General features: G+C 41.0%; 2 protein-coding genes and 1 long non-coding RNA gene across 12 annotated transcripts in view; 1 reads left to right on the forward strand and 2 right to left on the reverse strand.

The window, feature by feature from the left end:
- The first annotated feature begins 4,631 nt into the window (after nucleotides 1-4,631).
- On the forward strand, nucleotides 4,632-144,116 carry Fkbp14 (peptidyl-prolyl cis-trans isomerase Fkb14). Of its 2 annotated transcripts, none has more exons than XM_076431644.1 (4): nucleotides 4,632-4,918; nucleotides 131,736-131,899; nucleotides 141,177-141,301; nucleotides 142,617-144,116. In XM_076431644.1, the coding sequence occupies exons 1-4, from the start codon at nucleotides 4,689-4,691 to the stop codon at nucleotides 142,800-142,802; spliced, it is 705 nt and encodes a 234-aa protein (XP_076287759.1). In that variant the 5' UTR covers nucleotides 4,632-4,688; the 3' UTR covers nucleotides 142,803-144,116. The 2 variants fall into 2 exon arrangements, with proteins under 2 accessions (XP_076287759.1, XP_076287760.1); XM_076431645.1 differs by having other exon boundaries at nucleotides 4,635-4,918; nucleotides 141,177-141,289.
- A 2,150-nt stretch (nucleotides 144,117-146,266) lies between these two features.
- Fhos (Formin homology 2 domain containing) overlaps nucleotides 146,267-288,358 on the reverse strand; it is a 304,700-nt gene continuing 162,608 nt past the window's right edge. For 2 of the 8 annotated variants that reach the window (XR_013009741.1, XR_013009743.1), the window contains 18 exons: nucleotides 244,016-244,074; nucleotides 224,572-224,639; nucleotides 220,545-220,650; nucleotides 205,517-206,030; nucleotides 202,827-203,089; nucleotides 199,442-199,573; nucleotides 198,415-198,751; nucleotides 197,153-197,783; nucleotides 187,863-188,021; nucleotides 186,897-187,079; nucleotides 184,156-184,275; nucleotides 181,794-181,928; nucleotides 180,740-180,882; nucleotides 175,832-176,099; nucleotides 175,299-175,422; nucleotides 165,690-165,848; nucleotides 158,391-158,504; nucleotides 146,267-149,247 (listed from right to left, as the gene is read on the reverse strand). Coding sequence is in view for 6 of the 8 variants with exons in the window: in XM_076431633.1 (XP_076287748.1) it covers nucleotides 149,174-149,247; nucleotides 165,681-165,848; nucleotides 175,299-175,422; nucleotides 175,832-176,099; nucleotides 180,740-180,882; nucleotides 181,794-181,928; nucleotides 184,156-184,275; nucleotides 186,897-187,079; nucleotides 187,863-188,021; nucleotides 197,153-197,783; nucleotides 198,415-198,751; nucleotides 199,442-199,573; nucleotides 202,827-203,089; nucleotides 205,517-206,030; nucleotides 220,545-220,650; nucleotides 224,572-224,639; nucleotides 244,016-244,074 (3,484 nt within the window). In the remaining 2 variants the exon portion in view is untranslated. The other 6 variants (XM_076431633.1, XM_076431638.1, XM_076431635.1 and 3 more) reach the window with 5 other exon arrangements.
- Nucleotides 199,580-201,127, reverse strand: LOC143212663 (uncharacterized). Of its 2 annotated transcripts, XR_013009747.1 has the most exons (3): nucleotides 200,876-201,127; nucleotides 200,723-200,805; nucleotides 199,580-199,938 (listed from the first exon to the last, which is right to left on the reverse strand). It is a non-coding gene; the product is annotated as an uncharacterized LOC143212663 (long non-coding RNA). The 2 variants fall into 2 exon arrangements; XR_013009746.1 differs by lacking the exon at nucleotides 200,876-201,127 and having other exon boundaries at nucleotides 200,723-200,869.

The following is a 288,358-nucleotide window of genomic DNA, read 5'->3' on the forward strand; positions in this document are numbered from 1 at the left end:
AGCAACGGCTTGCCTATTTCTGGAGGGTGCCACTTATTTAGTTTTAGCACTTAATCCTGCAGGGTTTCCAGGATAAAAGTATATTTGTGCACCCTTTAGGGCTAACGGCTACCTGTGTACCGAGAATTTCTGTGTTTCGAGATTTTTTTACTGTCACAGAGGAACTTAAATAACATTAATTTAATTTTAGCGCTCGATCCTGGAGGATTTCCGGGTTCACAACATATTCGTGCACCCTTTTGAGCTAAATTTCAGCTTTCTATGTTTTCCGTGTTTCGCGATTCTTTTACCGTTACAGAGGACAGAGGAACTGTCGATTACATAAGATGACTTCCTGGGATTTTTTAATAGACGCGTCATCATATAAAAATGCTCGGCTAAACTTCCACCCTCTCAGGGAACTAAAAATTTTCAACACTTCTGAAAGTAATATCACACAATTTGACGAAAAAATGATAAAACTTTAAATTCTAGTGTGAGAAGTCCAAGAGACCTAACCCTTTACTCGTGTACGACTTTTAAACGAGTGAGCTCCGCATGCTGAAACGTGGATTTCTCCTGCTTTTTTAAATTGCGGCTAGATTTTCGAGATTTCGGACCGCTCTCGAGCTGCGACGGTTAGTCGCAAAAAGAAACGTATCGCGATGCTCGAATCCGCTTGGTTTGCGCTGTGACACGGCTCGCGAGCGAAGAAAGTAGGACGATGATCAACGTAAGAGAGGAGAGGAAGGGAAACGAGTGTGGAGACGCAGGAAAACCAGGCGAGAAACGAATGGAAAAAGCGTGGAAGAGAAACGGAGTGACTGGAGGGTCTGGAGGAGAAAGACAGCGACCGGGACGATGCCTGCTGTGTAGGTACACGCGAGAGGCGAATACGAGTGGAATGTCGCAAAAAGAAAAGCAACAACGCGGGACCGAGTAATACGGAGGAGCAGAGGTATCGCGTGCTGACAAAGCGAGGACCGAGAGAAACTTGGGAAACAAGGAATTACGCCCGAAAGACGGGAGATTCGAGGGGGTCGCGCAAAAAGGGAAGAGTCTTGCAAGACAATAACCAAATGAATAAGTTGGACGGGAAAGAGAAACGAGCGAAGGCTTAGAAAAACAGATGGACGAGGAAAGGGAAATTAATTACGTCGACGGAACCAGCGACGAAAGTATTGTCGACGGCCTGGACGAGAAACTCCGTTTGTTCCCGTTCGACGTCCTTACAGCCCTCTATGAATTACTCTGCGACGATTACTCAGTTTTGTTGGTTGTAACTTCGTCGATGTACCAGGCGCGTTTCTTACGTAATGTCCTCTTTGAAAGAACCAAGGAAGTGGAACGAAACTATATTAGAAACGAATGAAACCAGCGTATATTGCGTTCTACGAATTTACGAGCAAATTCAAATGATTAAACAGCGAATATTCATGCAAAATTAAAATTTTCTACCTGATTTGCAACCAACTGGGGTGGAATAGAAATTTCTTTTCTTTCTTAATATGTTTCATAGGTCGAAATAACACTCATTTTTGTTATAAATGCATAAAATCCGCTGTCTACTAATTATATTGCGTTTCGAATAGCTAGACAGAGAATCTTTATGCAAAATAAAAATTTCCTACCTGAATTGCAACAAACTGGAGTGAAACAGAAATTGATTTTCTTCGTGAATATGTTTAGTGGGTTGAAAGTAATATAACAGTATTTTTAAATTTTTCTAATTTCTATACTATTATAAATTGCATCCACTCTTTTTGTCAAAAATGTATGAAATCCACGGTCTACTAATAAGTCATTTTCTTCAAACAGGCTCAACGAAGCGTTACTTTTCTTTTAATAAGAAAATATGTTTACTGCGGAGATTACAACTTCGCCATCTTTATTTAAGCTTCGTATATTTAACGTTGTTTCACCAATTTATTATTTCGTCGATGATTCAAATCATCCGGTAACGCAAAGTAATCACCGGGTGCGAGGTCAGGGTGGATGGCAAAAATTTCGCAGTGGAATTGCTGCACTTTGAATTTAAATGGCTTAAATCACGATGGAAAGAATTTAAAAGGTAGAATTTAAAAAGCTAGCGAAACACAACGAAAAATATAATGCTACTTCTTGTATCGGTTTTTGCTTTCATTTTGAGAAGCTTATTTGAAGACTATGCCCGCGCGGTATTTTCCTTCTAAAAAATTGCACAGGTGCATTGATTTCACTTGCGTTTCTTTTTAGATTCGTGAAACGCGCGATTGTTAGACTGCGGGTCTGCATGCGAAATTTCTACTTTCATAGTTTCGTGGCAATCCGGAATGAAAGGAAAATGTGGTTCACTGAATGAAGACTCCACATTCTATACAAATGAACTGAAAACAGCATGAATATAATGTTAACGTAATTTTCTGGAATTTTATTCGCTTATTCCACAGAGCATGTAAAAACTTTAAAAACTCATGATACCTCATGAACCATTTGCATTTCATTTTAAAATAAAAAACATGTACGTAGTATGATCGCATATGCGAGATATAAATGTAATATCATTTAACGTCGCTCGGTTTCTGTTTTCTCGATTGTATCGTACACTTTTGGACTTACTAGATAAGATAGCAGTTACGAATGATGAAATAAATCCAGAAATTATAAGAAACATGCAACATTCATAAAATATGGAGTGTAGAACATTATTCATGTTCAATCATTCATGTTCATGGCCTATCAGACACATTGAGATAAAACGATGAAACAGAAAAAGTTGAATAGCGTGGTCGGGTAATATCACTTCTGAAACGCCAATTACATGAATCGTGAGTTAATTAAATTCTCGCCATACATATATTATGATAAAATATGTGCCAGTTGTCTAACTCTAATCTAGCCAATAGTTCCTATCAGAAACTGTCGCGATTATTCGGTAAAACAGAGTATGCTTAAATCTGTTGATCCCAGTTATTTTGTAAACTGTCCCAGAGGTGTAGAATTTCTGTGATTTCCTGTTAATCTGTTGATCGGCTGATTTTCCGGCGGATGAAGGCCATATAAGCGCAATCAACGGTGAATAAAAATGATTTGGAACGTTTAAATGAATGAGAGATTATACTACGACGACATTAAATAGGGAACGTTTCCAGTAAATAAATAATAAAATGAGTAGTACATACATATTGCAAGAGAGAGAGGAGATAAAGGAAAATTGAATTCTTCTTATAATTTAATGAACCCCTACAATATCGTATCAGACTCGTGACGAAGATTCTGAACAGAGTCTAATAAATATGTATGTTAATAATAGACTGCGGATTTTACGCATTTATGACAAAAATGGGTAGCAGTATCATTTTCAACATATTAAAATTACTAACGAGGGAAATAAATGTTCACTCAGCTCCTGTATCTTGTGATTTATTCAGTTTCTTACATGGGAATTGATTCAATAAATTTCTTTAACCAAGCACATATTGTACTAAAAATTGCACAAAATTTAAATTAAATAGAGTCTTGTCATTCTTATAAGCTAAAACATTTTTTTGTAATAAGCTAAAACAATTTTGTTTTCGTTGATGCACAAGTATAAATTTTCTCCTTTCTTAAAAAATTTCGAACTACAAAAAAGTTCTAATCACTGAAACCGTAAAATAAATCGCAGGACAAAGGGGTTAAGCTGACTTATCGTGACATTGCAACGGCCTTGAATGCAGAAACGCCGAGCACACAAGAAAAGAACTACCCAAAGAAAATGTTGTTATCAATCATGGTAGTTCCCGTTCCGAACGAAAATACCGACTTCCCTAAAGATCGACTTTCAATTGGTCGACGGAATCGTATCAGCCCGGTCGTCGAGACGTTTAACCGTGGAAACACGTTAAGCGTCGCATTATCCAGCGATGGTGTCTCAGGGGCCACGCGGGGAGCGCCGCAGGGGGTAAAAAAGCGAGGTCCCGAGGTCCAGAGGTCTAAATTACAAAGTGACCCGAATGGAGTCGGGGCGCGAGGACGCGACGGAGCATCGCGGCGGAGGGTTCATCGTTGGTAGACAGAGTGACCGGCAGCGGTGTAGGGTCGCGGGCAGCAAGGAAGCGAGAAAGAAGGTTGTCGTTGATGGAAAGAAGGACGCGGGCCAGCTTGGAAGAAAAAGAGAGGAGAGCTGGAGGTCTGCGTCGGTGACGGAGCCGAGAAGAAGCACGGCGCGTCGCGGTGCGGCGGAAAGAAGCGAGTCGAGAAAGAGGAAGAAGAGGAATGAGAAGGAAAAGGTGGTTGGCGTTGGAGAACCGAACCGTGGAACGCGGCGGAGATGAGAATGAAGGAAGAAACAAGGAAGAGGCTAGTGGCCGGCGTGGGCGATGAAGAGAGAGAGGGGTCTCGCGGGTAGGGAAGATAGAGAAAGAGAGAAAACGGGGAGCCCCGTCTGGAAAAAAGGAGAGGCGAGGAGCAGGCGAGCGGGCTCCCGGACAGAGATAGATGAAGAGGAACGAGGAAGGAGGAAAAGAGGCCGAGGCAGAGACCTACATATTCCATGGGGCCAATGAGACGGCGCAATGTGGCGGCACGGTGCGCTCTACCCTCCTTCTTCAACGTTCACCGGCAGCGTTCGCTCTTCGTCGTTCGCGGCGGCGTTCACGCTCCGGGGAAGGGGGCGAAGGTAGCTCGGTGGACTACAGCGCGACAACGACTCAGTTGCTCACGAGCATTGGTCAGAGTACTTGCGAACCATGGCTGTCCGTTCCGAGAATACCGCGAGTGTTGTGCTCGCGTCCTCCCGTATGGTGCTTCTGGTGTTCGCCGCCGTTCTCGTTCTAGCGAACGCGAACCAGAGCCAACCTGGTCTCAAGGTCGAGAAAGTCTACGAGCCGGAGGTCTGCGACGCCAAGTCGAAGACCGGCGACCAGCTGACGATGCACTACACCGGCATGCTCCTCGACGGCACCAAGTTCGACTCAAGGTCAGTGACATTCGCCGGACACGCATCGAACGTTCGTGATAAGCGGACAACACGACACGGCCTGCCGCCACGCGTTACGCACGCCGAACCCCACAGCTTCCGGCGAACCGGCCCTCCTTCCGCCGACCAGCCAAATGGGACACGTGTCGTCGCCCCTCGGACTCTGCCCCTTGCCACTAGTTCCATTCGGACCTGCTGCGAGCACAAAATCGCTCCACGCTCGTAAAGGAAACCTTCCCGTTCGGAATGCAGTTTCCCTCTGCTAGGTGCACACCGCATTTCGCACGGTGTTGTTGTTTTGTCTTCCGCGAGATTTTTTTCTAACAGCCCCGTGTGTGATCTTACGCATCACTGTTCGTCCTAATTTGAAAACTAATTTTGTCGTGTGACTCATTGTTCATTCGGATCTGCTGCGAGCACGAAATCGCTGCACGCTCGTTAGAGAACCCTTCCCGGTCAGAATGCAGTTTCGCACGGTGTTGTTGTTGTTTTGTTTGGTCGATTCGGCGATGCTGTCTTCCGCGAGATTTTTAGCACCCCCGGTGTGATATTATGAATGACTGTTCGTTCTAATTTGAAAATTAATTTCGTCGTGCGACTCATTGTTTATTCAAAATCGCTGCACGCTTGTAAAAGAACCCTTCCCGGCCAGAATGCAGTTTCCCTCTGCTATGTGCACAGCACATTTCGCACGGTGTTGTTGTTGTTTTGTTTGGTCGATTCGGCGATGCTGTCTTCCGCGAGATTTTTAGCACCCCCGGTGTGATATTACGGATGACTGTTCGTTCTAATTTGAAAATTAAATGTGCGTGTGGCTCATTGACATTTCGGCCTCTGTTTATGTACGATCCAAATATTGCTGAGCTTCCATATTCCACGCAGTCGTTTCCAACTCGGAAGCGTTTAAAGTTGACCACTCCGAATATTTCGCCATGTGCACGTCTCGCTCCGTTTACTTCCTGTCGTCTGTCGGTTGCATGCTCGTATTTTTTAACTCCACTCTGTTTTTGTGATCGGTGGATCAGTGACCGATGTGCCGATTCGCGATTGACGAGAATCTTAAACGCAAGTGACGATTGTTGGACGCCGTGGTTTTGACGTAGTCGCGTTTGAAAGGTGAATAAAAATCGCTCTGAAAGTATTTGGCAGAGAAATTTTATCCCGAGTGCTCGACTTGATTTTCAAGGGAAAATTTTGGATAGTTTCACGACGATTTTTTCGGAAGTATAGTCTGTCAACAGCTGTTGATGTTTATCTTGCTTTCGTGCGACTCGAGTGCACTGGTGCTTTTTTATTATGCATTTTTGAAGGACATACTTTGTTTATGATTGCAATAATTGTCTAAATGTCGTCGGTAAAAGGGGTTATACATAGTGATACGAACAAAGGTCAAATACACAGATCAGCTATTTAAAAAAGAGCAGGTTACACGGTGGTTTCCGAGCAAACATTCGTTTTCGAAAGTTCGATACGTACACGTTCGGTTTAACTGCATTTACGCGATTTTTATATTTGATCTACAATTTTACATACCTGAAAATATTTCAAACACAATTTCCTAGAAAACTACATATTACATCCCGTTATGCTATTTCGGAAGCACATTTGCGGTTTACCCACGCTGAACGCGATGATGTCACGTTGATAATGCGTACATTAGCAGCAATTGTTGCGATTCACCTAGTTTCGCGTTTGCCGAAGTCATCTTTGTGCTAGTTTACATCGAAATGATTTCCATAATAGGCTATCAAGCTGATTGATTAAATATTCTATTAATTTGGATCGGTGATCAGGTCTCGATTAGAGTTTCGAGGGAAAATAATTAACATGTCCTTTTCATGCAGCAAGATATACGCCAGATCGACCTTACAGCGATCTTTAACGTTTAGGCTGCGAGCCGCCTCGATTATAAATGATCGCTTATCGCTTGATACGCAGTAACCCGCGGCTTCGATCATTTTTACCGCTCGAACCACACTTCGTTTAAGTATAAACGACTAAAATTATTGCCGCAGTATGGCGCACTTTCTCGAACGAGCCGAGACGGCAATGCTTGCACGTTGCAGCTTTCCGGAAGACAGACTTCGCACGCCCGTTGACGTGGTAAAGTTCGAAAGTTTTCACTGGGATCTTAATTAACTGGAGTCGCAGTCAAGGGGCTTCTAACAGTTTGCCTAAATACTTTTATTTCGTAGACCGGTGTACTCCGGTGTAACGAATGTCGACCGCTAAACATAGTCAATTTACGAATTAAATGTCTTTCCGAATAGAACGATAAAATGTTTAATTAACGTTTTTAATTAAAATCATCATTGAGTAAGCTCGTATCTAGGGTGCGGATCTTTATGCATTTATGGCTTATGAAAATGTTCAGAAAGGGCTAGAATATAATATTCGTTAAGAACAGTGTACAATTTTTATTTACTCCAAAACTACAAAGACTACCACCTTCTTAAAATTTGCCTACAGAAATTTAAAATTGCATAGATATCTTTTCATTGTAATATTTTTGCGAACAAAATTTCGATAAAAACCGGACCTGGCAATGTAGATCCTCTGCGTGGCAACGTCGCGCGTCGACAAGATCGACGTAGGATCCATGCGATCACCAAGCGGGAAGGTTCAACTGACTCGTGTCGAAGTGAAACGTGCTTCCACGCGATTGGTCCGCGGCGATCGAGCGAGCTGCCAACGCGGACACTTTCCAGGATGAACACATAAACAGATGACCTAGCAAGTGTTCCGTTAAGGTTAATGCTTTCGTTGTCTTTGCGGGTACATATTTCCCTCATAGCGCGTCTGACAGAATTACAACGCGCGAATTTGTCAATATTGTATGCACAGGTGCTTCTTGTTATGACTTTTAAGAATACAGTTTCTCACGGAAAATTTGTGTGACACAGCAACAATTAATTATACGAGTCTGGTGGTGCACAAGGCCGTTTACTCAATTATGGAATGATTAACTGTTTTGAATTGCAGCATTTTTGTGTTAAACAGCTCATACTCGATCGATCAATTTATAGTTACTTCTCCGTTATTGATGGAAACGTAAATTTATCGAACGTCGTTTTGTGCTCGGCTACATTTGGAAATCGACGCATGTTTGATACAGGTGAAAGTAAACAGCTCTCTATCGGGTATCATTTCTAATTCTGCTTTGTGTACATTTGTTTTTTTATTTACTGTTGCAAGTTTTAACGTAGATTTTTAAATAGTATCAACTTGGTTGGTATCGATATCGGATTATAATCGCGTTGTTCCGACTGTATTACAAACATTTTCGGTTTACTTATTATTTGTACCTTTTGAATGATTTATTATTGTTTGGTATTCCATTTTAAATCGGTGTTGAGGATTTAAAATTTTATTATACTGCAATCTCATCGTTTTAATGCATCTACAGACAATTGGAATATAAATATATTTTTGATCTATAAATTTCTTTAGATACAACAAGATTGCATTTACGTAAATTTCGTGCTGCAACGAAGAAGTTCATTAGAAAAATGTTCATGAAGGTTCCACGATCGTAAAAGAAGGAATTAAAATCAGCTCGCTTTAACTTACTCGGTGGTTCCGAGCGTTAAAATACATGCTTAGCGGTCGAATATTTCACTCGGTGTCGGGGTTTCCCAAGTTTCCCTCTGAAAACTGTTGCGGCAATGGATGCCGGCTAAAGTAGAATGACGTGTCGGTATCGATAGCCGGAAATTTCGGCAACGAAACGTCCAGGGCGTTTTAGGCCCTTGTCGCGATCTGAAATCGGATTTGACAACCGGTTTACTTACCTCCTCTCCCCCGACGTCCGCTCCGCGAAGTCGTTCGCAGAATTAATTGCTCCTCGATCCGGAGGTGACAAACTCGCTTTCGGAGCCGTTGATCGATGGCGATTTTGCTTCTCGTGACGTCCCTGCGCGGAAACCGCTGCTTTCCCGAGCACACACACGTTCCTCACGAAACCAATTATGCGTCCACGTTCGCGTTCGCGTTCATGTTCACCTTTGCCGGAGTCGCGACGGAATTTTTCGCTCGTGAACGATCGTCTAAAAGTTTTTCCTCGCCGGCACGCCGCGTCGGTGAGCCCGATAACGGCTTTTGTTGCTTCTCGTAAAAGTATTAACAGGCAAACAAGATGCGTTATCGCGTGCAACGGCGACCTCCATTTTTACTAGACTAAAAATAATCTTATCGACTTCACCGGTGATAACCGCTATCTCGGGATTGTTCCGTCCACCGAATTATTCTCCTGTTCATAGATTGGCTCGTCGAAACTTCTCCACAGACTCTCGCTGTTTTGTAAAATAGTACTGAAGTTTTATTGTCTTCCCTGATAATCCCAAGGGGGTAAAATAAAATAAAATGTGCATTAAAGCGCAATCAACTTTACTCGCTAAGTTTTGGAAGATTTATACGGCACGGTTACTCTATAAAACGGAACTCGTCAAAAATTTTAAGACTGTGAAGAATAATGGAGTATATCTTGATTGACAGGGTCCTCTGAAACCGTCGAATAGCAAAGGATTTATTCGGAAAATGTTTCAGATAGAAATTTCATGGTTTTAACCGTTAGATTGTACGGTTATAGTCATTCAATATCAAGTAGAGCTATTTCTGAATTCTGGACTGAAAAATGCACAACAAAACCGTCGAATAGCAAAGAATTTGTTCGAAAAATGTTTCAGATAGAAATTTCATGGTTTTAACAGTCAGATTGAACGATTATAGTTAATCAATATCACACAAGTAGAGGTATTTCTGAATTCTGGACTGAAAAATGCACAACGAAACCGTCGAATAGCAAAGAATTTGTTCGAAAAATTTTTCAGATAGAAATTTCATGGTTTTAACAGTTAGATTGTACGGTTATAGTCATTCAATATCAAGTAGAGCTATTTCTGAATTCTGGACTGAAAAATGCACAACAAAACCGTCGAATAGCAAAGAATTTGTTCGAAAAATGTTTCAGATAGAAATTTCATGGTTTTAACCGTCAGATTGAACGATTATAGTTAATCAATATCACACAAGTAGAGGTATTTCTGAATTCTGGACTGAAAAATGCACAACGAAACCGTCGAATAGCAAAGAATTTGTTCGAAAAATTTTTCAGATAGAAATTTCATGGTTTTAACAGTCAGATTGAACGGTTATAATCACTCAATATCAAGTAGAGGTATTTTCGAAAACTCCGGACCTTTCGGAGGACACCGTGCGTCGAGTTGAAAGCAAGCGACACGCCATCAAACTTATTAAATTGCAAATAAAACACAACCTCTCTCTGCCCGATAAACTTGTCTGCATAACAGCGATAATGAAAGAGTCTCTGCAAAAGGCTGGAAACATAATACTTCTCATATACATGAATTCCAAACGGTTCGATACCATTGAAACTTTTCATAAAATTCATAGCCACCGGTGTTTTCGCAGAGATCGAACCCTTTGTCGACCAGGGAATTTATTCGCGTGTAAAGTTGTCCATAAAAACTCGCATCATCAAGCTCTTTGCCCCGCATCAGGTTTGATATTACTATAGCGACGAAGAGCGCGGTCAGCGTTGCCCTTTGAAGCCACAATATTCCGCGCGAAATTGTATCGCGATCGGATAAGCGTTCTCTCCCGTGTTTTCATAATCATTTCCCTAAATCATCGCTCGTTAAAACTTCCACGGTGCCCGTCTCTCTTTTTATGCGAAATCCCGGCTGTTTGAACGTTTCTCTTTTGACCTCGTGGCGTTTCGAACAGTGAACCACCGCTTTGACGCTAACATTAATTAAAATGCGAGCAAAAAATATTGTATACGGCAAACAGACACATTTCTCTTTGTGCAGAGTAACGGTGTCCTATTCCCGTCAACGGCGTATCATTTGAAAATTCGCCCACATATCGTTTCCTGCTACCTATCGGAAGATTTTCCGCCATTTTACGCGAGCCACCCCCGCAATCGACCTACGACTTTCCATTCGGGGAAACTGTATTTCCGAAACACTGCCTCACGACAAAATTCAAACATCTATGATTAAGCAACGGGTTTTATGCATTTATAACAATGAGGTGTAATTTAAGGTGTAATTTAAAACAGTGAAAACATTAGAAGAATTTAAAAATTCTGTTATATTATCTTCAACCTGTTAACCATGCCTTTAAAGAAACTAAATTTCTATTTCACTACAGTTTGTCATAATTGAGGTAGAACATTTTTATTTTGCATACCTAGCACGGAAAATTGTTCAGACAAAAGTATTACCACAGTTAGTTTTTAATTAAACAGCTGCATACACATGAGAGGGACCGTGACTATTGTATTTAAAATGAAAAGGACTCGCAGGATAACAATTATTTTTTCAACTAGAATAGTTTTAAGTACAAACAATAATTACTGTGATCAAAAATGTATTTCTGTTACTCATAACTAGACAGTGGACCTTTGTGCAAAATAAAAATTTTGTACCCGATTTGCAACAAACTGGCGTGAAATAGAAATTTTTCTTTCTCAATACATTTAATGGGTTGAAAATAATATAAAAATATCTTTAAACTTTTTTCCAATGTCTTCACTGTTTCAAATTACATATTATTCATTTAAATATTATTCATTTTTGTCGAAATGCATAAAATCCGTTGTCTACTTGTAATAGTTATCTCGCTCGTCGAAAAATGCGAAGCCATGGTTTCGAATCCGACTGGCGGTGTATTCGAGAACGGGAATGGCACTCGAGCCAGGTGACCGCGTTGTCTCGTCTAAATTGTTTCGTGGGCCGTTACCAATACCGTTAATCGTGAAACCGGCAGACGCACTGCGCCGGGAAAAGTTAATGCCACGTTTGGAGGTCACCGGGGACGGTGAACTGACGCGGCGCGTTCGATATTACGGATGCTACGCAGAGTTTCGATTGCGGAATATCAAGAAAATTCATTTTTTTTTCCACCCGGCAGATTCTCCTCTAATTAAAAAAAAAAAATAATAAATCTCTTATTACCGCGAGTGCGCTTCGGCGAACTAGCAGTTCCTCGTGTTAATTCGACACGTTTCTCACTGCTTTTGAAACAGTATGCCCCTGCGCCGACGACTTCATGACCTCCATGGCTAGATCCAATTCGTTTTCACATATTTTTGAACTCGTTCCTTTGAGATCAACGTTGATCCTCTTATTGGATCTAGGAAATTGGAATTTAGATGGAACGTTCGTAGCTCCGGGTTAAAAGTTAAAATGGACCCAGCCATCCGGGTTAATCTTGTTTATCATTTTCGAAGAAGAAATTTACAAATTTTTTGTTCGCTTATCCTTCCGTCATTTTGGTAATTTTTCTTGTAAATCAAAAACACATGTAGCGAGTCATTGGGAACCAGGAATTGACAGGTTATCTGAAACATGGCAACAAGTAGCTACAAATAATGGAAATTATGTCATTGAATAACATTAAACATTTTTATAAATTGATTCAAATGTTTTCTTTAAAATACGACAAGGCATTCCCTCCAATCTAATACCATTGTAACCGTTCAAACTAGAATTCAGTATTTTAAATTCCACCGTTCAATTTTTATCTCAACTTTGGTCATAAATAATGTTATTGGATAACGATAAAAATGGCGACCAAATGCAACCGACTTGAAATCCTTGTTTATACGAAACTACACGCGGTCGCAAACATTTCTGATCTTCCAAAACAGCACATTACGAGGGGGTTACTACCGCAGTAGAATCTGCAGAATTTGCTTCGGCAAATCGATACGTGTGGAGAGTGTTATGTTGCCTGAATATTTTATTTGTATCTCCGAGATTTGAATACACGCGCCCTAATAATCGAAAAATGCATCTGATCGCGCCGGCACAAAGATTCAGCGCGTGTAGAAGCACGAATAATAGAGAAATCGCTCGATCTAGATATATCATTAGCTCCACGCTACTAACAATATCATTTCGGTCACCGGAAGTTGAATAGGACGTCAGTCTCGGCAGTTAGAAATTTTATTGGTTAAATATTCTCATAATTGGACGTTTGAATGACCATTCGTTGATACTCCGGATACTTGTGATTATTCGTCCGCCGTTTCCTTCAATAAACTGTCATTGATGTTTGACATTTAATTAGCAAATATGCCAACAGTTATTATACGAATCAAATCAATTTTATGAGATCACTTTATACATTTCAGTCTGGTTATAAACGATCACGTTTTGCCACCTCAATTTTAGTTTTGACATTGTTTGGGAGGTCTTTGTTTTATGATTCGACTGATTATCTGTTTTATACATTTATAAATTTAGTGAACTTAATTTAGAGACTAGAATATTTATACGTATGCATATTAGGATACTTCAGGAATCAATATGACTCCAGGAAATCGCTCAGTTCCTGAAACTGAAACTGGCGAGTATTGATTAAAGATTTATTTCCAGATTTGATTAAAGAGTAACGTCACTCATATATCACTGACTGTGTGTTAAGTTGTACGATAATATTCTTCCTGAAATATTCTAATTTTCAGTGAAATGAACAGTCGAGAAGTAGAGAAACCGTTGAATCTCTCAAGTGTCTGTTTCCGCTTGTGGCGAAGGATGGTTCCAGCCTGCAGCTGCCATCTTAGCGATCTCTGACACGGTAGAAAGTGAGTCAACGACGGGTTCGCGCGATGATTAAAAACGTTCTCCGGTCCTTCTCCTCGGATGCTAGTCGATCGCCACTCGGCCTGCTTTTTCCACGAGGAATCCACTTCGATTCCTCCATTCATTCTTCCCAATAAGCTTCGAGGTCGGGTCTCGCTGTCCTGGAACACTTTGCCGGAGTGCCAACCAGCATTTGCTGTAGGCCGAAACACTATGTCCACGTCGAGAATGTCTGAAACAGGCTTTTTCTCCACACTCCTGTACCAATTATTCTACTAATTATCAATAATCAAGGTTCGTTAACTCAGCATTAAGTCGGATAAGATGCTGAAAAATGTCCCTTAATCAAATTCTTGATTTTTGGTCGGATCGTTCGATAGGGCTCCCAAATAAAAACCTCTGTGACAAATTTCAAGTCGGTACCCCCAAGGGTAGTTACAGGATTTAGGTGAATTATGCTCCATTTCTCCCGTTCTCGTCAACAAAAAATCACGAAAAAATTCGTGAACATTCTACCTAATAGCACACAGGACAGTGAATTATTTCAGAATTTTTGGTAGCAAAATCGACTTTGAAAATAATCCGGAAGCCTAAAATTGCCAATTTTATATTGAAGTTTTCAGAGCACCACGTCTCATCGTGATTATTAATGTGTATTTTCTTCGAAAAACCATATTTCGTATCGGGGTTTTGGAGATACCACTTTCATAAAAATTCAGCAATGAGATATTGTTGAAACTCCACATTATTTTAAACTGTTATACATTAATTCAATGTAATTTATAGAGCTTGTTATTTGAACTTTATATGGAATTTATTTAGTGATAATATTCTTTTCCTTTAGATATCTCGAAACAAGAAGTATACACTTTCGTAATTATAGTCGCATATGGTGCACAGTAATTAAAACAAATCGAAACAACACTCTTCACGGCATCCGTAACGTAGACCCGACTTTCGAGAGTGTGTGACCAAAATAAGTGAAGTTCGCCGGGGACCGAATTCGCGATTTTTGCCTAGGTTTTTGCGATTATGATCCATTGTGGCTCATTCACGGTTCGCGTTCAGAACACCTTCAGAAATGTGCAACGCGGCGTAGACTTGATACCGGGGCGACACGCCTCGCGAGAAATGCACGTGAACAGCGAGGAGAATGGGAAACGGGGTAAACGAACGCGGGGGGTGTGCTGACGGGGGTGTGCGAGGGCGCGGAGGGACGGACGACGAGAGTACATTAAAGCCGAGGCACACTGCGGAATATTCGCGAAACAAAAACTGATACGGACCAAAGATTTGCTCTGGGAATGCGAGGCGAGGCTTGAGGAACCTCGAGCTCTCGTGACCGAACAAACTGGCAGAATCGTCGCTGCCGATCCCACGAACACCGGTCCTCGTCGGTGACGACGATGGAATCATTGCTGCGAGTCTGTATGCTGCGAGGAGGCTGTCTGTTATTTACTCGAACATTAACACCTGGGAATTTTGGTTGCGAAAATAGGAACGCTGAGCGCGGAACATCTCGCGAGTAGAAATTGGAAAGGAGGCTCGCACGAAATGGCCAAAATCTGGGTTGCTAGTCCGTCGAAAATATTAACAATGCATCTTTTTGCAGGCTCTAGGAATTGTGCAGGGTTGATTGTTAGTAACTTCCCAAACGGAATGGGAGAGGCATAAAAAAAAACAGATGGAGTTTAAATAATTTTGACTTTTTAATTACAAATAAAATATTGGTAAAAATTAAGATCATATAACTCCGAATTTCTTGCAGAGAATAAATTCGTAATTAGGTCAGAACTAATTCGCAAAGTAAAATGAAATATAACGAGTTCTATCGCACGTAAAGGAAGATAGCGAATTTATTACGTATTCAAATTTTATTATGTCGAGTGTTCGATGACCAATCAGTGAATAGAGCCATTAATTCTAGATAGTGTAAAATATTCTTGTGTGAGCGTTTCTGTGGAACGTTTAATCCCCGGAAAAGTGGAGCTTGTTTTGGACAAATTCATATTTTATTTTTAAAAAAATGGCATCGCGGTTCTTGACCCCTTTGCAACCTCAGATGAGATAACTCGTGATTCGATGTCGTTTATCGTACACTTCAGATGAGATATCTCTCGATATTGTTGAACGTACATTTTTGACAAATTGCCTCGAGGCTCTGTTTATCAATATTTACGGCCCGATGTTGTTCGTCGAACACATCCCGCGAGAAATTTCACGTCTGTACCGAGTGTATTTTTAAATGTTTTACGAACAAATATAAGGGAAACTATTTCTGCAAGCTATACATTTTTACCTTTTTCGTTGGGGATTAAAAAGCCACGTTTCGTGTGAATTCGTGATGCATGAAACACACTCGTGCGCAATAAAAAAGTTTTTAGGACGATCAAGATAATTTCTCGTTTTTTTAACGAGAAAAATTTTGTTTCACTGATCACAAAGCTGCTACGTGTGCATCGAACGTTAGAATTGATAATATTTAGTAAAAATCACTCCGGGACAATTGGCTAATTAACTAGATGAACAGAATGATCAAGCTTCCATTTAGCACATGTTTTTAGTGTTCCATTAGCGTGTTCCAGAGATTTCGATTGAAATCAATCAGCCAAACTAAAATCAGATGGCCACCACCTTATAAGCAATTTAATTATTAATCGCAAACAATTTTACGCCTGAATTATTCTACACGATCGTAAATATCCAATGTTCCTAGAAAATTATACATAGAAACCGTACAGTAAAGCTCACTTAACCCGCCGCCGGAGTTAGGAGGAAAATATTGGCTCGTCGGAGAAAGTTTTAAACCCTTTTTGTATTTACTTGTAACCTCAAAAAGGGTCAATACTTTCCCGATAATCCGATAGTTTCGCCGAGCACAAGGTGAGTCTGTTCATTACATTACTTCCCTTTAAACTTTTACAAAATCGATAACCTTTTTATAACCGAGGTTCAACGAACTGAAAAAAATTGCTTTAAACCAATCATTTTCACTAAAATTTTTCATTTAATTCGTTACAACGCAGCGTCGACCGCCGCGCCGGCATTCACTTACAGATTATTAGCGACTTGCTCCCACTTATTATTAGAAACGTGTAATCCCTTTACATCAATTTACCTTTAACACTTTGGACATCACGACTCCCAGGAATGGTGGACGGCTTGAATCGTTTTGATTTAACAGTTTTTATTTGCGTGATTTTTAGTGAGCATTTTTAGTTTCGATTTCTGATGTAGGTGTCGAATCTATTTGCGATATTTCGCGAAGCTACGTTACGTTAGAAAGATTACCTGCAACTTTTTTCCGATTGTACCACCTGAAGTATTATTTTAGGCAATGAAGAACTGTGAAGAACGTAAATAATCATGCACATGCCCGAATATGTTAATACAGTGGACATATTAAAAAGATTTAAAGAACTTAAAGAAGAAAGAAATTTTTCATTTTACTCCTGTGTCTTGCAATCGATGCAAACATTTTTTATTTTGCATAAACATCCACAGTCTACTAATTATTAATTATCTTGAATTTTAAGAATTTTCTGGATTGATATTCGGCACTTTGAAGACACTAAAGAACAAGTTTGCAGAAAATAAACTATAGTCCTTGTCCAAGAAATGTAACTTACCTCGTTCGACGAAGCATAGAAACGTGGTCGAGTTTAGAAACTTAAGAAGCAACGAATTAATTGTATGAAATTTTCGAAGCTGTGATGGCAGTCGCAGGCCGAAGTAAGTGCCCGAAGCACCGCTGAATATACCGCACGAAAAAACATCGGATTCGCTTGGTAACAAGCCTGTTTTCATCGAGACGGTTTATCAGTAGTCATTATCGGTGTGCAGATATCGAATGGTTGGGGTCAACGATAAGAAATCAGGGTGCCTCGTCGGATCGGCGTATCGGTCGAACGGTTTCACAAACGATCCCCCGTATTCTTCGTGTCGTCGTTGTCTCGTTGCCTCTTCTTCTTCGTTCCCTCTCGTTTTTCCGTATCTGTCCCGGGACGACTGTCAAGTTTGGAGGTCTGGTTTATCGGGGCAGGTAGAGGGCGATGCGGGGGCGGAGGTTACGTCCGTGACAGTTTGCGGGATGCGATCGTTCGTTTCTCGGTCCCCGTAGAGTTCTTTCTATTTCGCGGTGCGACCGAGGGAACGGTATCTTGCTCTTCTTCGTGCTTTTGCTCGCGTTCACGTTCACGTCGAACGCATGCATGATGCGAGACCCGTCTACGGGAACGTGCGCGATTATGCAAAGCGTCGTCAGATTGACAAGCGTCAACCGCAGAGCACGGTAAACCACCGATGAACTTTCTATTCGCGGATCGAGTCTGTTGCGCTCGCCCGAATTCGCCCGCAATTTATTGCATCCTCTTATTGAATGCCGGCTTTCTCCGAGAATCGAACGCGTTACACACATCCACGACACGCGCGCCGCCGCGTCGCAACTGTTGCAATATTTGCTCGCGCGGTGCTCGATCGCGCCATTCCTCCTCGCGACTCTCGAATGCAAGATGCCGCGCCGTTCGTTAACGAAAATTCCGATTCCCCTCGTCGCCATTGTGCCCTTAATCGTCTTCAATTTTCCTCGCACCACGGCGACGCGCGCTGCGCTCAATCGGTGGGAATTTACGGCACAAGTCGTACTTTGAGTTTCATAGTATGCATATACATACACATTTTAATCAGTTATTGTATTTCATTAATTATATTGAACAGACAAATTTTTCTTTTCTTCCACTAAAATAGACAGGAAAAAGTGTTCGTCTATCTCTCTTTCTATTTGAATCTTATTTGAACAATTCTTGCAAAGAATGTATAATTCCCACACATTTTATACAAATTTCATACAAATTTTATAGAATTAATTTTATACAAAAATGACAATAGTGTGAACAATACGTAAATCGCTGGGAGTCGATGGGAATTCAGGGCAAAAATCGTACTTTCAGTTTCAATAATATATTTGTAATGTACATTTTAATGAATCATTCATCAGCATATCTATCATTAATAATAGAAGTGACGTTATTACAATCAGCTATCAAATTATTTTATTCAAGAAACAAATATTTCTTTTCTACCAATAAAATAGAAAGGAAAAGTGCTCGTCTATCCTTCTTTCCCTTCCCCGCAGTCTGTACATGTTTAATTTAAACAATTTTTACAAACAATGTATAATTCCTACAATTTTATACAAATTTAATATTGCCACCAGAATTCGCAAAATTCCATAAAACACAAAAATGACAAGGGCATGAACAATACGTAAGTCGCAAAATTGGAAATGTTTCTTCTCCAACATCCCGAATGCAATATCACTCGAAATGGATTGATTAATGAAATGATGAACGTCCGTGATCGATGATAATTTCACTGATGAGTAACCATTCGAAAATCTATCGCTCGAAAATAGGTGCGCGCGCGTTAATCGTCGATAATGCTGGCATCGAGTGAAGGCATTGTTGAATTCAATTAAAAACTGTTTACTGCGAGGTGTAACACGATTGCACGGTAAGCTGGATAATTGCGGGTAGCTTATTTGATCGCGTTCAACGAGAATTTCGCTGGGGCTCGCGCTCGCGCTATGCTGCTCGCGGCCCCGTGATATTAGAAGATTTTACTGCACCGTTGCGCTTTGGGTCTGGCTCTGTGTCGCGAACGAAAATGAGACACGTAGAACGTAACGAGATCAGATGCGGCTGGGACGGCCGGGTACCTCGGGATACTCATCAAGATTGCCGTGTACTCGCGGAACGCGGCTTATCTTGCCGTTTTATTCGTCGCGTTCCCGATTAAATCGCGGCCGAAGATTGCATTATGCAACGGCAGCGCGGACCACGCGAAGACGACCGGCTAAACGGGTTCACTTTCGCTTTTATGTTGCCTGCGCGTTCCGTGACTTCATGCTTCGCTGAAGAATATCTACGTGTATGGAATCCTCCGGGAACTTGTGCGTAAGCATCCTTGTAATAGCTTGCCTTCGTTCCAATTTGTGTACCGCCGTGTATTTTACAAATATCGAGTCTGTTTAAATTCTTTAAACTATTTACTGGCTGTGCAAATTAATTCGTAGCCCCTTCCCGAATTAATCGATTGTTCACAAGCACAATTAGGATACAGTCTAATCTCTAAAATAATCTGATTCTATGCACTTTCGAAAATATATTCCATGCACATAATTCACACATATTAAACCCATTTGGGCCTGAAGCTAATACAGTCGAAATCGTTGTGGAATTGTCGTTATAAATACAAGTACGGATATTTGAGAAGATCATCATAAAAATACAAAGAAATTACTGACAAATTGTTTCAGGTGAAAATTCTTATTGGTTCGCTCCGTACTGTTTGGAAAATCAATGTTGCACGTTTCCTCGTATTCCATTAATTCTCACATAATACGTTGCAATTGCATTCAACCGACACTACGATATCAAACGGCTTTAGCGAATACATAATATCATTGCCGTGTTGTTTCCGTATCCCTTTGATACGCACGATACTCCAGAATCCGTACACATTGGCATTAATGAACGCATCATGGTATTAGTCGCATCATTAAATTGAATTTCTGCCGGGAAAGCAACTAAAAGCATATACGTACTTGATTCGCCATCCTTAGGCAAAGTCGTAAAAAATACTGTAAATCATAATTGACGAAGTTCCCCGAAGATTTACTCAGATTCTCAAATTTTAACTCTGAAAGTTCGCTGGACGTCCATCGGCATGACAATAGGATCGCGCTGGTGTCCGCGGCGCGGCGCGCCGAAAAATCGAACAACCGATAGCGCGGGCGTTCGCAGCGGGCAAAATAATTGAATAGAAAAGGGCTCGGGTTACATTACATTTCTATCCGATTACGTGTCGCGTGTGTCGTCGCATTCCTACGCCAATAACGTGGTTACGGGGTTGGAATCGGTCGAAGCTCTCTGCGCGACACATCGTCGCTCGGCGCCGCGCCGGTTGCGTATACGCGTTTATGTAGTCGATTATTTCGTCGTGTTTCACGAATCCAACGAGTTTCAGCTTAAACGTGTTTACCAAGTGAAACTGTGTGGCCGGGTGTCGCGTAACGAGGAAATCACGACGGATATTAACGGCCGGATTCCAGGCTTATTCCGTTACGCAACGAGCATTATCTGATTTCAGTTTTTGCGCGGCGATCGGGCCCCCGTGCGATTCGACAGATTAGATCCGATTCTATCAGCGGGTTTCGCGAATAGAGAGATACCACGCGGAACTGAACTCTGATCGTCCCTGTTTGTTCGTCGTAGATAACTCATTCTTGCAATTGGCAGCTCGTAGATCATAGAAATTCGGCCATGATCGATGAAGGTTGACCGCCGTTCGGATATGAGACGTATCAATTTCGCGTAAAACCGCCCGGCGAATTTGTCGAACCCGTGGCCACCGGTCGATGGACTCGCCGCGCCGCTCGAAAATTAATGAACCATGCTGCGAATAATTACCGAAGGAAATCTGCCGAGGATAACCTCTTCGGTGCCCGCTGATTCGATTAATAGGACCACGTGCGGGCTCGTTTCGCCACCACGGAATCGAAAACTAATGAGTTGATGCGGAAGTTCTATCGGTTTCGTCAGGAAACGATGTTCAGGACACGAATGTTGTACGCTTTCTGTGCAAAATCTTCGAACGATTCGGAATGATCAGACGCGGTGAGATGTTACTGCACGATCCATATACTTGGCAGTAGCTCGCGTCAGAGATTAAGAGCTCCCGGAAACTTTATCCTCGTAATAATCATTGAGAAGCTTTATACAAGATCAGGATCCGCTATACGAAACTGCACTCACACAAACCTGGCGCCACGCCGTTCTCTCGGCCCTCGATCGCTGCCGACGGCGTAATTTGCTCAAGGCTTTGCTCTTGGCTCTACTCGGATGCAACCGAAAACGCTCCTTGCCACTAGGAACCATCACCGCCGACTAAAAGCTCCGCCTCACTTCAGACCCTCTGTCAGGGAAACGTGGTCAAGCATGTATCTCAGGTTCGAAGGAATCGTCTCTCTGAGAAACTGTAGATAACGTTCGAGCGAACTATCTAGAGTCTAGATCTCCTTCTGTACCATAAGACTCTAGCTCTAACGCTTTAGACGACGGCGCTCGTTCGGGAGCCTTTTAAAAGGTAATGGTTCACTGAGGATTTACCGAACGATCTCCAGAGATCATTCTTAACTCCTGCCTGGCTCGAGCAGTGTAATTAGTAGACCACGGATTTTTATGCCAAATCACAGTTTCGTAAATCAATTATAAGAAATAATGTATTTATGTACTTGTAGAGGGATTATATTCAGGATAAAAGGTTCACTGAGGATTTGCCAAACGATCTCCAAAAATCATTCTTAATAATTCTAATAAACAGAAGAACATGCTTGCAAAAATGTTGCACTTCCTTGAAAACGAGATTCCCCGGGTCGTTTGAAATAAGTCTCTTTCCTTTGCGAAAATGTTCCACGCAGTTTTATTAATGAAAAACATTATTTCACATTCTACATTACAATATAGAAGTAAACGAAAAGGTTTTCATGAAACACTTAGATCGTGATGATCCTTTCGATTTGACCAAAGACGATGATGATCGTTCTATAAATTCATGGGCTTCGCGCGCAGAGTTACTCCGGAACTCTGAAATCGCCAGCTCATCGTATCAGAGGATGCTACAAGAACAGTTATACGAGGGAAAGTTGCGAAAGTAATAACCGGGGGAAAAACGTGACGATAGTTAGGCGAGCGTTGGATTCGTGTCACACCTTGGCCCGTCGATTTTTCGCCGGTTTCGATTGACTCCGAAGTTCGCGTGCTATTTATAATGGATATTCGAAGTTCCTCCCTCGAACTACCGGGAAAGAACGATCATTTGTTGCGGAGAGTTGTCGCTCCATCCGCGAAACTTTGGTCATTACGGTCAGTCACCAGCGAATATACCGTACAATGTGCAAGGGGACACTTGTACCGAAGGACACTTGCAAGAAGATGATCAATTACATCGCGAAAAAGTAGTGATTTCAGAAACTCGCGGGAAACACTGTCTCCTTTGTGCAGATCCATTTCGATAGAAACCATCGAAAAAAAGTGATCTACTCTATACGCTATCTTGTAAATTAATTTCTCTATAGATACTCGGGAGTGCAACTCGCTCGAAACGTTGTGACATATTTTCCAACAATCGCAGCGTTATCTCGTGTTTGCTGATGACACTATCGTTACCGCAGATTGTATCCCGAGTAAATAGAATTTGATATCACGCGAAGCGTAATCGAACGATTCACGTGGAAATTAAACATTTAGTTTCGTGATAGTGATTAGAAATTGCAGCTGAAGCATTTCTCACTTTTTGTCGGTTTCTTTTAATTTGTCAGCGATTACGATGTGGCATGAGGATTTGCGAAATACTCTCCGCGGCTTTGTTAAGGAGTTATTGCCGAAAAAGACGGACCAATCAGCGCGTGACAATAGTAGACGCATTCCGGACCGGCCAATCACAGAATCCGTCCGCTGGATCCGCGCTCTGATTGGTCCGTATTTTTAGTTAATAATTTCAAGAACATTTTCTGTAGTCTATGTGAAATTAGGGGGGTGTAAGTAATCATTTTGTTGGTTCAGAATTTGTTTAGAAATTACAGTCCTTCGAAGTTCGCAATTTTTGCCGATTTTGGCGAAAACGGGCCTCAGTTATGAATTTTTACCTCGGGAACTGTTCGTCCGATTGAGCTACATTTTTTTTTGTTTTATTCAGAAAGGATTGGGCTATTATAAAATAATTTTTTGAACCTCGATAATTAACGTGATAATGTCGAAAAATGCGAACGAATTCTGTTTTTGTTTTGGCATGGAGTGATCCTTACTTCAAATGACTTCAAATATATACATAATTACTTTTAGCAGTCGCTCGTAATAGTTTCCTGAAACAGTATACGCTAACGGAGTCGAAAATATTTCGCACCTTGCGTACAATCGATCCAATTTATCTCGGGGACCGCATACCAAACAACTCTCGTTGAAGCGGTTGCACTACGAATTCCGTTTACACGGTACGTTTACATGGTCGGTCGTTTCCGTTCCGTGGCGTCGCTAATAATTACGACCGTTGCGGGACGGCCTTGCCGGAGAAAGTTGAAGTTTCCGGTGGTATGCGGCGGCTTGTTTAGTTAAATAGACAAGATATGTAACGGAGGCGCCGGTGGAATTAATGCGGAATACGTCTGCTCTGCATGCTCTGGCTGTCTCTCAAGCGCGCGTTCTCGCCGGTCGCACGCAGCGGCGTAAAATATACAGCGAATTCGCGTCATGTTAGATACACCCGGACAAAATTAGACTATTTCGATCATTGACGGACGGCCAGTTGTTGTACCGAGCGAGCAGCGTTCCAGACGAATTCGCAAATTCTACATTAACATTTTAATTCGCACCGAATGACGCGCAGACCAACCTATTCAGCGAATGAATACTTAAACTACAGTGTCTCCTGAATTTAGCGTTAGCACATGTTTACTTAATTTCCTCAGTGCTATTTCTGTAAGAAGACTGTGCCATCGTCGGGATGGTTATAGCTTGTATTCAAATTCAGGCATACGATTAAACGAGAACTGAGCTAAATGATCGATGAATGAACGGAGCTACCTTCGTGAATGATAATTACACGAACAAACTGATCATTGGACCATTGAACAACCTCAATATACAAATTACTGATTTCACGCATTGTTGCACTCTATGTTGCAACATGACACGATGTATTTGGTGAATTAATATTTGCAGTTGATGTTGTAAAATTTTCGTGCCGCTTTCATCTAGAGTTTCTATGAGAAAATTGCTAGTTTCGAAACACTTTTATCCGAAGAAACTAGATTTGTTCTGTCGGAGAAGATTTATAATTAACACAAACGGTTCGATTTTAAATGAAATTGATCTAGTTAGGGGCAGAAAGAGATAATAAATAGGAAATGAATTTATCACAGTTTAATGTAGTAAAAAGAATTAGATAAGAACGAAATTCCGAGGCAAATTAAATAAATTCGCAAGATCGATATCGGCAAGAGTTGAGTACACACAGCGATCCCCTAATCCCGGGTTACTCATAATCCGTTCCGCGAACTAAAGTAGCGAAGTGTTTACAAGTTGAGCCGCAATCGATACTTCGATGATGGGGAACTGACACGCAGACCGGAACAGTTATTGTTATGTGATTTATGCGCGGAAAGTAAATCCGTTCGGGTATGTTCAGGCATGCGAACTTAGTGGTTCGCTGCACTTTTCTGTTTCGAGCATGCTTTTAGCTAATAAAGCGATCCAGCAAACACCGCAAAGTATACAGCCTGGATTTACTGAAATATTAACCATCAATCAGACCGAGGAACATTGTTATTACGCACGCGAACAAACAGCATGATCGCTCGATAGTCGAATATACTCGATAAAGATCTTTCCCTAACAGGACAATTTGCTATTCACGAATTCATTCATTGGTGGTCAATTATGAGTGAAGATTAATTGTTTCATTGCGAGCAACTCTGGTTTACTCGTCAGAAGGATATTGTTCGGAAAGCTATTTATGAAAACGTCGACGCTTCCTTTGCTGATGGTTCCATTGTAGTCATGCCACTTCCGCGGACATTGTTATTGTCGATCGAATCTCGTACAAAAGCTCATTTTTGTAGACTCCCCGTTTCCTTTGAAAACGCTAATTCGAGAGAATAATAACAGCGATATAAGAGATAACTTCGTTTTCAGTCGATTTCGACGTTGAAGCACGTGCGCTGTAATTTATTCATGAGAGGACCAAGAGAAGTTAATGTTTTGTAAATTACGCGTGCAAAATCATTTTAACACCGGACACTCCGAAGGGTATAAAATATTGATTATGTACAATGAACGGTTCGGTGAATAATTCTTCAAAAAGAGACTCGAGAAGAAGTCATGAGTAGACTTTATACGGAATAAAAATTATCTAAATTAATCTTGAACAGTGCACAGTACATGAAAATGCATTTCTTCATTCAATAATTTGTTATAATATCGTGGGATATTTTCGGGTTCTCGCACGCCTCTAGTATTCAGTTATTTTCAACGCAACTCGTAAAAACATTGGTTCAAAATTAACCTTCCGATCTAGACTATTTCCATTCCCTATGATTTTCTAAATTTTATGGATATACCTCATAGAATACCTAAATGTTTAATATAATTGAGTAGATACCAATACATTTAATCGTGTAACCAAGCAGCAGTCTTCCGAAAACGTATTTTAGATAAACCAACTTAAAATGTACAAGGAGTGGTTCGGAGAAAAATTGGCGAAAAGCCTGGATAAAAAATGCAGATAACAAACGAACGGTTTCAAAGTTGCAGGGGGGTTGCAGAGGGTTCGATCTCCGTCGGCAATAAAAGTAACCGAATCGCGCGTGGGTTTCTCGGAGCGGTGCGCATCGGGAAACCGACGCACGTAAGCCCGCTCCCATTCACGAGATCAATTATTCGCGCGTGAGCAAGTTGGCCGACTCAAGCCCATAATTTTCTCATGTTTGTCCTAACCGCGTCGTAACCGAAGCAACAGCGTGTTCCGAGGGGTGTTGGGGGGCAAAGCGCGAGCGCGTAGGGTGTTTAGCGTGCAGACCACGAGCCCTGCGTCTCCCGCCCCCGCAGTCGATTACCTTGAAAGTTCATTCGGACGGAGGGGGCGCAGGCTCGAAGGGCCGATAACGAGGAGTCGAGGCACGATAACGTTATCGTTCTTGGCGTACCTACGTCGTCGACGGCGTGGACTCTCGGCGACGATGTGTGCCGGTGCTACTGCCACCGTTATCTCGTCCTGCACGCCTTCCTCTGGTCGAGGACCAGCATCGATCACCGACCACGTGCCGATACACCTCCGGAACTTGTAACTGGTCGTACACCACCGGTCCAAAGGATAGATTTTTTTAGAATCTTCTGTTCCTCCGTCGGATCCACTTCCATTTACATGAATACGCCCTAACACCTTGCGGTATTTTGACGAGCCAGACTTGTGATGAAGGTTTTAAACAAAGTATAACAAATATGCATGTTCCGCGTTTCATTTCAGATGAAATAAAATTTGATTCGTTTATAATCAATGTTTAATCCTTTGCACTCGAAAACCAAATTTTTCTTCCGCCCTGAAATATTTTCATTTTATATGATTTTCTTAATTTGATCGATATAAAACTGATATAATACCTCGTACAATACTTTCAGCAGTTCCTTAAAATATTCAATACGTTTAGTAATTTATTGAATACAAATTTAATAATGCAACGAATATTTTAAATAGCGGTATAAGAATTATTAGCGGCGTCTCTGAGTCGCCACTCGAGTGCAAAGGGTTAAGCATTCAAATAAATGTAGCCACACAAGAAACATATATTTTCTTTATCCTTCTACAACATTTTTGTGCATAAAGACGTTCTAATCACTGTAGCTGTAAAAGAAAAGGTACGGCAAGGAGTTAAGGAAGGATTCTTGTGTAGCTGGTCGAAAAATTGTTTTTTCATTGTATTCTTTAAAAATGCGGAGTCATAACCCTTTACACTCGGAGCTATAGTCTAAAATAATTCCATTTTATATCATTTTTTTCATTTTATGAACATGAAATTGATATAATACCTCGTTGAAGAGCCATTCAGACATAGCCATTGCAAGACGAGTCAGTAAAGGGAAAGAAATATCACTCGAGTGAGACAATGATGACCAGACTGCGGATCTTTATGTGTTTATAGCAAAATTGAGAGTAGATAAAATACAAAATTGTTGGTAAATCTTATAAATTGAAGATGTCAACATATGATTTCTCCTCTATTAAAATCATTGAAGGAAGAAATAACATTCAATTTATAATAGTTTCTATTTCTTAATTATTAGACTGCGAATCTTTATACAAAATAAAAATTGTCTGCATTGATTGCAAGAAATAGAAACTAAATTGAATGTTATTTCATACCTTAATGATTTTAATTAAGTCATATGTTGACATCTTCCATTTTTAAAATTTTTCAACAATTTTGAATTTAATTCAAAAGTCTATTAATTATAAATTGAATGAAATTGTTTATACACACTGCCTCATCAATGCTAAAAATTGTAAATATGCAGACCAATTGTACTATAATTCCGTTCATGCTCGTCTACCAGTTTTTGTTATACACATATGTACCTTGTGCTCGGGAACTTGGGGTATCGTTTGCTACACTTACACAATTGTGCACGCGTCATAAAAATTAAAGATAGCACACATGCTTTATCTTCTTGACTGGGCGTGTAGGTATCCCTCGTCGAACGATCCTCTCTTCGGGAGAATTTCGAAGAGGATCCTCGATTCCACTCTCTTCTTCTTCACTTTTATCGTTCGCTCCTTTTTTTTCCGTGGAGCTAGAGTTGCCTCTTCCGGCGATACCACCGTTGGAATTTATCGCGCCTTCAGGAATGAAGGGTTGCTTTTTAGCCGGCCTGGCCAGCTTGCTCCCTTCTTGACGCTGTTCAGGAAATAAGAGTGCGCCCCGCACGAAACGATTACTGTTATTAAACTTTCTTGGTCACTACTGCCGGTCGTTAGGACTTTATATTCGAATGCAGCATCGACGAGCTGTTTCAGTGATATTTAGTTATTGCCGCGAAGCTGTTGCTGCGGTTTTAGAGGGCCGCGCGCGGTGACCGTGTTTTTATCCAGAATGCAGATTTTTGTGATACGAAAATTGAGTAGTTTCTGATAGAAGTTCCTCTATTCGTCCGCGCTGTACGAGGGCGCTACGCACTTCCGTTTATACGTTCGAAGCTTATGGTAGCACGTTGGAGGATGTTGAAATACGCACATGGTTAATTACGAGATTTAATGTATATCTCCTTTCTATTTCACTTATTATAATATATATATATTTTATAAATTATATTAAAGTGACGTTATGTTGCAAAAGGCTTCAAGTTTATTTATATCCCACAGTTTCCTCACATGATACTTCTTTACTGTGTTCCAATTACTTGGTATTTATTGTAATTATTAAACAGCAGCTTTCATGCATTTATAATAAAAATGAGTAGGTATAACTTGTGGAAAAGTAAAAACATTAGACGAATTTGAAAGTACTGTTATATTATTTTCCACCTATTATGTTGCAATTCAGGTAGAAAATGTTTAGTTTGCATAAAGATCCGCTGTGTATTATAGTAATTATTGTATGATGAATGAATTCATCCTTCTGAAAGGATTAAATCTACTTCTGCCATATGATGTTCACTATCTATGAGTGTGTAGATTGCAGTTTTGCATGTGTGTAGTCCGTACACATTTTCAACGATAATTAACATGATTGACGTTCATTTTTCATCGACAGAACCATTACGAGGTGGGACGCAATTGCTCATTTGAGTGGTAGCTCGCGGCGATTAACCCCGGAGATACGTTAGGCCTGGTTTCGTCCGAAATTTTCAATTCCTCGAATTAGGTAAATACATTTGATGGTGCGGTAATTATCTTGTCATGCTCAGATCCCTGGACCGGGTGGAGAGTACACGTCGTAAAGTACATAGCTGCCGCCCGCCTCGTAGAATATTCTGATGATCGTACTTACTGATGGCCCCGTGGTTTACTGCCTACTCTATTATGTTGATAGAAGGACAATTAGCTCTTGCATGACGTTGGCATCGTAAGCAACCGGGAAATTAATTGCGAGGCTGTTGCCCGGTCTCGGAGAACCAACCGATCGACAAAAAGACCCGTTCGCGGACCACTGTCCCCTAATTACACTGCAAAATGTGTGCACGCCGACGACGCGACGCGACGTTTCCCTCGAACCTTCCTCTACCCACGTTCCACATATGTATACATATACCGACTGGCATTCGAACCGCAAATTTAACCCTTTGTGTCCTGCATTGTGTTCCGTTCTTGTTTTTCATTGCTGCCTTTTCTCCTCATTTTTTTATTCGCGGTAGAGATGTACAGGGTGATTCTGGGAACTGGGACAAGTTGCTGCTCTTTTTTAAGTGAAAATCATATGTCATAATGTGGATGCATCGATGCGACCGTCGGGTGTAATTGCACTTTATTCTTTAATGCAACCTAATCTTTTTGTTAAATCAACCGATCACTTTTATTATCCTACGTATCAAAGTACTAACCCAAGGTCATCGAAATGATGTCAATATTTCACGAGATATTTAACATTTTGTGTCAGAAACGTACTTTGTTACAAAAAGTGTTCGAATGTTCCACCATTGCATTCTAAACGTCTTCTGACGCGTTTTTTTACATTTTTTATCACATGTTTTAGTTGATTTGCATTGACAATCGAACAAAGCGTTTTGATACGCTCCTCTATGAGTTTTTCCTGCATCATTTTATTCTATCTCTACTTTAAAAAGAGCAGTAACTTGTCCGAGCTCCCAGAATCGCCGTGTACATGTTTTTTTTCATTTCAGATTGGCACGCGAAAATTGTTGTAATAAAACACGTTCAGGGTATAAATGTCTTCCGTAGATTTCAAACAGAGAGAAATCTGCACTTTTATTGTCAATTATCGGAAAATCGGAACGAAATCGAATTCCTCCCGAGAATTCTATGTAGAAAATAATTTGTCAATGGAATCTTCTCGAATTGGGGTTCTATGAATGCTTCGGTTTCATTCTCTTTCGAAGCTTTTTATCGGCTATGCACTATGCATACATAAAAATCACGCGTCGATTAACAAGAGGGATTAAATTGCCTATCGATGAGAAGACAGACAATATTTTTCATTCGCCCACACGTCACAAAAAAATGGATTCATCGTTGGAATTGAAATCTGACTGAAGTTCGTATCAATAATTATACGAATAAATAACGTACACTGGAATTATTGATTGCAGTTTTGACAATAGGTCGACGTAATTTACCTTAAATGCGTGCGACGAACGAAACGTTTAATTAAGTTGACGTTACGATTCGAGTGAACGATGCTCGCGACAAAGACGGTTGACATGTTATCGCGTAGTTCGTCCTTAACGTATGGATCAGTTAATTGAAATTCATGTCTGATTGACAGGTAGAAACTGAACTGCGCCGAACGACAGCTCGGTGTATGTATCCAGATGGGAACCGTTATCGCATGCTCGAATTACTTCCACGCTCGATGAAAATGATTGCCACCTACACGCGCGTACCTGCTGTTTCCAGAATTATAGATGCAAATTCATCGTGTTCATGGAATTCCCAAAATGCATTAATAAGATCCAACCGAACTTACTATTACGAAGTTCCCGCCCACCCATCGTGGCAAAATAATGCAATATTCTACGATCATTCGAGAGAACCATCTCATAATTAGACTGGAATTTATTCAACTTTCTTAGATATTCTTCTGATCTTGCTTCCTGTTTCATTCATTCATTTTTGAACAGTCTATCCATAACAAACAATCTTAAAAATGTTGAGTAGGTTCATTATTAATAGACAGCGGATTTGATGCATTCATAACAAAAATGAATAGGTGTAATTTGAACCAGTAAAAATCAGTAAAAAATATATCAAGAGAGAAAATAAACGTCTTACAGAACAAAATAAATTTCTATTTCGTTCAAGTTTGTTGCAATGCAGGTAGAAAATTTTTGTTTTGCAAGATTCGCTGACTAATTATTAAATACGCGAGAGAATGTTATTTCTACCGCGAGAAATTTTATACTCCACCGAATAAATTTTTCCTTTCTCCAGCTTTTACAAGTTGGATACAATTTATTCGGTAGAAGTATATTGATGACAAAGCTTGTAATCAGGACAGTGTCTATACTGTCAAGTTTCGAGCAGAAACGCCAGTCCATGTTGCCAAAATATTCCTGGATATTTGATTGAATCAAGTAGCGCACATGGTAGAATGCAGTTCGGCTCGGACGGTTTCGACAAGTTGGGGTTGTATTAATCTTTCCCGTTGGTAGATACAGTTTGGCACGTTGTCACCGGGTTCGCCGGTGCATTTTTCGCCGTTGCATAATTCGCCTCCTTTTACGCGGAGCGCCTTCAATACCGAGCGGGTCCAGGAACCGCATGACACCGATCGGAATTTGTGGTCGCGGAAGAGTTTTATAGCCGTCTTCTGCACAGTGTCTGCGGATGCAATGCTCGAACGAGCAGCCAACGAAAATATTCGGTAAACCGACATTTATTCAAGAAGTAATTCTGAAGTCTACTCTTTATTCTGAAGACGTTATATTTCATCCTAAAAAGATTGAACTAATCATTTTTGATTTTTTTCAAGATATTTAAATTGATATATGTATACCAGTGAATCAGTGTATTCAATTGATTCATGAAATCATTGATTTCTGTAGAACACCCAAGCGTTAATCTCGAGACTGTGCGCAGTGAGCGGCTTGGAAACAATTTATTTACCGCGATAATCCGAGTACGGCAGCGAACAAGCTGTTTTGTAATTCGCCGGGCCATAAAGTTGTCCGTGGCCCCAGAATTTGTAGAAGTTCCGCCGGCGATAAGACGCGTTATAGTTTCTAATTGTCGTGGAATAATCACGGGCGACGTTATTCAGACGGCAATTGCACAGTATTGGCTTAAAGAGCCAATTTGTAAGCGGAAGTGTGGACGTGATATTACGATACAGTCCCGTTAGTATGAATTGTACATATTCACCTGCGCTAAACGCAGCCTACAATGTTCGTTCATCCAGCGAAAAACTTCGTTTACAATGCTCACTCGCTGCTGCATGATTTCCTTCTGATATATTATACGACGTTTACGTTGTAATAAGAGTATCATAAATTCCGCTTGTTCTTCGCGCGGGAAGAAAAGATGCTTCGGAAATGATTTGTAAGTAAAGTCGGTGTACAGAGTATTAATTCCTTGAAATGTTTACTGCATCTTAGAGTCTGCGTTGCCAGAAAAACTATGAGGAGAACCGAGCCACATTTAGTGGAGGGTAAAACAGTTCTAGCGTTAGTAAATTAGAGTCAAACCGGAGCTGCGGCATGAAACCGCGCACGAAAGTATGAGGAGTGAACGGAAGCAGACAAGAAGTTCGCGTCGCCGAGAGCATAATCCGGTTCATGGTTGCTAGCTCGATCGCGGATGCCGTTTAATCAACGGCCTGGTCGGGAAAGCGGTGCGTACGATTTTGGGGAGCGCGGCGTGTTGCATTCCCGGGCATGCTCGAGCTCATCGCAATTTTCCTCCGGCGAGATTATAAACGTCCGTTGTAGCATTCAGTCCGCTGGGTAGACGCTCCCGGCCAAGTGCTTTTTCCGTTATTAACGGCGTTGGAAAATACTCGGGGCCGGCCTCGATACCGAGTGTAAACTGCACAGGCTCACCCATAAACAGGAGGCACCGGTCCAGGCCCTCTCGCACCGGCAGAGGAGGCTACGAGCCCCCGTAAAACTGTTCCAGTATTTCATTCCCCGTAACCGCGCGCTGCCCGGTGCCACTTTTTCCTCCCCGCATGCGGAAATATTCCGTAGCTGCTCCGGTTACCTCCGCGCCTCGTTTGCCACCGTCTCTTCTTCCACCTGTCTTCCCTCTTTCTCCTCCTCTCCTTTTTTTTCGTTTCTTTCGTTTCATTATTTCGACCCTCCACTCCCTCTCTCTTTTTCCCTTCATTTTACATTGAAATCTATTTCAACCGTGGAAAGAGGGAGGGCAGGAAACGCGCGAGCGCGCGCCGCTCGCAAAATAATTAGGAACTATACATCCTACGCCGCTCGACTTGCCAGCCCTTCATCTCTACCACCAACTCTCCACCATCCCCGCGTACTTTCACCGTCGCGGCTTGTTTCCTTTGCGTGTCCGTCCCTACTTCCAGCCATTCCGCCTTTATACAGCTCGTCCAATTACATTTCTGGCCGCTGTATTATTCATTCAGAGCAGCGAGATAAACTGAGCCGGCCTAGACCACGATTATAAGGGCACAGCCTACGCTTCCGCAGCTGCCTACGCGCCCCAAATCGCCGGAATCTTCCCGAAAAGGTTTTTTCCTCAAAAATGAACCTCGTTCAACGGGGGTTTGAACGAAGTGTCCCGAAACCTCGAGGTCCCGTTGGATTCGCCGAGAAGAGTATCTTAGTAACGTCTTGCCGGGTAATCTTCTTCGCGGTTACAATAGTTACAGCTAGGGCGACGGTCTAACATGTCGAGAACTAATTTTCGAACCCATGAACACTTAATTTTTTGGCACTTTCTCGTTAAAATCTATAGAACTATAGACTAGGAAAAAATGAAGTTCAGCACAAGTAAGAAATGTATATTTTCTAGCTCTGTTAGGTCGCGACAAGCATCGCTTGAATTTTCCATTTTCAACTAAATTTTAACTAAATTGAATGATCTTTCGAGGTCTTAAATCGCCATTTCCGCTAATTGCGACCCACGTTTCCCACCTCGTGTGAGCAAACTGCACCGAACGAGGTTCGCGTAAGGAATGGACATTTGATCGGGAGCGCAATAAGCGGGAATCCGTTGTATCGGAGGTGTAATCGAAGATTCTCCGTTCGGCGATATTTTCAATTACGAAACAAGCCTTACGGAGCGGCGTCGTTAGAAAACTGTCGGAATGTTGGCTCGTTTCGCCGCGGAACAGTGCTGGATTTAATTAGTACCGTGGCTCGGTCCTTCGTCCTCTATCTCGGTGAATGAAAAAGTCGGTGGAAGAAGGTGGTTCCGGAAAGAAAAGAAACCGGCGAAGCGGTATGGAAGGCGTGAATCCCGATGGAAAGAGATGGGGAGGTGGTAGGATAAGGGAAACAGGATGGGACGAAACGGTCGGACGGTATGAGCGATGGCAAATGTTTTTCCTCATGGGGGAGCTCGCCTAAAAGGGTTGTCGGGCCACCACCGGCCAACAGCGGGAGAATGAGAGGAGACAAGAAGCGAACGAGCGTTTCGAGTGTGCTGTGGCACCCACTCCCTTGTCGCGCCCGTGTGCAACCGGTCTTAATGAAAACCGTATAAAACGCAAATTAACTGGCGAATGAGAGCTCCGGGAGCTTCCCTCTGACCGCGTAATCCTGACGTGGACCCGGCGATTTGTTGTTTGCGGACGATCCATCGAATGGCCGGCGTGCTCCACCCCTTCGTAGCAATATCGAGACGGGTTGACGCGGTTAATTTCGTGCCGAGTTCAATGAACACGCGTGCCACTCGTTTCCTTGAAGTCCGAACAGAATTTTCTCCATTTCCAATTTCTCGGTTGATTCTTTATAGCGGTTCACTGTAAAACTAGTTAAAATGAGCTCTGGAAGAATAAATCCATCCTACTAGAAAATAGGAGATCCTCAATTTTAATAGAATGTGGTGTATTAATCTTTCATATTCTGTTCCGTGAAAATAATTGTTAGTGTTTAATAACGGTCTCGTAGTTGCGGTCGCAGCAGTGCATGCAATTTGTAAGTGAACCGGAAGAGAAAATAACTTGGGACGTAGCTCGAGTACTAGACGAAGGACGAAGAACCCCGTAGATGGCCGGGATAGGTCATTTCACTCGAATGGAGTCTCCTTTGAACTCCCTTCACTTTGTTTCCAAGCATCTCCAAGTTGTTTCTCTTGTCGTTGCGGAACGACTGCTAGATGGGTACACTAAGAGACAATAATCTACCCTTTCTCGGGGATACACATAAAACGGGCAGGACACGGGTTCTATTTATTCCTGGATGTTGATTATATTGCTGCGTTATTATTCTATCTACTGAAACGAGAATTCATCAATTAATTGTTTTGTTTCCCTTGTTTCAGGTGAGTACTTCAAAGAGCATTTCTCTGCACGCGGACTTCTCGGTGAGTTGAATTTCCATCGGAATCTCGGCGACGAAGAAGTTGCTCCTTCGTGAATATTTCAGTAAAATAACTAAACCCTTTTCGTCGCTGACGAATAGGAGTGTACTCCAATTTTTATGAAACTGAGACGAATGGAGCTAATATACGTATCTTGAACAGCCATAGAATTTTTCAACTTTATTATTAGTCATTATTAGACAGCGGATCTTTATGCAAAATAAAAATTTTCTAGCTGAACTGCAACAGACTGGGTTGAAAATAATATGACAATATTCTTAAATTCTTTTAACGGGTACACTATTTTAAATTACAACTACTCATTTCTGTTGTAAATGCATAAGATCCGCTGTCTAGTCATTTTTGAGGCTCCTCAAACAATTCTTTTCGTTCCAAACCAATGCACGTTTCTTTGAAACATTTTTCTGTTCCGGATTGCAATAGTTTCTAATCTATGGCTGTTGCCAAGACATTGAAGACAGAAGACAGTACCTCGTTGACTGCAAGCTGAACACGTACAATAAATTTCTACAATAAATTACGAAGCCCTACAAATAGATTGAATATCGTGACAGTGTATTTATGAAACGCACTGTTTGACGGATAAAGAGCACGTTTAATTGGCAGAAAAAGAGCCGCGCCAGGTCGATCGTTGTTGTTTCGGCGGAACGACTCTTTGGGCGACGCTTAAAAACTCGTTCCCGCGAGACGGCCGAATTCAATGTTATTTAAACGTGAACAAGGGTCACAGCTACGAATTAAACACGCAATAATTTACCGCTTTTACGTGACTATCTTTCGCGGTTAAGGCCGTGGCTACTGGTTTAGCCTGTTTTATGAGGACATGAACGCGGACCAGCTGATATATTGTTTTTTGTTCATGTAGACTCCCATATAACGCGATGGAAGAATTATTTAAAATTACTGTGCATCTATATCTTCTGTGGTAGTAAATGTACAGTCGTCTTATATTTACTGCAACATGCAATGCATATATTCAGTCTTTTTAAACAAGTTTCTGGTCGCGTTATACAAGAGTCTACTGTACATATTTTTAATGGAAAAATACTTTAAAACACCGTCCGCGTACTTTTCTTCTTTCATGAAAAGTTTTCGATGTAATGCATGCCATCTACCTACCGAAAATCAAAAGTGACTGATGTGTATAGTATTATAAAAATAACAGGATTGAATTTATTTATATTTTGTGCGATTTAATAGATATTTAATAAATAAATTCCCATGAACACACCTTTACAATTTCAATAATTGTCGAATAAAAAATCTAAAATGGGTCATTTTACCCCTCGTGGCAGGTTTAATGTTAAAACTATGTGCATGTAAAAGAATATTTGTGTTCGCTACATCTCCACATCTATTTGAACGCTGAAATACCAATATCAGAGGAGCAGAAATTCATTTCGATCTAAAAGACATGCATGACATTCATAATTAAAGATTCCGTTGGAAACGTCCATCACGATCGTGACTCGATGTTGTGCGAGAAGCGGTTAATTGCACGTGACATACGTATTAAAGACAATGGCCTTTCTGAAGCAATAGCGAGCAACCTTCGCTCGAGTAGATTATATCGCGTCATTCTATAAATTTCAGGAAGAGTTTAATCACGAGCCACGCGTGAAAGATGAGAACGTGTTAATCGCTCAACTTTGGAGCACCCTGTACCCGTTTCTCGCCACGTAGCTTCATAAATCGTTCCCAGCAAGATTAAAAACCGACCGAGGCACGGAGCGTCTTGAAGGCTTCGGACTCAAACAAATTGCATCGCAAACAGCACACCGGATCCTCTCCATCAAGGAACGCGTCATTCCCCCTCCTCCCCCCCTGCCGCCCCACCCTCTCCGTGCCTGTTTTAATTACTAGGATATCATTCTCCCCGCGCGTGAACTTGCGCCCGGTCCACCGCTAGCTTTCCCATTCTTTCGTCAGCTTTACATCGTTAGCTATTTACTCGGCTCATTACGCACGGACGTTAATTAACGCACACCTGGCCCCCAACTCTGCGTAAGTTAATTAATTAATTATACGCGTAATAAAGCTGTTCGGCACGAGGGGTCGTTACCGTTCGAGGCAGCTTGTTCGCCGATCGATCGATCGAATTTCGCCATTAGCATAACAACTTCATCGTTGTCGGCCTCTCAGACGCGGACGCCTACCCGATAGAACTGCGAATCGGACATGGCGTGTCCTTTTCCCGTCCGATAGAATCTCACGCGTCATAAACCCGAGGAAATTACTCGCCGCGAATGGACCGGCGGTTTCTTTCATCCACCACGCGGACGAATCGCGGAATTGCCGATTCACAGACCTGTCATTCAAGTTGCGTTACCCTTTCCATCGATTTTCTTCTAATCGTTCTTGACAGCGAATCATTGATTCGACAGTCCAAACATTAGTTTTTAAATGGTTTAATCGGTGCGAAGCAGATTCAAATGGTTTGGGACTGATTTTCCCAATGATCAAGTAAGCGAATCTGTGATTTGATAAGCCAAATTTTAATTTTTAATCGATCTACACGCGTGACGATTCATGGCCCGGTCGTATAAATTGTGTGAAGCAGATTGAAATGATTTGGGACTGATTCTCTCAATGATTATAATTCAATCATCATAATTAATTCATCAAATTATAATTTTTAATCAGTCCAAACGAGTGACGATTCATGGCGCGGTCGCGATTGTATAAATTGTGCGAAGCAGATTCAAATGGTTTGGGACTAGATTTTCTCACTGATCTCGTTAGCGCATCTTTAAGTAATTTTTACTTGCAATTAGACTACGGATCTTTCTACGTAATAAAAATTGTCTAAATCAATTTCGAGAGAAAGGAGTTACATAGAAATGTATTTCTACTGTTACCGGTCTGACAAGTAACACTACCCAACTGATTTGAATGAAATTTAACGTACTTATTAAACACCGAAAAATATGAAATACGTGTTTAATAAGTACGTTAAATTTCATTGAAATCAGTGAGCATCAGTTGCGTAGTGTTATTTGTGAGTATAGAAAATTATTCTTCCTGGAAAATGATTTTCCTGTTTCACACGAGAGTCATCCATAAGAGGGCATCGTGTAGGAAATTGCGCGAGCAAATTAGGCACAGCTAAGACCCACGCTGTGTAACAGCCGCGATATAGACGTGCCCTAAGAAAGGCGAAGTGTCGCTGAACGTCTGGGTTCGGCAGAACACTGTGCAACGAGGTTGCCGCTAATGAGTATAGATCATCCGTGGCGGAGTGGCGAAGGGGGTGAGCATTAATCGCGTCAGTCTGTCTAGCCGCGACGGGAGGTGTCGCGTTAAGGCGGGTAAATTAGCCTCAAGAGTGTCGAGACGCCGCCATCCCCTCTTCGGGAAGCTAACACGTTTGCGGGGGGTGGATTTGGTCTGGGTGGTGCCGTGGACGGACGAAACCGACGCGCGACGGCCGGAGGGTGTAAATTGGCGTCGGGAGACACGGACCGGTGGAAATATGTCTCGGCTCAAGAACCTCGAGGACTTGTTGAATGGTGGAAACGCGGGCCGCTCTGTCACAGACAATGCGGCTTAATTGAAAGATGTATCCGCGCGTGTCCCGCAAACGGCGAGTGCCTCACCGTCACTGCCTCGCTTTCTCCTGCGTTTGCTTCGCGAAATTTATGCGATCCCGACGCAGCGATACACCGGCGGACACGCGAGAGCCTGATTTGTGGGGCCCGTTCGAAAGTCTCCCCGCGGAAACTCTCGATATCTCGGTTACGATGACCCCCCGGTGCTCGGCGAAAGTGTCGCTGCCTGCCAGTTTCGCTTAGGCGAAACACCTGCGCTCGGCCGAACCGTTTCCGAGACTCCGGCGATGGACTCGAGCGGAGTTTCAACGGAGCTTGCTATACAGGGTGAACCGTACTCGGTCGGACGGAATATCTTGCTAAATAAGAACGTACATTTTATAATAATTTACTCTGTTTTCGACATTAACACCGAACCTACCACCACCGGTCAAAATGACCGGTTCCAGATTTTTTATTTTACAATTATTGAGATAATAAAAATGATTTTATAAGAAATCGTTGTATAGATAGTCTAAATAAAAGCAATCTTGTCATTTTTGTAAGGGAACATGTCCCAGTTACTTCCAGTCTCATTTTTATATTTTACTTTATATTTATCGTGCTCAAGCACCCTCCACCAACGATGACATGTCTTAAAACTCGATTACTTGTATCGATAATAAAGATACATTGGATATCTCGTCCACATTGTACGACGAAATCATCGTGAAGCGGTATCTTGTCCAAAGCATCTCGCGTAAGACATCATGATGACGAGATATCTCGTCCACCGTAGCGAAACATTTTATTTAAATAAACTGTTTGCCCAACTCTGCTAGTAATTCAGCTTTACATATCCTGCAAAAGGGAGTAACAGATTACTTCCGAGTAGCGAAATCCTCTTGACTGACGTTGCAGTTTTAATGCTCGTGTCGTCGCGTGATGTCAAGTCGCGAAACTTCGCTATAGACCGTGCAAACCAAAACTTGGTTAGGTTCATTTCCGTCGCGGTATTGGAAAATTCGTTCAGGAGGCGTCGGTTCGGGGCAAAGATCCAAGCGTATCCTGTCCGGATCATGATTCATAGCGATATCCCCGGATGCTCTGGCAGAAATAAAAACCAGTCCTGTCGTGTGCTGAATGGTATGAACCCGGCGCGGACGCGTGTCCGTCGCAGTTAGGTGTGTATCCACGATTCTTGATATGCAGGACGAAGGTCTAGGGATGCAACGTGACCTCATCATCCGGACTTGTTCTTTCCCCGGCCGGGAAACTTTACTGGTCGCGTGGGAGGCGTTATGAGAACCGTTCGTCGAACTACTCTCTGAAACGTTTTCGCAACCCTCAGACCGAGACACTCTTTTCCTCGTAAATCGCAAATTTCACTTTGATCGCGGACGTGGGCCGTTTTAGTTCCTCTAGCAGATATCTGTGAAGTAAATACACTTGTTTTCGTTTCGAATTTTTTCAAACTCAATCAACTCCAGTTTTGGCACAAAATTATATTAGATGATTGCATAAATTCATTCAATGGTTAAATTTTCAAGAATAAAACTTGATTAATCAATTATACATATGTATAATTGACTATGTAGTCACCATTCTTTCCTAATTGTAGAAAATTTAACCAGTTTTTAATTTTAATTTAACCAATCTTTAACCCCAAATCTTTAAAATTTAACCATTAGATTTTATTTTCAAATCAGTCACGAACTCGTACAATCATCTGATACAAGTTTAAATAATAGACGTAACTCCTGCTCGCTTTCAGTCTTCGTAAATTACACCCAGGAGATTTGGTTGCGAATAAAAAGCCGAAGTCTAGCTGCTATTATTGTATCTTGAATCTTGAAAAGTCACCGGGACCAATCATACAGACAACCGACCATTGTTCCACCTAGCAAAAATTCGCGATAGTAGGAGTCATACTTCAAGTCCAACATCCGTGGCCCATATCGACCCTCCAGTCGTTTCATTGAGTAAGATAACGTTTCCACGTATCAGTCGACGTTTCCCAGGGTCCTCTAAAAACGGGGATCGTCGGTCACCCTGCGAATAAATCAGTTCGGACATTTATCTCTGGTCGAGCCCATTCAAACCCAACCAACAGAACCAACCCTTATGCCACCTGAACGCGGAATTCGACGGTAAAGTTCTCGAAATCATAAAACTGCTTCGTATCTCCTTGTTGAAGCTCTGAAAATACGTCTTTCCAAAAAATGTCGAAAACGGTTCTATAGTGTGTTCCTCAAAATTGCAGTTAGCTTTGAGAACAGAAAAATGTCACTGAAAGCCAGATTGAAAGGTGGGGTGTTCTAGCATACATAGTTATATTGATGTTAGAAAATACGATCAGAACGAAGAATCTTCAACGTGATATTTGAGTTTTTGGTTAAATTTCACTTGAGGAAACCAGAGATTTTTAACTTTTCTCAATAATCCCTGTAAATTTTGACGATAAGATGCCGAAAATCCACGTTTCAATCTTAGGAATCCACTGGTTCAAGAGCTACGCGTGTTTAAAGAGTTCAGCGATTTTTACCGTTTGTCGTTTAACGAGTAAAACTGCTAGGTGGTATTTAGAGCAGACAAGAAACACTAGAATTTTATTTTATCGGTGCAGAAGTCTTAGAACTGCCAGGTGTTAACTTGGACATTCTGACCGACGTTGATTTCAAATTCGCGGAAGAGTTCCTCGTATCGATTGCGAATGGCAAAATTCTGATTCGTGGAATAGGGATAATCGAATCGCGGCGGCAACGATGAGATCGCTATTGAGTCGATTAGGGGTGGTCCGCCTGGGGAAGAAGCTTCGTGACCTTCTCCTGCTTCTTGCTGGTGGGATGGCGAACAGAGTGCGCGACAAAGTGGAGTGGTGCGCGAATAAAAGATTCAGTCTGGTCTTCGTTGGGTGGCAAAGGACGAGTCCTCTCTTTCTCTCTCTCTCTCTCTCTGCATTCCGTCCCTTATTCTCCTGGTGTTCTCGATGGTTTCCGTTTCCCGTTCCTCCGTCTCTCGGCTGCTCTCTCGTGCTCGTCTCGCGTAAAGCAGATGTCGCAGCGACTTTAGGCGCCGGTGTGCGACACGTATGCGGCCAGCACGATTAAACTTTAAGGCTCTCGCGGTCGATCCTCTCTCGAAGGATCCCGCCACATGGCGCGCCTCTTAGCTACCGAACGAGATGGCTCGCAGTAAAGCAATTCGGGACACATTGCGACGTGTTGCTCGAGCTAGCTACCACCCATCACCTGACAGGACGGCAGACGTCGTGTCACCCGGGGCCATGCTGCGCACAGCTTTCTTTGATTCTTCTTCATCTGCACTCCGACCTTGCCGGGACATTTACGAAAGAGGAAAACGCTGGCTAGAGGACGTTTGTTCCTGGACCATTTTCAGAAGGTTCCTCGCACCGTTTGTTAACTCTTTCCGCTCCTATGTCGAGCCAGATCGATATTGACTTTTTCCACGAACGGTTTATTGATTGAATTTATCACAAAAATTATTATTTTCAACCTATTAATCCCTTGCGTACCTTGTCTTTTACAGTTACAGTGATTAGAACGTCTTTATGCACAAAACTGTCGTAGAAGGGAAAAGAAAATATCTATTTTTCGTATGGCTACATTTATTTGAATGCTTAAATATTGATTACAAACGAATCAATTTTATTTCATCTAAAATGAAACGCGCAACATTCATATTTGTCAGACGTTGTTAAAAACCTCCATCACGAGTCTGGCTCGTACGGCAAGGGGTTAAACAAAATAAATTTCTATTTCGCTCAAGTTTGTTGTAATTCAGGTAGAAAATTTTCATTTTGCATAAAGATCCGCTGTCCACTCGTTACATTTATTAATAATGCCACAATTATATGGTACGCTAGTAGACTTTTGTAGTGTTTCTCGTCTCATCTAAATACACAGTCAGGACACAAATAACAATAACACATGTTTATAACAAGGGAAACATAAGGGCAAGACGTAAATCCTGACGGAACAGTGTAGCCGCCTCAGACCGAGTGACATTCAATCTGCATGTATCCGCGGAAGAGTCGATCTTTGCGGACGGTAGCGTCGCGTCTCCTGTTAAATTCACGTTGCGTCGACGCGGTGCTCTCACTTGTCAGCCGGTTCATCATTAATTCCGGGCGTTACAGTTCCGTCGGAGTCACGAGCAGCATTAAAATTGGATTGCCGGAGCAACTTCGGCGCCCGAGTTCGAAACAGGCCGCGCGCGCGTCTTGCCCTGCATCGATCGACTGCGATTATTTCGGCCAATTCCTCGCCGGTTGCTTCTGCTTCGCGTAACGAAGCGTCCGCGAGAGAGAAATAGATCGATAGATAGATAAAGAGAGAAGTAGATCAGTATTGAAGGGTAGCTAACCGGTGCTGGGAACGCGCCGAGCCCGAAGCTGTGCCCTGAAGTGATGGAGTATGTTCGCCGCAATTTTTCACGTTCCCCGTCGAACCTGTAACGATGCACCGCTTTCGAGGGGAATTAGAAGCGATGCAGGATGCAAGGGCAGCAGGAATCGGTCGTAGAGATCAGAGGGAGAGTTTAGCTAGCAGACGGAGGCCAAGGTGGCGGAGGGGTAATGCCAGGATAACGCCGGTTTGGGTTAAGGAAGGAAAAATAGCCGAGAGACCCGCTGAGTTTGCTCCCACGAGATATCAGGCTGCCGCCGCCGCGCCATCCCCGCTCGTGTCGGTCTATAATGCGATCTGCTCGTGCAACTCATCGATCCGCTCGAGCGTTTCTTACGTATGCGAACGATGTCCAATTCTAACGGTCAGCTGAAGATTCGATTCGGAAATTGTTACCTCCACCGCGCTTCTTTTCCGCGTGCCGAGCGTTCGAACGTGAATAATTCGGTAAAACGGAGGAAATGGCCGTCCTCGATTCCGTCGACGCGACGCGACTCGATGACTCTCTGCACCTACGCTGCGAACCGCCTCGGAGCTTGTGTTCTTGTCGTTCACGTTTTATGTAACGCGACCGAACGACGTGCGCCGAAATTGAATACCGGTAAATAGAACATCGATTGCGTTTACTTTCAGCTTTGTGCTCACCTCCCGTTTGTCTCCAACTTCCCGGCTATTGTTCCTCCTGCTAACCTTTCGATTGCTGTTAGACGTACCGCTTCGGTTTTCGGGGCTGTGGGTCCAACGGGCGATCTTGTCTTGTTGCCTTCACATTTGGCAAGCACGTGTTCAATATTGTTCGGTGCTCGAAAACACGTGGCTTCTTCCGTCTTGAGCTTAATGGCGTAGACTCGCTTTTGGGATTGCAAGGGTGCGGGATGCGCCTTCTCATTTTTTGCCAATGCAAAGATGGGGCTTTTCGGTAGTCAAAAGCGCTAGACAAAAGGGAAGTCCCATTTTTACATTTACGAGGTAGCTGTCGAAGGTTTATGCTTTAATAATAGGACTTTTGAGGGCGATTACGGCCTAGATTCATATTTTATCTAGCCCTTTTGACTACTGAGAAACCCCATCTTCGCAATCTTTGCACCCTTTAACAATGTTAGTTACATTTTCACTTGGATGTGCTTATTCAAGTGCATGTTCGCAGAATACGCATGGGTGAATGGTTCACGGAACCGGAAGTGCATAAAAATTCAGAAGATAATCCTTTCGGTAGCTGGAAACTCGTTCCGATGCACGTTGTACTCCAGGCACATGTTTCAAAGCATTAAACATTCGTCGGATCGATCCTGCATATTCAGTTTCGACGACATGCACGATTCTTCCGAACGCTAATGGAAACGGATGCGAAACGATACGTTGCAATATATACTTGAAATTCATTATTCCAGCAAGTTCCGCCGTCGACGATGGAGCACAGCATTGTTTTGAGACTGTTCTCTTATGAAATTCGTTTTTTACAGGAACGTGAGACCACAGGCTTTTTGTCGTTTTGAATAACCTCTTGTAGAAGAGTGCTGTTGCATTACGGGCAGAGAGGAACGTCTTAGTTAAACGAATATGAAGACTCTTTAACTCTCTCGTCTAAAAGAGGAAACTTGACTTGCGTCGCGTAGCATTTTATTTCCTTCAAACCCGTTTAAATGCCCATCCAGAGGCGCGTTTCTTGCGGTTTTGCGAAACAATGCGGAAGGGAATGTTTATGCAAATTATCGGAAAACTTCAAGTTTTATGGATACGCGGCGACGTTTCATGGCGAGGACGTCGCTATGGTGCAGAGGGCTTGGTGTGGGCTATTTTTTGAAAACCCAAGGTTTGGCCCTCATACAAGTTTGGCGAATCCTTGGGCCCGCTTCAAGCACTTACTTTTGGATCAGTTCTATTGTGCCATTGGTCAACATACTGCCCCCCCCCCCTCCTCAATTTAATACTAGATCCTCCAATTAGCAACCAGATGGTACGGACAGTGTCGCCATCTACACAATTTTGTCACAGGCATACAAAATCTACAAACTATTTATGAACAAGCCAATGTAAAGGGATTCGATGGAGATGTTGCTATCATTGGTCGACATACTTCCTCCACTCCTCGATTTAACATAATCCCCGCCCACCAGCGCCCCAGTGGAGGGGGCAGCGCGGCTGTAAGGAGGTCGACAAAGCGAGGTCGTTGAAAAGGAATAGCATACGGTAGCAGATTCTCCGGAAGAACGACCATCGTGCACACGGTTCGACAGCGTTCCAGACACGTCAGTCTCGACTCGGGTTGCAACCGATGCGTCGCAGAACGCATGGTTGCACACGCACGCGGTCGCAAACGACACATACCCGTTGCCGGCACGGTAAACAGGAAAAAAAAGAGGCAAGGGTCGCCCGTGGGGCCTGGTTGGTTTTCTTTGATCAGCGATGCATCGAAAACCGCTCCGCGGAATTCGGTGTATTTCGATGCGTCCAAGTACCCGAACCTCTTACCCTCGGCTCCATGTGTGTGCCGCAGTTTCGTGTTCGCAATTTTCTCCTCTCTCTCCTCTTCATCGTTCCGGCTGCGCTGCCTTTCTCGAGCGAAGTAGGCATCTTCGGTGACAGTGGAACTCGCGCGAAATAATTAACAGCCCTCGTACCGGTACTCCCTTTTTCCTCTAGAATCCCCGAGTCCCTCTCAAAATTCCAGCTACACGGCGCCGCCACTTGAAATATTTACCCGCAGCGATTCCGAACGATCTTGCGGCGGCAAGCTGCCATGCCGGGTAAAATCCTCCCTCCGCCACAATGATCCGGGTCGAACAGTTTATTCACGTTTTGTCGAGAAGTCTACTGTTTCAAATCGATATCCGCTACAGCGAATCCGTAGCCCTGAAACTGTTCTGCCGTGCGAATCTCAATAAAATACCTTTCATTTTGCTGCACCCAATAAAATTAACGGAACACTCGATTGCAGCCGAGCAATTAACCTTTCAACTCTTGCAGCTTCATGTAAGCGATACCGCCCCGGGACTAGTCTGTTTCAACGTTGTTATAAAACAGAGTGAGAAATCGAGGTTGCTCTTTTTCCTTTGCAATTTAACAATTTCGAGCGACTCCACAGAGTGGAAACAATCTGCAATTTTTTTGTCACGGATTGATTGCACTTTCAATGAGAAGTCGGAAGAAGGAAGAGGAAATTGAGGAAACACATGTTGCTTTGTTTCCTTTGCAATTTAACAATTTCGAACGACTCCACAGAGAGGAAACAATTTTTCTCCGTGCTCCCTTGTCGATGAAAGTTGATTTGCGATTTTTCGTCACTGATTGATTGCACTTTAAGTGAAAAGTCGGTAGGAAAAAGGAAAATGTTTAAAATTAGGAAAACAAGTCGGAGTACCGTGCATAGTCGGAGGCGGTTGTTTTTCGAACATTTTTCAGTGAAAATTCCTCGTCGATATTTCTCGTGGTTGGAAGGTCATAACAAAATGCCACTAAATTCTCCGACCCGGATCCCGGCGTTGCACCGTGCGCCAGGTCGGCACGCTAATCGATGCGCATGCGAATTTTTCTGCTGCTCGATATTGGTTGATTGGTGGCCGAGATTCCGAGGAAACTGGTGGAGCTCCGTGTTTGAGGATTGTTCGAAGTGTGCGGGAAAGTAAAGCGGAGATAAATGGAGATAAGCAAGGAGAGGTTGATACATTTCTCTTTACGATTATGCTTTCTGCACAAGCTGTGTCTTCTTCAGAGAAATAGCACAAAGGGGTCGCCTACTTGCAAGACAAAAGGAATGGAATAGACTCGAAAATTGTTTCTTTCACAATCGAGTTTAAAAAAGGTAGAATTGGTCATGGACAGACGCGTCGAACGATTTCTATTCGGTTATTTCTATATACAGAATGTTCTCATGCGCATGAGGATGTCCCGAGGCACCCGGTGTATTTGTAATCAAGCGCGAGTCTTCCTCACTTTCATACTTTAATGACAGTGTGAAAGCGAAAGGAGAGAGTAGCGATGAGTTGGTGGAAAAATGACGGGCTATATGCCAATTAAAGCGTCGCTAAATTGTTATAAATAGCATACGATCATTCGTGTAACAATAAACAAAGGGTACAACTGTGAGATTTCTCGCTATAAAACTGTATAAGTGAAAGCAGTTTCTGCAAGTACTTTTTCTGTTTGCATTCGTATGTGCAGCCATTATCCCAATCAATTTGGTTGTTCATAGTTAGACTGCGGATCTTTATGCAAAATAAAAAATGTTTGCATTGACTGCAGGATACAGGAGCCAAATAAAAATTGAATTCTTCTTTTAATTATTCTATCCAGGTGAAATTAATACACTGATGTCCTTAAATCTTCTTAATTCATTGTCCATTTTCGTCATAAATGGATAAAATCCGCAGTCTATTCAAAGTAAATGACAGTGTTGTAAAAGTGTATTTAACTTCGCGTTTGCTTTACTTTCGTTGTCTGTTAACGTACGAACACGATTAATTAATTACTCGTTGCAATTATAAGTGAAAATATGTATAGGCAGGTGTTGCCTAGGGTAGCATACTAACAGAGGAAACTTGTTGTTACGATTACGGTGGAATACTTGTTAGTATAGGAAGAACTTTGACTGGAGTTAAAGTTCTCGCTTCGAGAATAACAGTACATGAGCGCGGGAACAATTATAACTTCGCAGGCGCCGTGTACGTGGACGAATCTTCGCGCCGCTGCGTAAATATTGAAGTCTCTTCCGGTTTAGCTTATTAAGTCATAAATTGAAGCAAAATAATTTTCCTCGGAGCCGCGGTGTACGTTCTAACCAATTTTGATCTCATCGTACCTTTTCGATCTCGCCAAACTTCCTGCAATTTGTAGCAATCACTCTGCTGAATAACATAACTATCATCGAACATCATTATTGGACTGCGGATCTGAATGCAAAATAAGAACATTCTATTTGTAATTTCTTTCTTAAAATATATTTTAATAGATTCAAAATGATATCTTGAAATTTGTCTAATGTTTTTACTGATCATTATCACTCTAATAATTATTACTTGTCATTAAAATGCAATTTCAACATACAAGATCGTAAATGTAATTTAATTAGGGTCTCGAGAATTTGTTTTAGAAGTTGCCCAATGCTTTTGAGTTTTTTTCTAAACATGTACTTAGCGTTGTACTTTGAAAATTTTCGGGGGTGAATGGTTCGAAAGGGGTTTTATATTGTTATTAGCCTGCAAATAATAGAGGAGCAGATTCGGGGGATTAGCCGCGACGTAGGCTGACATTTTCCGGAGAAGTATTAGCTGTTTAACTACTTAGGTCGATGGTAATCCCCATTCTAGTTAACGCAAGTTCCCCCAAGGTTCCTCCTGACAGAGGAGGCGTCGAAGTTCCTGCATTCCATTAAAATTGGAATATCCTGATATCCTAAATCCCCCTGTCGCCCTGTAATTTGTGTCAGTATCGCGGCGGATCGGTCGGCAACTTCCCTCATCTCGTTTCCGAAACACACTTTAAGCAGCTGAAAGGATTACGGCGGGGAGCAGAAATTAAACACGAAGATTTTACTTCGTATTAGCAAAGCTGTCACCGCGAACTTCATGCAACCGAGTTTTAAACGGATTATCATGCCGCTTTCTCCTCTGCACTTCACGTGAGCGTGTCCAGACTTTGTTCCGGTCTCGCAATTAGTCTTGCATTATGCTGATCTTCAGCTGTTCCACATGCTTGGGAACAATTACAGTCGCCCTGTTCAGTTCCACTGTTATCTGTAATCGTGTGGTTGCTCGGACAAGGCACCATTTACTGTTCACCACACTCAATCACGAAGCTCATTAAGTTTGTTCAATAATTCAATGCGTTGTATATGTAATAATAGTTTAAAAATGAATATAGAGTACATAGAAATATGATATCTAAATAACACGTCTTACCATCTTAATGACTACGGAGCGACTGACGAAATCGAAGCTCAAACATATTACCATTACATGTGTACTTACACGTGTAATTGTCTGCACAGTGTAATTAATGTTATTAATCGTTCTGTTGGTCTCATTACCCCAAAAAATTCTGGGTACCCTATGGCAACTCATCTTCACGCCAAATTTGGGTGTGTGACGAAAACTTCATCCTTAGAAGTCGAGGGGTAGTTCAGAGTCTAAAAATTGCTGTACCATTATTCACAATATTGTTTACGTTATTGAATATGTTGGTATATCATCAATTACTACACATTCAAGTATTGTATCAGGTATTACATCAATTTTATAATATATTTAAAATGAACAAAATCATATATACAATGGAACTATTATCCTAGGTCGAAAGAAATGTTCAATTTTTCAGTTAAAATTGCATGCGTACTTATACGTGTAATTGTCTGCGCAGTGTAATTAACGTTATTAATCATTCTGTTGCTCCCATTACCCCAAAAAATTCTGGGTAATCAATAGTAACTCTTCTTCACACCAAATGTAATGTAATGAAAACCCTTAGCAGTCGAAAATGAAACTTAATTTCATCCCTTAGTGATTTTGTTGCATTAAAAACAGCGTTAGAACATTCTTAAATATTTCTAATCTGTTAGTGTTTTATATTTCACCCAGCCAATTTCTTCATAAATGCATAAAGATCCGCAATCTAGTGATTACACCCCGGTACAGGGTTAATACATGTACACAAAGTGAAGGATAAGTATTGTATAACGTATTCTATCATTTTTATATCTACAATAAGTTAAAACAGCCCCGACTTTGCAGGGTTAAATTTCATTGATTTCGAATGAGTTGAAAATTTAATTTGGCACCGCGTCGAACGTGATCGACGGGATTGGCGATGGGTTCAATCGTCATAGTTCATATTCCCGTGGCAAACAAATTGGTTCATTCGGGGTAATCGTTGCCCCAAGTTATTCGACCGCGCATCTATTTGCCGGGGTCGTGGCGTGGGTAGGCATCGAAATTGACCTAACATCAAAGACTCCGGTTTCGAGCACAACAGGGCAAATCAAGCGGTAAATGATCGACGTTGGCCCGCGCGCGCGCCACGGAAACGTGTTTCTGCTATTCCGGTGGGGGAGGGGGGGCTTCGAGGGCAGAAGTGTTTACACGGCCGCTTATCCGAAACTGCCGGAAGTCAGCACTCGCAGTTGGTACACACGGTTTGCCTTCCGGCGCGTATCTTACGGTGACTGGACACTTTCCCTTCGTTAAACAGTGGGCCAGTGTCGGGCCGCGAGGGAAGTTCCTCGAAAGTTCCACAGTTTGCAGTCGGTCGGTGGAAAACATCGGGAACACCGAGCGGCTTCTAACTTTCGCGGTTTTACGAGCAGGAACAGTTTATGTGCTACCAGCCCGGGAGAGCATGCTCTCGGAGCCGATGATACGCGCACGGTTCCACGTTGTTTATCGAGGACTCGTTGTTGTCTCGCGCTTTCTCGGGAAACATCTCGAACCATGTCGCTGTGCCAATATGGAATTATTATCTCCTGAATTATTACACCTGTTTTGTCAGATGTTGTTCTATGGATTACCTGATTGTTCATTTATGTTTTGCTCAATTGTATTCATGATAATTGTGTTTGTTCAACGAAATATTTTTGTTGCGTACAGTTTTATGTAGTTCGTATTGAAATGCTCATACAACAGAATGAGCAGTAAGGAGGATATAACGTTGACGTTAAATAAAATCATTCACTTTACCACGTTTTTGTTAGCTCGCTTTCTTGTCTGTCTGTTTGTTCGTTTGTTTTTTGTTTTACACTGTAATTTCACTAATTGTGTTTGTTCAACGAAATATTTCTGTTGCATGAGGTTTTATATACATTGAACACAATGAACAGTAAGGAGGATATATAACATAGACGTCAAATAAGATCATCATTTGGAGAAGTTGCAGCGCAATCAAACGTCGCGGGCAAAAATGGTGCGGCTCGTTTGAGCAGAGACTTGCTCGAAAGTGCCACCTTCTGCTGCATTTCCGCGAGCATTTAGAAGTTGAACGCGGCAAACTAGCGGACACGGTAACGAGTACGAAAATGAAACATTACCCGCTTGACGAGGGTATGCGAGTTAATTATGAAAAATACGATATTGTTGTAAGAGTGGATTTTTTCATCGCAAGGCAGCAGGACACAGTGCAATTACCGCGGCCGGGCTGCGTTCATTTGTAAGAACGAGCCGCGGGGGTATGTGCGCCGCTAGGTCCTCTGACGGTTTATCATTCATGAACGGCGTTGAATGCGTGCGCCGCTGAAAGAAATACCGTTTCGCATATTAAATAGTGTACACCGGCTGCAAATAGTCGTCGTCCCCGCAGCGAAACACGGGAACGAGCGAGCCGAGGAGTCGACTTAATTCTCGCATTTGAATTACACACGTTCCGCCGCGTTTCTGGGTCGTGGAACGCTTCCCGCTCGCCCTCGCTCTCGCCTCGGGCAGCTTTCTACGAAGTCGTTTAAAAGACTGTCTTCCGGGGGACTTTCATTTTCCCCGATGCGATGGCTCGCCTCCGGGATGATCGACACCCGGCACCGACCTTGCGGGGGCCTCGTGTCAACGCGAAATCCGCATTCCTTGCTCCGCTTTCACATTTCTATCGCGGTCCATCGCCGCGAGTTTCGAGGCGCACGGTGACGTCAACCCTCTCCCGTTTGACCGGTTAACGGTGGCCCCTTTCTCCTTTTTCGTTTAACGCTCTCCTCTCCGGCGGCATCGTTATTTTTCTGGGCCAATGACGGCGCTCGTAAACCTCGTGGATGTGGGCCAGAAAGTGTCCCGAATTCAGGGGCCACTGAACTCCCCCGTCGAAGAGATGCTGTTATTCAAGCCCTTGCTTGCAAGCTAGCTGGCGCATTATCCAAGACAGCAACATCGCATCGAAATAATCTATTCAATCAGATAGAAAGTTAATTTTTGTAAATATTCGTCTTCATTGTTCGTCTCTGGGACTTTGACTCCTAACTTGTACACCATTTACAGTAGTATAACTTCTCCAAGAGTAGAATTAACGAGTTGAGTTTACTAAAATATTATGCTGAAATTGTGTGGATATGTCTGGTGAGAATGAGAAAGAAACACGATGAGTGAGTTGAACGAGATAAAGTAATGAAAATTTGTCAGTCGTTAATTGACATGTTTCGATAAATATATCGTTCGATTGTAAACATTGATCATTCCATCCACTGCTCGAACAAAAATTGTGATGTTCAGGCGGACAAGATGAGGACCGTCAGGTAGTTGCAACGTTAATCCGCACCTGAATCCGGGGGAAAAGAATCGTGGGATGAAGACACGCGAGAATGAGTTGGCGTGGAAGGAGAATTAGTATTGAGCAGGCGATAAGGTGGCTCGTTAATGGGAATGGCCGCGATTGGGTCGGTTAGCGCGCGTCTATTGGCCATCTTCATCCGTATTCCGGCGCCGAATTCGCGCAGGGTCGGCAGATCTATTGCCGGGTTGCACTGACACATCGGTGCACCGCACCTTCGTGGTCGGCGAGCCGTGCAGTGGTGTAGGTGCGCGCCTCTGCATATTATATTATCGGGCGGCCGGCTGGTTCCTCGATCCCTGTACAGGTTCCACATCCACATGTTCGGAGACACGAACACCAGGAAAAGACGAATATTCCTTTGCGGGGTGGTGTCGGGGGTGAGTGTACCTGGGAGAGCACGGCTCCATAAATTTCGCGCCTAAGCTCCAACGAATGCACCAGCGACTCGTGCGAACACGATGCAGTTGCACACCCGTCCGGGGAGAAAGAGAGATGGAACGAGAGAATGAAAGAGAGAGAGAGAGGAACGGTGCTGCCGATAAAAAGAAAAAAGAGCAGCGAGACCGGAGAGCAGAAAAAGTTGCCGCAGATTAATCTGGATTAGCCGTAGATAAACTGGTCATAATTCCTCCGCGGCGCCGCCTTTTTGCCGGCTGAAAAGATATTAACGTCTACCGTTCCTATATCACCGTGAAAATATGCCTGGCCCGTCGGCTTGACGGATCGCGAGGAGCTCGACGGCAATATTGCACTCACGTTGATTCGCTGCCTCGAGAGCCTCCTTCTGCAACGTCTGTTCCCAGCTCGACAGTATCCTCTTCTCTATCTCTCTCTCTCTCTCTCTCTCTCTCTCTCTCTCTCTCTCTCTCTCTCTCTCTCTCTCTCTCTCTCTCTCTCTCTCTCTCTCTCTCTCTCTCTCTCTCTCTCTCTCTCTCTCTCTCTCTCTCTCTCTCTCTCTCTCTCTCTCTCTCTCTCTCTCTCTCTCTCTCTCCCACTTGCTCCTCTCGATCTCTCGGAAAAGGTTACAATTACTCCGTGTATTATACAGGGTGTACACGAAACGGTGATGCGAAGGCGAACGCTCGCGCAACAGCGCACATGGGCCGGGCGGACGATCTAGCAGCTGTTCGTTTGGTAATAAATTACTTATCTCATACCGGTACATTTCGCCTGAAACATTTCTTCGCGTCAGCTACAGTTTTCAAGTAATTTTGTGGAGAACACGAGCTGTTCGACGCACTTCACAGAGGTCCGGGCGGCCGATCTAACAGTTTATTTAAAAATGATCATTTTGTGAATAAAATTATTCATTTTTATTTGTGTGAACCCTGCCGAACATATTTAATATTTCTAAGAAATGAATGTTTTTAAGTGAAGAGCATTCTTTTACCTGGAAAATGCACACCTCCAATTTAGAATTACAGTTCGTCATTTATTTAATAAGTAATTTCTAACGGTCTAATGAAAGTTGTCGAGGTTATTTCGCATTTTTTCAAATTGGAATATTTTCAGTATACTTTTTCTTGGATCAAGAATATCAATAATCATTTCCAGCTTCGTCCTTCCTCAGGAATGATTATTGTTTAAAGTGTCACAATGAATGTATATTGCTTTCTAAATGTCCATCACCTTCAGAAGATTTTATTATTGTACATTGTTATATCCTGTAGCTTCAAAATAGTGCTAAAATCTTGATGAACTGCTAGATTGGCCGCCAGGACGCAGCGGCTAGAAAATGTACAACAACGCGTGCGATGGGCCTAATTCTCTGCCGAGAAAGTGGGATTTGGAACTTGCTCTGACACGGCGAGCGCTATTGCGCTCCCTGTAAGTGGAAACCGTGAATAATGAACAGACGTTTTAGCGGAGCCCCGTTCGATGGCTTGTGTACCCAATGAATATTCGGTCCCCGTGGAAATGGAGCTTCATTATGCGCGAAATTATATCCTACGCTCGCCATTTAATTTTCTGTTTGGCGCGCCTGGATATTCAACATTCAGTATCTTCTTGATCGGTGATTCTGTAATACATGTTTACTCGGCAATTAATGATTTTCGCTAAAAACACCCTGAACAACGTATTTTGCAATCCCCTTGTGTTGTTCCAGCTGATATTTTCGGTTTTTACATATTGCGAAACGCTTGATTTTTCCCTGTGTGTTGCGGAATGGATTTCTTTGAAGTTCAGAAATTATCTGATTGCTGCACCTGATGATTTAACGTTCAGATGCTCTTCAATATTTATTCGGCAATTAGTGATTTTCACTGAATGCATTCGGAGATATTTTTGAACATTCACACGTTCCTCAGGATGAATATTATATAAAATACCTGTTCTCTTAATTGATTTCCTTCTGTTCGTCTTGTAAAACGGAATTAAACTCACATTTTAGGGGAGCGTTGGAATTTATGGTGGATTCAGTTCTATGAAACAATATTTTATAGTTTGAAGAAAGTCGGCAATAGATTGTAAGAACATTTTAAATGTGTCCACACGAATAAGTTTCTTTGTTCGACTGAAATATCATAGCAAGAATAGTAGCTGGAATTGCAAAGAAGTGAACATGAATATGAACGAAAAAACAATTATTACGATGAAGTTTTCATAAAGTAAGTATTTTAAAAGTACATTCGTCTTTGAAAGACGAAGAGTCGTTTGCACAACGTCAAACTAAAACAAAACGAGGTCAGTTTGTTAAAGGAAGATTTTAAAGCTGATACACAGGAAAAATATTTTAAGATTCTCTTACACGAAATTACGGTAGTTCATTTAACGAAGATTGTTGAATGAAGAAAACATTATCTCTCGTTAATTGTCGACCGGCAGGGAAGAGAATAACGGTGTCAGTTCACCTGTATAATCGTCGCTGTCATAAATGGCTAATTACATGTTAAATTTGGCCACGTTACAACAGGTCCGAGGAACGATCGTCCACCGACCACCGACGGCGATAAATATTTATAAACTTCCCCGAGTACATCTAGTAACCATTAAGCGGTAATCGCATTATTTGCCGGAGACACGGTGGACCGGACAGCACACGCGTTTCTTGCTTTAATTAATTATTCCCGACCCTGATGGATTGTTGTTACATCGAGTAAATTTCGCCCCGGGATAACTGTGATAAATCTCTGTCACGGCTCGATAGATAGACGTATAATTTATGGTCGGATGCGAGCCGCGCACTCAAACGACCGTGAAATCAATATAAAAATATGTCAAAAAAAAAGAGGGAGAGAGGAAGTGTGTATCCGTATGTGTGTGCGAGGCAAACGTACGCGTCGGAGGTGGATATTTTAAAACATTTCCGCGAATTCAAAGCTTTCCCGTTCGTCGCGCTTTGGAAATAACATACGATAATTCGTATAGAGAAGGGGAATTTCGTTGGTTCGGAAAAATTTGACCGTGCTTGTATTGCACGCCAGTTTTAATGGAATTTTTCATCCCCGCCGCGGAAGTGAACTAATCACTTGCCGTTCCGCAGTTAACGTGTATTTTTCATCACTCCATTGTTTCGTAATACTTGTTAAAGGATTATCCTTTTGTGTCCGGTATTGAAAAAAATGTACTCTTTATCGGGTGAGTTAACCAATGAAGTTTGTTTGATCTTTATGAGCTGGAACGGAACGAGCCAACATTTTGTGGACCGCTCGAGGACTGTTGAGATACGTGCGGGTTGTTATTTTGAAGTTTCGCTGAAATTAATTTTGTAACTAGTCGGATCTTTATGCAATAATGGTTTTTGAAAATTTCCAAAAATGCTAGGATGTAAAGTATGACAGAATTTAGTACGATTTTCATTTACTTCAGATGTAAAAAGGCTACTACCACGGAAAATAAGATTCTATTTGATTCAAGTTTCTCTCTCTGAAAATTCGTCCACAAGAATTGCAAATTGCATAAAAAAAAACAGCAATCTAATCATTAGACTGCGGATCTTTATGCATTTATGGCTTCTAAAAATTGTCAAGAAATGCTAGAATATTAAATTCCACCGAATTTGATACAATCTTTTTTTTCTGGTATGAAAACGCTACAACCACGGAAAATAAGATTCTATTTTATTCCGCTTTCTCTTAAAATTCGTCTGCAAAAATTGAAAATTGCATAAACATCCGCAGTCTAGTCTTAACATTTTAAAGAATGGACAATTTTTGAAAATCATATTCATACACATTCATTTTCGCACTCGTCTTGTCCCGTCCCAAGACGGAACAGATGTTCTGGTAAATGCGAACATGTGGTATGCCAGTTTCCTAAACGCACTAGTAAATAAGGTAGCAACAAATCAATTAAGGTTTACAACACCTCACCGGGCCCACCTTCACCTCGAAATCCGTCCCATACCCAAGGGTGTCAGTTCGTTGGTGATGACAAAAAAGCGTAAGTCAACCAATTAGGAGACAGAGATTCTTGCCCCCCACCCTCAGCGAGGTTACTCGCAAACAGACACTGGCAAGAAGAGTTAGTTTACCAAAGTACGCTTCTAAGTCTGTGTCAAAAGTGCAAACCGATACGCAAAAGAGTATCCGCGAGTGTCCTGTGAGACGGGAGCTGAAATCCTTGCAGCTGCCGGAAGAAAGAAAGCTTCCCTTCAGGTTGAAGAGACAAGTGCACGTCTAAACACATCTAATACATTCGGGAGACGTTGTACGTCGAAGACACATAATTTTCGCGAGTGTCCTGTGAGACAGGAGGTGAAATCCTTCCAGCTGCCGGAAGAATGGAAAGCTTCGCTTCAGGTTGAGGAAATTAATAAACCCATCGGTGATCGTCGTGATCGACAACGGTTCGCGGCTAAGTCCATCCGAAATCCTCGGGATAAGGACATCGCCGGTGGTGATGGGTATAATATCCTTCCGTACATCCTTTTCCGGGGTCGGCCGGTATCTCGGAGCGAGGGCGGAAGGAAACGGAGAAGAAGGGTAAAGGATTTCGCCGGGCAGACACGTCGGATCACGTCGTGAGACGGGTTAAATTGACGGGATAACGGGCGATCGTGTCTGAAAGCTTAAAGTCTGCCGCGAAAGTGATTACCGGGTTGCTGCTCGGTATATATACCCTTCATTCGCGGCGAAGGCTCGTCATTAATAACCCGATCGAAGTTCGCTGCGAGAGGGATAAAAGGTCGCGTTAACGAAGGTAAGGTCTGCAGACCTTAACGAGTTGTCTACCGCGTCGAATTAGCAACAGATTTTGGCCACGGTTCCCACCGCTGCCGTCGAATCAAACTTCCAGCTGCCGACGCACGTTGTCTTCTTAATTGTCCTTCCGGCGTTCGTGCCGGGAAAAACTTTACCTCGCGATCGTCGCGTTCGGAATTTCGCCGGTGCACCGCAACGAACTTTGTAACGCGATCGAAACATTATTTGGAAAAACTCGATGCAGTCGCTTGTCCAGTAATGAACACTCGAGGGGCTGCACCATCCTGTAAGTTTAATTGCAAAAAATTATAAAAATATTTTCTTCGTACATTTTCGCATTTTCATTGTTATTAAAAATTTTTAAATGGTCTGGTTATACAATATTTGGCGGGTCTTTCTTAGATGGCAAATATTTTTCTATATAGATCAGTAGTTTGTTGAAGGCACCTTACGTCCTGCAATGTTACACGTGCATAATGTGGTTATCATTAATACACGAGCATAACGTGTTTATGATAACATGAGTGCATATGTAAATTACATTACTGACTTGTTAATGAACCTGCATTTCGCTGTAATTTTGCGTGAGTTCATTACTTGAAGTGACTCGCAAACAAATGACATGTATGTACTACGATTTTATGAAACAATAGAAAAACGAAAAGAATTTTTTTGATAGTACATTGTTTGCAACTTAATAAAACTTAATGAAACTACACTGTAATTAATGCAAACAATTTTTATTATGCATAAAGATTGGTAGTATATTTGCTAAATATAGACTTTCATTTTTTTCTTTTATAGTACCAACACATTGTTTGCGGCTTAATAAAACTGTAATTAATGCAAACAATTTTTATTTTGCATAAAGATTGCCAGCATATTTGCTAAATATAGACTTTCATATTATTTATATACGATTCGAAAACAGCTTTATCGCCTTTCAAACATATCGAGAAAGATTTGGAAGCATATAAAAATATTTCGAAATGAATGAGGATGAACCAGTGTAACAACGTCTAAAAATATTGGAACCGAAATGAATGGATGGGTTTGCCGGTTGTAGTAGTTTTAACGAAATGAAGCAATCCCAACGCGTACGGCGAAACAGGATATATGTATAGGTCAGGATATCATTTCGGAAGCCCTTGCCCATTCGTTTATCGTTCGAGATTTCCAATAATTGGGCTGAGGCGCATATCACGCAACGTAACCGTCCTATTTATTGGAATTAGTCTATGCATTTAGGAAAGCATCGATATTAATTTATTATAATTAATTTAAATAGATGGTGCACTAGCTTAATTAGTTTGCCGCGTGCTTCTGTTTGAAGTACACTCCTGCTTAATTAAATTGACCAATCGATATTTCGTGATTGCGCGGTAGTAATACGAACGGTAATTCGCTCGGTGATTCTTAATGATTCGAGCGTATCGGTGAGATGTCTTGGCTTCTCTAGGGTATTTGTTCGTTGAACGTTTTGTTTTAGGCACACAATTCGATACGATTCATCCATTAAATTAATTTCTGATCGAGCAATTATCATAATTAGCAGACTTGTGGTTTTATCTTATAAAAAATAGAATGAAGATAGAGGTGTAAGAAACGAATACTTTCTTTTTTTTGGCTTTGATTATATTAATAAGTTGAACTCGTTTTCTACTTCTTTAAAATGGAGATTTAAAACTACAAGCTAAAATAATGTATATTAAAATTTGCATTATAAGAAACCGAGAATTTTATGGACACTCACACTTACAGAGTAATCAAATAATAAACGCGTAATGTCTGTCAAATATCGCTCTCGAAACTGGACAGAACTCTCGAATAGATGAAACATTATTTCGCACGCTGTTCATTGTTAATTTTCTTAATTGTCGTATCTTTGTATATTAATTTCATATGAACTGCAACAAAGTGCGTAGAATATTGAAATATTTCCCTAATTATTGGACATTACATTGCAATTGGGGATTCAAGAATTATTTGTATTTGGAAATAACTCTCAAGGGTGCGCAGCATGCACATATAAATTCCGGTCTTTGACTGGTCAAATAAAATATCTCTGTTTTCGAAATTTTATCGATAATTAGTAAGCATTATCATTCCCTGCAACATAATTAAAGCGACGGTAGGCAATCGTTTAAGCAGTTATTAAAATCGAGATATATGAAGCACTAAAACATGAAAAATTATCTTGGGATTGTTTACGTCTTTCTAGTAATAAGATTGAAGCAGATATTTCGTATCTATCCGTGGTGGGTATGCATTACGCCAGAAACACTTGGATGCCTAGAGAAGCCATAAATTAGTAGACATTGCGCGTGGAACCGAAAGTACTTGGATCGATAGTAAACGGAATCTCGAAAATTCCTGTTTACACTCAAATGCAGGTGTCTTGGATGCTGGTGCCTCGCAACGTGTCTAATGTTCCCAACAATAGCTATAGAAATCGGCCGCGTTAATTACATTCCTCGCAGCATTCTGGTTCATTCAACGCAGACAGTTAATGTTCACGTTAAAATATATAATGGTTAAAATATTTAGTGCTCAAACTATCTCAAACCCGAGGGGGTAGAGACGAGCACTATCTACATCAAACTATTAGGGCTTTGAAGATCATTTTCAATTAATTTCACACTCCAGCAGTTAGCTAAAATTGATTAAGTCTTTACATCTTCTCAAAATACTCCAGGGCCTTTGGGACTTGCATTCTGCATGCGATTAAGAATGTGAGAATAGATAAAAGACAGAAAGTTTTATCCAATTACTGGGACTTTGAAAGCGATTTTATAATTAATTACACGCCCCAGCAACCAGCTAAGATTAATGAAGTTGAAACTTAATGTCCAAGAATAAGTAGACTGCGGATGTTTCTGCAAAATCAAAATTGCCTGCGTTGACTACAATAAATACAAACCAAGTTGAATGTTATTTCTCCCCTAATAATTTTAATAGATGGAAAGTAATATGACATCTTCAAAAATATTTTACATTTTCATACAATTGAAATTTCATCTACTCAATTTTTCTATAAATGCACAAAATCCGCAGTCTGGAGATAATACACAAAACATAGAAAGTTTAACTAAAATTTATTTCATCGTATACTTGTTTGGGGCTTCCTAAACTATTCTAAACTCTATTCTGGAATGCTGAGAATATAATTTAATATTAAACTGGACCGGATTCGAAATACTTTGAGATACCGAAAATAGGTGGAATTGGGATTGGGAATATTTTCATATTTATGTACACCCTCATAATATAAAGCATAAGCCATCTAGTACCCAGAAATATTCTAAATTCCAATCGATAAGTAGGAAACTGGATCGGGTTTGCTATATTCGGAGGACGGTATGTGGCTAGAAAATTATAGCTAACTGGTGGAGTATCAAACTAACGTAAGTATACCTTCCAGGCGATCAGAACTTCGCTCATAATGAACCAGTGGCCCGTATCTATAACACATTCTCTCGTTATCTGAATCGAGAAAGCAACACATGTTACTGTGAACATTCTACGTGTGCGTTATTAATAAATATGTACTACCTTGTACCATAATAGACAATGTTTAATATGCTAATTATGTGAACTGCAAATTTTATGCATTCATGACTTTTACCAATCATGAATAAACAAGACAAGATCTACTAAAATTTTTAACAAAACAACCATTCACACATTTTGATGAAATCTTATCTACAATTATTTTTAATAAATCAGTCTTGCAATTAATACAGATAATTTTTATTTAGAAAGATCCGCAGTCTATGTTTTGATAAAATCTTATCTACTATTTTAAATATTATAAATTACAAAGGGAAAAAAATGTCTACGTAACTCTCGGGTCTTGCAAATAACACAGATAATTCTTATTTACAAAGATCCCCGCAGTCTACTTCTGAACATCTATGTAAAATACGTACAGAAAAGAATTATGAATTCTCTCAAGATTTACTGAAATGTTTAACAAAACAACCATTCTCATTTTATATAAATTAATAAGGGAAACATGTCTGCGTACCTCCCGGGTCTCGCAAATAGCACGTATAATTTTTATTTACGAAGATTCAGCAGTCTACTTATGAACATCTATGTAAAATACGTACAGAAAAGAATTATGAATTCTCTCAAGATTTACTGAAATGTTTAACAAAACAACCATTTTCATTTTATATGTATAAATTAAAAAGAGAACCATGTCTGCGTAACTCTCGGGTCTCGCAAACAGCGCAGGCAATTTTTACTTACAAAGTTCCGCAGTCTACTTAAAAACATCTATGCAAAATACGTATACACAACGCAATTTCGCCTAGCTCGAAACGAATTCGCGTCTCGAATCCGCGAAACAATTGCCGTGGCAAGTTGGTCGGATACTGTACAGTCGAGTGTGGCATAAATGCATAAACTCTGCGCAGTTTCGTTGTGCCGGATCGCGTAGTCTATTGTAATTCAAGGATTCCGCGCATCATTTGTAATCCGCTGCAAACATATCTCCACCCCTTGAAGAGGAAGAAGAAGAAGTAGTAATACGGGGATCAGAGTAGAACACAAAGGAATTTAGAATTTCTCGCTGGTGTAGCAACCGCTTGACCGCAGTCCGGGTCTCGTTCCTCAACTAGATGGACGACTTTCAGCGCGTAACCGCGGCCTGCTGGGAGCTGGTAGCTAAATCCGTGCGGGGTCTCAAAGGAGCAGCAACCGATCTTCACCGTCCCAGTAGATGAACTTTACGGCAATTAATCTCTGGAAGAGAAAACGCTGGCCTCAAAGAAAACCTGGTTGGGAGAGGGCGCTGACCAACGAAATCCTCCGAGAGCGAATATACCGGCGAACGTCGAAGAAGAAGAAGAAATTTCCGATGAAGTGGGCCAATGCAGAGAGAAACTAGGGAGAAAGAGAGAGAGAGATAAAGCTGTGGAAAGAAAAGAGGGTGGGCCAGATGAAAGAGTCAACGAGCCGCAGAAGCTAGCAAATCACTTTATGAACGGGCCGACGGGCCTGGATTGTTAACCCTCGGGCTCCACGTCTCCCGGAACATCGACTATCGAATATCTGATGGGACCAAATTGGGAGGAAACCCTATTGGCCGTGACGAAAGTTCGTTTTCCTCGGCGATCAAGACGTTCTCGAGCTTGTCCCACGGCTCGTGACGCTGCAAAGAACGGTAGCTATTCTCTCGCGCCAGGCTTCTTGCTCTCCAACCTCTCTATTTACTTCTTTTCGTGACTCTCGAAATTTTCCATTGTTATATTCGCTCTTTTTCTTCTCGTTTCTTCACGTCCGGCAACCGTCCGACTCAATTTCGTGCTCTTGCATCGGCCATTCTTGTGTTTAGTCGCGATCCGGGGATCGGATTTGTTTGGAATTCATTGAGAAGTATTTATCTTTGAGGATAAATGAAATTTAATGAGGAAACATTAACGTGCTGCATGTTGATGTAGCTGCAGCTTATTGTTGTGCGGTTCTTGATTCACCATTTTATTTAATTTTTAATGATTTTAATTAATTCGTCGAAAGGTGAACAAATGAGTGATGTTTTTTGTACTCTGAGGAACAGAAAACCCGGACGCCGCTGTTCGAGAGACTTGAAAATTTGATTCTGCTTTACAGCATCGAAAGCATAGTGAGGGGTTTGTCTTAAATCTGTCGTGAAACGTTTAAGGATTAACTATTATTCATTTATATAGAATTTCAGATTGAATTTGAACTCGCTCGATAGAATCCGAATCAGATTCCGATTCGTTAGCACGGTAGTTGATTTGGATAAATGCGTTTGAATTTCGATAACCGTGGTAATTTGGGACACGCGAATTTGAATATTCTACAGGCGAAATTGGTATTTCGGTGTTCGAATTGAAAGGACGAAGAGGTAGAATGTGGTATTTTTTTGTACTGGAATGTTAATACAATTTCAATAGCGTTATTTATACTGGTACAATTTTTACACGAAATAGTTTGTTTACTAGAATGTATTGATTTTTAATCGGGAAATGCTTTTATGACGGTACATAGATTTTTTGATTCTTATTTATGTGGTACAAAATTCGTGGCCCTTTGCTTTCCTACTTGGTTTCGCGTGGTACTTTGAACCCATATGATTCTGAGAACCAAGACCCCCTTGCGTTTCTAAGGGAACACTTTGGTATTGTGTCCTTCAAAACTCTCATAATCCTTAGAACCTTGATTCTTTGAACTCCTATGACCCTCGAGGTTGTGACCCTTTGAACTCCCCTAACCCTTGGAATCGTGACCTTTTAAACTCCTATGACCCTTGAAATCAAAGTCGCTTGCTATGCCGATGTTCCTACAAATTATGGCTCCTTGCATTTTTCGAAGCCCTGCAGTAGTTTGCAGTTCCCATTATTACATAATTAAAAGAAACTTCTTCTTTAAATTCCTGCAATCTATTAATCCTTTGCACTCGAACGGTGACTCCGAGGCGTCAGTAAAAATTTCCATACCATTATCAAAACAGTTTTGATATTATTAATTTGTCTGTACTCTATAAATTATGAAAAGCTGAACTGTTGTATGAGAAACAGGTTCAATCTGATGTGTAAAAGAGACTACTACACAGATTGAAATTAATCTGGTTGAAAGAAATGTCTTGATTTTTTAATTGAAATTGCTTCGAGTCCAAAGGGTTAACTATGTTAAACATAACCTATTCATGCACGTCACGTTGCATAAAATCCGCAGTCCAGTTATTACATTTGAAGTACTGTTTTAAAATATATGAATGGAATAAAAAACTAGAAAAGGGAAGAAGGGTTAACTGGCCAGTGTAACTCGGTCATTTGAATGGCATTCCCGCAAAAAGCATACGCAAACTTTATTACCCACGTGGCGTCGCGGGTACGATCGGAAAATAGCGTGGGCCGGTAACGTCGGATTTCACGATGCGCTAAATTTCCGCATGATTGTCCGCATCGTAAACAGCGGAATGCGTTCCACTATGGAGACCCCGGGCAAAAATCGTTGATTCGATTCGGTTTACGTGCGACAGAAAATTCCGGATCGGTATAGAACCTGTCGCGTAACGAAAATCCCAAAAAACACCGCGGGACATGGTGTGCCAGAGGAGAAGGGAATCAGTTACATGCTGGTACCACGAATCGAGCAGTCATTTTTGGTAACGTTTGTGCGAATTTCAACCCGCTGACATCGAAGTGGCATTGCGAGGGCTCTAGCACGCCTTTTTTCGAAATATTCACACCGACGTAGTCAATCACATAAAAGCTTCAACAACCACGGAAAAACACGTTAAAAATATTTTGAGGTGGATTGAAAGTGTGTTTAAAATATCGCGATAGTTTGCTATTATTACGGTGTGAGAAGATATTGAGGTTATTGATGATTTACTGCAATTTTTGATGCTTTCATCGTATGATTTGTTTATAAAAATCTGAACTTGCATAGAGCTCGACAATCAATTATAATACTAGGTTTATTGTATTGTGACGAAGACCGGAATAGTATTTTTTCGGATGATACATAAAATACATGTCGTTAATGAGGGTGTGCTTAAAGTAGAAGTGGCTAGCAATGGTCAGACAGGTTAATAGAAATTATATACTTTCATCTATTACAATAAGAGGTTTACATTGTTATGAAAATTAGTGCGCCACGATTTAGAAACGTACAGAAAATTGATAGCAAACCCGAGACTCTGCATTTGAAGTAGAAGTGACTGGCAATGGCCAGACACTGCAACAGAAATATGTTTTGTCATCTATTGTAATAAGAGATTTGTATCGTGATGAAATTTCACATGAAACGATTTAGAAACGTATGTAAAATTCATAGCAATCGTGACACTACATTGTGAGTAGAAGTGGTTTTTAGTGGTCAGACAAAAACGATTGCATGTCTTGTTTATCTGTTACAATAACAAACTTATATATAATAGATTAAATATAATAAATTAAATACGTGTCATTAAAAAAGTGTACTTGAAGTAGAAGTACCTGGCAATTTAGAAGAATCTTATATAAAATTCATAGAAATCCCAGGACTCCATTAAAAGTAGAAGGTGTCGAAAGTGGTCAAACACAGTTACAGAAATTACTTAATATATATCTTGTTATCTGTTACAATAATAGACTGACATCGTGACGAATGTTGGACTGATATTGTTCGGCAAAATAAATGAAATACGTGTCATTAAAAAAAGTATACTTTAAGTAGAGGTACCTGGAAATGGTCGGACAATGTTCATCTGTTTTAATACCAGGTTTATATTGCGAGGAAGATTGATACACCATCGTTCAGAAAGGTATAAAAATTGCCATTTATAAAACTGCGCTTGAAGTAGAAGCCACCGGTAACAGTCAGACAGTGTGCAACAGAAATTCAATCAAAATCAGGTTGTAGATCGCTCAATTACGCGCAATAACAAACGGAATCAGAGAGGAAAAAACGTTTCGTGCTGCAGCTGGGTGGATGCAATGTTTTCAGTTCCCCGGCAACTCGTTCCAATCTACATCTTTTTTTCTCTTTCCATTTCGGACGGCGTAAAAAATTGTTGACTGGATTGCAGAAACGGTGCAACAAATTCGCGAAGAGCGAAGAATGTTTGACAAATATAGATGGTCTCTGCCCGCGTTCCATTTTCGACCTCTACAAAATTTCGTTTGAGCGAGGGGGAAAAAATCCAGTAATAACAACGTGTAGATAGAAAGTGCGGATTCGTTGTCGGCTTTAGTTTATTGAATTGTTTATATTAGAACACTTCGATGCATCTCGATCTGTCTCGATCTGTTCACAGTACAGGTTTTAAGAAACATTCGAGCGGAACGTTCGTTTCTTAACATAATTTCGGCTTTTCATTTCTTCGTTGTATCGCGTGCTCGTCGATGCAGTAAGAACGTACAATTATGCGGCGCGTAATTTTCTAGATATTCGTGCAAGTGGATTTCCAGCGCGATAACATTTCTCAGGACAACGTTGTACAAGCTTTGCTCTCCAGCAAATTGGAGTTTCTTTACTCAGCCTCCGTTTTCAAAGAAACTAAAACACTGTTGTAAGAGTACTAAAATCTAGGAGCATCGAACAAAAGGATTTTTAAGCGTTTCTCTATTGTCGGAGTTTCCTGGAAATTCCCTGTTTGCGCAGCTTGTCACTAGGCTGCGAAATAAAAAATGTTCGCACCGATTGCAGGACGCAGGAGCCTAATTAATACAAGTAAGAGATACTTTGCTTCCTGGCTTTATGATTTATTTTACGTCCAGACTCGCAAGATTGATATTTTTCGTAATTTCACAGCGGGAGACAGGCTATAATTCAGTATTCATGAGCGTAAAATAAAATCGTCAAATTGAAGAATATTCATTTCAGTAAATTTAATTAAATGTCGTAAAACACAGGATCAAAATAAAAATTGTATATTCCTCTTTTAATTATCCTATTTGTCTTCAAATATTTTTCACATGTCCACTTCTTTAAATTGTACGTGCTCATTTTTGTCAAATGTTTAGCTGACCAAAAGAGTGAGTATCGTTCGCGACGTTTACGCGAACTGTGTATATTTACGGGAATTGTATTGGCCGAAGCGGGCCAACCGGGGTCGGGCCGAGCAGGATCCTGTCGGCCCGTCCCGTCGGCGCCGCCGCTGCCTCGTTTTCATACGTCGCAGTCGTTTAATTAAACCCGAAGTATTTAATTAAGCAGCACTCAGTGCGCGGTGTGTAACGCGGCGCGGCTAGCGCAGTGCAACGGAAGCGGCGAACGATTAAGGGAAATTGCGCGTGCACCGTGACTAACTGCAAGGCGACGCCGGCGACGCGACGATAGCGTGTCCGCGGAACGGAGAAAGTCGAAGCTGTCGGCTGGGATTAATCGTAATCCTGGAGACTCGAAAGGCCGGCGATTGTCTGGTAATTGCGGTACAAGAAATTTCGACACGCGAGATGGGACCGCGCGAAGCGAAACGGCACGCCACCGCAGCGAAACATACGGGGATGTTTACTCTCGCTGACTTTCGGCGGACGAGGTCGACGAGGTTCGAAGCGTTGATTGAGAAATACATTAAAATATCCCTTGTGTAGCCAACCAGGCAGCCGAGTACCGATTTACCGCGTTTCTTTCAACAACTTGTCATCAATGTTCCTGTAAAAATGTTACTCCATCTGTCCAGTAGCACAGTTGATGAGATTAATTTGTCCCATAATAATAGTATCAGAAGAAAATAAATATATACATTTATTACCAAAAAACTAGATTACATTAAATAATTAATTAAAAATATTACTCCGAATTTTTATTTTGAGTTTTCAGATAGTTTCTCTGGATTTTTCAATAATTTCGTTACTGCATTTTAAACTTGTAGGTAGGATCCCCCTACAATTAATTAATTAAAATTATTGGAGCCGTCGTTCTTCATTGCTTCCAGCATAACTTGTTTTTTTTCATCTTACTTTTACAATGGGTCGATATTCAACTGAAATAAAACAGTTGATTCCGATCAGCGGATGGAATTAGATAAATTAGGTTAATCTAAAAATTGAAATATTTGTCAAAACAAATGACAGATGTCGTAAAACATTGATTTCGATTGAACGATTCGCAATTTTGCGCTACAACATAACTTGCAGCTACATTCGCCAATAATTCCCGTTTAAATATTCACTTGCTACTATTATTATGGGACAGAGGGAGTGCAAAATTTCTCTGAATGTCCATTCTTTGCTAATGCATTAATGCATTGATTAATTTACAGTAGTGCAAATGTGAAATACTCAGTTTTAGTAATCTCTTCGCTATCAAATAATGTTTTCACTGCCGTAACACTAACCGTACCGCGACCGGTCAAATGATCGCTTTCACATTGTTTATATCTTAATTATTGAAATTATAAAGATGTGTTCTTCCATTAGAAATCGTTCAACAAATTTCTTTATTCGAGCATGTACCTATTATTATACAAATTGTGAAGAATCTAAATAAATTACTATATATCAGTCACTTATGACTAGACTGCGGATCTTTATGCAAAATAAAAATTGTCTGCATTGATTGCAAGAAACAGAAACTAAATTGAATGTTGTTTCTTCCCTTAATGATTTTAAAAGAGGAGAAATCATGTACTGACATCTTCAATTTAAAAAATTTTCCAACAACTTTGAAATGCATAAAGATCCGAAGTCTACTTATGACGGCCGGTAGACTTAGTGTTAATTTATACTCTTAAAATGAGGATTTATGCAAGTATGTTAACTACAAACATTTACTACAACATTGCTGCAGCACCTTACCAAATTGATTCCACCGAGACTGTTAGAAAATGCTTCGAGCATTGCGAATGACTAATCGAATCGCAGTGGTAATTACATATTCGAGTATCGGATGGATCGAAGGTAATCCTCCCGATCTCTCCATTCCGTTCACTTCGTTAGGAGAACGATCGGCTGACCTTGTTACAAGCGTCGAACATAATAAATGCAACGCAATTGTTCCAGCGTGCAGTTTCACGGTGTTTCTCAACAAGATTCGCCTCTTACGCCTCGTTAGGGTCGAAAAAGATTAGGATCGCGGCGGATATGACGTTCGAACGGACTATAACCGATTCCAGTGTCCGGTATCGGTTCTGTAGCAGCTGCAACGCACCGGCCACGATTAATGTACGCCGCACGGTATTAATTTCTCGTAGCCGGGTTATTCCGAATACTGACACCGGTACACCGACGCCGGATTTATCTGTCATTTAACCCCGAGCCACGTATTTTCGACGCGCAGCGCTGAATGCGGTTCACCGTATCAACGGCAAGCGCGCGAATAAAAATGAATGGTCCGAGTAGCCGATTTACAGTTGATGAAGATTTTAGCACTATTTGGAAGTTTAAAGGTAAAACAAAACGGTAGTTCGTTGGATTTGTTTTGACATCAGCTACAATATTAGGAAATCAAACATATTATACTGATCTTGGAAAATTAAAAGTGATCTTTGATCTTTCGTAGGATAAACACATTTAAAAAAAATTTCGTACTGAAATTTCTAGACCTCTAAATGTTGATTAACTCCTGTTTAAAACATTTGTTGTGTTTCATTATCAGAACTGTCTGAAAAATCATGTTCAGTTTAAAAAATAGACAATAATTCATAATTCATAAAATATTGATTTTTAAATGCTTGTATAATTTTTAATAAATTTGATTAGTCTAATCATTTTTGAAGGTGATGGACATTGATAAGCATCAATATCCACTGAAGTATCTGTGACGCTTTAAAAAATAATAATTCCTGAAGAAGAACAATTTGGAAGTCGAGATATTCCATGCCAAACGCAAATAATTTGACAACTTTCATTAGTCCATTAAGAATTGCTTGTTTAATAAATGACACAGTGTAATTCTAAATTTTTAACGCATAATTGTAATGAATATTCGGAGCCAGCTACACAGTTTCGGAAATTCCGTGTTTCGCGACCAGCAATTCATTTCTGTCAAGTTTTTCCTATTGTGAACCCGTCGCCTCGGGATCGCAAAGTTATGTTTTCGGGAAACGCGTTCGATTCCACCGAACCAGAGCCATTTGATTCCGTAATATTTATCGTGGAGTGTTTTGCTCCTCGCTTCTCTCTTGCCGGAAGGTCGCAGTTGCATTTTCTTCGATGCCAATTGCATTCCGCGCGCCGAAACGCCCACCGTCGACAGTTATAGGACATATTTCAAAGCGGCGAATAAATGTAATCTTAAAGAAAGCAGAAATCTGAGATGTTTCGACGATCGATCGTGCTCTTTCTTGAACGTTCTCTAAGCGTCTCACTCTGCTTCCTGTCCGCAATTTGAGCGGTAATTTGGAATTTGACGTATCCGATTTTATTGGACATGTGTATACCTTCACAAATAGAACTTGCTAAATTTAATTCGTTAATTGTCGTTTTATTGACACATGTCTTCTTTATTAATAAACTGTAACCATCATCCGTCCTCATAACATGAACTGAATCTGTTTCTCGGTATCAAATTGACAGAGCGGTAAAAGATGTTTGGTTATTCAAGTCGTTGAGTTAACATTTACATGTATTTCGCATTCAAAAATAAATTCACGAAGTTTCGGGCCAATTTACCCAGAAATAACAGAACAGTATAACTAATTTCGGGGGAACTGTGTGTTAAATTTACACGAGGGATGGATGAGGGTTAAAACCCTTTGCATTCGGAGCTATTTTAACTCGAAAATTAAACTTCTTCCGACCTAGAATAACTCGATTCTATATGACTTTTTTCATTTTATCTAAACAAAAATTTTAATATCATACATTAAAATTATAGTTTTAAATATAATCTAAACAATAGCGTGAATATCGGTACAGCAATTTTTAGTGAGTTAATATAAGTAAGGGTTAATATATGATTAGTAGACTGCGGATGTTTATGCAATTTTTAATTTCTGCAGGTAAATTTCAAGAAAGTGGGAACAACTAAAATCTTATTTTCAGTGGTAGTAGCCTTTCTAGATGAAAAATAAATCAAAATCGTATTAAATTTGGTAGAATTCAATATTCTAGCATTTCTTGAAAACCTTCACAAGCCATAAATGCAATAAAGATCCGCAGTCTAATGATTAGATTGCGGATGTTTATGCAATTTGCAATTTCTGCAGACGAATTTTCAGAGAAACTCGAATCAAATAGAATCTTATTTTCCGTGGTAGTAGCCTTTTTAGATCTGAAATAAATTAGAATCGTCTATTGTATTTTATATCCCAGCATTTTTTTTTCGAAAATTTTCAAAAGCCATAATTACATAAAGATCTACATACGATTCTATTGTATAATTTATCATTCTTTATTAGAATGATTTATTAGAATGCCAGACTAAACCAGTCTGGCATCAAACGTAGTACAAGCTGGATCAGAATCGACTCGTGTTCCCGCGATACCCAGAATACGATCACTTGATTATGGCGGAAACCCAGCATGCATTGATTCGAACCTGGCGTGTGCGGAGACGGAATTAGCATGTCTTGATTCAAACATGACTAATTGGGATAATTCTAATCAACGAGTTTTGATTGAGACCTGACGGACGTCATATCTGGTTTGCGTTGACTTGGGTCGAGCTATTTTCGACAGCCATTGTTTGTTTATAGTAGATTTTGTTGACTCGCACTGCTGATTTAAACCTATCTATTATTGATCCAGCACCTTTGGACGAGGCCGAACCAAAATTGATTCGTGTCTAACTGAAGCTATCCCGATTCTGACTAGATCGGACGAGCATAAATCAATCAAGCTTAAAATAAATATATAGCTTAATCAATAAAAAAAAATAGTCTTGACTATAAAGGTCTTGACCTAAAGATTTCTAGATCATAATCTCATTTCCAAGCCAAATGGTGTTCAATTTTCGGCACAGCTGCGATCGAGCACCAATATGCTCCACATTTTTGCTGTTGCTGCTTACAAGTAGGCATTGTTGACTCGCACTAGTGAGTTGAACCTATTTATTATTAATTCAGCACCTTTGGACGAGGCCGAACCAAAATTGATTCGTGTCTAACTGAAGCTAACGCAATTCTGATTCAAACTTAGATCGGACGAGCTTAAATCACGTTTGTATTTAAGGTAGATTTAATACAGGGTCAAGAGCTAAAGATCTCTAGATCGTAATCTCATTTCCAAGCCAAATGGTGTTCAATTTTCGGCACAGCTGCGATCAAGCACCAATATGCTCCCCTTTTTCCTCAGTTTGTTTCGCTGTAGCTTCTTACAAGTAGTTTACGCGGTCTAGGAACGCCGTTATCAGGAGTAACGATAGCTCTAGGCCCCTCTTGTCCATAACGACCTCTTTCTGGGATCGCGGACGTTCCCCTAAACTTCTGCTCAAGTACGAAGCGGCTGGAACAGCGCATTCCAGGGTTATTCCCTATCTCAACCCCAAACCTAGAACCTTTATCCGCGGGGGAAGCACCGACTGGTAACACGCATCTGTTCAGATGTATCTCCTGGCCTCTACGGTTGCTCGAGCAGAAAGATTGATTCTCATGTTACAGGTTCCCTTAACATTCGCTCGTAATGGCTTAGCATATCAGACAAAACAGATTACACGTGAATTGTACAGGGTGTCCCATTTAAAACGATTCTGTCGAACATCTCCGAAACTGCTGATGATATTAAAAAATGTTTCGGACAAAAGTTTAACGGTATCAGGGCGCATTGTTTTTTTTAAATGGAATCGTACATTTTTCAATGGGCTACTCGATGCTGCTCGTTTATCTCTACATAAACGTGATAAGCCACTTACGGCACGACATCATCAATTTAGAAGCTATTATAATTTTAATATCGAGTTCTGGAGTTAGCACAGCGTTAGGGGTGTGCGAGAACCCGAAATATGAAAAGAATTCAGGATGGACAACATTCTTTCAATGAAAAGAATTTTGTAGAATAATGAAATATTTATATTATATTAAATATATAAGAGAATCCCGAAAACTCACACACCTCTGATCAAAACTGACATTAATTGATAATTAGACAGCGGATCTTTATGAAAAATAAAAATGTTCTACTTCAATTGCAACAAACTGGAATGAAATAGAAATTTATTTTCTTCCTTAATGTATTTAATAGGTCGAAAATAATGTAATAGTATTTGTAAATTCTTGTAATATTTTCACTGTCTGAAATTGCACCTGTTCATTTTCGTCATAAATGCATAAAATCCGCTGTCCATTGATAATTAATAGTACGTGGAACTTCCCCCGACTTTGCTTCGCCGATTCCCGTTCCGTTCCGCATGGTTCCACGACGAAACGTAAATAATAGTTGTTCGTAGAGGCCGGGCGCGTTTCTTTTCGGGCGTAGCGAATAGGATCTTCAATGCAGCACAGTTTCACGAAGAAGGCTCTCTCTGTGTGTATTCGAGTGCGGTTCTCAATGGATCTCGTTTGAGTAGCGGGTCGAAAACGAGCCCGCGATTGCACTTTCTATGGTCCTCTCCGCTCTCGTCCCTTCTCGACGAAACACCGCCGGTATTTGAGGAATTACGCGACTCCCGAAAAAAAATGCAATGCCCTCGAGAATCCCGAGCGAAACCTCTCCTCGCTCCTATTAAACGGTCTCTCTCGTCTTCCCTTGTCTCATCCGCTCGATTGATCTACACGCGCAGCCTGCTACCGACTACCGCGCGCGCAATCTCCCACTTTTGATCACCTGTCTTTTATGAAGCTGCACGGCAGTTCCGGATAATGGACGGTTTTCAATTCGCGGATTTACGCCGGCCGGCGCCACGGTGGGTCGGAATTGCAAAAAGCTGGACAGAATTCATGTCTCTGTTAATACGCGCCACCGAATCGTGTACGGGAAAGGAGAAATTTTATTTTAACGAAGACACAGGAGCAATGAGTAAACTGAACATTCTGATAAAACAAATTTTCGAATTTTAATTACATATTATTATTAGACTGCGGATCTTTATGCAATTATGAAGAAATTGGTAAGACATTTAAATAATTCAAGAATGCTGTAATGTTGCTTTTAATGTATAACATAGTCGTTAAGGAATGAAATCAATTTTCATGTTATTCCTGCTTCCCACAATCAATGCAAAACATTTTGCATGAAGATACTCGGTCTGAACATTAGACTGCGGATGTTTATTCAATTTTCAATTTTTGTAGACTTTAAAAGTGGAATCATGCAAAATCGTCAGTGTTATTTTCAGTAGCCTTTGTAGTTCTGAGATAAATGAAAATCGTACTAAATTCTGTGGAATTTTATAGTTATTTTATATACATAATTATTACTTACAAAAAACAGAGTGGTTTTGGGGTTTCTGGTTTCAATTGCATCGTTCAGGATTATTTTCTAAAAGATTTCGAAGTTTCTTTTTATCTAGAACAGTCATTGAGAAGCATATTAGAGTTTTTTAATTTGATTCAAGCAACACAATTTCTAATATTTTCCGTGACCTCGTCTGCTTGCGAACTATTGCGGGCTTAGAGTATCGCAGTTAGCGTTACGGTTCGAAAATGTTGATCTCGTTAGACCCTAGCACCGGGAGAAGTTTTCAAATCTCGGGCGAAAGCAATTTCCGGAAAGCCCGAAAAAGGAGTTCACATAACCTTCCTAGGGGTCCTTTGTCCCCCACCGTTTGCTTCTGTTGTCCACTCGAATTCCTGAGTCTCGGAGGCATACTTATATTCCCGGGAATATTGGTGTCTGTCCGCTCAGTCTTAAGCCAGCCTTTTAAAAGACGAACGTCCGCAAAGCGTCTGGCTGGCCATTGCCCCTTAACACCATCGGATACCGCAGCCGCAGAAGCAATCCACCGGCCACCATGATCGCTATTTGCAGTATTTTTCGGCGGATAGTTGCGTATTTTCTCCACCGTCTCGGGTCGATGCCACAAAAGGGGTGAATGAATCTCAAGACGCGTAGCGTTTCAAATACTTCAAATAATGGCCGTATACAACCTACAATGCTTCCATTGTAAATAAAGAGGTTTATTTTCAAATATTTCAAAAATTAAATTACAGCACCGCATTTTTCTATCTACGGTTCTGACAACTCTGCAGAATAGAAAATATAATACCAGCTACATCAGCTAAAGAACTACATGAGGTTGCAACACAGAAGGTGTCTGCCTGAGGGAACTTGATTTTACAACGCTGTCAGCCTCTAGGAGCCAGTCACAACATTCGTGTTATAAATGTTTATAATATAAGTTGTGTACGTGTATATTACAAACATTTTATGTATGAATTTAAAATGAATAAATAAATACCATGTATTGTAATAAGAATGCATATCTGCGTATATATTTATTGACCCACCAATTCTTCCACATCGTCGGACTTCTTGTAGTGTTATACTACTCGCTTGAGTTACTGTACTTATTTGGAATTACATACGTAGTACAAGTTTGAAGAATAAAAACATTCGGCAATCTGGCTTATCGTTGAGTTGTACTACTGAATTTCGTGCCACCTCCTTCGACATCATGTTCTCCTAATACAAAGTTCAATTTTCGAGATTTTCGAAAATTTTCGCCATTTTTCGATCGTCTGACTTGTCGTCGAGTTGTACTACTTAATTTTCGAAATTGTTCGGCCGTCTGACTTGTCATTGGCTTATACTACTGAATTTAGTGCCACCTCCTTCGATATCATGTTCTCCTAATACAACGTTGAATTTTCGAGATTTTCGAAAACTTTCGCCAATTTTCGGCCGTCTGACTTGTCGTTGACTTATACTACTGAATTTAGTGCCACCTCCTTCGATATCATGTTCTCCTGATACAAAGTTCAATTTTCGAGATTTTCGAAAATTTTCGCCAATTTTCGACCGTCTGACTTGTCGTCGAGTTGTACTACTGAAATTTCGAAATTTTCGGCCGTCTGACTTGTCGTTGACTTATACTACTGAATTTAGTGCCACCTCCTTCGACATCATGTTCTCCTAATACAAAGTTCAATTTTCGAGATTTTCGAAAATTTTCGCCAATTTTCGACCGTCTGACTTGTCGTCGAGTTGTACTACTTAATTTTCGAAATTTTCGGCCGTCTGACTTGTCGTTGACTTATACTACTGAATTTAGTGCCACCTCCTTCGATATCATGTTCTCCTGATACAAAGTTCAATTTTCGAGATTTTCGAAAATTTTCGCCAATTTTCGACCGTCTGACTTGTCGTCGAGTTGTACTACTGAAATTTCGAAATTTTCGGCCGTCTGACTTGTCGTTGACTTATACTACTGAATTTAGTGCCACCTCCTTCGATATCATGTTCTCCTGATACAAAGTTCAATTTTCGAGATTTTCGAAAATTTTCGCCATTTTTCGATCGTCTGACTTGTCGTCGAGTTGTACTACTTAATTTTCGAAATTGTTCGGCCGTCTGACTTGTCATTGGCTTATACTACTGAATTTAGTGCCACCTCCTTCGATATCATGTTCTCCTAATACAACGTTGAATTTTCGAGATTTTCGAAAACTTTCGCCAATTTTCGGCCGTCTGACTTGTCGTTGACTTATACTACTGAATTTAGTGCCACCTCCTTCGATATCATGTTCTCCTGATACAAAGTTCAATTTTCGAGATTTTCGAAAATTTTCGCCAATTTTCGACCGTCTGACTTGTCGTCGAGTTGTACTACTGAAATTTCGAAATTTTCGGCCGTCTGACTTGTCGTTGACTTATACTACTGAATTTAGTGCCACCTCCTTCGACATCATGTTCTCCTAATACAAAGTTCAATTTTCGAGATTTTCGAAAATTTTCGCCAATTTTCGACCGTCTGACTTGTCGTCGAGTTGTACTACTTAATTTTCGAAATTTTCGGCCGTCTGACTTGTCGTTGACTTATACTACTGAATTTAGTGCCACCTCCTTCGATATCATGTTCTCCTGATACAAAGTTCAATTTTCGAGATTTTCGAAAATTTTCGCCAATTTTCGACCGTCTGACTTGTCGTCGAGTTGTACTACTGAAATTTCGAAATTTTCGGCCGTCTGACTTGTCGTTGACTTATACTACTGAATTTAGTGCCACCTCCTTCGATATCATGTTCTCCTGATACAAAGTTCAATTTTCGAAAATTTTCGCCAATTTTCGACCGTCTGACTTGTCGTTGAGTTGTACTACTGAATTTTCGAAATTTTTCGGCCGTCTGACTTGTCGTTGACTTATACTACTGAATTTAGTGCCACCTCTTTCGATATCATGTTCTCCTAATACAAAGTTCAATTTTCGAGATTTTCGAAAACTTTCGCCAATTTTCGGCCGTCTGACTTGTCGTTGACTTATACTACTGAATTTAGTGCCACCTCCCTTCGACATCATGTTCTCCTAATACAAAGTTCAATTTTCGAGATTCTCGAAAATTTTCGCCAATTTTCGACCGTCTGACTTGTCGTCGAGTTGTACTACTGAATTTTCGAAATTTTCGGCCGTCTGACTTGTCGTTGACTTATACTACTGAATTTAGTGCCACCTCCTTCGACATCATGTTCTCCTAATACAAAGTGCAATTTTCGAGATTTTCGAAAACTTTAGCCAATTTTCGACCGTCTGACTTTTCGTTGAGTTGTACTACTGAATTTTCGAAATTTTCGGCCGTCTGACTTGTCGTTGACTTATACTACTGAATTTAGTGCCACCTCCTTCGATATCATGTTCTCCTAATACAAAGTTCAATTTTCGAGATTTTCGAAAACTTTAGCCAATTTTCGACCGTCTGACTTGTCGTTGAGTTGTACTACTGAATTTTCGAAATTTTTCGGCCGTCTGACTTGTCGTTGACTTATACTACTGAATTTAGTGCCACCTCCTTCGACATCATGTTCTCCTAATACAAAGTTCAATTTTCGAGATTCTCGAAAATTTTCGCCAATTTTCGACCGTCTGACTTGTCGTCGAGTTGTACTACTGAATTTTCGAAATTTTCGGCCGTCTGACTTGTCGTTGACTTATACTACTGAATTTAGTGCCACCTCCTTCGACATCATGTTCTCCTAATACAAAGTTCAATTTTCGAGATTTTCGAAAATTTTCGCCAATTTTCGACCGTCTGACTTGTCGTCGAGTTGTACTACTGAATTTTCGAAATTTTCGCCGCTCTGACTTGTCGTCGACTTATACTACTGAATTTAGTGCCACCTCCTTCGACATCATGTTCTCCTAATACAAAGTTCAATTTTCGAGATTTTCGAAAATTTTCGCCAATTTTCGACCGTCTGACTTGTCGTCGAGTTGTACTACTGAATTTTCGAAATTTTCGGCCGTCTGACTTGTCGTTGACTTATACTACTGAATTTAGTGCCACCTCCTTCGACATCATGTTCTCCTAATACAAAGTTCAATTTTCGAGATTTTCGAAAATTTTCGCCAATTTTCGACCGTCTGACTTGTCGTTGAGTTGTACTACTGATTTTAGTGTCACCTCCTTCGCTATCATGTTCTCCTATTAGAAATCGAAACATCCCCGAAAATTAAGATTTGTATTAGGAGAACATGATATCGAAAGTGGTGGCACTAAATTCAGTAGTATAAGTCAACGACAAGTCAGATGGTCGAAAATTGGCGAAAATTTTCGAAAATCTCGAAAATTGAATTTGCATTAAGAGAATATTATAGCAAAAGAGGTGGCACGAAGTTCAGTAGTGCGACGCAACGACAAGCTAGCCGAATGCAAATTTTTGTACAGGGTGGAGAAAGAAGAACACATTAACTGTTGTAAATAGTATTCTTTATTTTTCACTAAAAAGATTACAATATTAAACGTGTATTGTGGTGCGATGAAGAGGTCCCTGGCTGTGTGGAATGCGGTGAATGAAGTAGGTACGAATGAGCAGCTGATTGTGTCGCAGTGGAATTGGGACGCCTCGCTCGACCAGCATTGTTGTCTCTAACTGTTAGAGGTGCGGATAGTCGTTTCTGGTGATAAACTCCTCTTGCCTCTGCACCGTCGCGGGTCTAATCTTGCCATCTCGCCATGAAACATATACAATATGTTACAATATGTATATAATGTTATTCAATTTCCCGGATGGGTTGGGTTAGACAAGAATAATCACAGAACTGAGTTTCTCTGTAAAAAGAGGTTTTTTTGGTTTTATTATTCATGCTCCTATGTACAACTATTTACAATCTTACCTGTAAAAAGAGAAACGACATTAAATGTCAATTATTCACTGTCCTTTCCCTATTCACACAATCTTTATTTGTATCTATAATCTGTATTTTCACTTTCTTAGGTTAGTCTTTGCACGTGTTCCCGTTTTCATTACACACCTGTCTTTCTGTCTTTCTTTCTTTCTCTCTCTCTCTCTCTCTGGCGTTTGTCTTACTCCTCTGTTTACTACCGCGCCATGTGTGCGCGGGCTAATTTAAAAGAGAGTGCCGTGTACTTTCTTTACATGTATATAAAATATGTTATACAATATGTGACAGTAAACTCGCGATCTAGCTTCCTAAGGACCTTCATGATCACTGTCCCTTCACCTACCCTTCCACTGAGGGGTATCCCCGCGAGGAGCCGAAAAGCTCAAGCTGCCTCAGTCGCCGGGCTGCGTAAACATGCCGCGTAATCTGATAGCGATCGGTATGAATGGTGAAAGCGGTTTTTAAAGTTCGCGATTCTTCCTTCGTTCACAAGAAACTTCTAAATACCGTCGAGCAAAGCGTACTTGGCGGAGAGTAGTTCGCTTCTGATACCCTGAAAATTGCATCCAAGTGCATGAGGAGCAAAAGCGACCCAGAGTTCATGCATAATTTTCTACTTCGCGAAGCCGGCTTACGTAAAAAAATCACGATGTAACATTATTTTAGAGTCTTCCGGTCGACGTCGGCAAGATGTGTAATTACTATCCGCTGTCGGGATGGAAATGACAATTACTTATAATTACTGAAGTTTGTTCAAATACATTTGAATCAATTTATAAAAATGTGTTGGATATTATATATCCAATGATATAATTCACATTATTCGCAACACGTTGTTGCCATCTTTCAGATAACCTGTCAATTCCTGTTTCCCAATGAATCACCAGCAACACGTGCTTTTGATATACAAGCAAAATTACCTGCTTATTTAAAGTACGACAGAACTGTCCCTCCAACCTAATATAAAATACAAAGTAATAAATAGACTGCGGATCTCTATGCAAAATAAAAAATGTTTACATTATTTGCAAGGCTCAGGCGCCAAATAAAAAATAGTTTCACATCATGTAATCATCTTATTAAATTGAAACTAATGCACTGATGTTGCATTGCAGATGTTGCAGATTAATGCACTGATGAATACATTATATGCAAGGCTCAGGTGCCAAATAAAAAATAGTTCCACATCATGTAATCATCTTATTAAATTGAAGTTAATACACCGATGCCCTTAAAATCTTTTTAATATGACCACAGTTTAAAATTGTACATAGCCATTTTTATCATAAACGCATAAAACCCGCAGTCTAGTAATAAAGTAATAAACTCCGCGGGGTTCGTTGTATGAAGACTTTCAATTATCCGTTTAGCTGCACTGGCCGTGACCGCACGAGCAAATTGACTCGACCAAAAACCGCGGGGGCAGCTGGTCTCCCTCTCAGGAACTTGCTGGTCCCCGAAAACTCGTCGCGCAATTCTTCACCCTCCTTGCAATCTCGCAACAATGCATCCGTGTCCGGGGGACAGCGGTGATGCAATCAATCCAGCAGCCAGCAGGCGTCCACGGGTGCGTCGTGCCCGCCCGGTGCAATTACAAGTCGAACGTCCAGCGTGACAAGAACGCGTCGCGCGGACATCGGCATTAATACCTGTCGGATCTCAAGGAGCGAAACGCATCAGCAGGACGAAGAGTCGTCGGGGAAGGGATCGATCCAGGACGAGAGCGGTCGACCGTTCTCCCTCATTGTGTGTCCTCCCTTTCTTTCCCTCTTCGTCGCTCGCCATATGTCGGAGCGAACGACACCGGGGCCATTGTCTTCCCGTAGACAATCTACGATCTCGCACCTCCTTCACCGTTGGACCGACGCGGCCCGACTCGACTCGACGCGACCGCTTGGTTAATGGCCGAGAAATTATTTCCTTGCTAATTAACCGAGCTCCAGGAGCGGCTCGTCTCCTTGTCTGGTGGTCCCTCTCTTCGTCGTGCGTTCCGGTTTCCTTTGTATCTTATTCCTATCCCGTCTCCACCGGCCCCTTCTCCCCCACTCTCCCCCACCTCTCGTCCCTCCATTTTGTCTAAGAGACCCAGCAGCCATAATTAAGGTGTGGTAATACGATAATTTTCGGACCGCCACCTCTCTGAAACGATTCGCCCGTTCCGAGACAAAGCACGCCAAAGGCGAAGGATAAGAAATTAACGTATTTAATCGGATGGTTAGAGGAGAAGTGAGCGGAGGGTAGCGGGGTTTGTTTCGCCTCAGGCTCTTAATTCCGCTCGCCTGCAACAAACTCGAGGCGCGAGAACGGATTTCCGCACCCCCGTCAGCTTTTCCGTGCTTCTTTCTTGCTGCTCCACCGCCCACGCAGTCCCACCCACGCCAGGGACGACGACCAACACCGTCTACTCGCGCAACGTTCGTTACCCGACTGCGATGGAAAGTTGAATCGACCACGGCGAAAGTTAAATTGGGAACTTTCGGCGATGATCGCGACGCTCAAGAGCACGCCGTTCGTCGTTCAACGACTTGCGGGCGGCTAACGTCTCGCGAACTGGTCTGCTATGCGCGTCGCGAAGCGTCGTTGGTGACGGTTTCTGTCCTGACGTTTCATTTTTACGCGAATGTTTCGGGATTGCCGGTGGATATTTCTGTGGTTGCCAGGAAAAATGCCGCATGTCACAATTTTTGCAGCAATTGAACTTTATAGTATAGGATTTACGTATTTATCAGAAAAAGGTCGTGAAAATAAATTCGAAAGGCTCAAAAATAATGCAATTTAACCAGTAGTGATCAATAGACTGCGGATCTTTATGCATTATAAATGCACAAGCCATATAATGGCTTTAAAAATTTTCAAAAATTCCACAGAGTTTAGCAAGGTTTCTATTTATTTCATATTTACAAAGAGAGAAGCTACTACCACTGAAAATAACATTTTATACATGACTCCTCTTTCTTAAAATTTGTCTACAAAAATTGAAAGTTGCACGAAAATCCGACAAAAATGCAAGTTTTCAATTTAAAAAGGCCGGCCCGCTTAATGAAATTTATGCAGGATCTATCAGGTCATTAAGTATGAAGCTTGACAAATGTGTTTGAAATTTGTGTTTTATTTGTCAAGTGTCATGCTTAATGACCTGATAATTTGTTGGAAAATATTGACACATATTTTTCGATCGATAAGTCTACAAAGATTTCAGATAAAATTATTATTCTGAAAAACATTTTTAAAATTCATCCCGTTAATTGGCGACAAGCGAACTAACGAAACGAATTCTGTGAAGATTGTTTTTCTCTCCCCAACGTTCTTAATGCTCTCCGATAAAATGATCATTCGCCTTCATATTCATGCCTAAAAGCCCGAAACGCGAATATTCCAGCAACATTCACAAGTGTTCGAACTGAAGCATGTTATCGTCGAAAAGTAAGCGTGGAATTGAGGTTTTCTTATTTTTATTTCCGTCGAGTGTCACGCATTTCCTGTGTTTATCAATCACGCTCACGTGGGCGCGGGTAAATTTTCGCATTTAGACGCAGCGGGGAGTTTGGAGTTCTGCATCGCAGAAATTCCGGTCGGTGAATTTAAAACTGTATTCTCTGTTTCCGGCTTGCTCATGAATCGTAAATGGACGATTATAAAATTCCAGCGAGGCGCGCGCGAAAGCCGCGCTGTCTGAAACGGCTAAATGAACTCTGAAACAGCCGGAGAGAGAGAGAGCAAAGAGAAAAGAAAAGAGAGAGAGTGTGAGATAGCGGGACCGATGCGTCGTTTAAAGAGCGCGATGGCCGAGCGGACAGAAAGCGAAACGATACAAAGCGCCGTTTAATCCCGTAAAGTTTCATCGCGCGATTTACATTCTGCTCGACCATCGGCATTTATCGTCCGCAAAATTCGCGAGGTTCCGGCCGGGGGGAAACATCGCTGCGAAGGAAACACTGTGTTCGTTCGTCTGGCGGTAAAGTAGCTGGAAAATTATATTGCGGCATCGGGGTACAGGCGCCGGTTAGTTTTTCTGCTAATTGTTCCCTTTTCCTCTCAATTTATTGCGGTCCTCAAGAACCGAGGAGAAAGAGATAAACGCGTTCCGCGAATTACACATTCACTTATTTCTGTTTACGGCGCTGCGTATGCACGCTCGCGGACATTACGCTGCAAATTTTATGCATTCGGAGTGTGTTTTATCCTCGACACGGTAAAGTGTCGCGGCAAGCTAAATAATATTTTTGTCCTCCTCGGTGGACGAATTTTCATTCGACTCCAATTTCTACGTATTAATGATGCTCCACTTTTTTTCACGTTAATGTGTACTTTACTAGCGAATTTTTTGCGGGCATCACTGAATGCATCGCAATACCATAACAATTTTAACGGTGATCCAAAGGGGTTGGTTAATTTTTAATCTTGAAGCCCGATCGCGAAAAGAAGGCACGACTGAGGACAATACAGAGAGAAAGGGAACATTAAAAAGATATTAGGTTGTCCCAAAAATTTCTTCCGGAATGTGATCCTTTAATATTGCTAAATAAATATTAGGTTGTCCCAAAAGTTGGTTTTCGATGCATGCACGTAATGCAAATTCATATTAAGAAGTACTAAAATATTAACATAAACATTATCGTATTGTTTGTATTTATTTAGCGACATTAAAGGAACACATTCCGGAGGAAACTTTTGGGGCAACCTAATAGATTGACATATATGTAAGTACATTCATTTAAAGAGAGCGAGCTCAGGTGACGAGCAAACAAACATTTGAGAAGTATAGCGCGAAATACATACAGAATTTGCCTTGAAAAGTCAAACGAATAGATCGAGGCAGCGAGGGTTTTGTAAGATGAATGCGTTGTATCTCAGCAGGGCGGACCTTTCTGCAAAATAAAAATATTCTACTTCAATTGCAACAAACTGGAACGAAATAGAAATGTATTTTATTCTATAATATGTTTAATAGGTCCAAAATAATGCAACAGTACTTTTAAATTCTTTGAATGTTTTCACTGTTTGAAATGACACCTCTTCATTTTTGTCATAAATACATAAAATCCGCAGTCTAATGATCAATGACGGAGTGTTTTCGAGTTTGTCGTTGTTTCACGGTTCACGTCTTCGTTGAGGAATTACCAGGCGATGCCAACAGCCAGCCAATGAGAATTTTCCATGTGTTTACGTTCCCGATTCGTTCGGGAGCCATGATAATCTTGTTTGTTCGCAAGTTAGTAACTTCGTTTCGCGAAGACACAGCTGCACCGACCACGATGTCGGTGAAAGCAGCCCGAGTAACTTAATGGCCGTTTCTCAAGGCCCTCTGTGCCCCTGGGGGTGTATGAAATCTTAATATCCCTTATTACCGTACTCCTAATTAACGGGCCTCGGAGCCACTCGGATAACGTATTTCTCATTCCGCCCGGCTGGACTAACGTTACACTGTAACGAACCATTTTCCTAGGAATTCTTCAAATATTCTCTCTCAAATGGCTCGTCGCGATCTTTAGTACACCTGGAACGCGCCTCGAGCGATCATTCGAAAATGATTTCGTCCTGCTTAACGCTGGGTCGAGGTGTTCTATTTTCAGAGTCAACGAGACTATCGTTAAACGTTTCCTTTATAAATCTGATTTGTCGATTTCATATGGTGCCAGTCGAAATATGTTGCTTTCATTGTAAAAATTTGCAAATTCTTTAGGTACATACAAATCCAGAGTCTACCTGTTACTATAACAGAGGTTGGGCATCACTTGGCGAAACAAATATTTCAAATACTATTTAATATTTTAGATTTTATTTTGCTTAAAGAAAATCGTATTTTAAATAAGATATACAATATCGAAAATAAAATATACTATTTTAACAATCGGAACCTCAAAATAAAATATTTCTATTTTAACAACCAGAAACACGAAAGAAAATATTTTACTTTTTGCATTGTGATAATACTCTGAAAAAACCGCATAAACATACAGTCTATCTTATCCTGACAACGAAGGGATTGATATCGATCGCATGATTTTTAATTATAAATAACAGTATTTTTCTCGGCGCTACGGTTCGATCAGTTTCTACATTAATTATAGCTATTGTAACGAAAAGAAAGGTGGTGTGTTTCGTCCTGGACTTTCGTTACAACAGCTATAATTAATGTAGAATTTCGTTAAAATTTAACACTTTACCTAGCGGAAGCCTATTATTAATAGGATTTCTAATAATTGTGCTGTACCAAAAGGAAGCATAGAAATTTTCTTTTACATTGCAATCTTAAATGAAACCATTAGATGACGTTATTGAGGGTGACTGGTTAATTCTCAAAGAAAATTGCTGTTGCTATTAAAGGTTCCGTTAAAAAGTGTTTAGCCATGTACCGTAGATTTTTCAAAATTATGGAATAATCACCGGTCGGTAATGTGTTAATCATTGAATTTTATTCTCAAATCGGGCACGAACTTACGCAATTATCTAATATTTTCGTACGAAGAACGTACGAAGTAAGTGTCTTCATCAGATCCAAGGTAGCGGACACAGTAGACAGCGTTTAGAATTGGGTCGAACCATTAATAAATGTATACGCAATTAGCGTATAATATATTCGGTGACAATGCTAGCACCGCAAAGCTGGAAGAACAAATATGTCATGCGTGTGACCGCGCGAGTCTCTCTGCGGTAATTTTAAATTTGCGTAATTAGTGCACTTTATCATCAAAGGTTAGCCGATGTTTAATATTCATAATGGTTATACATAGCTTTTATCAAACGTGTTGATCAGCGCACGCGCGTGCCACGATAATGTTTGTCGACGATTGAATATCGCGCATTAATTGGTGATAATGCGTAGGCACTCGATTTTACCAAACATGATTATCGAAACACATCGGAATTTATTAACTATTGTGGCTTCATTGTGCTCGATTACATCTCCGATTGTATTGTAGCAAATCCCGTTGTTGTCGTGGCAGTTACACCATAAATCGCGAGCCGTAATACGGACGTGACATTTCTGCTGTTTCCGAGATTGAGAACTGCAATACACTCTTACACGTTGCTTCCAGTCCCGTGATTTATGAACAAGGAAAACGATCATTACCGGCCGACAGTCTGAAACACGCTTTCCATCGAAAGATCTGGGAGATCTAGAAAATTTCAAGCTGAAATACGGCATATTAACGCTAAACCTGCCAAGCCCAAAACATGTAAAAGTGGAACACCTTGTAGAAATGAGAAGATTGAATTTATCTAAACTTTGTACGGTTTTCATTGTAATGTGTGCTTCAACATTTTACCAATATTAGGTAATTTCAATCTTCTCATTTCTATAAGCTGTTCCACTTTTATGTTTTGGACTTGTAGGTTTAGCAAAACATATAAAAACGAAACACCGTATAGAAATGACAAGATTGAATTTATTTAAACTGAATAAGTTTTCAAACTACGTCTTCTCATTTCTATAAGGTGTTCCTGCTAAACCGACCTGCTACACCTGCCAAGCTCAAAACACATAAAAGTGGAACACCGTATAGAAATGAGAAGATTGAATTTATCTAAACTTTGTGCGGTTTTCATTGTAATATGTGCTTCAACATTTTACCAATATTAGGTAATTTCACAGGTTCAATTTTGCTCCTCGCTGAGAACAGCTACACTTGTAGAGAATTAAATAAAATTGATTCTTGGATCGTTGGAAACGAGAACACCCCCTTAAATAAACAAGTAACTTCAGTTAAAGCGTTTTAATAATTTCAATAACTATGGAATAGAAAAGCGATCAATTTGACCGTGGTAGGTTTAGTGTTAAATGAATATACATAGTAGAAAATTTCAGAATACTGAAGATCTAAATACAGGCATGAAGAATTTCCGAAATGTCATGTATATAGAAAGGAGGTGATGTTCTAATGTAAATATGATCCAAATGATACCGTGTTTGGTGTCATTTTAATCAGAAAAATGCCACAAACATTTCGGTAAAAATTTCATAAAAATATGACTCACCATCGAGCGTTGGCAATGAGAATAAATCACGATTATCGTGGACATCTCTTGCACATGTGTCGGGGGGCAGTACTGTGAATAATCTATCCGCAACACACGGCTTCTTGAATGTTTGTAATTTTGTTTGTAATTGTAAGTTTGTAATGTTTGTGCGATACTTCGAAAAATTTAATAAAAACCCCCAACGACGATCAATCTCCCTCAGAAGGATTGAAAATGACCTACCGTTAGGGGGTCGAGGGATCAAGCAAATTCGACTGGTCAATTCGACTAAAAATCTACAATCTCGTGTCTCTTTCTGTTCCAGGTAAGGATACTGTTACAACACACGGTGATTCCTCACGGTCCAAGTTGGCGTAAGTAATGATCCAGCAGTCACAGTGTCCTGCTCGCGTCAAAGTCCGTCCACCGGTCGTTCGTTACCGTTCCTCACCCTCCAGCGTCACGAAGCTAATCCTTCTACGGGTACAGACGGGTACATTCTACGAACGATAAGTTTCGGGAAGCGACCGGAACGGTATTATTTCGTTCGAGCATACGATTTACTCGAGTGTCAGTAGAAAATGTCTCGGGGCTCCTGCGATCCGGTGACGATACGATCGTTCCATCCCTAAGTGCTTCGCGTTTATGAATGCGTTTCTGATGCACGATAATACCAACAGATTTTATCGATGGACGACAGAGGACTAGCTGAACGAGGAAAGGAAATTAATGGCTCGCAGAGTTTCTACTTGCGCTTCTCTACGTTCTACAGGACGAATCAAATTCTGGGGTTCCCAGGAACGTCTCTCGAAATGTGACGGAAGTTATAGAAATACTTTCCTGAGAATTTTTTAGTATAGTTCAGGTACATGATTACCATAAATATCCTATGAAGTTTGAACAAATTCAATACTGGATTTTATGCACTAAGTTGATCCACACGTTCTAAGCAAATTCTAAATTCAAACAATTATGGATATCAAAGAGTAAAATCATTTTATTCACAGAGTTGATCCAGCACGATTTAAGAAAATTCTAAATTCAAACAAGCCTGGAAATTTATTCACAAAGTTGAGCTACACATTCTAAGCAAATTCTAAATTCAAACAATTCTGAAAATCAGAGAGTAAAATCATTTTATTCACAAAGTTGATCCCCACGGTTTAAACAAATTGTAAATTCAAACAATTCTGGAAATCACGCGGTTGAAAAAAATTCTAAATTCAAGCAATTCTTTAAATCACGATCGCGATCGTCCAATGTTGTTTCCCAAATTGCGAGCATTAATCTCCAATAACACAAAGTTCATCTACGAATTCACCACGAATGAATAATTCGATAGGCAAGCTAAATGAAACAGGAAATTGAATGGCGAGAATAAAAACAGGCCCGTGGAAAGTAAAAATATTTAACCAGTGGACAATTTCGGAGTTCCTCTCGCGTGAATCTACACGGTGCTCCGCGTACAATCAATAAACCACACGCGCCGGAAATTCTACCGAAAAATGTAGACTACCGCTGCGAGAGGAATTGCAGCTGCATATTTTAGCTGCATTGCTTGACGAACCCCCATGAAAATAACATACGAGCGCGGGGCGTCAGACACCGTTCAATTTCGCCGTATGAAATTCTTTTCCACGCGAAACGCCTCGAACGTACAGCTCGCTGCAAGTTCAGAGGCCGCGTTGCCCGGGGGAGTTGCAGCGTTGTTGCACCTCAAAGTGCATCGTTCTAGAAATGTAAATCGTGTCGGTGACCGTTGCAACATCGCTTGAAATCAAGTTACGTGTATCTGGCGTTGCTTTGTCTCGGGCTTTCTCGTCCGGTTTCGCGAGTATAACCCAGCCGAAACGAAGGTTGCAGTAGCAGGTGCATCTGCAGTGCACCGATGCAGCGGGTCGCATCCATGCCTGATACACGACCTCCAGGGAGATTTCATACGGCAGAGGTTGAGCCGGCTGCCTTTCCCAGTCGGATATTCCGCGAAAGTCCCTGAGAATTGCAAATGTTTCGCCATCTTCCCCGCACCCTCGAACGCGTTGACTCGCTCCGTGTCTTTAGCCGTTCTCGCTCTCTCTCCTATCCGCCATTTTTCCCATCCCTCTGTCTTCCGTCTGGCCCTGCGAGACGAAGCAATGGCACTTTTCGCCGCGGATATGGAAATTTCATATACGCCAAGCTGCGCCATACCCTTGGAAATGGCGCCGACACACCGGCAACCCCGACCTCGGAACATCCTCCTTCTTCTTCGGAGGATAATGCAATTTCTTGGCCGACTTATTGCACCCGTGTCACACACCCGGACCTTTGATATTTTACGTTCCCTCTCCGCATATGGGTTTCCTCCTTCTGACCGGCTTTCCTTGGCCGGCGAGTTTCTTTGAGAACGGTCTCTCCTCTAAGCTTCGCGAAAGATCGATCGCGCTTGGGCCACCGGGAGACTCCGTTCGAAAGCGAACTTCGACGCGGAACAGCTGAGTTAGGGGAGTTATTAACATTTCATGCAGTCCTGGGAAGACTCCCGCGGAGAATTAAAGCCCGGCACACCGAGCATTTGCATGATATTATGCTTTTAGGTTACCCGGGAGAGAGAGAGAGAGAGGGAGAGTTCGAACTTCGCGAAAGTCATTACGGGAGCTCGTTTAATGAGCGGTTTTCAATTTTATTTCGGAATATCGACTGCTTCGGAAGCACTCCCTTTCCTTCCGCTTTATTTCAGACTTCGCTGAATTGATCGACTTCTAATCGAGTTATTATTGCGATTATTGCATTATTAGTAACAGTTTTTAGTAAATGATGAAAGATCTTAATGATAATTAGACTGCGGATCTTTCTGCAAAATGAAAAATATTTGCATCGATTGCTGGACACGGGAACCAAATAAAAATAGTATTCTTCTTTTAATTGCCCTATTAAGCTGAAACTAATACATTGACGTACATAAATATTCTGAACAAATCGACTGCTTTAAATTGTACGTACCCATTTTTTTCGTAAATCCATCAAATCCGCAGTCTAATAATAATAATATGATTCTCCTTGCAATAGTACAACGCGAATGAAACGGAACGCATTATTGGAATGAAAAATCGATGAAAGTAATGATTAATTTTTAAGCTGATGCACCTTAACAGCTTTTTAATCAGCATTCAGTACTTGGAACCGGGATAAAAAGACGAACCAAGCGATACTAATCAATACGGATTGCAAAACGTTAACTGCATTACTCTTGTTTACTGTAGCTACGGAATAAAACATTTTTATTCCGGATGCAATTTCAGGGAAGCGATATAAAAGCAGCAAAGAGATTCTGCCCGATGTAATTCAACGTTCCAAGGGGTTGAAGTTCTCTATTTTATACCGGGGAAAGAGAGGAACGACCACTTTTTTTTCTGGCAACGTCGAACGGTCAGTCGGTGAACGATCGCTGTCAGATATTAGAGACGGTAGACAGGTTTATTCTCCTGGCAACCGGCTCCTTTCATCGAACTTAATAACGACCGTGTGTCTATCGACGTGAACGTATAGTTTGTCGTAAGATCGGGTATATTAAGTATCCGTATATCAGGCCGGTTTCTCAGGATCGTAGATCCTTCGGTGGGAAACGGGGGGCCGGCAGTTCCCCCATAAAGCGATTTACGAGCGTCGCAGATTTACCGGGCGAAATTACGGTTCGCGTTTCCCACGGATACCTTGACTTACGGCGTCGGAGGAATATCATTTTTCGCGCTTAAACCGTGCCACGGTATTGTCCCGACGCTGCCGTCGACGACGGCGCTGTGTTTCATTGCGTGCGCGCCCGCTGATCTATACGTCGAATGGGATATTAAACGAACATTATTGATATTCTCCCATCATTCGCTTTCTTCATCTTGGCAGACCGATCCTCCTTCAACGTCCTCGCTGCTTTCCAGGTAGAAACCTGGAGGAATATTTACAATTTGTCGGACAGTGGCCTCAAACAGTGGAAGTATGTCATTTGATCTTTGCGTGACTTGCATGTTCATAATTAGAGAGAGAGAGAGAGAGAGAGAGAGAGAGAGACTGCGGATTTTATGCATTTATCACAAGAATGGGTACATACAATTTAAAGCCGTGGACATGTTAAAAATATTTAAGAGTATCAATGTATTAGTTTCAGCTGAATAGGATAATTAAAAAAAGAACGCAATTTTTATTTGTGTCCTGCACAATCAATTCAAACATTTTTTATTGCGCATAGAAATCCGGCATCTATTCATAATTATTGAATGAACTCATTTATTTGACCTTGATTGACTTGGAAACAAGTGTTAAAAATTATGTAAAATTGTTCAAATTGCTTCAAACAATTCAAGTACGTATGTATTCGATCTTCGTGTGACAGGTACCTTCAATTTTCCAACATGTACGTTACCATCTTCTTGTACGTCCATAATTATTGAATGAAATCATTTATTTAAAGTTGATTGACTTGGAAACAAGTGTTGAAAATAATGTGAAATTGTTCTAATTTTATGATTCAACTACGTATTTGATCTTCGTGTGACAGGTACCTTCAATTTTCCAACATGTACCTTGCCATCCTCTTGTATGTTCATAATTATTGAATGAAATCATTCATTTAAAGTTGATCGACTTGGAAACAAGTGTTGAAAATTATGTAAAATTGTTCATATTGCTTCAAACAATTAAAGTACGTACGTATTTGATCTTCGTGTGACAGGTACCTTCAATTTTCCAACATGTACGTTGCCATCTTCTTGTACGTCCATAATTATTGAATGAAATCATTTATTTGAAGTTGATTGACTTGGAAACAAGTGTTAGAAACGATGTGAAATTGTTCAAATTGCTTCAAACAATTAAAGTACGCATTGTGATCTTCGTGTGATACCCATTTTCAATTTAACGATGTGCACAATAGTTTTTTGACACCACCGCGTTACAGATTCGACACCAGTCTGGTCCAGGCGAGCAGACAATAATCATAATAAGCAACTATCGCCGGGACATCAAACATTGGGCTGTGAACGATGTGATATCAATGCATCAATGTCTTTGAAGCTCTATTTCACTGAAACGCGGAATAGCGGCGACTCGCCTCGTTGTCCCTTTTGACGCGTAGCTCTCGCCGTTGATCTACAGTGCAGTCACGTCGTAAAATCATGCTGTACGTACATCCCGAAACGGGTGCCTCGACCTCATATTTCGCTTTCCTTACCCGGCCCGACACCGTTTCGACGGAGTACGTACCAGCGTATAGCGCGCCGTCCATCTTACGCTGCATCGCGAATGCAATTACACGGTGCGCAGAGACGACCGGCGAAAATTCCCCGGGCCTTGTCCCCCTGTTTCGACGTGCAACCGGATGCAACGGTCGCCGACAAAAAGTGCCATTGAACCTTCGCAGTACACCCAGTGGCCGTCACGTCGCGCAAAAATTGCGGCGGTCTTTACAACACCGTAAAAATGCCGCTCGTGTAGCCGGGTCTATTAACAGTGTTTACGAGCGAATGTCTGCATTTTCACCGTGCAACGAGACAAGACGCGATAAGGGATCGTTAGAGCCCAGCGGGAACAAATAAATAAAGCACTGCGTAATTTAAAAACGTCGCGTGTTCTCGCACTTCGAGCGAAACAGGATACAAAACATTTTTATTTCGAATATGTTTCGCTTCGACGCAACAGAAAATTGTCATCGTTACATTTTATATCAGCACTGTCTACGTGTATTCTCTGCAATAAAAATCGTACGTGCACACTCTGAGAAACTCTGTTCCATTTTCATCCTGCAAGGAAAATGTACACACACAGTCTCATAATTGATGGCACACACTTTAATGAACATTTTGGAAGAAGCGAGTCTGGTCTGAATAAGAAAACGATTGAAAAAGCTTCTTTTTTTTTAATCTTTTAAATGTAATTCGCAGATTCGTATAAATAATGCACACGCTGAAAATTTCATCGAAATTGATTCTATGCTACACGAGTCATAAACGATTCAAAATGGTGAGAATTACAGTTTTTCCCATATTTTCACAATTTTCAATCGGCTAGAACTCGTAAACCAATTGACCAATGTCGATGAAACATTCAACTTTCAAATTTTCAAACGCAAACATTTTTCCAAAATTGTTATTGTACATCGTCCAGTAAATTAAAGCGTTTTCCATTAATTACGAGACCGACTGTAGCATTACACGAGCGTGTTCGCTAAGCCATGGACGCGAATACTCGGCTCGTGAATATATAAATTATTTTTGACATTCATATAATTGGCGAGCTTCGACCACTACATTTTTAATCTGCCTGGAAACGCGCCAGTGGAATGCGAAGGATTTTTCATTGATGTATCCATCCGTGTTCGCTTTCCCGTTTAATCCGTCGAGCCACGTCTCATTCATAATGTCGTGCTTGAAACAGATCCGTCGAATTACGGAACAATGAAAACGAACTCAAACATTTTACGGCGCCTACGAAAGCAGGGAACGAGTAGATTTCGCGGGAGTATATAGCGAAGTTACAATCTTCGAAATAAAACCAGCGAGAACAGTCGCATTCGGTGCTTCCGCGATAAGTGTGCTAAACCGGTCAAAATTACGGTTCACACGGAATTAATCCAAGTTTGATCGCAGCAGTGAAACAAACCATTGCGAAGGGTAGTCCATATTCCCGGGACACTCGTTCCACAGGTCCCTATAAAACTGGAGCCGTTCAATTATTTGAAGCGTCGCAACGAAATTAAGCGTATAAATCACGCAATGAATTATTCGGGCGCGAAATTAATCAGGGCCCTGGAGACAAAAAAAACGGGTCTCGTGCGATTAACGGGACCGAAACGACTGGCTGCGAACATTTTATACCCGCGCCCCATTAAACGGAATGGAAATCGTATAAATTCCATCGGACCTGCTTACCGAACAAACGTTATTATACGCGACGGTCAGACTCGGCATTAATTAATTGCATATCAGGACCATGCGAAAGTCGACAATTGGACGCGAATCGTCGGGGACGGTTTAATCGCGACGCACCACGCGGAATATTCATCTCGTGATCGCGTTTATTGGCCGAATTACGATCGGGCCTCGAGACGGCCCGGACCGATGGAATAATAACGTCATCGCGGTTATTATACTTCGTCACAGGGCCACAGTGCTGGCAAAAGCTGGTAAAAATTGACAAAAATTGGCAGAAATTCAAAATTGCGGGGAATCTCCCTCTGAAAGCTGCTATGCATTGGATTTGCAAGAAAGCAATTTCGGTTTTTAAAGGTAAAATAAAATCGAATTTCTGTATTCAAGCGATGAACTTTATTCAATAAAATATTTTCTTATTTCTTCATTTTGGCAAAAGATCATCGAACAAAAGGGAAAATATCTTATCCATTAAAGTTCACTGAAATTACTTTTTTGCCAACTCAATAATTAAGGGTTTTTGACGTCGCTGATAAGGGACATGACATACAAAATTCAAAATGGGGTATTTCATACTGCAACAGAAATATCTGTACAGGATGAGTATCATACCGTGACGATTTCAAAGAACTTGTAAATTATTTGTTCTACAAAAAAATATATCGAATAAAAGTTGCATGATTTTGGGGGACATACACTGCTCTAATCTTTTTTTTATTACTTTGCTTTTTTATCGCGATACGAGGGTTACCTTCGGTTTTTTAAATGGAATGTCTAGTATTTTTTCTCAAGACTTAAAATTAATAATTACTGAGACAAATTCAAATTAATAATCTTCTATATTAGGAAATACGCTCAACGTGATTCGTAACACGACTTTGTTTGCGATGGCAGACCATGTTCGTTAACATGTTCCCGGTAAGGTAGTAAAAATCATCAACGTGAAACGCTATTTAGTATCTTGATGAACGTTAAAGTCGTATGTTCAGTTCTTTATGCAAAATAAAAAATGTTCGCATTGATTGCAGAACACAGGAGCCAAATAAAAATTGTATTCTCCTTTTAATTAACCTATTCGGCTGAAACTAACACATTGATGTCCTTAAATATTTTTAACATGTCCACTGTTTTAATAATAAATAAATGCATAAAATCCGCAGTCTACACTGAGAAAAAAAAGTAGTTACTTCAATAACACGCGTGTTATTGTAATTTTTTTACTTCGATGAATATCAATGTATTCTTTTCAATAGTATGAAATTTAGAAGCAAATCGTGATGTATTTGAATTGTCTATCATGAAATGATTGAAAATATTATTCGATTCAATACCGTACATTATTATTCGTAATATTTCTCTTTTTCCTTCAATCAGATATGTTGTTAAAAAAATTTGAGAAATGTATTGATTTATACTGGAATTGGTTTGAGGCCATATCTTATTTTTTTGAAAACATTGATGTCAAGCTATTCGCTTATATGATTGGCGGAAATGAGTTTTGCTATTGAAATTCAATAGTATTAAATATTCAAATAAGTTCATATGATATTGGCACTATTCAATAGTACATCTTATTGAATCAACATATATTTTTTTTGTTTCGACAGGATTTTTTTCTCAGTGTAGTAAATCAGCAACGATAAATCAGTTACGAGACTCATCCTGTATAGTGAACGTATAATGGGGGACGAATGAGGGTCAAATGTAATTAAATATTTTGCAATTAGGGAAAGATAAGGATCTTGCCCATGGCCAGCAAACAGGCGAATCAACGCGGCTCGGGTCCATGAAACGGTTCCGTTTCATTAGCCGAATGTTTCAAATTACATTTTTTGCCGCGACCCGCGTATCAAAAGCGGTTCGCAGGTGCGTGGTTCGTGCACGCGGCCCGTTTCTGAATCCGAAATTCCCGGCGCATCGCGCGCCAGAACGAACAAAAGTCCAGGATAAAATCGCGCGTCATTACGGCCAGCCCTTTCTCGCCCTTTCACCGGAATCACCGTCCCTAAAATGTCCATTAGCCAAATGATCATCCGCCGATTCGAAGCTCAGAACTCGTTTCAATGACGCGCACTGCCGCCCACCCCTATTTACGAAGCGCAACGTCGCACGAACTGCACGCGTTATCGCACGGATCATGGCTACTCGCCCACCCGAACATTCATGTTCCTCCGACTCGTTCGGATAAGCGAGGTCAGTCGAATATGTGTGAAATTGTGTCGTTTTTGGTGTTGTTTTAATCAAAAAAATTTCACGAACACGTTGGTAGTAATAGACTGCGGATCTTTATGCGAAATAAAAAATATCTACGTGAATTATAATAAATTATAGTGAAATATAGAAATTTATTTTCTATCTTATCTTTTCTCTCTTAAATTACTCTAATCTTTTTACTGTTTTAAATTACAACTACTAATTTTTAGTAAGTCTAGCAGGCTAGTAATAATTTGATAAAGAAGTAATCAAGAGCAATTAAAGATATGATCCGAAAACAAGTACTTTAATCGTTATTAAAATAACGAGTCCTAAAATTTTCAATCTACAATTATTGAGATTGTAAAGATGTATCGAGAAATATAACTCATTGGACATTCATCATAAACAAAATGGCTAAAAATTTGGATAGACACATTCTTGCTATTTTTATAAGTAGCCACTTTTCATTACTTTATAAAAATCAATTTACTTTTCAATACTTTATGAATCGACAGAGATGTTTCTTGACGAGATGAGATGAGAGATGAGTCTTTAATCTCCGATCATTTTCCGCATAGAATGTATAGTATACAAACGGCACGATGGAACAGTAAGATACACGTGATACATAAAACTATGGCGGCACAAGAGTAATATGTTCCACGGAATTTAGATGCAAATTAAAGATGTAATTGCTAGATAAAAGTAATGAAACTCTTAGTTAGAATGAATGTTTCATGAACAGCTAGATCGATTAAATAGATACGTCAAATCCTTCATTTATTCTGTGCGGCATTAATCAGTGAAATTGAAATTGTCCAATTTCCAGAAATCCCCAGATGTTCACGCTTTAATAGTTTACTATTTCACATTGAGAATTTGATGGAATTTTAGTGAGCTGATACTATCTCGTTTTTACGATACGATTGTATGATACGCGACGAATATACAAATTACGTAATCCGAATCGACGAAAAATTGATAAATTTCTAATTTCAAAACTCCGTAGTGAATTATTACAAGATTAAAAGAAACGGAGTATCCAAGCTTTGAACTTTGAAATTTCGCAGCGAAGTTATATTTAATACACTTCTATCGAGTGTAAAATGTGATTGGACACTTCTACATTTCGAGAAAAATACGCTACCACGGCTAAAAGATTGAAGTTGGGCATTTTAAACAAATACCTCAATATTTTATAACACAATGTTTATACTAGTACAACCTCATACGATTTGAAGACTTCGAAACTTCGGACACTTCGAAGTTTCCTTTGTTCCTTCAACTCTTCGAAGCTTTGTAAAAGTAACAGCCCTAGTCAGGTGACAAGGCAACATTCTCCGTTTCTTCGGATCATTTCACGTTACGAACCCGCGACGAAAAAAAATGTGAACCGGTAAACCAGCATCCGTGGAATAAGAGGAAAACACGATACGCGCAAATTCATTTGGCGAACGAGGCCGGCGTCTCGTTCGCTTTGGAAACGAGCGGGACGTTGTTTGGTCCCGGCGAGAGCAAACTGATTCGAGTCTGGATCGGCTGCGAGGCCGTTTCATCCGCGGAAAACGGCACCGGACAGTTGCATTCGTTCTCCTCTATGCGGAACCATCGCGGCAAATATAAATTTAATGACACGGCTCTGCGTGGCTGGATAAGAGAACCGTCTGGTTTGCCTGGCCGACGGCGAAGAACGAAACGATGGAGGGGTAGAGAAGGGTGCTGGAGGCTTTGTAAAATTGACTGGCAGCCGCCGCGCCGCCGCTGCGCCGCCCCTCCTGGCCCTCCCAACGCCGCCTCGATGAAAACAAATAGGCGAAAGAGCTGTCAAATTCTGCAACTCCGACGCGCATTGCGAGCAAAGTAACGTTCAACGTGTTTTCTCTCGTCGCGTTTACAGCGAAATAGAGGTGGCCTGCGAGAGACGATAGAGAAAGAGAGTGGGAGGCGACTGCAAATGAAAAGGACCCCCTGACGCGACTTTACTGGAGATTTTTACAGGAATAAAAATTTCCTCGCATATTCCCTCGCTCATCTGCCCTCCTCTCCGCACACACATACCTTCGCATTTCGTTCCTATTCAACCGGTACTCGCGCGCGTTTCACGATCAAATTCAACGTCGATTTAACGCGCGAACTTCTCTCGACCGATCGGCAACTCGGCTCGATGCGGGATTGTGCGCTTTGGCGATGCTGCAGCTTCAAATGCGTGCGGGCCTCCATCGAGATAGGTTTTATTAGCACGTTGACTGCCGCCGGTAGTCACTATTGACGGATGCTGAACTTTTCAGCGGACCACAGCGCGGTGAAACGCCAGTTTTCTCGATGAAATTCCGTTACTCGGAAATTATAGGTGATACGAAGAATGTTTCAGACTAGAGATTACCATTGAAATTTTGTTAAAACACTAGAATACTTTTGTCTTCGCATAAAACTGTTAAGACAAGTTCTTGTGCAGCGCACGTACTATGGCTTGTAACTTTTCTGTGTAAAGAGAACGAAAGTACAAAAATTCATTTATTTCGGAGGTAGATTTAGTCGTAATAGAAAATTGTTAAAAATGTACGGGCAGTCAGTTATGACTTCTTACAAAAATCGTGAAGGAATTTTGAGGAGTTCCTTAGTTTGTAAAATGATGGGTGACGATCTAATACAACTGTTTCGAGTACAGAAACTTTTACAATGATCGAGAAGCTACACTTAAGGAACGACAAGATCGTTTCGGAACCATCAGCGCAATATCAGCATTAAGAGAATAACGCCTCCGGCACAACATAACTGGAGCTGCTGGTAAATTGCATTCAGCCTTCGATACAATAAAGTCCGTAGTAAAACGTTCAGGAGCCCGGCAGAGATATTGTATGTACACGCGTCTATTCTGACGTAACAGAAAATCGCATCGAGAGAACTCTCGACTGTCCGAGAATGTGATTTTAAATTGCACTCGGTCGTCGAGCATAACTCTCGCCCTTCACCCTTCCCTCGTCCATTTCCTCGACTTTCCGTCCTCCAGTTGCGCCGGAACGGTCCTTGTTCCTTGAAACTCATTTCATAGCACGGCCGCGGGACTTGATTATACGCTCCGAACAAAAAGTGGTAACGGTTCGAAGTTCCGATACGCTCGTTAACGAACGACCCGATTAAAACCGTTGTCGAACTGCGAAACGATAATAGTTGTAATAACCGTGTCGGGCCGACAGCTCCGCTCGCAATCCGCCCGCCATTTGCAATCGTATGTTTTGCGGGAGAACCGAAACGCCATAGCCGATTATTCATTTCGCCACTTCGAGGTGAGCCGTGCGAAATACCGGCGATCTGCAACCAAATTTCTTTTTTCCTTTCCTTTTTCACTGAACCGCAGCATTTTACTAATAATTGATTGATAAAGCTGCATTCTTTACAATTTAACTATTGAATTTTATTTATTTACTCAATCGTCTGACATAATCAAGAAAAACGAAAATAAAATAATTCATCTTCCACGTGATATAGTTACATGAAAATTTACAGTACTGTGATAATCACCGAAGATTTTTTATTTTAGTCGCAACTAGAGAACTACGAATTAAATCGGCACTGTTTTAATATTCTTCAAATTATCGTCAACAAAAACATTGATACTTTTGATTGGACTGAAGGGTTAATTCACATTCAATATAGAAAATAATTTGGAACGAACAATGATTAAGCTTTGCAATATTTTTTCACCTTATTTGTATTGCATTATTTTGCAATGAACACGAGAACATCGCTTTTTTATCATCATCGCTGGTAAACAGACGTCGGAATCGATCGTAGTTGGTGAAATAATATTTGCAGTGATTCATAATAACGTCGGTCGGCCGTGTGTTCGGAATAATATTTCAGGCATCGTCGTACGAGAAATACGCGGGGAACGCGAACGGGATAACGGGGAGCATGTTAACGGAAATTAAATTTCAAAAATTCATTCGTCCGAGATTGAATTTTTCCGACGGTTTGAGCGTTTTCGTTCGGAATTCGCGGTGATAAATAAATGAGACCGGGATTGCGTTCTTGAGTGTTCGCGTTACTATCGACGAAGCTCCGGGGTCCTCGCGGCCGTGCGGTCCGCGCGCGGAAATTCATTTTTCCGGCCGACGGATTCGTAAGAGCAATTAACTGTCGTATTAACTTTCATCGTTGCGTCAACATGGCGCAGCCGCACGGTCAATTAATAGGATTGCGATTGCGTCGGCTTTATGCCGCGCGATATTGTTCGCTTTGTAACGAAGAAACGAGTCGGATGCCGCCGTGCAATCTAAATTTCAGAATATGGACGCTTTCGAGCGAGACACGCAGAGAACCATTTCGAAAATATTCCAATATTGTCGCGCAAAAGGGTGTACCTCGTACAAACAAATTAATAAGTTGCGGTCTGGTGTGCTTTCCCGTCAAACTTTTTTCATTTACAAGTCTGCGTCGCTCGGTACATCATTCTTTTACTTTTACATCGCAGCACCTTTGAAACTTTTTCGTCAGTTCAAACTGTGGGACGCATTGGAACGATATTCTTTGAAGCAGTTAATTAAACGTGGCACGGAGATTGCGAACTAGTTCGTGGAAACGTGTAGAGTTAACACTCAATTCATACACAACGAAAATTTGAGAAAATTAAACGAATAATAATGAGGATATGAAGTATTTTCAAGCGCTAAAACATACGAGAAATTAACATATACAACAACCTAAAATATACGAGAAATTACAAAAAAGGGAAATACATTAAAACATGCAAACTTTGTGGAAATAATAAAAATTATTGAAACAATATGTACCAGTTTATCAAAATAGGTGCACAATCTACGCGTACCAATGATTAGATTCATTGTTCTCAAGCGAGAAAAAGTGTAAAGTCGGATTCAACGAGAATCGTTCGCTGTACGACCAAAACCGGGTTGTTCTACTTGACACCTCAGCGCGCGAGTCTCGCTACTAGCTACGGGATCAATTATGTACAAATTCGAATGCGCGATGGAACGTTCGAATTTTCGTTCATTAAATATTCGAACACTGTACCTGCGGACTTTATCCTACCTCTAATCACAGGACTGGTACCCGAGCAACGTCAAGGATCATCCCCCTTATCCGCGACGCTGACTGTTGAATGAAGCACGGGGAAACTTTCCGTCTCGGATTTTTCCTTTCCGGTGAATGAAGAAAAGTTCCGAAAACCTTGGGCGCGAGCCATTAAAGGGCTACTAATTCTGCGACTCAAAACTTGGTCCGCCGTGAACAAAGAGCCGGGGCTGCCGGTGGACGGAAACTTTTCAGAAATCCATTACCGTTCCCTTTTCTCCCCTGGATCCGTCGTTACAATTTGATATCGAGGCAAAAGTCTGTCCCCTGGGGAAGGTGGCGTCATCGTCGTCGTCTTCTCCGGAGCGACGTTCCCTCGCTCGCGTTTCCTCGGGGCGACTACAGCTCGGCGAATCTCCGGGAAGCGCTTGTAAAGAGGCTACAAGATTACATTCAATTGGCGAGATTAAACGCGGGCACGATCGGTCCGTAAATTCAACGAGCTTCGCCCTATCAGGAGCACAAGCTATCGTCGGCCGCCGCGGCGGCCCGTCGTCGACGACAGAATGCGTGCGGAAATTGGATATCGCTCGATTCTCGATCAAAAGACTCTTCTTACCTGAAGGAATCCAACTGATTTCCCCGGCATACCTCCGCAGACGAATCTTCACGGCGCACGCTGCCGTATTTGCGAATTGCGCTACGAAAAGTCCCGATTTTCCGATAATTAACCCTTTCGCTGCGAAGCCGCCGATCATAAGACCTGCACAACAATTACGATAGTGGATGAAAGGTAGACGGACTAAGCAATGCGCGTCGTCAAGGTCTTGTTACGAAGTAAAGTCTCGAAGTTACTATATTTTCCGATAATTAACCCTTCGAAGCCACCGATCGTAAAACCTGTCAATCGTTCTGTATACAGCCATGCGATATTACAAACAATACTCGACAGAAGATGTATGATTATTAGACTGTGGATCTTTATGCAAAATAAAAATTGTCTGCATCGATTGCAAAAAGTGCGATCTAAATTGAATGTATTTCTTCTCAGGAGAAATCATCCATTGACATCTTCAATTTGTCAAGTTTTCCAACAATTTTGAGTTTCATCTACTCAATTCTCCTATAAATGCATAAATATGATTGCAGTGTAATGATGAATGCAGTCTAATGATTATAAATGAAAGGTAGACAGACTAGCAATGCGTATCGTCAAGCTCCTGTTACAAAATAAGTCTCAAAGCTCCTTTACTTGTCCAAACAGGTGCCTTTCTTTATTCATTCCCTATCGAGACAAACTGCCAAATAGACATTGCCTTTGCTGCAATGGCAATCATGACGTCTACTGTATTACTATGCATCTAAATGCACATTGAACGCGCACATTGGACCCCAATTAGCTCCCCACGAAACCAAAGACATACCCGTTGCGGAGACGTCGCATCGGATCGTTAAAGTCAGACGTTTCAGTAATTCCTGAATCGAGAATTAGTTAATCGTATTAACGATTGGAATCTTTCATCGGGTCGGTTACACGGACGAGAAAATGCCCTTGTAAAGGAACGGTTTCGTGTCTATTCGAGCGACAAACCAACCGAGGCGAACAATGGCGGCGGCTCGGTCAGAGAAATATCAGAAAATTGGTCGACTACCGCGAAACCGACGCAGACCTCGTTACGGATAATTTTGATCCGGAGTCAAATACCGTATCGGCAGGGAACAGCGGCAATCTTGGTCGATGCGGGCTCGATCATGGATCCTCGATATCTAGTTGGGGGCGTGAACAAGTGCTCGTATGCAGAGGAAACCGTCCGTACGGAAACAGCGGGGAGACCGTTGCGTCGTAGCGTTGCGGCCGCGCCAGCAGATAGCGTTGCATATTTCATGGTGCGCCGTAACGTAATGTACGCCTCGCATGGGAAATCCTATCGCGGCCACGGTGGCCCAGCTTCCATTGCCAGGCCTTGTAACCTAATCCCTTGTCCCACGGAAAACACCCGGCCTCGACTTGACGCCTATCTATCTCCTCCCGTCTTCAAGTTGTTCTCCCTGTTCTCGCTCGTTTAGTGTGCCCCGTTGTTAATCTTCCCGCAAACTTCCATTTTCCGAGAATGTTTTGCGCTGGTTAATGGTCCCACAACTTGCTGGAAATTTAACGTCCTGCGGAGACCGAGCCGAACTCGACAGCCGCTTCCGCATCGACACAGTATTATTATTAGACAGCGGACTTTATGCATTTATCGCGGAAATGAGCAGGCGTGATTTAAAATACTTAATTACAACATTATTGTAATTGTAATATTATTTCCAACCTATTAGACGTATTAACCCTCATACGCTCCTCAAGAATAGTTACATAAAAGAGACTAGGATAATAATTCACCCATGTTTGCTCTACACGCGAAATCAACAAATTATGCTTCATTTGTAACATCACATTTTAAAGAAATACTTCTTACAACATAGACATAAAGGGATCAATGATTTTATGGTATGCAAAAATAGTAAATGGTTGAATTTTTACCCTGAGGATCGTATAAGGGTTAAGAAAGAATTAAAGAATTTCAAATTAGGTAGAAAATTTTTATATTGCTTGCAGATCCGCTGTCTAATTATCGAATCGACTCGAATCGAGTGAAAAAAGATATGTTTCCATTCTAATATCCCGAGGTTCAAGCTTATTTTTAAAATCTTCCTACGTTGGATGTGATATTTTCTTAAGATCCAGTTCAGCTTTTATTGTTCTCCCATCAAATCACTTTATACCATCCAACGTTGTTCCAGCCAACAATTCAATAATAGAAAAATTGCATATTATATTCAGAACTGAATTTGTATATTAAATAAATTTTATAGATTATTTTTAATTGACTTAAAATTTAATTTGTAGAATAAATTTATTCAATCCATTTTATTTTTCTCCCATCAGATCGTGCTCTCCTGTAAAATTTTCACGTGATATCATCCAGAGTTGTTCTAACTGACAATGGAATTATCGAATTGTTGGCTGGAACGACGATGGAAGATACAAAGTGCAAATTTTGCACCGACGCAAATTCAATTATGCATTTCGAGTTGCTCAAGACGCGCAGACTCGTGTTTATCGCTGCGGTTAAAGAACGGTGGCGAGAGTGGATGACTAATTTAATTTTTCTGTCGGAGGTGCGGGCGATCGATCCGGTGGTGGCGCGTTAAAGGAATTTCGCGAGTAAATCAACAACAATCCCGGCTCTGAAAGTTTTCAGCGTTGGGAATCTCGGCGAGTCGATGCTCGAACTTGAACGCGAGCCCGAAGTTAAAGTGGGTCACACCGAAGTCGTCTTACTCGCCAATTAAAAACCCAATTCCGCAGAGTCTCGGCGGCTAGGTTCGACTGGCTTTCCGTCTGTGTCTGCGTCGGTGTTGACGGATTTGAAGGTGTACCGCCCAGAGCTGGTTTACCCGACATCGCCAAGATTCCCTAGGAAAATTCGATTGCCCCTAGGACTGACGGCGCGTTCGAGTCTCTTCCCTCGTTTCCGTCTCTCTCCGTTCCACGACGCAATCTGTCGACGAGAGGCACAATTATAGCGTAGTCGTAGCCGTCGTCGTCATGGTCGACGTCGACGTCGTGGTGGCAGTCGGCTGCGACGCGAAGTCGAGCGATAAACTAAATCGCGTGCACGCGTGTTTACTGGTGCGATGCAATTAACAGCGTTCAGAGGAATCGGATGATCTAACGAGCTTCAGCGCTCACGGCTCGTCGCCTTCGTCGACGACAACGCACGAGCTATGGCTGAAGGATAGTCGACACGATCCGATTGATGGATCATCGTTCGCCTATACACGCAGGACCCGATTCTTCGAGAGCTAGAAGGATTCTAGTTCGAAATCGTCGTCGATACAGATTTCTGTATAACATTTTCTATGTAACGCAAGCTACGTAGAAATTTATTTACTTATCTCGTGGTTGAAGATTTCGATAAGTTGCAGATAATGTGACTGAATTTCCACATTTTCTCGGAACCGCAACAGAATGTTTATATTCCTCTCAAATCACGACAGATTTAAATCTTAAAATCTTCAATTAAGATGTTGAAATTTGATATAAATTTTCCGCATCGCTTACAGGAAATAGTAGGCACATAGAAATTGATTTAGCTGTTTGAGCATTTTAATGAAATCACGACAGATTTAAATCTTGAAATCTTGAATTGAAATGTTTGAATTTGATATCAATTTTCTGCATCACTTACAGGAAATAGAAGGTGCATAGAAATTGATTTAGCTGTTTGAGCATTTTAATAGCTTGCAGATAATGTGACGGAATATATTCTTCTGAAATTATTCATCTGAAATCACGACAGAATTAACTCTTGAATGCTCAAATTGAAGTTTTTGTAAATACGAAAGAAATTAAAAATTTTAAATTTGAATGAAATTAAAACTTTAAATCTAAAATAAATTGAAACTTCCCGTCGTTCAACAGAATGTAAAGCATATGGTAAACTCGAAAGCGCAGTGAGACCGAAGAAAGGAAAATAGATTGAAAGTGCAGAACGACTTTCTACAGTTTTTTAATGTATTTTACCAGGCCGCAGATCCCACGCGACTTTTTCTGCAGAGTATTATGCAGCCTCATGAATTCTCCCGGTGACAGCGAGACTCGTCCAAAAACCGGGCATTTGTCGCAAACACCTGGAAAGTGTTTCACGAATCCGTTCACCGTCAAAGTTGCGAGTCAAGACTCTCCGAAATTTCCTTAGCTGTCATAAAACTTCCACGTGTCTACGGGTGGATATACGCTTTTGCATGCTCTCACTCTTTCTTCTTCAAATTGACGCATCATAAATCCGCGCCACGGCAGGCACACACTGGCCTGTGTAATGTATGTGCAACCCTCGTGCGCCCGGTTTGTCTGCAGCCACCTGCATGCTGGCATCGCAGCTTGCACGCGGTAATATCAGCTGCAGGTGCATTGCGGAAAAAAATGTCCTGCAGTAAATTGTTCGCCGTCAATTCCCTGCATCATGATTATTTATTATCGCAATTTACGTCTTTATTATAGAGCTACGCGGAGTCGTCGTTCCATAAATTGTAATTACCACTGTTAACCTTTTACACGATGCTAAAGTTTCGAACAAACAAAAAATCAACATTTTGTGTATAAACAAACGAGAAGTCTTGAACCGTTATTAATCTTTGTTTTACTAAGGCATTTTAACCTTGTTCAAACTTTGAACATCTTACGCCGACGAAGTTCATAGAACGCTGACAAACAATTAGACTTGTCAAGTTACTTCCTGACGTTTAAATGTTAATTGCACAATGAAATATGCAAGTCCGCGAACATTTACATAAATAAAGCTGAATAGCCAAGTACTGTGAGTACATAACTGTAAAAAGTTTTAGTGGTTTCGAATGATTATGAATAGACTGCGGATCTTTATGCATTTATGAAGAAATTAGTTGGGTGAAATATGAAACAGTAATAATTTAGAAAAATTCAAGAATATCGTAATGTTGTTTTCGACATAACAAAGTCATTATGGGACTTTTGTTTTATTTCCGCTTCCCACAATCAATGCAGAATATTTTTATTTTGCTACAAGATGTAATGATGCTCTCGGCGTGCTGGTTCGATCCAATTTTACTTCAAAGCAATTTTGCAATATAAATTAAACATTGACATCAACGTTTAATTTACTGAAGGTAATAGTCGATACTAGTTATTTTGTTTAACAATTCACAGACGCAGTTATTATTTTTCTTGAAACGTCGAAAGTTTAATTTAAATTGCAAAATTGTTTTGAAGTAAAATTGGATCGAACCAGTGCACCGGGAGCATCATTACGTCTTGTATCAACAATTATTCGATCGATAGAAAGGAACATTTTTATTTCGCATAAAGATCCACAATTTCAATATTTTTATTTACTTGTGACTGTTAAATCATGCGTCAGATTCAGCGTTCTCGGCTATTTATGGGAATCGCTTGCGCTGTATTAGATCGCCAGAGGCAATCAAACATTACCGGCCTAACAACACGCAGATTCAGCGAAATTATCCATGAGCCTGTCCCAATCAGGCATTCCTCGGTTTTCAGAACAAGACGTCGCGTTTCGACTCAGCGGTCCATCGACTATTCAATGGGGTCGTCAACGTCGCGTCTCAATGCCCCGAAATTTAATCCAGCGATCGTTTTGATCTTTTCAATCGGGGCACTAGCGAAAAAGTCTGAATTACCTTTGTCCTTTGATTTCCTTGTCCGGTATTAATTAAATATTCACGATATATATTGCGAGCTAAGGTGTAATTTCCAAATGCTTCATCAATAGCATGAAGCATCTGACGCACGTTATAATTTCTTCTTCCGCTTTGTATAACTGACGTCTAACACTCGCTACACGAAAGACCAGAAAAGACAGTGATTATTGGCAGTGGTCATCTGAAAGTTGTGATGTTTACTGTCCTCTACTTGTTTACATCCGTTCCGTTTACAAAATAATGGTGGCCAAGTCGAAGCCGCTGTTCAAGGACGATTGTTAAACAGCCATAAAGCATGATAGTTCTCAACTCAAGAAACGGAAGACGACGTTAAAACATTTAACGTTCTTTTATAAGAGAACGGTTGAGTTGCGACCTATGGTTCCTTCGACAAGTTTGGTCCCCATGGCGAGTAGAATCCGATACAAGCATAAAAAATTTGACCTTGACTTTCAAGTACAACCATCTGCCAAAACGATGACACTAAATTTTGTTACACCCTGTACAAGACGAACCGTACCGCGTGATCGAAGTAAGGAAAGCCCGGACTGTATGTATCCGAGAGCACAATCCAAAATATTTTATTCCGGGTTGCGCGAACCCCGGCATCAATCCGGGAATCTGAGAAATAACAAACATCCATGTGGGGCAAGTTAACAACTACAATTTGCCCGGTACGGAATCCCTGCTATTTACAAGACAATTCCGCGAAACGACTGGAGCGAATCCCAGGGCGGAGAGGACGCGCCACGGCGGAACTTCTTGTTCCGTGATACGTTTTCCTGAGTAACCGGGAGATGTATCGGCCTCGGCAGCACGGTATTATCGCCGAGAAACCCGTGGTGCCCCTCTTCGCCTCCTTCCCAACCCCTCCGCCCCTTATAGTATCGCATCTCTCACGGCACTTAGGGCAACTCGCAAGGTATCCCCGGGTCCACGCATACAACCGCGCGTTGTTGTACAGCGTGATGCAGCCGGCAACGACGCGACGTCGGCAGCAACAGATAAGGGCGCAGTCTATAAATTAATTAGGCTAAGTCTCTAAGACCTAAAAGCCGCATGCGCGCCCGACCGACCTATCTAAATCTGCATTAAACCACCTACCGGGCGTGGGCGAAATTTACAGCCTCCCCCCTGCCCTCTGCCAGCCGACGTTTCCATAGGCTTTTGTCTCTCTACCGTGGTTCCCACCGCAGTATCGTTTGCTAGGTCCTCCAAGAAGCTGTTCCCTCAAGGATGAATGCGCGCGGAACTATGCTCAGACTGCGCTCAAGCTCTGCGGTTCACCTGGATCACTTTGTTTTTGAGCTAGCACCCCGCTGGCCAGTTTTCACCGCACGCAAATGTCCATGAATAGGAAACCACATACGATTACGGTGACCTTTGGCAAAGTCGCACAGTGGTCCGGCGGGCGGATCTTGCTGTTAATTCAGATTTTAACACTATTTGGAAGTTTTAACACTATTTGAACCTGGTTCAAAATTAAACATTTCTTTCGAATAATTTCATTGTATATAATTTTTTTCGTTTTATGAATATGAAGTTGATGTAACACCTCGTACAATACTTAAATGTGTAGTAATTGATTAGCAGACTGCGGATTTTATGCATTTAAAACATTGAAAGGATTAAAAGACTTCAACAGTGTCGAAATAGTATTTTGACCATATCAAAATTATTAATGTGCAAAATAAATTTTTACTTAGTTCCTGTAGATTGCAATTGATGTATAAAAATTTTATTTTGCATAAAGATCCGCAGTCTACTGATTAGATACCAACATATTTAATCGTGTAAACAATATTATGAATAGTACAGAAGTTTTCAGTGGCGACTCTGAGTTTTTTCTCGCTAGATCATGAAAATACCACAGTGTGCACCGTACCGAACGGTTCGAATCAAGTTCCCTTTTTCAACTCATCGCCGAACTTTTCAATATTCCTGTTTTTGTTCAATTATAGAATTCGCATAAAACAGTTCCCCACCGAGAACAAACTCGTTCGGCAAAAAATCTTTTCTCTCGAAAACAAATAATCCCAGAAATCGGCTCACGCGAGAAAATTCACTGGTCCACCCCGATCGCTAATTCAAAAAAATTCTCTTGTTTTATTAAAAAGTCTTTCAAAAATTTTCAAATTTTATTATTTCATCGAACGTGCCCGTATGTGCGGGCTCCAATAGTTCCACGGCTGACTAGTATATTCCGTTTCTACTTATATCCGAGCGTTCGAACCGTGTGTGACCCATTTTACTTTCACGAAAGTTTAACGAGATTTCTGTCTCCCTCCCTCTCGGAATGTAATTTCTGATTCGATAAAGAAATCTCATTCCGCTGTTCCAGTCTCTGTGTATTAACATGCGAGAGCTTATTTTTACATAAATAAATATCCGCAATCCAATTATCCAACTGCTATTTTTGTGCGCGTATGTATTCTATAAATGTATAAAGATGACGATTCCACTCACGATTGCCTCGAAGTTTATTGTTACTATTTTATGATGAATTATGTGTGAATAAATCTTTTGTAAATAGTTTGTAGATGTTCATAGATTTTTGTGAAGCAAAGTACTTTATCTTATAAAGTGTTTATCTTATTTGGAGAACATTTCACTGTACATTGTTCATAATTTCCTCCTTTACCTACCAAAACACCCGAAAACGTCCAAAAATCAGTTGACAACCCCCACGTACCAAACCCGCCATGTTTCAAGATGAAATTCGCGAGCAAGAGCGCGTGTCCAAAGGACAATAAGAAGATCACTTCGAAAATGGACGAAAGAAGGCTTCCGAATTAATATCTAAATGAAAAGATGAGCGCGCGCGACGAACCGAAGAAAGAAGAGGCATCGGAAAAATGAAAAAAGGAATGGTGATCTCTCTTTCAAGGATTCTATACGATCTCTTCAGTCTCCAGGTGAAGCATTGTGTCCACAGTCGCAGCTTCAAGGGAATCGCATTAAAGAATGCGCTGGGATAGACATTCACCGGGGACAATCGAATTCCAATCGAAATTTCACGTCGACCCGATAAATCGATCGCGCTATATTCGCCCGGTAACTTAAAACCGGTTAATTTCGTGTCCCGCCGGGCGTCGGGCGTCGGGGCGTAACGGATGTAAAATAAAACGGTCGCGGCCATTATTGTAGTAGGTCCGAGAGGCCGTCGCGCATCGGTCCACGATGAATTTCACTTTAATATCCTGACAAAACGGCGACGCCAGTGCCTCGAGCCCCCTTTCGGCCCGTTTCACCCCCTTTTCGCCGTCGCAACCCACCTTCGTCGCAGCTTTAAACATAGATTAGACCGGGCTTGCCCCTGTATAACGCGTGATAAAGTGAAAATATCCCCGGCGCGCCGGATTGGTCCCCATCAAGCGGCCGCGGCCGCCGGGATAAGGAAAGAGGGGCCATTTTTCAGCAAGCGCCTCCTTATCTGAGGCTCGGAACGGGGCGACACCGTGTAATACCGTGGTAACGGCTTCCATGCATTCATAAGATATTCATAAGCCCACCGTCTCGATTCTCGCAGCCGACAAAGGGCAGACCAACGACCATCCTGATGGCCGCATAAAGAATACCCACGGTCGCAACGACACGCGCAGAAAAACGCCCCCGTAACGACACCACGCACTAGCACACCACCAACCTCTCGAGCGAACATCATTTTTACGGGCAATCCTACGCATAACACGATACTACGGAAACACGGTTTCGATAGAACAGTCTGCTCCTGTTACGACACGAACGCATCCGTCCACAGAATTTTTATTCAGTCAGGTTCTCTACACTGGCGTTTCGAATCTCCTATTTTTTCGGAACGTCACGCGCGGCGTTCTCAGCTTTCTTTTACTCCGTATATTCATACAGGTCTTGTTTATTTCATTCGTACTAACGATCACAGTTATTAACGATTAATTGATATAAAGAAGTTTGCGCCCTATGCTAGAATTTAGTTCATTTCACAACGAATAAACCGATATTTAGATAGCGGATTTGATGTGTTTGTTACAAAAATGAGTAGGTGTAATTTGAAAGAGTAAAAACGTTAGAAGAATGTAAAAAGACTGTTACATTATTTTCAACCGATCAGCCATACTAAGAGAGAAATTAAATTTCTATTCCAGTTCGTTGCAATTCAGGTTGAACATTTTTATTTTGCATAAAGATCCGCTGTCCACAGATATTCATACTGCAGAATAAACATTTTCTCTCTCGATTCCACGACGCAAGATAGACATAGAAGTTTCTTGAATAATTTTAGAAAATTCGAAGAGTGTCACATGTTCGTAAATTCTTTTCTAGTATTTTAAATCACACTCATCCCTTCGCTGATTTTGACCAACTTTAAGAGCTGTTTTCTACCCCTCACGTGCGAAAAAATACGTGTCAAATATTTTTCTGGAAACTACCTCACACAGAGATTTCATCGAAACCGGTGTGTCCAGATTTGACATATTCCCCGTTGCCGGATTCTGTAACACGCAACTCTCATCATTATTCAGGTGGTCTCATCAAGTACAATAACGTTTGAATATGACACGAAATAATTAACACTTTAAAGGGTACCCGGTTTCCGGTTGCTTGCAAATTTTGCGAGACAAACAAATCTCAGAATCCTTTTCTACCCGCACAGCTAAGAACCACCCTGTATGCAGACGTTTTGATTGATGCCTTAGAGGGGACAGTCGAGTGCAAAGGGTTAAACGAGTTACCGTGTAAGTATATTGATCCATCCGCGACTTGTGGCCCGAATGAACCCGGTCGCGTACAGGTTCGTCTCCGAACAGGGAATATTATGTTGTCCCGTGTCGGACGCACGTCGCAAAGCGCTCGTTTGGCTTCAGCGACACGACAGAATTACTTATCATCGCCTCGCCCTCTCGAAAGCCGCTCCAAGCACTCGAGTCATGCACGGGCTCGTAGCTCGTGCGGCTCGTCAGTTGAACTATCGTCTCAAGCTTGCTATTAACTCCTTTGCCGGGGGTTGCAATGTACATACGCGCCGCGCTGTCCGAGAATGCGACGTTTGTTTGCGGAGGGACGGATGGATACGTCCGAGAAACAATAAGGGAACATTGTTGCACACACGACGCAGCCGGACCGTTCAACGCTTTGCACTCGATGCCACGCCTGGGTCCCTGTTGACCCTGTTGACCCTGTTGAACCTGCGGATCACTGTCGATCTGTCTCTCTGTGGTAGATCGTTTAGTGTGAAGCTCGTGGTCAATTAACCCCTTGTCTTACAATATCGTGAAGATTCTGCACAAAGTCTAATAAATATGTATGTTATTAATTTCCTTTAAATCGAAATAAAATTCTGTTTTGGTTTGGTTAATGTACAGCTATTGGGGAACATATAGGCGAACAATGGACATAAAGTTTCTCCTTTTTTAGGAAATTAAGAATTACGAAAAAAAGTTTTAGTCACTGAACTCGTAAGGCAAGGAGTTAATCTACACTAGCTACGATGTCTGAAGTCTTTAATACCCTAACATGCTTCAATGTGAAGAGATCAATCTAAAGAGAGCCACATGCAACACTGAATTGTAGAATGTGAGAAATGGTAAAATAAGAATTGTGTTAGTTATAATGCTAGATATTTTATTTTCATTAATTCGTACAATAAATAGCGTTGCACAAGGATCATTAGTATGAACAGGTTACATTAGTTTGAACTATTCACATCAATTCTTGATCAACATTTTACTTTGAATTGTAGAACGTGAAAAATGGTAAAATGACATCCGAGATAGTTTCAATTTTCATTCACTCGTACAATAAATAGTGTTGCATATGGATCACCTTAAATTGATCCACTCACATCAGTCCTTGATGAGCATTTTACTTTGAATTGTAGGACGTGAAAAATGGAATGCAAAATGGTAAAACAAGATCCAAGATTTTTTATGCTAGATTCAATTTTCATTCACTCGTACAATAAATTAAAGATCAAGATTGATATATTCACATCAATTCTTGATGAGCATTTTACTTTGGACTGTAGGACGTGATAAACGGATTGCAAAATGGTAAAACAAGATCCGAGTTAGCTGTAACGATTCAATAAATAAAGTAAAAAGCTGCTCAAGAACTACCTCGACGTAAAAAATGTCCTCTTAAATAAACTTTCCGTTGCTCCGGATGTCGACAACAAACGGATCGCGGTTGTACCGTGTCGCCGTTATGAATTTTATTCTGAAACAACCAGCTTTGTCCAAGCTGAAACGTTTCCCTTTCCCGGGAGTTACCATTTTCATCGTCGGTGCTGCAAAACTTGACATTCCGCGGATGGCGGCGTTTGATTCGATGCGCACAAAGCACTGTCGTACGACAGAGAGAAAGCGAAGGGGGAGAGAAACAGGGGTGGGAGATATTTCTGAACGCCAGTTACGAGCAGCAGAGACTCATCGGCGTTTACGCCGCGCCGCCACCGACTTAAAATTCGTTCCATTTCCTCGGGGCGGGCGCTGTGGCGCCGCGCGTCTCTGTCATCTTCCGCCGTTACAGTTTCCGGCTTTCCCGGCGCGGATTTTCTGCAATTTCCCGCACGCTCCTCCGGGATTCGTTCGGATCTCGTAACGTTAACGCGACGCTCGTTATCAAGCCCCTCTCTCCACCCCCTCTCGCACTATGTACGATTACTAACAAAACTACGCTGCAATCGTATCTCCCTGGTAGGATTAGAAGCCCAGAGCCAGCAGAGCGGTTACTACCGTCAATAACGCTTCCCTTTATCGCTTTTAGCCGCAGTTCTCCTTGATAAATGTCAATTAACTCTCGGACCACCGACCTTTCCCACGAACACGATTCACGCTGCCTGCGATATTTTTTATCATATTTTTGTAGAACCTTTTCTCTTTCCGGTTTGATCCTAATGCGACTATTCATTTACAGAATTTATATATTACAGCAACTGAGTAATTAATTTATGATTTTGATACTCGAGGATTAACTACAAGTTCTAATAGCTGTTAATGCGATCACATTAAAATAAACTGTAAATAAATAATTAAATAAATAAGTTCTTATGCAAGTTCTGCAATTTACTTGTATTTATATCGAGTATATCCTTGATGCGATTATTAGACCGCTGATCTTCATGCAAAATGAAAATTTTCTACCCAAATTACAACAAACTACAGTGAAATAGAAATTTATTTTCTTTCTTAGTATGTTTAACAAGTTTAAAATAATTGTATAATAGTGTTTTTAAATTCTTCTAATATTCTTACTGTCTTAAATTGCGTCTATTCATTTTTGTTTTAAAATACACCTATTCATTGTTGTCTTAAATTCTAGTTGGTTAACAAATTCGCCGGTCATCGCTCGCTTCATGCAAGCTCGAAATTGTCGAGGCAGTGACGTATATGATTGTTTTTTCGCGAATATTAATCGAGACACGTGAAGCGTGGCTTTCGCTCGGCTCGCGAAAAATCGGACACTTTAATACCCGGCTCCCAATTTGATCACCTAGTCGGGGGAATCGTAGGAATTAATCAGTCAGTCGCACGTGGAGTGATCAAACGTCAAATTGAAATTCCTGATCCTCTAACAAAAATTAATTTTCTCGAAACAATCTTAATTACCGATCGATTTTGTATCCGTACACTGTGCTGCTGTGATTATTTCTTTTTACGCCCCTGAATGTTTTTATTAGACATTAACCAGTCCGTTTACTATTAAAATTGGAACAGGCAAGAATTTAGAAACTTGTCGACTAATAAAAATTGGCACTACTGATTGGAAGAGAGCATTAAAATTTTTCTATTCTCGCAAGTTTAAAAATTTCGTTACCGTTTCAATAATATACGCAAACTGTCTTAAAAATTTATAACGTATTGCTTCTTTCTATTTCAGGTGAGCTGAAAAATAGTGCGAACAGAATGAAACATTCGTGAACCGCGGGTTCTGTAAGTACGGTACAACAATCCAGCAATCGGACTTATTACTTCCGATGTCGAAAATAGAACGGCGAAGAAAATGGTTTTGCCAATTACCCGATTTAAACCATTCAATCGGCCCGCCATTATTTCCCGCTCGAATCAAATCGATACTATGCCACCGAAGAAGACAATCAAATTAGTTATCGAGTTATTACTGAACGTTCTATACCTACGAACTTTCTCTTTGTTCGAGGAAATTGCTTATTTTGCTCACTTCTCGAGGGCGAGGTTCAAGGAAACTGTTCTCCGCCGAGAATGGCGCTTGAAAATTTATCGATGAATGCTGCCCATAATGAGATCTTACAATACTACCAATTGCTCGATCGTCTTCGCAAAATAAATATCGATACACACAAATAAACCTAGATCCCGCGGCAGCTTTTTCAAACAAGCCTTCACCGATGCAAATGTATAGCGTTACACAATAGTCAGGATACACTTTCAAAACTTTAGAACAATTTCGTTTCACCTTTATAATTGTAGTGCCACTGGATGGTGGAGATTCTTCCGATTCAAACGAGTCCAAACACAATGTAAATCACACAACTGTTATCGATTTCCGTACTGTACGCGCGCCAGATGATGACTAGCTATTGTGTTTACGTTCTTGCTCTAACCGGACTCCCCCACCACCGCACGCGTTGTCACTATTGGCCGAAGACGATGACGAAGAACCGCAGCGGTCACATCAAGCCGGAGTGAAACAGAACTAAACTTGAGAGCGTTAATAAATCGAGAGAGAGAGAGAGATAATGGTGGGGGAAATGCTCTAATCAGAACCTGAGTGACGTCACGAAGCTTATTAGCTACATTCGATCTTCGAGACGTGGTAGTGGAAATAAACAAACCTACCTTTAATAGGTTTCAACTATGTACGGTTCTTTCTTTTTCTACTTACAGTACGGATCGTGGCGTCAGTAGTTTATCTTGACACAGTCAATTATTACGCGGAAACCAGCAGAAATATGAAAAAATATTTTATATAAAATATTCTTCACAAGAGAAGCGGCACATTTCATGGCGCTATGCACATTTTTCCATAATTGCCTTTTAAGGGCCAGATGAAGGGCAATTCAAGTTGGTTCTTGAAAAGAAGAAATTTAACAGCATAATCGACGGAATTTACGACGAACGGTGGGGGTCTCGCGAATCTCGAAGCGTCATTCGCCGCCGTTGGGAAGGGTTCGAGAATATTTTCGAGGTTCCGCGGCGGAAAACTCAATGGCCTGTGGGGTAACCGTTATTGGTCGGGCCATGTTGCGCGCGACATTTAATGGGGCAGTAAATTTCTGCGTTGCCGGTCGTTCCTTGCGACAGTCCTTTAAGAAAGTCGCTATAGCGGACGTTGAAAAAATTACGCGCGAAAACGCAACCCCTCTTGCTAGCCCGCGAGGCTGATTCAGCCCCAAGCCACGAACGATGTAACCTGTTTAAACGGCGCGACGCTGACCGGCTCGTTAATTATTCACCTTTATTTCGTTACGTATCCACCCAGTTTTCGAGGCTTTTAACATCTCACTGGGGGAAGCGGGGGGCGCAACCGTTTCCCCGGTAATTGACGACCGGTCGAAAATGCAATTTCTGCGTGACGAGCGCAAATACACGTGTACGCGCGCGACCGAAGACTTGCTACACTTTTACCCGCGTTCAATTATTGTCCCTCTGACGCCATCCCCGCCCTAACGATCGCGCTGCATAGCCTCGGAAATCCATATCGGCATGCATGGAAGTCCGGGCTTCTCTGAAAACCATGGAAAGTATGAACAGCATGTCTTCGAATCGCTGCTATGCTATGCGTCGTGGAAACTGTAGTCGGACACCCTTCACGACTTTTTAACCCTTGCAATCGGAGCTGTTTTGTTCTTGAAAATTAAATATTTCTTCCGAACTAGAATAATTCCACTGTGTGTGTATGATTTTTTTCATTTCATGGACGTGAAATGGATGAATACTTAAATGTGTAGTTGATTAGATACCAACGTATTTATTAATATGAACTTCCATTTCCACTTCTATTTCTTCCGAACTAGAATAATTCCGTTCTATATTAATTTTTTTCTTTGTTGAATATAAAATTTATATAATACCTCATGCAATAGTTAAGTGTTTAATAATTGATTAGATACCAACATATTTAATAATGTAAACAATATTATGAATTATGAATGGCACAGCAATTTCTGGCCCTTTGCACTCGGAGCTACTTTAATTCGAAAATTAATTAGATACAGTAAACTGTAATTAATATATTAATTATATACTGTAATAATTAGATACTAAATTGATTTGATACTGTAATTGATTAGATACCAACATATTTAATAATATAAACAATATTATGAATAATGGTACAGCAATTTTTATCCCTTTTCACTCGGAGATATTTCAATTCGAAAATTAATTAGATACTGTAATTAATATACCAATTATATACTCTCTGTAATATATACTGCAGTAATTAGATACTGTAATTGATTATCAGGTCATAAAGCGATAATAGAACACAAATTTCAAACACATTTGTCAACTTTCATACTTAACGACCTGACAGATACCAACATATTTTATAATGCAAACAATAATTAATGAATAATGGTACAGCAAAAAAAAGGTACAATTCAAATAGATTCGTTCCATAAAGTTAATGTTCGTTATTCGTTAATTAAAAATAAATATTAAAAAGATTCACTGTTGAACAATGACCCAGTGTTAGAAACTGAGAATGTGAATGGGTGGAAAAAACGATGAAACATGGTTTCACCACTGTAGCGTACGCACCACAAGCATTCATCAGGATAGTAACTTTCTCCCTAACTTAATTTATCGACAATAGTTCCCACAAAACACGATGCTCCAGAAGTACCGGTAACTACGAACGCAATATACCGCAATATTTATTTAGCCTGTAACTTAAAGCAGCCACTGAAGCAAAGTACATCGAACTGGGTCGCGATTGCCCCAATAACCAACTTTCCGCGGTGGTAATTAAAACTCGAGAATTTCTATGGACGCAAAGCCTCGATCAAGCAGAACGGAAACGATGCCGCTGGAAAAAGGAATGGAAACCAGTCCGGAAGAACGAAAGTTTCGAAATAAAGTTAGCGGGCAAGACGAAGAGCGATGGGGAGGGGGATAGGTAGGGGGATGAAATAAAGAAAAATCGGTAGGAAAGAATTTCGTTCGGCAGCCTTTGGCCTGCGACTTTCGTCCTTCAACTGTCCTTGTTAACATATCAAAGAGCCCCCCACCCCCCCTGCACCGATATTTAAATTTATTCCTCAACCCCCGTGTATCCACGTACATGGCTCCAGCCCGATGCCCTTACGTATCGAAAGCATACTACGAGACTCGTCCACGGTATATTCATGGGACCTTCGAAGCTTTTCATAAAGAGCAAACCGGCTCTGCCGTGTTTCAGGACGAAAAGCTCGTTTCTCTCATAGAACTTCCCAGCTTCCTTTCTCCGTCCCGTGCACGGAGATCGACCGAAAGAGGGCCAGATGGATTTTCCATTGTCCTCGAGTGTATGATAGATTGGTCGGAAACGGGGGCAAGTGTTCGATCGCATTTTTTCCCTACGACCCCTTCGGTAAAGAACCCCTTTCGCGTACCCGAATTATTTCTACATTCACCGGATATCTTCTCCGAGCCTTTGAATACTGTTACCGAGCTTATTTTGACACATTGCGCATTGTAACGATCAAGTGAATGCATCGAAAAGTTATCGAATTGTTCGATAAGTTTAAGAGAGATGGACTGGAGAACTTCCAGGGAAACTTCCTCACGTTGTGTGTGTGTTCCGGTGGGAATGGACGGAACAAGAATTCCGGAAAGTAATAGCTTTAGTTTCGATGGGACTTGTAGGATATCAATTTTTCTGTTCCGGAGACTAGCTTTTGCTCGTCGATGTTAACCCTTCGATAGCGAAGACTGGGTCTATTTCGATTTCAGTGTCAAAATCTTTTTTTTAAATTTTAACGTCGCTTCAGCATCGAAGGTATAATTGCTCGAATACACCTGTTATATTAGGACCAATAGAAAGACCCGGTTTACAAGAAATATTTTTAAAAACATGTTTGAAAAATTGATAGATGAAACTGTGATAAGTGGACAGCGGATATTATGCATTTATGACAAACATGGGCACGTGTAATTGAATGCAGTGGACATGTTAGAAATATTTAACAATAACCTTGCCACAAATGACCGCTTTTACATTCTTTATTTTATAATTATTAACACGATAAAGATGCTTCCATTAGAAATTATTCAATGGATTTCTTTATTCGAGCACGCATTATTCTAAAAATTGTGGAAAATCTAATTAACTTCAGTCTCGCAATTTTTACAATACAATATATAAACGACACATTTTGTACGATTAGTGTTGAGGCGGTAGACTCGTTTCCAGGATTGCAAGAGTGCGGGGGATTCGCGTTGTCATTTCTCGACAATACAAAAATGAGGGTTTTCAGCAGAGTTGGGCAAAATGTAATTTCAATTACAGTTACAATTACTTGCCAATTACTGTAATTTGGAATTGCAGAAATACAGTTACATGTAATTGTAATTGAAGATGTAATTAATTACTCATGTAATTAATTCCTGCCCAACTCTGGTTTTCAGTAGTCAAAAACGCTAGATAAAAGATCGATCTAGGGCGCTATCGCCCTCAAAAGTCCCATTTTTTCGTTTACGAGGCGTAATTTGCATAATTTGGCAGCATGTAGCTATGAAAATAGCTACATGCGCAGTTGTATGCTTGCGAGTAATGCAAATTATGAAAAGTAAGACTTTTATCTAGCGTTTTTGACTACTGAAAACCCTGATTTTTGTATTGTCGAGAAATGAGAACGGGAATCCCGCACCCTTGCAATCCTGGAGAAAGGAGTCTACTCCTGTTAAATCTTGATATTGCGTTAGGCACTGTTGGAGCACCATACGACGAAAAGTAACCTTCCAACGGAAAATTTGGCATCGCCTTTCAATAAGATACTACCCTAACGAATGGAGGAACAGCGCGACAGGGAGAACATTGACAAGAATGGTGGGCTCGGGAAAAAAGTGTGTCGAAAAGCAAGTTTACGACCGTGTTCGTCGCTTCGACGCTGGATAAATGGAACCGTCGTCAACGACGACGACGACGACGACGACAGCAGGAACGCGGCTGCTTTTTAAAACGCCAATGTGCTCGACCTAATTCTCTTCTTATTCACCGTAAACCTGTTGTTCTACCCTTTAATTAGAACCGTTTGAGCCTGCGAATGACATCGACGGGATTAACAGTGCGTACTGTTTATGATGCGGTATGCCACTCCAACTCGTCGACGCGCATCGAGCGAAAGAAGTTAGCCACGCCGCAGCCGGTTGCGTATGAGTATCTTTGTGTGTGCATGCGCCATGCTCAATACGCAATGTCGTGCACGTTATTCCGATCGGTTTTCATTTGTCGATGTTTACCTTTCATACGGGGAGGCCCCATTGTACTCCAATTGATAACAATTTGCTTCGCAATTGCCTGAAACGGACATTGATATGCAACGCGGAAAAAAAAACATCATCAATTTCAGCGGTATTGTGTTTTTTTCTAAATGAAACCCAACGAACGCGATTTAATCGTCACGGCGACCGTGATGCGAATAGATTTGCGCGAACCGCGCGAAATTGAACCGCAGGATTGAAGTCGATCGTGTTACCAATCAATACACGAGATCACGGCTCCGTTTAATATCTGAGATTTCATTAATCGCGGACACGATTGCCCGTCGTCATCGATTTCTTACGAATTTTCCTACATGTAGAAATACGTTGTTTTACATTTTTTTTAATGATTATATAGGATGTAGAATGGAGACTGTAATATTGACGAGACTTATCGCTACACAGCGGATCGTGTAAACGGGTCAAAAGCAAAAAAAAATATTATTAAAAATACTATTATGACTAGATATCTGATCGTTATGCAAAATAAATATTTTCTACCCGAATTCTACCAACCTGGAGTGAAATAGAAATTTATTTGTTCTCTTAAAACGTTTAATAGGTTGAAAATAGCATAACATTATGCAAAATAGAAAATGTTCAGAAATAAGAATCCTATTTTTCTTTTAATTATTCTATTAGTTAAAACTACTACATAGACGTCAAATATTTTTAACATGTCTACCGCTTTCAATTATACGTACCCATTTTTATCGCAAATGCATAAAATCCGGAATCTATTAACAAGCCGCGATGCGCAAAATGAACGAGCTGAATTATTAAACGGCGAAATCGAACCGCCTCGATTTCCCGCGGCCAAGCTACAGCGGAGCGTTCGAAGGCGAAACAATTCCGAAACTTTGCACGGTCGCTTTAAAAAGAAAGAGCGCCGTCTCTCTAAGACTCTCCGCGAGGATAGAGGACTCCGTAAACGGGCAATATCCTGTATACATATAGCAGCTGCCTACCGGAAGTTCCGTGTGAATATTTAAAGAGCTCGCTGCGCGCGATACGGTTGGAAGTTGCCTATCCGCCGAGGGCCCATACGTAAAAGATATTCGAGGCAGAACGAAGGACCTCGTCGAGGGGTTGATCTTAGAATTTTTTATCTCTCGACGGTCAGGCGTCCCAGAGCAATTGTTTCCCCTTCTCGCTCGACCCTTGGTGTCTTCCGTGCTCCTCTTCCTTTTTCATCCTCTTGTCCCCATGCGACCCGAGTCTCGCCTGTGTTTCTTCCCTTCTTCTTGGCCCATCGGCCGACAAGAAAGATGCTCATTCGTTGCACGTCAGGACCTTGGACGTGCCTCGCCTTACTACCCGTCTTTTTTACCTTGTTGCCCTTCGCCCATGACTTATGAAAGTCAAACCCGTAGAATTCGGCGCACGCCGATAGCTGGCCCCCCTAAACGCTCATTTGTTTTTCCCGCGCGGAAATGCTTTAATTTATATCAACCCCTTGGCCCTACAAGTCAGTCTATTGTACTCACGGCGAAGATTCTGAACAGAGTCTTGATAAATACGCATGTGATTTATAAACTGCGGATCTTTATGCGAAATAAAAAATGTCTGCATTGATTGCAAGACACAGGAGCGAAATAACAAAATTCATTCTTCTTTTAATTATCTTGTTAAGGTTCATTTCTCAATCGTACGTTAGTGGGACAGTTCTCGGAACGTGACGTCTCGAACTTCTTTAGTCCACGTTTACAATTGCCGGACAGCGAATTAGTCTGATCCGTCACGCTTCAAGGTGAAACGCTATTCGAGTAAACTCTCTGTTCTCAATTTAATTCGGTTTTCAAGCCTCCGTTTTAAAAACAGTTTTCGCAATCACACGATGATGCGTATTTTCGGATGAGCAATATCGAAAATCGTGCTAGTAGTCGCAATGCAGTGGCAGTCGGACCGGCCGGAAGTTCTTTCGGCTTCCCAGCGCGGCCGCGGATTGAGGTAGCACGGCGGTCGTTTAATTATTTCATTAACAGGCAACATTTTACGGGTCGGTCCCGCGGCGGCGGGTCTCTCGGCCGCTGGTTTATCACCGGACTTCGTTAATTACCGGGATTTTACTATCAGGACGGTGAATCGCGACGATGAGACGGGTTCCGTTGATTCCGTTTGTCGTTACGCGTCACGTTTTACACGGCAATTCGGCGGAGCGTTGAAACGTGTTTGACCGTGTTGAATACATCGTTTAACGGCGAACGCAAGGAAGTCCCGCGAAACGAAAGACCGGTTCAAGCGACGAGGAAATTAAACAGGAGTAATTGAACGCTTAGCGGAGTAATTGCTCGTTATAGTCGCGGGGACGCGAGGCTACAACGCGAGCTCCGGGTATTTAGATCAGCGGCGCGTTCACACTTTCGTCGACGAGATGGCGGGAAACGGTTATTGCCTGACTCCACGAATCCTAGTCTCCTAGATGTCTCTCTTATTACTTTATTATTAGCGTGATTTTATTAGTCGCCTGTGTACGCTGCGCTTAAAATGTTGCCTGGACGGTACCTAACAGCTTAATTGGAGATCCGGTTATAGCGGACAAACGTGGTTTAACATATACTTGCAAATGGAGGACAGTCGCGACTCGTAATTCCCGTTCTACCTCGCCGATGACGATTACAGCGTGATAATTGATTCGATTGCGAATTATTTTCCGCACAGACGAAATAATAGTACCTCGCACTTGTAATCGCGGTCGCAACCGATCGGAATTAGCAAGTATCGAACGTAACTTGTGATTATCAGTCACTGGAGAAACCAGTTACGGTTTAATCCGTGTTTCTCGTTAAGATCTCTTTAAAAAAACTGTGAAGAACATTTTCGCGAAGGAAACAATTACAGTTTTCCCGAAATAAGTTTATACTGTTCTGTTATCGGTAGATAAATTCGCCCGAAACTTCGTGACTTTTATGTTTTAATGCGAAACACGTAACTAGACAGCGGATTTTATACATTTATGACAAAAATGAGTAGTTGTAGTTTAAAATAAACATTAGGAGAATTTCAGAATACTGTTATATTATTTTCAACCCAATAAACATATTAAGAAGGAAAATCAGTATTTTCATTTCACTCCAGTTTGTTGCAATTCAGGTAGAAAATTTTTATTCTGCATAAAGATCCGTTGTCTACACATAACCGAAAAACCTGAGATGTAAATGTGAGCTCATCAATTTTAATAAAAAAAAGGAAGAAGCACTGTTTACCTTGTTATTTAATCGATCTTTTACCAATTTGACACCGCGGGACGGATGAGGGTTAACGAAGTAATAACATTTTTATTTCATTTATAACAGTTCGTATGCAAATCTTGGAAAATTGTGCTCCTGCGGAAAGGAGAAAGTGTGCAACGATAATGAAAATTGTCGGATATCTCGAAGCTCGTTCCTCAAGCTATCAAGGTATTCAAATGAACGGGGGAAAAGGAAGAACGCAACCAGATAGAACAATTATTGTACCGCTAGTTACGCGATCGTTTATCTGTTACGTGGACAGTCAGATTGCATCATGAAATGCGATTATTCGACGAAGCGTGATCGGCTCGGAAACCGATAGACAGTTCAGTTAATAAAAGGGAGCCGCGCGATTAAAACCCGGCAAATGTGTCCGCGACTGTGAGATGTAAACTGTAATTGAAATTTTGTACAACCGTAGCCATCAATCCATTTCAAAGGTCCATTTCATTTTTTTTTCTTTAACAATCCTGCTCGTGATTAAAACGATTAATAATTGATTGAAACGCGGTTCGCAAACACAAATTGAAGCGTCGCACAGTGGGACCTTCCGTCCACTTCGGAGACAAAATCAAAGAACTTTCGATAGGAATGAGGTAGAGCGATGAAATTTTAAAAAAATTAAAGCTGGAACTTTGCAGAATATGGGAAAAATAGGGAGATTATGGTACGAACATGTTTTAACCTTGAGAAAATTCGTTAAACATGTAGAATTTCAGAAATCGATTTTGCAATATCGTGAGGTCGTAGACAAATTTTGAGACCAGATTTGAAATCAGCGTGAAAAAATCTACAGGAAATGAGGTGTAGCATGTTAAAAAAGAAAAATTTTCCGCACGTGGTATTGAGAAAACTGAAATTTTCTTGAAATTGTGAAAGTTTAACGAATTTTCTCAAGTTTATAAAACGTTCGTACAATAATCTCCCTATTTTTCCCATATTCTGCCAAGTTTCAGCTTTAATTTTTAAAAAATTTCATCACCCTACCTCATTTCTATCGAAAGTTCTTTGATTTTGTCTCCGAATTGGACGAAAGGTCCCACTGTGCGTCGTACCGAGGATACTTATATTGTCAAGAAACTCTGTTACTTGATTTTATCAAAGAAATTGTCGAATAATTATCCATTAATTTTAGATTTAATTTTAGATTTCTCGCAATTTTTATAAAAATGTGTGCTTCGATTATGAAATGTATTTAATAATCTTGGTAATTTCAATATTTAGGAAATAAAAAATATGAAACCGATCGTGGTGGTTTAATATTCGGTAAAAATTTAGACAAATATTTGATATTGTCGCCGGAGAAGAGCTCGAGTAATAATTTTTCACTTTCCACGCATTTCATTAATTTCTCCACTCGTGGAAATTTTGATAATTAATGTCGAACGAAAAAGCGTTCAGTTCATTCGGTGGATGTAATACGGCGGCGTACGGGAAATTTCGACGCGATTTACTGGTATAGTAGCATGTTTATTAAGTTTATTATTTTTCGTTGGTCGAAAGCAATTGGGAATTTTGATAACGTGCCAATTACTGCCGTATGCCGTGGACGGCCGGAAATTATTATTTTTACGTGTAAATAAACGCCGCTTTCAGCGGAGCGCCAGTGTACGCGGAACGTTTTATCAGGATCGATATATTCCGACGTTATTACGAACAAGGTACTAATTAGGGAGATTTCGGGACTGCTGGTCGCGTGTATTTTCATTCAGTTTAAAGAGGCAGACATTAACAGAGAGCGGAGTAAAAAAAATGAAAGTGACACATACAAGTATTCGGAACGATGTGTTTTCACGATGTTGATTATTGAGATGTTAATTAGGGAGCGGAGAAATCGCGTGGCCAAGGACAGAGATCTATGAATGAGATCTTCCGTGTCATGTAATAGTCATAGTCGTGGGTGTTTCACTAAGAATACCACTAATTGGCATCTCCTACTAGTGTTAGTATAAAAGAGGATGAACACACACAACCTTCACATATAATTATTCTTTCACTTCACCCAGTATTTCGCGAATTTTATCCCTTTGTACTCGGAGCTATTTTAACTGGACAATTAAACATTTCTTCTTCTCGAAACACATTTAATAATGTAAACAATATTTTGAATAATGGCACAGCAATTTTTAGTGGTGCCTCAGAGGGGACAACCGAGTGCAAAGGGTTAATTCAATGTCTGATCTGATAAATAAACTGTGAACACTGTTTGGGAAAATCTAATTGAAAAATAGGAAAATCATTTTTCGACCAGACTCTGAAAGTATAAATTTTATCAGTTTAATCTAGGACTGACAACAAGTGCTTACAAATATGATACATAAATTATTCCTTGGTTTCCTCCAACATCATTACGATTCACTGAAATTGAACCTCAATTTCAGACCCTACAACTAGAATAAATTGTGAACAGTATTTGGGCAAATCTAATTGAAAAATACGAAAATCTTTTTTTGCCTACACTCCGGACAAAGTAATGTTTCATTCAAGAAAGCATAAATTGTATCAGTCTACTCTAAGACCGACAACAAGAGTACTTAGAAATATGATAAATTATTCCATCAACATTTCCACGATTTCAACCTTACAAATCATTCTAGTAAAATGATCAGCCAAATCCTGGACCCAAAACTTGAGTGGATAAACAATGGTTACAGTCTGTTTCGTTTCACTGCGAGTAAATGTTGTGAGAAAAGAATTGTACCACTCCGTGCCTCTTTAAATCATCGTGTGCACGAATGCGCCATTGCGACGTAGACCCAAGAAAGTGCACAGGACTTGAAATTCCCCACGTGGCGCGGTGTAATTACCTTTACGCAACGTAATTATGCTCGAAACTTCGGTCACATTATTCTGCACGCCCGACGCGCCACGCCACGACGAGTCACGTTAGAAGTCTTCCGAGTGCATCTCGAACGCACAATTTGATTGTCCACGCGTGAGCAACACCGACGTGTTGTGGGCACGGTGAATGACAGATTATTAATTATGCAGATCCTTATCGCGAATGCGTCCAATATTCCTTGGAATCGTTGAGAGGACCTATAATCAGAATAGTGTCGGATCGATGGCGCGTCACCCTCGTAACCCACTATACACGGAATTATGTCTCGTAATCCAGGGAACAAGTGTCAGCGGGCGAGGTGCGCGATCTTAAACGAATTCCGTTCGGAACGCACCCCGGAGCCTCGTGTTCGCTGCGATTTAGCTGTATCGGCATTTACGACGTCTAGCGGGCTCGTTTCCCGTGTAAGCTTCTCAATAAAGTGGCGCCTCTCGTTCACGACTGGTGACGAATTCCCCCATGGATATCGCGATCCTACAACGTAACCGTTTCCCCTAGGAAATTTTCGGAACCGTGTCTCCCGTAAATTTTATAGATCAGAACATTCATTTCGCCAGGGGAATCAATGAAGAGCCCCGTAAATGTACATTTGCGACTCGGGCACTCAACGATCGAGGTCGATCGATCCAAGAATTCGTTTAACGAGGAATTAAAAGCGCGACGTAAAATGCCGAACAAATGGAAACGTGAGCGAGTCCCTTTTATTCGCGCCAGGGCAACATCAGGGCTCTCCTGGTTTTATAGTGTTTTCGTGATTCATGTTTACGGGGCTTCCGATGGCACGACTATGTCTGACGGATGTTAAGTATGTAGCTTTGATGATAATGCGCGGGACGTGACTTTGCTGGCAAACTCGCTGTCGAAAGCTGCGTACTCTGATTCTTTCGCGGCTGGCATTTTTTTTATTGGCGGCGGAACGATCGTTTTGTGGAGGGTGCTCGGTCGTCGAGGGTACGGTGGTGCGTAAAATTTTTAGTTTCACGAGCGATGGTGCTGGAAGCTGTTTTTGATTCGCTGGAATCGCGGGTGTAAAATGTATTTTAGAAAATTCTATCGGGAACACGTGTCTAGAGTCAGTCACGTAAAATTTATATACTCTTTCACCCTTACGTAGCCAATTTTAACGTGTACGTTATTTGAAACGTTTTGTATTTTGTATTTATTGTATTTAATGATAAATAGGGAGCGTATTTTATGCATTTATGACGAAAACGAGAAGGTGTAATTTAAAACAGGAAAAACATTGGAAGAATTAAAAACTGCTGTTACATCATTTTGAACCCATTAAACATATTAAGAAAGAAAATAAATTTCCATTTCAATCCAGTTTCTTGCTATTCAGGTAGAAAATGTTTATTTTGCATAAAGATCCGCTGTATAATAATAAATATACTGGCGAGCAGAGAATGGACCTTCAGAGAAATTTTGTAATATTTTCAGAGGAACATTGACAACTTGTTGAAAGAAATGCAGTAAAAGGATACTTGGTTGGCTACACAAGAGTTAAATTAGGGTAAAAATATTTGTAGAAGTGAATATAAATATCAAGGGAAAATTAAACAATGATTTTAGACATTTTAAAAGAAATTTTGTAATAGTTTTAGAGGAACATTAGCAAATTGTTAATGTTCACGTGGGTTAAACTAGGGTAACTGTTTTATAAACGGACCAAACGACGCGACATCGCGACAATTAATCTATAATAAAAAGATATATATATATATATATATATATATATATATATATATTTGTAGAAGTAAATGTACAATATAATATCAAGAGAAAATTAAAGAATGATTATAGACATGTTCAAAAACAGGATGAAGCACCCTTGGCGGGAACTCGACGGTTACAAGCGGCGTTACAAATTGGCACTATGGGAGATGAGCGTCTCGTAAAAATGCGACTCGTCCCGAAAAATTATGTAGGGGCACGCGCGCGCGCAGATGCATCCAGCCCGCAGCATCGTATCTGCATATCAACTGTAGACACTGCTTGAGATTCTCCGCGTGGCACGTTGTAGTTACTCGTTGCACTCAGAACTTCATCCGCATTCGCGTGTGCGTCCGACGTCGCCCGTAACCCTCCGAGTACGTGGCAGAGACGCGCGTCGAGACGCCTCAAACGAGTCCGGGAACGTGTCCGCGTCCCGTAGGTATCGACTTTTCACCATGAACTCGCCTAACATTCTACCTTCCCCTTCGTCCCTTATTTTTCTATTATTTTCCTCCTCTCGTATTCCCCGCGATCTCTGCACCCCGCTGATACAGGAAACACATACGCGCGCGCGCCACTCTGGTTTTCATGCTAATACCTTCGATTCGATTTTTCGATAACCCTTATCCGTCCCTCGAGACTATCTGGCACGTTCTCGATGCTTTTGGAAAAGCTGCGCGCACTCGGTCGATTTATTATTTCTGATGCGCAATCTTATAATATCTTTACGTTAACTGTACCAAACGCAACACGTGACTAGTATACTAAACTGAATTTATATAGTAATTTTTAATTTGTTAGTTCCAGAAAAAATAATTTCTGGTTCATATTTGTAGTCAATAAACATGGAAAACATCGTTTGTAAAAATTCGTGCGATTTAACGAACGTTCATACAATTATTCATGATATTTACATTGGAATATGAATATATTTTAAAAATGATCGTTTTCTAAATACAATAAATGGAAAATAAATCATGTTTTCATTGAGATAAATTTTTCGACTACGAATCACTTCAATTTAGTAAAGAACGTTTCAAATATTTAAAAAAAGATTCACACATCTCTATAAGACTAAATTTAATATCATTGATATAAATGTCCAGTGAATTTTATAAAATCGTATAAAAAGTTATGCAGAAAAATTATGATTAATTAAGACGTCGATTCCAATATTCTGATATAGTAATTAGTAGTCTGCGGATCTTTATACAAAATAAAAACTTTCTACCTGAATTGCAAGCTGGGGTGAAATAAATATTTAATTTCTTGTTGAATATGTTTATTATAGGTTAAAACTAGTATAGCAGTATATTTAAATTCTTCAAATCTTTTTACCGTCAGAAATTAGACCTACCCATTTTTTCCATAAATGCATAAAATCCGCAGTCTAGTAATTAGACAGCGAATCTTCATGCAAAATAAAGATTGTCTACCTGAACTGCAACAAACTGGAGTGGAATAGAAGATTATGTTCTTCCTTAACATGTTTACTGGATTGAATATAATATAAAAATATGTTTAAATTCTTCTAATGTCTCCGCTGCTTTAAATTACACTTACTCAGTTTTGTCATAAATGCATAAAATCCGCAGTCTATTAATAATGTACATTTTTCTGCATCATTGTATCATTATTCGACACTAAAAGGGTTTAAACTTTATTGTATAATTAATCGCAGCTTTTCCGGGGTGTTAATTGGACTTCTTGGCGCTCCATCATTTCAAAGTTTTCTCGGTGTTTCTCGTAAAACGTGTTCGTTCTCCTTGCTGAAGCAATTTCGCACAGGTGCTTTCCCCTTAGTCTTCGGGCGTCAGTCTACCGATGAACTCGTCAATTTTCGGTTCTGGCGCGTGTGAAGCTGTCGAGTGGCATACACGCGAACCCGATTTTACGAGACTGCGATAGATTGACACTTTCGCGAGGCGACCTTTTTCACAGGGAATATCGCCGCTAGACAAGCGTGGCTGTTCTCTCGCCCGGAAGACCTTGAAATTTAGCGCGAACTCAGCGCGTTTCGCTGCTACAAGGATTTACGTCCGCATCGCATTTTCCATTCGTCTTCTTTGCGAAACGGTTCGCTGGTTAACACTAATCTCCGCGTACACTCCAATCCACTTTCTCGTCAAAATGTTGTTAAGTAAATGGACCTATTACGGCGGTATATTTTCCCAATCAGATTAAAGTACAGTGACTCCCACTAATAGTCGGACACTCTTAAAAACACCATAATTTTTTAAATATTGGACTATACGATTTGAACTTTTTTGGGAAGCTAGAGCAATTAGTTTACTACAGAATGTGAAAAGAATTTTTTTCAAAAATTGCATTTGGTCACAATTGTAAAAGAAATACTAAAAGTTGCATTTTACAACTTTTTTATAACAGGCCTATATTGAAATTTTAAAAAATACGTTTTGTAGTTCTGAGTCAATTATATGCACTGTGAAAGTTTCATAGAAATCGGTTGATGCGGGAAAAAACGATAGGCATTGAAATATGTAAGAAACCTTAGAATTAGTGCAGTTGGGGGCCGAAAATCGTGAAAAACTGCATTTTATATCATCTTTAGACGTTTGTAGCTCATTAGAACGTCGACCGATTTTGATGAAATTTTCAGAGTATGTTTAATTGATACAGATCTACTAAATAATCTCATAAAAATTATGAAGTTCGACAAACAGAATTTGATGCTTGCATTTGTTTCTTGAAAAAATTTTTCGAAGCACTTTCAATTTCCACTAGTTTGACCATCCCCTCTTTTATGAACCTGCACCAAGTACGTCGCTTGCAAATAATTTTGAGAAAACGACGACTCGGAACGTTTAATCTTAGCTCCCGAGAAGACAACGATCTCATAGCGACCCAATGATACAGTATTTAAAATGTGCTCGTTTGCTTCCTGTTACAGTTTGGACAGAGATCAGCCGTTCTCATTCCAGCTGGGAGTTGGCCAAGTTATTAGAGGCTGGGACCAGGGATTGGTTGATATGTGCGTGGGCGAAAAGAGGAAGTTGACCATACCGCCGGAACTCGGATACGGAGAGAAGGGAGCCGGAAATGTAATTCCTGGAGGTTAGATTACTTTTTCTCTCTCGACGTTACTATTTTTCCTTTTACTATTAGCTTCACCGGTGGAAAAACGCCTGAGCAAACACAAACACGAACGTTCAAATAACAGGCATTATACTGCAGATTTTTATGCCAAATATAAATTGTTTCCTTCGATTGCGAGACGTAGGAACCAGAAATTTCCCTCTTCTTTAACGACTTTAACTTAATGACTTTATTTAATATCCTTTAATTCTTGTGATCTTTCTGTGTAAAATTTTCTTCTACCCTTCCCCTTATAAATGCATAAAATCCAGTCTCGTGATTATAACATCAACACGTTTGCCACCGGAGCTTGTTTGAGCGCGTTGGCTTCATAATTATAACTACACTGCGGATGTTTATGCAAAATAAAAATTGCCTGTATCGATTGCAAGGGATGGGAACCAAACAGAATGTTATTTCTACCCTTAATAATTTCAATAGATCAATTAATTAAATAATTGATGATTTCAATAGATTAATTAAATTATTTCCTACAATTTTGAATTTCATCTACTCAATTTTGCTATAAATGCATAAAGATCCGCAGTCTAGTTATAACGCTCTTCTAAAGACTAAAATTAATTCAATTTTCTTTTCCAAGTTCTGTAAAGATTTCCTTCGTGTCCATGAATTATTGAAAAGAATTTTCCTTCCGTTTCTTCAACATCAATGTTCCCAACGTTCAATTTCAATTTTTCTGTTGCAACAATAATGCCGAGTATCGTAACAATAACACACGTACAAATATGTTGTTTGTTATTCTTGAGATTTCTGCGGAATTTGTCGTCGGAGCGTAATTAATCGCAGATAAAATTCATCGCGAGCGAGATTCCCGAGACTTTCCTTAAACGTCTCCACCGTAAGGAATGCAAGAAAAACATGGCGGAAGGGGATACTCGGCGATTTACAGAAGAGACACCGTCGCATTTCTGCACGGCTGTCCCGTTAAATTTAATTTGTCGGCTAAACGTTGCGTTTTCGTTCGAACGCGTAGTCGTCGCAATAAGCGAGAAATTACATTTTTTCAACGTGAGCTTCGCCGACGCGAAATCGAGAGAAACTCGTACCCGAAAATGTACATTGTTGTCAGGATTTGAATACCGACGCGCAATTTCCGCGAGAGTTCTGTAAATAAAACGGCGCTCGCGATGCTGCATACTCGCGAGCACCTTACTCGGATTAACTGCGTTAACGTTATTTAAATGAATTTCCCATTTCGACGGAGACTGTTCAAAACTCGTAACGACAGCGATTTAACAAACTTCGATGGCGGTCGAACTGTTTGCAGCTACGAGATGACGCACGTTTATTAAAAGTATTAATTGGACTCCACCCGGCGAAGTTTGCTGCGAATTGCACATTTTCGTTTAGACAAATATGATAATTGTATGTTGTATTTTGTGCTAACGTGAAGCTAACTGCTGCGTGAAATTCTTTTCGAAGCATCGGTCGTGCAAAGTCTTTTAATAGGAAATATATTTTTGTACAATATATTGGTATCTAATCAATTACTAATCGTTTCAGTATTGTACGAGGTATTATATCAATTTCATATCCAATAAAATTAAAAAAATTATATAGAATGTAATTATTGTTGGTCTGAAGAAATGTTTAAATTTCCAGTGAAAATGGCGCCGAGTTCAAAGGGTTAATAATTAAAACGTCTTAAAGACAAGGTGAAATATTTCTTTGATTATTTCCCAGTGACCCTTTCATTATAATTCAGTATAAAACGATAATTTCTTCTAAGATTGAATGAAAGACAACCAGTTGATTGCGAACCTAATGAAAAATATTATAAATAAATCCAATCAAAGCGACACGTACCGAAAACATTTGAATTAAGTGTGCAGGAAAGAAATTGTCCAGACGTTAAAATAGCTTCGAATGCAAAATGTTTGTACTTTTGTTCCAGCTAAGTCAAACAATAGCTTGCTGCAGTTGTTGTCTAGATCTGAAAAGTAATGGAAGCGAGAGCATGCACGGTTGAAAAAAATCTCGGTATCCGGCACCGATTACGAAACTGTCCTCAATCATTATCGAATCCGTTTATCGGCTGCCAAATGTATTCTTGTCGCGGAACAATGGCCGCGCGGAGACAAAGGGAAAACGCGGTACACTTTCCGCGAAAGATATACGCGAATCCACGGGAAGCTCGCGATTTATCTAACACTCGAGAGCTTCCGAAAAAATGAGCGCACCGAAGCCGATGTTGATCCGGGCCGAGAGAGCCCGGCCCCGGGATAGCAATGCTCAATTTAATGGTTGACGCTTTATTGGATTTCCGTGCAATTGCATTCTTTTTTTTTTTTTGACCCCGATTTTGTTACTAACGATCCCTTTTGTATCGATCCGACGGCTAGCCTCGTTCGTTTTCCCATCGGGAGGCCATTGAGGGCCGCGGATGATTCGAAACGAGTAAGTAGAAGCGCTGTGTTGAATTCTATTAGACTGTTGCATGACAACCGGAAACGTTTTTTATCGGACACTTTGCGTTGCGTTCATTGTCGGCTAACTTCCGGCGATCGTTATTTAGCTTTATGTCGCGCAGATTTCTTCATAGGTTTTTCTTATACTGGCAATGTTTGGGGACAGTTTCGTAAATTTATTTCTTCTTGAAATTAACACTAAACCTACCACTGCCTGTCAAACGACCGGTTTTATATTTTTCATTGCACAATTATTGAAATCGTGAAGTTGCTTACATGCAAATTAATTCGATAAATTTTTTTATTCAAGCTTCATCCAATATTGTAATACAAATTAAACGAAATCTAAATAAATAAAATCATATTTTCAGTGGCAACAGCGTTTATAGATCTGAATTATATTCTAAAAATTTTTGGGAGCCATAAATGCATAAAGAATCCGCAGTATGGTATAACATTCCGTATGTAATGTTTATACAGTATAAAAAAATATAATATTACATGGAAATTGATTCGATAAATTTCTTTATCCAAGCTTTATCCAATATTGTAATAAAAAATACACAAAAGCTAAATAAATAAAATCATATTTTCAGTGGCAACAGCGTTTATAGATCTGGATTATATTCTAAAAATTTTTGGGAGCCATAAATGCATAAAGAATCCGCAGTATAGTTATAACATTCCGTATGCAATGTTTATTGATTCGATAAATTTCTTTATTCAAGCACATAATAAAAATTACAAAAAATCTAAATCAATTTTAATCGCTTTTCGTGCTCGATACGTTTAGCGTTAATATTGTAAAACGTCTGTATCTCGTAGAACCAATATTTCAAATTGGAAGCTCCCTTAAAGTAATTTTGTCGATGAAGATAAGGAAATTTTTTGCTAAGAATTCACCATGAAGTAAAAGGAATTGATAATCGCTAGACTGCGGAGCTTTATGCAAAATAAATATTGTTTGCATCAACTACAACAAACAAGGACCAAGTAATCATTTCTTTCATTCTTTAATAATGTTCATAAGCTGCAACTAATACATTGATGTTCTTAAATTTTTTAAATTTGTCCACTGTTTTAAATTGCACCTACCCATTTTTGTCACAAATGCATAAAATCCGCAGTCTAATAATCACATAAAACTGCGGGCATTCCGGCGTGTGAACGCAAATACTGCAATTCGGTAGAGAAAAATTTTTGCAGCGATTCGGCAGGGCTTGAAGCTTAGGGTACAGGATCGACGGGTAAAGGAGCAATGTTTCTTCGGCACGGTGAGAAATTTTTCATGGCGTCTGTAGGTCGGAATGCCGTGTCTGCGGTTCTTTGTTGCGGAAGAACGTCTAATGAGAAGTTACAATGTTCGAAGGCCGTGCTGCGCGAGCCGAGGTAAATGCGGTTTACGCGTTTTATGGTTAATTAACTTCTTCACCGGGTAAGACGAGTTCGCTGGTTACTTCAGCAAAAAGCTAATCCGCGTAGCAATGTACACGTTTCAACCGTGATATTTGTTCTAATTTTACTTTGTAATTGGACACGATTTTGCTTTCGATCTTGTCCATTTTACGTCCGCACATTTTAACCGTAACTATATATATGTATTTTTATTTATTCATAATCGATTTGACTCTGGACGTACAAAAAAATATCGCGCGGAACGATCTGGTAATAAGATCTCCAAAGTAATCGAGATTATTTTCAAATTAATTAAGCTGCTCTTTGTACAAGGTGTACAAAAAGTAAATGTTTCTTCTATCGATCGTATTTGCTGATAATAAATTTTTAAATGTTTTCGGCGCAACGGTTAGATCGTTTATTACGAATTATAAAGCAATTTTGCTAATTGTCAAACAAAATCAAACGTTTCGATCCCAGTTTGGATCTTTTTCAATTTTTATTTGAATCGCGTCTGTAAATTTTCCAATAAACTTTACTTTTGTCATCAACTGTTCTCTCGCATACAATTGAATGTATGTATTTGATTCAAATAAAAGTGAAAGTTAATAACGATTTACCAACAAGGTATATTCGTAAGAGTGGATTTAAGAACATGTTATGACTTTTCAAATTTACCGCCTCACATCGATTGATATAACCTAGATCGGTTTCAAATACGTTCGTACATCAGTATCTTGACAACAAGCATGTACGACGCACGCAAAATATGGAAGATGATCATTATTGAAATCCATTGTTACAAATAAGAATATTAATCCTTCATTATAAAAGACTACTGTAAAGTATAGGTACTTACGAATTTTCCAGAATCTTCCGTTCCTCCGTCGGACCCACAGCACACTGCCATTCACGCGAATACGTCTTAATAGTTGTGAAGCATAAAACATTGCACTTCTAAACACAATCACTAAACACTGCACAACATGCTTTAAGAAATCGTGACAGCAAACGCGGATCAGTTACTCCGACCGCGATCAAAATAGTACTGCGATTGTCACCTCGGTTTTTGCATGAACGGTTACGGGTGGGGAAATGTGCCGTTTGTTAATTGGACGTGAACGTTTCGGAAGGACTTTAGGTTGAGGAGTGGGGAACTGTCAAAGAAATTGCTTTCCGTATTGTCTTCGGTCGTCAATGGCGTGATTTACGAGTGTAGGTCGCACGTGTTGCCCATCTGTCAGGGTTGAAGTTGTCGGAGCGCGGTGGTCGTAAAATAATTAGCCAGTTCGCAGCCGAGTCGCATGCGTTTTTTGTTTACTATAACGTCCTTCCCAGGTACATCGTCAGTAGTTGGCCCTTTGTGCCCAAATCAATTGAATTGAATCTCGATCATGTTTGCGACACATGGTTCCTTTCAAACTTCTTCTCTTCTCGATGAGCAAAAGGGGTGTTGATGTAAAAACAAACTTTAACAAGTTTCTTTGTTATGAATGATGTTTGAATGCACCCGTAGGACAAATGACCACTATTTTTTAACACCCTGTACTGTTCGTACAAGAACTCTAATCGTCAAAAATCTGCACCCTCTAGAAACACAGGCGCGGAATTTTCGGTTAGAACGTGATCGAGTTTTTAACGTTTGCTGATCTAGTTTGACACTGTAAATTCGATGATACGCGTCGGTGCAACGTGCTTGCGCGAATCGCGTTACCAAATTCCCCAATGCTCATTGATCGATTCGCAGGATGCTGCGTTTCGAAATAGTGCGATTATTCGATTCTTCGTGCCCATTAGTCGCGAATAGCGAGCTCTAAATGACAAAAACTGAGCAATCGCGTCTCGATATAGCATCATTTCGAAAAAGAATATCATTAAGCTTCTATTCAGTGCGTTTGAATCGAAACGTGCAGCATTAAAGACGTTACACAAATAATTTCTATATAGTTCGTGTATCTCTATAGTTTATAAAACTTAAAAATATCTGTTTTAAGAATTCGTCCAATTTAGCGAACCTTCAAGAAAAAGAGAAACAATATTTGCTGCATTGAAATGTAAAATTTGAAGAAAAAAGAAATTCGAAATGATCGAAATGAATTTAAAACGTGGAGCGTTAAAGAATACAGTGTGTGCGAACGAAATTCATCATCCGCGACATTTCTGCGAATGAGATTCCACGAAATTGTACAAAGGTGGCACGCTTTTGTGGGCGCTATTTTTTCATCTGGTCAGCTATGATTTTCTTAATGGAAGGTTATATTCCATCCATTTCTACGCGAGCCATTTTAAAGACAAATTCAACTGTAATAATACCAAGTCCTGTTGGAATTGCAGCGCTGCCAGGAAATAATGTTCTGCTTCGCCTCTGGCTTCTGAGAACGTCTCTTAATTACGCCTGACCTTCTTAATTACGTTCAGAAATTCTAAAGAAGTATCTCGGATGATAGCGTTAAGTAGTACACCTCGTGCATTAAAGCAGTACGGGAAAACAAAGATATTTGTAGCGCTCATGGTCTCGTCGTTACGAGTTCGCAAAATTGAACAATTTAATTAGAGAATATGTGTTGGAATTAGGGATGGACGTTTACCACAGTGCTTGTAAAGGGTTCGAAACTGTTTGACAAAAGTTCGAGTATACTTGGGAGTACCATTTTCTTTTTTCGAAGTACTTATAGAGAGTTCGAATTCCATCAATCAAGGTTCGAACCTGTTTGCGAGGTGTTTGATCCCATCCCTAGTTGGAATTCTATCGCAATTCCGTTGTCTCACGATCGAACGCAGTACCGTGGGTTACTCTGATGGTGGTTCGTTAATTTCAGAAAATTTTGTTTCTCGATCAACGATGGAATAATTAATTTCTCCATTATTTCGCTACCTCTCCGGCTACCTACCACGTTAATTGGTATCTAGACGCTTTAATGGCTGAAACAGTCTGTTCTTGGTGCAACGCGGACCGTAAATAACGAGGAGGCAGGGGGCTGGAAAGCATTTCAAGTCGCGGGGATCGGGAATGGAACAGTTTCTCTCTCCGGGGTAACAGGGCCGGTGGGGATCGCGGGGAGACGCGGCGGAAATTGCGCACAAAGAAAAACGAATTTGATTCCATCTGTCGTCGATGCTGCGGTCACCGAGAACGAGAAACTTTCCCGGCACGGAGTTTCGACCCGGCGGCGTATGATCGTTCAATTTTCCCGGGGAAAACGAGATCCGTCACCGAACGCGCAAACGTTGCCCGCTCCGTTAATCGCATTTCTATAAGCAGTGAATTATGGGCCGGCATATTTCATTAGGGCTGGCTTAATCGGCATGGGACTCGCCATAATGAATATCGAATGCGCGACCATCCGCGTCTGAATCGAACGCGAGCTGCAACGAGTGCATTCGAACCTGTTTTCGTCGCCATCGCACAGTCGGGAATTGGACAAAACTATTCTAGCGTCATTTATGAGAGCTCAATGGAAATTTTATATATACATATTGAAGTTAGTAGATGTTTAAATACTGTTCAAGTCTGTCTGTTTTGTTCGAAACATTTTTTCCTCAGATTATCGGAAGCCCTTGATAATTCGCGATAATGCTTCCACCGATAAGCTGGAAGAAATTAATTTTGCATGCAAATTATGTTGAAACGATGTAATTTATTATCTTAATACTAAGTGTGTAGATCACGAAACTTTTTGATGAGTAAATATATATTTTAAGAAATTTGTAAGTTCTTAATATTAATTTTCATCAAGAAACACATTATTGTTGATTGTTGATGCTCATTTCTACGTTTAAATAGCTCATTTCTACTGTAATTAATAGTCTGCTTTAACTAAATGCTCAATCTGTGCAAATCGGGGACTAATTCTTCCTGCACTGTGATCACTAGACTGCGGATCTTTATGCAAAATAAAAAATATATGCATTGATTGCAAGACACTGGAGCCAAATATAAATTTCTTTCTTCTTTTAATTATCCGAAGCAAATGTTACCGAAACGCTGCAAACGCCATAGAATCCGAAATGAAATAACAATGGTCCTGTGGATCAGAAGTAAGAGATTTTTCCAGACATTTTCCCCGATTTTTCGTTCATAGGGAATGGTTCATGATTGGTAGTAAATGTCAGCGACAAGAGGTCCGTCATACGTCATCGATACACGGAGTCAGCGTGCTGGACATGTTTTTCACGGTGTGTGTGTGTGTGTGTGTGTGTGAGAGAGAGAGAGAGAGGAGGTGTGCACGGGTTGTTGGGAGTCGACGGGTAAATAATAGAAAAGCCGTGGCAATCGTCTTTCGTCAGCACTGACAGAGATGTATTGGATTTTTATTGGTTTCGAGCAATCAAAGCGGTCGTTGCGTGTCGTTCGATCTATGGATTGGTGAAACATGATGGGAAATCAGTGACGTCGGAAGAACGCTTCTTCTGTACTAGTTGTTTACTATATTCTATGCATAATGTCGGATTATTTCTAATTCATTAATAGACTGCGGATTTTATGCATTTATACGGAGAATGAGCAGATGCAATTGAAACAGTGTCAAGATTAAAATAATTTCAGAATGTCAATCTATTTTTTTGAGCTTACTAAAATGATTAAAGTAAGAATGTCTTTCTGCCTTTTGCAATTGACCCAGACAATTTTTATTTTTCCTAAAGAACTGCAGTCCATTCATTAATATTATTAAGAAATTGGTGACAATCTTCATTTTGCATAAAGATTTAGCAATTCGTTAGAAATAGAAGATGTGTTCTTCAAATAATCTCAGACTAAAAATAAAAGCAAAATTGAAAACGTTTCTCTCAAAACGTCGACTCTGCTTTCCTCGACATTCGGATGAGACACTATAAGATATGTTGAAGCGAAATTAAACATTGATTTCAACACTTAGTGATTATGCGCCGTGGCTAGAAAGTGGAGGGAAAGTTAACGATATTGGACAATGGTCGATTATCCGCCACATTCAGAGGTTACAATTAATTTTCAGTTGGTAGGCGACTCGATTATTACAGCATTTTACGGTCGACTGCGAAAGTAGGATAAAAAAGAGCGAGGATCGCGCTACGAGTAATTAGCGAGTAATGAATTGTTTAATTCACCGCTTTATTTCGCGGTATTATCCGAAACACTAGAGCGGGGAGCCGGTAATTACAAAATCTCTTCCCCGCGAATATCGTGTCCGATCGTTAAATTTTAAATTGGCTCGAAACGCGAAATTTTGAACGCGACAATAGACTGTGTATTTCATTTACCTGGTAACACTCAAATATCCCGTAAAGCATTAACGACACGAAAGAACCATTCGTGTGAAAATTGTTCAGAAGGTGTGAGTATCAAAGTTTTTGTATCAAAAACTGTGTAGGACATTTTGATAAAAAAAAAGGACAATGTCCCTCATGTTTCGAAGATGGAAGCATAGAAAATAGCAGAACATTTCTGATTACAGGTGCAACTCTGTTGTTCGAGGTTGAGCTGATCAACATCAGCGACACTCCGCAGTCCACCAACGTGTTCAAAGCAATCGACAGCGACCACGACAACCAATTGTCTCGCGAGGAGGTGAGAATAATGGCAAGATCACTTTTAATTTTTTTCTAAGGGTCACTTGTGGTGATGGCTCTACGTAGATCAACTACTTGACAAATAATAATACAGAGTTACGGTATAGTAAATGTATTGGGATTATCTGTAGCTACCAACACACAGTCAGATTTTCCGAAGTTGAATTAACAACCGAGTGACTAACGAATTAACAACTAACGAGCGAACGTTTCTGATTATGACCCATAAGGACCCTGAGACATGAAATTACAAAGTTTGAACTTTGGCCAATAATTTGGTGCATTGTTTCATCATTTCAATCGTTAACCAATTTTAATTTATATTAGTCGGTTGGAATTTTAATTTTATCTTAGTACTTTAAAACACACATGGAACTACGGGGCCCGTCAAAATGGCGAGTTTGAAATTTGTTGATCTAGATATATTCTAGTAAAAATCGCTGACAATTTGAATACATAAATTTTTAACATAAAATAGCCAATTCTAGCGCCTCGTAGATCTAGTGTCGAAGCATAATAATAATAATTAGTCTGCGGATCTTCATGAGTCTGTGGTTTATAAAAATTTTCAAAAATTGCAGGAGTATCAAATTCGTCAGAATTTTGTACGATTTTTATTTATTTTGGACCTAGAAATGTTATCACTAATGAAAATAAGATTTTCTTTGGTACCACATTATTGAAAATTGCATAAAAACGTCCGTAATCTAATAATAATCAAACGAAAGTCTAGGAAATCCTTCGCGCGTATTAACTTGTCTATGTTCGAATCCGTATTTTTATCAACTCATTTGTTTCGCTTAATCCGTAAGAACCTTTTTTCGAACGAATCAAACAGCAGACCAATCACGATGTCGTCGGCTGACAGGTTTATCTCCGCTCGCAAGTACAAAGGATTAACGTCTGCACATTTTGCACATCGGGGAGGGAAGGCTTACAGCTCTCGAAACGTTTTTTCGCGAAACTACAGCGAACGGCGCAATCGTGTTTTATTTTTTTGCAGGACTGTCGCGTGTGGGGCGATACATTTGTTTCAATCACTGCGACACGTTACAAACTTAACAGATTTCTATTTACGAATGGGAACTGCTGAAATCGATCGGAACGAAACATTGCGGCACAGATTTGATATCTCCCTGTTGACGTATTTCGTGACGGTCTATCGGCATGATCGAGGATCACGTGCTTTTAAATGGCCATTAGAGTTTTCATTATTTTTCTTTGTCGTTGTTTATCTTCTTTCTTGGACAGTAACGCAACAACAACTCTCCCTAAGCAAGTATAAGATTTCTCGACCCAAAATAACCGATGTTTCCCATGCGCAGGTGAGCGACTACCTGAGAAAGCAGATGATCGAGGCGGAGCAGGGTAGCGCGGGCGACGACCAGGTGAAGAAGATCCTGGCGGACAATGACAAGCTGGTGGAGGAGATCTTTCAGCACGAGGATAAGGACAAGAACGGGTTCATCTCGCACGACGAGTTCACCGGTCCGAAACACGACGAGCTCTGAAGTCATCGTGCCGCGTCGCCGCGTCTCCGAGCACAGCGTCGCCCGCGCCGTCGGCGTTATGTCTCGCGCCATCACGTGTTCATCGGCCCACCGGATCGCCTGATCGAGTCCTATCCGGTCCGCGACTACCATTGAACGCAAACCTTGGTGTGTGCCGATCGATTCGCAATGTCCGCGGACCCTATCGACCACTACGTCATTCGCTCGTCCCGAAGACTTCGAGAGCTGGCTCCTCAAAAGCGACCGAGGACACCTTCTTCCCCGGGGATCTTCTCTCGCGACGCTGCTCGGACACTGCTCGAGCCTGAACAGGTCGAATGAGTGCGTCGCAAAGTGTCCGGAAGCTTCGTCCTCGCTCGGGATCATCCGTTGATCATCCGCTGATCATCCTGGGCCAGGTGCACGCGCCGACACCGAACAGACTGGACACAATACCCCATTTTTCGTGTTCTTCCATTCGCTGGGAGCGTTTCCTGTGACGCGGAGAGCTTCCTGGTCGAGCGCGATCAACCGTCAGAGTTCTCGGGTTTGTGGTTTCCGGTCGGAGGAGCATAGTCCTGAACTCGCAGCGGGACCCGGGGTCAGACATTGGTGGGTCAGCGCGCGCGCGCGACGAGTCGAGCGATTCAGATATCCTGGCGCGAAAAGCGAAGCTCTTCTACGCTATTATAATTATAACAAATATATATATATATATAGATAGAAAGAGACAATGGGAGAGAATTTATGAGAGGAGCTGAGAGAAAGGGTGGGAGCGAAAGAGGAACCGAGAGAAAGAGAGTGGTTTTTCTACACGACTATAGAGGTTAGCATTAATTAAGCGCATCGGCGTAACGGTGCTAAATGAATCACACGCGAAACGTTTTCTTGTATCCTGTCTCGAAAACTTTTCGATTATCCTGCGCCCCTTTTCCGATACACCACCCCCCAACACCGGTCCCCCCTCCGCCTTCTCTTCTCGAACCTCACTTGTACACACAGAACCAACCATCCCTTATTCTAACCGCGATCATCGGATCGTCCTTTCTCCCCATTTTTTATCCAATGATCACCGGCGTTCTCGGCCACGAAGATATCACGCGAAAGATGTATTTCAGGAGGATCGCGAGCCAGGAAGATGCAGTCGGACGCAGAACGCGTGGCGGAGATGAACGGCGATCGCATGTACACGACGCGAACACTTTTCCAACGAGCGTCGCGCTATCATTATTACACTTTTAACTGATACGTTTTTATTACTACATTATATTGTATGTTGTTAAAGTTGGTCGAAGGTTAATAATAAATCGTGTGTCTCGAGCACAGTTTGTTATACGCCGCTGTCTTCTTTCATTCTACCTACTCCCCGCTGCCACAGATCCCAATTTCACTTTTGGAGAAGCCTTTAAACCCCTCGCCGTATTTTAACGAGGCAGACTCGTCCTGAAGATTTGAACAAAGTCTAACAAATATGACTGTCATGTGTTTCTTTCTAGATGAAATAAAATTCGATTCGTTTGTAATCAACATTCAAGCATTCAAATACATGTAGCCATACGAAAAATATGAATTTTCTTTTCCCTTCTAAGACATTTTTGGGGATAAACACGTTCTACTGTAACTGTAAAGAAAATGGTACGGTAAAGGGTTGAAATAGCATTTTGTTTGAAAGATTCTCGAAATAGTGAGAAATTCAATTGAAACATTTTATTCATTTCTCCCCTTTTTGGAAATACAATCAGATTTGGTTAGCAGAAGTTTTTAAAACAGTATGTCGTTCGAATTCGAAGTTCGAACGAGATCGAATTTCATTTGCAATATCTGATTAATTTGTTCCCTCATTTCTAACGATCAAATATTATTTCTGCAAATATTAAGGTGTATAAAAATGTCCTTAACCGTGATTTTCGTGGTGAAAATTTTGTTTCACTGCATCGTACACACAACGTACTCACTGCATAAGCGTCGCCGTGCTGTCTCGAGCAGAGAAGAATGAACTGGCTAATCGGCTCGCATTTCTCAGCGGGGAGAAATTGTTTCCCCGGCGACTTTCATATATTTCATGCACAGGCTGCCTCGTCGTAGGCGATCCGCGCAATTCTACGCGTCTCGCGCATAGATCATACCCGGTTCATTCTGTCTCGCTATGGCCGCCCCTATTCCACTTGCCTGATCATTTACACCGCCCCTATTTCACTTGTCTGATCATCGAGCGCGATCATTCTACTTGCTTGAACAGAGCCCGTCTATATTCTACTTGCGCGACCACAATCCATCCCCATTCCAATCGTCGGGCTGTACGACATGGCACTCCAGCGAACCTGCCAAGCTAATTGCCTAGAGATATTTGTTCTACCTGTCTGATTATAGTCCCTGTTCCACTTGCCCGATCTTTAGACTTCCTATTGTTCTTGTTTAACCGATTCTGATATTACTTGTCTGCTTATGGTGCTTTTTATTCCTCTTGTTTCGTCGTAAGCCGTACTGATTCTACTTGTCTGATATTATAGTCCCTGTTCCGCTTGCCTGATCTTTAAACTTATTATTTTTCTTGTTTGACAGTCATTCTGACATTAATCTAGTGCCCCTTGATTCGTCATAAGCCATCCTGTTTCTACTTATCTGATTATAGTCCCTGTTCCACTTTCCTGATTTTAGAATTCCCATTTTTCTTGTCTAACAATTTTCTGACATTACTTTAATCTGCTTATGGCCCCTTCTATTCCCCCTGTTTCGTCGTAAGCTCCTTCTACTTGTCTAAATAATTCCTGTTCTACTTGCCTAATTATTGGACATTCATAGCCCTTGTGTATGTCAATACCATTCCCACGCTACATGTCTGCTTATATACCTTTCTATTCCACTTGTCTGATCACAAGCTGTGTTTGTTCTATTCGCTGCCTACTCACCTGACTGTCGACCATCCCTGCATTGTTTCTCTTATGGGTGTTCTCGTTCTGTTGACTGATCATTCAGAGCATCTTCATTCTACTTGTTTGACTCGTTTAATTACTCACGTGAGCATGCTTCATATAAACCAACCCTATCTTACTTGTTTGACTTGTCATTCTACTTGTATGACTCTTGACCTTGTATGAACTTGTATGAATCATTCTTATTCTACTTGCGTCTTTAATAATACTTTATGGATAAAGGTGTTTTACTGGGTTGCCCATAAAATTTTCTCACGCATCTCTTTGGTATAATGATACTATTATCCACAAGAAAAAATGTGAATCTTAAATAAAGACACTGGAAGAAGTGAAATTTCGTTTGATCTTTATCGTTACTTCCACGAATATATAATTAATTTAACAACTTTGCCCTGCTTCGTCAGAAGACGAAATAAATTATTCCTGCCCAAACTTACCTCTTGTTTCCCAATACCCAAAGGCTTCGTTCGTGTCGATCTACCCTGCGAATAGAAGAAGAGAACCCGCAAAGAGGATGGGACGCATCGATGCAGGTAAAGTCAAGGCGACGCACACCTTGCTATTCGCAATTTTATTTCAATTCATTTCCACAGTAAATTACAATGATTGCGCGTACACGCGGCGCCACGTTACGCGTATAATAAGGTGATGATTAAGTTAATTAAGTGGCTCCTCTCTCTCTCTCTCTCTCTTTCGTCGAACAAATCACACAGTTTCGCAAAATTCTCGTCGTCTACGTACCGGACAGTCAACTACCTACGTGATCGACGATTACCGTTTGTCGCAAAGCTCGATCTTCTCTCTCGTTAGATCGTACGGGGAATACGATCTCGCAGGTAAGGGTTCATCCGCCGCGAAATTACTTGGCAAGCGACGTTTCGAGACATTTACCTTTTTCCGTATTGAACGTTTACGGGTCATCAAAATAGTTTATTAGAATAGTTTCGGAGTTCATTCGAGGCACACGTTGATACGATTGTCTGTTACTCGCCCCTGTCGTTCGAACTTTCAAGCAGCCGCCTAGCACAATAGCTACCACTGTTCATTCTGGAACCGTCCGCCATTGTCCGCTACAGATTTCAAACGTGTTTCGTGCCACGTGGGTCACCGGCGACGTCATAGTTTCATGCATGAGCTGCGATTGTTTCATTCGCCACTAAATTAACCCCTGGACCGCGGACACTTTTCAATATTTGTGGCGACCGAAGTTAGATCCATTCAGATTGGATCTATTTTGTATTACTGTAAAGCAACTAGTTAATGATTTAACCCTTCTAGCTATTTTAACTCGAAAGTTAAACATTTCTTCCGACCTAGAATAATTCCAACAATTCCGACTTGATGCAAAATTCTTTCCTCCCTTGTTGGTAAACTACAAATGCAATGAAACTGCATGAAATTGTGTTAAATCTTGCATTATTTTCTACAACACTGTATTAAAAAGAACCAACACAGGTTTTCTGAATAATGTAAATACTCATATTTAATTATGCAACGCTGTTGAATTTTACGAGCCACCTGAGACTCGTAGTTTCCCATATGAAACACGAAATAGTTAATGATTTACACTGGAAATTTAAACAGGACGTTTATAATTCTGTATAAACTCAACACTTTAAGGTTGAAGTATAATGTCCTCTCAACAAGTCGAACTTTATCCAAAATTCTTCCCTCCACTTTTGGTGAACTACAAATGCAATGAAACTGCATTAAATTGTATTAAATCTTACGTTGCGTTATTTTTTACAACACTGTGTATTAAACCACAGGTTCTTTTTGAATAATGTAACTACTCATATTTAATTATGCAACGCTGTTGAACTTTGCGAGCCACCTGGGACTCGTAGTTTCTCTTGAAACACGAAAAAGTTGTATTAAATGTCCAAGCAGAATATCCTATCGTTACTTAAAACGATCCAATACGAGACATATGAAACTTCGTACGCTTCCATAACGCAATCTGAAATTCGTCGGCGCGTTACGCGCTCGCAAACTACATATTAAAGAAATAAGCGAGCGAATCTGAAGCGCCGTCACGACGAAAATAAAGAGTGTCGTTCGGATAAACGAGAAACGAAATCTCATAAAAGGAGTGCTCGCGGATCCGGGCTGATACACGAGCTCGCGCTTCTTAAAGCCTTCTTTACGCTTTTTAATTTCCCGCGTATGGCGGAACCGCCGCTCCGTGGCACGAAACTGCGGCGAAATAAATTGACTCGGTGTCGCGAACTTTAATAACATTTTCATATCATGCAACATGCAAAGGAAAATTGATTCCAGGCACGCCGGGAAACGTCTCGGTGCTTCGTCCCGCGCGAAACGTTCATTCCTGCGAGGCTGTCACCGCGGAAGATGCATCCGAAAACTTTATCCACCGGTTGTTTTTTTCCCCCCTCCTCCACCGTCCACGGGAAAGATGAAGAGGATATATAAGTTTCAAAGTTGTCGCGCATTCGGTCGCGGGGACGGAACAAGTCCCGTGAACAAGTCGCCTGACTGATCACCGCGCGACGTCTTTTCTTCATCTTTTTCGTGAAACATTCCCTCGCGAACTCTCCCCTATTAAATTATAGTGGCTGCGCCAATGAATAATTCACGTCACTCCTCTGGCAAATTCGCTTTCGATTTTTCAGATAATTAAACCTCAAGTGGCGCGGATATTTAATAACATGCTCGTATTTATGATATTACCGCGCTGCGGATCCTCCATTTGCATCTCAGTGGACGAGCGGAATTAATTTTTTCGGATTTTCAAGTAAAATCAACAGTAAAACCAACAGTTGTGGAATTTCGAAAACATGGCTAATTAAAATACAGCATAAAAAATAATGTGGAACTTTTTAAAGAGCCGCTTATTTAATGTATTTCTAACGAATAAAATGTCAGTGACATTGGTTAAAACATTACTCTATCTATAGAAAGAAATATAAATGCATCTGGCCACTGAAGATTGAAATACCTGTATCAAAACCCGTATCGAAAAATATTTTAGTTGCCCTTGTTTCACCATTTGAATAAACAATGAATTACTTATTGGCACAGCCAAGACGCAGCAAGCTGCATTCGTGTATAATCTTTCGAAAACTAGCTTTGAATCTGAAATGCATAATGCGTCTTTCGGTTGGGACCTGCCTGCACAATGCAATCGGCAATGAATCGATTAACGCACCTACGATTTTCATTCTTGAGGCGAGAAAAACGAACGACAGAGCGCTACAGAATCGAAAAATAGAATCTGAAGCCTCGGACCGCTCGTCCTCGGCAACGAATTTGTTGATATATGTATGTATTTAACGTATAACCTTGGTGTAATCTCTGCGATCCCGCGGATGTTGTCGCGTTCGTCGGATTCCGTGGGATCCCGATATATCCTGGCCTTGTCATCAAAGGTTCGATGATCGTGCTACCATTTTTCCTCTCTTCTCGTGGACGAGTCACAGGTTTTCAGTTTTATCACAGTCAGTAGCCCTTGATGTAGGCGGCAATGTGCTTCTTCTCCTCCTCTGAGAGGCCGTTCTTCAGCGTTCTACGCACTGTCGATCATACACAATCGATATTTACAGAGTGCCACGACAAACTGTCAAATGTGAGATGCAGGCAGTTAAATGTCTTGAACGTGTCGTACACAGAGGAAATTCTTCTCTGGATAAAATTGAAATAACTATCTTGCATATCTTATTGTGGAATTTTTCTTTAGTTTCATGAAATGTCTGTAAAACGAATAGTCGTGAAAATTGTACTTGCTAGAAACGATACTAAAACTCGAGAATAATCGGGGAAAATTGTACTGTTTAAATACGATACTCCTTATGAGAATTTTAGGGTAAACTTTACTTTACTGGGCTCAAAATTTGTGCCTTTCCCCTATAAATTATGATGTATTTGGTATGTGCAATTCAGTAGATTTGTACCCGGGGCGGCTGCAGATCGAAGTCTCCATCCTGTAAGATCAATGGTTCGGGAGTTATGCTTGTTTAAAGTTGAGCATTTTTCAGTGTTTCTGACAGGTAAGGGCGCCGCCATATTAGTTTGTAGTGACGACCGCGAGCCACTTACCGAGCAGGCTTACCACCCGGCCTAATCACCAACCAACTCGGTAAGCGGCGCGCGACCGTCACTACCAATATGGCAGCGCCCTTACTTGTCAAAAACACTGCAGATTGCTCAACTTTAAGCAAGCATAACTCCTGAACCATTAATCCTACAGGATCGAAACTTCGATCTGCAGCCGCCCCGAGTACAAATCTACTGGATTACATGCCAAATACATCATAATTTATAGGAGAAAGGCACAAATTTTGAGCCTGGTGAAGTAAAGAGCAGCCGAATTTTATACTGTTACAATTTTTCCTTCCTCTTCTTGAAATTTCTGTAAAACAGCAATTTTTCTTTTGTGTTAGCTGGTCTTGAATTAAGCCTTGAAATTTGTTTAACTTACATCAAGTCCAAGTTGAATGCATCAAGTCCTCCGTGTACGAAACGTTCAGCAATTCTCAGAGAAAAAGCAACGAACACGTCACTCGAAGAAAGACATTCAAGAACAGGCTCGCATGCGATAAAAGTGAGAAGAATGCCAAACAATGGGAACATAATTACTGTTACAGTCCTCCGCAGAACCGGGCTAGAATATATTTCAGCTGGTTCGAGATCCGATCTGGCCGTGTCTAGTCAAGACACATTGTCTATCAGATACAGACTTAAAGCAGAGGTAGCAGTCGGTAATTAACAGGGACTATAACGCGTCTGGTTAGAATGCAGCGCAACATGAAGATCAATAGAAGTGTGTTATGTACCGGCAGTCACACCTGTAATTTAACACTGCCTCGGTTATAGATGGAAAATATGCACGAGCTATCATTTTAAATCGTTCCCCAAGGCGAACTTCTTTTGTCGAATTCGTTTGGTCACGCGACCAGTTTGTGCTACAGGAATATTACAGAGTTATTACTAGACTGCAGATTTTATGCACTCATGACGAAGATGGGTAGGTGTGATTTCAAATACAAAAACTAAATACAAATACAAATACTAAACGATTTTTATTTTGCATAAAGATCCGCAGTCTAAATGTTACAGTTACAATTACGTGGTCTATACAAAATTTCTATAAATAATATTATCCCTTCTCAAATAATGTTAGATATACAAATTTTTATATTAATTTTGACAATATTTCTAAATATTGAACACGTTAATTGTTTTGCGGCATTTACGCGGAAACAGTATGTCTCTTGTGGAGCAAAAATGTTTCCATATAACTTTTATTACACAGACTTTGAAATACCCGTTCTATGAGAACGATTTATAATAAAAATTCCACGGGAAAAGGCATTTTCGTAAACGAAATATATAGTCCAAATGGGATTTATTTATTGTAAAAACAAAAGGTATGCTTCCAATCAAAAGTTTCCTTTGATGCCTAAATAAAAATGTGAAACACGAAACAGTGAAAACATTTGAATTTGAACACACTGTGGAATTCTGCCTACACTCGTTTTAAAAAATGAAATTTGATTTTTTGAAAATGGCATTGTCACTACAAAACGGAATGAAGCTAAAGTTTCTTCTCCTTTTTTCGGACTGCTGTTTAAAATACTGAATATTTTCTCGTCTATCTAAATAATTCTAAAATTAAATTTTACATTACACCATGTGAATTCATATTATAATTAGAAAAATTTCTTGTCACGTAATGCGAATGACTTCGTTCGCCCAGAATGGTCGATCAACTACAAATTGATCCACCGTGCCGATACGCACGGCGTTTATTATCATGCAACATAATAAATGAGCGAGTCGTGAGTGCATAATTATGAATAGTGGTAGATGGATTTGGAAAATTATCGCGCGTGGTCACAGCCTTTGAAACGCATAATTCCGCAGCACAAAGCTGACGATGATTATCATCGAAATATTGTTTCAACGACCTTTTGTTACGAACGAAAGATATATATATATATTCCACGATTTACCGCTGTCATTGAATTTCCTAGCTAAATACAAAATAATACATGTAAAACTCGTCCATTATACCGGCGGTTTGTTTCCAATTAATTCTAATTAATTAATCCTATTGTCACGATTGGTTACACGCGGAATTGAATTTCGAAAAATAAATTCATTTGCGTTATAGGATTCTATTGAACGCGAACAATCTATGAGCAAATTGGATTGGTCCTAGACATTGAATATTCGTTACTACGTTTTTAGGAAATTGAAACATTAATTGAGCATTTGCGGAGCCCGTTTCAATCACAATTTGATTTGATTTCACTAATCGAATCCGGTACCCACGCATTCGATTTCATTTCGAACAAAGCGCCGGGGATTTACTTTCGCATCAGACAGCAATTCTTGCGGTTGATAAGCGTTATCGAAATCGGATTAACTATACCAGAGAGTCTCTAAATTCCAGCGTGCACCGATTACCGAACCTACAATAATTAACATAAGAAATCACTGAATGTTTCTGATGATCGAAAAAGTACATACAAAAGGACATACATTATTTTATAGTGTCAAAAGTAAAGCATATTATTTTAAAAATCGATGGCGTTCGAGAGTTAGAAAATATGTTTTTATCTGTATATTGTTTCTTTTCGATAGAATCTCTAATTTTCAATCCCAGAAGAAATGCAGTTTAAATGAATCCTTCGACACAAGAATTAAAAGAAATTAGTCGAAGACACTATTTATTATTTAAGTTGCTATTAGAGAAGTTTAACCAGAAATTTTTGTATAATGTAGACCGCGAGGCAAATTTTCGTTTCTAAAAAGGAAGGTTGTTAGGAAGGATCTTTCGAAGTTTTCTTTTTAAGTCTTTTCCTCTAGGAGAAGCTTTTTAAAGTCGCATCAACTTCTTGGTTTTTAGCGACTATGCAGTCTAGTAATTTCGTTTCCTCAGAACTGATAAGAGTTTTTTTATTTTTGCTTTAAGTTTAGTGTCGTGCAGATTTCGAGATCGGTTTCAAAATTAGAAATATACATTATCCCATCACGTGGTTAAGAAACACCTCGCCTAGCGGAGTGGTTCCATTAATTTGATCTCTCACTGAATCCAGCAATCGTACAGCACCGTACAGCAATCAGCAAATAAACTCGGTATCGATAATATTGTTCGAAATCACTGGTGCATAACAAATTCTCTTTTATTCGGTGTTTGCGAGCGCGAAACGAAATCTAAAACGATAATTCGAGTTTCCTGCGAAAAGGCAGGAATGCTCGGATAGGGGTGAAAAAAGATTTTTGTTTGTCATCGATTTCTTTTATCAACAAAGGCTGTTTCCGGCTGGCCGAGTCTTCCCGCAAGCCAAACAGAAAATCATAAATCCGTTCACAGGATTCGAACAATCCCGTCGCGGTGAGAAATAACAGGGAATCCGGTCGAAATAAAAGAGACCGAAAACGATCGTAGCACTCGGCGTCGGCGTCGCGTCGGGGAATTCTCGGATAAGCTATCAGCGTCGACCGCGATCGAATTATTAAAATCGAATTTATCCAAGGCTGTTATCGAGCAAGAACCCCGCTGAACATTGTCTGCCGATAATTAGGGTTTAATTATCTGCCGTGAACACGGAATCGATAGCGCGGCGCGCCAACAAGAACGTGTCGCGACACAGATTCCGAGCAGATACGAAAATTCAAATATACACGACGTACTACGATTCCGACTACTTAAGGCTGTATCATGCAAACTGGTCAAAAACTGTTTTTATCTTGTTTTGGGAAAAATACTTTCTAGAAATATTGTGCTAATTCATTGAAATGATGGAATTACGACCAGACACTGAATCGTTACGCGAAATGAACATTTCCTAACAAGAATTGCAACAAACTGGAGTGAATTGGAAATTTATTTTCGAAACTTCTTAAATATATGAATACTAAAAGGTCAATGTTATGGTTGTTATCATTTGGTTCTTCAAAATTCGTCGATCTGACAGAATTATAATAAGAAATGTTTAACTCCGTTATTTCTTGTCACCCTGTAATTTTTCCAATTAAATGTTCACGTAGTTTTCGAATACAGAATTTTGAAACAGAAAAAGAAGTTCTGCTGGCGAGAAATTGAACTGGCTCTGGGACTGATGTAAATCTAACCGTGGCGGGATTTATTTTTCGTGACGCGTGTGTTGCAGGCGCGCAGCGTCGGCGTCGGGACGCGGGCTGATCGTGCACGACGACCGTCCGTGATCACGTTATTAACGAGAACCCGTCGTCGTACCGTGTTTATCGTGTTTCGGTTCCGCGGAGGTCGAACGAGGCTAGCTCCATCCGAACTACTTAGCAAATATTTACTGCAGTAAGAAAGCAGGATCGATGCCAATGGAATTACACGGTCGATGGCTCGCTCGCTGCGAGACGCTGGTAACACGCACCCTGATCGATGGTAATTCGATTGTCTCGCGGGTAAGCGATGCACCGGCGCGGCGAAAGTGACGAGTTCGAGTTGATACGGTCTTCTGCGCGAGCACTTATCGCGAAACGATCGACAGCCGATGGTGAATTAGGTCTGAAAACTTACGCGATCTACACGCCGATTATTATTATCGATCGCTTCTTGCTACTACGTGCTCTTGTAATCGCTACAGGGATCGTTCTGGTGCAACAGAGTCTGTCGAATGAATCCTTTTTTATTGTTGCTAGTACACTGTGCATTTTTTTATACGCTTATGCAACATGTCTATTAGCAGTGTTTCTGTTTTATTTTTACCGTAAAGAATTCTCTACTTGAATGAAAGTGGCAAATTAGATCTGCTACTGTATTAAGGTCTACTGAGTGAGCGCGTATCGCGAGACGATCGATCGATCTTCGCGAGTTTGTCAAGGAGTTTCATAGACAGCGGATTTTATGCATTTATGGCCAAAATGAGTAGGTGTAATTTAAAATAGTAAAAGCATTTAAAGAATTTGAATATACTGTTGTATTATTAATTTCTATTTTACTTTAATTTTCGTCATAAATGCATAAACCCTGCGAAGAATCGCCTCTGTCAGAGAGGTGACTTTTGAGACACCCGGTATATCCACCTAGTTTGTAAGAGCAGTAGCCCCCGCAGGTTACTCACAAATCAGCAGTATAATTACACTAAACACAGGCATTTACTTTGAACTCTGGAACGGAATTATAGTTGAATGGCTCATCACCTGTCGCGAATTGTTATTCACGACAAGTGAATATAGTGTTTTGCATTAATATCGTCGATGAATGAAATAATTCTGGATGAACGAGGTTCATTACCAATAGTAGAATCACGAAGTTATCTTGTGTAACAGGATCGGTGCTCCCGCGCATACATCGACGGCATTACCGTAATACAGCTCAATATACAACGTCGATATAGCTGTCGGTTCCGCCTCCTAATCATTTCACGAAATAATTCTGCTTGTGCATTACATAACAGTCCGTAAGCACGAACCTAAGAGACTCTGGTATGGATGCCGGTGAACCCAGGATCGATTGATATTCATGGTGGATCGTGAAACGGAATATTGAATCATTTCCAATTCAGATTCGTATATGGCGGCTGGAACGTTCCAAAATCGAATGATCTCGATGGATCTCCGCCGTCATCTTCAATCTTCCTCGCACTAATTAAGGAGGGCACCGTCTCCATAAATAATTACTCGATTGCTTCCCTCCTAACAATTTCAACCAGGCTATTTCTTGAACACGTTAAACTTCTAACATCAATAAAACATAATGTAACTATTTTTCTTGTAATAAGAACAGATACACGGATTTTGAGAGCAGATTCTGTTCATCGAAATATTAAATACTGACTGATATTAAATAATGCATAGAATTGCAATTAAATTGATATTCGGAAGTTATTATTCATTTGTAATATGTAGGTAGATAATTCTCTATAAAATCTTTTCACTTCAAGTGTACTTTAAGTGGACTTCTGTAGGAAATACTAAATACTGCATAATATTAAATAAATTTTAAATGAATTGAACTGAAATAATTATATATGCTCGTTGATCTTCTAAATGGTTGGGGATTCCTTATTTAAAAATACAGAATTTATCATGTAGAACGCTTCAGATCCATTTTATTATCTCACACTTTTGTCCAACCGACGATAATTCAATTTATAATTCTCTTAACAACTTTTTTCTTGCAAATCATAAAAGGTTGAGATATTGCGTGTCCACTTCCCGAAAAATGTGTGAACAGTGTTACTGTTATTTTGCTCGTCGCAGTGTAATGTAATCCCGTTGCGGAGGGATGCAACTCGTGTAAAAAAGACTGCGAATGAAACGGATAAAGCAATTGACGGTGCCTCGAATCGACAGGATTCGTTTTCGCGGCGAGTGCCACTCATCGTCGGAGATAAATGGAAAACCATAAAGCGGATGGGCGTCGAGACGCGGAGACGATTATCGATCGTTTATTTCGGTAAATCATTCGGTGAGGACCAAGGCGTGGCCCATCAATTATTTCGCCGACGAAACACCGTGTGCCTGGCTTGGATCGATGTGGAAATACGTCGACGAAATGGAAGCGCCTAAGTGAGTCGCCGATAGACGTTACATAACTCGGGTAAGTAGATCCCGAGCTCTCCTCTAAGTTCGGGATGCGCCTATAAATTCTTGACTGGGCTTGTCTGCCGGTAAAATTCATTGCAATTTTCGGCCCCGGGTCTCCTAGGCTTCCCTATAAATTCATGGGAATTTGTAATCCGCCCCGGACCAGCCATCTATGGATAAATAATTCTGCAAACGCGTGTCGATACATTGTGCCTCGCTTAACGCTCGATGAACCCCGTGTCTCGAATAGTTGCACGTTCGTTGAAACTTCGTACAGCCCGCCACACGATTTACGATAGAAATCTTCATTCATTAATCCTCAAGAATGCAAAGAGCATAATATTTGATATTTTAAATGAAAACTCTTCAAAATCTTTTCTCAGAAATCTTACAGACATTTTTTTTTTGACAGCTTCTATCACCAATAAAAATTACGTTGTTCTATCCAAGTTATAGAAAAATTATCAGTATTCATTGTTTACTACAATACTTATTAAAAACATCCGTAAGGGTAAAATATGTTAAACATTTTTCCGAAAAGTCGAAGAATTTCTAATTGAGCTCAAGACGAGCATTAAAAGATTAAGAATTCTCTATCTGTCGATCACTGATTTTTAAAACGATATTCATGAATCCCGAATAGGATTCTGGAAGAGACATGTCCTTTCGGACATCGACTTTAACAAATTTTTGATAATTTCCGTAGAAACGGCTTCCATTGTTACAAATTGCGAGAATCAATCGTCAAATGTGAGTGACACTTCGTCGATTTCGCAGCCGACTAACAAAGCACACAGTAGGAACGCGTATAAATTATTACTGACATTCATCAGTGTCGCGTTCCCGTTCATAATATTTATCGAATTTCCTATAAAATTAACCACACAGCCCGTTAATAATTAATAATCCATGCAATTATATACGGTTTTCTATACGAGCCGGCCGAGTTTAGTAAATCAATTATAGCTGAAGCTATAATCATTCTTGCATATATTCGCATAATAATCGCGTATAATGTCCGTCTAAATGGACTCCAATCATGTTCATTATTCAACGCTAACGAGCGGTATTATAGCAGGTCAAGTGGACAGTATGTCCGTTTGAAGAAAACTCGAAAATTGAGAAACTTTAAAAAAAAATGCGAATACACATTTATAGAGTTATGCGATAAATTAATTTTTTCAGGTATATTCTCCAAAAAAATTGTCTAAAAACCTGAATAAACACATTGTTGTCATTTTCACGAAGAAATGTAAAACAGTCCATTTTTCCAACAGTTTAATTTTTTTAGGAATATACCGATATAAAATTTTCTAAAAACCCGAATAAACAAATTCTCCTCGTTTCGAAGTAACGTAAAACTGATTTTCTACACAGTAAAAAATGTTAAAAATTCGGACAGCAAGGAATCACGAAATTCAATTACCGTGTACAGCTCGTGTCAAAGGAAACCGCTCGGCGAACTGGCTCTATTACGTGACAGACTGTCTTTGCACTGGCAGAAGTTCGCACAAGGTAAATGTATTCGGCTTCCGTGATTCCACGGCAAGACGGTGAAACTCGCGTAATGGAGGCGTAGGTTACATACAAGGGGGGCAAACTTTTTACTTAACCCCCGCGTAAGATCGAGCTGATTCAGCTTCTCGAGCTTAATCGCGGCTCGATAGGTTTCTCACAACCGAAATCGGATTTTTGTTTTCATACGGACACCCTCTTGAAAGTTAGGAGCAAATACTCGAGGCGAAAGCATGCAGACAACTTAAAAAGCAGTGCGAAGGTTTGCTAATAATAGAGGAACAAAAAATTTGTATACATCGAAGCATTCGTCCAGCTGGGCCTGTAAAATCGGGAAAATATAAACAAATCTGTAAAAGTAAAACACGTCGAGCCGCGCAACGGTTCGACGGAGGTGTTAAAGAGTAATCAATCAAAATACTTCACTGGAATCACGATCGTGCATTAAATACGGACGAAACAGTTGCATGGGAGAAAAGGGACATCAAAAGCGAACAAATATGCAGAGGAGGCAAGCAACGACCGCAGGTTCCACGCAAGACAAGGCCGGAAACAGACAGAGAGTGAAAGAGAAAGAGATATATGTATATAGAGTGATAGGGGAAGAAAGAAAAACAAAAAGAACCTCTGTTTAATCGGAAAACCAGCGAACCTTCGTCGCGTCGGTCACGATCGGTAGCCCTTCAGGGTTGGTACCCTTCCGGCGTGGTGTTGTTCTCCCGGGTGCGCGATCGCTTCACTGTCAGACAGAAAAAAGAAGAAGGGAAGAACGCTAGGCCACCCCGTTAGCAACCGCCACCGGTTTACACGTGTTTAATACAGACACACGGAAACACGCCGTCGGCCGAAAGCGCGAGACCGCCTTTGATTATATCAGATAAAGGCAGCTACAAAGTCCTGTGCCCTGCGAATCCCTCGGATCATTAATATTTATTACAACGTTCCTTCCTTTCGAAAACTTCCGAGGTTTGATCATTTAATATATTCTAAAACCTCGCTCTCTATTTTTCCAATTTTAAAATTACCGTAGAACGTCCATACTTCGTCGAACGAGACGAGTCAGTGAATATAAAGAAACACCACTCGAGTGCGCTAGAGGTCAAGGTATATTTCTCGAACAGTTAGCAATGTTTCAAGGTCATCGGTATGTTTTTAACTGAAACCTTATATGCTTTCTTTAATATTTTTGTTGTGGAGGATCTCAATGACTATGCTACTTTGACCATTGTTGACACAATAAAAATATAAACGTTGATCTTACAGAACTGGTGTAATTTTCTAGTAGTCGGATTTATTATCAAGTTTGAAGTCAGATTTAGTTTTCGAAATTATTGAATCCTATTATTATTGAATTCAATAATCTCGCAAACTAAATCTGACTACTAGAAAATTATACCTATTCTATAAGAACAACGTTTATGTTCTTATTAACGATTTCAGCTGGTTACTGTAAAATTCAGGTGACATGTTCGTCATATTATGTTATAACTTTCAGGTCTGGATCAAAACAGACCCAAGTTAAAACAGATCCGAGGGTTAAAGAGCATGATTTCCCGAAAACTTTCCGAAAAAGTGAGGTTTGCGAATGAATAATTCAATTCTAAGCAACACACAGACCACTTAAACGATTCCGAGCGAACACATAAACGAAATTAATGTTTCGCTCTTTCATTAACAGCGAAGCACCGTGACCCCGTGCTTCTGGCCGTTGGCTTGTGTGCGTGTTCCGGTATGCGAGCGCGTGTATATGTATCGTAAAGCCATCACCACACCCCTTGCCACGCCACCTTAAACTGGATAATTCGGGACAAAGAGGAGGAAATGAGGGGGAAAGGGAAAACGAGGGTAGAGCTTTCCCCGGGTGTAAAGCACGCCTCCTGAATTACTCGTACGCATGCTAAAACCCAACGACAATTGCGGAATTTCCCTCAACGCTGCTCGATTCTTCGCTTTCCGGCCGATAACCCGTTCCCATGCGGCCGTTATGTCATCCATTTTATTCCCAACAGTTCCCTGCACGCTTCACTTCTCCCCGTGGAAAGTGCGAGATGTTTGGGACTCGAATTTTTCCTTTTATTTTTACCACGCTTATTGTTTATTGTTCGGATCGAGACTCTCGCAGAGATCCGTTCGAAGAACTCGTTGTTTGCAACTTTTTTGATGTGAAATATATAAAATACATTCTGAAGATGTCTGTGTCAATTATACATGCTCTGAAAATGTCATCAAAATCGGAAAACGTTGCAATAAGCTATAAACGTTCGAAGATGGTGAAAATTGCAGTTTTTCACGATTTTCAGCTAATAACTGAGATAAATCTATTTTATACATCTTTCGATGGCTGTACTCTTTTCCACAGAACGTATTTTTAAAATTTTCTATATTAATCCACATAAAGAAGTTGTAAACAACCACTTTTATTATTTTACTTGCGGTTCCGACCAATTGCAATTTTCTCAAAATTTCTTTTTCACACCATGTAGTAATTTAATGGTTCTAACTTCTCAAAAAAAAATCCAAGTCGTATGATTTGATAAAAGTGTCCGAATATTACTGTGGTTCACTGTAGATCAGGCAGATCCAACGAGTAGCTCCGGAGCTATTCGAGGCACCTTCTCCGCTTAGGTTCTTCCCCCACTCTTAGGGTAGATTTATAGTGGAGCAGCGAGGTGAGCTGTGCGGTGAAAAAAAAGAAAAACAAAGAAAATACAGATGTACTTTTTCATTAGTATGTGTCGAAATGTTGTCACGAATGTTGGTTTGTTTTCAACGCGCCGCGCCGCGCCGCTATCATCGATGCTCGCAGCTCCACTATAAATCCACACTTAGACTTCATCGTCATCGACACACGACGCACGACGCGATGCACACGCATACATTGTAAAGAGGTTCGATGGTGGAGGAACTTGCAGTTGCGGAGGGGAATAGGTTGGAACTGCCTGCTGTAGATAATCTCGAAAGTCCATTGGAATCGTATCGTCTAAAAGAATGTTGATCGATCCTCTACAAACGAAACGAAATGCCTGAAAGAAAAACGAAGAGAATCGAAGCAGGAAAGACTAGGGTCGAAATGGTTAACGCGAGACAGAACTTTGGTTGGTCGATGGCATCGATCCGCGTTCCAGTCGGATTAAAACGCGATCGTAGTGTCGCGGCCGAAAAAGAAAAAAAAAGACAGGTTAGCGACCCGGGTCATCGGAAAAATCGAATAATAGCGGAGCAGCCGAAAGAAACGGGCGGGAAAGGGGATATCTGACGTGTGGATGCGCGTCGATTCGTTTAGTCACGCGTCAAACGAGCTTGTCATATGTGAATATCGCGGCGCAGACACGGTCGATCGCTCTCGACCAGTAGATTACGAATAGATACGGGCGGCTGCATCAAGGATTACGTCTGCCAGAGAGATAGACGGCACAAAAAGTTCCGACGGGAATACACACACATCCGGCGGATCGCGAACCGAGCTTCGCGGGGAACGGTGTAATTCTCGGGGATGAGCGTCCGATTCACAAACAAAGCCGATTTCGATCAAACTTGCGCGCTTCTGAAGCAGCTAGAATCAAGAACCGGACGCTCTTTTGTCTTCCTTTGTGCTGGCTCATTTCTCTATTAAGGGATTACCAGTGGTGCCCCTGTCTGGAGGAATGTTGCGTTAATCGAATTGATGGAATGTTGACTTGTACTTGATTGATATTTTTGTATCCTTTGAATTAACACCAGAACTACAAAACAAGTTTTTGATTTCACAGTCACTGAAATTGCAAAGAGAGCCATTGTAGAGAGCCATTAATCGAATTAATTCGCTCCTGTAATTTAGCAGTTTCAGACCAAAATCATCGGCTTTTTCACAGAGAGAGCTTTTTCCCAACTGTGACAAAACAAGAGAGGAACATACGGCACAGCGCAAAGGCTAAAAAAAACAGATTCTTCTGTTTTGAATTCGTCAAAGCGCGAGTTCCGCGGGAATCGTGCTAGCGAGCAAAAAGGATCACACGCTTTTATCCAAGCCGCACGAACCATTTCATTCCTCGTCATTAAATTTTCAATCATTGCTAATGCCCGATCGATTGCGTTGAAAAAAGCCACGCTTAGAAGAGTGGACGTTTTCAATGTTCTCCGTCACCCACGGCTAAATGTCTATTGAAAAAGTCGTCGGCTTCGAGAATAAATATTTCCTTTTTTTGTTCAAGATTCTGCAACGAAACGCTTTCAGGCTCGGCGTAAAAATAGAGGTTTTCACGACTGACGAAAATTGGGAGCCTTGAAAACACCCGAGCGGCATCGAAAAATGAATGGCCGCAATATAAAATGCAAATGCGACTTTCGTTAAACTGTAGAGCCTCTTTCCCGTGAAAAAGGTCGTTAGAAAAAAAAGAGAGAGAAGGAAAACGGGCATCGCAGATGTTGCCTGAAAAAGTTCTGAAAGCGTCGCGACCTACATGACGCATCGCCCTGGAACTTTGATATTCCCCGGACAATTTATTTATTCTTGCCGCAGGTTATGCGAAAGTAACGTCAATCCGACGAGGACGTTGAAGGATCACGTTGATAGTTATAAATAGACCGCGCACAAAATTTTCTTTTCGACGTTAGCGCCCCTTTAATTAATGAAAATTAAAATACATTAAATTCCAAGTAAAGTGAAACTGTATTAACCCTCACGCATTCCTTGTGTCAATTCGAAACATTCTCCACAGTTTCTGATAATGTATATTAAACCCTGAATGTCTGAATGTATTTCATTTTCGAAGAAGGAATTTTCATATTTAATTGTACATCTATCTATAGCGTTTTTCGTTAATTTAACTGTGGAACGGATGTAGAACGGATAAGGGTTAATGTAACTGCATTAAATGAAAAATATAACGAACTTTTTTTTAAGTTAAAATCGAAACTGCACCTTCTGCTTTTTAATCGTGTTAAAAAAAAATTCTGCAATCTACTTAAAAAAAACTTTCGCGGCTGCTCGAATCTAACGATAATAGTAAACAAGATAAACAGGAAATAATCATTATCTTATGAGCCGGGTACGAATAAGAAAAATTAGCCTAATGAGGTGCCGTGTCTAGAATTAATCACCATCACTTTCTTATCAACTTTCTTGTGTAAGAGACCAATGTAAAAAAAAATCGAAGAAAATGTCAGGACTGGCTTTGCCAATAGAAGGATTAGAATCGTGTTTGGAAGACAAAAATGTATATACAATTTTGAGTATGAGAGGAGAGATGGAGGAAGAATGGTGCTAATAAGGTGCTCGAGAAAAGTTCAAAGAAGACCGAAGGCGCAGCACGCAACGCGCGTCGACCTCGATCACTGGCGTTCAGAATTTTGGCTCCAAACTTCCGCTTATCGATCGCCGCGTCACCAGTCTCTATTTATGGACCGACCGTTTCAAGCGACAACGCAAATTTACTCGAGGACTCCATTTGCAGGCGTATGAGATATTTCCTTGTTAAAATGCGACCGAGCTGCGTACAATAGCAGCAAAACAAGAAATCGACTTCGTAGCGGCGCCGAGCGAACCATTCACTGTTGAACGAAGTTAAATTACGCTCTGCTATTTTTACACGAGCAGAATCTACAGAGAACACAGACTTCTATAGGCCCTGATTTTTAATCTTTTAATCGAATCCTGCCAATCTATCTCTTGTGTGTTCGTCTTTTCTGTTATTATATTCTATTTTTTATATTATCCACATGTTAAACAATTATTGTTTTGAACAATTTGCCGTTATAGTAGTCGTAACAAGTGGAACATAGTACATCATAAATCGGCCAGGAGGTTCAGTAGAGTAAGCACATTGTGGTCAGACATTGGATAGTGTTGAAAAGCGTAAATCTTTTTCTTTTCTTTCTCACCTTCAGGAGATGAATATTTTGTACCAACATTTCCAAATGTGTTATTAACAAATGCATTGAACTCTGAAATTCTTTACGCTCACCAATTTTATCGTAAATGTATAAAATCTGTAATCCAGTTATGAATATTTGTGCAAAATGATTTCAGTACCAAAATGATAAGATAATATTGATTTTGCTTACAATATTTAAAGCATTGGAGACTTTTGTGAGCTATAAATGAAAATCCACCATCAATCGATAATTGATAATTAGACTGCGGATCTTCATGCAAAATAAAAACTTTCTACATAACTAGCAACAAACTGGGCTGAGATAAAAATGTAATTTCTTTCTTAAAACGTTTAATCGATTGAAAATAATATAACAGTAGCACTAGATTAGTCTACTGTTTCTGCTGTTTTAGATTGCACCTACTCATTTCCGTCATAAATGCATAAAATCCGCAGGCTATTGATAATAATTGTTCAGATCGAATGCAAGTGCGAATTGTCTTCGAGTAAATTAGCTGGACTTAAACGAGCTCCGAGGTGGAAGCGTTTTTAAATGAATTTGAACGGGGCGCGGTTTCGCCGAGATCGTTTCGGCAAACAAATCACCGAAACGACCGGCGAAAATCGCCGATAATTACACGCTATCAAATCGTTCCGGCGTGCAAACACGGCTAGGAAAGGAAGCGGCTTTAATGGGAACATTTTCCCCTAAGGATACAGGTGAAAACGCGTAAGCATTTGCATCCGAAAGGGCGCCTCTCCGTTCTCCCGGGTTATATTGAAATTAATTTTAACGCGGTTTTTAAGTCCGCGTTTCTTGTTGCCGGCAATAGAGGGTGTGTCGTCCCTCGGAGCTTGTCTAATGAATTCTTAAAAGATTAATCACTCGCCTCCGGAAAAACGGAAAATGTTTCATAATTCCGACTAACGAAGTGAATCAGGAATTTCGCGGAGTTTCGTTCGAACCACGGTTTTGTTTTATTCCATGGGAACGATTAAATTCACTTGTTGTTCAAATTAACATCATAATGACGGCTGTATAATTGTTTTCGATAAAATCAATACCAGTAATGCGCATGAATAATTCATACCTGCGCATTGTAATAACACCGATCATCTACCTGCTAACATGACCTATTTAACATATGGAATGTTGGCGCAAACCGAAATCGCCTGATTTTAGGTGAGAAGACCAAGGATGAAATATTCATTCTGTAAATGAATCGCGAGGAAATGATTCAAATAAATATTCATGTCTGACGATGTCTGAAATGTCTGATTAAAATGTGTACATATTCCAATTTTTGAAGTAATTCTTTGATAATAATGAATTGAATTGTATTGATGGAAACGTTCATGTGACCATGAAATTCATTAGAATCTATTATTATTCAATCTTTAGCTTTGGAAATAATATTCATTGTAAGTGAAATACGATGAGACGCGACTTGCTCAGATAAGGTTCTCAAATGCCTTTTTCCATCAATTTTTGAATGAGATTTTTTTACTTATACTTTCACAGCCACAGCACCTCCGATGTAATCTAATAAACTGATTTGATATCATTAATTAAAAGCGATTTTTAAGGTTCCCCTTTTTACGGCAAAAGTATTCATAAGCCTGTTAGTAAGTAGCTATTTTTAATAATTTTTCGAAGCACTTTTTAATTGTTTCTTCCAAAGCAACAGCATCTTCAACGTAGTCTAATAAATTGATTTGATATAATATTATTATGTAAAAGAAGATTTCTGAGGTTCCTTTTGGTACGGCACAAATATTGATAAGTCTATTAACAGGCTTGCGGTAGATCAAGCGTTACCGTAATTCTGTTGTTAATCGAATAAGGTAACAGTGAATGGTCCACGACACCAGGGAGTCGAATAACGGGCGATGTCTCGGCAATTTCGGTCCATAAATACGTCGCCGGTAGATGCCGGAAGTACACTGGCATCGGGCCGATCTCGTGATCGACCCTCTACAGTGATCTACACTGTACGAGCAGGCAGAAGCCGATTAACGCGGAAGAGAGGAAGCCAAGTGCAGGGTGCGGGGATCACACTTACAAGACTTACGATCGGCGTGTCTGGTCCTCTTGCGCTCCCTGGGTGTCGTCCTCGTCGCCGGTGTCTTCGTCGCGGTCTTCACCAACGATTCCAGCAGCTCGTCGTCGCCGTCTGTCAGATTACCATTGGTGTTCTCGTCGCGGAGCAGCGGGCCCAGCGATGTGCGTCCTGGAACGAGAATTTCGAGCGTGTCAGAAAAGATGAATATGATAATTATAATCGCGGCATGTGTTAGCATTAGCAGTATGTGTTACCAGTAGACAGTATTCATGACTGCAGATTTTTATTACCACGTTTTTATTAGCTCGCTTTCTTGTCCGTTTGTTTGTTTGTTCGGTACAAATTTTGCAATTGATTTTAAATTAACTTCCCGATGAGCTAGAGACTTGAAATTTTAAACATAGCTCAGAACAGGATGACAATGCAATATTCAAGAAACATTTTTAAAAAAGCCTATGCGTTTAGGAGATATAAATTATTAATAAATTTAACCGTTACACGTTTTTCTCAACAGCAGCTACTCTCTACACTGCTTACTATGTATTATCTTCTTGCGCCCCACGTTTTTCGTTTTAAATCTTACAAGTATTTTCATAGCTATTAAAAATTCACAATCACAAATTTTCAGGACTATCTGTAGGACCTATCTATCTGTAGTCCTATCTGCAGGACTATCTATTTTACTATCACAAGCGGTCCGAAAATGACTTATTATTCATTTTTTTACTTTCGTTTTTTATCACGTGTAACCTAGCTACAAGTTTGTTTTAGGATTTAGGTTGTGAATCAGATTTTAGGAAGAAGTATAAAACTGAGGGCCACATAACCACCACTTCCTTTGAACGTAGACAACATTTGCAGGATATTCTTTTTGAGGGCGGAAAGAGAGAAACGCAAATTCGTGGGGGGTGAAGGCGCATTAAACGGTGCAACGTCGTCCGCGAAATATCCGTTTTATCTTGAACAATTCCCAAGATACATGTTCGTCCGGGCTTGGAAGAGGCTTCGGTTGGATCAGGGTGCGGAGGCTTGCGCGGGGCCATTCTTCTTTCGCAGCAGCTCTCGGGCTAACTCTTCACGGAAGAGTCTTTCTCGTCCGTCGGTCCGCGGGGTAGAAACTTCGAAACCGTCAAAAGCACGGGGAGTTCTTTGAGAGGTTCTTTGAAACTCGTCTGAAAGAAGCCTCCATCGGCGGTCTCACTGGCTGTGTAAATCCGATACGAACACGTACTGGAAGGGCCGCACGAAGAACGGCGAAAAGGGGCGGTTTAAGGCGCGGGGGTTGGACGCGGAGGATGAGGACGACGAGGAGCCACTGTGCCGCGCCAGGGAGAAACCGACGGAATTTCCATGAACGAGGAAAAAGAAAGAGCGAAGTTTCTCGATGCGGTCAACCTAGTTAGTCCTGAATATCGCCGGGCACCGAGGCTTTCCGGTCTGGTATTCGCAGCCGGAAACCGCTCGGCACGTTAAATGACACCAATTTTATTTCCGTGGCCGAAGCCGGCTTCTCGAACGGCTTGATGCCCGACGCGTTTCAAATACCAAGCGATCGCATGAATGTGTAAATTGAGTTCGCGTATTCATGGAGGGCCGCCCGTCACCTTGACGAGATTTCCGATTTCATCGATTCACCGGCATCGGAAAACGGAAGTTAGTCCGTTCTACGCCGAGAAGTCTCGCGAGCTCCGCAAAAATAGTGACTGTACGCTACCGTACACTGAAATTGTTCCATTCGGGGAAAAATATTAGGCAAAAGTTGCTTTCGCAACGTGCATGCTCGATATTGCGTTAAATAAGCTTCCTTTATATGTAGTATACAGTTGTCAGTTCCAGGATGATGTCAAAGGAGAAATAATTTTTTGACCATTGTACAACAATATTTTTTTACGTAGCGTAACGAGAAAAATCCAACAAAAGAGTTCGATTGTTGAATGTACACACACCACTGCATTTAAAAATAAAAACATGGTCCCGCGGATGCAGTACTCTTTGCGCCATTCATTTTTCTCCTTTGACATTTTTCTGTGACTGCACTGGTGACGTAGATGTAACCAGAAACAATTGCCGTAGGCCACCCGTCATAGTTATGCAATTTGCTTTTTTAAAGAACCAGATTGAATTGAGTGAATTAAAGTTGCGTAAAATCTAAATAAATTCATTTTTGTCATTTTTATAAGGCAGTTACGTTTGCTCAGTAGGTTTTAAAGTAGTGTTAAATAGTTTGAACTTCTCTTTTCAATCCCAAAAAGTTCATTGGACATGGAAAGAATATTTCGGTCCCAACTGGTAAAGTTATGAAAATGTATTTCGGTCCCAACTGAACCGGTTATGAACGGCCGTCACAAAAGCGACAGTTACGAAGAACTGAAATAAAAGGAGCAGTTATAGAATCTTTGGTTGTCATTTTGGTAACTTATCATGGTCTCTTTTAATAACGTCTCCACAGTTATAGTAGAATATTTTTAAACTTCACACCTCTTTTAACATTCTTCCATCAACTGACATCTTTCTCAATATATCAGGATGTTTTTGCAAAGTGAAACTCCGAGCGTGACGAAGACCCAACCCAAACAGAAGATTACATATTCCATTAATGATTCCGCTATTTTAACATGGAAACAACAGAGAATACCCAAACAATATTGAATTCAATTATACACAGCTCACATTTCACAGTACCTCGTATTTCTCGCATTCATATGTGTAATATATAATTTGGTACAAATATTCGCAGTCTGTTCGTAATATTAATTATAAATAATTCGTTCGTAACAATAAATTATGTAACGCATCCTGTTCCATTCTGTTACACAAACGAGCCTGAAAATCTTTGAATTTCGACTAAAATAAATCAATTGAGTAATTTTGTTCAATTAAAATTTCTACTCTGTTCTTTTTTTCAAAATATGACTGCGATATTTCCAATAATAAAAAGCAACATCACATCCTAGACAATTAGTCTTTCGTTGTTCTCAAATTTTTTAACTGATCGATTCAACACTATGTATCACTTTAAATAAAAATAATTCGATTATACTGTGCAATATATCAACATTGTTAAATTTTTTAAATCGTTCTTTCATGTTACTTTCATATTTCACCTCCCGATTTTTCTCACAAATGCATAAAATCCCAGTAATGACGTTATTCGCAGGATAGCTTAACACTGCAGAGTTAAAAAAGGAAACTGAGAGAAACTCGCATCATAATATTCAAAGAAAAAATTATGTATATTTCAGATATTTCCACTGCGATTATCTTTTAAAAAGATAAGAAGGCCAACAATCCTCCTCTCGAAATCCCTGGTATCCCGGGGGAGCTGTTATAAATACCAACAATTGTTTCTAATTTTCCCTTCCGATTTTCATAATGAATTTTCATCATAAAGCCCACAGTCTAGTAACAACGCTGCTCGCAGGATAGCTTATTGTTAGCGTAATCTGCACTATGTAATAATTAACGAATGAATTTATACTGAATTCAGATATATTCACTGTGTCCACTTATTTTTGAGGAAGTCCAATAATAATTTTTAACGGCATCACGTTCGTTTACACCGCCTTCAATTTGTTTACCTTCCGAGTTTTCTTACAGAAGCAGAAAATTGATGTTTACATACTACTTTTTTAGCTGGGCCCATAACGAAAATTTAAAAGATGTGTTTGGTCAACTTGTATACATTATATACGCTCCCCGAAAATTGGTAAAAATTGCAATTTTGTCAGATTTTCAAGATTTACCACTTTAAACCAATTAACCAATTTCAATGAAATTTTCAGAGCGTATATCATTTATACTACATTACCAAACACATTTTGTAAATTTTCGTTATTGAGCCAGCTGAGAAAGTAGTAAAAACCAATTTTTACTATTTTCTTTCGCAATTCCGTCCAAATGCATTTGTTCAACATATATTTTACACATCATTTACTAACCTAATTCTTCTAGCCCCACAGAGAAATTCAAATCGTTTGATCCGTTCATATAAAAGTTATTTTTATTTAAAATGTGTGGAATCAGTTATGCTCCTTACTGTATATTTAGCATGACAATACTCTCGTCGAAACAATTACGAGTATTTCAGATGTATTTCCGCAGCGACTATCTTCTTACGAGAGTTCGAAAATCCTCGGCGATATCCCCAGGTTCGCCGGGTAGAAAGCTTTTAAAAATACAGTCCTGCCATCCGGCGTGCGCCAGGACTGAAATAAAAAGTCCCCGGGTCACGTCCCCGCGAATTAAAATCCGGCCACTTTATTCCCGACCTATCTCCGGTAATATTTGCCGAACCGGGCGAGCGTTTCATTAAAACGCTCTAAATCCTTCGGACTGATCCTGGGAACGGGTTTCGAACGCGCGAGGTCCTGGCCGGAAAACCGGTCGACGGCGGCCGTCCGACATTTTACTGGGGGCCACTCTCGGCGGCGGATACAAACCTCCCGCGGGTGGTCACGGATATGAATGCAATAAAGGGCGGAAAGAATCCCGGGTTCGTGGGGAATCCGCCGCGACAAATCGTGATCCTCGCGACACCGAAACGCTCCGCGGAATCCGCACCGTTTTACCAGGTGCAGGAAACGGTGAGCAGGGGTGGTCGCTCTGACGGTTCTCCCGCCTCCATTCCCACGACTTAGGCGGACCGTTTAGGTATTTTATAGGGGAGCGTACATAGGAATAAAAGGGGTGGAAAAGTTACGACGGCTGCAGCGACGGTAATGCACAAGACCAGCGCAACTTTACGAGCCGTAAAGGGGGTGGCGCTAGGCGGTTTTGACCCCTTACCTTCTCGTACCGGAGACCCGAGTAACAATTCGACTTTGGACCACCGTCACGCTAAAAACTGCCACGTTTGCGACGGACATTTTGCAGCGGGATCACATTCGGTGGGTCCAGAATGTAAGCTGCTTCCGGAGAAGATGCCAAATAATTGTAGCTTTGAATTTGGAGTTTGGAATTCGTTTCGAAGATGCGAAATAAAAATGTATGTTTCCTGTCTAGGCAGTTGTAATCGATTCTATTATAAAGTGCTATCTTCCAGCTTCAATTTAAGCACTCTAAAGTTCACAAATTCGTACGAGAATGTATTCAAAACAAAGTTCGAAATGAAAATTTCGGAATTTGGAAAAATTTGCGGTTTTTCTTCTACCAAGTTTTCGACTGATACAGTGGGTGGAAAAATGAGGAACGTTTTCTCTTGAGAATGTTGAAACTGCTACGAGCGAAAACATTTCTAAAAACATAGGAAAAATTTTTTCAGAACAAAAATCGTGCATCAAGTTCAAGTAGTCTTTTTTTAACAGCTGTAAATTGTTTGCAAGTTCATCGTCCGTAATCATTTTGAAGCAGCCGGTCTGCCCTATTCGAACCCGAAAAGATAAAAATTCGCCAGCCCCTTCGCAACCATAATCCGAAGCAATCTCGCGTGACCTCTACGCTATCAGTTTCCAGCATTGTCCGGCGTTTTCCAGCGATCATCGCCTGGCGCCCGTTGATGGCTAATTCCGACGATGAAATGTCAGAAGTTATGGCAGAGCGTGCCGCGATAACGTCGGGACGGTGTCTTGCCGGGATAGGTCCGCTGAGATTGCACCTTCTCCTCTCTCTCTCTCTCTCCCTCTCACTCTTCTCCGGTGTAACGAATGGGAACAATGTTTTTCGATTCGTCCGCGACACTCGCGATTCCGCTGTTTCTACAAGTCGTTCCATAATTCACAGGAGAGGCCTGGTTTTGCGACGCTCGTGATTCTGTAGCTTAATGGAAGTATGCGGGAACATTAGCTTCCAGGATAATGCGGTGGTCGTTTCTTGCCGGGAATTGAAAGAGAGTCGCCTAACGCGCGCGTTGTTATTATTTGTTTTGGTAACTGTACTCACAATACTTTGTAAAATTAAGAGGATTTTACGAGAAAAAGTGCGAAGGTTCGAATAAAAATTTCGTAGAACATGCACTAGTAATGAAACTGCTTCATAAATGTTCATTAATTCTTATTTCCCTTCCTGCACACATACATTTTAATTAGAATACACTGTTAAATTAGTGAAATTGTTGACGTTTCATACACTCACGAGCATAACTGATTCAACACACATTAAATCAGAATATAACTTTTTTATGGATGGACCAAACGACTTCAACTTCTCTGTAAGGCTAGAAGAATTAGTTTAGTAAATGACGTCTAAAAATATTTTGAAAAAAAATTGCGGAAAAATTCGGAATTGTAAAACTTGCCATTTTATGGTACACTATAAATTACGACTTGTGATCGTTTATAATTCGTAAGCCATTTAACCAATTTCAGTGAAATTTTCAGAGCGTATATCATTTATACTACTTGACCAAACACATCTTTTAAATTTTCGTTATTGGCCCAGCTAAAAAAGTAGTAAAAATCGATTTTTACTATTTCTTTCGCAATTCCGACTAAATGCACTTTTTCAAAGTATTTTTTAGACGTCATTTAATAAACTAATTATTCTAGCCTTACAGAGAAATTGAAGTTGTTTGGTCCATTCATAAAAAAGTTATTCTGATTTAAAGTGTGTTGAATCTGTTATGCTCGTTAGTGTATATCTGATTATTAGCAAGATCGATTTGCTTCTTCCTACGAATATAGTAGTTGGGCAGTTTAAAAATCTTTTTGGATACAATAATCCTAAAACAAATGATTCATTAGATTACTGGGGATTATTCTCGTTATTGTTGTTGGTTCACGATTGAAATTGCTATGGCAGTTGGAAGATCCATTAAAAAAATCTTTGGCATGGATCAAAGACTTTCAAACATGATATTCATCGAAATAAGTTCTTACAGCAATTCGAGTCAAAACAATGTGGTACGAGAGAATATATTGAAAGATATTTTTATCTAAAACTCCTTTCAAAATACTTTTGCGAGCAGCTGTAGCTCGGAAAGCAGGTCACCCGATCGAAGAACACGCTGTACACCAATAAACGATAAAGTCCGCAACATCTTGAAGAATCAAATTATATGAGGGCGAGCCGCGAGCAAAGAAAAATCGAGAAAAAGAATCGTGGTAACGGAGAGCCACGAAAAAGAGAACCATTCTCGGCCCGAGGGTATTGGGGGTGTACTAAACTCGACCGGTAAACTCGATCTCCGTGTTTCCCGCGAGCGAGCGAGCGGAGGGAACGGGGTCACCGATGTCTCCCGAAATCTCGATGTCGTTACTTTTCATTTTCCGGTAACGCCGTCAAATGAGTCCGCCCTATCCCCAGTATCTCTCTTGGCTCGAGAGCGTTTGCTTAAGGAGGGCATTTATCTCGCACCGCCACCGGCTAGAACATTACGGGAACGAGGAGAAATTTTCGCACTTTGTTCTTATCTTCGGGGGTGGGGGTACTTCTTGGAGGCTCACCCTTTTAGCCCTGCGGAGCTCGCGCTACTAAAAATCCCTTTCTCGGTCGCGGTATATCTCGGAAACACCGTGACGCGAGATGCGAACTTTAATCTTTGCGGAAAGAACCGCGCGAATATTTTATTGAAATTACACTGGGCTGTCCCAACATGTCTGGTCGTAATGAACGGCCTTAAAATATGGAAAACGTTTTGTTATACGTAAAATTGATTTATGTTGTAATCGTAGGTTAACAAAGCGAAACGACTTTCCGAACGACCTAATACAAAATAAAAATTGTCCAAGTTCATTGTACTGCATCATGTACGATTGCTAATTATTTTAATAATTTCAGAATAATACAACAATATCTAACGATGTTCTCTTTGACAAGTTCATACACCACAGTACAACTTCATGCAAGTTGGTCACGAGGATACGAAGAATGTGGCTATCATGTTTCGGGGAATTAATGGGGAGAAAATGTTCTCTCTGACGAAGGATACGACGGTTAAAAAAAAAAGGGGAAATCTCTGTCCTTCGATCGGGCGTCGGTATTATTGCGTTTTATTGCCTCGCGTTTGTTCTGTGTTCCCACTGCGTTTCGCGAAGCCAGACGTCGCGTAACGTAGAAATATGAAACTTGTCGAGAACAGGATATTAGAATGCCACGATCAGTGAACGCGGCCCGCGGAAAAAGGATTTATGTTGCAAATTGCGTCCCGACGCTAGGACCGACCGGTATTCGGGTTGCCGATTATTTTCGTTTAATATGTATAACAACGATGGTGGAAACATCGAGGGATGGATCGACGAGGATCGAATGGAGGAAAGAGGCACCGTTTTCGATCGCATTTCGAGACCGGCTTCATGGAGGTGCATTCGTTCAAATCTTCTCCATTACCAATTTTTACTAATGTCTTCTTATGTGTTCGCAGACTATTATTTTCCCGCTTGTACGTTGCCTTTTATAATAGTTTTATACACTACCTTTGCAGTGGGGGAGCTATTTAAACTTGAAAATTGAACATTTCTTCCCAGCTAGTTCCATTGTATTATATGTGTTGTCATAATTCTTTTCTAATTGTAGAATAATTGATTAATAAACCTGTGTTCTTTAAAATTTAACCATTGAATTTTATTTTCAATTCGGGCACGAAATTATGCAATCTAATATATGATTTTTTTAATTTTATGGATATGAAATTTATATAATACCTCATATACAATGCTTACACGAGTAATAATTGATTAGATACCAATATATTAATAATCTAAACAATATTGTGAATAATGGTACAGCAATTTTTAGTGGACTCCGAGTCTTATTCCTCGGGCGTCTTTTATGTATAGTTAAAAATGAATCCGATACAGCATCTGTGGTATGAATTGGATCGAGAAATTGGGAACCATTGTCCGAAATAAAAAAGAAATTTATGCGAGCTCCTACGGAACAACTGAGAAGTATATTACAAGAAAAATATGTATCAATAATGTCGAAACTACATAAAATATTAATAAAACAAATAAGTGGCTGCTTTGACGAGCGAAACGTTTAGTAATACATAATATCACTTCATTAACATTTTATAAAAGATATTTCAACTGTTAAAAAGAAATTTGATCAGTTTTGTATCTGTAAGAGAACTCGCGTCGTTTCGTTCGATTCTAAAAGAATTATTTAAGTGTGAAGAGTGTCCAGATACTAATTTTTTGAAAAATAACAAATGTTCGCACTGATTGCAGGACACAGGGGTCAAATAAAAATTGCATTCTTCTTTTAATCACCCTATTAAGCTGAAACTAATGCATTGATGTCCATCAATATTTTTTAGTAATCACTGTCCCCGTGAAATAAAGCGTGGTGGGTTAAGAGAGTGTAGATATTAATTTTTTGAAAAATAACAAATGTTTGCACTGATTGCAGGACACAGGGGTCAAATAAAAATTGCATTCTTCTTTTAATCACCCTATTAAGCTGAAACTAATGCATTGATGTCCTTAAGTATTTTTTAGTAATCACTGTACCCGTGAAATAAATCGTGGTGGGTAAAGAGGGTTGACTGTACGACGGAGAAAGATCCGGAGTGCAGCGACGTCCCTTATCGGAACGGTTGATTTTTGTAAGTACGTTTGTCCCGCAAGGTTCGCCATTGTCTGCGCAGCGCGGTGGTCATGAGAAAACAAAAGGCGGCGGAAGAGGGCACAGGACACCGCGAAAAAAGAAAAAGAAAGAAATAGTAGAACAGAGGGTACTCACCATCTTTCCTCTGTCTCCTCCAAGGCAGAGTACCGTGAATACTCTCGACGTCGGAGATATCGCTTCCGAGCAGTTGCCTGAGCTCGGCGTCCGCGCGATCCTCTTTCGTCCTGAACTTGCCAACCTGTAATGATCAGAGGAGACATCGGGTTCACAGATGTGACCGCGTATTCGACGATATTGCAGAAATGAAAACGGAGACAAGCGGGATATTAATGCAACGGTAGGCAAGAAAAGAAATTGATTCTCCCCGCGGCAAAAAAGCAATTTATTCCTCTAGCCGGAGGGTGAGGAGCTGGGACAGAGAGGTTCTACGGTGGGCGGGGAGGGAGAAACTTCGGGAGAAAGAGAAAGAGAGATAGAGGGTAACGAGAGATGAACAAGGGGAGGGGGAAAGGAGAAGCAGCACCATAATGCCCTTCACGCTCCGATAACTGTATTTGATGAGAGCGGAGGCCAGGGCCGGTGGCTTCGAAAGATTTTCAGCGACCACGGGACCGAAGAAAAATATGAGACCCGGTCTTGTAACTCACCTCTGTGATCATCTTCCCCCTGGTCTTATTTCTTTCACGGTGATTGGCTTTTTTCTCGAGCTGCTGTATCACCCGTTCACGGGTGGTTCTGTACTCCAACGCGAATTCGGACACGATACGGCAGAACTCGTTCGGCTTGGTGTCCTGCACCCTGTGCAACGGGGTGCCCAGCCAGAGGATGAATTTATGGAATCGATTTATGATCCGCCTGTGCACGATACCCAGCACGATTATCCTCTCCGCGCAGTCCGCCAGGAAGTCCGACATTCTGAATGAACAGAGAGAGAGAGGAACACAGAGTGATAGAGGTAACGTCCAGAACCCCGCCGCACCGTTAAAACCATTGTTTTTTGTCTTTCCGACAAAAAAAAAAATGAAATAAATCCTGCTAACAAACTGTGCCATTCGGTGATACCTCCTATTTTTTTTCCGTTCTTTTCTGTTTTTCGAACGTTTTGTGCTCGGGTGTTCGTCCCTTTTTTCCACGCACGCGTGCGCGCACCGTTTAAAATTCAAGCTTCGTTTGTCCCGATTCTTTCAGCGTCCCCGTTTTACATGGAAAGGGAACGCGGCGTTCGGAAACATCACGACAATTGTTTGTTTCGAGTACACACACGTATGCACGGAGACCTTTGCATTTCTTTCGGCGGCTTCGCGAACGGTGGACGTTTTGTTCGGGGATATCGAATTTTAGCTCGATTTCTGAGCACCAGAATGTGGATCTTCATGCATTTATGACCTAATCACATTTCTATACCGGAATTTTCGAACGTTTGGGGGCTCGAATTAAAGGCTCGGATTAAAACTATTGCTACATACTTCCTTTTATGACACCAAAATTGATTCTGCTACATTTCGTGTTTCGGTATAATACATTCTTCATAAATAGTATTTCTACTGGTCAAAAATAGGCGCTACACGGAAGCATGATTTTTTGTCAGCATCGTCCGGTCAGCGAGTAAATGGCCCCTCGCCGTAAACCCTTCTTCGGCCGATGTGCACACGCGTATCCTTAAAACACGGCTCAAAATACTCGTCGTAAAACATCGCGCTCGGCTAACGAGTAATTATAAAATGAAGACGCGGTCAATCAGCCGTGGCGAATTTTTTGCACGGAAAAATCCCCATTAGTTTGGACAGCCGGCTGCTGCGAGTATACGGGTGTCCAGGAAGACGATCGAGGACGAAACGAGCGCCGAGACAAAAACGAATTAACCCGACCGGCATTTAGGACGCCCCGTTACAGTTAATTAGCATGGACACGCGAGAGGCACGGCGATATTAAAGAGCCGTTCAACGAAATACAGTTTCCTTTTGACAAATTGTCAATATTCAAACCGGTACGGTTTCGTAAAAAGGAATGGCACAGCAGTAAACTTGCGTTCACGTTGAAGCTTGCAGTCTATGGTTTCATAAACCGTTGTTCGAAAAATAAATAAGGAACAGGCTCGCGTACAAAACCTCGTGGCGTATCTTATACTATGCCGACAAGGTGGCGGTATACTTTTTACTCGACGCTGAGTAAAAAGATCGTGCATCAAGTTTTAGGGGATCGTTGTAAAGGGGAAACTTCAATCTTCAAATTTATGGCAGATTCAAACGCGAGAAAATGTTTCCAGTGCTTTCAGCAACGTTTCAGTTTGTAGAGTTTTCAGGAAAACTCGTGTCCTCAGTTTTCTATCTGCTGTATCATGAGAAATCATTCTGGAAGAAAATGCACGATGAATCGTGCACGTTGAGGCTTCAAACTTTAAAGTGCTTTCTGCGTTGCTGTTCGATTTCTTTTTTACGAAACTATAACAGTAAAACGCTATCCTAAAATTGACTAATCTTTCTTCGTTACAGGAAATAACAATTTTTATTAAATGAAGTTCTACAAAAATCATTTCTCAAAAGGAATATTGATTTTGATCGACAGCAACTGCTTTATGAATAAGTTGCAGTGCAGTGGGTGAAGGGGGTAGTTCTCATTTCTCGATAATGCAAAGATGGGAGTCTTCAGTATAGTCGAAAGCTAGATAAAAGATCAATCTTTTACGTTTACGTTTAATTTTACGTTTACTAGGCGTGATTTTTAAAGCTACGCGCGTAACTACACTCCTTAAAACAATTAAGGGATCATCTCTGCGTACCCGAAAAATTTCCACTAGTTTATATGATCATAACTCCGGCCAAAATAATTTTTTCGCTTTCTGGAGCCAGTTAAAGTTAAAAAGCCAATATTTACTTCAATGTTGAATAATTCTAATTAAAAAAATCGCACAATAATCAACAACCACACGTTTTACACAGGAAAGACAGCCCTTCCAAATTATATTAACGCGATTTATCAAAAAAATTTGTTTCTCCCCGTGTGATGTTCCAAAGTTGCACTAAATTTTTGTTAACCGTCAATGTTGTCTTTATCTGGCTACAACTTTGTAAAAAACCAACATAGGAACAATTTGAAACAGAGCATCCGAAACTAGACATTTCACGCTTTCAAACCATTGTTTAACGATATCGATACAGTAATTTTGGCCGGCGTTATGATCTTGTAAACTAGTAGCAATTTTTCGGGTTCGCAGAGGTGATCCCTTAATTCTTTTGAGGAGTGTATTTTCATAAAGCTGCGACAGCTACATGCTGCCTAATAATGCAAATCACGCCTCGTAAAGGGTTTTGAGGCCGACTGCGGCCCAGATTGATCCTTCATTTAGCACTTTTGACTACTGAGAAATGAGAAGAAATCCCCTTAATGAAACAAATTTCCTTGTGTCTGTGGGAATCATGTGTTCCGTATTAGCAGCCTTTACCTGTGCATCAGCCCTCGGCAGGAGTATGAAGCGTTATTCGAGCAACTGCTACTTATGCCCCACCCTGTCTCTTCCACGACCCCCCCTCCACACCGCCCAACCCTCGGCGACGTCGCAATTAAGTACGAGATTTGTCAGGTCCCCGGCACCACTATTGTTCCCCCGTTCACGGCGAACTGTAAATACGATTAAACGCGTCCTAACGCATGCTCCGGGAACAAAGGGGCTCGTAAACGGGCGACCTTAACGATGGCCAAGAGCTGCCGGGAACAATACCGAGAACATTCGGACTAATTGCCGATTGAAAATCCATTTCTTCCGTTGTCCGCCTCGTACAATAGGTACCGCGGAGCATTCTGGGCGAGAGCGATCGGCGGGTAGATGATTTCGATGATTGTTTTCATGGTTATCGGAATCGACCGGAAGATGTACGCGAAAAAGCATTTCAACGCGCCGCGGAAATGTTCTCCGAATGTAATGTCTGTTTTCCAATGCTTTCTAAAATATTATTATCTCCGTAAGAAGACATAATTGTGAAGATTATAAAGCTTGAAACAAATTCGGAAGTTCATAATCGGACCATTCCGTGGACGTCACAAGAATGTTTCATGTAAAGTGGAAAAAATGAGGACACTCGTCTCTGCTATATCATTGAAAACATTTTTTGTAATGTATTGATAAAAATAATCCGGAAAGTACACGTGACTCAAACAATTTTAGATGCATGATATGTAGATTCATCAGCGCGATTCGATGACGAGTTGCAACGAAATCAAATACACTCGATGATCACTACGCAATACAGAAAAATATTGGAAAACAAACTTCACGTTCTGCTGTATCGCAGTTGATACACGTAAATTGCTTCATTTCTATAAATCCGTGAACTCTGTTCATTTCCTCTGGATTTCATCTGTTTACCGATCGATCTAAATATATTCTTGTACACGACCGACCAAGTAGTTCCGCAAAAGCGATGTTCCCAATTTATGGACATCCGATCGAGCAGCTTGCGCTCTGAAATCTGATTCTGGCTAAATCCAGCTTGATTGGATTATCATTTAGATTAACACCAGGATGTGGTTTACATGTTTTACGCGCAGTTTAAACAAGCAATTAAAATTCAACTCGCGAATGCAAACGAAAAGATATTAAATGTGTTTTGATACAACACGGAAGCAGGAAAGCAAACTTAAATTTAAACGCGACGTCTTCGTTAAATATTGACAGAATTTTTCAGAATTTCTTTTTCCTCGATGGTCTGTGATATAATTCGAGCATCTTTAACCGTCTCCGAGTGTTAATGTACATCTGTAGCGTCACTTTTAATTACCACCTCAAAACGGTGTGTTTAATGTGAAATTAATCAGTACAAAGTATTAAGGATGTTCTGAAGGTACGATGGGAGACAAAAGTACAAGAAATTCGATATCCATCAATATATTGGCAATGAATATGTTGGCACTTTGGTAATTGCATTAATTTAGTAAGAATTATATCTTGTCAAATTTTCATAAATTTTGTAACGTTTTTATATACCTCCAGAACATCCTTAAGTAAAATAAAATTCTGTGTGAGTAAGAAAAAAGGACATTACTAAGGCGTACCTTTAGCAGAATTCAATAAGGAGTTTTTAGGACCGCGAGTTTAACAATTGCAGCCGAGAGAAAGAGATAAAAAGAAGAGACGAAATAGCGTTCGATATACGTAGCTGACTTACATAGATAACGCCTGGGGAGGAGGACCAGTATGAACAGATAAGAGCTCCGTAGATCCACCGCGAAACTCGAAGTACGAACAGGATAAGGTGAAATAGAAAAAGGATGAGGTAAAAAAAAGGAGTTAAAGGGAGCGGGCAGGAAGTCGGACCAAGGAAGGAAGAAATACGCTTCCAGTAATTAATGGTGGCGCCATTTGGAGCGGTGCCAGTCTCGTTCGTGGGGGAAAAAGTCTGTCGCGAGTTTATCGAACGTTTCTCGGATCTCTTTCGAATTTCGCGGCAGGAAGTTCGCAAGAAAGAGGGAACTCGAAGCCGTAGGTGTCCGGCCGGTAATCGAAAAACCGAGCGACGCAGTCCACGCGGATCGGAAACACGTTTCCGACAGGTACTTACTTGACTTTCATCATGGTGGAGCCGTCGTGTTTTGCGATCAGCTTCAGGTGGTCCCAGGATGCCTTGCACTCGCTCTCCAGTTTGCCGATGTTGGACGCCAGCTCGTCGAAATCGATCTTCGAGGCCCGCGTCACCGCTCCGATCTAAACATTCGCATCGATCACGGTTACAAAATAATCTCTGCGAAACAATCGGCTAAGATCCATTCGCCGAAACAATTTTTCAATATTTCTAGAGACGTTCTAATCGGTCGCATTTTCGAGAGAAACGTCTTCGGTTTTCCACCTGGCATTTTTGGCAAAAATGAATGATAGCAGGAATAGAAGAAGTCTGAAGCTTTAAAATGAGACCAGGATTATTATTGTGCTACAGTGGAGTCCAGTTTGTGCGACACCGATTATAATGTTTATTCTTTAATAACGATTATTCAATGTTTATTCATTCAACAACATTTAACAAAATATGATTACATATTCGAATACGCCACACTTGTTGCCACATACAAAACCTGCATGTTTTAATTTTGCTTCTATCAACGTTCGTTTATAATGATGTACTTTCTTTGTTCCTCGAATTTCGTTATAAAGGAACATGTTGTTTTAACGGAATAATCGAGCTTAAAATTTCACGTGTGCGCGATGGCCGAGATAGGTATAATCAATTTTTAATCCAAAGCACAAAGGGGAGTAACAACGAAATGCTGCGAAACGGAAATGTTTAAACAGTTGCAGCCCCTTTAGCAGCAACAAATTGAAAACGATTCGCGCGTGTATTCCGCAGCGACCACCAATTAAACGGGTTTCGGTGTTAGCGGATCGCGCGGCGTGCACAATTCCACGGAGCACCGTTTCACACAGTTTTCGCAAGAAGTTGTCCGGGGACAGAGAGAGAGACAGGAACTTCTGGTCGCGATTTTGCAAATGTAGCCCCGGTTATTCCGTCTTGCGGCGATTGGAAATGCCCCGTCCCCCGCAGTCTGGGAAGAGCAAAAGGGAAGGAGGTACCAGGGGTGTGAGACTAAAGTTTTATCCGGAAGTAAAGCGGCGGCACTCACCTCCGAATAGAGATCCGTAGAATCCGGAAACTTCTCCATCACCATGTGGCAAAGGTGATGAAGCAGCGAGTGCTTGTGAACCGTATCCTTCACTTCAGGTACTTTGGCGAGGTATTCCAGCTGAAAGCCCTTCACCTGAAAAAGGCAGAGAGAGAGGACGTGTCAGCGTTACGCGACGCCCGGAAACTCGTGTGCCGGCTAACTTCGACCCTCCAGGCTTCTCAAGCCGGACGCTTCCGGCCACTTTCCCCGTCTAACATAATTCTCCCGGAAACCTGCAATCGATATCCGCGCCTGTTCCTTCGGGATGCCGTTCGAGTCGTCCGCTCCGCGAAACTCTTCGCTTTTACGACCGGAGTTATTAACGAATTTTTCCCGCAATTCAAATCTCCCTGTTACACGGAGTGCCCCAGCTGAAGGAGGGCACCTACAGTCTGCGCCACGACTTCTACCGATATGACCGGTATTTCATTGTCTTTATCATAAAATTTTTTATAATTTCCAAAGCATTTTCAAGCACAGAAACCAGTCTTATTTTATAATCCATACTACATTGACAAATACCGAAGCTGGTATGCTTTGTGCCTCAAACTGATGTACAGTCTATAATAATTAGACAGCGGATCTTTAGGCAAAATAAAAATTTTTCATCTAAATTGCAACAAACTGGAGTGAAATAAAAATTCATTTTCTTTCTCCATACGTTTAACAGGTTGAAAACGATATAACAGTATTTTTGAATTATTCTAATGTTTTCACTGTTTTAAATTAAATTATAAATGCATAAAATCCGCTCTCTAATAATAATGTTATATGTATAACAGGGATGAAGCTGTAACTGAGTTGTTCGACGTTACAACCTGAAATACAAGAAAGGAAACATTGTGGATTGCGAAGGGTCGGGAAGCATGTTCTTTACCAGCCACCCGGTATATTGACCGGTGGCTCGCGTCGCGTGAAATTCTAAAGGAAAATTTAACGAGCTGAATAACAAATTTTATTCAACCTGGGGTCCGTTTTTGCTAATTTGCCGGGGACCTCGTCGAAAGAGCCACGGGTTCGCGTCGGGCTGCGAACGCCTGCGGCCGCGGCCGCAGCCGCAGAGAGCCGCACGACAACCTCGATAAATGACCGTGGCGTGTAAAAACACGGCGAACAACGACGCGAAGGAGCGATAAGAAATGATTAGTCGCGCGGCACCAAAGAATTGCAACCGGCTAATATATTCGTACGGAAGCGAACGATGATGAATGAAAAGGAATCGCTCCGTCGCGGATCAGCTGAATACATATACGTACAATATCGCACGAATATTCGTGCGAATCTACCATTCGTGTGATTTGAGATCGTCCGGCTCGCACCGGACACGACAGCCGACCGCCCTGTTTGCGTACCGAGCCAGTCCGCTCGTCGTTTGCTTAGTTTAAACAACAATTTTCGTTATTAATGTTACTTGCACAGTTTGAACAGTGCACTTAATTCTGCAGGTCAGCTGTGTTTGTACGGGGAACGCGTCATTTCGAACGAGCAACATCGCTGTGTGTTATAGCAAATTTTTTCATTCTTTATTAGGAGCATCGATGGTGAAAAGGAGATCGTGCTATTCAATTTAGCGATCAGATAGCGAGGTAAAGGCTGCAGTTTAAACACTGACCTATTTCTGCTTATTTGCTTCGCAATTATCCGAGTTGGGGAGGTATTTTCCTAGGAAATAGCCGAGTTTCTGTGCTCTTTTAATTTTGATAAGCGGTGGACACTATTTCTGATCACGCTATTTGTTGTGCAATTTATCGAATCATGGAAGGAGCTCAAATCATTACGCAAATGACATTCAAAAAGATTTACTCTACCGAAAATGTCAAGATAAACATCAAGAAAAAAATCACTGTCCTATTATCCAAATAGTTTTCGCTCGTTGAAAAATGTTGTCAGAAAATATAAATTAGATGCAACGTAGCCCCGTGGGTGGAAGCGGCGCGAATTCCGGCATATTAAGCACAAAGAGAGCGCAACGAATGGCGAAAATGGCGGTCAAAAACCGCACAGACCGCACAAACGCAAATCGTGCAAGCCGAAACAAGTATAGCCTACGTTTCGTCATTATCGAACAAAAGGGGAAACGCGATAGATCAAGAGTTCCCGATTTCGGTAGGATGGCAGCCGTCCAAGCGAGCCGAAACCCGGCCCGAGAGCCCGAGAGCCCGGACTCGGTCCGTTGCCTTTCTCTCCCGTCCGTTCTTTCCGTATCATCGGGCAACGGTTACACGAAAATTATCGACGCGGATGGATATCGATTCCGCGCGAACGGCGTCTCCGACGGACGGATTAAGCGGATATCATTTGGCTGGCATTCAATACCTACCTCATTTCCGTTGAGGAATATCCCGATCGAAAGGAGCGTGCTCAGAATCCCGCGGAACGTTTTATTCACTCTGAGGGTCTCCATTCCCTGCTTCAGATCCATCAAAGGTTCCGCAATTTCCTGAAGTCACAAAGGTGGTTCGCGATTATTTTCTTTCGCAGCCGCGTCTCGGCGGCGCGGCGGCGGCGGCGGCGGCGGCGGCTGACGTCTCCTCGTTGTGTCGTCGGCCTGCCGATCGTCCATTTTCCACGAATTCGTCGGGGCAACGAGCCTACCCACCGACACTGTTTGCTTTTCCCAGAGGCGACGACAACCACGACGGAAATCATTTCGGCGCGCATTCGATGTACGCTCACGGTCAAAGCAGCTTTTCCAGAGATCGCACGCGGTAATAAGGACAAATCCTGTCGTCTCGGAACCGTTATAATATCGATTTCAGCTTTTCAAACGGCTATGAAGAACCTCCGAATAGCAATCGATGTTTTCGACTATTATTTCCATTGATTGATTACGATCTCTACAACCAATACGTATCGGGTTGGAACGAAAGTTCGTAGCGTTTTTAAATTAAACTTTAACGATCAAATTAACCCTTAGCACTCGACTCAGCTGTTCATTATTCATAATATTGTTTACATTATTAATAGACAGCGAATCTTTACGCAAAATAAAAATTTTCTGTCTGAATTGCAACAGACTGGAGTGTAATAGGTTGCAAATAATATAACAGTATTTTGCAATTCTTCTAATATTTTTACTGTCTGAAATGACACCTGTTAATTTTTATTATAAATGCATATAATCCGCTGTGTAATTATTAAATATGTTGGTATTTAATCACTTACTACACATTTAATTACTACACATATGGAATGGAATTATTCTAGGTCGGAAGAAATGTTTAATTTTCCAATTAAAATAGCTCCGACTGCAAAGTGTTAACGTGTTTATTCACAGTTTTGTTCAGTAGCACGACGTTCTACCTCAAAAATGGCAGAAAGTAATAGAACAGAATGGAAAACATGTAATTGAAGAAATCTACGAATGAATGTATTCATTTTATCTTTGAATTTTCATTTAAAAACGCTGCATGCTACTTCTACAGAAATGAATTTCTTTCACAAACAAATTTTTGAGATAGTCTTCTCGTACAGTGCGCAGTTACGCCGACCCTTTGAGGGGGGCCGAGTTTGAAAAGTGGACGAGAGTGCTCTCCCATAAATTTAATAATCGAATATTAAATTCTTTTCGATTGGCGAGATGATGAGCCGAAGTTTATTGACAGGTTTACGGGCGAAGAGCGAGGCGAATAATTCGGAAACGAAAGCTTTCGTTCGTTTTTATTACGTAGGACTGTCGATCGTTAGTGCGAACGACGACGACGACGACGTGCCGTAAATGCAACGTTATACGAGAAGCTGCATGTCATTCCGAATGCAAATTCTATTAAGCAACGTCGAATACGAATGCGCGCGTAATAGCGATCGAATTGGCCCGTTATTTCTCACGAATCTCGTCTCGAATTCCACGGAGATAGTCCCCGGCCGCGACGAGGAAAAACGCCAGGTATGCGGGGAAGGAAGTCGCGGGTGAACGTTCCCCGCATAATCGCGCGATTTCTTCGCCGTGAACACGGCGAATACCGATACGCGATCGTGCTTTTAGAACGGGACGTGCATCAACTGCGCCTCGACGAACTGGCGCCTGGCTAGAGGGTGTGAAACACTTTGACCGGGATATCCAACGATTTTCACCGTCCGACAAATAGGCACAATCCAGCTAGAAAAATGTCATTTCAGAAAATACATATACATTCTACTTAGTCTTCTTCCGGAATGTTTACTGGGACTAAAGATACCCATAATTATTTATTTCGGAATTATTTAGAATTCTGTATGAGAGAACATCTAGTAATTGTGTCTTCGAACTTTTAATGATTATAGTTGATTATATTTTTTTTTGCGTCGCTTTATCATTTTAGAAGAACTCTAAAAAAATACCAGGGAATATTTGAGTCTGCAAAACATATTATTTAAATTTTCATAACTGGCCCAGATCAAAAAACTTGTAGAAATCAACTTTGGCTTTACGGAATGATTGAATCAGCTTTGATGATTTATGGAAGTCACTGTATAAAATCAAGTATTTTATTGGATTTTATGTCTGACGAAATATTGAATTATTCTACGTAATTGCGACTCAAACGATCTGATAACGCCGTTCCTCAATTCTTTCCAAAGCTGTGCGCTGCAAGCCATTGTTTGAAATGCAGAAAAAGCTGGTAATCACCGGGTGCCAAGTCGGGGCTGTGGATCGTTAAAAATTTCGCAGCGAAATTACTGCGACTCTTGAACTGTTATCAGATGCACTAAATCACGAATGGTAGAATTTTTTAACGACAGACTTAAAGAAGCTGCTGGATCAACACTGATCCTAATAATAATATCGTTGATGAACAGAAAAAATGTGCTCGGGTTTATAAATATTCGCATTCACGTTCCTCTAATAAAATATTACAAAACTTCTCTGAATTCTTTGCTCGCTAATATATTAATGTATAGTCTTAAAATACGAATTTGTTTAAAATCAGGTAATTGGTTTTCTGTATTATACATTTCGGTTGGCTACATAAGGGTTAAGTCGTCATTACAGATTCTGCACTAAACAGACGCACGATCGGCTAATTGGCGACGACACAACGAATCGCACCGGGTTATCAATATTTCACAACGGCCGCTTACCTTCTCCGAATTCTCGAAGTCCAACTTGAATGCCCAAAGTTTCAGTCTGGCGGGTAACTCCGAGATGGAGGCCAAAGTTAGAAGAAACTGCTCGGCCGATCCCAAAGGTAGGTCAGGATTGGCGGCCTGCGCCTCTTGTATCCTCGACCTCTCCTCCTCGGTTGGCAGCATCGTCAATAGTTTCTGTCGTGCGGGGCGTGAGAGCCAATGGGAGAAGGAGAAGGAGCGAACGAAGAACAGAAGCGAACACGAAAATTAGAGAAATCAGAGAAAACACGAACAGAACGGATGTGCGTTTCAACTGAATTAGGGGACCGATTGTGAACCAAGGATCGTGACTTGCTGCTCGAGCTCTCCCGGTCGGAGGATTTCGAACGAAATTGGGATCGTGACGAGTACTCGTGCTTTCTTCCGGGGAGAAACACAAGGAACAGGAAGAGATAAGTGTCAGAAAGGTATGTTCGATGCTTCAGAAGCTCGTCGTAGTTATTAATAATAAATAATAAATCGAGAGTCCTCGACAATAGGACGATCTTAACGACGTTCAACGCGGATGTAAAAGGATTCACAATGGAATTCTGCTTTCTGTTCTAGCGAATGAGACATTTAATTGGAATTCTACTCTTGCTAGTCTAGAATTTTTCGACAGTGTCATTACTAGACGGATGTTCATGCAATTTTTAAGTTTTCAAAGCGAATCATAAGAAAGTGGAATCATGTAAAATCTTATTCTCTGGAATTTTATATTCTAGCAGTTTTCGCAAATTTTCAGAACCTATGAACGTGTCCCATTTAAATGCATTCTATTGTTTCTTATCCTCCACTGTATCAATGAATAAGCATGCATTCTCGAGAACAATGGTATATTTATGAAAAAGTTCAACAATGTAACAAGTAGACCGTGGGACGTGATGCGTCTCTGTACAAAAGAAATGTTAAACGTAAAAAGAGAAAAATAGTTCTCACCTCGATACCCTCCCGGTTCATGATAGTGGCGTCCATTTTCAAGATGGCGGTCTTAATCGATCTCGGTGGCGGCAGCTTGGTCATCCCGATGTTGATGGCGTTCGATCGCTTATGGTCCAGCACGATGATCTCCTTGTTCTTGTTCATCTCTTGCTGCTTCTACTCGACGAATCAGAAAGCAAAACTGTTAATGGCCGACATCGGATACATCCAACGGCGAATAACCAACTTAATAACATGTCTGTTTCAATCTGTTCTCGTGTTTTGTTTAATTACGCTGCAACACTCCAAACCGTGAACTAAATTCAGAACCAACACCGTGCACGAGTGGTTTCCAAACGATATACACGTCGGTCTGCGTGAAATTATACAGGGTGTCCAAAAAATACATTTCTGACACATGTAATACCAATCTAAAAGTCCTTCGCTAGGGATGGGCGGGTATTTACTCGAGCCTCGGATCAGGATCCCGAAAATTATACTGGGAGGTCATGAATAGACTGCGGATTTTATGCGTTTATAGCAAAAATAAGTAGGCGTAGTTTAAAACAGCAAAAATGTTAGAAAGATTATTCTCAACCTGCTAAACACAATAGGAACGAAACTAAATTTCTGTCGCACTCCAGTTTGTTGCAAATCGGGTAAGGAATTTTTGTTTTGCGTAAAGATCCGCAGTCTAGTCGTGAAAAAGCGTCATACTTTGTGATTAAAAATTGTTGGGGTCGTCAAGCTTAAGGGGGTAGACTCGATAATGCAAAGATAGGGTTTTTCCCCATTTTTCCCCAGGAAAAAACCATATTTGCATTACCGAGAAATGAGAAGGCGCATCCTGCACCCTTACAATTCAGCTTCGGGTACCTGAATGTGCAAACTTTTGGGATTCCGACCCGAACCCGAATCAAGGCTCCGTTTTCGAGATATTAACGATTGAAGAACGGTGGTTTGATTTCTGAAATCAGCCCTGGCTCGTTTTCAGCAGTTATGATCTCCAAAGCAAAGACTCAATTTGCAAAATGAACTTTTCGATTTCCACACGAGTCAGGAATGTTTCATCGAGTTTTCCAGGCCACTCTGTATGTTGAACAACCAGGTGCATGTGAGATATTTGATTCCAAAGGGACGGAGAGCGAAAATGCGGAGAAATGGGAACACGATGGTAATGTATCCGTTGTTTCTGCGGATCAATCAGCGGTGAGTAACATTACTATCACCGGAACGAAATTAGGGTGGCCGGAAACGAACCGTGTAGAACATAATGGCCGACGCTACGATGTTGCTGCGAGTGATACAAGGAAACAGAGGCGCAAGCTACGACGGAAAATGGAAACCGTGGTGACCGCTCGCAAATCGGTTATAATAATAGTAACATGCGATCCGACAGCAAAGTTCAATTACACAGGCAGAAATTAAAATAGGCTAGCGAAGCGTAGAGCGTGAAAGGATTGTAAAATAACAAACAGGTAAGCTCGGTCCGCGAAAAAATGTAGAAACGCGTCGGTTGAGATAAAAATTTTTGTTTCGCGGGAACATGCGCAAGCTTTGAACAGTGTTTTCAATAACATCGGGACAGTACTAATTAAAAATGCGCCCATCCTGTTGGGAATTCTATAATGACGTCCGTAATCAAGAGATGTGTGTACCAACGGACGCGTTTCTTTTCATTATCGGAACCGATGTTTCGCGGATATTTTTGTTGGTTTCGAGGCTCGTTAATTAACGTGCAGGAAAGTGTAGAGAGAAGAAGAACAATTAGGTTGATGCGGGATTAGAGAACACCGGCGTTAAGTGAAGTTAAGAAATTAGGACTCACCTCCTGTAAAATTCCATTGCATGCCATTTCGTTCATTTTTCGTGCGAGCACCAAGAATATTGCAAATAATACAAGAAAAGATTAGTCGTATTGCATTAAACCACCATGACCAACCACCCAACCGCTAGCCGCCGTATTATTATTCGTAGATCGTAATCACGGGATATCGTTGTATGTATGTATGTATGTATGTAGCTGCAGACGCATATTAATTTACCAAGTGTTATTGTTAAAGTTACTTCATTAGGCTAACGGAACCGGTAATATTATGCCACGATTGTGATCGTTCGTGTGGAACGGTTCTACCATAATCCGATGCGAAGATTCAGAACAACCTGAGAACGCGAACTATTGTTCGCGACATTTGCAATTAACTACCCTCTCGTCGCTCTGAATTCCTAATTAAATCTCGTAGGATCTTCTGCGAACTTTTCGGAGTACTCACAATTTCGAAATAGCAATCTCGAGGTATAAATTGAATATCGTACAATTTAATTAACATAATAAACGAAAGACATATTAAAAATAAAGGAAGAATTATGAAAAGGTACGAGCATTCAGCGAATCCCTCGCATATTCATTATTTTCACAATTCTTGCCCACACAACGAACATTTTCTGAAGAATAACAACGCTAAATGTATGGAACGTGATAAATTCTATTCCAGGAACGATACAAAAGTTCGGCGGCAGTTTCAACGAAACAGTGACAGAGAATAATGAAGTTATTACAAGAACCGCACGCCGAGATCCATAAACGAAGTTTTAACAAGTACTTCGCGCAAGCAAAGTATTTCAACCCCGATTGGATAAATAATGCAACAGTGTCATTCCCGGTTAACGAGCAGCAAAAATCCCTCATTAACGATAATTGTGATTATACTAATTATATTTGCCCGGCTCTAACTGGCATACATAATTACTGGGACACGGACGCCCGCGTAAATACAAATTTTTATGGATTGATTGACAGGGGCTGGAATTAAGGATGTTCTGGAGGTACAATAGGAGACAAAAGTATAAGAAATTCAAAATCCATCAATATATTGGCAATGAAAGCCATTCATGAGTATATTTTTGTTTTTGAGTGTTTTTTTTCGAGTTTCTAGTTGCGTTTTTTCAAGGTTTAAATAGGGTTTGAAGTGGAATTTTATGAATTCTCCAAAAGAAGACGTGTTAAAATGTGCAAACTTGAAGTTGCTATAATTCTTAAACGGTGCAGTGAATCGAACCCAAACTTTGGTAATTGCATTAATTTAGTAAGGATACCTTGTCAAATTTTCACAAAATTTTGTTGCGTTTTTATATACCTCCAGAACATCCTTAAAAAGTGATCGATTTACTCTTTCGAAATAGAACGAGAGAATAAACAATGTCGCTTAATCATCCACTACAGAATAAACGCAGAAAATTTGTAGGTGGATCAGTATGTGTCCCTACTCTACCTTCCCCCACGCGTATCACGTGACTAATCCGGTGTTGGCGGGGAGAGGGTAACTGTATTCCCCTCGATTCGAATGAATTCTCTGCTAGGCAGTCAATATTTATAACCAATATTTACACAGCAAATTCCAGGCCCATCGAGCTTCATTAAATTCGCAATGAAACAAAACGAAAGAAGAAAAAACCTGAGACAACTAAGAACGTGCCGGAGAGCCTTCCCGGCATTATTCGCTCGCTCTCTTTTCCCTGTGAAGCCGTCGGGTGTTCCATATAATTTTTCTCGATTCACGCCGTCTTTCTTTCATCCCCTTCGCACCCGATCTCTCTCTCTCTCTCTCTCTCTTGCGGAAGTCTCGTCGGACTCTTTAGCCAGCACTAATTATTACCGGACCCCGACCTGAATTTAGAAGTTCAAAGAACGAACAACGAGAAGAAAGAAGAGCTATGAGGAGGAAAAAGAAGAACGGAGAGGGACAGTATAGAAGAAGCATAGTATAAAAGGATAGAAAGCTGATACGAAAAGGCGACCTCGTATTAGCCAGTAGAAATTAATTCGTGGCCCTCGCAATTAATCAATTGCAACTTTGCTTTAATATCGAGTCTTTTATGCTCCCCTCTTTGGTTTTCAGAAGTGACCGCCCTCGAAATGAACGTTGATGTAAGAACGTAAAACTCTAGTGACTCTATTAACATTTTCCAACGTTATGTTTATTTTCAACTGGAAAAACGCTTTTGCGATTAAAGAAATCATCTGAATTTATTTAAAATTGTAACTTCGTTCTTCCTTCAACGAATTGAAAGTAATTTACCGAGAGAATTTGCCAAGAGTCGTGTCAAAAGTGGTGTCGCCATTGGCTCGAGACGAGTCGGAGCGCGGAAAGAGCGGGGGGGATAAAACCGGCAAGTAATTACGGGAGTAATTAACGACAGGCCGAGACCCGTTCAAGCGGAATCTTTGAACGCGGTCGACTATGGACGTGATGAAAAATTTTCCTACGGTTTTCCCGATGAGGAACGCGGCGGGAAAAACGCGTGACCGAGAAACGAGCAGCCGATATCGCGACCGCCGAGGAATTAATGCCCGCGCGATATGACGCGCCGTCCGCCGGAGAACGTGATTCGATTTCGATTTTTTATCGAGGTGATCATTCGCACGCGAGAACGGAAGCGTCGCGTTAAAGCGTCGATTGCCCCCGCAGATTTCACGTTGCAAATATTGAACGTCTTCTCTCTGGAATTTCTACAATATCCTTTTAACCCCTTTTTCACCCCTTCTTTCGCAGTAATTAAAGCTGCTTCGGTGCCGATAATGTCCTGTATAACAAAAGACAATTTTTATTCATCCTGCATTTGGAGAGCTTAGTAGCCAATCTTTATATGAAAATTAAAATAATTTATCTTTTAAAATTGTATAATTTTGCTACGTGAATTTTTCGTTCGACAATGTATTCCAGTTTTCCGGTGTTAATTATTCATACGGTGGCCGCGGAATGACAAATCATCGGTGTGATGTATCTGTGACGGCGACGCTAATGAGAATCAATGCGACGTCTAACCGCGTATGCGACACGCAGATGCAACGGCACAGAATGTATTAAACAGAAGTTTCCAAGTCGCACCACTTAATCAGTATGATTTATGATAGCTTGTACCACAGATTCCTATTTCACGGGTAGTTTTACACTAGAATCCCGACACTGCGTACGAAAATGCTAATAAGTAGACTGGGAATATTTAAAATAAATATTTTCCGCACATGCTACGTAAATTTCCTTCCTCCTTTAACAATTTCAGTAGAACTATCATAGAACTACTTACTCGTGTGATTATTGTAAAATGAAATAAATTTTCCTTGTAATTGTAGTTGTCTTATTACTTTCTATTAATTTGATTTTTAAATTTACACCTATTCTGAGAATCCGTAGATTAAAAAGTAAAATGGCTGCCTCATATTACTACCCTCTTCTAACTAATTCTTGCCTTCTCACCCTGTCCAACTGAAAAATTGTACATTCTTTTTGTCAGTAGCTCGACGCAATCGGAAATACGCGCTTGTCCTCCGCGTTAAAAAATTCCTTTCATGTATACTTCACAAGCCGAGCTCCCTGTTTTCCTAATTGCTCCTCGGTGGAAGGCATCCGACTAAAAAATCTCGTGACCGGCAAATGCGCGAAAATAATACGTAAGAAACGTTGCCAACTATACAGCGACAAAGTCGTTTATTTACACTCGAGGAGCTCATCGCTGAACCACCGGACGCGAAGAGGACGAGACAACAACGAGGAGAGAAGAAGAGGCGAAGACAGGAGGGACGCAAATCCTTTAAGCTCGTTGACATTCGTAGCTGACCAACGGCGTAATATTTTCCATTCTACTACCGCCAGCCGACAGAAGGAAATGTTGTTCCGCATTAGAATTCCTCCAAAGCCAAGAAACTTCAACTTCGTCCTCTTGGCAATACGCAAACAATCGGCCAGGTGAATAATAACACTTTAGAGACGTCATCTGCACCTCGTACCGACTATGAGGAGTTTTTCAATGCGTTATTGTTACACTTTTTAGAATTCGAAGAAAGCTGGGTTAAGTATCAGAAAGTGTAAAGCACCGAGAGAATATTCTAGCTGAATATTCAAACTGAAAATCAATGAAGAGACTCGACTGCCACCTACAACACTACGTTATACAGTGTCATTTAAAAAAATGAACGTGCCCCTGATTTTTTGAAGAATAAATTATATTTGGAATTTGTTAAATATCGAGAACTGACGATGATTCAGTTCGAAATATCTTTCTCCTAATATTGGGTTGGGAAAAAAGTTCGTTCGGTTTTTGTGATTTATTCCACTGTAAAAAACCGAACGAACTTATTTGCCAACCTAACACATTGAACAACCTGCAATTAGCAAAAGCAATTATTTTCGCACCGACCCCTATATTTTTTCAACGATCAAATGATAAACATGGAATCGACGGATTCCCGCGGGCAAGTACGAGCTTCACGGTGAAGGTAAAGGGAAACGCGAGGGCGAAAACGAGCAACGGGATTTTTATCCTCTTAAGCTTCGACAAACGTTTGCACCCTCGTCGACGGAAGACGCGCGAGCACGAAAGCTCCCGGGATTCAACGGGACACGGAGAAGTGACGCGACTCGCTCTGTGTTATTCTATACGCAATCGAAAATAGAACCGTTTAAGGGCAAAGCGGTTTAAGGGGACGAGCTAACCCCCACCTGCTAGCGGGCTCGGATTAAACGCGTAATCCGTGTCAAAGGCATCGACAGACCGAAGCCTTAACACGCTTCCTGGCCCTATCATCCTTGTTCGAGCGAAAGCTTTAGCGTTTACACGTTTGTAAGTGGTATTAATGGAATCTTCGTATGGTCCTCAACGAAGGATTAACCCTTTGCCTTATAACATCCGGCCAAAGACGTCGCGCAGTGCCGGATTTCCTCGGTGAAACTTTGATGATATTCCTGTTCGTTTCGAGGATTTCCTCACCCATATAATTCGATTTGACAATATTTTTTTACCACGGTAAAAAACTACCCTCATTGTATCGGTGAAAAATTGTTTTCATGAAATTTTTATCCACGTATTTGTGACGTTTTTCTGATTCACGTGAAGCTTGTTCAACTGGCGATATTCTAGAGAATCTCTATTATCCGTACTGCTAGAATGTCCTAGTTACATGAGAAAGGACCCATCATCAACCACCGTCACCTTCACCGTGAAAACCCGGCGTGACAGTAGGTCGGCATGCCGCTCAAAAGCGACCATGAAGAATGATTTCTTTGACCCGGCAGGTTTGAACGTTTCATCCCCTTTAACCTCGCCGGCGAAGCCCCGAACCAGCGATCCGGTTAACCAGCCACGTAGCTTTGTGTATTCAGGATTGCGGGTGGTCGAGCTGTGGAATTTCCGCGCGATGAAAAGGTTCTCACGGCGGATACGGGCCGGTGCAATACCGGGAGCCCAAGAGCTAGCTCGTTGGTTCGCGTCGCGGTTTAACGAAACGCCGGCCGCGGAATGACTAACGTCGACGTCGGACATGCCCGCCTCGTGGTCGACGCGCCGGGGGAGCCCGAAACAAAGAAAACCGAAGATTCATGGGACAGGTCCGCGGTAGCGTCCTTTTTTCCCACCCGCGGAATTCCCTCGCAGTAATTAAACTTCCTGACGCCCCAATGGAGTTTTGAGAAACCGCGGGCGCTTTTGGAACACATAGTTTTTCATCGACTTTGGCAGAAAGACACACGTAGGGCGAGAGAGAGTGCTCGAGAATTTCAGAATTTGAGAACTTGGGAGCTTGAGAACTTGACGGCTTGGGTGTTTGGGGGCTAAGGAGCTTAGGAGCTTGGGCATAGAAATTTCGAGACTTGGGGGCTTGAGAGCTTGGACATAGGAATTTGAAAGCTTGGGGGCTTCAGAGCTTGGAGGCTTGGGGCATGGGAATTTGAGAGCTTGGGGACTAGGGAGCTCAAGAGCTTGGGGCATGAGAATTTGGAAGCTTGGGAGCTTGAGAACTTGACAGATTGGGATCTTGAGAATTTGACAACTTGAGAACTTGACAATTTGTGAGCTTGGGAGTTTGGGAGCTAGGGAGCTTATGAGCTTGGGAGCTTGTGCATGGGAATTTTAAAGCTTGGGGCATGAGAATTTGAAAGCTTGGGGCATGAGAATTTGGAAGCTTGGGGGCTTGGGAGTTAAGAAGCTTGGGACTTGAGAATTTAGGAACTTGGGGGTTTTGCGGCTTGATAATTTGAGAGCCTGGAAGCTGGAGTGCGTAAGAACTTGGGAACTTATATTCTCCCAAGTTCTGTAGCCTCCAAGTTCCAGAGTGAGATAAGCAAAGCTTGTTGGGCTTGAAAGCTGGAGAAAGAAATGGAAGGCAGACAATGAGAGAGGGGGTGGGGGAGCAGAATAAAAGGGAGCGAGAGGGGGTAATTGAGTGAGAGAGCGAGAGAGGTGTGAGAGGGTGAGCGGAAGTTAAATCCTGCAACGTCCATTGTTCCCACGCGGTCGCGAAAGTTATGACGCCGAAGCACGGACGAAATCCAATTATATTTTGCCGGTCGACAGATTTAGAATACGCCGGTCGGCTCGTGTGTCCTCGATCGCGAATGGCTCAAGGATTCCAGAGGTCCCACCCCCTAATCCCTTCAATATAACGGAAGAAATATATCACGCGAGATATTTCGCGAAACGAACTACACTCGCGCTACTCGGCCGGAAGTGATAGACTGGAGATTAATGTTAAATAACCTTGATGCGACAGACCGCCCTGTAACCTTCGATAAAGGAATAATGGATTTTTCGTGCCGGATGAAATATCGGATACATGGCTCGGATATGAACGTTCGTGAAGCTGCAATCGTCGAATGACGTATACCCCGAGGTGCGGAATATTTTTGTGGCATTGATCCGCCGTGTTTCGCTCCTCTTGTTCTAGAGAAACCTTATACAACCGTCGGAAATATGTATATCAGTTTACGCGAATTCAGTTCTTACAAATTATTATATTAAAATATTAAAAGAAACAGTTAGCAAACCAATCAACCCCTTTAAAACAAAAAGAACCACTTCACAGAGAGTGCTAAGCTATCTTAAGTTCCCAGATCTTCCACCATTTCTCACGAATGTCTGCAGAATGTTAAAATTGAAAAAGCTTCGCCTAAGTACCCAGCTCCTGGCGGTTAATTTAAATCAATAGCCCCGTCCGGCGAATATTTTATGTATCAATAACCAATAAATTGCACTTATAGATCCCCAGGCAGTGAATATGAATCGGGAGACCTTCCCTTCCATCATCCCCAATTCTTAGTATGCCCTTAAATTCAAAATTTCGCACAGAAATCTATAAAACTCCATTGGATATCGATACAAACAAAAATTCTGAAGAGTTGTTAGACAGTGTGTATCCCCAACTTCCGAATGAGCCTATCCGTCGTCGGAAACGATTCTGATGGTTAATACTGCGACCCGAAGAGAAGCTTTCGCGAGGGTAGCGGCGCCCAGCGCAAACAAGTACAATCGCTCACCTTGGTGATGAGATCCTTGGCGCGGCTCTCGAACAGGTGCTCGAGCTTCTGCGTGTCGACAGGTACGGGGGATAGTTCGTCCCACACCATCTTGTTCTTGTCGAGCCTGGACAGTATGATGGGATCGTCCCTGACCTCCTTCCAGAACAGCTTCACCGTCTTCTTGCTCTTCTTGGTGAAGGTTGGCGGCGGACTCTTTGGCGTGTTGCTGTTCTCGTTCGCGGCCGTCGACCTCGACGACTTGAAGTTCACGCCGAAGAGGGGCGGCGGCGCCTGGGGCAACGGCGGGGGCAATCTTGCCCCCAAGGGCGGAGGTGGAGGGGCTCGGGAGCCACCTGTCTGCGGCACCATTGGCGGAGGAGGTGGTGGCACCCCGTTGGTCACGTTCACCGGGCCGAGAACGTCGACCTCGTCGTCCGTATTCAAATCAGTGAAGTCGAGGTCGCACAACGCCAACGGTCTCTTCAACTTCTTCACCAGCTCTTCCCAGTGCAGCTCGTTCTCCGATTTCTTCGTTTCCTGCAACTTCGGCAGGTTGTCGCTGGTCGGCGACTTCAACACGTCCGCCTTTGACTTCGACTTCGCCAGACCCTCCTTCGCCTTCGAGATCAGACCGCTCATGTCCCCTATCCTGAAATCGAAGAGTCACCGTCAAAGATGCGGTAGAACTTTGTTCATGAATGTCGATCTTTCCTGCTGACTTAGCTGAATGGTAGTTAAGATATAGGGATTAATGAAGCTTTTTGAGATGAAAGTTGTGCGCAGCAAATCAATGCTGTGGATAGATGTAGACAATTATGGTTGGACACTTGCGACCAGTCTGATGGAAATGGAAATTGATTGCATCAGTTGTAAGAAACATAAACCACATAAAATTGCCTTTCTTTTCTTAACAACTTCAACAAGATATATATATATAATTTATGCAAGTTGACCAAATACACCATTTAAATTTTCGTTATTGGCCCAGCTAAAAAAGTTGTAAAAATCAATTTTTACTATTGTTTTTCACAATTCACATTTTCACATTTTCAACATATTTTTTACACATCATTTACTAAACTAATTCTTCTAGCCTCACAGAGAAAGTGAAGTCGTCTGGTCAATTCATAAAAAAGTTGTTCTGATTTAAAGTGTGTGGAATCAGTTATGTTCCTTACTGAACGTAATAGACTTGGATAAGTTTTGGTATGGACATTGGCAGTGCAGTTATGATGCGCGGTGAGAATGAATCGATACGATCGGACACATGGTCAAATTACCTGGAGACCTTCTCCTCGACCGGACTGCTGGGTATAAGATTTTGAGCCGCCAGCTTTTGTGTGAGATCCTTGACGGTTCCTTCCCTCTTCAGCTGTAAAACCACTCGACGATCCTCGTCCTCGTCGGTGTGATTGCCCTCGTCGCACTCGACACCCTCGTCCGGGCTCTTCCCGTACCATGGTTTCTTCTCCTCGGAGTCGAGCTTGTTCGCGGCATTCATCAGGGGCGTCAAGTCCTTCCTGCTGTTCGTCCTGGACAACTTATTCGAGGGCGAGTCCGCGTTTCGGTCGTACGACGTGCCGTTCGTGTAACGCAGTCCGTTTGTCGGGAAAGGACCTTCGTGGAGTCAACAGCAAATGCAATGTATCAACGCGTATCGCTGACTCTTCTTTTCAAACAATTAATGAGAAACGTGAACATACTATTATTTATGCACTCGAAGCAATTTTAATTCCGAAATCAAAACATTTCTTTCAATCCAGATCATTTTTACTCTGTGTAATCTTTGTTACATTGTGCACGTCGAGTGAAACCTGTTTTCTCGTACACACACAACAGTTGAGCTTTTTACAATTTATAGAATAGAGATTTTATAATCATTGAATTTATGAAGTTGCACACGTGGAAACTGATTCGATAAATTTCTTTAGCCAAGCACATATCGCAATAAAAATTGCACGAGATCTAAATAAATGGGGTCTGTCATTTTTATAAGCTAACACATTTTTGAAGAATTGTTACTCCGTCTTAAACGCTACTTCCTCCTTGATAATTATAACTGTTGCTGTATTTCATATACAATTGTGAAACAGTAATTCAGTAGACAGCGAATCTTTATGCGGAACAAAAATTTTCAACCTGCATTGCAACGAACTGGAGTGGAATAGAAGTTTATTTTCTTTCCTAATATGTTTAATAGGTTGAAAATAACGTAACTGTCCTTCTAAATGCATAAAATCCGCTGTTTAGTCGTAAGCAAAGCAATTCAAGGAGGAGCTGAAATTCAAAGGCGAGAAAAATACTAACTTTCCTGATCGTCCGAATGACCCACGGACGCTCGCATAGTCGCCGTAGCCTCTTGTTGCTCCCTGATAAAGCTCCTCTGTCTCTCGGCCCGCTCCCGTCGGCGCCTCAACGCCGGTGTCACGCCGACGTCCACTGAAACCCGCAGTAAATCACTTCTTTTCTTAGCTGTTCGCCACTGGTACACACACTGGCCCCCGATCATCACCCGTGACGACGTATAATTTACTGTTTACCGAGCCGATCCGCCTCGTTCTACGTTCACTCGTGTTCATTCCCACGGAACCGCGCCGATTCGATCTTTATATTGATTTATAGCCGACGACACACGAGCCGAAACGTCCGAAGATGGTTCCTACAAATTCGATTCGTCACGGCCGCCATTCTTCTCGCTTTTCCCGATCACGATACAACGAAAAATCGATTGGTGAACCTCTAGTGACGTCAATCATTCCTGATACAACTTTCGGGGCAGATTAAACAAGGTTCTCGATACGTTCCTTTAGATTATGGATGGAAAACTTCATGTAACAAGATTGTACTTGTTGTACGAATTAAGGTAAATTCTGTAATTTATTTTGCATTATTTGTGAGAAAAGCTCTGATCGTATGGGAAAGCGTATGGGAAATGCTGTGAACTATGTCTCTTTCTTTCCCATATGCTCTCCTTCTTTGATCGTTCATTATTTTTTTCTATGTTCTATGATTTTCTATGATTCTATCATTGAAACAATTGGCTGGTGATAGCTAAAATATGATATAAATATTCTTGATTCAATTTTGTCTAAATGTCTTGCAAATACTGCATCGAGAGTTGTTCCTGATCTTGTTGTCACACTTCATTAGGATTATTTACCATTTCCAATCTTAATTTACTTCTAAACATTACTAGACTGCAGGAAGTTTCACTTTTTATGCTGTAGCACAATAAAATCACTATTTTATCATCCTCTGGTGTATCACAGTTCGTTAGCATTTTCTATAATCGGAAACGAGTAAAATTGCGTTGTCTATATGTTAAACAAAAATTATTGTAATGATTTTGATGTATGTATATATGAAGCGGAAACATCAATTTTATGTTTAAAAATAAAGTAATACTAGGTACTTCATGTTATTCTTATTAATTTCTAAAAAGTCTGTTTTGTGTCCGATAACTGATAATGGATCACGGTATCGGATACCTTTACCCTAGGGTTTGAGAGAATTTACGTAATTATTATGTAATTATTCCTAGAACCATCCCAACCCAAAACAGTAAGTTCACAGAACCAAACTCTATACTTGCATGAAGAACCACAATGTGCAAACACAGTTCAACAGCAGATCTCGACGAAGCCCACGCGTTGCTCCGAACTACAAACTCTCTAGAACACACGAAGACGACGCAACGGTTCAAAGCCAACAGCGCCATTCGAGAAAAGAAAAACCACGTACCGCGTTTTCAGGTTGCGTGTAACGAGGGAGCAGGTGCTCTAGAACCGTAGAGACTGTGTTTCCCGTGATCTCGCACTTGACCGACACTGTGTCGGCCCGCGTGTTTTCCGCGACGGAATAAACGTCCTTGGCCGGGGTCCCCTTTCGAGCGGAGCTTTCCGCCCCCGGCTCCGCTCGGTTTCTATCCGCAACACGCGGGGGAACTGGAAACCGCAAGGTCTTGTTCTCGGGAGAGGGACGGCATGGTTAACGCGGAAATCGCCGCTCGTCAACGACGAAGTTCGTATTCATCGGCGCGGTCGAATCGTTAACGAGCGGATTTGCGGCCGCTTATCGATGACACGCGTGAGCGAAACCGAGGGGGGAGCGAACCTATTCCTCGGACACGAGAAGAAGTCGCAGAGGAACGTGTGAGCTCTTGCGAGGACTCTTGCGTTGCTGGAAAGAAGACCTCACTGTCTGATACTCGTTGCCGGGTTTCAGTTAAGGTCAGTGTCCCTTTTTCTGCTCACGTCGCTATTTCTGCTCAGCACGCAAGTTTTTTTATTTTTTATTACTTGAATTATTTTAAACTAGTTCAGTATCTTCGTGCAAAATGCCTGCGGCTGAATAGATAGCAGCACATTAATAGAAATAAATTGAGTGACATCAACTAAACAATTAGTCGGAGTGTGGAGGGCTCCGCGTCAGCTCGCAGTCAGTAGGGCTCCGGGACCACGAGGACCTTGGGCTACTTTGAGGCTGACCAAGGGTCCATCAATACTAGTCTACCTACAGCAATCTTAAGGTAGACAATTTTCTTTTTGTGATGGCCCACCTTCAACAATTCTGTACGGTGCCTTTCCTTTCAATCGATCGTAGCTTTAGTTTAAAGTATACAGGGTGTCCCAAAATTCCTTCAACAGCCGGAAATGGGAGGTTGCTGACATCATTTGGAGCAATATTTTCCTTTGCAGAAATGTTATACGCGGCTTTGTTTAGGAGTTATTAAAAAAAACACGGACCAATCACAGCGCGACCTAGACGCGAGTTGGCACAGTCGGCCAATAGACGGTTGGCGCGTCATGAGTACTGTGCCAACTCGCGTCTAGGTCGCGCTCTGGTTGGTCCGTGTTTTTCGTTAATAACTCCTAAACAAAACCGCGGGTAACATTTTTGCAAAGGAAAATATTGCTCCAAATGATCTCAGGAACCTCCTATTTCCGGCTGTTGAAAAAATTTTGGGACACCCTCTCTCTCTCTCTCTGTAGATCTTCAGCTTTAAAAATATTTAAGAAGTCTCTTCGCCTTAGAAAGCTCAAAATTCAAAAGCTCGGTTGTTGGGTTCTGACAATGAACTGACACTCAGCGAACAAGAGTTAGGATTGATACAACGGATGTTTGCTTTCTCAGTTTAACCTTCAGTTACATACTTGCACCTCGATTTGTGTCAAATTATTCGCATGGGGTCTTGTAGAACCCCAATATAATAATTAGACTGCGTGCATTGATTAGTGTGCATTGATTTCAGGACACAGGAGCCAAATAAAAATTGTATCCTTCTTTTAACTAACCTATTAAGCTGAAACTAACACATTGATGTCCTTAAATATGTTGAACGTGTCCACTGTTTTAAATTGTACGGTCCCATTTTTATCGTACATGCATAAAATCCGCAGTCTAATAACAATGTTTCAATTTTACAATAGTTAGGTCTCTGTTAACATTTTTTATTTAGAATTACTAACTGACAGGAGTAACTAAAGGTTAAAAGGAAGAGCTTCCCGCACAAAATCATAACACATGATAAAGATGGGTCCCATCACGACCGCTTCAAGCTCATCATCAAGAGCATCAAGGTCGTGTTTGGCAGAAGAGTTGGGGCCAACTCATGTAAATTTAACCGTGCGTTACTGCAGTTTCCCGATCGAGGAGAGCCGCGGAGAATCAGCCGGATCAACGAGGGTCTTACCTTTATTCTCCTTGTAGCTGCCGTTCAACTGAACCTCGCCAAGGTGACCCTGCGAGCTCTGAGAACTGCTCGACTCGTCGTCATCATCCGGCAGACTCGAGTTCAAAGTGTTGTTCAGGGAGTTCAGACCCAGAGAATGATTCAGCCGAGGACTCAGCCGCGCGTTCAAGGACATCGACAACGGTGACGTTCCTGTCGAGTGTCTGCGGGACTTCCGACGCTCGTGAGAGTCCACCAAAGACTTCCGATTCCGCAGCGTTTTCCTGCGGAGCAAAGATTATGCTTGTGAGACGTGTCCATCGATTTTGCTAATCTTCTACTCTTTGCACTGTAGTTCACAGCTGTTTTGCTGCAGCTGAATTTCATTGTTGCCATAAAATTGATTAAGGTGAACATTGAATTTGTATAAGAAAAAGAAAATACCTGCACTTACAATTTTGTTTTAACTTTATTTAACACACTATGGAGTAGTCTGTCCCATTGTTTCAGATTGTAACTCTATTTAGCAGTGCAGTTACACAAACATGTCAAAGAAGACGAATGATTCAAAGGGCACTATGTACATCCGCGAACCACGTTTTTTAAAAGCGCAATGGTGTATGCGTAATGGACCATTACAATTCTTTTTTAAATGGGAATACATACTTTTTGACATAGACACATTGGTCTCTGGATAGAAAAATGATTAGTTACCGAGATATTTAAAAAGACTCTATTGAAATGTATACATTATAATGGAGAACTTTCTTTCTTTAAAATGACACAATGAATCAGTTATTCTTCTCCAGGGTGGGTAAGCTCAGGATTAATTAGGCCAGGATCAAAGTACGTCAACTAAGTAAGGCTTGCTTTAATCTACGATAGTTAGATTGCGTTATCTATGTTGGGCTTGGATTAGCTAGTTTACGCCAGTTATGTTACATCTGGGTTACTTAGTTAACGTTGGTTAGTCCGTGTTTGACGCGGAGTAGTTATTTCGTCTCTATTAGGTGAAACCTGATCTCGAATTAATTATCTCAAGATTTGATTGGACCGATTAATTGGAATTAGCCTGGTTTAGTTACGTCTGTCATAGGTCATGAAACATGATAAACATTTTATTACAAAAAGGAACCTCATTATTTTACATTTTGGAACGGCTCTGTCATCTCGTGATATTCGCCATGATCATTTCAATGAAACCACAGGTGTCATTCAAGAAGATATCCGGAATTTGATTGTTTAATGGATGTAATGAGTTCGGGAAGTGAACGCTATTAGAGAGGATCAGTTGATAGCTCCATGGCTGAATTGTTCAAGATCAGTTTCGACCTATCGTGCATCACTGTCTCTGTTTCACTCATTAGTGGGCTAGCCATATTACTTACAACAAGAGAAGGTGAAAATTACAGTTACAGGCCGAACATATAGACCGGTTTTATATTTTCCATTTCACAATTATCGAAATTATGATGTTGCTTACATAGAAATTGATTCGATCAATTTCTTTATCCAAGCACACATTGTAGTAAAAGTTGCACAACATCTAAATAAATAGAGCCTTGTCATTTTTACAAGGTAAAACACTTTAATCGCTTTTAGTGCTCGGCAGATTTAGTGTTAAACATTTTATGTTTATTATGTGAGGTGTTATACCAATTTCGTATCCATCAAATTTAGAAAATCATAGGGAATGTAAATATTCTAGGTCGGAGGAAATGTTTAATTTTTGGTAATAAATTTTAGAATGCTTTCGGCGCAACGGTTCGATCGTTTATTACGAATTATAAAGCAATTTGGTTAATTGTCAAACAAAATCAACGTTTCGATCCTAGTTTGGATCTTTTTCAAGATTTATTTGAATCGCGTTTACTTTGGTGAAAATAAATTTATAATAAATGTGTGATACGCGTGTGTTACGTGCGTCGGACATGCTTGTTGTCAAGATACTGATGATTTAATTTCTGGGGTTAAAATTAAACCGACTTCGAAAAACGCACTAAAAAGTATACAATAATTTCCATTTAATTTATGTGAATACACACGAACTTAAATACAATACAATCTTTTCGGAGGCGGCGCAAAATTGAAAATTTTCGACACTGAAAATTACGAAAATCCTGAAATTCTTCTACATGCTTTCACAGATTAAAATGTATCTTCTCTTCCCACCTACTGATTTCCAAGCCCACCATATTCCAATGAAATCATAATCAGCAACATCTGCCATTTGGAAAATTTTTAATTTTTTAAATACTAAAATGTATTTTGGATTTCATAATGTTGTGTGTAGCTGATCTTAAGACGAATCCAACGATATATAATATTGCAACCTTGAGCCTATAAATAACGCTAAAATAGTTTTTTTCTACTATCTTACTGTTCCTAATATCTAACATTCAGCGGAGTTCACAACGGCATCACCACTCTACATTTTCGCAAATAAAATCGTAATTAATAAAAAAAAATGTAAAATTTTTTTGCACGGGACCATCCCGGGAACATACTCTACAAGATGCAAAAGGTTTCGTTCCGACTGATCCATCAATCTCGGCGTAATCAGTGAACATACATAGAAAAAAAAGCGAAAAAAAGGCACATACAGATCGAATTGAGTCATCTCCTCCTTTTTCGAAGTCGGTTAAAAATAGCTCCGAGTGCAAAGGGTTAAAGAACTGATAATAAATGGCACTGTATCAGAAAATAGCTACCTGATGTTGTCGTCCAGCTGGCGAATAGGCGATCCCCTATCGTTCCCATCCTCGTGATGCAGCACCGCCTCGTAGATCTGGAACTGCCTGAGCAGATCGAGGTCGGTGCCCTGCTTGGACATGTACCTTTGAATGATGCCCTCGATCCCCTGCTCCTCTAAGCAGTCCACCTGATCGTAGTAAGTGTCCTGATCCGGTATACCGTTCAGACACTTATTGACCAATGTGGTGGCGTAGATCAGCAGCTCCGTGTCCGCCGCGTCGTAGTCCTTCAGCAGCTTCATCACGTTCGTCCAGGGTATCATGCCTCTGGACGTATCCACGGATCGCACCGCTCTGACTAGCAGAAGGCTGTTCGTCTCCACGTATTCAACGAACACCAGCAACAGCTTCAGGGCAGTCTTCACTACCAACCGGAAACGGCTGGCTATCAACGTGTACAACCACTGGACCGTCTGACCATGTTCCATCACACCGTTCATGCCATCCACATAAAGCATCACCTGACCGAGGGCTGTTCGAACAGAAACAAAACAGCGTCAGTCTTATGGATACCCTACGGCGGCGTTAATACCTCAGTGCCTAGTTACACTCCTACATTTACAATCTCGACGCTCAAGACTCGATAATTAGAGGCACGTTTCAACATTTTTACGTTCGGAAAGGAGACGCTGACAAGGCATTTAAAGGCATGCCTACCTTTTTAGATGAAATGCCGCGAGGTGCCGTTTAAAACAGTGAAAAAGTTAGAATGATCTAATAATTCCAATCTAATGGTTTCAGCTGGTTGAGATTATTAAGATAAGAATTAAACGTCTATCTGATTCCAGTCTGTTGCAAATAATGCAGACAATTTTTAATTTGCATAAAAATCCGCAGTCTGGTAATCAATATTTAAGCATTGAAATGAATGTAACCATACAGGAAATATAAATCTTCTTTTCTCTTCTACGACATTTTTGGGGGACGAAGACGAACTTCCACTCAGGGGAGCAAAAATTTTCAACTTTTCTGAACGTAATATTATACAATTCGACGAAGAAATGGTAAAACTTGCTTCAATTCTGCTAAGTTGTTCGATTTCAAGCGTGTTTGACGGGTTAGAACGCTGCTAAATTGGTTTCCAGACATGGGTTAGGTCTTGGATTGCTCGCATAAAATAAACCGCATTTCACTTTAAAGTTACATAATTTTCTCATCGAAGCGTATATGTAATATTACATTAAGAAAAGTTGAACATTTTTGGACCCCAGAGTGAAAGTTTAACCTAGACATAGTTAAAATTGTTAAAAGAAGAAATACTGTCCCAGTTCCATTTCCCATGATCGACTCAGAAAATATTTATTTTGCATAAAGTCCGAAATCTAAGCATAACGAGTTTTGTGTTAGATAATTTTGCGGATCGAGCCAACTTGGTGAACACCGAAATCACTTCGGCAAGATAAAGAATGGTCCGAGCGAACTAACATTCGGAATGCGTCTAACTCTTTGGGAGCGGCTTAAATATACACATACTGGGTGGCGCTTCATCAATTTCGCATGAATCATAACCGTGACAGTCCCTTTGTCTTCCCAAACAACGGAAACTAACCCACACTACAACTTTTTCAGCAAAAGCACCGGGGAAAAAAGCGTCACCAGACCGACAGTGGACGCAAATATCCAATGAGAAGCTTTTGTCGCGTTCTCCGTCGGAGTTGCCACCGGCATGCAGAGTGGTAAAACCCATCAATTCTCTGGTCTGGCCGCGATCAGTTTCGATCATTTTTTTGTGCTGCACGCGGTCCTGCGCCGTTTCGACGTAATTGATTTTTTTTCACGAACACCTACACTGTACTTTCTATTCAATAGCGTCCAGTATTCCTTTTGCATCTGATCCAGCTAAATTGATCATCGACGGAGGTTAGTCCGATATTAATCTGGTGACAGAATGATAACGCTAGAATGAAATCCCAACAGAAACATCCTTTAAACAGGAGCCGAGTTGCTATGGCCGTAAAAAGTTATGAGATCAAACAAAATACGGCCAAGTTCGTTAGCTTAGAAATACCATTTGCAATACTGAAAAAAATCGTTTGTAAAAATTAGTTTAAAAGAACGCTGATAAATTTTTAAAGAGTTACACGGAGGGCTAAATTATTCAAACTTGACCGCTACCTAACACCCTCATAGAACTTATTTTGCTTCTACATTTAATAAAATAAACCGCAGACAAGGTCTTTCAGTTTTCAGTCTTTCTCCAATGGAAGAAAGGCCTTTGTCATTTCCAACTGGTTTTTATTATTGCAATTCACGTCTCAGTTCAGAATTGTCCATCTTCCAGACACCCAGGGTTTCATTAATTAATTCTATATTCAATTCAAAGTTGATATATTTAATTCTCGCAGGTAGCAACAAGGCGCAGTGAAAATAAACGCAAACGAGTGCGTCGCGCGATTCATATTTTACTAGTCTAAGCTTGTTGTCCGAAATGTAGCAGACAGTCGGATGAAAGAGAAAGACAAAGAGATGGAGGTGTTCCGTTTCGCAAGCCTCCGCAAAAATGGCTGGGTCGCGGGCGCGGAAGCGGAAATAACGGAACCGTCGGAAACCGGGCCGAATTACGCAACAATAACTATTCGCGAACAAATTATCAACACGTAGACGGAACGTAACGCGGTCTCGTGTCAGAAGTTATAATTTACTCGGCGCGCGGCTACAAGTTCTAATTGAGCGCCGCGCATAGCTGCGCCACAATTAATTATCTGGCCACAGTGGATTAACCAGTTCTCTGGCAAGCGTGTACAAGTAGACGCGCAGGTAATCGCGGTAAACAGCCCTTATCGTCGATAAAGCAGTGTTTACCGATGGCCAGGTGCTTGGAACTCCTTCGCTGGCTGATGTTCTTGTTTCGCGTCTCGGCTACCGCCGCTCGAGTTCACGGTAAAACTATCGTAAATAATGATAATGGCCCTTTCCATAAGAAACTGTACTCGTTATCGGAGTTCTCGAGTTTAATCCCAGAATTATCATCTTCCTCGGTCCTTCGCGATCTGTAGTGACCTTCGAATTTTTAAACAATGAATTTCTCTAGGGATAAGACTCTTCTGTTGGTAACGAACGAATCTAACTTGCTGTATGTGCATAATTTTAGAGAAAGTGAAAGAGACGCACGGGTGAGATGTTAAGAAAGCAACGCTCGATTTGGAATATCATTTTTCCAGGACACAGGATATTCCTCATCGAGAAGCGAACAAGACTGCCAATGCAAATGGGTCGAATCAGCAAAAACCCGTTGCGGAACAGCCGGATAATGGAACTATTGTGTCGATCGAATGAAACTTTTCTCTGGTGGAAAGATCGACCGGCCGGAAATTTCCGTTTAATTGATTCCGTGCCTGTCGCTCGTGCTACGGACTGGATTCTACTTTCGCGAACGTCTTTTTCGACCAATTATCAGTCAGCTGTGATAACCCCCGATTACTGGACCCTTGAACAGTCTCTCCGGAAGCTTGAGATTTCACAGGCATTGCGAATGTTGCTTCGGAAAATCGATTCTAAAATATCAAGTATCCTTTCTGTCCCCCTTTGCCGAAAAAATTAAAAAAGAAATATCTAGATCGAACGATTCTGTAGACATTTTTGTATTCGCGTCTCCTGCAAATTCCAATTAAAAGTTCGAAGTTTGTAGGGAATTATTAAATAAATTTGTTCACTCATTCTAGCTAAAACATTGTGTAATTGATCGTCATTTTTCGATATGGAATGGATGGATATCCGCTGTACAAAAGAGTACAGCAACTTAATAATCGATTGCGCGTAATAGTAGGTATTGGACACCGGGTGATCGCGAGGAGAAATACGAGACAAGCAGTTTTTCCGGATATAATGACCCGATAGATCAGTTTTCCGACGAGCAATAACGTAAAGATGCTTGAAAAACCGAATTACACGCGTTGCAAGTCATCCGGAGCTCATCAAGGCTTGCTACTCGTTAAGACTAATTGCCAAGGAAGATTACCCGCATGAAACGATTACCAACTCGAAAATGGTAATCTCGGCTAGGTAACATCTAAGACGATCCATCATTTGCAAAAATTAAACGGACTTTTTGGAACGGTGATCGTAAAAGAAATCACCCTTTCAATTTTACGGTAGCTGACTGTAAGTACCTCGACTTTTTCGCAATTATCAAGGTTGTTGAAACATTTGCGTGAGGAACAATCGAATAAATTCAAGGGGCATAGTGCAATAAGTTAAATAATATATAAATTTAACCTTCTCGTTCGTAGAAAGCTCGACAGGCTCGGTGCTGAATCAGAATTTATCGCAAGTGCAAACGAAGCTGTGGAAAGCCGGCAGGTAATCTAAAATAAAATGAATTTCTATCGGGAAAATTAATCCGCGAGTCTGATTCAGAAGTTCGGCCGATAAAGAACACGCAACTTAGTTTCCACTGAAAAGAAAACGAAAGAATAATAAGTAAGACTGGCGGGCGACAACTCGATGATCGCCGTTATCTAGCGTTGATGCACGTCTAGGCCGTGATTTATGCTCGACCGGAGGATGAGAAAAGGCGGGAGAAGAGAATGTTAATGCGGTAATTATGCTAATAATAAACATTACACGGCATAATGCGTTTAACACTCGCCACTCCGCCGTCCGCCAGTGATTTAACGTAGCGAACGCGGCCGCGTAAATTTAGCAATTTGCATGGTGCCGCGTATTTCACGAATGCCTTCCTGTGTGTATACGCGAATTTATATCGCGCGCGGCTTTTAATCCAATTCATCTAAAACCGTTTGCATACGGAAAAAAATGGGCCGGACTAATGCCACCGGAGGGAGCGGACCGCCACGCGTTAATGGATAAAAAGATAAAGGCTCGATCTCTAATGAGCATTTGTATGCGTGGCGTGTCGAATATCAAGGCAACGTTAATCCGCAACTGCATTCGATATCATTTCCGTCAGTGTTTCTCAATTTTTACACTCTCACTCGCACTTACGCCTCGATCTTCTTTTATCTTTTTAATCGGAGCTATCTGTCTCATACATTTGTAAAACTGATTAGTAGTCTGCGGATTTTATGCATTTACGAAAATGTGTGGGTGAAATCTAAAACAATACAAAGATTAAAAGAGTTTAACAATGTCGATATACTCTCTATTTTTAATGTATAAAAACTATCAACGAAGGAGATAAATTTTTACATTACTCCTACAGATTGCAATTGATGTACAAAAATTTTATTTTTGAAGTTCTTAGTTTGAACTAGTAAAAATTGTTGGTTCAATGATTATAGTCGAGTTTGTATCTTGAATGTGGACGTACGATTCCATTGACTGTTTTGATTTGAATACAAGTAATTCATTTTCGAATTGTTTCGGTTCTCCATTGTAATTTAATGAGTTTATTCGAAACATTTTTAAACGCAGCTTAAAAGGTTTTGAGAAAGCCTCTAAAGTAACTACACTCTTTGCATAACGAAAGCTTAAAGGTGGAGATACCAGGCTGGCGAAGTGAAAATGGCCTTCAGGAAGCTATAAACCATTCGCTGCTCGAATTTCACCCTCTTAACGAGATGATCATTGATACAGAGTGCACTTACTAAGCTATAGCTAGCACATTAATCTGCTATTTTGTAGGCGTGGTAGATCATGAGAGTCTCTGGCAAATCAGCCTAAGTAGGATGAGAAGACTGTACAAGTACCTATGGGGGGAAGCTAATTGTAAGCTGAAGGAATGTAGCTCTACAATGTTGCCTCGATAAATACTCGCTTCAGTTCCCTGGTCACGTGTATCTTTCAAGAGAGGCAACATTTCATGTTTTATTTTACGCGTCGAACATGTTGTACTGCCACAATGCAAGAAAATAAAATGTTCTCCGGATTGTTGAACACACGTAATTTCTTTTAATTATTCTACTGTTCTCTCGCCTGATCAATTATGACATGAACTAAAAACTTCAAAGAACGTTGAACAGTGAAACTAGTCGTAATTCCCGTGAACGTAAATGTTTCATGTTCACAAATCTTTGTGTTGAATTTACAAAATTATAATTTCTAGTGTACCAAATCGATTTGAGAGACACTGGTCAGTCCAGCCTCGCAACGAACTTTATCCTAAATTACTCGACCAACATCCCCACAATATCCAACTGTGAACATTTTATTATTTTTAAAAATCTATGATCCATGGTTAAATATTTCTCATATTCGATATCGATGCAGTTTCATTAAATTCCACAGAATTAAAATCATTGTGGAAATGGAACCGATTTATAAGATCATATCACATCACTTTGATACTCATTTTAAAAGAAACAGTCGTCCATGTATGGAGACTTTTCTGACAGGCTGTACATTGTTGTTAAACTTGCAGAATTAATGTAATTGTGGAAACCGAGGTGATTTGAGAGACACTGCGCCAGCCGAGCGTCACGTTTCAGGCATCGACGTCGCAATCGTAGCGCCGCTTCATCGGTACGATCGCGCGCCGGTAATGACAATAATTGTAAAGCGATTTAAGCGCGCCACGATTGCGGGCATTAGCCGGCCCGTTATCATTACACCGGGCCATAAGTTACGCCGCTAAATCTAATTAGAAGCGTACCGGTGCGGTGGTATAGTTTCGCTGGCCGAGCGCGCGACTCGCCGCGATCACCGGCTACTATCAGGCCCCGTTTTCCCACGCGATATCATAATCGACCGGAATACGCAAGTATTGGCAACTGATTTTTACGTGTACACCTTAAGCATATCGTTACGTATATTATAACGAGACATTTTTGGAAAAAATGAGTAGGCGTATTTTAAAACTGCAAAAATATTCGAGGAATTTAAAAATACTGTTGTTCCGAAAGAAAATGAGTTTCCATTTCACTGCAGTTTGTTGCTGTTTGTTGCACAACTAGACAGCGGATTTTATGCATTTCTTGGAAAAATGAATAGGTGTAATTTAAAACAACAAAACTATTCGAAGAATTAAAAAAAATACTGTTATATTATCGACTCAATAAACATATTAAGAAAGAAACTTGGACGTTTCTAAACTTTTTCATCTGAGGCTATAATGAAACTTTAATGAATGCAATGCTAGATCTATGTCAATGATACTCACGGTGAAAATTTGTGTGTACACATAATTGACAAATGAAAAACCGAGAATTTAAAAACACCATTGATGAATGTCCTTCACCCTTGAAAATCTGATTATATTGTATGTATTATGATAGTGCTTCTTAGGAATAGGTAAAAATTATAATTGGACAGCGATTCATTATGCAAAATAAAAATTGTCTGCATATATTGCACAATGTAAAGGCCAATAGAAATGTAATTCTTTTTTCAACGATCTAAAACAGCTGAAACGAGCTCATTGACATTTTTAAATTCTTTCAATATGCACACTGCTTTAAGTTTTGTCTTAAATGCATTAATAATCCATTATAGTTGGGCCGAGTAGCATCATGTTTCGTTGGAATTAGATGAATCTATGTTAGAATTGTCACAGTTGGAAAATATAAGGTCCAACGCACGAGCGCGCGCACGATCGCGGATTAACACGAGACGGCCATAATTTTCCGCGCGAAAAATCCACCGACAGCCAGCCGACGTACGTTACGGTAAGCACCCTCGTGTTACCTTTTTCCCTGCGCCTTCTCTTCATCCTGTTTCACCTCCTCCGCCACCCCCGAGGAGCAAAAAGAACGGAGAATGGGTGAAAGGAGGAGGGAGAAATGGAAGAAGAGGAAAAAATAGTGGAAACTCCGACGACATTGCGTCCGACGGCACAGAAAACGTCCCCCCCCTCCCCTGTAATTTAGAGTCATAATCCGCGCGCGGCCCGGAAACGCGGTTTCTATGGATTCGGACGCTGACACCGGGATCTCTTCGTTTCATGGAATAGAGTCTCGGATCGATGAAATACGTATTTTTCCGTCTGGTAACCTGAATCTATTCTTGTAAATCAGGTGAAAGAGAGCTCTCGTACGATTTCATTTTAGGATGAGTTCTACGAATTTTCTATTTGAATTCCAGCATTTTCCGCAGATTCAGAAGCTCTTGTTTTCTTGTCAGAACCCCTGTATATACATAATCATTGTACGAATTGAACGAAACAGGAATCAAATAGACACATTGTATTTTTCTATTCTTTTAACCCGCCCAATTGATTAAATTGCAGTTGCTCGTTTCTGTAAGAAATGCATAAAATCCACAATCTCTACTTGTCATTTACTTAACTTTTACTGAATACTAGATCTACCGAGCTTTAAAAATGGCTGGCATGTGTTGTTTTTATTATAATATGTTCTTATGTTATTATAATTGCAAAGTAAGAAACCGAAAGCGTCAATTCCTCATTACCCTGACTCGCGGCGTTAAACTGCTCACTCGGTTTCAAGAGAATCGAATCGTAAAAAGTAGAAGTTCCAGCAACGAGATCGAACAATCACGGAACGAACGAAGTCAAAAATTGTTTAAAGAAGTCGCGCATGGAATACGTAAAAACCCGTGCGGGAAATAACTCTTTTATTCCCACTCGAAACAATCAAACATTTTCGTGCGGCGATCTCATTCGGCGATCCGCGAGTCCGAATGCCGGTAAAACTATACGGTAATAGTTCGATTTCGATTTACGACTGACACGTAGCCCGGAAACTAGATTTCCCGGGTTTTCTGCTGGCCTCTGTTGTTATTTCTCCTCTTTTTTTTTTTTGTCGAAATCGGGACAGATCGATGCTGCTGGGTTTTATGCCACCGATGAAAATATGCAAATGTCGAGTCGCGGGATTTTACGTTGATCGCGGCCGATCAACCCCGGTGAATTCCTATTTGCGCGTTATTGCTCTCGCAGTATGCATGCCAGGCGTGCTGCTGCTCTCTGATTTGCGCGCTTCCGTTGCCGCGGGAAAATGCGGCCGCGCGGTCACGATTCAAAAGCCAACGATCGTCCCGTATTATCGCGACCAATTTTCGCGGCTTTGTGGCCCGCGCCCGCGAAAATTCTATGAATTATCGTGCGGAAGACGTGCTGCGCGTTCGAGCTACGCGCGGAATTTCGCGCTGCTACGCCAGACGAGAGCCGATCCTTCACCGCCGCGCGGTTTATCTTCACCTGTTTTGCTTCCGGGTATCTTCTCTGGGAAGATACCGACCCTCGAACCAACGAAGTGTACGATGCAGAAGGTTAAACTATTTTCCTACCTTCGTTGTTGGCGTTGGTTTGCGGAGAATCCTTGTGGCAAGAATTATTGCGAAGTAGCCTAACACGAGACCCATTTTTTAAATCTTCTATTCAAAATTACCACATGTTTTGAAGGTACAATATGTATTCTCTTGAAACGTTAGTATTTGATCAAATTCAAAACAGCACAAACATTTAAAGAATTTAATTACACCTAGAAATAGTACACCTTATAGTTATAAGAATGAGTTGATCAAACCCAAAGCAGTAAAAACATTTAAAGAATTTGTAATTGTATCTATTTAAAAAATTAGTATATTATAATTATATTATGACGAATATAATTATAAGGTATAATACAAAGAATTTAATTACACATATTAGAAAAATAAATAATTGTTTATGTAGTTGCTGAAGCCTGAAACTAACGCAGACAATTTTTATTTCGCATAAAAGTCCGCAGTCCACTAATCAAATATTATTAGAGCCACAAAATGAAAAATTCATTTTTCAGGCGACAGATAAATAATAACATCTACAGTGCTTCGTAGATAATGACTTCAGTATAGCTACGCTTTCCAAGGTTCCTAATATGTACAACTATTTCCAGCTGCTGAATATTGGCTAGGGACAAATTAGAATAGAATAAGAGTGATTGGAGATGATTCAAGGCAATGCTGACCGTCGAAATTTCGAATCTCGAGAATTTCAGGAATCCGTTGTTTTTTCGAGGACCGGTCTCTTGGCACCGTTCGAGGCCGTGACATAATGTAGGCGCGTTTTTCAGGGGACGTTCGTTTTGGTGTCAAGTTCGTTGCAAAAGCAGGGACCGTGCGTTGCCAAGCCGTCTCGACGATATCGCGCTTAATCGTGCACATGGGTCCAGTAACTGTTCCAACTCGACCGAACAGGTGTTTTATAACCTCGTCGCTTTGTCTCGAAATTCATATTACAACGGGATTCTTGCTCCCGTGCTTGCTAAAACCGCGTCACAGTTTACGTGCGATATTAATATCCAGTTTATGAACACTTTTACAAATGTACGTGAGGCAGAACCACAAAATTGATATACGAGTATTTGATCTTCTGAAGTATCGTACACTTATCTTTTAAAAATCAATAAAATTTCACAAGTACATATGCAGACTTTGTTCTTTCATTTTGCTCCAAAAGTGTATGGGGCCCAATTAGCCCCCTATACACGGTTGACATTCAGCGCCCGCTCTAGCAATTACTTCGCCCCGGACAAAAAGACAAATTGCCGCACCTTAAGAATATATATATATATATTTTTTAAATAAATGTACATATTTTTTATCTTCAATAAAAATCAAATAATTTTATTTAAATTTTAATAAAAGAGCAAATTTTCTATTAATTGGGTATTTAACACATCAATATTTTTCTCACAGTTACAGCCAAAATGGCGCCCCTAAATTGTGAGATTACAATAGCAGAACACAGAGAGATACGCATAAAAATTCGGAATCTATTAACGAGTAAAAATATGCATTCGTTGCCAAACTTATTGGGAGAAGGCAAAGCGAGCAACGAGCAGATCTTCTGAAAGTTGATCGACAGTCTCGCATCATCCAGATGAGATGGGAGTCGACTCCGCCAGCAAGAGCCAGCGTTTCGCTTGAGTTAGGGAAACGTCTTATCAAAGTTACCATTGGAACACTCCCAGCAAGCCGAAACTGCGTCGGCACTTTAATGAGCCAATACTGGGTAGAAGCGTGGCTGTAATCAACCAAACCTGACACGCCAACAAAAGATGTCGACACGGTCTAGGCTTCTCCGAATCAGAAGGCTGGATGCACGTAATAAATTTCCTGTTTACCGGAAAGATAAGGGACGGGCAGCACTCTGTCTCCGTTGAATTAGACAGTGAACAGCGCCTGGTCTCGAGCGGCCTTTCCGCCAGCGACAACACGCCGCGAACGAGCTTTGATTTACGCACGTGATAAACGTAAACGGCAAATTGTTTCACGAACCATCTGCCTGGACTGGCCGACGCTTATCGAGAACTCTTAACCGCTCGGTATTCGCTTAATCTAAATCGACAAGCCCGTTTCGCTTCCCTCCTCGCGAACAGTCGTAAAAAGAATTACGTTGAACCTCTGGAACGTTTCGGCGCGTCGTTCAAAGAACACGAACTTTTCATCTATACTTATTTGTCCTCCGTGTATATAAGTAAAAATTCTACAAATTGTACAAAGCAGGAGTCACATAGATATTTCATTATCTTTTTAATGATTGTAATCTGCTAACACATTGATATCTTTCTATTCTTTTAATCTGTCCAGTGGTTTAAATTGCGCTTACTTGTTTTTGTCGAAGATGCATAAAATCCACAATCTATTTATCATTTTATTTTCATAAAATAGTACTGTCATAAAACGAACGTAACGTTTACTCAATTCGTCATTATCCAATGATTAACTGTTCCGACTCGCGCCGTTAAACTGCTCAATTAGTTTCTAGAAAATTGAATCGTAAAAAATAGGCGCGTCGACTGCTGAATCGACGGCCATAAAAGTTCCATCAAATTCGTGTAAGTTATTTTGTTCAGTTTAAGAAGCTAAAACTCGTCAGAATTACTATTCTAGATGTTTGTAACAATTCTCAGGGATCGATTTTGGGAAACTGAAATCAGAGAACCCTGAGGCTAAAGTAGCCTTATGCAAAATGAAAGTTTTCTGCATCAATTACAACCAAAAATTTCTTTTCTTATAATATTAATTGAGTTACGAGTCTTAAAGTCGCCTGATATTTTCACTGTGTTTCGTTTCTCCTATTAATTTTTATCTAGTTATCATGAACCTAGTTCTATGCACCACAACGAGCAGAAAAACCGAGGGTACCCGATCGCGACAGGAAACGAGCATGTAGAGGATCTCTCGCGGTGAAAGGAAACAGCGATCGAAACGGAATTGTCTCCACGTTTCCGGGCGGGACCAGTTTTTCCGCGCGTCGATCCAAAAGTTTCTGGTGGATCTCTCGAGGTCTCTCGAGGAACACGAACTGGCTCAGCACACAATGCACTAGAAGTCTCGCAAGAATCGAAGACGAGCGACGCGGCCCGTCTTTAAAGGACCATTGTTTTAAAGAGACCTCCTGTAGAGTCAACCCTCCTAACCCGATTAATTCGTAACGTGTTATATCTGGATTCCACATTATAAAAACTCAGAACTAGTACAAATCGGATAAAATGAAATGAAATTTTATGCAAGTATTTAAATCCATTCTTTTTCCAAAGACTGCAAGCTATATACTTAAATGAGGGGTTTCCAACCTTTTTCCTACATCGGACCCCTTCAAAAGAATGATTTCAATAAAAAATAAATTAAATTTGATACAATTGTAATTTCTGTTCCGCGTTAAAGAATGGTTTACTTTGGGAGAAGAAACTAAAAAATACGCCGTGTCGAAGAATACCAGAGGGAAGAAAATATAGAAATACCGTTACAAGACAGGACAACACAGGTCCAAAGAATCGAATCGGAATCGAACATCCCTGCTGGAAAGAGAACAGGGTCGAGCCACAAGTGGGTTGCGGCGCGCGCGGAACGAGCTGGCCGGACGCGGAATTGGTCTTCTTGTGCTCGGCCAGGGAGGTTTACAAAGCACTCGACCGGGCTGCGTCGAGCAGAGCGGTGGCCAGGCAGAGAGAGATAGAGAGAGAGAGAGAGAGAGAGAGAGAAAATTGAGAGAGAAGAGAGTGGCTGGGTGAGGAAGGCACTCGAATCTTGCGCACGATGAAAGGGTGCATTCATAATCTGCAACGCGTCGCGGTTTCACGGAGCGGAGTCACGAGGCAACGCACAGCCCCGCTCGCGAAAGGCTGCTTACGTGCCGCAGTCGCTTTTGTAAACACACAGGGGCGCGCGTTAACGGCGCAGTTTGCCCGCGTGCTCCACCGGGAATGCATCTTGCATCAGCGTCGGGGATGCGCGTGCCACGGAAAACGCGCGTATCGTCGTCGCACAAAGACGAGAGAGAGCCCCGCGTCGCGTCGCTGATGCGCCGCCTCGTTACGTGTTGTTACCCGCATTACGACCGTATTATCTTATCGGTGTTAGCGAGACGTGCAACGCCCTCCTGTCTGCCGAGAAATCTCGGCTCCGGACTCCACGGGCCGACCTGCTCGCCGTCGAGCCATCTTCGAACATGATCGAATGCTCGCTCTTTTCGGAGAAAATGGGAGAATTGTTCCTGGCGATCATGCTCTCCAATGACTGAGAGAGGCGCCATTGAAAATTGCTGCACCATTATTCAAAATATTGTTTACATTATTAAATGTGTCGGTATCTGATCGATTACTAAACATTTAGGTACTGAATGAGGTATTATACCAATTTCATATCCATAGAATTTAAAAAGTCATAGTCTATGACTCATAGAGAATGGAAATATTTTCTTAAGTGGGTTAATATTTTCTTTTTAACAGCTAATGAATTTTTAAAACTGGACGACTCGAGTTGGACGTTAGAGAAGAATTAGTTCAGTAGTTAATGTACAAAAAAATTTGAGATTGTTATTGCTGGGAAGTTAGAAGGAAATCGTCACGATTTTTAACTTTTTTGAACTTTTGTGAACAGATAGTTTTATCTTTAACCCTTCTTGGTGCAATCTTGATACTTTGATGAACCGAATTACTGATGACCGACTTCTCTCGCTTGTTTCATATCAATAATCTTCTACACACACGCTCACCCCAGCTGTATGCTTTTTGCTCCTCTCAGACTGCCCTTTACCACTCTCGTCACACCTTCATTCCCCTTCTAACATTTCTAACGCCCCTCTCTCTCTCTGTCATCAATCCCCTCTTTTGTGCCTGACCAACACCCCGATGCTCTTGATACCCCTTGGTTCTACTTGACACACTTGACCCTCCTAGCGAACACCTCTCTGAACGTCCTTACAGGGTTTACTGTTACGCAGAGATTTAGATTAAGATCAAACTCCCCCCTATTTCGCCACACAGTGGTTAATTTGCTTAGAACCGTGCTCGTAAATATTAAAAATTATAGTCTCGTATCCTGAAGGCAATGTTAGCCATCGTTCAAGCACAACAATTGATATTTCGTTTGACCACAATTGCATTCGTCCCTTTAAAATGAAGCATCCCCCATAGGGGTAGCTTTATAAGAGTGACTTTAGGACAGTGAACAAATAATAATTGTAAATAAAAGGAAACCCTTAACCCTAGAATTATAACATTCAACAAAATTGCATTCATTTAAATTTCGTACCAGTTTTATTGAACTATGCACTTCAATAGATCACTAAAAAAATTTCTCAGAAAAACATATTCATAATTTTAACATTTCTAAAAGAACAAAAATCAGGCTCAAGTCATCCTGACTCATTCGGTAGTTCTAGTGTTAATAGTGTTTAGAATAAATAACGTATAAACTCATGAAAAACGTCCGCTTGCAAAGTACACTTCACAACTTCTGATTATATTGTAGGATGAATAATATTGATTCAATTTGATCAACTTTACTTAGGTCCCCGCTCATCCAGCAATCTCCTTTCTCCACGATTTTGTAAACGGTACTATAATGTATACATAGTCTTAAGATCACGATTATTAATGCATGTACCTCTCTAGCATAATTAAGCATAACAAGTATCGAGCACCGTGCGCTCCTCGTGAAGATAAGCGTTTTTCGCTCGTAAACATTTACGATCGCAATTTGAACATTAATCTTTTTTTCTATCCGTGATCACGAAAATGCTCGAAACGCTCATCGGGAAGCAGGTACACGTTATTAGAAGCGGCGCGCCGCGCCGCGTCGGAACGACGTTATGCACGAAACAAGTTGTAATCTATCGGCAAATTGTCAGGATACTCACCTCGTAGTATGTAATTTTGGTAATTTTGGTCGGCCTCGCTGCCAACCTTGATGAGACAGGCAAGCCCGTCATTTTGCACAAACTCGTGCACCAGGTCCTTGTCCTCCTGCAAAAGCAAAGTTTATGGTAAGTAGCGTCCGCTACAGGATAGATACGTGGATATACGACCGGTGTTTCGTGTCTAATTTATTCCCGAACACGCGGGATTAGGTTACTAATCGACAGGTAGTGCCGTTTGTCGAATTCACGATTCGGACATGGAGATTTGAAATGCTAAAACACTTCGCCAGTCTGATACCACTCACGATCGGTGAAAATAATGGTCCAGCGATCAACGTGCTGATTGATGAACGTCCTAGATCCTCGGATAACACGATCAAACAGGTATTCAGTTGGCCAAGATGTCTCTGCACGTTTCGTTTCTGTCTTTTCATGGTATGTATTGCTAAATTCTTCTAATGTCTTTTTGATTTCGTGTTTGACCTGTTTATTTTTATCATAGATGCAAAAAATCGTGGTCTGGCAATGACGTTGCACTTCGTAATTTCAATGCGTATTTTTATGTCCCGGATATAAATGAATCTCGGTGTAATTTCAAACAATAAAAATATTACAACAATTTAAGAGTACTAATACATCTTTTACAACTTACTGAAACATATTTAGTGATAGAGAAATAAATTCCTGTTCGGTTCCTATGTTTTTGAATGATCCCATATGATTTTTAGTTTACATAGAGATCCGCAATCTAGTGATCAGTCCGGAACATAAAAATCTCCAATAACTTTGCCATTTGTCAACAAAAATACATTGAAATGAAATAAATAAATTTTCAGTGAACGGAAAATCACAGATGTTCCGAAGAAGTTAACGAAGCTTTATGATCGCTGTTGTCATGCAGTATAGCAGCAGAAATTAATATACATAAATTTTTGTGCGGGTCCTGAGAGACCCCAAGATACCGTTGCAGGGTTTTGAGGATCTTCTGATCTCGAGCGTCATTCTGAAGGCATTGCTTGGAAATTTTTTCGAAGAAATTAGACGGTTCTTTCGCGTTGAAGTTTCGCTAACATATATTCTCTCGTTCGGAAACGAGTGTACCCCCATAAATAAACGGTGAAAGACGACACATAGAAGATTATATCGGTTAACTGAATATTAAAATGATATCGATGGAGCTCGAACCATAGAAAAATTCCACGAGAGACCGTCTTCCTTGTTACAGAGAACACCCGGTCCGCGACAGGAATTTAGAAAAACGTTAGCGACGGAATCCGTCGGCCCGTTCTCGTTTGCCTAACAATCCAATTATTTCGGATCTCGAGTTGCAGGATTTCTCGGAGGCTGTCGCGTTCGAAAGACCTTGGATGTTTCGTGGGCGACGTGTCCCGACGAGAGGCGCGTTTAGCGGAAACAAGAGAAAAGCCGATTAAGGTCCGGAAGAGATGATCGGTTCCCGACGTTCCGATGGAAACGAACGGAGATAGAGAGGAAGAACGAAGTCGGGGCCGGGGTTGATATCCGATCCCGGAGGAGATTTATCTCTCTCCCTCTCTCTCTCTCTCGACGTCTCCGCCTAAGCCAGCCGTGGGGCCGGATAAGGTAAATGGAATTAGTTAGGCCGCCACGGGTGCGAAGTCGCGGACATAATGGAAAATCTACCAAGTTTGATTAAACTCGCCGGTTACCCGAGCGAAGTCGAGAGACGTCTCGCGATCTCATTGGACGATCGCAACCGGACAACACCCCGCGAACCGGAAGTATCTCCGCGAAATTGCACGGTCGATTAGCCTGGCCGGATTAAGAAAGCGAAATTGAACGTTGCATCGATGCCTCCGCGATAAATCCACTGGGTGCGACCCAAGAGCGACCGCGCTCCTCTCTCAGGGAAACAGGAGACCGGTCGGGGTCCACGGAATCTCGGCGAACAGGAGATCTCTGGTTTGTAATTAATTTCGTAGCTAGCCGGCTTGATAATTGAAACGATAAGGGATCCGCGGGAGAACGAATTTCAGGATTGTTTTCGCTAGATTTTCGTCGCTGAAGGGGAACGGCCGCGATCGTAAATAGCACCCTCCACGAGCCGCCTTGAAATGCAATATGAACGGGAGGGTTCTTTACCCGGTCGCTTTGTTGCTTGTAATTAGATCGCGGATCTTCGTGCGAAATGAAAGTTTTCGTCCCTACACAGAGCAGGTACAACACTTTTTGGGACACCCTGTAATTTATCTTCCAAAAATATGATGTCGAGATTACGTGACAGATGTAATAAATGCTGTATTCAAAATATTGTGCATTGCTGAGAACGTATTGTTCATTTATAGCGATCCAGTGCTCGGTCTATTTAACCTCCTCCCTGACAAAAACGGAAATAAAAAGACGAATGAAAAATTTCCGAACATTTTCTAGAAATGCTATTTGTTGTATATTATATCTTTCAAAAATCGATAAAATTTCACAAATATTGTACTTGCGCAGACAAATTTTTTTCTTCATTCCGCTCCGAAAGAAAAGAGGGTTAAAAGCTAACGAGAATACAATAAAAACTGATCGAGATAACGAAAGAAGATCAGAAGAAATACGAAAATATTATCGAGCTCCGGCTATCATGATATCCCTTGTAAATATCGGATTGTTTGTTCGGGTGCATTTTTGTCTCAGCGGAAGAGAGGCAAGTTCCTGCAGAACGGGTTAATTAGTGAAACAATTAGGACAGTTCGGCCGAACAAGAGATTATCGAGCACCGCGCGTTAGACACCGGCACCATTCATCACAATTCTAATATAATTCTGCAATAAACTCATCCATCACTTAGGAGCACCGATAGCTTCCGGTCTAATGGGATTTCTTTCCGTGTGGAGTTTTCAACTTCGAACACCACCGTAGTAAAGGGGATCCTTCTCTGTCGGCTAATTGCGAGATTTAATTGTAGGAGAGGGAGAGAAAGAGGGGAAAAAAGAAGCTAAGAAAGTCGGGGCTCGAATAAACACGCCTCCTACGGAGTTTGCTCTTCCTTCCGGAAGCGATGGAAGGAAAGTTCAAATGGATTACATCCGCCAATCAAATTCATTCTATTTCCGGTTCGAGAACTCGATCCACGACTAATTAAAAGGTATTGATACTGTGATTCGCGTGAAGTTCCATTTCACGCGAAATACAGAATTTCTTATCGACAGACTAAGCTTTTTCTATATCGGTTCTAACAAATTCAAATCTCTCAATAAGATTCTTGGTCCTACAGGGTGCTCGAAAAATGTTGCACTTCCTTTGCGAGAATTCCTTATTCGATGTTCTACGACGAGTACATATTTAGACAGATTAATTTCGATTTTAAAAGAGAGAAATGTTCACAATCTTCAACTTGAAAAATTGGCTTTCGGCCATTTTTTCGCGGTTTTCACTGTGCGCCGACTAGAAAATCGTTCAGACTCGAGGATCGCGCGCTCGCGGGCACGCACACCGCCCCCCCCCCACGTTACGCGAGCATTACGTGTGTACATACACGAGGTTGCAGGTATTCGCAGCTGTCGAGTACAATGCCGGCGAAAATTATTGGAATGCGACGTGCATGCCTCGCGTCGACGAATAACGAATTTGCGAGACAAAGGGCCGCGGTTATCGAGATACGACGGATAGAAAGGGACGCGGCTAAGGGAGAGTAGGAGGAGAGGGTTGGCGCGATGTAACAGAGAAGAAAGGAGAGAAAATGCACTTGCTCGAACCGCCATGCAAATATTTACTCGTCGAGCGAGTAGCTTCGCGTAAAAATAGCCCCTGTCTTCCTGCCCCCACCCCCGCACCCTGCCCTTTTCTCTCCGCCTATCAAATATATTTTCCTCCTCTTGCCTCCTTTGCGCTATCCTTTCCCTCTTTACTCTATCCTCTTCCCCTTCGCTTCGCGCACACCCCGTTCCATCTTTCTCGTTATCTTTCCCTTCCGCTGGCTGTCTTTATCGGCAGCGCGTGCACGGCCGCTCGCTCGGTCCTCCGTTCCCGATCCCGCAGGTATCGCGAATTGTAAACTCACCTGAAAGATCTGCTTCAGGGAGAAGAGGGCCCTTCGCAGCTCGCGGCCCTCGCTGTTCAGCAACTTTTCTGCAACAGACAAGCAACACGCAACCATTTATTATAATAATACCGAACGACTGGCGAGCATTGTTCCAACGAGCGATCGCCGAGGATGACAGTGCTCGACACCAACCCCACTCTTATCGGACTCGCTGTTTTTCAGAGGTACTGTCGGATTAACGTTAGAGTAACAGCTATGCGACTGTCTCTTACCGATAGCGCCGAACCTAGAGGAGGGTAGCGAGTGAACATAACATTTATACAATAAATCTCTTGATGTTAATGATCGTTTTATGAAATTTTTACTGACACATTCGTCACATTTTTCGAATTAAAATGATACCAAATATGACACTATTTGGATAGAAACGTGAATTCACGTGGACACTGGACGTGAACGAGCAAATATGCTTTCAATTATGCCGTGTTTGGTCTTGTTTTAATTAGAAAAGTGTCACAAATATGTTCATCATAGTTTCACAGAAAAATACTCGAGACATTACTGTGAACAGTCCTCTTTTATGTTTAAAATGTTTCTGTTTGAACTTACAATGACGCCCACTAATATTCGGACACTCTTAAAAACACCGTAACTTTTCAAATGTTGGACTATGCGATTTGAACATTTTTGAAAAACTAGAGCAATTAGTTTACTACAGGATGTGAAAAGAAATTTTTTAAAAAATTGCATTTGACCGGAATTGCAGAGGAAATACTAAATGTTGCATTTTACAACTTTTTTATGCGGGCCTATATTGAAATTTTTTTGAAAAATATGTTTTCTAGATCTCTGTGTGGGTTATACGCATTGTGAAAGTTTCATCGAAATCGGTTGATGCGGCGAAAAATGACAGTCATTGAAAGATGCAAGAATTCTTAGATTTACTGCTGTTATAGGCCGAAAATCGTGAAAATCTGCAATTTTTACCATCTTTAAACGCTTGCAGCTCATGGCAACGTCGATCGATTTTGAAGAAATTTTCAGGATATGTTTAATTGAAACAGATCTACAAAAAGTATTTTTTAAATGTTCAATATAGGCCCACATAAAAAAGTTGTAAAATGGATCTTTTAGTATTTTCTCTACAATTCTGATCAATCGCAATTTCCGAAGAAATTTCTTTTCACATCCTGTAGTGAACTAATTACTCTAGCTTCCCAAAAAGTTCAAATCGAATAGTACAATATTAATAAAGTTATCGTTTTTTTTTTAGACCGTCCGAATATTAATGATGTCCGTATTATATTAAACATTTTGCATTCGGAGGAACAATTAGCAGAATTACGATGCTTTTGGTAGAGCTGCATTGATCATTGTTATGTCGGACACGAGAACCGTTCAATAAGGCAAATATGCATAATACGTATTATAAGGATTATTTTCAATAAATCCCTCGCGATATCAACAGAAAGCTTGCGTTTCGAAACGGTTTATCGTAACATAATCGCACTTATAATCGACACAGGAGTACTTACTGAAATCGTACCAAATATTCGGAAATACCAGCTCGCTAACAAAAACTACCCTTCCGTTCCAACCCTTCAACATTCGTCCTTTCCATACTCGTTCTCTTTTTCACGCTACCTCTCCCATACGAGTACTCTTTACTCTATGCACACCTACAACAATAAACTGGAACGCGTGCACTCAAAATCTGCGTGCATTGTTTTAAACATTTTTCATTCGGGTTCAGATTTTTCAAACTACGCTACAGGCATGCATATCTTCTATGGTTACGCTTTGATTTGTGACATACACTCTGGCTCACTATAAATATTCTGTTCCACAAAAACACCTGCCATATCGTATATGGATCACTGTTGTTTCCATCCCCATAAATGATTCTGTTCCCTTCTCCATGTTTTATAACAATCCTAACAGTTCCTCTTGACCGAGAGAGGATGTTTATTATACAGTGCCATGTGAAACATTCAGCGTTCGACCTACTGCACTTTGACCCTCATTCGTCCCTCGTTTCACGAACTGAATCTGTCAAGATAAACAGTTTTTTTTATTCAAATTGATGAGCTCCTACGTTTTTCAGTTATGTGTTTCACATTAAAAAAATAAAAGTCACGAAGTTTCGGGCAAATTTGCCTACAAATAACAGAACAATATAACTGGACTGCGGATCCTCGTGCATTTATGGGTTATGGAAATTTTCAAAAAATGCTAGAACATACAATTTGATAGAATTCAATACTATTTTTATTCGTTTTGACCTACAAAGCGTGTCCCCATTAAAAATAGGATTTAATTTCATTGCACTTTCTTCTTTGCCTACAAATATTAAAAATTGCATAAACATCCGCAATCTAAGTAAAAAATGAATATATGAATGCTATGGTCCGAACCAAAATGAATGAAAACTCTTGGTTAAAATTAACGAAATAATGGCAATGTTCTCACTTCAGATTATTCATTTTTTAAGTATTTTTCCGGACAGTTTTTGAGCCGATCGCGTACTCTTCGGGTAGCAGCCGTTCGCTGGATCCACAAAGGAATTGTCTCAAGGTCTTCTAGGCTAACGGTTCAAAGCGGTTGCGGCGAAACACGCCGCAAACCACCCGGAAGTTCGTTCGGCGTAGGAAGATCAAGAACACGGCCGAGACACACCGGGCGCGCAACGCTTTTGTTTCCGACGTCGACACGCCGCGCAAACTCGTTAATTATCAACTTCGCTTTACGCCCGATCAGATGGCCTGCTCGTTCTATCTTGGAACACGGTTCTCTATCCAGCCGCGCGATGCGCCTATCTCCCGTCGAATCTGCTCGTTACATTCGTACAAAGGAGCCTAGGGAAATTAATTAGGGTACCCCGCCTGGCAGCTATCTGCGAGGCTCGTCGCAAAAATAACTGAACCTCTCCGGAGCGACGAAATACGCGCGATTTTTGGCAGAAAATGGGCTACCTCGTGGAAAGCGTTAGGCTGTCCTACACAACTGTGATTTCAGCCATATTTGCTCTGTGAATAGCTTCAATGTACAGAAAAGAAACTTTCCGCAAAATCGTTGTTAAAGTTTGCTCTTAATAGAAAAAGATTGGAACGAACATGTCGTAAATACTTGTAACCTACGTGCCTAAGAGTCTTCTTTTCTTTTTACAATGTTACTAACGTTTTCGTTATTCACTATACTCTGTAATACTCTGTGATTACATTATGTTGTAATAAATCTCATAAGAGATTTCCTAATAAAAAAAATATGTCACAAGCAAATAGTTATTGAGATACAAGCTGTTACATAGTTTCTGCAAAATTTGATTCTGTGGAGTTATACGTATAGACAAAATGCGTACCGTCTTCCTGCCTATTCAGATCATAAGTTTGAAGTTGCAAAATGTGAGAGAAAACCTCATATCCATTGTTATACACATAAGAATATTAATCCTATATTAGAAAATACTGATGTAAAGTGTACCTACAAATTTTTCAGAATCTTCTAAAATTCAATGGTAAAATTTTAAAGAATAGAGCTTTAATCAATTAATCAATTATGTAGTCACCATTCATTTCTACAATGATTATGAAATCATCTGCAATAAGGTTTTCTTTCATATTTTGCAACTTCATATCATATCGCTGCTCCGGAAGTATAATGACGCATTTTCCGAAGAACAATGACGTATTTACATGATACTGGTTACTGTGAGGCTGGTATTTATTATTTTATAAATTGCAATAACTTAAAAGTTGCAATAATAACCCACAATGTCCATAAACTACTCGCATAAAAGAATTAAACCGAATCTATAGGCCATTCTATTAAGACAAATTCGAATTATTTTTCTTTTGCTTGTCCTGTAAAATTTCAATTTTTGCAGTTGCAAATTGAAAATCGTAGCCGTCGACAGTTCGTATCGGGACAATGACTCTCCGCCCCATTTTTCGCCGGCGGGTAAGATCATTTGCCAGGCCTAATTAGAGGAAAACCGGTAATTAAGTCGGCGATTAATTTTACACGACGAATTTTCGTTTGCTCGCGTTCGCCGTTCCGCCTCTATTATCCGCCATTCCCCCTTCCTCTCTTCCTTTCATCCCACACATACGCACACCGAGAGACCAACATACACGCATACACGTACAAATCCGCGATCTTGGTCGGTCCTCTCTCTCTGTCTCCTTCTCTTTCCTTTTTCCTCGGGTGGTTCTATCATTCTTTTTCAATCGCGGCTCGACTGTATTACTAATAATTGAATTTCATTTCACCAGCGGCGCACTAAATTCAATTTCCCGTGGCTCGGCGGCCGCGTCGAGATTTTCCAGCCTGCTGGAAATTCAGTGGACAGAGACAGAAATGGAGAAAAGAGAAGCAGAGGGAGAGAGAGGGAAACGGTAGGTTACTCACGACGCTCGCCGACGAAAAATCGGAAAACGCATTATCGGGGGCGACGGGGGATGCTCGAAGAAATACGCGCGACTGCCGCCCCCGTTGAATAAAGAAACGAAAACCGGAAACTGTCGAAGTCAATTCTACGTGACGACCACCGCGATACATTGATTGCACGGTTCCGATCGCGCGTCTGAATACGCGCCTAATCGAGCATCGCACCCCTATCCACTGCTGATAATTGCTTCGCGCGGATATCAATAGGAATAATTCCACTTCTGCCGCAAGGCTCGTCGTCGCGTTTATCGGTGCATGCGCCGATCGAAAAATATCATCGCATACTTGCGCACTTTTTCTCGAACGCTATTATAAACGACGGATTTCACGCTTTTACACAGTCGCCGAAAAGTGCGCTGACGTTTACGCGCATAATTTTGGCGGAAACGAATTTCGAGTACCGATACTGTCGAAAATCCATCGAACAAGCTTCCGAAATTTTGGTAGAAACAAACTAAGTATTACAAGAACAATATTACAACACTGCAAGTACATAAAACAATAAGATCAACAATTTTACCGATATTGGTTTTAGGTATTGTTTTACTGTAAAAACAAAAATCATAATGAAGGAAAGAAATTATTATCCGATTTCAATTTTTGCACATTTTCATTACATTAATTCTTTAATAGCACTATGAATCTGTAATTCTGTGAAGTTTAATTCAATCACAAGAAACTCAATGAAAAGCCCAATACTTTTTCGAACAGAATGGCAACGAAATAATTTCATTAACTCGCACATTAAGAATATTGAATTGACCTCTCTTTCTCCGATGTGCAGAACATTTTTCGCTTCGTGATATTTAGAATTTTTAATCGCGAAATTAAGCTCTGTTTGACGACCGAATTATCAATCTAATTGAACATTCAAATTTTCCACGATTTTACAAAAACTAATAAAAATGGTCGTGAATCGATAATTTGAGATTTACTGACGTTCCGCTTGGACCACTTTTATAATGATCGACGCAATTAGTAAACGTACGTGTACGTAACGAGGCAACGTCGCGTTCCAGCCGACAAGAGACGCAATAAGAAAGTGTTAAGCTTGTATAATTCCGTTCTCAATTAACGGAGAAGGACTCTGTACTTAACGTCGCAAAAAGGAACAGGGGAAAGTGGACCACGATCGTTGCGGAGCCGTATTTTTCCGAAACCTCCGGGCGACTAACCAATTGAGCTAATTTCCATACTCGTGACTCGGCGTAATTCGCGAATTCACAAGGACGAGTCGTCTGGTTCAAGGACTTCGACTCGGTGGATTTATGGTTGCCGGTCAGCCGACGGCTACCGACGCCATAGATTACGGCAAACAGTCTCGGACGTGTTAAAAAATAACGGATACGCCGGAATCTATCGGCAGGGAAGATGAAACACCGAGCATTAGCGCGCCGATATCTCGAATCTCGTCGGCTGTCTTCGATTTGCATATTCAGGAGTGCCCGTGATTCCGCGAAATGTCTTCGGGTTGAGGAGACGATATAGGCCACGTTAAAAAGATATTAACAAAGTTTTAATAGACACTTTGTTGCTGTATAAAATAATAGTGCCACTGTCGCGTTTACGACGCTTCAAACCAACTTCATAATTGCCGCTAATAATGCGGTTTTATTATTAAGAAGGGTGCTCGAAAATTGATAATTAACCGTCCTACGCTGAGAATTTCATCATCGTGATTTCTCGAACGAATTTATGGAATATTCGAGATTTCCCTTGAAAATTTGCAATACATGAATGTTTAAACTCGGATTATAGGTAGATATGTAGATAGCTATTGTGGAATAATTCAGTAGGGAACTTGATACGGAATTTTAGATGTTGTAATTTCGTATGAAACACGAATATTGTAGTAATAATGATACTATATTCGGAACGAGATGCAACGTCTTAATGAGCACAGCTTCCAATTTAATTGCGCGAGTTATACATCAGAGCCCGACTCGACACCGGAACAACGTATGAAATTCTTGGTCGAGCCTCGTCGCGAATTAGAAAACGATCCGAGTGTAATTTGACGAGCGTCGCTGGGGAAGCAACGAGTATCGGTGTTGCGGACTATGACGGCAATCTTATGCCACTATTAAGTAATATCTTCCGCTAAAGACCACGTCTGCGTTTCTCGGCTCTCGTGTTATTGCAATCGGCGTCGCTCCTACAGCGAACCGTTCGTGTCTTCCATACTTGTCACTGTTCGAACCCTTCTATTTATAATGTGTCCATTTTGAACGTATCAAACACCGCTAATAAAAGTTTTACTCGTCGGTCCCAAAATACAGGAGCCACATCAAAATGTCAGTCTTTCTTTAACCTGTTAACTGTTCATGTCGAGTATGCTCGTTATGAAAAGATGGTATTTTTTGTCTAAAGATGAGCATACTCGTCATGTAGGAAGAAAATTGTAGTTGCTATTCAATCAAATTTAAGAGAGTACGCGGTGTATTATGAAAAAGCACAAACAATAATTCTAGCTTAAAAAATATGTCGGCGTTCACGTTCTTAAAATGAGGAAGAACAATTGAAAGATTAATGTTTTCGAGAGAACGAAAATAATACATTGATGTTTTTAAATACTTTTGCATTCCGAAGCTCGCCGTGAAACCACAGAACAAAATAGAAAACAGTAACCGAGTTTACCCGAGTAGCGTTTCACCACGGAGCGTGACGGATCAGACTTGTTCGCTGTCCGGCGCGTCTAAACAAGTGTTCGCATTAAAAATTGAAAACTCCCGCAGCAGGTTCGACGTCTACCGACGAATGGGAAAGCTGTCTCTCTAGCTCCATTCATGATAATCCTCGTAGAGCGGGAGTATGTTTCGCACGGCCACGCCCTCTTCGGTTGGGTCACGGTCCGCGGCGCCCAATTCGCGACTCCTTTCGCGGAAAAGGAGGCCCCGGCGACCGCATAATCGGCCACTATCACGCGATCTTTAAATGCATTATGCATGCCGTTTGTCGGGGAGAGGAGGAGGGTCAGCACGAGAAACAGAGAGACGAACGTACGCGAGTACAGGTAATTAGGAATCGCTGTAGGGGCCTTGCACGAGGGGCCCAAAGGGGTGGGGGCGGGGGCAGAACAGCCAAGAAGAGCCGACCACGTGAGAGAGTGAGACGAGAGATACGGAAGCTTCGATGCGAAAGAGAGAGGGGAGACGGAGCGAGAAAGGGGGAGGGCATGAGGACCCATCTTCTAAGAATAGCGGTCCCAAGGCCCTCGGGCCCTTGGCCCCACCGTAATCAGTGACCATATAAGCAGAAGCCTCTCCTTCTCTTTTTCTCCATGTCGCGGGCCGTCCTCTCTCTCTATCTCTCTCTCTCCTCTTTGTCCGCGACGTTGAGCAAGCTCACCGGCTCGTAACACAGCGGCCCTGGATCCTCTCTTTCATTGATGCTCCGGCGATGGAGCTGCCATTGGCCAGCCTGTTGCAACATCGAGAAAGCGGCAATAATGTCTATCCATCACACGGATTACCGATTTTTCGGGGCACCGACGCGACGCGCTCGCCGATCGAATACCTTCCGCGGAAACGGTCAATTAGTGGCCTCTCGCTAATTAAACGATTTACCGTTCATGCAAATGACCCGCTGTAATTTTGAGCTCGCGGTACAGCTACGCTGTTTTCAAAGCGAAAGCATCGGAATGGATGTACTGGCTTCATTAGCACCGTCTCTGATGATATCCAGCAGAACTTGTCACTTCAAAGTCTGTCAACCGGCTCGCTGTGTAACTCCATTTTTAATATTTTATTCATCCCACTTCTCACAGTTTAGAATATGTTTCCATAAAAATTTCAGTGGAAGTGGCAAGATAATTATATTATCATTAGAATACGGATCTTTATGCAAAATAAAAAACTTCTCCATCAATTGCAAAAAGCAGCGGCCACCTAGAAAATTTTTCTACTTCTAATTATCTTATACACAGTTGAAACTAATTTACTGATGTCCTTAAATCTTGTTAATATGCCCACTGCTTTAAATTGTACGTACCTATTTTAAGTAAATGCATAAAATCCGCAGTCTAATTATCATACACAAAGCTCAAATGCTGGAATTATTTGATTTTCCGTTTGAAAAATTATGATATGACAATAACAATCTAATGAGATAGAAACACGAAATTCTATTTGATACTTTTATCGACACATAATGGATAATTTCTAACTACGTTGCTTGGTCTTTCTTAATTTCACCGATGCTGTGGCAGTATGTATTAACTTGGGTGTATGTTGATAATAGACTTTTTTCAGTATGAGTATGGTGTAACTTTCGTGCTTGCGTCTCGCTTCGCGTGTTCCTAGGGCACGCTCGTTGCTCGCGTAAACGACTGGTTACTCTCACCGTGATTACGGCGAGGCAGGTTTTTAATTAATCGAATGTATTCATAAGCGAGTTAATGTGCTCGAGCAAACTTCGGGTTGCTAACAACTCCTCGAACGTACGGCGTGCTCGCGACAGGTTATTGCCAGACAATTACACTGTGCAACACATTTTTAACTCTCTTCTCGCGTATCGATAACCGGTCGCTGATTTTTACAGACTTTGATATGTCGAACGAGAAAAGTCTACCGAATCAAATAAAAATCTATAGCAAAATAGAAATAATTCTTAAAGTGCTAAATTCTACTTTGTTGTCAAAGCTAAATTTTTCAATGGCTGAGGAACACGAATTCTACATAAAAAGTCTTCTATAGTTGATATAGAAACAATTCTTAAAGTACTAAATTCTACTTCGTCGTCAAAGTTAAATTTCTCTAAAGTAGAGGAACACGAATTCTTCATAAAAAATTTTCTGTAGTTAAAATAGAAACAATCTTTAAAGTGCTAAATTCCACTTTGTTGTCAAAGTTTTTCTGAAAAGTAGAGGAACACGAATTCTTCATAAAAAAGCTTCTGTAGTTAAAATAGAAATGATTCTTAAAGTACTAAAAATTCTACTTTGTCGTCAACGTTAAATTTCTCAAAAGTAGAGGAACACGAATTCTTCATAAAAAATCTTCTGTAGTTAAAATAGAAATGATTCTTAAAGTACTAAAAATTCTACTTTGTCGTCAACGTTAAATTTCTCAAAAGTAGAGGAACACGAATTCTTTACAAAAAATCTTCTGTAGTTGACATAGAAACAATTCTTAAAAAGTACTAAATTTTACTTCGCTGTCTTTCTGAAAAGTTGAGTAACACGCCTTTCGGATTCGCGAACGAGGCGTAAAACAAACTTATAACTCTGGGTGGAAATGGATGCAAGTCTCGCCATTCGAGGGTTATCATGGTATAATACCACAGGGCCGCACGTTGTAATCTCGCTCTCTTATTAAACATATTTCTCCGCGATGAGATCCGTTCCGTGTTTTAAACTTTACGGCGTCGACGCGGCAGGAGCGGCGGACCGAAAGCGAAGATCGGCACGCTACGAAAATTTTTCTACAGAAACGCGAGCCAAGAAAATCCACTCTACTCTTCGGAAGAACGGGGTTTCGTTGAAAGAAGAGCCTGGGTAAACGCGTTGCACAGATTCCTTTTCGTAGACGCGGGTGAAATCGAAAATGTCGGTCAGATTGTTCGGCGATATCAAGACAACGTGCGAAAGAAAAGAAAAGTGGGCGCTAACACTGCATCTTGAGCATGTCCAATTGGGAACAATTGCAAACAGCAACTCTCTAGACTTAACTCTCTACAGCTCCGTGTCTGATGGATCAATGCTTGTTAACCTAATTTTGTGTTTATCCGTGATGTGACAAATGTATCTTGTTCTGTTCTAACTTCTTATCTCTGAGAAAAATTCATAAAATATTCTGTAATAAAAAAAATACTAAAAATTGTTTGAATATTTGAATACATTATTGCTATTAGTTTTTAAATAACATTGTCCACAACGGAGTGCCAGAATACTTACTGCAAAGTGATTTTGTTGCATGTGATTATCTTGAATGACTATTACACTGCGGATCTTTATGCAAAACGATAATTTTCTTCGTCAATTACAAGATGCAAGGACCATATAAAAATATCTTGCTATCTTTAACAATTGTAATAAATTGAAAGTAACATGTGGATGTTCTTAAATCGTCTTAGTGTTCTTACTGTTTTAAATTATATTCGCCCATTTTTGTCATAAACGCATCAAATCCGCAGTCTAGTGATGATAAAATAATCATTAGAGGATATAATTGCAACGGTGCAGCAGAAAATAAAATTTCTTGATAAGCATTACTGTATGTGAAGCAGCCACTATACACGGCAACTGCCATTCGTCCGAAAAAGGGGAATCGCGCAAGATGGAATCTATTTCAAGGCCGAGCGAGCTCGTCCGCTCAGTTGCTGAGGGTGTGCAAAATCCGATTCCGCGTGTCGCACGATGCGTGCGAACGAGTCCGTCTTGTTCTGGTAACATTGCACGCGAAATGTCTGCTCCGTTCCTTTGAAGAACGTTCGCCCGTAAACACGCGACACGCCAAATTCCGTAGCGACCCACGAATTGTATCGTTCCATTAAAATCAAGCTGAGAATGTCACTCAAGGATTCAGCAGAAATCTACAAGGTTTCTTTCATATTTCCCGAGATTGCGCACAATTACAGAGCCCCTATTATACACAATCACTATTTTTCATACGTTTAATTCGTCCCTTGGAACCGTTTAAGGGGTACTGCCACTCTAAAATACGAAAAGCTCGAATTTTGAGAATTTTTACGGGAATCTAATGAAAGAAATGAAAAATTTACTTGCAGATTTTTATCACCACAGACTTCAATCTGTGTAAAAATTTGTTTCTCATAATCTTGTTATAAAATGACGTCGATATTATTCAATAACTCCCACGATTTTTGACATAATCTTTAACGGAACAATTGCTCGATTTCTTATCCAGATCAAAAAAAGCCAGAGAATTATTTACGGGTTTTTTAAATGTGTCAGAATAGAATTCTGACATCGATGAAATCGTGACTGTTCATCAAGTCAGTGTAAGGATTGCCCGAACTTTTACTTAATTTCTGATTTGATTCCACGGTTCGCAGAGGGAGAAACTGCATTATAGAGAAATTCGATGAGATCTAAACGAAGTTTGCGCACGCCGAAATATCCGCTCAGAAGTGAAAGAAACTATTCCACCGGTGCTAATAAAATTCGAGAAGAACTCGGGAAAAGTCAGACCTCCCTATCTCCGATAACATAGGAGTAAACAGAGAAGAAGATTCCGCGAACAAGGTAAATTCAAATACAAGAGAAACGGAAGACTAAACAACCAGAAGACCATGCCTCCAAACTTTGAGGGTAAACCTGACTCTAAAACTTTGAAAGTGAGTCTGGAAACGACGAATTGATAAAAAAAAAAAAGGAAAAAGAGCGGAAAGGAAAATGTTAAAGAGCAAACGCGGAACTTTGGTCGGTCGGCAGTTCCACTAAAAAAGCTGAATGAATGAAAACTTTACGCTTTATGCATTTATATAGCAAAATTGAGTAGATGAAATTCAAAATTGTTGGAAAATTTCAAACATTGAATATGTCAATATATGTCAATATATTAAATAACATTAAATTTAATTTCTCTTCCGTGCAATAATAGGAATAATAATAGTATCCAAATAGTGTGCTTGGATTTTCTTTCTTAGGATATTCAATAGGTTCGTGATATTTTCAGAAGAACGCGGTGGAAAGCGAGGATAAATATTGTTGGATGGAAATATGGTAAATGAAGTCGGCGCACAAGTCTGACGCGTTGTCGTGTCTAATTAATACGTGGCGTGAAGGCGGAGGGAATGTTGTTCGAAGAAATTATAGATACGACCAGAAAGAAGCGGCGGGGAGCATCGAAACGAAACGGATCGGAGGTACGCGTAGAACCCGTTAAAATATGTAAAACACCGCGGCACACATCGTGCCCGGCCGTTCCCTTTCGCCTCCTCCTGCCCTTTTTGTCCTACGTGTTTTTTCCGTCGCTAATTCTGGACCTTCGATCATCTCCACCACCTTCGCAGGGTTCACTGAACTGCTACGGCCTGCAGGTGAATTCTGCGAAGGACCGGGCCGAGCGGATTTCGTGTCGCACGGTTCGACGAGGTACACGAACCAGGTATTTTCACATAAACCATTATACAGTTTAATTGCGTACAGGGAAGCGTGTATCAAGCTCTTGCCACTTAATAATTACTGTATAAATTGTCTTACTTCCTCAGATCAACTCTTTTATTTACCCTCGTAATTACGAGACAATTTCTTATGGTTTGATCGTTATGCATTTATGAAGAAATTGGCTGGGCGAAATATAAAAAAGTGAAAGGTTTAAACAATTCAAGAATGTTGTGCTTTTAATGTAACCAAGTTGTTAAGGGATGAAATCAATTTTTATGTTATTTCTGCTTCCCGCAATCAATGCAAAACATTTTTATAAAGCATTATAATATATATTATTAAGCATTATATAAAACTCTCATCAACTCTCTTTTGTATTATTTTCACGTTCTCCATACAGGTTGTTCCAAAAATGTTGTATTCCCTAGAAAAAGGCGATTGCTGAGGTAATTTGAAGTAACCCTTTCCTTTCCGAAAATTTTCTCCACGGATTTGTTAACAGTTATCAACGAAAAACACCTGTGCTTTGATTGGTCCTCGTTTTCTCTCGATAACTCGTTACCAAAAGTTGCGGAGAATATTTTCGCAAAGGAAAACCCACTTCGAATGAGCTCTGGAATCATCCCCTTTAATAACATTCAATTATGCTCGATTTGAGAGCCATAATTTACAGTTCAAACAGCCCACTAGTGTTTCGTTGATAGATTATATTCTCTCAGCGAATTTAAATCAGCGAATATTAATGAAATGCGAAACTGATCCAATAAGCTTAGTGGACATTCCACGCGTTTTATGAAAGCAGTGTCGAGGCGTACTCAAAAGGACGGGCACGATGGTAACGATAATTATATTAATAATTCTGGAACGACCGATCGTAACACTACTAAAATTCGCGGAAACATATTCCGCCGTCGCGACGACGAGATTCTCGGCAACAGCTTAATCGCATTTAATTACTCGTCACCTACTTCGCCGTTCTCAGCGGACGCATATAATTAGAGGCAGCCTGACAACCGATTCTAGACGTAATAACAAGTTGAACGAGCACCCGGTGACTCTGTCGCACAGTTTACCACACATGTCCGTAATTACTATAATTCGTATAGTTTCCTTTAGGAGGGACGCGAAAAAATACTTCGTTTGAAGAAGAGCCAGCCGAGCCACTGATACCTTTTACGTGTCCACGTATTTAGCACTGTAATTGGTGTTAGACGCTACGACTTGGAAAACAACTTCCAATTATTCTTCGCAAAGGAAACTTCTGTTGATTTAAGCATGATTAGTATCTCATTTCACAAAAAATAATAAGTTTACTAGTTAAATTGGACTATTAGACTATTGATTTTTGTACGAAATAAAAATATTCTGCTTAAATTACTGTTCTTAAATTATCTGTTCATGTTTTACACAGATGCATAAAATCCATAGTTTATTAGTAATTATAGCAATTTTGTTCTCACTTTAATTTATCTGTTTTTAACCACTGGATAATGAGAACAGTGTCTGAACAAGGATGCAATAAATAAGGCTGAATGGAAACAAATCTTCCACGTATGAAAATGATCATTTCCAATGTTTCCACACCATATCCGCTTGGTATACTCATTGTCAGTGTTGCAGCGTCGGAAAACGCACTTTTCCAGTTGCGACAGTGTATTACGAAAAGGAGAATAGATCTCAATGAAGTAATAACCATGGGGATGTGATTGTAAAATACATATTTTTTAGTAGCATAGTATGCAACGCGAATGGCCTATGTATGTCAGAAAATGATTAGTTTAGGAGTATTTTAACGCTAAACCTATCAAGCCCAAAACTGTATAATAATAATGGGATTTCCTATGAAAGCCATTTTATAATTTCAACAACCACGAAATAGAAAACCGTTCAATTTGACAGTGGTAGGTTCACTGTTAACTTTGAAACGTGTAGTAATAATTTGAACAACTATAAAACAAGAAATTTCCACTTTCTGAAAGAGAGTGACACAGATTACACTAACTCCTTGCATTCTGTGATCGCGTCACAGCCACACAAAACAGCCCATTCAAGCCATACGAAAGAGTATGCATCCACGTTGTAACGAGCTCATTCCGAGGCATAAATAATATGTATCTAATAGAGGAATCATAAAAACAGTCTCGCAAGCAGGCGACGCAATTAAAAAGCGAAATTCGGTCAAGAAGATGATTCTATCGTGAAACGGAAGGCACAATGGACGATTCTTCTCGTTAGTTTACCTTTTCTTTTTCTTAACGAACCGAAAGAACTGCACACGTTTCTTAATGCACGAGGTTCTGATGCCCGATAAAAAGTTCCGGCGTGAATTTGATCACGGAGCCGTTGTTGCTCCACTCGAGAGCGTGATTACGTCGCTTCCATGGCCTGCAATACGCCGCGTCGGGCGCGGGCGGCCGAGCTTGCACAAGTGTAAATGATCTAACTAACTGTAATCGTGATTGTCCTCGTATTCGAGAGCGTTCAATCTCGAGCACGTCGTTGCATCGCGCGCGTGCATCGCGAGACTCGACCCCATCGAACGGCTCCGGTCTCGAACGAACCCTTGAACTACGCTCGTTTCAAGGAAACGACGATCTTAACCCAGTGGGCAGAACATTTTTACATCTTTTATATATTCAAGACTAGAATTTATGTATTCGAGATATTTATTTTAGTTATAAAGTCTTTATAAATTAAATAAAACAAAATAAAAATGTTCTGCATTTATTGTGGGGGAAGCAGGAATAAAATAAAAATTCATTTCAATCCTTCGTGACTTCTTTCCATTAAAAACATCATTACGGTATTCTTCAATTTTTTTTGATCCTTTGCCGTTTTATATTTCACTCAACCAATTTCTTTATAAATGCACAAAGATCGGCAGTCTAGTTATGATCAATCGAACAGCTCCGGTCTCGAACGAACCCTTGAACTATGCTCGTTTCAAGGAAACGACGATCTTAACCCAGGGGGTATAACATTTTTATTTTCTGCTCTGAATGGGTAGTATTTATATATTCAAGACTATTTATGCCAAAAGTTAAATGGAATTTGAGAAAGTAATTAAAGTATTTTATGTATTCCCCATTTGGGGGTGGCGACGCTTGGAATTTATAAGATCAAAAGTGGTTAGACCGAGTGTTCCAAAATTTTGCATACATATTGGGCTGTATTTTAAGATAGGGTAGTTTTTTTTCAATAGCACAATAGAAATAACATTCTGATATTGCCATTTGCAAGAAATAGAAATTCAATTGAATGTTATTTCTTCCCTTAATGACTTTAAAGAGGAGAAATCATATATTGACATCTTCAATTTTCAAAATTTTTCAACAATTTTCAGTTTCATCTACTTAATTTTTTTCTATGTGTACTTAGAAGGTTTCTCTTTCTGTAAATGTCCAAGTTTCAGCAGTTGACAGTGCTCCTCGTTATTTTCTACGAGCAGTAATAGAAAACTATTTTGAATAAACGCCTGTGAAATGGCTGAAACGCTTCCGGCGAGGGTAGTTTGCCGGCCGATCGCCGCGAGTGACACGCAGCAACGCCGCGGGGACCATTTATTATTTCTTGCCCCGTCGAATTTCTCCCCATCGACCGCCGTCTTTCCCGTTTTCGCGCCGAGATTGACGAAATAAGATGTTTCGCCGGTGCTCTTTATCGCCTCGCAGCGATCAATCTTTCCTTTTTCCTTATTTTTTATTTTCGCAGCAGAAAAAGGCGTGGAGTGTTCCGCGCAGGGTGGCGGAACGACGACGACGACGGCTACACTCCCGGCGACCGGGGAGGAAAAACGGCGCAGCCCATTTTCACGGTGATTTCGTGGAAATCTCGTCGCGTGCCGCACGATTCAATTTTCCTGTAATATTCTGATTTAACGGGGCCGACCGCCTCGAGGAGAGGGACGTTTCTACGGCGCCGTCTTCGCGCGGCTTCACTCGGTTACTCGCTGGATAATTACGCTGTCGAAAGGAACCAGTGGAAATACAGTAATGCACAGTCTTTAACCAAATTCTACACGGTTAAATTTGCATCAGTCAGCTCCCAACTTTTCTCCCAACAGTGAATGAATACAATATACATATAATGGCACCACTGGAATAGGTGAACATGGAGTAAAGCTCATTTTATTTTCAGTAATTGTCGTCTCACCTGTGTAATTGTAACATCAATGGATGGGTCGGATTTTGGCTGAACTTCGCTTTAGGGGACCAAAAACTTGATAACTTTTTTATACATACATTTAATCTCACAAGAATTTGCCGAGGAAGATGCCAATCCATTGGTACTACAATTGTAAAGATTCGACGACAATTGTTTAAAATGAAATTTCTTTTATTGTACGTTTATTTGTTGTATTATCTCTGATATGGAGCTTTATCTGAAACGTTTTTTTAATTTACGTTAAAATAAACAAAAAACTAATCCCAATTGGAGTCTATTTTTCCAAAATTAAATCTTTTGAACGGTTCAATAAAAATTCATGAAAATACAATAAAATAAAAATTGCACACATCGCGCAACCCTTTATTCTCAAGAAACTCAGAATTTGGATACTATCAACACTAATAGAATTTCAATATTATCTCCATATGGACAGAAAAAATAATAGTTATAATTAGACTGCGGATCTTTATGCAAAATAAAAAATGTTTGCATTGATTACACGAGACAGAGCTAAATAGAAATTTTCTTCTTCTTTCAATTATCCTATTAAGCTGAAACTAATACATTGATGTCCTTAAATATTGTTAAATATTTGTAACATGTCCACAGCTTTAAATCGCATGTACCCATTTTTGTGATAAATGCATAAAATCCGCAGTCTAGTTATAATCACATGACAGACACGTCACAGATTTGGAGAAAGAAGCTGCTTCGTTATCAGGCGTCAGGAAGCCTAACCGTCACACATTGCGGTGATTAATGGTTCCGCCCTATGACTATCTAGGGACTTTTGCCGCGACTACACTGTTTTGCACTTTATACAGTGGTCATTACTCCAAGCGACGTTCTCACCGAACGATTTCGCTCGAACATTAATTTTAGATGAAATCTGTTTTTAGAACAGATCGATCGGTGATTCGCTTTCAATTACATATAAAAATCTTCGACTGGTTTCCAGGAGCAGTGCCAATATTACAGATCGTAATTCGATATCGCTGAATATTTAAGTCAGCTGAAAATTCTGTATAGCAGTTTCGATGGTATTGAACGGGAGATTCATCTGTGTAGTCGAAAATATTTGAAATAATGATTTGTTGCCACGTTTCCGATACGAGTTCCCGTGTCGGTGCGGCACGAGGTCGATTTGTAATTCAAAAATTTCGTTCCACGCCGCTTCTGATATTTCAAATGGAATATTCATACCGCGCCGAACGCGGTGTAATTTAAACATGGAAAGTAAAAATCTAATTGGATTAATTAAAAGCAACAGGGAGACCACTGTTTCCGAAAGCTAGCCTCGCCTATTTCGTTCACATTACTAGCAAGCTTTAATGAACCAATCAACATTAATGCCTTCATTTAAATTCGGATGATTCCATTCTTATCGATATACTTTACGTAAAAGTAATTATATATCCTGGTTGATCAAACTCGTTATCGGAAAGAAGAGCGAAATAGTTCGTTGTCTCTGTGCGTTACTAAATGGTTAATGAATATCTATAAACCGAAATCTGTTGCAAAATGCGAACGGAAATGTCGATCCATGAAACCACGGATTTAACATTTAAATGAAACATGGATATGGGACGTTTCGGTGGAAGTTAAAAAATTACGAATTACTCAGAAAAATATTGTACTCGGATGTATTATAACCGAATGCATAAAATTATATTTTTAACGCTATAGGGACTGCGAGTAACACAACATAAACATGCAGAACAATTTTATAAATATTTATGCTCCCTCACGCATCCTGTAACGTGCACTGTGTGTGTATCAGAAAAAATGGGTCAAACTGGCACTAGGGACGGATGCGGATAAAACTTCAATTGAATCATTTCAAATTATTAAACGTAGGGTGTAAACAATATTTCCACATCTAAAACCCATCACTATTACAATCACTAGAACTGTCTACCAGACAGAGTTCGGCAAAAATTTAATCAACGATTGACGACTCAATTTCTACTTCAATCGTTAATCGCAATTAACAATTAATCTCCTCGTTTACTCGTTAAAAAATTGTGGTTAACGATTAAATACTTATTAATCGTTAATTGCGATTAACGATTATTAATCGTCAATCGGATAATTGATTAATGATTAACTGCTGAAATTTCTAAATGAAATACATAATCAGAACTGTACGAATACTGAAAAAAAGGTAAACTGAGTTTAGGTGTATTGTCAATTTGGTCCATAATACAAATTCTGTTTACGTGCTTTTATGTTTTCTTTTTCGACGATTCCTTTTTTTAATCAACGATTGACGATTAAATCAATCGCCGGTTTTTCGACGATTTCTTCATGTAATCAACGATTGACGATGCACTTCATCAATCGATTGAATCCATCGCCGATTTTTCGACGATTTCTTTTTTTAATCGTATACATTAATCAATCAATCATGATTAAAATTTCAATCGATTAATGCCCAACTCTGCTACCAGACTGTCCCATAAGTAACGCGAATTTAATAATACGCAAAGCATTGTCCAAAAGATGCAAAATAAATATATTTTTCTAATCCGCAGATTATAAAGCGCATTTCTCGAGTCTCATTGCTCCGTCTGCTTTCTCTAAAAATACGCATTTGCATAAGCATCCTGTCTACTTATCGATCATCGTTCGCTAGCCTTCGATAAACGGCAAGTAGATTCGTCCGAACGATGTCAGACTATGGGCTCTGCTGGATTATCGTCGACGACTCTCGTCGATCCATCGAAGTGGATCGTGAGAGGCCGCGGTCAGATTCGGATCGGTTCTTTCATGTATACTCACCTATAATGGTGTGCACCCTCACGGACAGCTGTGTCCTGAGAACGATCGAGTTCTTTCGGCTGCAACACACAGAAACAAACGGAAAAATTAATGGAGGTCGTACACTGGCCAACACGGATTTTGTCGGAAAGAATGGAACTGCTGCCACGTGTAATAAAGCATATTGAATTTACTTTTTGGACTGAATGATTTTTATTATACGTGTTTGAATCATGAAATTGATCGAATTATTCCTCACGGCTTAACACTGGAACTACCGGATGGACCAGAATAAATTGTTCCTAATTTTTTGCTTTCACAATTCTTTTTAGAAGTGTCTATATTTAGTATACTTCAAATTGCACATAGTTGTGCAACTATATATTAGGTTGGCAACGAAATACTATTATTGTATCATTATAACCTTAAACAGTGACCATTGCTTTTGAACTGTGTATCATTGAGAAGTTCTGCAATTTTGCGATTAATTTAATATAAAATACCCGTGCTTGAAAAATATACACTAACGAGCATAACTGATTCAACACACTCTAAATCAGAATAACTTTTTTAGAAGAATTAGTTTAGTAAATGACGTCTAAAAAATATTTTGAAAAAATGCATTTGGTCGGAATTGCGAAAAGAAATAGTAAAAATTGATTTTTACTACGTTTACAATACGTTTACAATAACGAAAATTTAAAAGATGTGTTTGGTCAACTCTTATAAATGATAGATGCTCTGAAAATTTCATTGAAATCGGTTTACGAGCTGTAAACGATCAAAAGTGGTAAAAATTGCAATTTTTCGAGATTTTCGGCGTTAATATTTTCCAAAATATATCGTTACATTTTTTAGATGTCATTTACTAAACTAATTCCTCTAACATTACAGAGAAATTGAAGTCGTTTGATCCATTCATAAAAAAGTTATTCCGATTTAAAGTGTGTTGAATCAGTTGTGCTCCTTAAAGTATGTAAATGACTTTGTTTCAGAAAATGTGGAGGTCGCGAACTTAGTTGCCAACCTAATTTAATTTAAGAACCGTCTATAGACGGAAGTACTAAATATATTTAGTACTTACAATTTTAAAAGTGTCTATAATTCATTTTCTACATATAAAGAAGTGTTTCGGGGTGTTCGAAGTGCTCAATAAATAAAAAAAAAAAGATGAAAATAGTATCTCTGCCGTTAGGTGGTAGATAGTTGATTCCGAACGGTTGCCACGTGCACGACGGAGCCGTATTTCGACGGTGGTATTTGTGCACCCGCGGTACATCCTGTGTTGAACGCGTTAACCATCGTCGACCAGCGTGATCGTCGGAAAAGGAGGAAACGACGAAAATTAGGTTAAGCGTTCGAGCAAGGAGCCCGCCTCTTATCGGATGGAAAAGCATCGGTACGCAATCGGCTAATTATTTCTTATAGCAGCGTGGGGGAGGTGGTCGACTAATTATTCGTGGTCGCGAATTAATCGAGCCTACCAGTCGGTAATTACTTAATTGGAGCTGCGTGAGCCGTTGCTCAACCCGGGTTGCTACGGTGGTACGCGTATACGTGTGTGTATACACGCGGTGGCTCGCGCGAGCACGACTCCCTACGAATTAGGTTAAAGAGGCCGGGGCTTGCTCCCCTCTTCGGCATCTGTCTCGCGCACCTTGGCTAGTTGCGAACTTTAAGGCTCTGCGAACCTTCCCACGCCACGCGTCCCTGAGAACCTACTGCGACCGTGTAGACAATGGACTTCAGAGTCAGCAGGGAGAAGAGAAAAAATCGCGTGGCGTGGTGTGGCGTGGCGAGCAACTAGTAACTAGCAGAGAGACCCAGGCCGAAAGAAGACGAAGAGAAGCAGCGTCAAACGCATCCGGGGCGAAAAGTCGGGTACGTACGCGCGTTAATAATGTTTCCGCTCGTTAAACGAGCGAGACGGACCGCGATTACGCGTTCTCCTTTTCCCATACGCGCAACAGGCCCGTTCCCTCCACCCCCGCAACATCTCGATCCTCTTACTACTTCTTCTTCTTCTTCTTCTTCTTCGTCGTCGTCGCCGTCTCCGCGCCAACGTTCCTCCAGGTACACATTGCTCGCGATTCCAACGCGGTCCGAGATCGATCCGAGATTAAGCGGGATTGTGTCCTCGTGGAAACGTTGTCGGGTCACGACGCGAAATCGGTTCCAACGAGGTGCACGTGCACTCCAGGAAAAAAGTGCAGCTGCCTCCGTAAGCACCTAACGTTATTTCTTTTCGCGGAATTCCTTCCCTCGAGATTGATCCGCCGAGATTTTTATGCCTCGCCTCGTGAGACTTCCTCGCCCGTTTCCTCTCCGCTTTCCGATTGTCTGCGGGGTCTCGCTGAACCGACGCGCGGCGAACTCGCTGAGAAAGAAAATCAACGTTGCTCTTTTTTTGCAATTTCATTTTGAGTTCGATGCGAGCAACGCTCGTTGCTGTGGCTTCTTGATTTCTGAATCATTCGTGGTCAGTGTATTTAGCGTCTCTTTATTTCAGATAATTTGACTTTGAGCAGCATTGCTCGCCGATTGATATTTTCCTCCAAAAAAGAATTACTAAATATATTGCAAATGTTAATCCTTGCAAATAATTTATTTAGATTAATTAATAAATAATAAAGATTATTTAGTGCGTACAAATCATTTTGAAATCGGAGCTTTACCGATCATGTAATAATAAGGTCGAGCTCGTCGTTCCGATTGAGAAGTGCTGGGAGAAGCTCGTGGCCGTACAAAAGGGATATCGCTTTTCGAAACTTTTGATCCCGGTCGCCCGCGGGACTATCCCGTAAACAAACAATTTCTATGAGAATCGGAGGAAAGAAGCCGGGAGGCAGGGGGGAGCCGTCGCGGTCCCTTAAGAGACTTCGAACAAAGTAGCGCAGGGGTTGTGCTCGAATAAATTAAAAAGTTTCCGGCACGGGGCCAAGTTCAATGTCGGCCGGAGGCCGGCTTCCCGACGTCTTGGTCGTCGTTTACGTTTCCACGTAAACACGCCGGCGACGATGCCGTGTCTTCTTTTCGTTCGTATTGTATTCAATCCCGCGGCCACGCGTAATTGCCGCGTATTGTTCGTCGGTAATTGCACGAGAGAACAACCGTCGCCAAACATGTATGGAACGCGCGTCCCCTTCCACCCCTGGCGTAGAAAGTAGAATTTCAATCTCGCGTGAAACCGAGATAGAAATTTCGAAAGCTGCCCCCTTCCTTGTACCATCCCTTCGAAAGACAGGTGAAACGAACAGAGGGGATGGTCGTCGGGTTGAATTCGTTGTTCGCCGGGAACGCGACTTAAAGGAGGGAAACGGCACCCGCGACGCCCCGAAACAAGACCAGAACCGGAAACAAGGGGCGCATTCAACCCTGCCACTCCTATTGTTAACAGATCCAAGAGATTTCTTGCGGAATCCGAGAGATCCCGTTTTATTTCGCGAGCTGACGGATCGCGTTTGTAGACGGCGGCGCTCGGACCTCGCTCTCTTGGCCGAATAAAAGAGCCCTCGAGGCGATGGCTCGTGTAATAAACCGTTTTCGCTCAAAGTAATTTCGCAACTCATCATCTCGTTTTACGATCATTCCACGGGTTTTGTGCGTTATGACAAAATGGGACAGGCGAGATGTAAAATAGCAGGAAAATCGGGAGGATTCCAGTGTTCCACATATTATTTTCAGGCTATTAAAATTATTATTTTGCATTCACCCCTTGCCGTATCATGTTCTTTACAGTTACAGTGATTAAAACTTCTTTGTCTCCAAAAATGTCGTAGAAGAGAAGAGAAAATTTATATTCGTTGTATGGCTACATTTATTTGAATGCTTAAATATCGATTACGCGGGCGAATCAAATTTTATTTCATTTAAAAAGAAAGGTGTAACATTCATTCGTTCGTTCGACTGTGATTAAAATCTTTATCGCAGACTACTTTATACGATGCAATATTGTATTCTATTATGCCACATATTTTATACTGGTATATACAATTTGCATAAACATCCGCATACTAATGAATTTTATCAAAGGATTATGTACATGTCTATTATACCTTCGTATGAATTGAATTGAGATTGAAATGATTCTGGTACGGAGATTTTTTAAGGCGAATATTCTGAAATAATTTTGCTTCGATAGAGTGAATTGTTTTTGCAGATAGAAATTCGAAAGCGCGAATGGTTACACGCTGCTGGGATCATTATATTTTTCTTCGGGATATGAAATCGTGAAGGTTGAAGGATATAATTGGTGTGCAACTTTGTGAAAAAGAGAACAATGGAGGGCAAATATTTAAATAATTAATGTATGATAACCTAATTCTCAAAACGGAGGCGCGATCTTGGAAGAGCGGTGCTAACGGTGCTACAGTGAATGGACTAATTTTATAATCTTTAGCTTCCCGTCATTAAATTCTTTCGGCGCTCTAGGAAGCGAGCCTTCGCGGATCATGTGTGCCGCGCTAGATATTGTGGTTCGTCGGTGTAGAAACTAATTAGCTTTTTATTCTGCGCTATTTCGTATTTGACGTACGGCATGAGAAAATTACGAATGCATAAATTACATAATAAATCACCTAAAATGCATACTAAAACCCAGCAAGAGAGCAAATCTTTTCGTGTTACTAAATTGCTGCATTATATTATTTAATTTTCCAATTTGGAAAGACCTTGCGATAATTATAAAAGTGTTCAGCCTTGAGTTGCGAAACTTTTTCGTTACAATTAATAATGCCCGAGATGAACAACCAAATATTATTTGCAAGTCGGCACTCGGAGCTATAAATATGCAATCTAGCTTAACGCTACACAGAGATTTCATGAAAATTGGATGAGGACACTTGGCCAGCGCACTCCCGTGTGTCAGCAACAAAATCGCTCGAACCCAAATCTCCGGGCAACCTGTCGGGAACTCGCTCGCCTAAACTATAATCCAAGGTTGAAGATAATTATCCTGTCAATCAGATATCTCGACCCTTCCGCCACGCAATATTCCTCGGAGATGGGGGTTGTTCTCGGGCCGAAAACGGCCAAGGGAAAAGCCCCGGAAGCGTCTATTTAACGCCACTTGGTAACACCAGCAAGAAACGGTGGCCGTATTAAAGCCACTAGATGCAAGGGTATCGATAATCGGTATTCCAAGAAACTTTGCAGACTATCGGTCGCCGTCGTCAATTGAAAACCGCTTCGGGGGCCGGGGTTATCGCGCCGCACCCGCTCGTCGGGATCTTAAGGGGGGGATTCGGTCCTTTTTCCACCCCCGTTCCGGTCCCGGATCCTCTCGACGGAGTCGCGATTAATGCGCCATTAAAGGAGATTGGAAATCCTTTCGTCGGGACTTTCGTCGCCGTGCTTACGGACGGCGAAGTTCCCACGAGCATCGGCACCGTCCACGATTTTGCATTCCATTTGCAAGGGAACGTTTCCCTCGGCTGGCTTCCATTCTCCCGCGGGTGCACTCGGTGCCGGCGAGCTGGTTGCCAAGCGCTGCAATGCGATGCGCTGCGCTGCAACCCCACCGATTCGACCGGGGGTGAGAGATCGCATTTACATGGAGTTTCCGGCTCCTCGAGTCGATCTCGAGGACCCGCTAAAGTCGGCCCCCGCGATACCATCGACCTGTTTTGCCAGGGAACCACTCCGTCTAGCCAAGGTCGAATGTCTTCGGTGGCCTCGAGCGTGGAGAGCGCCAGAGTACTGGCATACTCACTATAATTTCCGAATTTTCAATTTCTTATGATCGCACGAATTTTATTTAGTCGAGATCTACCACACGGACGTGGCTCCATTGCTAATTTTCAAAGTTTTCCCTTAATGAACTTTGCCGGGGACCACTTCACCTAGCCAAGGTCGAAGTTCTTCGGAATTGCGTCTTCGGCGACCTCGAGCGTGGAGGGTGCCAGAGAATTTTTAATCTTTTCGTGGCACCCTACCTGATAAGATCACATGAATTTAATTGCATCAAGATCTACGATACGGACGTGACTTCATTGCTATTTTTGAAGGGAAGTTTTCCCTTAATGAACTTTCCCGGGGACCATTCCACCTAGCCAAGCTAACAGACTCGCTCTGGTTTTCGAATTTTTAATTTTTTATGATCGCACGAATTTGATTTAGTCGAGATCTATCATACGGACGTGGCTCCATTGCTAATTTTGAAAGTTCTCCCATAATGAATTTTGCCAGGGAACCACGTCACCTAGCCAATTTTTAATTTTTTTCGTGTCACCCTATACGTTAATATCACACGAATTTAATTCAATCAAGGTCCGCCATACGGACATTTAAGGAATTTTACTCAACCAATTAAACCTCCATCTTCCGACACATCTCACGCTAATATCTTTCGGTGTTAGCTTGATTGCTTAATGAAAAGTACGGAAATAGTAACATCAATGGACTGAGCGCTACAGCAAAGGGAACAAGGGAGTCGTCATAACGATTCTCGGAGTGTTAATGATAGCAATCAAAGAGACCGACGGATCTGGCGTCCTTGACCTTACACGCGCCACTTTGAATCGATAGAAACACGACTTTGTCCCTGTTTCGAAAGTTTCAGGAAGCAGAAACTTTCATGAGATGTGCAGACAACAAGCAGGTCATCCTGCTTCCAGACGGATGATGTGTTCAACGAGTCAGACATAATTTCCCGGCTGACGAAAAGTGTCCTCTTGTCAATCCACGCTGAAAGGAAGTCGCTACGTTGCACGCCGATTTCGAAAGTTTACGGAACAGTAAAATGTTTACAGGAAAGGATGATATCGAGTGTACATAAATTAACGTCAACGCTTGTGATTTAATTGTAGGTCCTCGCATAAGTATTCGATTCTGGAATAATTTGGGAGTGTAACAGTGAATACGGTTTCGTTGTGAAAATAATTTTACCTGAATTAATTGATTTGTTTTCTCCATTTTAATCAGTGGGAACTAATATAATGTTTTTAGATTCTTCAATTGTTTTCGTTGTTCCCCATTTAATCTGTTAATTTTTGTTATAAATGCATAAAATTGGTACGTACAATTTAAAGCAGTGGACATATTTGAAAAGTTTAAGAATATTAGATCCAGTTTGATGAAATAATTAAAGAAGAACGAAATTTTTATTCACTTTCTGTGCCTCGATGCAAGTATCTTTTATTTTGCATAAAATCCGCAGTCTAATCATAACAGATCGCTAACGTAAATCTGTTCTTCTGTTCCGCGAATGCCATAAACGCGTCAAGCTGTGACAATGAGACAATAACTTTTCGACAACGTTACACTGTAGCCGAAAGTAAATTTACAGTCCGTCTTCGAGCAGTTGATACAGTATTAAATTCAGCGGATTTATCGTGCCATGAAACGATTGGAAATGCAAGTTGAGCTTGGCTCATATTTGCGACTAGCCGGAGACAAAATATGATTCGGAAACACGGGAGGACAACGCAACGGCAAGCTTTGTCCTCGCGTCACCGAGATCATGCGAACGTTAGACGGCAGCTCGAGAGAATCTTCCAGAAAGAAATCGGCGAAGCCTGTTGGGCCTCGGCCAACTGGTCATCCTTGTCCCGGACTAGAGACGCCAATTGGCCATTGCCACCGCTAGTTAGCTGTGACAAATCCAGCCGAGATATTAGGCGAGGCAAAAGCGCGCGGGCGCGGATCCCAGCCGAAAAAAACAACGAATTCGGCGCGGCGTTACAGAATGCGCCGTTGCTCTAACAATTTCAAGAATCACGGCCGCAGTTATGCGACCAAGGATGTCGGCTCCGCTGTAAGTATGCCCGGAGACATGCGGGAATGTCGGACGGTAATTACGACGACGACGATTCGTTGGGAAAAGACAGCCGCGGAGTCCGCTCGAGTGAAACGCGGCGACGAAATTCTTTCGTTTACCGTCGATCGCACGCAAATTGCGGGACATTATCGAATCGAGAGCGCGGCGACCTTCGACCAGCTCTGTGTCCGATGACAATGCGCGGGGTATTTCGCCTGGAGTTGCCTTTGTAATTGGACTTTCAATTAAAGAATTGAAGAAATTGTTGATAGTAGAACTGATATAATGAGAAAATTACATTGATTTAGATTTCGTACCAGATTTGTTTAAGTATGTACTTCGATAGAGAAGTTTCCTAATTTCTCAGCAAAACATATTTATAATTTCAATACTTCTAAAAGAACAAATCAGGAACTTTTGACTCGACCAGTAGTTCTAGTGTGAAATACGGAAACAACTGTTTATTTTGTTTCTACTTCTTGGAATTTATGCAGAAAATGTTTATTTCGTAAAAAGAACAACGATCCAAACATAATCTCTTTATGCAAAATAAAAACTTTCTTCCTGATTCGCAACGAACCAGAGCAAAATAGAAATTTGTTTACCCACTTAATATGTTTGATAGGTTGAGGATTATACAGAGTATTTTACCTAATTAACAATCTTGGTCAAGTTTATTATTATTCACATGTTCAAGGTGGTCAAGTTAGGAGAAATACCCTGTAAAACAGCATTTTTTAATCTTTCTAATGTTTTTACTGTCTTAAATTACACCTACTCAGTTTTGCCATAAATGCATAAAATCTACATACGTTCTCCACAGTATACCTGAGAAGTATTTCAATCTCTGACGAAACTCTACCGTTACAACTCGCCGATAAAACAGACTCGTGTAACATCCACATAAGAAAACTAGCGAATAAATAAAATCGAGTAGCAAGAATGCTCGGTCGTTTATCAAAGGGACGCCGCTAACAGTTCCCAAACACGCTTACAATTAGATTTCACGAAGCCGTGAAGGGTTCGAGAGAACCCACGGAATAAAGCAATAAATTCCCAATTTATAGATTCCCCGTACACCTGGCCCTCTTATCAACGTCTTCTTCATCTCAGTCCCGGTTACGAAACGTCCTCTGTTCAGGTAACTCGAATTCATGCGATCCTCTCGGAGAACCTCCTACGAATTATGCAAGGTACCAGGCAGAGCACAACAAAGAACAGAAATAAGATGTCACACGTCGCTGCCAAGTGTTGAGTCACTAGGCTCGAAAACAAAATTCAATGTTTCCGAATGATTCGCCGGAAAAAAGACAAAGGAGCTATCTCGAAATAAACCAGCGAGGCTAAATTCAAACCGCGGCTGCTGTAAAGTATACATATTATCACTGGACTGCGGATTTTATCCATTTATCAAAGCAGTGGTCGTATCAAACAGATTTAAGGACATCAGTCTATTAGTTTCAGTTTGAACAGTTTTTTATTTGGCACCCGTGTCTCGCAAACAACGCGAACATTTTTTATTTTGCATAAAGATCCGAACGTTCGCACTCTGCTGAAATAATTGTGATACCTCGATGAAAAGAAAAGAACTCTTCTTGTTTTACTATTCTATTTTATCCCATTTGATGCGTTAATTACCGGAGAATCTACTCGCGTGATTTTTAGCGGACGGCGTACAACCGGGCCGATTAGCTTCCGGCAAGGACGCCGGGTGATTTATGCAGGATCGGATGACGAATTAATTATCGCGGGTCGTTCGATCGCATCGAGCATGCTCGATTACGGCGAATAAATATAGTAGTGAAATTCGCTGAATCTGCTACACTTCAATTTGCACGACCCGACCCCACTCTTCCTCTACCACTTATTACACTGTCCAACACCAAATTTGATTTCAATATACTGTTGGGTCCTCCTTATAGAGTTTTTTGCGCTGATTCCGAATCTGGTTTTAATTTTTTTCCTATACGTCCAGTTTTTGAGAAAATGGAGTTTTAAAAAAAGACATATTTTTCAACTTTAAACAAATATTGCGATGTTATTATAAAAGATATTGAATTGTTGTTTACAGCAAAAGATTCTGTAGACTTTCCCGAATACAGTGATATCCAATATTAATACATTATGATTGTTTAAACATGTTTAAACAATGATTAAAGACGGAGATACACCACTTTTGCACCAATTTTTGCGGATATTTTCGAATTTATCTCAAAAAATAAGGGTCCAGCGAAAAATTGAAGTATACCACGCGAAAGAGCAGACTTTTATCTTGAGAAACCCCCCTGTGAAGTTTGCATGGTCGACGTTTTTACCGAACCAGAAAGCAAAATATCTTCGCCCGACATGCGTTGACGCCAGTGGTGCTCTTCCACTAGCGCGGTCGTTCGTCGGGATACGGCGCGGCGCGCTGCGGTGAAACGGCGCGTGGCTATAAGCGCGCAATTATGTCAGCTTACTTAAATGTAATATTTTATTAAATGTTATACTATTGTTATTTATTATTTATTAGTATATTTATTCTGTATAAATTATTTTTGTATTTTTTAATGTTAGTCTCTCGTTTATAGTATATTTAATACAAAAAATACCTTTTGTAACAAAAAAATAATTTATTCACACACTACACTATTACACTATTTACAATGCTAATATATATGTGTACACTATTCAGATATAATACACTATATCGATTTAATATGGAGCAAACTATTTTAATTATGTATTTAAGTCAATAAAAATAGTCCCGTTTATATTGTGTTTGGACTTATTTTACTCGGAAGAATCTCGAGTGTTCATTGGCACTATAATTACAATACATAGATAAGACGACAATTACTGAAAATAAAATTTTTCAGTCACCGCATTGCAGACTTTCCTTACATTGTATGTATTCCGTTGTCCGTAGACCGTCATTTATTTCAAAATATGTATCGTGTTGGTTCTTAAGAAAACTGATGCCAGAGTTCAGTTTCGGCTTTGTGTTTGTTGAAATCAGTCGTGTCAAGCATTTCAAATCTGCATTGCTACGTATAAAACTTCATAAAAAACATTTATAGTTATTTATAGTATTTTAGTTGTTCTGTATATAATATATGTATTTTAGTAGTGTATTATATCTGAATAGTGTACACATATTTATTAGCATTGTAAATAGTGTAATAGTGTAGTGTGTGAATAAATTATTTTTTTGTTACAAAAGGTATTTTTTGTATTAAATATACTATAAACGAGAGACTAACATTAAAAAATACAAAAATAATTTATACAGAATAAATATACTAATAAATAATAAATAACAATAGTATAACATTTAATAAAATATTACATTTAAGTAAGCTGACATAATTGCGCGCTTATAGCCACGCGCCGTTTCACCGCAGCGCGCCGCGCCGTATCCCGACGAACGACCGCGCTAGTGGAAGAGCACCACTGGCGTCAACGCATGTCGGGCGAAGATATTTTGCTTTCTGGTTCGGTAAAATCGTCGACCATGCAAACTTCACAGGGGGGTTTCTCAAGATAAAAGTCTGCTCTTTCGCGTGGTATACTTCAATTTTTCGCTGGACCCTTATTTTTTGAGATAAATTCGAAAATATCCGCAAAAATTGGTGCAAAAGTGGTGCATCTCCGTCTTTAATCATTGTTTAAACATGTTTAAACAATCATAATGTATTAATATTGGATATCACTGTATTCAGGAAAGTCTACAGAATCGTTTGCTGTAAACAACAATTCAATATCTTTTATAATAACATCACAATATTTGTTTAAAGTTGAAAAATATGTTTTTTTTTCAAAGCCATGATTTTCAAAAACTGGACGTATAGGAAAAAAATTAAAACCAGGTTCGGAATCAGCGCAAAAAACTCTATAAGAAGGACCCAACAGTATATTGAAATCACAAAAAAAGTTGAAATTTGTTGGACAGTGTTATTAGCGCTTCCGGCTCAGACTTAGGCAGAGTTTATTTGAATATTTCATGAATAGAATAAAAGAAAAATGTTCAACGATTGCAGGACACAGGAGCGAAATAAAAATTGTGTTCTTCTTTTAATTATCCTATTAAGCTGAAGCTAATACATGTCTTTAAATATTTCTAACATGTCCACTGCTTTAAAAAATTATACGTGCCCATTTATGTCATAAATAGACTGCGGATCTTTATGTGTTTATAGCAAAATTGAGAAGATGAAATTCAAAATGGTTGAAAAATTTTAAAAATTGGAGATGCCAATATATGATTTCTTCTCTATTAAAATCATTATTCAATTATTAGAGATCCGCAGTTTAGTTATAAATGCATAAAATCCACAGTCTCTTCTCGACAATAGAAATAACATTGATTCATTTGAAATATTATATTATTTCTTTACTGCAAGTTTGTTCAAGTAAACAATGCTCGAAATATTATACAACAGAAGGTGTTGGTGTAAACCAGACTCGAACCAGATAGTCTCGTAGCACTTGAGATCAATTTCACAATTATTTCAAAAATCTCTTATATTCTTCACAGGAGACATTACGTCTATCACGTTGAAAACTGCAATTAATGAAGATTATTCGTCTTCGCTGTTAGGCAACGGTTGAGTGGTGACCGTGCACTCGCGTGGCGAACGGTGTAGCAAGCAAGAAAAATGGAAAACCTAAGACGTGGCATTTTGTAACAATAATACTGATCATCTACTCTCCCCTACCCTGTAACGCAAGAGTTCCGGACCCCAAACTTCGCGACTATTGTTACGATCGGCGCCGAACCAACGATTACGCAAGAATTCTAGGCCATTGGGGTCCGCGGCGCAGGGTCACCTCCCCTTTTCAGTCCATAAATCACTCAGAAATTAACCCCTGTAATTGGCCCCCGCGTACACACACTCTCCACCCAAGCCCCGAGTATTTAAATCGACCTCTACTCCGCTCGCAGTTATGAGAACGCGGACGTGCAAAGCGCACGCACGCTTCCACGAGGACGTTTTTACGCGGTCGATTTAATTCGCTCGTATAATTAGTCGCCAGGCTCCTACCGAAGTCCGCTACTGCTCTCTCTCTCTCTCTCTCTTTCTCTCTTCTCAAGCGCTTCTGAGACCGTCAACGGGCTAATTGGACCTCTCAATTTGTCGCGAGAGACGAAGAAACGCCTCGCTACGGAACGATCTTCGAATCTAATTGCCCGGGTAATATTCAACGGAGTTATTTCTGTTAGAAATCTTCTTCCCGGAGCCGTTGCCGCGGGGGCACAAGCTAATAATCATCTCGTCAGCAAATAAGGTCGTTCGCGATTCGATAATCCTTCCTACTTCGGGATAATTATCTTGTTATTACTAGACCGCACAGTTTCTGCATCTATAACGTCCGTGAACGTATAATCAATAAGTCGGGTACGTAACAGGATTTATAGGAAGGATTCTGTGCACTGGTTTGTAAAAACGTAGTTGCAACGGATTTCGGACATGGTTATTACTAGACTGCGGATTTTATGCATTTATCACAAAAATGGGTTGGCACAATGCAAAGCAGTGAACATGTTAAAAAGATTTAAAGACATCAATGTATTGGTTTCAGCTTCATTACGATTCATTATAACGAAAACGAGTAGGTGTAATTTAAAACAGTAAAAACATTAGAAGAATTTTAAAATACTGCTGACATTTTCAATCTATTTCGATCCAGCTGGCTGCAATTCGGGTAGACAATTTTTATTTTGCATAAAGATCCGCTGTCTAATGTTAAGAGATTAGAGCCAGGTAGACATTTTGTTTCATCTCTGATCATATTAACAAGTTAGAAACATGGTGTCAGTATTGTTCAAACGTTTTTTTATTATTATTGTTATTTATTATGAACGGACCGAGGTCCCCAGAATTTTTAAACGTCATTAACTAGGGAAAATAGGCCAGAAACTGATTTTTCGATTTTACCCCATAACTACCCTCCCGATCGAGATACAGGGTTGAAATTTTGCACAGTATGTTTTTTCTTGGTGCTCTATCGAATGGCACATCGTCGATAAAATTCGGTTCAAGGGCATTTTTGACTATCTTATCCGGCTATACCCTTTATGCTGCACTCTCTCTAGCATGATTTCGTAATTTCAGCTATTCGGAGACCATATAACTGAAGCAAATTCCAACTGGGGACGGACAAGGCTAATATATAGCAATCTAATTGTGTGTATTGAGCGAAAATCAGTAGAAAAGCGTAGTATAAACCCGAGTGTTCTTGAGGCGGAATTAACAATGTTATGAACATGTTTGGAAAAGTTCAAGGTTGAGGAGAAATGAATTTTAATGTTTCACAGTCTTGTTATAATTTTAAATGTGTGGCCACAGATGTTAAATAAATTCGATATTTTTCATTCATTTCGTGGAAACAGGGTGTCGAACAACAAAATATGGAGAAACTTCGTCGACCAAAGTTTTTACAGAATAAATAGGTTTATTTAGACGAGATAGATGAACGAGTTAGGCGAAAAGCAACATCATCGATTATCCTGCGTTCCCGAAGACGTTAGCGAAACAATAGCGACGATGCATCAAAATGACGCAGATTGCGGAGGCACATCAGATTGAATCCTGGCGGGCATCTAATTTTCCGTGAACGGGGAGCCACCTCTGTGCCGGAAGCGATCCGTCACGAGACAACGGTCCGGAAAGTGACCGCGATTCCGCCAATAAGATGACATCAACAGTCATCGGTATCCCGTGGCGTTGCTGCGGCAGATCTCCGAGAGAGCCTCATTGTTGCCCCGATTCGACCTCATCGCCTCTGTCATCCCATTCACATCCCGATTCGTCGCTCGATCACGGGGGATTCTCGTCGTCCACGCGACAGCCTCGGGATCGATGATCGATCGACGCGTGACCGAGCGCGATTCACTTCCGTTCTCCGGTGGACGTCGACATGACGATTCAACGAACCCGACGCAAAGGAAACCAGCAGAGCTGTTCGTTCCCGAGGAGTTTGTCGAGGAGTCGAGTCACGGGCCGTGACCGACGGAACACGCCGAAGTGAAAGTCAAGGAATGAACAATCGTGGCCCGAGTGTCATCGAGTCGTGAACCGTTTCGTGATTGCGTCGCGACGCGAGGGACCGCGTCGACTTTCGGGCTGATGATGGGCCCCGAAAGGACAATGCCCGGCTTTCATCGGGACAGGATCTTGCTTAGCTTCTGTATGCACCAGGGCCTTCTCTTTCTCCGACTCTTTTTTTTTCTGCACGTCATTCCGTGACGCCGATATGCAACCGACGCGACGCGGTAGAAAATCAAGACAATTCGAAAGACGTCGAACTTCTACCGTGAGTCTTCCTTAGAGTTTTTCAACAGCGGTTTGATGATGATGATGATGGTACACGATGAAGAAATGTCCAAGTTGATCTTTGGATAGCTTTCATTTAAACTACTCAGTTAGATTGCAAGGTTTCGTGAAAAAGTTTGACGCGATCTTTGGCGATTGCTCCCTGCGATTTAGAGACGAGAGATTTTTGGGAGAAATTTGTGGGAATTATAAATGAGAAGCCTGCCGTGTGTAATTGCGAAGTTAGAAGTGAGAAGCGTCTGCTAGAATCGAGAGATTGTTATTTGCACGATGGAAATTTGTGGGAACTATAAATAATAAACATGCGCCGTCCTAATAGATCTTAAAAATCTGTTTTCCGAGAAGTGCTACAAGCATTTCAGCATCGGCAAATTTCGAAATGCGAAAGAAACAGTTAAAAAATGAGCTCCGCGACAAAGTTCTACCCAATTTGAAATTATAATTATTAGAACGGACAAGAGTAATTTAGGATTGTCAGTTGAATTGATGGCCGAGTATACTGTGATTAATTGACTCATTAATATCGTCGAGAAATTGCTGGTTCTAAGGAGCAAAAAATCGGCTTTTTCAGAATGTAACGTTTTCACCTGACTTCCTACAGAAAAAATTATTCCGCGCTCCATGGTCACGCTATCCGTCAAGATTTTGCCGTTAAAATTGCAAGTCACGTCCGTAATCGTAGTACAGGTTCCACTATTTTCTTCAACGGTGTGAATCGAATACCACACGGCTTTCATCAATCTTTCGAGTTAGTACGCTACAATCGATTTCGCTCGAATTATATTACTCGCTCCATTTGCTCGAAATTAGTGAAATTCGGGTCGGGCGATTCAAAATTTCAAAATGTAGTTGACGTTTAAAACTCGAATCAAACATTGAACGCACGGAGGATGAAACAATTCAGCAAACGGACACAGAAATCCGTTAATTGAACGAACTGATTCATCCCAGTGCACAATTGTTCTAATAGAAAATGCTCATTAGGAAAGAATTTTCTAAAATTTCAAACAATGAATGCAGACAATTTATATTTTGCACGAAGATCGGCAATTTGGTTGTAACGTATTAAATGCAAGGTACTCCCTTATGAAAAAAACGATAGGAATTCCCGAACACGATGGTACGTGGTACAATTTTGAATAACGACGAAGTGCAAAACATTTGTTCGCTTGCCGTCACGTAACGAGCGCGTTAATTGAAACTTAAAGTGACCAAGCTGGCCGGACGTTTCTCTTTCATCGCAGCCGATCGATCCGGTGGATTGTCCGAGTTCCATGGAAACCTGGCCAGAAAGCAAATTCCAAATCGGACTGGAACCTGCCGGCCCGGTTCCGCCGACTGCCATCAGCGTACCCTGAATTCCCTCGATTATCTCTTCACAGGTCGATGGAGGAAAGCGCAATTTCGCGCGACGCGACGCGCCGTCATAATTTTCGCCCCACGATTTTTCTACCCTACCCGCTCGATTTGATAAAACGACCAATGACGTTGACAGCCCCCGCGCACGCCACCTGCGCGAATTTTCTCAGCGGGCGAAATTCACTTGGACCGCGGCCGATCGATTCCGTCGAGATACCCCGATGTGACCATTCGCTCGTTCGTTCCAATTATTCAAATGCACCCTTGCACCTGTTGCGCCGCAGATGCGGCCCCTTGCCGTCCACCCGCGCCGCTCCATGCCGTTCCGCCTCACGCTTTTTGAATAATCGCCGGAGACAGCCGCGAATATATTATGCATCATTCCGTGAGAATTTTAGTCGGCTTTACCGGCACCCCGGTAAAAGCAAAGATCATCGTTTCGTTGCTGATGTTTATGGGAAGTTGCTTCCGCGCGAGAGTGTCCGTACCGAACGTTAAAAATTATTAAAATGTCTCAGCGTGCAAAAATAACAATGTGTGAATCAATTTCCATTTAAGCAACTTCATAATTTCAACAATTGTAAGATGAAAAGTATAGAACATATGGCCACAGTAACGGGACTAAAAACGTCAACAAGTTAAACAATTCTTTTTCACTATGAAAAGAGTTGATGAACTGTTTTAAGGTACCTAAAAAACATTTTTAGATCGAAAAATACAGAGAAATACAAATTTTTTCTAGTACCTTAAGATTTTATATTAAATTATTTTTTATACTGAAGAAAATTACGTAATTTGTCGATCTTTTAGGCCCGCAGTAATTACTTATTTCTGAATAAACTTCGGTCGTATTTTGACGCTACACTGAGCTAGTAATTTGTTAAATCGCAACTATAATCCCGTACACATCCTTTAATCGACTGGAGCTAATACTCCGGAGAGTTTCCAGATAGTCATCCACCCATCCAAGTCCAAACTGTGTCCAACGTACCTAGTTTAACTTCAGTCATCAGACGGAAACTAGAGTCTTTTGCGTGATGGAGTCACCACGGGGATTCAATGTAATCAAATTGCGGAATGTGGTCGACGTGGTTGGAAATTAACGAAATCCTATAGAAGTTTGACTATTATACACATGCGTCGTTCAAGCACGAGCGTTTCGCATCGTTCAAAATTATATGTACATTTTCAACTTGAGGCATTCAAGAAAACTATAAATAAAAATCACTTTACGAAACACTCAGAGCACCCTTTCAACTCACACTCTCCATTGTAAAGTTTCGTAAAAATATCTGAGCGCAGCACACAATTTTCTAATCTTAAAAAGTTAGGTTACAACAAGGGGGAGAATAATAGTTACAAAGTAAATCCAATTTCATATAAAGCGCTGTTCATAAATGGCTCGATCGAATCAAAAGAGAAGAATAAAAATTAATATTTCCATTTTGAAAAATGATAAAACGATTGTAGGATGCTGGGAAAGAATGTGTTGTATATTTTCTGACGGCAACGATCGCATCGTCACATATCACTAAAGATCCTCGATTTCCGAGTGGAGTAAATCGACTTCGATACACAACCTACAACTTCCAAACTCCCTTTCGATTAAGCTTTCGATCACGCTCGAGCAAGCGATCCCGTCGAGCAGAATTATCTGCCGAACTGTCACCGGGGTTACAAGAACAATTACCAGTAAGGTGGCATCCCGTGGTCGCAGTCTCATGTCCCCAGACTAATCCAGAGGCGACGGTGCACTCGGCTGGATCACTTTTATTCAACCACAGCTACCAATACACTGCGCACACGAATTTCGCGGTTACACTGCGAGAACCACTAGATTGCGAATATTTCTGTATCTGTACAATTTTGAGGAGAGTAATCACTCTTTTCAGAAATCCAATAGACGTCCCAAAATGTATAGACGAGGAGGGTGTACACTGTTTAACACTGAAACTGTTTACCGAAACTGGAAAAAGATGCACACATGGAGAATTTATTCGAGAAATTACTTGTCATATGATAAAAATCGCTAAAAATCTAACATTCTTGTTATTCGAATAAATTAAAGTACTTTCTAATGTTCAACCCCTTGCCGTGCAACAACTAGCCAGACGTGGAGAAAATTTGTTCAAGAAATTAATTTTAAATAAACACATTCTTGTTAGTTTTATGAATTAAAGTAATTTCTGGTGTGTGTAAACCTTTGTCGTGCAACAACGAGTCAGAAGTTTCGAAGCACAGTTCACTGAATACAATTCTATCCTATCGTAATCAACATTCAAGCATGAAACTCCGAATTTTCATTCGCTAAACGAATAACGAAATTCTACAATAATTGCTGTATCCACGAAGAAAATCGCACGGCAAGAGGTTAGCATTCCACGGAAGAATTTCACGAACTGAAATGTTGATTCGGAAAGATCCCGTACAGCAACGTCCTCGTTTTCACAGATCGTTCGGTCGAATTTGCACAAATATTCGCAGCGTAGTGATCTCGCGATCGCGTCTACCGGAGAGAGTGAGAGAGAACGCGTGGTAAGAGGAGAGGGAGAAGGAGGGAAAGAGAGAGATTGTTGAACAGGCCCGAAGAACACTCGCGACGGTCTCGAGGTCTAGGCAACGACTGGCTGCTACCAGGATGGCCTGTTGCCGGTCTGGTCCCAGCGTTCGCCACAATAGAACCTGGTGGGAGATCAAAACGCTGACTGGTCGCTAATGCACGCGTATATACAAGCACAGACTCGCGCGATACATTCTTCGGTGCACGCGTGCTTTCAACGGCTCGCGATCCTCTCCTCTCCGCGCTCATGTTCACGCGCGAGAACGGAACCGTGACACACACGTGCGAGACTCGAGGAAAATCCACCTGGAGGGTGTTTAGCCAGTGACCCGACGCGCCGCTTGCCAATCGTGGGAGTGGTTCGTTCAGGTGACCAAGTCGACTGACAGTTGAACGTTTTTCCGTTGTTCAATCCAGTATCATACTTTTTCGAATAATCCGCGAATAGCTGCCAAGATACTTTTAGGTACAGTGACTCCCACTAATATTCGGACACTCTTAAAAAGGCGATAATTTTTTTAATATTGTACTATACTTTTTTACTACTATACTATACTATTTGAACTTTTTTGAGAAAGCTAGAGCAATTAGTTTACTACAGGATGTGAAGAGAAATTTTTTCAAAAATTGCATTTGACCGGAATTTTAGAGGAAATACTAAATGTTGCATTTTACAACTTTTTTATGCGGGCCTATATTGAAATTTTGAAAAATATGTTTTGTAGATCTGTGTGTGTTATATGCATTGTGAAAGTTTCATCGAAATCGGTTGATGCGGGGAAAAATGACAGTCATTGAAAGATGTAAGAATTCTTAGATTTACTGCTGTTATAGGCCGAAAATCGTGAAAATCTGCAATTTTTACCATCTTTAAACGCTTGTAGCTCATTACAAGGTCGATCCAATTTGACGAAATTTTCAGGTTATGTATAATTGATACAGATCTATAAAACGTATTTTTAAAATTTTCAATATAGGCCCACATAAAAAAGTTGTAACATGGATCTTTTAGTATTTTCTCTACACACATTACATTTCTCTCTATATTTCTTTTCACATCCTGTAGTGAACTAAGTGCTCTAGCTTCCGAAAAAAGTTTGAATCGTGCAGTCCAATATTAAAAAGATTTATCGCGTTTTTTAGAGCGTCCGAATATTAATGGGGGTCACTGTATGTTACCGGGTATTGGACAAGAACGTGAGTAGAGCCTGCTCGCATGATAAACCAGACGGGAGAAATGCGAAAAGCGGGGCCCGGTCTGGCTAAAAAAAAAAAAGGTTAAGACTGAAGATGTTTCAAAGAAGTTAACGAAACTTCACGATTGCTGTTGTCGTGCAATATACTAGCAGAAATTAATGTACAAACATTTTTGTTCGGGTCTTGAGAGATCCCAAGATTTTGCAGGGTTAAGAGGATTGTTTGGAGATTTTTCTAAAGAAATTAAACGGTTCTATTGCGTTGAAGTTCCGCACACATATTTTCACTCGTTCGGGCTACGCAATATCATCTCTCGAAATTAAAATACCTTGTAGAGATAGTGAATCGAAGAGGGGTCATATAAAACAAAAGTATCTTGTCGGCCAACACGATTCTACGTGCTGAAAACGCAAAAACATGAAAATCGATTTTCTCCGGAATCTTCCACGACCTTCAACAAAGAAGTACATGTTTTCAATAAGAAGTAGCTCGGTACTTGCCAAAAACAAGAGTTTCCACAGTTGCATAACTAGTTAATGCCTCGACTGAATGTTCTGCAACGCGTGGTTTAGTAAATCTGTCCGCGGAATGGCGAGCGGAGGTGTTTTTAGCTATGTGCGTGGGTGTTTGACGGTTTTCTTTCTCGCGGAAAATTGGTGCAGGTTTTGTCGACTGTGGTGGTAGCGCGGACGTGAGGGCTTTTATTGTTACCGTACAATATGCCATGAAAGTGCCACAAGACTCGTAACTGGTGACAGGAGAACCATGATTCTGTGACATGAAATCCTGTGAAAATCAAGGGCGAAAAATGTGCACGGGTTCGTCTGCCTTCTAAGTAGAATCAGAAAGCAGGGAACAGACAAGCTGGTCAGGTCCACTACTCTAAATCAAGTTTAAATATTTATTTCTACATATACTGTACATGCATCCTCGTTGGACTGTTTTGGACCATTTAAATAGATTTCCAAGTTTCACTGCACTAACCATCGCGATTTTATTCGTCGCAAAATGGTAAAAATAAAATACGGCGTTTAATTGAACCCGGTTTGCACACCGAACGGGCTGAGGGACTCGGAAGTCCTAATTCGATAAGCGAGAAGCATCGCCGGAATATTTACAAGCATCTGCCAATTGGAAATATCAACTAACCCGTTCTCCAATCACTGTTCAGATCCGATTCAGAGCCGATGCAGTCCCCGGCGCGACGCGCGGAGACGTTTGTAGTTTGCACAGTCGGTTCAGTGCTCGAGGACGTCTCGTATCATGCGTAGAGAGAATAAGGGGACACAATATCCGTGGCACGGTGTACGGCTGTGTGCCGGCGCTTAATTTACTTAACACGGATACGCAACGCAGCCCCGGGTATCCTCCACGCTCCAGTAATTACGCATGCAATTTCTCTGCAAGGCCCTTAGGGCACGTCGAGGTCGAGCGATCTCGCGGCGCCAACTCCCCGACAATTTCGCTTTTCGAATCGAGACCACCTTCGGTCCGGCACCGGCCGACCATGAAGGATTGTCCATGCACGAGGACCAGCGAGAACCTCGGCGCAACGTTGCACTCGACCGCCGATGCAACCGCCAGCCCTCAAACGTTCGTCTGGTCATCGATCGCCAAGATCGCGCCTCATCTCGCTCTCGTTCCTGCGATTTAACCCTTAGCACTGGAATGATGACTCTGAGGCGCCACTAAAAATTGCTCCACCATTATTCAAAATACATTTACGTTATTAAATATATCGGGATCTAATCAATTACTAAACGTTTAGCTATTCTATGAGATATTGTAAAAAATCATGGGGAATGTAAATATTCTAGGTCGGAAGAAATGCTTAATGTTGGAGTTAAAATAGGTCCGAGCTCAAAAGGTTAACCCTTCGAATATTCAACATTTCTTCCAACCTAAAATAATTCCATGTTATATGATTATTTTTCATGTAATATGGTGTAATACCTCGTACAATACTTAAATGTTTAGTAATTGATTAGACACCAACATATTTAATAATGTAAACAATATTTTGAATAATGGTACAGCAATTTTTAATGGCGACATCAAAACATCAAGTAAAGTTTCCAAAGATTGAAATTTAAATATGATAATTCAAAATTGAATGTTAAAACGTTGACAAATAATCATTGAATTCAACGTCTTGGAAAAAAACATGTGTGGCTTGTTTGAAACATGTTTATTAAATAGGACACCATCGCGAAGAACGTGAACGTAAATAAATCTCTGCTTTAATAAAATTCAGAACAGTAAAATCTTTTCAATATCGCGCATAAGAAGATTTTACCAGTGCCATTCGAGGCGATAATGATCTTCCGAAATGTGAAAGCGTTATCTCGTTAAGGAGGTATAGATTTCTGTTAACTGCGTTCATTAAAGATTGATGATCCGATCTATAAACCTGTTGATATCCTTCTAAAGAACATAGTCCTCGAGAACGCGTTGATTCGATAGAACGTAAAAAGTAATTAAACATTTCCTATATAATTAAATGTTTAATGCTTCGTTTTACGTTGCCGATTGTAAAACGTTACGAACACCAGAACGCTCCAGCTGATCAGTCTCGTAACTGCCGCTAGAAGATACGAAAAAACAAAGCTTAAAGACATAGTAAAACGCCGATGATCATTAATTACGGAGACCAATAGCGATAAAAAAGAAACGGCTGCAACATCCTCGGTTTACAACTGGCCTGATAATTACACCGGTATTATTCGCGCGTACACGCACCGCGTCGCCGACAAACCGCAGAAAATGAAACTATTAAGTTCGATTTACATTGACGCGGCAGTCACGCTACGATCACGATCATGCTTCGTATAACTGCTACTCGAGCCTGGCCCGAGGCCTCGTCATAGCGTGCATGATCTCCCCACGTGGAATATAGAATTATGAATTTACTTTGAGCATGCACGATTTTTAACGACCATTAAATGTAAATCAGGTCTCAACATTTTCCATATAAAAAACGAAACCATAAATAGAAGCTTTCCCGACACGTGAACACGTGCTGACCCGTTCACATGTTGTGTCAAATCACTTTATAGATGCGAAACTCTCTCTTTGCATGCAGTTTTGATTAATTATATTTTAATACGACATCAAAGTCCAAATCTAATTTTTGAAAAGAGACTAGTTCGAACTCTAATTTCCACAATCCACATAAATCTGTTGAGTAATTTGTTGGGTCTGCAGATTTGAAGGTTCGCACGGAACTTCCTGGATCTCAATTAAGCGCGAGTAACGAATCTTTGGTCGCGACTGCAGATTCTAAGAGACGGTCTTCGCGAAGCAAACAGCATTAGGATCGTTTAAACAAGAAAATTGTTGTGGTCTGGAGCCACAAGCAGCAAAGAAATTCGAAGAAGTTATTTGCAAAACGGTAAACCCCAGAAGTTAATGCCAATTACGAAGACGCGAGTTTCTCTTTGTTTTATTAAGGCTTGAGAGCCGCGAGATTATAAACAAACACGATTCCCATGAAGATTCTACGAGCATTGAAGTCGCTTGGTTCGTAGTAACCATAAACATGGCTTCCTTCTCGAACAATCTCCAATAAGAATACACACAATTTTGTAGTTCTCCGAACTGTACTAACTTGGTCAAGTCGGGTGAAATTCTTCAAAGATACCGTGACCATTTTTACGAAATTTTAATTCTTACTTATCCAAGAGAATGTTTACCCTTCGTACATGTCCTATGGAATTAAACATTAAGTACACTTCGAATTATACAGAACAACGTAAACAGACTACCTTTTGAATGTGTCGCTTGTTTTTTATGGTTATCAAAAATGTTAAAGAAAATCATTTGGCTCGAACAAGCAGGTATTATGAAAAGCAAACAATGTTTCTGAAGGTGATGTGCTTGGAGATTTAAAGGTCATCGATGATTTTCAAGATAAATCCACAGATTTACCTGAAAATTTGACCTTGATACATTTTCGAACATAATATAATAATTATCATGAATATTCGAGTTGTAATAAATATGGCAGAATTATAAACAGATAAATGCTACGTCAGCAATTAAGGGTTTAATAGAATGTCTATAGAACCTCCTACGCGCAGCAACCCCTAATCAATGACCACAACCCGCATAAACTAAAGAAAAAGAAAAAAGAATCTCACAGCAGAGTCACAGCCTCCACTATATCACAACCTTAACAACGAGTGACACACTACCATAAATTACCCGTTCTATCTCTTCATGCCCCTCCATGAGAGTGACATTAATTTCCCAGCAGCCCCCAAGTGGCGTTGCCATAGCGCGTAACGCACTTTAAAGCCGCGCGTTCCTTGCAATTTCAACGTACCCCACAGGACCCATTCTGGATCAACCGACTCGTTTTACAAAATATTCTATTTCCTTCAAAAAAATCCCCTAATTTTCCTACTTTTCTCACTGACGATTTCTCTTGACCAAACCACGGGCAATTCATCGAAGACACAAACTCAACACCCACCCACAACAGTTCGTTTTAATAAAAAATTATCTCTCCCTTTTTTCTCACCCTCTTTCTTCCACCCTCTATTTTTTTACTCCCCTCTAAGACTATTTCTCGTGACCAATGTAGGAAATTCCACGAGGAGATAAACTCGGATCCAGATTAGGACAATTCGTCTTAAAAAATGTTTCTTTCTACCCTCTTTATTTTTTCTACCCTCTTACTGACTTTTTCTCTTGACCACAGAAAATTCCTCGAGGAGACAAACTCGAGACCCGATTAGAACAGTCCGCTGTAAAAAATTCTTTTTCGTCCCCGATCTTTCCCATCCCCTTTCCTCCACCCCTTATCTTTTTCTACTTATTGCCTTTTTTCTTTTGACCAGTACAAAGAAAGGCCCTGGAGGATTTAAACTCGAAGCCCTCGTGCAACAACGCATTCCAAAAAAATATTCTCTTTTGCACCCCCTGTTTTTTCAACTGCTCTCAGTGATTATTTCTCTTTGCTAAGACAAAGAATTCCACGACGAGATAAACTCGGGTCCAGGCTAGGACAGTTCGCCTTAAAAGGTGTTCTCCCCTCCCCTTTCTTCTTTACCCTCCTGCCACCACACTTCCTGCTTTTTCTACTGCTCTCGTTGATTATTTCTCTTGACCAACACAAAAAAGAATCCTCAAGGAGATAACCTCGAATCCCGATTGTGATATTTTATTTTAAAGGATATTCTCTCTCGTTTTTCTTACTCACCCTCTTCCCTCCACCCTTTATTTTTTTACTTCCCCTACTGACACTTTTCTCTTGACCAATCCACGGAAACTCCCTAGGGGAGACAAACTCGAGACACGCGTACGACAAGATGGTTTTAAAAAATTTTTCTTACCCTCTCTTTCCACCACCCCTTATTTTTTTCTACTCCCTTCACAGACTATTCCTCTCGACCAGTCCACAGGAGATTCCTCGAGTAGACAGACTCGAGATCCGCTACGACAGTGTGTCCGAAAAAATATTCTTTTTGCCCTTTCTTCCCTCCACCTCCTATTTCCTCTACCCCTCTCGTCGACTGTCTCTCTTGACTACGTCGCAGGAAGCTCCTCGAGCAGACAGACTCAAGATTCGTTACGACAATGTATCCGAAAAATATTCTTTTTGCCTTTTTTTCTTACCCTTTCCTCCACCTCGTATTCCTCTACCCTTCTCGCCGACTGTCTCTCTTGACTACATTGCAGGAAGCTCCTCAAACAGACAGACTCAAGATTCGTTACGACAATGTGTCCGAAAAATTATTCTTTTTCCCCTTTCTTCCCTCCACCTCGTATTCCCTCTACCCCCCTCGTCGATTGTCACTCTTGACTACAAGAAAGCTCCTCGTGCAGACAGACTCAATATCCGCTCCGGTCAGTTCGTTCGAAAAAAATATTTTTCACTCCACCGCATTCCTTGTATCCCGAATTTCACTCCGTCGCTTGCAGTGGCTTTCTCTCTTTCTCTTGGCCAAGCATCCGCAGGAAATTCCTCCGTAGAGTAGGGACAAACGCTGAGGCGCATCCACCACAGAGACCGGTGGACGTCCGCGGATAAAGCAACTCGTTAATCTTCGGTTGTTAGCCAAGATGGAGTGATACGTATCTCGAGGTTTCTGTTGCAGACGGATGATTCGTCGAGGGTACCGCTATCACGGCAACTGCCTCGGCTGCACGCCGTGAGACCGAAGGAGAAACTTCGATACGAGGACAACGAAAGGGTCTCGGTAACTGGCGTGGATACTGAGGGCCCTTGCCTCGAGTACTTGACGGCCCTTGATCGCTGCTCGATGCGGCTCGAGGATAATTAGCCGCGGTCGGTCATAATTAGTTGACGATCCGCCAGCTATTAAATTATTACGTTGTCCCAGAAATTCTGTCCACTGCGCTAGCTTCGTGCCTGCAATGCGCCTCGGCCCTTTAACCCTTCCCGGTGCTAAGTGCTCTCATTCGGGCCAAAACGTGCGTTAACCTTGCCATTCTCCTCCGTTACTTTGCATATCTTTGTTTCGCGCACGGTAACCTCACAAATAAAATTTAAGGGCGGTTTTCCCAGGGACGGAAGGGCCCAGGCGGGGGCATAATGTCAAGACCGTCGTCAGTCTGGTAGAAGCAGCCTGAGCAGGTCGCAAGCTTTTACAGTTTTCACTATTTACACAAAAATAAAATACAGGATACGCGGAAATACTGTGTCGTCATTGAAAGTTCCTTAAAATAACCTACCACTTCAAGACATTTCCAACAAAAATATCTGCTCTCTCTCAAGTTTACATAAAACATTCAAAAAGATTCTTGATACGTCGGCTCGATGCAAATATTAATGTCCGAAATGCAATCTGTAGGAACTGAAATCGTATTAAATAGAAATCCTCATCGTTCAGCGATCTCTTCGACCGGAAGTAACTCGCAATCGCTGGAAGGCAGGTCAGAATTATTTTCAACCGAGTTGAAATTCAATCATATCGAGGATTCCAGTGAAACTGCGATGTCGTCGTCTCGTTTCGCAGAAGTCTGATTAGGTTTCTGATCAAATGATTCTTCATTTATGGTAGCCGCCGACGTAAGCGTAATTTCATCGACGTCGAATCGAATATAATCTTCTGGAATATTTTTTAATGCATCCTATTCTGTCTGTGCTTTTTCCCCCTACTCTCTTTAGCTTGTTTACCCTGCCGTTTTTCAACTTTCCGCAGGAAGCTTCACGGTTTTTGATCTTGTTCTGGACATGGTCCAAGAACCGGCGGCACCTTTTTTCTTTCGTTGTTTTTTCATAATTTACCGCGTCAACGTCGACGCGTCCACTCTCTTTTGTTCAGAGGGAACGATTACACTTTCGCGTTTAAATTCTTTTATGCTCTTTACAAAACGTTTCCACGTGACGTGGCGCCAGAAAAACTGGAAACGTAAATTTGTCCTTCGGGTGACGGCAAATGCCGCGCGAAAATAGAAATGACCGTAGGCTGGAATTCTAGCCTGATAGAGTAACACAACTCGGGTCTCTCGTGACCCCAACAAAATGTCTGCATGACTGTCTTTCGCTACTGCATTGTGCGGTCACTGAAAATATCAAATTTCTGTAACTTCTTTCGAAATTCTAAGTGTTGAGAAAACTTCCACACAATTGCAGGAAGGTCCTAATACGATACTTCGTAATCCAAGTGAACATCGTACCACTTAAAGGTTAAAAAGAAACGCGAGGTAAAAGGCACATAATAATAAGAACCAAAGTTGAAAGAAAATTGTTACGCGTTTTTTGGGAAGAGAAGATTCATTTGAACGCGAGGAGAAATAATCAAAGACTGTGTGTTTCGTTCGGCGAGGTAAACTCAGTAGAAGTTTCACGGTTCCGCGTAAGTTTGAATTCTTTTTCCATGGCAATTACTTTTTATCTCGCTATTTCAGCTTACGTTTTCACCGTGATTGTGTCCCCGTACTCCGCCACCGTTCGTTCCTAATGGCCCTGGGTGTTCATAATTGCCAACCAAACTCGCTTAAACCGATTGTTATTGTCGTCGCGAGGAAATTGCCATTTTATCCTGCCATTCGGCTGTTATAGCCGCCATTTTCTTAAGGCGCGGAAACTTTGACCGACATTTTCCTGCAGGCATCCTGATTCACGGCGTTCGTCTATCCCCGAAGAAACGGATTAACATTATAGTTCCTCGTTACCGTAATTGTTTTCTTCTCCTTCCCGGGACGACGCCCTCGCCTTCGGGAACACGGCCATCATGGCGGAAGGAGAAACCTCGATTTAAATAAATTACAAAAGCCACTTCACGCGCGGTCCCGTATCAATTATCACCGGAGCGAAAACAACCGTTTCCTCGAAGCGGCCCGGGGCCGAAAACAAAATCGGCGCTGGTCCTCTTGGCTACAGCACCGGTGAGTCATTCGATACGGGAACCGGGAATGTGCCGTTTTCTGCTAATTCATTAATTCTAACCCTTTATGGAAGTTTTGTCGGGTTAATTATTCTAGTAGTCAGCCATTTGAGATCACTAGTTGGCCATAATTTACTTTTGCAGGTAATTTTAGGCTATTTGGTTCCGAGAAGACTGACGATTAAAATAATGTACTTTTCTAAAGTCTGAAATACAGTCTACATAAAAAGGTATAGTTAGATTGCATGAGGAAACTCAAAGAACCACTGAAAATACATGCATATGTATTATTAAATTTACTGGGAATATGTTAAAGAAAAGAGTATGTACAAAAAGGTTCGAAATGTTTGTTATTTATGTTTAATCGATGGCGTGCCGATGCTGTTGATATTGACTTTTTAGCGGTAGCTAACACAGTGGCAATTAATCACTGGACAGTTGTAATCCGTGGCATCGATGCATTTGTAACACAGATCCGTACCATAAAGGGTTTGGCTGGGTAAACATGCACAGTCGATCCCTTCGCCATTTTTATACATGTATATTTTATAACGTTTATATGAAGCATACACGAATTTTTATTATGCAAAGTTTTACCTAACCCTTAAGTTTACCTTCCAAATGTACTTTAAAATGTAATGATTCAATTAAATTATATTTATATGTGATATTCGTCTCTATTCAAATGGTAACTAGCAACTTAGTAAAATTTTATCCGCAGTGAATAAGAATTTGAGCGAATCTTTTATTGAAGGATGTTCTGGAGGTATATAAAAACGCGACAAAATTTTGAAAATTTGACAATTACCAAAGTTTGGGTTCGATTCACTGCACCGTTTAAGAAGTATAGCAACTTCAGGTTTGCACATTTTAACACGTCTCTGATGGAGAATTCATAAAATTCCATTCAAACCCTATTTAAACCTTGAAAAAACGCAACTAGACACTCAAAAACAAAAATATACTCATGAATGGCTTTCATTGCCAATATATTGATGGATTTCGAATTTCTTGTGGTTTTGTCTCCCATTGTACCCCCAGAACATCCTTAAGCAGGCGTTTATTTAAGAGCTAAAAGATTCCCGACGTTGCAAATCGTTCGTAGCTATTCTAGAAATTTCGCAGTCACGGTTCAGTCGAGTTTCCGGAAAATACAGTCCCGCACAAAGAGTTCTACTCCCGAAAATGTTCAATTTGTTTCTACTTTCCTCCGTTCCCAGTTCGAAAGACAATCTTCTACGGACCCATTCCGCATTCGATCTCCCAAAGATCCATTCTTCAATCCCGCTGAAAGGAAAATTTACACCCCGAGGAGCGCGGGAAGGACCTCGAATTTTCTCAAAAGGTACATCGAAAGTTCACCCAGACGACGGGTCTCTCCCTCGTTTCTCTCGTCCCCGTTCGAAAACGGGCGTATCACCGGAAACGGGTCGCCACCTCGGCGACGAGACCGCAAAATCCGGAGAAAAATGGCCATTCGCGACGCGACGGAGAGAAAAATCGGCAAGCACGGCACGTTCCTGCTTGCAGAATCTGGGATCTCGATCGCGCCGGCATTTTGCTGGTCTTATTAGCAACCGTGTTCGCTATTAGCCGTCGCTTTTCATTCGAGTCTGACCCTTGGATCGATGAGTTATTACGTCGCGGCTCCTAAAGCGAGATAAGGCGATTGTAGAGCACCACCTTTGGTATTACTGATTCCACACACTTTGAGTCAGAATAACTTTTATATGAATGGACCAAACGACTTCGATTTTTCTGTAAGGCTAGAAGAATTAGTTTAGTAAATGACGTCTAATAAATAAGTTGAAAAAATGCATTTGGTCGGAATTGTGAAAAACAATACTAAAAATTGATTCTTACAACTTTTTTAGCTGGGCCAATAACGAGAATGCAGAAGATGTGTCTGGTCAACTGGTATAAATGATATACTCTCTGAAAATTTCATTGAAATTGGTTAATTGGTTTACGAATTATAAACGATCAAAAATGGTGAAACTTGCCACTTTATGCTACACTCTAAATTACCACTTTTGATCGTTTATAATTCGCAAACCAATTAACTAATTTATACCAGTTGACCAGACACATCCTCTGAATTTTCGTTATTGGCCCAGCTAGAAAAGTAGTAAAAATCAATTTTTACTATTGTCTTTCACAATTACGTCCAAACGCATTTTTCCAACGTATTTTTTACACATCATTTACTAAACTAATTCTTCTAGCCTTACAGAGAAATTGAAGTCGTTTGGTCCATTCATAAAAAAGTTGTTCTGATTTAAAGTGTGTGGAATCAGTTATGGCGACTCTGAGGCGCAACTAAAAATTGCTGTACCATTATTCAAAATATTGTTTGCATTATTAATTAACTATGAGATATTATATCAATTTCCTAACCACCAAATTTAAAAAATGTAAGAAATTAATAAATGTTTCATTTTCGAGTTAAAATAGCCTACTGTTTATCGAACTGTATTTCTCAACAAAAATGCAGTTTAAAAAGAATCTTCTTCGACACAAAAGACACAACACTTTCGTTTCAACTTTTTAAATATGATTTGTCATTCTTGAGATATTTCACGATAAAGAAAATACTGAAATTTTTCAAGGGCTTGTTCACACACAACGCAAAACTTACTCTCCTTGTGTGCACGGTTTCATAATTATTTGAATGAATAATAACTCTTCCCAATCTACATTAATTTTATACAACGTACGCACTATTATATTTACGATTTCTCCGTGATTTTTGCAAAGGTCAAAGGCAAGCGGAATCGCAAGGCATTGAATCGCACGACGAAATATCCGTCTCGATCCTAAACGCATACGGCTTCCATTGGAAACAAAAGAGCCATTCCAGCGAGTCCATGGAATGGCAATATCGAAAGGGCAAAATACGAATGGGCACTGTTCTAGGAAATCCCTTTCGAAGCGAAGGTATCAAACTTATCGAACTGCGTTCACTCGTCGACTTACGAGCGAGTTATGTTCCCAGAAGTTCTCCGGTAAGTTGAGCCATTCGTATCCGAGCCTCGAGCTCGCCCCGGCAACGTAACGGCTAGATATTTCTTGAAAATCGGCGAATTCTTGGGCAATCGAGCCGTTTAAACTCTTCTTAGTTTTTCCGAGTTCTATCACGATCGTTCGTTTGTCGATCATTTCAACGTCGAACGAAAATGTACGAACGTTCCTCGAGGATGATGCGAATCAAACTTCTCGTAAAACGGAATTTGAACAACATCGATGCGTCGTGAATTACCATTTTCTATGCACATCGAAGTAGCTTTATCGGTAATAATTCGCTACAAGGAACAGGAACTTTGTCACTGTCAGTTTATTTTACATGTTAATCGAGAAACATTCCTATATTTGTTTCTCAGAAATGTTCTCTATGAATCGGACGCGATTTTGCCGGGTAAAGGATCAGAAATTTACCCACAAGAACTTTGTGTTCATTGTCAATTTATTTTACAAGTTAATCGAGTAATATTCATATTCATTTGTCGTAAAGGACTTTGCTAGATCAAGCAATATTTTTTGTGTTCGTCTTTTGTAAATTAAATCAGGAGATCGAGGTCCGGAAATCTATGTAGCTGTAGGTCTCGAAAGTTCGGGGTAAACTCTCGAGTAAATCGAACGTTAACCAGCTGAATGTTTCAGTGCTGGCAACACAGCAGCACGGTGGGCGAACATTTTTCGGCCCGATACAGAATTAATCCTGACTAAAAGTGCAAACTCGTCGCAGTAACCGATTGCACATAAAATTGTCGAAAAACGTCTGTTTGCTGGATCCACGGTAATCACGCCCCGCGACTGTCAAATGTTTATAGTTCCCCGTGTTTCCTAGGCAAACTCGGACGCGCGTGGGCGCGTTATTTGCATTTTATTCGCGGTTCAACTTCGAAAAACCCGAACGCCGAGCCGCGCCTGCCGACCAGGGTCTGTAAACACGTCCAGTCGGTAACGCGTCCGGTTTTTCCGGAAAAAAGTTTTCGAATTATTCGACGCTCGCTGCAGAAAAGTTCATCAGACCGCGCCCCGCAGCTTACGAATCCCAGACACACGCTGCACCTCGACCGTTTTCGAGGAAATTTTTCCGAAGAAAAACGCCGCCGCGCTGAACGGACAAAACAAAAAACCGGGAGCCGGTTTCTCTCGAGTCGCTTGCGAAAACAAAAGAGTTCGCGCACTTACAAAAACACAGAACTCTCGCGGAATAGGTCGATTCCTGGTGGAGAAGATTGCGGCTTCCGAAAAATTGACGGGAAGAAAAATAACGAACCGCGTGGGGGTCGTTTATAAATTGTCTGCGGAAGCTTGCGCGCGGGTACAGACTTCTTCCCTGCAGAAAACCAAACATTATTTACTCCGGATATGGCGGAGACCGCGAGCAAAATCGTGTAAATCGTGTAAAAAAAACCTGCAGTTTTGCCGAATATAAAAGCACGTGTAAATTGAGAATCAATTTGTGTTTTATCAATCTGGTCCATACGTTTTTAGTCGACGAAACATGTTTCTTATTTAGTGGAATCGAAAGGAAGGAAGACAGATGCGATCGATGTCTTCAGTAAAATATGTGTTGCATTCTTCAAACACCTACAGCTAAATTAATCTTACGAAATTATTTTAAACTGAAATTTGTCTGACATAAGTGAACTGTAGATTTTATGGATTAACGACAAAAATTAGATGATGCTATTTAAGACGGGAGGAAAACTAAAATAATAATTAAAGAATATCTACTATTTCCAACTTGTTAAAATTATTAGTGGAATAACTTACTTACTAATGTTTTCAGGGTCCGTCACATTGATGGGTTCTAATGTTTTTAATTTACAATTACTGAGACTGTAAAGGTGCATGTTTGAAGAATTATTAAACAAATTTGTTTCTTGGCTTGGTTGATCGGATTTCGCGAAGACCCGTGGCACTGAACGGTTAAAGAACGCTCGCATTTCGCGAAATTTGCACACGCGATAAACGCGTGACAGCCGACGGCTTTCTCGCAGCATTGCTACCAAGCATCGCGCGAATTCGAGAGCGACGCAGTAAATGTTTCCACCGGCGTACATTATCGCTGCAATATCATCGACGTCGGGAATAGAAAACCGGAAGGATCGGGTAGAAAAGGAAACAGACCCGTCCATGGGTATTAGTCCGAGTCTACACTCCTGGACTAAATGATAGCACGTGTGTGCTACCATTAATTTCTTGAAAAGGCATGTAGCAACGTGGAAATGTAGAAATGTAGAAATCTAGACATGTAGAAATTAATTTCCCGAATGAAACACACAGTATCGTAATTGTTGCGATGAAGATTTTCTTTGTGAAAATATATTTAATGTTGCTTGTTCCCTCAATCTACATCGTCTAGAAATGTTTTAAACACTATTTAACGCAAAGTTTAAATATTTTATTCAATGGAACATTATTTTGTTTTGTGCTTTGTATTATCAAAATAACAAGGATTATTTGAAATGGTGTTTGAATGGTTTATGTCTATGTATAAATTTATGAATGTGCTATCATTTATGTGAACGTGATTTACTAACAGGTTCTTTCTCCCTGATTGTAGCGTGTTTCATTCAAACATTCTGCGTAGATTTCGAGAAATTAGAGGCAGCGCGCACGTCGCTATCATTTTATCCAGGAGTGTAGTTACTCGTTGAAGAAAGACGGGGCTGAATGAGCGAGGGCCCTACGTCCGGCGTGGTGTCAGCACGAAAGGACGGAAACCAGTTTAACGTTGGGAAAGTACGTCGAGGAACATCCCGAATGAAAACCGGTGGGACACGAGACCCCCCAGGAAATATATTTTCGCGTGTCGTCCACGTCGACATCGACGTCGCGCGTCTGCCAGTGTTTTTAACGGTGTCCCGTCCCGCGCGCTGGCACGTATGAATATTTTCTCGTGGAAAACGAGACCAGACGGCGGCCCGCGCCGCATAGCCTGCAGAATAATTTCTCTACGGTCCTCCTGCATTCTACTCCTTCGTTTCCTCTCTTTGTTCCCTGATTTCTCGGATCACGAGGCGACCCGGCTACGTTTCCGCCGTAAATCATCTTAATGTCGTTTAATTTCATCCGTTTGTCGGGAAACCCGTTGGAAATGCATTAAGCGCCAGAAAAAGCGCTGACCTCTGTACAGAGAGTTTAAGTATGCAAATAATTATGTATTTAGATATTGGAAAATCTATTTCAGATAGTTAGTCGGCGCTTCAGATAAATTTTTCGTGGATTTACGGACCACTAAAGGCATCCATCCTAATTTTTAGCCAGTTTTGTGTAATGTATACCCAAAGAAATAAGTATTTCGAATAATCCCTCGTGGACGTATCTTTTCAATCGCAATAATTATAAATTAAAAAGTCAATTTAAAAAAAACTATCAAAAGTAAAAAAGAATTGATATTATGAATTGTAAGAAACATATTAAGCTTCTCAAAACGAACTTTCCAAATGATTTCTGACTAATACACTCTTAAGGCTTGGATAAAATTGCATTAACTCATCTCAATTATAAATGCATAAAGTCCGCAGTCTAATTATGGCATGTCGTCGAATTTCTAAGGGACATAAGACAGGAACCAAGTGAAAAAATTTTTACCGGTGAGATGAGACTTTCGTTTTGCATTCTGTATTTTTTATTTTGTCACTGGAGCAATTAACAAAAGTGAAACGAGAGGTGACCGCGTTAATATTAACGTTCCTTTCTTAATGAAGTTAACTCGCGAAAGTAATGCAGCTGAAAATAAGAATGGAGGTATAAAGCAAGATAAGATTGCCATGAAATTTTAGTGATAGTAGGTGCAACGAGATGCATGCCTTCCTGCTGCGTGCAACGGCCAGGTCACGCCTCTCCCTTCTCTCCTCCCTGTCTTTCTCTCTCTCTCTCTCTCTCTCTCTCTCTCTCTCTCTCTCTCTCTCTCTCTGAAACGTGTTCTTTCCCCGATAAGTTAAAAACCAGGAGCGTGGATGATTTATAATCCGCCACATTTCAATTGTTAGAACGATGCGTGCCACAGCTCCCTTATCTAGACTCTCGAAGGAAACTGACCGATAAAAACCGAGATGATTTACAATCCGCGATGCATTTTAATCGCCGCGCCATTGAAACTGCTCGGCCAATTTCACCGCAGGAGGATAATACCGATTCACTGGGAAATAACCGTTCTGTACAAATAGAAATTGATACTAGCCGTCGGAAAACAATTTCTTTATTAGTTCTAGTTCGCTACTAATCCATTTACGGAACTTCCTTATTTTTTATTATATTTTTATGAGACTTTCGCCAACGTATTTGTGGCATTTTTCTGATTAAAATGACACTAAACAAAGTTGTACAGGGTCTAAGCAACAGCGCGGTCTCGAGGGTTTTTCTTAGATCGAGACTTTACTGTATTTACATTTGGGAAGTTTTTGAAGCTCCCTTAAAAATGTAGGACACTTAATTGTCTTATAGTTGTAGAATGAAGTAGTCTCCTAATCGTTTGCACCCGAAGTCTATTGCGAAATTAGTTTCTAAAAAGTTCGAATTTTCCATGCATTGTTTGTGGATGAAATTGAATCTGTGCGGCACGTTTTTTCAGGAAATGCTTCCGCTTTCCTCCCCTGTCGGTGGAGTGTCCAGCTGAAAGTCGATCCGCGTTCTCGGCATGTATCGACTACCGATGGAAAATAATTATCGGAGTTTCGGCATCGATGATGTTTTGTGTGGCGAGACGCGGCCGCGCGCTCGGTTATTAACGGTTAACTTTATTGTCAATAACGCGGCGGGGTAGTGGAGGGCAAATGTTTGAGGAAACCGGTGGATTTACGAGAGAGAGAGAGGGAGAGATGACGCTGGCAAACGAACCGTGAACGACCGGCTGCGCGTAGAACAACCGTTGTTTCGGGACGATAGAAATTAAATGGGCTACGGAGCGGGTCCGACAATGGGGAAACATTGACAAGGGCTGCTGCCGCGCCGCCAATTTCAATGAAATTTGATGGGATGATAGATCGATATCTACGGTAAACGTAATCACGGGTCTAGCAGAAGTCCGTTCTCTGTCCTGAGAAAAGCGTGTGTATCGGAAAATCAGGTGCTTCCCGCTTTATTCAAAACCGAGACACAATATTGAAAGTCGGATTATCACATCGGCTCATCATAATTGCTATAACAGGCTTTCAATTTGTGGAAAGCGTTAATACATTCGACAAAACTGAGACAAAATGTTGAAAGCCTTCTTTACCTCATGGTAATTGCTAAATGAGGCTCCCAATTTCGACAAATGTAAAAATTCTGATTTTTACCTCAATTTGATGGGCACTATCTAGCCTCAGATATTTCGAGATCATTTGTTATCGCCCTTGTATACTTATGATCAATTCTTATGTTTTCGTCTCAAATTGAAAAATATGAAATTTCTATGATTCCACTGTTATTATGTCCACAGTTCTATGCCGCGTATATCGGTCAGGATGAGTTTCCGTAAACCGTAACGTACGTAAGATGCGCGTGAATGATAAATAGATAAGAACTGTTGCAAGTGTAATTAGCCAGGAAGAAATATGAAGGTGCTAAACTAACCGTAGTGTTCTCGAGCAAACCGTTTACTTCTATTTTCTTACGAGCTCGGTCTTTGGAGCTATTAAAAAATGGTTTCGAGAGTGTGAAGGGTTAATTAACCCTTAAAAAATGGCCACGACATTATTCGAAAGTCACTACATTAAATTCTGTATTCTATGAATCGCAAAAAGCTCCACCGTTGTATAAGAAAACAGGTTCAATTTTGTGTGCCCAATTTAAAAAGGATTACATTGAATAAAGATGATATCTAGGTTTAAGAAATGTCTTGATTATGGAATTAAAAGTGCTTCGACTGAAAAGGATTAATCAACCGTTGAATCAATTTCATAATTTACAGAGAATAAGGTGTAGCTAACAATTTGAACCGGTGGTCTAGTTTCAATTCAAATGGAACCCGCGAAAGCGTGGGTTGTTTGAAAGGATGTAGCAACGATTGAAATTAGATGACGAACCGGAGCAGTTTAGGAGCGATTAAAAGCAGATTTACCTAGAAACCGCGTCGCCGATCTTTGCACTTTGATGCCGAAGGCAGGACTCGTTCCATCTGGCTCGTAAATAATTCGCCAGCGCGAGTTTATGCGTTCTCGTGATCGACGAGCATAAAAGCGGACGGTAGCCACGGAACGAATGATCGATGATGCCTGGATCAAGAGGATCAGGATATATAGGAGTCACGATTGAGCTCTGTTAAGTACCGATCGAAGAAAATAATCCTCGGGCTTTCAACGGGGATTCTCCATACATTTGCTACCCCGTCGGAAGTTAATGGCCGGAAACTAACTGTTTCGTCTACTAGATTGCTGGCCATCTTCCTCCGATACGTGGCTCTACCTCGATACACTACGCTAAGCACACCACACTACTCCCGAAAACTACCATAGCCTGAACGTTACTCTGGCATTATTACGCAGGTGTTCAACGAGAGGTACGAATGACAAAATTTATTTATTTCTAGACAAAGATCCCTGTTCAACATTAATTATTTTGGAAGAAAACTGCATGCTGTATTTGCATGCTTAAAGTTGCTCGCTGGATGCCGCATGTGCCAAAGATACATCGAATAAAGGTAATAAGTGAAAAAGAAACGTTCCAAGAGAAATTACTCGAGAAAGATTGCACTAGATCAATTACATTCGTTTCGATTCGGAATGATCGACGCTCGCGCAGCAGCGGCGCAATTTATCAGAGTTTTAAAATAGTTTTCATAAATAAATCGGCTACATCCTTCTGGCGAGGGTCGAAGACGCGACCCGAGAACGAACCTCTCCACCGCCTCCATAAATCCTGCTCTAATGACGGCCGAACTAATTATTTCTAGTCCCGATCCCGATTACGTCTATCGTTATCTCTCCTCCCTCACGTCGAAATCGCTTCGCTCGGCCCCATCCCTTACCGGCGCGTCAGGAAACACGCCATTCCGCGATCGATCATCCCACTCTTACGTCTTCTTCAGGGACGAAGCGTGCACTAAAGTGCGAGCTTTAATAGCTGGTTACACCGGCCCCGGTTTCACCCACGGTTAGACCACCGAATTCGAAACGGTTATCGACGGAGCGATCCTTGACGCTTCTGATGTGATCAACTTAGACCCCCCCTTCACTGCTTCGCTGGTCTAATGGTGCTTCCATTGCTGCGGAATCCATTCTCGAGTCGTACGATTCTGTAGACCACGACTTTCATCTTTTTTCTTGGATCAACTATCTTCGTAATCAAAATTCTAACCTTTAGAGGGCTGGGACAGACTTGCTTGTTGGACAAGCTGCATGCTGGATGTGTAAACAAAATGTCTCACTCAAGTGTGATCCCCAGAATATCTTCTTCAATTTTGACAAAGTACACAATTTTTTATATGTAATTTGAATGGTTTCAAGTGGTGCTTTTCTCGTAGTTTTCAAGGCGATCGATGTTTTCTTGTTAAATTACTACATGTATTTTCGAGAACAATACATTCAAATATGTACTGTGGCATGACCTTCGATTGACCTTGAACTCTGAAGACGAAGATCAAACTTAAATTTCTGCTAAATTTAAATGCCAACAACTGTAAATCTGTAGTAAGTGTAGTAAACACAATTTCATAGATCGAAGAAACACGAATCGGGAGAAATTGGGGTGCATTTTTACCCCCAGGCACGTATAAGGGTTGAAAGAGAGACTGAAAATATTCCTCCGTTTTTGTAAAAATGTTTAGAAGAGGATCTTTCGAACAAGCAACAATTATTACGTTCGACTTATTAACCAGCACGATTAACAAAGCTTTTTTTCATCTTATTTGGTTCGATCTTTAACAATCTTCACAATTGAATGAACTTGAAGGCTACACTTTTTGCAGGCGGCTCAATCCCGCAAAACCATCGCCGGCTTCGCCTCCTTTTGCGGTTTCTTCTCCCATGAGACCGGCTCCGATACGCTGGAGCCTTCAACGTTCAAACGACGCAATTCCCGAACAGCTTAATTCTTACCACGTCGTTAGAGTTTGAAATTCGATCTTACTAACGATCGCAGATTTTTTACGAACCCTATCGCCGGTATCATTACTAACCGGAATCGATTCCAATTTCACGAATGCTTAGATGTATACGCATAATGATTCTATTTATGCTTGGTCAGTTACGTCCGTAATATTGCTGTAAACAGGACAGAGAATTTTATACGTTTCTAACAAAGCTGATTTTGCTATTATTGAGATCTGAAGGTCGTGCTAAGTTTCAGAGAAATGTGTCGGAAAGATCCAACTGAAAATTCCAAGGCCTTTATTAATCTTACTTGTATGTACTATTTTTAAATGTATATGTACAATAAAGAATTATATACTGGAAGGAACGTAATATTACAGAGGCGAACCTAAGAGTGCTGTCTTCAGTGGACATTGCTTTTGTTTCCGAACATTAATTTCATTATCAACTATAAAAATAACTACGTCTCTAAAAAAAACAAAATAAAATCCGTCTTGTGTTACCATTTTTGTTCTCATTTCATTATTGAAAAACCGAATCATTTTTACGTATTCTTCTTTACTAGGGTTTCTTTAAAACACGTAGTAATTTTAAATAAAAAAGGGGTCTCATTAGGCTACTTTTAGAGAAATGTGCCAGAAAGATCCAACTGAAAATTCCAAGGCCTTTATTAATCTTACTTGTATGTACTATTTTTAAATGTATATGTACAATAAAGAATTATATACTGGAAGGAACGTAATATTACAGAGGCGAACCTAAGAGTTACGTCTTCAGTGTACATTGCTTTCGGTTCCGCACATTAATTTCATTATCAACTATAAAAATAACTACGTCTCTAAAAAAAAACAAAATAAAATCCGTCTTGTGTTACCATTTTTGTTCTCATTTCATTATTGAAAAACCGAATCATTTTTACGTTTTCTTCTTTAATAGAGTTTCTTTAAAACACCTAGTATGTTATTTTAAATAAATATGTGTCTCATTAGGCTGCTTGACCCTGCCGCGTTATCACAAATGTGGATAATTTGTACGTTTTTCAGGAAAAGTTGCGGTACCTGCAGACGCGACAGAAGTCCCTTCCGCAGTGGAGGAAGCGTATAGTGTTTGGTCGGGTAGTTCTCAGGCCGATCATAGTAACGACACAATGGCCTGTAGGTTCTGTTCGGCCCGCGATAGATCACGAAAAAGCCGTTGGTAACGGCCCTTGCACACACGACGAATCCTGAACGACGACTGAACATTGACGGACAGGAGCACGGTGAACATGTCTCTGTCCTCCGTTCTCGTCCTGCCTCTGATTCTCTCTCTCTCTCCCTACCCGGCGCGAACTCTCCATACATCTTGTCGTGTTCCTCAGGCTCTCTCGGCTCCGGCTCTCGACCCGGTCCTCTCTTTCTGTCGCGCGGGTTTGCGGTGTCCCGTGGTTGAAGAGCGAGTCTTGATTGCCGGCAAGTATTCAGGTGACCGTCCCACTTACGGGGACGGCTTCTCTCGGCAACCGAGACAGAACTGGACGCAAAACGACCACCGCACCGGTCGACCCAGGGAAGAACGAGAGCCAGACAGAACAGCGAAACGATGCCGATGCCGATGCCTTGCCTTGCCATGCCGCGGTGCAAACGTTCCATGCCCGCCGGGGCCCCCGAGACGGAGTTTAACTTCGTCTCGAGTTCACGACCGTTTAGGGGATGCCCACTGTAGACGAACAGATTAGCTTTCGGACAACTTGCCTCCAGCCAAGAACTCTTCGACGATATCGCGCCCCGCTATCGCTGATTGAATATTGATGCGAGGAGCGGGTTACGCTGAGAACGTGCGAATTCGTCCGCGCCGCTTTGATAGAATTAATTTCGGCCAGCTGGATTGTTAAGGGGCTACCCAATCGTAACACGCGCACTTTAATGGAATTTTTGTGTTATATAGAACTCCAGAAAATGTTTGACACGTATGTTCTCATGGGAAGGGGGTGAAAGTAACCCTCAAAGTCGGGGTGGAGAAATCCAGTTTATTGAACATCTCCGAAACCTAGACTGCCGTCTAGAAAATTTCAACATCCAATTTGCACGTATTTGGATGACGAATCTTTCATCTTAAAAATGAATTTGTTTAGGAAATATGTAAAAATTAACTTTGTTTTGGCGAAGTTTTTGTATAAAATGTTACAATTTTTTCATGGAAATTTGTATACGCAGTCTACGAACCTTCATTAAAAAATGGGAAAAACTTTTTTACTTTCGCAGTCGTAGTAGTCATATTATGTTCCAAATTAAACTCACAGCCACAGCATATCGCCATAGATTCTTTAATCTATATGTACGATCTGTTTTGACAACAATTCGTGTGATGTTGTACTAGATGGATTGCGCTGCACATTCTTAATGATTCGCTGAATGGTAAAAGTTCAACACGATTTATAAACGTTTAATGAGATCATTCCTGTTGGAAGACTATGACGGCGACGCCGAGTAAAGACACAAAGTTCCATTCAAATCGTCGTGTTACGATTGATGCTCGTTTTAACCATTCAGGAATTGACGAAGCGTTACATTATTGTAACCTTTTGTACGAATTGTTCCTTCCTCAGAGGTGGTACTCTTTTATCTGTGTATTCGAACCGGTTCGGCTATCAAATTTTATTTGCGCGAAACAACTGTCGGCAATGAATGAATGGCAACGCCAGATTTATCGGTGCGGCAGGATATTCTCTTTTTAAGCGTGAAGACGCGACAGCGATCGACGCTCGATGAAAACAAAAGGGCAACAGTTGCACCGACAATATTATTGTAACAATGAAAGTATCAACGTGTCAGTCGTATGAAAGCATAAAGCTCCGCGCGAATTCATTATTGAATCGAGCAATTTGATGTTACAATACTCTCGCATATGAAAGTATTAATATTTGTTGCAGTCTTACCTTCGTTGCTGCGTACAACACATGAAAGTATAAAGTTCCACGAATTCATTATTGAATCAAGTAATTTGATGTCACAATACTCTCCCACGTATCTTACAATTTGCACAAAGTTTGAATATTTTAGAGTGAAAGAAAATTGTTCGGTAGGAATATTGTTCACATGGGCACAAAATCCTAGTAATTGGTTTGACAGAGACCAGATCAGTTTCGGAGATAAGTCCTCGGGATTTGAGTAGGAGCATTGAAGTCAATGAGTGAAATTTGATGAAACCGTTCAGTAATTCTTTTCTCCTTTCTTAGGAAACTACTTTCAATCGTCTCGGTACTGATGCATAATCGTGATTATCAAAAGGTGTCGAATAACGATGCTCGTTTGACATACGAAGTCGAAGATCACCAAATAAAGATAATATAAATAACCCACATCATCTACATCCTCCAACCTATTTTCACCGTAACGCAACAGAGTCCTGAAAAACGGCTTGTTCCAGCAACAACAAGCATTTTCCCATAAAGCTATAATTACCAAGCCGCAACAATAACGTCTCACATCCGAACGTCAAACAATCGTGGCACGCATTAACGCGATCAGGATCGTCTGTGTACCATCAGCGCAGCGCGGCACGATCGTCCGCCGCGCCATTGTAATTAAACCGTTTCCCACTTTCCGCGGCCAATGAATCGCATTATCGAGGCGAGACTGGGTTAATGAAAGAAGCATAAATAAAGCTCATCGATCGCGCTGACAGCTTGCCGAGGCCCGACCTACTTCGGCTGGTTCCCGGCTTCTGGTTCCGCAGCTCGTTGCGGTTAAACGCAATCCTGGTTACAGCTAGCCAGCGAAGAAGTTGCCGGCGCGCGCGCGAGCAGGGCCAGTTACAAGCGTGTGTAACTCGGGACAAGCCGGGTGGTAGCGTGAGCTGCCAAACCATCCCGAAGCGTCCTGGGAATCGAAATAGTTCGCCGGGCCGAACTCCATTTGAAAACTTCCCCATCAAACGGAACGCGTTACACCGACGGACAGTTCCGGAAGGACCATTCCGTTCCGCGTTTCCGTTCGCCGCCCGCTGAAATTCACGCGACGTCAGAGCCTCGCAAACCGAAAGCTTTTGTCGTGCGATAAGCCGAGGAAATCGCGAGCAACGCCCGTTAACTGAAGAACGGCCGATTAGTTTCCGGCTGCGGGATCTGCTGCTCGAGCTGCGTCCGACGTCTTTTGTACGCGGCCGCGTTTCCCGACGTCCAATACACATCGAAATACCATTCGCTCAGATTTTTTCCCATGATGGATGTTCAGCTCCGACGTGCTTATCGGAGCTTTGCCATGCGAGCTTGAGTCTTGGTCGACTCGCTCTCCGATGTCAAATTAACGATTGTGTTCTGCGGTCTATTTGCACAGAGTTTCAGATTGTACGTTGCCTTACGCGTTCTAACATACTATTTCATGGACCAAGGTTCCTAGGTAGTCAATCGGTAAACGTTGAAATGCAGAGAACTTAAAAAATGTCTTCAACGAACCTCACGATGTGAGAAGTTTTGAGAAAAACATCTCTTGTGCAAGATGTCACAGATTATTTCCAATGAATTGTGTTCTGCGTTTTATTTGCACAGAATTTCAGGATGAACGTTGCCTTAAAACGTTGAAATGCAGAGAACTTAAAAAATGTCTTTAACGAACCTCACGATATGAGAAGCTTTGAGAAACATTCTTGTACAAGATGTCAGATTATTTCCACTGAATTGTGTTCTGCGTTCTATTTGCACAGAATTTCAGGTACGTTGCCTGAAAACATTGAAATGCAAAGAACTTAAACAATGTCTTTAACGAACCTCACGACGTGAGAAGTTTTGAGGAACGTCTCTTGTGCAAAATGC

The sequence above is a fragment of the Lasioglossum baleicum genome, chromosome 10 (assembly GCF_051020765.1).
Source record: "Lasioglossum baleicum chromosome 10, iyLasBale1, whole genome shotgun sequence".
Classification (NCBI taxonomy): Eukaryota; Metazoa; Arthropoda; class Insecta; order Hymenoptera; family Halictidae; genus Lasioglossum; species Lasioglossum baleicum.

Excerpts from the sequence above, each read along its gene's own strand:
- Fkbp14 (XM_076431644.1), top strand. The coding sequence starts at position 4,689 with ATGGCTGTCCGTTCCGAGAATACCGCGAGTGTTGTGCTCGCGTCCTCC. Across the intron at positions 131,900-141,176 it reads CGGAAATGTAATTCCTGGAG|GTGCAACTCTGTTGTTCGAG; the intron begins GTTAGATTACTT and ends TTCTGATTACAG. Across the intron at positions 141,302-142,616 it reads GCGAGGAGGTGAGAATAATG|GTGAGCGACTACCTGAGAAA; the intron begins GCAAGATCACTT and ends TCCCATGCGCAG.